The 279,236-nt window shown below is 39.2% G+C and overlaps 1 long non-coding RNA gene across 1 annotated transcript; it reads right to left on the minus strand.

Moving 5' to 3' along the window:
* Nucleotides 1–125,194: 125,194 nt before the first annotated feature.
* On the minus strand, nucleotides 125,195–237,867 carry LOC115893150. Its single transcript, XR_004053090.1, has 4 exons — nucleotides 237,778–237,867; nucleotides 135,789–135,974; nucleotides 127,518–127,586; nucleotides 125,195–126,561 (listed from the first exon to the last, which is right to left on the minus strand). It is a non-coding gene; the product is annotated as an uncharacterized LOC115893150 (long non-coding RNA).
* Nucleotides 237,868–279,236: the final 41,369 nt, after the last annotated feature.

Raw genomic sequence — 279,236 nt, forward strand, 5'->3', positions numbered from 1 at the left:
CAGTTCCTTGGAAACACGCAACACACACACATGCACAAGGTCATGTTTATTTGATTTTACTTAGAACTGACTATTGCTCAGTGACAACAGCTATTTCTCCACTGTGTGTGTGTGTGTGTGTGTGTGTATGCATATATATACATGTGTGTGTATATATATACATATACATATATGCAATATAAGAGGCAATTATTTGACATGTGAGCTGCCTGAGTTGATGACAAAAATTGGATCAAACAAAAACATGACTAACAACTTAAAAGGCGAGCCAGAGAATGAGATATTCATAGGAAACTTTGGAAAGCTCCAACATATTTCTGAAAATCTAGGAGGCCGGGCACATGCATAGGTTGTTTGCATGCCTGGGAGAAGGCCCTAAGTCTCACTAGAGTGACTTTAAAGTTCTTTGCAAGTAGGAAGTGAATTCTAAGGCGGGGTTCTAAACCACCAGGGTGTTGGCAGTTTGCCCCAATGTGTGCAAAAGGCTCTAAGCAAAAGATGAGAGATTTATTGAGTCAAGCGAGACTTTTAACAAAATCTCTGTCCAGTAATTTGCTGTCCCCTAAGTTAACTGAATAGAGACTAGAGTGGTCACACATGAAAAAGAATACAGGCTTCACAGAATTGACTCAAAGGTCACTTTTTGAAAAAGCAACAATAACAAACCCTGGAGATAAGGAGGAAATCTGATTTCCAGGCTTGCCAAATTATATTATTTAAATGTCTATTTTTCAACAAAAATCATGAGACAGGCAAGAAACAGGAAATACTGCTTTAAATATTAATATTGATAACAGGAGCAAGATAAGATTATCCACTCTCATCATTTCTATTCAACAAAAGACAATAAAATAAATACATGTTGGTAATAAGAATCAAATTGTCTTTACTTGCAGATAGGTCCATATATAAGACATGATCTTATATACACAGAAAATGTTACTGAGCACAAAACAACTTGTTAGAACTTAATAAGTGAATTCAGTAACGTTGCAGGATAAAAGATCAATATACAAAAAAACTGTATTTCCATACACAAGGAATAAACAACCAAAAATGAATTTTTAAAAATAATTACATTTACAATATATCTAAAAGGATGAAACAGTTGATAATACCTTTCACAAGTACAAGACTTGTACAATGAAGACTACAAAATAGTGTTGAAATAAATAAGACCTAAATAACTGGAGTCATCCCATATTTATGGATCATAAGAATATTGTTAAGATGTCAGTTATCCAAAACAAATCTACAGATTCAACACAATCCCTATCAAAATCTCAGCTGATCTTCTTGTACAGAGTAACATATCTATATAGAAAAAAACATGAAAATGCAATGGACCCAAAATAGCCAGAACAATCTTGAAAAAGAAGAATATATTTAGACAACCCACACAACCTGATTTTAAAACTTAAAAAGCTGAAAAGCTACAGTAACCAAGAAAGTGTGGTACTTGTGTAAGGCTGTATAAATATAGTCAAATATCATTTGGAAGCCAGAAATAAACTATTATATAATGGTCAATTGATTTTAAACAAGGATATCAAGGCAATTAAATGGGGGAAAATGGTCTTTTTAAGAAATAGTGTTGAGACAAGTAGATATTTACTTAGAAATGAATGAAGCTGAACCCCCACCTTAAGCCCTATGCAGAAATAACTCAAAATGGCTCATAGACATAAATGTCAATGCAAAATTTAAAGTTCAATTTTAGAAAAAACAAAAACATAGCTGTAAATTGTTGTGACCTTGGATTAGGCAATAATTTCTTAATGAATGATAGATACCAAATGCCCAAGTGACCCAAAAGAATAGATCAACTAGGCTTTATGAAAATGTTTTTAAAAACTGTGCTGCAGAATCAGGAAAGTAAAAAACAACCTACAAAATGAGAGAAAATATATGCAAATCATACACTTGGTAAGGAAAAAGTAACAAGAAAAAAACAGGTTGCATTTCTATCTAGATGGATACTCCCAGCTGATGAACTCTTTAGCCAAAAGATAATTGCAAGTAACCCAGTTAAGTAATGAGTAAAGAATTTGAATCGACAAGCTCTTCAAAGAAGATATACAAATGACCAATGATTACAAAAATACATTCTCAATATCATTTTATTAGTCATTACGGAAATGCAAATCAAAATCACAGTGAGCTATCTCTTCACAATCACCACAGTGACTAAAATAAAAAAGATGACATTATATGACATGAAAGATGTGGAGAAATTGGAAGCCTCAAATATTCCCGTTGGAATTGTAAAACTGTGCAGCCATTTTAGAAAGCAGGTCAGTAATTTCTGAAAATGTCTAGAACAGGGTGTTATCATATGACCTGCCAATTTCACTCCTAGACTTACACCTAAAAGAATTGAAAGTATATGTTTATACAAACCCTGTACACGAATGTTCCTAACAGCATTATTCTTAACAGTTAAAAATAGAAAAACCCAAATGTCTATCAACTAATAGGTACTTAAATAAAATATGATCTATCCATACCATAGAATGTTATTTAGTAATAAAAAGGAATGAAGCACTGATGCACACTGCAACATGAGCCAACATTGAAAATATTATGCTAAAGGACAGAAGCCACGTATTGGACATTAAATGTATGATCCCATTTGTATTAAATGACCAGAATAGGCAAGTCTCTAGATAGAGAATGTAGATCACTGGTTTCCAGGAGATGGAGGAAGGGGTAAGTTAGGAGTGACTGCCAATGTGTACAGGTTTCTTTCTGGAATGATGAGAATGTTCTGAAATATGATAGTGATGATGGTTGTCCACTTCTGTGAATATACCAAAAACCATTGAATCACATATTTTAAAGGGGTGAACTTCAGGGTATGTGATTTGTATTTCAATAAAACTGTTATTGAGGAAAAAAGATGGTGCGATGGGCACTCTCTGGATCAAGGAACAGAAGAGAGACACTGCAATCCTTGTCACAACAGAATGACATGGAAATGGGCTGGTGATGGGAGTTTCCTTCAGAAGCTTTACCTCAAATCTGTCTGACATTAGGCAAGAATGATCCTTATCAGCTCAGAAATAGATTTTCAGTGATACATGTCTTACCTTTACCCTTTAGGTTTTTCTGGATGATAACTTTTTACAGTAATCCACATGGTCCTCTTTTGCTGTCTGATCTCTCACATTCTTTCCTAAGTTATTGTGGGGAGGCCTGCAAAACACAAGCATTGAACGTAAAAGTTGTTCTTAAGCACAATCTTGATATTATACTTTTTTATCTGTAATTGCAAATTCAGCATAAATCTGTTTTATCACACTAATGATTATTATAATTTGCTCATTTTAAACCCAATTATTTTTCAATTAGAAACTCAAATGATTTTTCAAGTTATTACATTCACCCTTAAATGGCAGAGGCACTCCACACAGACGATTTCAGTTATAATTTAAAGTATTGTGTAGTGAGGATTTTTAAATGTTAATTAAAATATTGTGATAAGAGAACCAAACTTATTAACGATAAGATGATAAATATCCAATTATTTCTTGATAAAAATCTCTACCAGCTGCTTTTAGTATTTCAGGAATGTGTGAAAGAAACAGAATAGAGGAGACTTTTTTAAGACTTTTTTAGAACTTTTGGTAATCTCCCTCTGTCCACCAAAAACTGACAGTTCATTCACAATCTGCTTGGTCCTGTTATTAGCAGGTTAAGCAGGGAAAGGACTTTGAGGCTGCAGGAACAACATATGTAAGGGGACTGAGCACAAGGATGAAAACAACTCCAGAGAATTCAGATTTATTCAGTATAATTGGGATCCAAGTTATATAAAGAAAAGCACCATGTACCTTATTATTTATCTCATTTAAGCCTTTAATAAAATCTGTAAGCTTGACATTATACATGCACATTATACATTATACATGGTTCAGCCTGAAAGATGGCTCGCACCAACTCACAAAGCCCTGAATGAGTAGAGCTGAGTCTCGAACTCATTCTCATCATTCCATGTCTTCTGTACCATAAAGGAGAGTCTTTGTCTCTACCATGGCTTCCTCTCAATGTTATTGCTGTGAAGAAAAGGTCCTGAGCAGAGGGAGTTGTAAAATGAACAGAGGATTGAAACACAAGGGATACCAGATTGGATGAAGGATCTGTGTCTCTTTCCTCATAGCTTTGTGGCTGATGCTGCTTTTCTGGGCTCACAGATCCCATCCTGATGGGAACCTACGGAACTAAAGGGGTATTTCAGGTTGTGTTTCTGAATAGATGGACACCTCAGCAGGTGAACTCTTTGGCTAAAAGATAATTCAATGCAATGATTGATTGCTACGCCATGACTGACTTGCTATTTGATGAATAATCAGACTGTCTTGTCGACCAGAGTTGAAATAGATGTTCACACAGAGACAGCCCCAAACTTTCAAATTAAACCGTCTCTTAGTAATAGTTTAGTATATGTCAAAATTTTTTAAACCAAAACTGAGGGACAGGAAAGAAGTATTTGTATGTGAGGATAAGACACCATTTATGTCACTGATCAGTCTTTCAAAGTAGAAATTAAAATATTCATGAATATTCTCTATGAGCCTTTCCTAAAGGCTGCATACCCAGTAGTGAATTAGTGTTCTGTTAAATAAATGAAACATAAAAGGCCCAGTTCACCTGTGCTATAGCCAGTTAGTAAAATTCAGAACATATGAGGGGGACAAAAAGAAGTAACAGACCAACACAAGTGAACAATTAAAGAAGTCGTGAAGTGTTAAGAATGGTGGACCAAGGTTCCACCAGTTATGGCTCAGTGAGACTTCAAACATGCTACTTAGTGTCTCTAACTCAGTTTTCCTGTCTACAAAATGGGGATGATACACTCAATTGCTTATTTTTTTATTACTATAAATGCTATAATGTATACAAAGCATCTCACACAGCTTTTGATAAATATTAAATGCTCAGTAAAAGCTGATCATTATTTAGCAATTGAGAAATTATTTGTAATTACAGCTAAAATATTTGTGATCTCAAATAAGTCACTCATCCTTGGTTAGAATCTGGTTAATATAAATGTAAAAATCAATCTAGACAGAGCATCCTAAAATCTTCTGGCCTCAATTGAAAGAATCCAAAAGTTTGTGTTATAGCATATGTCACTTTGCCCGCCTGATTATCCATACCCTCATCAGGGCTTTGAACATTTTTTCCTTCTCACTTCTTTTGGTATACTAGATTAGTCAAACATCTGCCCTTGTGTGCTGATGAGAGTAACTCGAGCTAGGACACAAATTACCTTGACACCCTGTTCCAGAGGTTGGAAATGCTCTTTTCATATATCTGCTAATAGCTGTCCTCCCCAGTAGCGCCCATGTGACCTTTAAATATCACAGAAGATAAGTGGCAAAGGAGAATAATAATGCCATTTTAATTGATTGGTAAATTATTGAGCAGCATTAGCTAATACTCCGTAACAACCTCTTTCCTCTCCCTTTCCCACTCCAACTTACTGGAACAAATCATTATGCTCTCTGGAGGGTTCCTGCTTTTCTTACATGTGAATCTATGATCCATTTGACCCTGTCTGCTATGATGTAACATATAGGTTAGCTGAAAGAATGTGGAGATAAATGTAATGCAAAATAACTGTGGAAATTATAAGCTAAAAATGTCCTTGTAGACTACATTTCACTGCAGTTCTAACCAGTCAGAGCAAAATGTAATCATACTTAGAATTTTTTATTGCTATTTTTTAAACAGTGAGTTGAAACTTTGATCAGGATTCTTTGGAGTTTTGGAATGTCTGATGCTGGGAATGATAACAAAACTTTGATACGGATCACAAGTGAGTGACTGTACAACCCTTGTCCCATTACATAGCAGTAGTAGTTTTGGAAACATTTGTTTATAGAAATCCAAACATCCATCCAGCCCCATCGATCTCTGCATTATCCTGTTTCTCCTCTGATGAGATCCTTCAAGGTAACATCTCTGCAAAATGCCCAAACCTTACAGTTCTGCCTTCCGTGAACACTCACATCTGTCACCCCCAATAACACGTGCATGGAATGGCTCAGCATGCCCCCAAATCCTCTCAGATTCCTTTGCCTTGTGTAGTGTGTTGTCTTCTCTTAAGATGCGATAAATATATATTTTTTACTTCCTTAAAAATTTAATTCTACCTTCATGTCTTCTGAAAAAAATTCTTGGGCCCCTTACTTGGTGTTTGGTCTTCCATGACACTCTGGGCTTCCCTCCTCATGTAACCATGGAGCTGTGACACTCATTTTTGTGTTTCCCTCCCCCATTTGTCTGTAGACTCATTTTGGAGATGGGAAAGATGAAAAGCACACTCATCCCTGTAGCCTCAGTTCCTTGCTCAGGGCCTTTGGTGTGTTAAGCATTCAGAATCATTTGTGGAAAGACTAGATGAATGAGCAAGTGAATTAATGAACAAATGATACTTTTTCAGACTGTCAGTCTGTTCATCTTCCTAGATTCTCTTTACTTACTGCTACCATTAGATAGTATTTTAGAATTAAAAACCCTTCAACATTATCTGAAGAGGAAAGAAACTATGTTTCTTTACATCTGTCTAAAAATCAAGCAAGAAAGTCCATGCAAAAAAGATGAGAGGAAAGCAGTGACCATGTGATAGCTTAGCCTGCAGAGTGTTAAAAATATATGTCCTTGCCGGGCGCGGTGGCTCAAGCCTGTAATCCCAGCACTTTGGGAGGCCGAGACGGGCGGATCACGAGGTCAGGAGATCGAGACCATCTTGGCTAACACAGTGAAACCCCGTCTCTACTAAAAATACAAAAAATTAGCCGGGCGAGGTGGCGGGCGCCTGTAGTCCCAGCTACTCTGGAGGCTGAGGCAGGAGAATGGCGGGAACCCGGGAGGCGGAGCTTGCAGTGAGCTGAGATCTGGCCACTGCACTCCAGCCTGGGCAACAGAGTGAGACTCCGTCTCAAAAAAAATAAAAAATAAAAATACATGTCCTCACAGACACACTTCCGGTGCTGATGTGTCTGCGTGACCTTCTTCCTGGCTTGATTATGAAATTAGCTCATTTAACAAATAATTCAACCCCTACATCTTATACCAGCTCAGCATTAAGATGTTGTTGGGATTTAGAGCTACTGGGAGCAACACCCAGGAGATGAGGTCTTTGGTAGGTTCAGAGGGTGCGCACATGCTCAGAAGTGAATTAAAATGCAAAACAGCGGAGCGGCATCAATGCAATGGGGTCGAGATGGCAAAGCAGGAACAGAAGCAGAATAAAAAGTCTGGTAATTACTCGCTGTATAACACTGGACAAATTAGTCCCTCTGAGGCTCATCTGAAAATGGGAATAATGATACCTAATTCACAGCAAGCTGATGAGGATTCTTTAATCTGTGTGGCAGAATTGAAAATATGTTTGAAATTATTAGTGCAAGCAATATGACAGTTATTGAATGCTTTCTATCTGTCTCATGACAAGATAATCAAGAACCACTTAACTTCCCAATTCAGCTCAGGAACAGTTCTGCTGTGTGACCACCCATGTTTGGTCCAGTGTTTCTGACCTTGAGAAGTTGAAAGTCTTGTAAGGCAGGTATTGCCAACAAGATCGTACTTCTTCCTACAAAATGGGCAGGAGATTTGTGGAGGACTTTCTCCAACTGGTCACTCACACTTAAGAAACGGTGTTCTCTCCTTGAAAGCAGACTGACTGACTTGTCTTGAATCTTTGAGATTTCCTTCTGAGTATTTATCTGTGTGTATGAAGAGGATTCCAGAAACAGCTCAGAAGTCCAGTGCTGATCTCTAAGCTTCCAGAGATTTAAGGCTTATTCTTCACTGCTGAGCCCCAAGGGATAAGAGATCTGGGCTCTGATAGCCCCCATGGGCCATGTGTCAAGTGTAGAAAATCTTTTCAACATATCTGTAAGAAACACAAATGGAAGAGAGAGGAGTTCTGCCCTCTCATAGCCAAGTCACCAGGAAGCAATCAGAAGACCAAATAACTAAATAAATACATAAAAATAAAAATAGAGTAAAGGAATAAAAAGTATCTCATCTAGCACTTGATTCTCCTTTCAGCCCATATCCACCAGTGAGAACGATGACAGTCAACTCAGATAACCTGCAAGCTGCAGAGTCACCTGTCTGCTCTGCCTCTGTCAATTGCTTGCAAGCTGGCAGTCTAGATGGCAGTTGATTATGTCTCCATTCCATATTTACAGCATAGAATGGGAAGGGAGACTTGTGCAGAGAGATTTGACATGGGCTTGAGCAGTCAACAAAACTTCCAGCTTCACAGAATCTAAACCGTGGATCCCTCTAACGTCAGATGCAACAACTGACCCTGAATATTTGCTAAATGCCAGACACCAGTCTGGCATTGGGATGCAGAGAGGCAGCACCATGCTTTGGTTAAAGGTTGAGACTCAAGCCAGTTTGCCTGGAAAGAGCCCTGTCTTGCCCATAGGCATGCTGTAAGGGTTGGGCAACCCACTTCCACTCTGTGCCTCAAATTCCTCATCTGTAAAATGAAGATAAGAAAAGTGCCGCCCACAGGTTTGTTGCAAGGATAAATGAATTCATATAAATTAGGGGCTTAGAGCAATGTTTCATAACTTCTCAGGAAGTCATAGCTATTACAAAAATCAATGAAGATAAAGATAGCCACAGTCCTTCTGCTTCCTCTAACCTCCACTGAGCTCCAGATACTGACCTGCCCATGGACCATCCCTCCTCTCCTCCCCTGATGTGCCATTCGGTGCCCCTCTACCTATGTTTGCCTTCATTGGTGGCCTTGAATTCTGTGTGCTGGTGTAGCTGTCTCCACATCCTGCATCACCATCCTCCTCAACACCTGGTCCTGCAGTTGTCCTCCCAAACTCAGCTCTTTCCTCTCAATCTACTCAGGTGTGACATTTCCAGGCTCTAATTCTGATAGCCTCTGTCTTCTTTTCTATGACCTCAGATATATCACTTAACATAATATGACCTCCATTCTTTATCAATAATAGAGGATCTAGAAAAAAATTGTATCTCAGATCATTTTCAACTTTTAACTTCTTGTGTTTTATGACTATAATCTGTGAATCACAGAAAAATTATAGTTTCACCTTATGAATCTAAGATAAACACAGTAGACAATCCCTGAACATGGAAGTGGAGTTTGATATTATCAAGCTAAAGAGCTCTGGACCCAGGTCATGATGAAAGAGGAGTTTCTCCATGGCAAGTCAAGGCTTCACTACAATGGGGTGAGCCCAACTCAGGGTCAAAGGAAAGCTAAGGCTAAAGAAAAGTGGCCTGGCCAGGTGGGCTTGACCTGGCCAAGAAAATGCAGGTTAACAATGAGTCAGATGCTTAGACAGTAAGCAACACAAGAGGCAATCTGGAAGCAAGTGCTCTAAGAAAAAAACCAGGGAACACTAGGGGAAAAAAAGGAAAAGGAGAAGAGAGGAAAGGAGGGGAGAGGAGGGGGAAGGAGGGGAGGGGAGGGGAGGGGAGGGAGGGGAGGAAGCCGAGACAGAGGGAAGGAGGGAGGGAAGAAAGGAGGGATGGAGGGAAGGAGGGATGGAGCAAAGAAGGAGAAAAGGAAGGAAGAAGGAAAATAAAAGAAAAGAAATAAGAAAAATACATCTGAGTACCTCTTTGAGTCAGTGGTTATTCATAGGCAAAGACTTTATTTTCAAAGAGATGAACAGAGTTAGGAAGTGCTGTTTTCATTCCCAGGATAAGAAAATCACAATTCAGTTAGAAATCTGAAAGACAAAAGTACTGAAAGACAGAATCTCCTTCTGGGTTTCACAGCATCCAGGTCCTGGTGCATGTGTGTGTTGGGATGGGAGCAGCGCACAGGCACAAACTCTTAAGCTGGAGTCAAAGGAGATATAAATATATATATTTATATATATATTATTTACTAATAAAAGTACAGCTTCATCTGCCATGCAGTGATACCTGTATCTCACATACTTTCTCTCTCTCTTTCTCTCTCTCTCTCTCTCTCTATATATATATATACACACATACATATATATATATATACACACACATATATACATACATATATATATATTTTTTTTTCAAGATGAAATAATTTAAAAAGCATTAAATAGAGTTGAGCCTGAATCAGGAGCCCTGATGTTTTGTTAATTCTTTCCCCTCTTAGCCTCAATATAATCATTTTATAAATCTCCACAGTGTTCGATGTTTTAATTTTCTTCCCTGTGTACAAGATAATTTGTTTTCAGTTGAAGTAACATCTGTTTCTGTAGATAATTAAGTTATTGGATGCTGATCAATTTAATAAAGCCACAAGGCTTTCCTGACCTCTTTATGCATAATCAATGAATTTAGATGCAAAATGTGAAAACCTTACTTTTTAAAAAATGAACAAAATCTTCCAATAACATGGTCATTTTGTAATTACATGATACTTGCAATCAGATGGCTATGCCAACACTACATTCTGGAAACAGAGATTATTCAATCATTTCAGGGTAGCAAGAGAAAGGCCTGGGAAATGGTTGATCTTCCTTTTGTCCTTGAACCAACAGTTTCCACCTTTTATTACCTGAAGTATGTTTATTTTGTGCCTACTACAGTTAATGTTTCTATTCCACCTGCTAGAATAGGTATCATTTCTAGAGTGTTCTAGGCATTTTGCACACATTTTCTTCGCTTAATCTTTTCAGTAATCTTGCAAGTAATGATTAATATTCCTATACTTTACAGATGGCTGAGAGAGGAGGTGACTCATGGGGTCTTCCAAGGTGGTGTCAGAATTTAAACTTCAGCCCCTGGGCTCTGGGCTCCATCCTCAAACAATCTCATGCAATTATTTATTGCACCACTAATTGGACAAGTTTCTTCAGGGATATTACCTCTGTACTCAGCTTCTTGTACGCTGGTCTGTGATAGGATTTGAAGAAGGAAGCAGCATTGATTCCCATAGATTTCGAGACATTATTCAAGGTCCAGAATTCTCTGTTTCCAGAGTTTGGGCAATTAGCAGATAGATCATCTTTAGTACATTTAGTGGGAGTAGATTCTCAAGATGACAGGGATGCCAGTGAAATAATTAATCGGGAATTAGATTAAACAGTGCAGGTAAGACTTGCACCATGATCATCTTCTTGTCATTTGAGAAATTAGAAAATTTCTATTTTAAAGCCGAAATACAGTTTGCAACTTTAAACTTAACTTGGGTGCCAAACAAACATGGGAATAAATATACATTAGCACAAAAGCCTATTTGTATTTTTGCTGTCAGATTGAAGATGTTTCTGTTTCATTTAAGACATTCTTTTTAAATTTATGGCATTAACAAAGGTAATATCAATAAAAGCCACAAAACATAGGATAATTGACAAGACAGAAGACACCTGGATGCGAGGTTACTTCACTTAATGTCTTTTGAGCCGCTTTCATCAAATGTGAAAATCAAAGTGCTACCTGTCTCTCACATACAATTATTTTGTGGATCAATGAGAGAGTGTGTAATGCAGATACTCTGAAGACTATAAAGAGTCTGATCAGTATGAAGTATTATTCAGTAATAAATTGTTTTGTTAATTTCCATGTGACTTTAGATCTCCATCTAATGCGACTCATCACTTTCATGTGCTCATCCAAAATCAGTTAATAATGATTTCCTTCAGTGAAGTTCATGGTAGATGAAGCTGTACTTTTATTAGGAAATATATTTTTTGTCAAAACAGCAATGTAAATGAAACACTAACTCCTAACTTTGCTAGTTGCTCTTCCACACTCTGCCACCACGCCACATCTTTCAGAGGCAATATGACAGAGTATAGCCACAGTACCTATTACCTTGTTTTTTATTTTATTCAGCTATAGTATTAGAATATATGTCTTTGGAATCATAAGTAGTGCCTAGAATTTGACATGCAAATGCATCTTACTTTAGGCATTTAATATAATGAAAATTTAACATATAATTTTAATACTAAAATTAGATACTGTTTTAAAGACTAATAATCTTGGCAGTGAATTCCTATGACCATGTAGTACTAAAGGTAAATCCCCAATTAGCCCTGACATTTTTGTCTTATAAATCTGTAATTTTATTTTTGGTATTTCTAGGTTCCATAATATGACACACATCTGTCTATATAAAGTTTATTTATTGTGTTATAATGACTTTCATTTATTTTTGCATGTAAGATGACAGAAATTTCTTTTTGTGTTGGTTAGAGTACTGAAAAATTGAAATGAATCGTTAAGAAAAAACAAAACAAAACTTTTGTGGAGCTCTGTGACTCTTCTTGATAAATAAGAAAGATGGGTATAATTCCTGGATAAGTCTTCACTGAAAACCGTCTGGATTTTAGCAATAAAACTTTGTGTCCCTTGCCCTGGTTCTCCATCTGGTTTAGCACTATTCCACTAACTCTTCAATCCTTTCCTTATATTTTTAAACTAAGATATAACTTACATACAGGAGGCTCAAAATTCTTAAATGTGCAGCTGAATATGCTTGTACATATACACACATTTGTGTAACTGCTGCCCAAGTAACGGCATAGAAAACTGTCCCAGCTGCATTAAAAACTCCTTGGGCCTCTTCCAGTTGATGGTCCCCCAACAGGAAGTCAATATTCTGCCTCAAACACCATAGATTAGTTTTGCCTGATTTTGAACTTGATGTAAGTGGAGCCATAACCGAGGAGTATTGCTAATGTTACAGTAAAATAGGCCAGGATGCATTTGTCAGACCTCCAGTTGGTACTTCCAGCTTCTTCCATGGTCTGCTCATGTATAAGACACGTGCAGAAAATAGTTCTCACTTTATGCATGATACATTTGAAAGATGATCAGACATACCCACTTTTCGACTCCACATCCCTTCCAGACACAGGTTAACTACTAACCCTCTTTCAAGGAGACTATGTAGAGGACACACATCAAAACAAAGTGCCCGTAGGCAGGGGCCACTGGCCACATCGAATTCCCTCAGCAATCAGGATGTGGGATGCAGAAGTATTCATTGCTGTTGTCCCTGATGGTAGCTTGTCCCTGATGGCCCCTGTTGCAGTCAGCAAGACTGAACAGAGCCACTAGTCATGCAGGAAGAGTGTCAGTGGGAAATAAGGGGAACTTTCTCTTCAAATATACATGAACTGTGGTGAGGTAAAAAAGAAGTGCTGAACAAACCTGCTGTAGAGATGTATAGAGATTAATCTGAGCAGTCCTGATCATGTATTATCGCATATAATTACAACTATTCTAGCCAGAAATAGGCTGTGTGTCCCAACAAGGGCTCTGTCACTTAACATGCCTCAGCTCATCTTGACTCAGTGTGGATAGTTTATGGCTCTACCAATGAACAATCAGTCACTCAGGCCATATTTTTGGTAATTTTGGCTTCTGTTTAATCATGTCTTCTCTATACTCATTGCCTGTCATTATTTATTAGTGTGTAAGAACCCTAAAACCCACTGACATAAAACAACCATTTATGATTTTGTTTTATGATTTGGGGGGGTATCTTGGCTGTGATGCGTGGTTCTTCTGTGCCATGCATTGACTTGGCTGCATTCGGCTACCCTAGGTTGTGAGGTCTAAGCAGTTTTGTCTCACACATCCGGTATCTCAGTACTTCTCCATATGTCCTCTTCTCCCTCACTCTCTTGGGCTTTCTCACATTATGGTGGTTGCTGAGTACTTAGACCTTTTACTTGGCAGATTGCAATAAGAGCAGAAGCAGAAGATTCCAGGATTCCTCTTATTATATTCATCAAAATACGTGATAAGGCAAACATAGATACACGGGACAATGAGGAATGGATTCTATTTCTTTATGTGTCACACAAGCATTCACATACAAAGAGGGAAGAGTTGATGTATCTTTGGAGAATGAGGCACACTTCATTTTATTGCACTTCCTTTATTTCACTTCAAAGATATTGCATTTTATTTTTACAAATTGAGGGTTTGTGGCAACCCTGCATTGAGCAAGTCTACTGGCACCATTTTTCCAACAGCATGTGCTCGTTTCCTGTCTCTGTGTCACATTTTGGTAGTTATCACAATATTTCAAACATTTTCATTATAATTATATCTGTTAGGGTGATCTGTGATCAGTGATCTTTAATATTACTATTGTACTTGTTTTCGGGGACCGCAAACCACATCCATATGAGATGGCAAACCTAATCAATAACAGTTGGGTGTGTTCTGAGTGCTCCACCAACAGGCTCTTCTCTACCTCCTTCCCTCTCCTTAGGCCTCCCTATTAGCTGAGACACAATAGTGTTGAAATCAGGCCAATAAATAACAACACAATGGCCTCTAAGTGTTCAAATGAAAGGAAGAGTCACATGTCTCTCACTTAAAATCAAAAGCTAGAAATGATTAAGCTTAGTCAGGGAGGCCTGTCAAAATCTGAGATAGGCTGAAATCTAAGTCTCTTGTGCCAAACAGTTTGATAAGCTGTGAATGCAAAGGAAACGTTACTGAAGAAAAGTAAAAATGCTACTTTAGTGAACATAAAAATAAGAAAGCAAAACAACCTTACTGGTGATATGGAGAAAGTTTTGATAGTCTGGAGAGATCAAAACAGCTACAGTCCCTTAAACCAAAACCTAATGTAGAACAAGGCCTTAACTCTTTTCTACTCCATGAAGGTTGAGAGAGGGGAGGAAGCTACAGAACAAAAGTTTGAACCTAGTACAGGTTGGCTCATGAGGTTTAAGGGAAGAAGCTGTCTTCATAACACAAAAGTGCAACTGAAGCAGCAAGTACTGGTTCAGAAGCTGTAGCAAGTTATATGAGATCATTGATGAAAATGGCTACAGTAACAATAGATTTTCAATGTAGACAAAAGAGGCTTAAATTAGAAGAAGATGCCATCTTGTACTTTCATAGCCAGAGAGGAAAAGTCAATGTCTGGCTTCACATCTTCAAAGGACAGGCTGACTCTTTTGTTAGAGACTAAGGCAGCTAGTGACTTTCAGTTAAAGCCAGTGGTCATTTATCATTCTGAAAATCCTACATCCCTTAAGAATTATGTTAAAGCTACTCCATCTGTGCCCTAGAAATGAAACAACAGAGCCAGAGTCACAGCACATCTGTTTATAGGACTGTTTGCTGTAATATTATAAGCTCATTGTTAGGACCTGCTACTCAGAAAAAAAGTGATTCCTTTCAAAGATTACTGCTCATTGACAATGTCTCTGGTCACTGAAGAGTTCTGATGAAGATGTACAAAGAGATTAGTCTTGCTTTAATGCCTGCCAGCACAACATTCCTTTTGCAGACTATGGATCAAGGAGTAACTTTGACTTTCAAGTGTTATTATTTAAAAAATAAATCTTCTAATGCCCTAGCTATCATAGATAGTGATTTCTCTGTGGATCTGAGCAAAGTAAATTGAAAACCTTCTGGAAAAAATTCAATATTCTTGATGTCATATAGAATATTTGTGATCCATGGGAAGAAGTCAAAATATCAAACTTAACAGGGGTCTAGAAGAAGTTGGTCCCAAACCTCATGAATGACTTTGGGTGATTCAAGACTTCAGTGACAGAAATAACTCCAGATGTGGTAGAAATAGCAAGAGAACTAGAATTAGAAGTGGAGCCTGAACATGTGACTGGATTGTTGCAACCTTGTGATAAAATATTAATGGAAGAAGAGTTGTTTCTTGAAGATAAGCAAATAAAGTGATTTATTGAGATGGAATGTACACCTGGTGAAGACGCCATGACCATTGTTGAAATGACAGAAAAGCATTTAGAATAGCCCATAAACTTAGTTTATAAGGCAATGGCAGGGTTTTAAAAGATTGAGTTTAATTTCAAAAGAGGTTTTACTGTGGATAAAATGCTATCAAAGTGCATCACATGCTACAGAGAAATCTTCGATAATAGGAAGAGTCAATTGATGCAACAAACTTTATTGTATTATTTTAAGAAATTGCCAAAGCCACCCCAACCTTCAGCAACCCCACCTTAATTGGTTAGCAGCCATCAACATCTAGACAAGACCCTCCATTAGCAAAAGGATTAAGACTTCTTAAAGACTCTGATGATCATTAGCCTTTTTTACCAATAAAGTATTTTTAGTTGAGGAATATACATTGTTTTTATAGATATAATGCTATTGCACACTTAATAGTCTACAGTATAATGTAAACATAACTTTTAGATGCACAGAAACAACAAAGTTGTATAACTTGCATTTTGACAATATTTGTTTATTGTAGTGGTCTGGAACCAAACCCACAATATCCTCAAGTTATGCCTATAATATAATCTATGCCTGAGTTTTCTGTGATGGGTTGCTTTTATCCCATCTCATAAACAGAGAGACTTCAGTTTAGCAAAAGACACTTTTAAAGAGAGAAAATTAAAAACTGTGTAACTGTATAATGAATGCCTCATTTGGGTTCATTAGTCAAGAGACAGCACGCACAGAGTAGGCTATTCAAGCCGTGTGCCTTGATCATTGCATTTTTCTGAGGGAAAAGGCCACTTCCACAAATGCTGCTCTAATGAAGCAACGCAAGCCTGCCCTGTTCTTACCTCGGGGGCTACAGATGGTTGGTTGATAAGCAGCATCAAGTTCAGGAATAATTAATTCATATAAACTGATCAATGGCATATAAGGTGCTTATTTTTTTGAAAGTTGATCCCACATAGGGGAGAAAGTAATTAACTTAATTATTACTCTGAGGAATTTGAACCAAAGATGTTAGCCTCTTTAGCTGATTAGGGAAAAAGTAAAAGCTAAAGAACACACATAGAGAAGTTGGAAAGTGTGGCCCATGACTAAGCTGTAGTCAGGCAGAACCATGAATGTGTGTGTTGGAATTCTGAATAACCCATCACAACGTTACAGGGGAATGTGGGAGTACTGAGTGGTAGAAATATGAGGGGACATGTGAGCGATGATGTAATTTTATTAGATTGGTGATAATTAAAAAGGGTTTAGCGTTCTGTGAATTTATTAAATAAAATAAAATTATGTTAATTTATTTTTGAAATGAAATATCTATTTTGTGTACTTTCCTATATATTGGATACATCAATTTATAAAAATTAAAAACATGATGTGCTGTTTTTACATACAGGAACATGAATGAGGACTCTACACAGAGAGAGAAACATAAACTAAGGAACAGATATAAGTAGCAAAACCCTCACAGGAAATTTCAAAGATTTCATCCTGAACAGATATGAGAAGATACAATACAGTAGAATTTCACTTTTTTTAAAGAATAGGAATCTTAAGCTGTATGAAGCTCAGTTGAGAACAAGCACAAGTAATGAATATCATTATTCTCCAGATTTTTAATATTGCATACCTATCAGGAAATATTCTGTGCATGTGCCCTCTGTATATTGATTTTGTAATTCATAAATCTTATACATACTACTGCTAATACACAATATAATTTTGGGCATGTTTTATGTGTGTCATAAAACATATAAAAATAGAAAGTCATAAAGAAACACATGAGTAGAAATTTTACCATTTTCTTTTAGCACCTCCAATCACCTTAAGCATGCCTCTTTGTAGAGTGGACTATGAAGTCAGCCTGAACAGAGTTTCTCTATGGTTCTATAAATTAATTTAAGGGCAGAATCCTTGTTATAAGAACTAACCTTTGGAACCACTCAGAGGAAGATAGTGTGAGTCTTTGACAAGCATCCATCCATCCATTTTAATTCAAAACACCTCTTCCTTGGATTTACTTTTTGGTAGAAAGTTCATGGAGGAAATAAATCTTGATTTCAGTCTTGAGAGCCTCATTAAATTGTTAAAGGAACAATATCAAACCAGTGATGGTTTGGATGTTTGTCCTCTCCAAACCTCATGTTAAATTTAATCTGATCCCTACTGTTAAAGGTGGGGCTTAGTGAGAAGTGTTTGGGTCACTGGGGGAGACACTTCATGAGTAGATTAATGCCTTTTCTCCAGGGTGAGTTAGCTCTCACTCTTAGTTCCCTCAAGAGATGGTTGTTAAACATAGCCAAGCACCTCCCCCTGCCACTTCTCCTGCTTCCTCTCTCCCCATGTGATCTCTACACACACCTGCTCCCTTCACCTTCCACCATGAATAGATGCAGCCTGAGACCCTCACCAGATGCAGATGCCCAATCTTAAACTTTTTATCCATCAGAATTGTGAGCCAAGTCTTTTTTTTTAATAAATCACTAGCTTCATATATTCTTTTACAGCAACACAAAATAGTTCAGGTATAATACCAATTTGGAATATGAGTGGTGATGTAATTAGATTTCTTAACCTTGGTGATAATTAAAAAGGGTTTAGCTAGGCACAGTGGCAAATATCTGCAGTCCTAGGGATTCTGGAGGCTGGAGCAGGAGGATCACCTGAGTCCAGGAGTTAAAAGCCAGCCTGGGCAACATAGTGAGACCTGCTCTCAAAAATAATTAAATTTAATTTAAAAATAAATAAGCTAAAAATTCAAAAATGTTTAGCTTCCTGTTGATTCATTGAGTGAAACATCGATGTTTTGTGCACTTGTCTATATATCTGATACATCAAAAGTGAAAATTTGAGAATGGAGAAGTTTGGAACATCTCAAGTCACAGATTCCATGGGGAAATAATGTTGAGAACATTTGTTAAAAACTATCATATATGCTTTCCTGGAAAGACTAGCAGGACAGCAAAATTGTCAGGACAGTTGAAGAGTTAGTAATATAACAAATAAGTGGGCTTGAACGTTAGGATTTTCGTTTATATAAAACAAACAGGAGATACAACTCATGCTACTACCACGTAAGTGAGTCTCATAGAAAATGTTTTAGAAGCTAGATGAATCCTTTCAATTAGTTGCCATCTCTGTATCAGCAATGACTGAATTATGCATGAAGGTAATAGTAACTGAAACGAAGACTCCACAGCTTGCTCAAAGAAAATAAAAAACATATAGTTTCAGAAAGACACAAACATATCTGCTCTTGCTTAAATAATGCTGATAACATGCACATTTTACTTCAGTAATTAAATAGTATTTTAAGTCAGCAACTTAAAAAAAAAATACACTACTTCTGGTTTCAGTTCTGACACACAAAATGCTTAAAAATCATCATACTCAATCCCAGCACTTTGGGAGGCCCAGGCAGGCAGATCACGAGGTCAGGAGTTCAAGACCAGCCTGACCAACACGGTGAAATTCCGTCTCTACTAAAAATACAAAATTTAGCAAGGCCTGGTGGCACACCCCTGCAATCCCACTTACTCAGGAGGCTGAGGCAGGAGAATCGCTTGAATCCGGGAGACAGAGATTACAGTGAGCCGAGATCATGACACTCTACTCCAGCCTGTGCAACAGAGTGAGACTCCGTCTCAAAAAAAAAAAAAAATCCTACTCATTCTTACAACAAGAAAAACCAGAATAAACTGAATGTCAATAACTTCTTGGACTGACTAGAGAACTGAAGTTTTAATACAAAGTGTTGCCCTGAAATCTTGAGAAACAGGTGACTCCAGAGAGCCACAGCTGAGTTCTTTTCACCTGGAGCAGAAGCTGCTGAATACATTATCTGGGAAGAACACTTAAATGCTAACTTTTACAAATTTCTGGAGGTAGAGTGTTAAAACGGAAAACAGCTGTTTTTCTCCATTTGCACAAAACACATCTGACAGGAAGTTGGTGAGAGTTTCCCTCACATTAAGCAATTCCCCAACTTTCAGGGAACCAACGGGTGTCCTATAATTCAATTATGACACTAAATACCCAGAGTTAGCACAGACTCCACAGCTTAAGGGTTCAATCCCACAATATTGCCCCTGCTTCAGATGCCAGGTGCAAGTCCTAGGTTGTGACCTGTGCTTCTGACCAACCAGCTATAAACTGGGAGTTACTCTTCCCAGTTTTGGTAATTTACTAGAATAGCTCAAATATCTGAGGACGGCACTCTACTCACTATTACCAATTTATTATAAGAGAAACCACTACTCGGGAGTAGGCAAACTGAAGAGATGCATGGGACACCATAGGTGGGAGGGGCATGGAGCTTCCTGTGCTGTCTCTAAGCATGACACCTCCCAGCATCTGAATGGGTGTATTTGCCAACACAGATACCCTCGGAATCACATTACATAGTTTTAATGAAGACCTCATTATGTAAACATGGTGATTACATCATTGGTCATTGGTGGTTGGACCTAATCTCCTGCCCCTCTCCCTTCCATGAAATTCTGGAGGTGGGCCTAATTGATTCCTCTGGCCACCATCCACCAAGAGTCACACATTAGCATAAATTCAAGTATTGTTGAAAAGCGATTATAATAAATCATGAAAGACATTCCTCTCACTCTATTATTTAGGAAATTCCAAGGGTTTTAGGAGCTCTGTGCTAGACACTGGGGGTGAAGATCAAATATGTTCTTCTTCTTATATCAAAATTATCACAACTGTAAACTAATATGAGAGACAGAAAATACTGAGGGCCTCTGCCCTAGAGTATCCTCTAAACTTCTGAATTTTTACCTCTAGGAATCCTACCAGGTTTTCACTATGAGGATCAGAGAAATATTTCCTTGTAGCTTTGTCAGGGGAAGGGAAAGAGAAACCACTGTGATATGCGCAGAGTGGTGTACATAACCAAAGCCTGCATGCCAGAGGAAAATACTTTTACCAGAGCTTTATCCCATCTGGGAAAAGGTCATTGCTCCCACTCCACCCTCCTCTAGCCTTCTTGCCTCATCCATGATGGAGATAAGGTACCACTGGTGGGAGGAAACAAACTTGCGAGGTTCACAACCCAGAGACACGGGCTTACTAAAAGACGGAGATTTACTTTTTAATATTGTAGAACACTTCTGCTTTGATTATTTCATTTCACCCTCTTGGTAAAAGAAGGTTTACACCTTAGAGTTAGGAGAATGTTGGAACATGCAATATCCAACATGGAACAAATGAAATCCAAATTACTAGTCACATATACCCACAGCCTAGAGGAGCAGGACATTGTAAGACATGCATGGTCACGTGGAGTTTGTACTCAATAATATATTGAATAAGCAGCGTCTGTGGGTACCAGGCTTTGTACTATCAAGGCGGTTAGGTGCCCTCTTGTTCCCATAGAAGATGTGTTTGGCTTGTTCAAATTATTCTGCAGGCTGGCAGGGAACTGAAGCCCAGGCAGGGATAGGCAAGCATTGTTACAAGAAAAACTTCAAACTCTTAACATCCTCCCCCAAATTGGGAAGAAACTGAGAGACCAAAGAATGACCCAGAGAACTCCAGAATGAAGAGTAGATGAACTTATTAGAACTTATATACAGGGCATTCCTGGACAGCAGTAGGACAGTCAAGAGGTCCACACCATCTCCTGACTAGAAACTGCTTTTAAGCTAATTTACTAGCTCTTTGCCTACTGTGTTTAAGTGATGAGGCTGTTTTTCTTGGTAGGTTCTCAGAAACTCTCTGGGATGTTTGGGTTCTCAGGGCCACCTGCTTTTTGGCTGAGCACCATAGCCTTGGCTCATTACCCAGCCTTCAGACTTCAGGCAGCCAAAATACACCCTTAAGTAACCTGGTAGGGGACTCGTCATACTGCAAGTGTCATGCTGTGTCACTCTGGTGAGGAGGGTTATTTGACTAGTGGACTTTACCCATAGGAGCACAAATGGTAAGGGGACTGTGATTAAAACATTCACAACATATCCAGTTTCAGGTGTCAGGTAGTACATGGTATTAATTTTGGGCCATGTACCACAACTTCCCTCCCCACACCTTACTACCACACCAACAGGGATTCAGTATGATAGCAGTGAACCACAAGCAAAAGAGCTGCAAGAGACACACTCTCTCTGATGTGGGTGAGTGCTCAGGGAAGCCCACAGTCAAAACTGGAGAAAAAAAAGACTCTAGAGAAACGTGAAGCCTTTGACACTCATAACTGCAACAAACATCAAACCCAGCACAACTCCTAATCGGATTAAAATAAATTCTCACCTTTTTCCCCAGTTGCTATTACCTGATACCTGGTCTTCAACAAAAAAATTAATAAGAATGTCAAAATATAAGAAAAAAAATTGTGATGAAATGAAGGAAGCAGCAGAGCCAGCCTCAGATATGCCACAGACAATGAAATTATCAGAAAATAAATGTAAAACAACTGTAGTCAATATGGTAAGGGCTCCAGTGGAAAAAGCAGCAACAATCAACAACAGATGAATAATGTAGGGAGAGACACTGGAAATTTTAAGAAAGGAAATACTAGAAATTAAAAGCACTGTAAAAAGTGAAGTATAGCTTTGAAGAATGAGCTCATCAATAGACTGGACATAGCTGAGGACAAACCAATGAAAAAGTCAATGAACTTGAAGATAAGTCAGTAGAATCTTCCCAAATTGAAATACAAACAGAAAAAATATAATTTAAAAAAAATAATACATCCAAAAATGAGGCACTCATTTCAAAAGGCTTAACATAAATGTTATGAGACTATCAGAAGGAAAAGAAGAAATAAACGGAGTAGAGAAAATGTTTGTGGTAATCCAGGCTGATAATTGTCAAAATTAATGGCAGACACTAAATCATAGATCCAGGAAACTCAATGAACAAGAAGCAGGAGAAATAACACAAAAAAGCTATACCTAGAGATGCCATATTCAAACTACAGAGTCAACACAAAACCTTAAGAGAAGAGAGAAGGGGGGAAATTAAACACATTACCTAGAGAGGAAAAGGGACAAGTATTAATGTGAACTCATCAGAATTCATGAAAGTGGGAATAAAATAGAGTAAACTATTTTAAAGTTTGGCAGGAATACAACCAGCATGCTAGGATTTATGAATTTCTGGAGGCTCAGTGAGGGCAACTTAGAGAGTTAAAACCTCCAGAGGTCCCCAGTCGTAGGGAGGCCCCTACACTTTTGTGAGTTTTACCTCCAGGAACTCTACCAGGTCTGCACAGGGAATATCAGAGAAAAATCTTCTCATCCCTCTGGAAAAGAGGAGGGGAAAAGGAATGATTCTGAAATATACCAGAGCATTCTGTTTTCTTAAAGTATCCCCTCAGAAAAGAACTATTTCAGCAGAGCCTAAACTTCTGGACTTTACCAGGGCCTAACTGACCTGGGGAAAGAAGACCAACTTCAGCCCCCTCTAAGCCTTTTACATGGAAAAAGGGAAATGCACACTCCAGCCCACTCTAACCACCCTATCCCACCTAATGAGGGAGGGATGGTGACTAAGGAGCACATATGAAGTTCACATTTTAGAGGTACAGGCTACTAAAAGACTGAGGTCACAGGACTATAGAACGTTTCCCTGCCCCCCACACCTTACTCACATTACTAAAGCTTATTTACAGCACTTCCTCTTACCCAGCACATCATGTCTGGATATCAAGAGAAAAGAGTCACACTAAAAGGCAAGAAACACACAGTTTGAAAGAGACAAAGCAATGCATCAAAACCAGACCCAGATATGACAGCAGCATGGGAATTAACAGACCAGAATTGTAAAACACTGTGATGAATATGCTGAAGGGTCTAATGAATAAAGTAGACAATATGCAAGAGCATATGGGCAATGTAAACAGAGAGATAGAAAGACACAAGACACACAAGAACAAAATGTAAGATGGCAAAAGTAAATCCAACTATATTAATACTAACATTGAAAGTAAATAGAATAAGCAACCTAACTGAAAGTCAGTAATCGTTAGGCCAAATAAAAATCAAGATACAGCTATATATTGTGTACAAGAAACATACTTTGGACTCAAAGATAAATAGACAAAAAGTAAGAGAGTAAAAAAATATATGTCACATAAATAGCAACCACAAGAAGGCAGAAATGGCTATAGTATATATACTATAATAATGACAGTAAGAAATAAATGTTAAAGTAAAAAAGAAGTATCAATAGAAATAAGTGGGGCATTTTATAATGATTAAAGGCTAAATGACTTAGAAAAACATATTAATTATGAGTATATACTCACCTAAGAACAGAGCACCAAAATGTATGTAATGTAACTGACAGAATAAAAAACAGTTTAACAATGAAAGTTGGAGTCAATAATCTGGTTTTAATAATGACAAATCATATTTTCTTAGACATGAAAAAACAGGTAGGCAGAAAATCAACATGTAAATAAAAGATTTTAACAATATAAGCCAAGTAGGCTTGACAAACATCCATAAACCCTCCATCTAACAACTGCAGAATATACAATCTTCTCAAGTGCACATGGAACATTCTCTAGGAAACGCCATATGCTAGCACATAGCACAAATATCAGTAATTTAAAATGGAAACAATGTAAAGTATGTTCTCTGACAATAATGGAACAAAATGAAAAATCAGTAACAGAAAGACATCTGGGACACTCACAAATATGTGGAATTGAACAGTACACTGCTAAGTAATAAATGGATCAAAGAAGACATCCAAAAGAAAATTAGAAAATACTTTGAAATTACTTAAAATAAAGACACACCTCAGAATATTTATGAAATGCAGCTGAAGCAGTGCTTTGAGAAAAATTTATAGCTATAAATGCTGACAGTAAAAAATAAAAGAAAATTCAAATCAATAACTTAACCTTCCACTTCAAGGAACTGGAAAAAAACAAACAAACACACAAACAAAAAATAACTGAACCCCAAGCAAGTGGAAATAAAGAAATAATAAAGGTTAGGGAACAGGACTATGAAATAGAATAGAAAAGCAGTAGAGAAAGTTAATGCAAGCAAACATGTTTTGTTGAAAATCTCAACAAAATGGACAGAATATCAAAAAATATTTTAGCTAGACTGACCATAAAAAAGACTCAAATAAATAGAATCGGAAATGAGAGAACATTAATACAACTTTACAGAAATGAAAAGAATTTCAAGAAATGCTTGAAAATGTGTATGTTAATGATTAATTTGATAAAATGGACAATCTCCTAGAAAAACACAAATATATAATAATAATAATGAAGATCCAGAGAGAAAAGCCCAGGGCCAGACAGCCTCACTGGTGAATTCTACAAAACATTTCTTAAAAAATTAATACACATAGTTTTTTCAAAATAACCATTTAAAAATAGAAAGGGTGTGACCACTACTCAGTTTATTCTATGAAGCTAATAGTACCTTGATACCAAAACCAAACCAATGTATCACAACATAAAAGACTGCAAATGATATTCCTTTTGCATATAGACATAAAAATCCTAAACAAAATATTAGCAAATATAATTTAGCAAGTTAGAAAAACCTTGTGGAATTTATCTCAGAAATGCCAAGTGGCTTTAATAACCAGACATCAATTAATTTTATACAACATATCAATGGAATAAAAATTGAAAGTCACATAATCATCCCAGAAAACACAGAAAAAGCGTTCACAAAATCCAACATCCTTTTTTAATAAAATCCCTCAACAAAGTAGAAATAAATGTGAACTTTCACAACTGGATAAAAAAATATACGCCCCCCCTACCAGAAAAGAACCATTGCTCACATGATACTTAATGCTAAATGACTGGATGCTTTCTCCCTAAGATGAGAAACAAGATGTACAATTTCATTGTTTCCATTCAATACTGTAGTAGAGATTCTAGCCAGGGTAATTAGATAAGAAAACAATGGGCGCTCAAATTAGAAAGAAAGAAAATTATTTCTACTTGCAGATGATGTGATATTGTATACAACAATCTTAAAGAGTCCACTAAAAAGTGATTATAAAGAGTTAAAAGGTTATAAGATATGAAAAAATAATAAATAAAAATCAACTATTTCTATGCATCAGTGATGAGGAATATGAAAATAAAATTAACAGAATAATTTCATTGACAACAGCATAAAAATACTCAGAATCTAATTTAAAACCAGTGCAAAACTTATTTTTATTACTTATATTTCAGGAAGTAATGATACCAATTTACTACAGTATATTACAGAATATGAACTCTATGAGTCCATCATTATAATCATGTCAAAACTGGATAAAGACAAAACTGCAGAGATATAGCTCTCATAAACATTCATGTAAAAATCCACAACAAAAGAGTAACAAGTTTAATCTAACAATGAATAAATAAATGCTATTATACACCATGACCCAACAGGATTTATTCCAGGTATGCAAGGCTGTTTAAACTTTTAAAAATAAATATAATCCCTCACATCAATAAGCTAAAGAGGAAATATCATATAATTGCATCCATACATGCAAGAGAAAAAGCGTTTCAAAAAATCTAACACCCATTCATAATAAAAATCTCTCAGCAAGGTAAAAATAGAAGAGAACTTCTTCAACTTGATGAAGGACATCTGCAAAGAGCCTTCAGATAACATCATACTTAATGAAATAAAAGGCTTTTCCTATAATACTGGAATAAAGCAAGAATCTCTTGGCTCACTATTCCTATTCAAAGTTGCACTAGAATCTTTGATAGGGCAAGAATACAAGAAAATAAAATAAAAATTATGCAGATTGAACAGGAAGAAATACAACCATCTTTATTCTTAGATTACATAATTGTATATATAAAAAATTTGGAAGTAATAATATGTATGGCAAGGTCACAAGGTACAAGATTATATACATATTCAATTTTTTAATATTTTGCTGCTGAAAACTTAAAATTTGACATTTAAAAAATATTACTGGCCAGGTATGGTGGTTCATGCCTGTAATCCCAACACTTTGGGAGGCCAAGGTGGGTGGATCACGAGGTGTAAAGTTTGAGACCAGCCTGGCCAATATGGTGAAACACCATCTCTACTAAAAATACAAAAATTAGCCAGACGTGGTGGCGCACGCCTGTAGCCCCAGCTACTCGGGAGGCTGAGGCAGAAGAATCGCTTAAACCCAGGAGGCAGAGGTTGCAGTGAGCTGAGATTGTGCCACTGCACTCCAGCCTGGGTGACAGAGTGAGACTCCATCTCAAAATAAGAAGAGAGGAGGAGAGAGAGAAGAGAAGGAGGAGGAGGAGGAGGAGGAGGAGGAGGAGGAGGAGGAGGAGGAGGAGGAGGAGGAGGAGGAGGAGGAGGAGGAGGAGGAGGAGGAGGAGGAGGAGGAGGAGGAGGAGGAGGAGGAGGAGGAGGAGGAGGAGGAGGAGGAGGAGGAGGAGGAGGAGGAGAAGAAGAAGAAGAAGAAGAAGAAGATTACTCACAATAACATTATAATAATAAAATAGATGTAAATATAACAACATATGAATAGGATCTATTAGTAGCAAATTACAAAACTCTGATGACAGAAATCAAAGATCTGAAGAAATGGAGATATCTTTTTTTAAAATTTTTTTTATTATACTTTAAGTTCTGGGACACATGTGCAGAAGGTGCAGGTTTGTTACATAGGCATACATGTGCCATGATGCTTTGCGGCACCCATCAACCCATCATCTACATTAGGTATTTCTCCTAATGCTCTCCCTCCCCTGGTCCCCCAACAGGCCCCAGTGTGTGATGTTCCCATCCCTGTGTCCATGTGTTCTCATTGTTCAACTTCCACTTATGAGTGAGAACATAGCGGAGTTTGGTTTTCTGTTCTTGTGTTAGTTTGCTGAGAATGATGGTTTCCAGCTTCATCCATGTCCCTGCAAAAGACATGAAGTTATCCTTTTTATGGCTGCATAGTATTCCATGGTGTATATGTGCCACATTTTCTTTATCCAGTCTATCATTGATGGGCATTTGGGTTGGTTACAAGTCTTTGCTATTGTGAACAGTGCACAGTAAACATATGTGTACATGTGTCTTTACAGTGGAATGATTTATAATCCTTTGGGTATATACTCAGTAATTGGATTCCTGGGTCAAATGGTATTTCTGGTTCTAGATCCTTGAGGAATCACTTTGTCACCCAAGTTGGAGTGCAATGGTGCCATCTTGGCTCACTGCAATCTCCACCTCCCAGGTTCAAGCAATTCTTCTGCCTCAGCCAACAAAGTAGCTGGGATTACAGGTGCCCACCACCATGCCTGTCTAATTTTTTTGTATTTTTAACAGAGACAGGGTTTCACCATGTTGTCCAGGCTTGAACTCCTGACCTTAGGTTATCCACCCACCTTGGCTTCCTGAAGTGCTGGGTTTACAGGCATGAGCCACTGTGCCCAACTGGAATAAAGATATCTTTTATGTTCATGGATCAGAATACTCAATACTATTTCAATTTTAATCTTCCCAAATTGATCTATAGAGTCAATGAAATATCAATAAAAATTCCAGCTGGCCATGTTGTAGATATTGATGAAATCACTCTCGAATTGTAATAAAACTCAAAGAACCTACAGTAGCCAATATATCGCTGAAGAAGGAGAACCAGGTTATAGGACTCACTAACCAAATTTAAGACTTTCTATTCAGCCAGCATGGTATTGGTGAAAGTATTAGACACGTAGATCAATGGAAAGAGATTGAGAAGCCAGAAGTAGATACACACAAATATAGTCAATTCATCTTTGACAAATGACCAAAAGCAATTCAATAGATAGCCTTTTCAACAAATAGTACTAGAACAGTTGGACATCCAATTTAAAAAAAAAAGAAAGGAAAAGAAAAAGAAAACAAACTAACCTAGACACAGACCTTACAAATCACAACTTTCATAAAAATTAACTAAAAATGAATAACAGGATTAAATGCAAAATGTAAAACTAAAAATATGTAGAAAAAAATAGGGGAAAATCTATGTAAGCCCTGCATTTGGTAATGAGATTTTCATGCAACAACAAAATTACAATTTATGAAAGAAAAAACAATTAATTACACACTTAAAACCAAAAACTTCTTCTCAAAAGAGTCACTGTTAAGAGACGGAAATGACAAGCCACAGACTAGGAGAAAATATTTGCAAAATACATGCCTAATTAAAAACTCATCCCAAAATATACAAATAACTCTTAGAAGTCAAGTGGAAGAAAGCAAACAACTCACTTTTAAAGTGGCCAAATATTTCAAAATACATCTCAACAAAGAAGATAGGCAGATGCAAATAGTGTCTGAAAACATGTTCAATATTACTTGTTGTATTAAAAATTAAAATTAAAATAACCATACAGTACCACTCTATACCTATTTGGCTAAAACCCAAAAGCCAACAGGATTAAACACTGGTGAGGAATCAAAGCAACTGGAATGTTAATTTATTGCTCTTGGGAATGCAAAATGACACAGCCATTGTGGAATGGAGTTTGTTAGTTTACAAAGCTAAACATTGTCTTACCATTTAGTCCAGCAATCAGGTTCCTAGGTATTTACCTATCTAATGAGTAAAGTCATGTCCACACAAAAACCTTAACATGAATATTTATAGCACCAGTATTTATAATCACCAAACCTGGAAGCAACTTCAGTAGGTGGCACATCCATGGAATGGAATATTTTTGGCCATAACATTAAGTGAACAATTAACTCACAAAATATGTGGATGAGTCTTAAATTTATATTAAATGTATATTGCTGAGCAAAAGAGGGCAATCAGTAAAAGTATTTATATGATTCCAATTACATGATATTCTGGGAAAGGTAAATTATACAGATATAAAGAAGGTAAAATGGTCAGTGGTTACTAAGGGATTGGGTTTAGGGAGGGAGGGTTGAATAGGTGAATCATAGGAATTTTAGGATGATTAACCTATTCTGTGTACTACTATAAAGGTGGATAAATGGCATATTGCATTTGTCAAAACCAATAGAAGATTATAGCAGAAACAGTATACTTGAATTTTTAAAAATTCATAGAGTAGGTCAGAGGATTCCAGAAAGGAATGTAGAATATGACAAAAGAATCTAACAAAATATTACTAATGTATAAAACAAAATCACTAAAGCAAGTGAGAAGGAAAGGCGCTGACATAAGTAATTTCTGAAATGAGTGGAGTCTAGAAGTCGGAAAGTAAAAGAAATTGTACAAAAAATACTATACTCTAGTTGGAAAAGTTGTTTATTATGGAGATAAGGGATAATAGTTTTCATACCAATATACACATGTGTGCTGAAATCGAACAATTAAATGACTGAATGGTGGATGGCAGAAGCTGGGTTTCTCACTGTTGAAGTGGGAGGTTAACAAATAAGCAAGGTAATAAAGCTAGACTAGAATGATATATGTGTGATGTATTATAGTTGGAGACATCAGTATAACTTTATTTTTAGCTTAATATATCCACAGTATATGCATCGATATTGATCTTTACATATTCCTATATGCAACCCATTGTGTATATATGGATCTATATAATCTGTATATAAATGTCTATAAATATACAACCCACAAGTGTTAGTATACGTGCACATATTTCCTTGCTCTGTTGACTGAAAGGACCTAGAAATAAAAAGACAGGCAATATTAAGGAGTATACATAGTGTCAAGATCTTGGTTTCTAATCCCACTACCGCTAAAGGGAACCAGTTTCCTTAGAAAAACGGCTGATACTAGGACTGGGGCAGTGTCTTCGTCTATTTTGTGGTGATATCTGTTTTAGTCAGATGTGTGATAGAACATCTGAGACTGGGTAATCTACAAAAAGAGAAAATATTCTCAGGGTTTTAGAGGCAGGGATGTTCAAGATCAAGGCACCAGCATCTCGCATAGGCCTTCTACCTGTGTCCTCACCTGGGAGATGAATGGAAGAGAGAGAAGGAGGGAGCACCCACTCCCACTCTTTTTAATAGCATAATTAATCCATTCATGAGGGAAAAGCCTCATAACCCAAGCACCTCTCATTAGGCCCCACCTCCCAATACTGTTGAAATTAGGCATTAAGTTTCCAGTGCAAGAATTTTGGAGAGAACAAAAATATTTTAACTATAGCAGGCAGGAAATATGCAAGATGAGCCTTCAGCATCTTAATGTGCCAGAAAGTAAAGAAACAGCAGACACAGAAAACATGTCAAAGGGACAGAGAAGCTAACTGAAAGAGCACTCAGCCAATCTGAAATAATTTGAGCACCAAAATATTGTTGAATGATAACCTGAAGTATAAAATAAATATCTATGAGTTCACGCTGATAGAAATAAATGTGGGATAAAACATAAACAGGAAAGAAGAGAAAATTTTCAAGTGAAGAAAAATTTCAGATAACTTCTGTAATACTTTATCTTCAAGGAGGAGGAGCATAACTCCCTACCGCTTAACTGTGGACTGAACACAATGACTTCTTTCTAAAAGTACAGTTTTGAAAACGAAGAAAAGAATAACTTTACACTGAAGAAATGTAGTTAACACTACCTCGGCCAAATAATCAAGGTCAAAATCAACACTGATAAGTCATATAGATAGTATGAACTCCTGATATGAGGTCATGAAAATAGCGCTTTACCTTTCTGGTCATAAAACCCTGTAAGCCCAATCTAATCAGACAAATCTTAGTTGGGCAGGATTCTATCAACTATCTAATCTTATTATAATTCCTCAAAATTGTCAAGGTCATCAAATATAAGAAAAGTCTGAGAAACTGTCACAGCCTATAGAGCCTAAAAAGTCAAAGCCGAAACTACTAAATGCAATGTGGTGGTATTTGTTAGAGGATCCTAGAACAGAAATGGGACATCAGGTAAAATAAGGAATTCTGAATAGAGCATGGACTTCAGTGAATAATAATTGGCTACATTCCTTATAAATGTGCCAATATAGGTTCATTAGCTATAATAAATACACCATATTAATGTAAGATGTTAGTAAAAGGGGAAACCAGTTGCAAGGTATATGAAAACTATCTGTACTATCTTTGCAATTTTTGTACTGTCTTCATAAGAAATATTTAAAAATAAAATATTTATTAGAAGGAAAGAGAGAGAAGAGAGGAAGGGAGAAAGGGAAAAGGAAAGAAAGCAGCGGAAGGAAGGGAAGAAAAAAGAAAAAAGATGGAAGAAAGGAAAGACGAAAGGGAGGAATGGAAGGAGGGAGGGGGAAGAGCAATCTTACCATGGCAAAAGACTTACATCTTAGACCGTGAAAATTTAGTCTAAAGGGATTTTAATGTTTTTAGCAGACACGAGATAAGTTTACCAGTGAGTGGTTTGTGGAATAAACCTTACTCCTCCTTTCAATTATTTATGGAATGTTCCCTTTTCCAGTCTCTCAGAACCTCTTTGTCTTTACATGAATGAAAGATCAATGGCAGTTATCTAATTCAGACATTCTCTTGAGACCCTGGTGTGTACTTGATAACGGTCAAAAGGTTTGAACTCATGCAAAGCAAATATGTGTACTCTTACAATCTTTCTACCCATCATGAGTGTATTTACTTTGCCTACAGTAATGTTCATTCTACCCTTCATAGTCCAAAGCTTATTCTTCTTGACAGGGAGGAAAAAAGCAAAATAGGAGTCAAGGAGTTTCACTGCACCAGTATACTGCAATAATGTTTAGTTCATGTTTTGTCTGCTGGTGTGTTTCTCTAAATGTACCTAAGAGGTACATGTGTATGCATGTCCATGTATGTCCATGAATGGAAACATTCTTTTTCCGAAGCATTAAATTACCTTGATGTCTTAATCTCTTTGCGCTATTAATATAAAGGAACATCTGACACTTGGTAATTTATAAATAAAAAATGTTTGTTTTACTTATCATTGTGCTGGCTAGAAGACCAAGAATCGGATGAAAGCCTTAGGCTACTTCCACTCATGGTGAAAGGCAAAGGCGAACCCATGTGTGCAGAGATCACACAGTGACAGAGGAAGTGAGACGAGAGGTGCCATGCTTTTTCTTAAACAACCAGCTCTCCCAGGAACCAATACAGTGAGAACTCACTTGCCCCTCTTCATAGGGAGGGCATTAATCTGTTCATAAGGGCTCTAGCTTCATGATCCAAGCACCCCCAATCATACTTCACCTCCAACCTGGGGGATCAAATTTCATCATGAGGTTTGGATGTGACAAATATTCAAACCATAGCACTTGGACATAAATCATTAGGCATTTCTTAAATGTACATGTTACCCATCTATATTTAGCATTGCACATCAAATATCTGGTTATGACCTTTTAAGAATTTGATCTTAGAGAGAAGATTCACTGCTTCATCATCACTATCACCATCATTGTCATCATCATTTCTCATTATATTACTATGAAGTAATTTCCAGAATGAAGTCATATTACATATCACCTAGTGAGTTATTTCTAAAGTCAGCATAGAGTCAAAATGAGGTAGATTTCACCAACAATGCAGAGTATATATGGTTTTCTGTTCACTCTTCCTCAAAGCATCTGACAAACCAGATTTCTCCCTCAATATTAAAAAGAACTGATGCTATTGTGAATAAAGCCATTGACTTGTGGGGATAAACCAAATGTTTATTTAAATGCAAACTTTTTAGTAACCCTTGTACTATATGAAGTTGAAGTATTTAAATTAAATAAACTACTATGACATTCTTTTTCCCAATTTTCAGATAATAAAATTGTGACTTTGAGAGGTTATGGAACCTCAACCAATTAAATAAGGTTATATAACCATACGTGCATGTGCATCTGTGTGTGTATATATGTCATTATATATTACACATACATAAGAATACCTATATTATATATATGTATAAAACACTTACATACACACATATATGGCTAAATAAGATTATATGCTAAGAAACTTCAAAAAGTTCATGAAAAATGCCTATTATGGGAAAATTGTACATGATTTTGTTTTTGAAATAAACAAAAATAAATTCATGCCAACTTGTAATAACATGTCTGAGCAGAATCTAATTTGAGGTACTAAGAAGGATAAGATAGCAGATTGAAAAGAGTCCGTGTCAGAGCAATAAAAATCCTGCTAAAATTGAAGCAAGGGCAGATACCAAATTTATGATGAAGCTTGAGTGGAAGAATGATGAAATCACTGATGCTTTATGAAAAGTTTGTAGGAACAATAACGCATTTTACAAATGAGTAATTCATTTTAAGAAGGGACAAAAGAATGTTGAAGATGAAACGCACAGCAACACATCATCCACATCAGTATGCAAGAAAAAATTAATTTTGTTCATGCCTGTATTAGGATTCTCTAGAGGGACTGAACTAATAGGATAGATGTATATATAAAGGGGAGTTTATTAAGGAGTATTGACCCACACAATCACAAGGTGAGGTCCCACAATAGACCGTCTGCAAGCTGAGAAGCAAGGAAGCCAGTCTGAGCCCCAAAACCTCGAAAGTGGGGAAGGTACAGTCCACCCTTCAGTCTGTGGTCAAAGGTCCAAGAGTCCCAAAGCTCAAGAACTGCGAGTCCAATGTTTGAGGGCAGGAAGCATCCAGCATGGGAGGAAGATACAGGCTGGAAGACTAAGCCAGTCTAGTCTTTCCACATTCTTGTGCCTGCTTTTATTCTGGCTGCACTGGCCACTGATTAGATGGTGCCCACCCAGATTGAGGGTCTGCCTGCCTTTCCCAGTCCACTGACTCGAATGTTAATTTCCTTTGGCAACAACCTCCAGACACACCCAGGAATAATACTTTGCATCCTTCAATCCATCAAAATGCCCTAACTGAGGAAGGCTGACAATAAACAGCATAAACAGACAACACTATACATATGTTAATTGGTTTAGTATTACACAATTCTGATTAAAAAATCATCATTGAACACACTTTTCACTTGATGGGTACCAAAACTATTGCACCGGATCAGGTGCAGACCAGAGCAGAGCTTTCAATGAAAATTTTAAACAACTAAGATCAAGACCCTGAAGCATTTCTTCAAAAAATTTTAACAGGAGATGAAACTTGGCTTTGCCAGTATTATCTTTTACTTTTTTTTTTTTTTTTTTTTTTTTTTTTCTGAGACAGAGTCTCGCTCTGTTGCCCAGGCTGGAGCGCAGTCTCCGCTCACTGCAAACTCCACCTCCAGGTTCACGCCATTCTCCTGCCTCAGCCTCCCGAGTAGCTGGGACAATAGGTGCCCGCCACCACGCCCCGTTAGTTTTTTTGTATTTTTAGTAGAGACGGGGTTTCACTGTGTTAGCCAGGATGGTGCCAGTGTGATCTTAAGACAAGGCACAATCAAAGCAATGGCTACCAAGTGGTGGAAGTGGATTCGTCAAGAGCAAAGACATTGGCAATAATTCTTCAAGATGCTCAAGGCATTTTGCTTGTTGACTTTCTGGAGGGCCAAAGAATGATAACATCTGCTTATTATGCATGTTGTAAGAAAGTTAACCAAAGCTTTAGCAGGAAAACTCCCAAGAAAGCTTCACCAGAGAGTCCTTCACCATGAAAACGCACCTGCTGCTGCTTCTCATTAAGCAAGGGCACATTTGTGAAAGTCTTAATAGAAAATCATGAGGCATCCATCATACTGTCCTGATTTGGCTGCTTCTGACTTACTTTTGTTTCCTAATCTGAAAAAGCTATAAGGACACCCATTTTATTTTTCAGTTATTTTAATATAAAAGTGACTGCACTGACATGGTTAAATTCCTAGGACTCTCAGCTCTTAAGGATGAACTAAATAGCCGGTATCATGGCTTACACAAGTATCTTGAACTTGATAGATCTTATGTGGAGAAATAAAGTTTGTAATTTTATATTTTATTTTTCACAAGCTTTTGAAATCCCTTTATATAAATATGTATAAACTTATACACACACACATTTACACACACTGTAAGTTGTCAAATTTCCTGTTTCTGTATATGTGTGTGCATGTATGTATGTAAATATAAATTCAGGCTGTCTTACTTACTTCCACTCTGAAGTGTCAAACAATAAAATTTTTTAAATGATACATTGAGTAGGTGAGTGAGGAACAGGCTACCATGAAGCCAGAAATGGTCCTGAGTACAGGGTGGGGATGCGGAAAACATCTGGATTCTAGTCTCCTGAAGAGGCTGGCCCTGCCCTGAAGAATGCTGACGTGGTCACTCTGCTGACTAACGCCCAGGAATCTGTGCTGTTTGAATATGCCATGATTCTTCTAAAGGACTTCTCTGTTTATAATCCCCCTGAGAGGAGACAGATCCCTGCTTCCCCACCTTTGAAGTCATCATTCCTGTTCAACTCACCACTAGGATCCGTGGGGTCTTTGAATCTTTAGTTTCTTTGTCTGTAGAATGAGAGATGAAGGAAATTCCTTAGAGAAGTATTTAAAGGAATAGTGCCGGGTGTGTAAGCTGCCTTGTGTGGCATCTGGTTCCTACAAAGCATTTCTTTTTGAAGAAATGCTTCAGGATCTTGATCTTGTTTAAAATTTTCATTGAAAGCTCTGCTCTGGTCTGCAGCTGGTCTGGTGCAATGGTTTTGGTACCCATCAAGCGAAAAGTTTGTTCAATGTTAATTTTTTAATCAGAAAGGAGGGAAAAAGGATCTTTAAATATTCTGAGAGAAAGGGGATGCTGGAAATTGGGGTGAGCAGGAGGGCTTCTCAGAGGAGGCAAAATTGGAGGTAAGGCCTAAGAAAGGTGGCCCGTGTTTGAGTGCTTTCAGGGGCATAATTGAAGGAAAGGCAGTGGCTCAGGCTGTAGGAGCAGATAAAAGCTGGGGTCTTAAAAACCAAGAGATGGCCGGGCGTGGTGGCTCACGCCTGTAATCCCAGCTCTCAGGGAGGCAGAGGCGGGAGGATAGCTTGAGCCCAGGAGTTCGAGACCTGCCTGGGTAATACAGCAAGACCCCGTTCTCCACAAAAAAAAAAAAAGGAAAAAAAAAAAAAAAAAAAACCAAGAGATGACCCAGACTTCCTGCTCAGAAGTGTGTCTTGCTAGCATCTCTCCGTCACTCCCACATGGTGACAGCTGAGAAAGGAATGCAGGAAAGAATGTTGACCTGCTCAGCATCCCCTGATGAAGAGAGAAGAGACCTGTGCTATGAAGCCATGTTTCAAGGGGCAGGGCCCAGGGGACAATAATTTGGGGAAGCTGTTTTAAGAAAGTCACACATCTCTAGATGTGAACAAAAAGAAAGCAAAGAGGAAGAGATCAGCTAGAAAGGAGATTAGTTAGAGATGGAGGATGTTGAGAGAAAAATAAAACTGCAAGGGGCAAAGAATAGGGATGGGGGAATCCAGGGGCAACTTCAAGACCAGAAAGAAAAATCATGGGCACTTTGTATTAAGGGACTCAGCCATGTGACTGAGACAGCAGCTCAGGACTCTCCTAGGGAACAGCAGGGCTTTTATTAACTCAAAATCAGCCTGGAAAAATGTCCTTAGGCTATAGTTATGGAGGCGTCAACGTCTTAGCAAGTCACTATAACAGAGTTTTAAGATACACAGTTTTAAGTCCAGCACTCCTATCTGAAAACCTGTTACATATTAGCTATATGAGCTAACCGTTCCTTCCTTCCTGAGTCCCAATTTTCTTATTTTTAAAATGGAGATAATAACACCTACATCTCAGGGTTGTTAAAAGGATTAAAGAAGATGGGTGTAACAAGGGCAGAATGTCATCCAACTACTGAATGTTCAATGAATGATAACCTGTTAGTAGTTTTAGCATAATAGTTACTTATAATATCATTAGAATTAAAACTAGCATTGCTTTTCTGTTGTCCACATTTGTCTTTGTCTTCTATGTATTTAGGAAGCATTTCTTAAAATAGTCATCTATTTGTTTGGAACAAGAGCATGAAACACCAGAATTCAAGGTTGCCATATAGCAGACTTCATTCTATTATACTAGGAGTCTCCAGATCTTTTTCTCTCCTTTCTTTCCCTCTCTCCTTTCAATGGTGAGAAAACTGGGAGTAAGGCAGACAAGTCAGGGCATCAAAGCAAGAAAAGCCAGATTTAGACCAGAAAACAAAACACCTTCCAAACAAACTATTCACCAACATCGAAAAACTCTTCTTATCATTCTCATACAGAAAACTTTTTAAAGAATTTATTCCTTTGCTCTTGTCCCCAGATCTGAATTTTCCATCAGAGTCCCATTGCCATTTTATTATAAAGTTCTGACACCAAGATATGGGATCATTTATGAGGCCATTTTATGACTAAAAAAATGGCTAAAAAAATTAATCGCTCATTTTGATTTAGTCTTCTCTCCTGCCCAGTAATGACTTTGGATGCCATCCTATTGACCTTCTCTGCTTTTGTTCCCATCAAAATCGATACAGTATGCAAGGTCATAAATTTGCTTTGGCTGGCTTTCAGTTCATTGCAGGACCAAACGCTCCCCCTGCAAACCGGGTGATAATGAAGTTATGGGTGAGGCGGCCTCCCTTAATCAGCAATCATTACACTGGGGCCCGGCTTTAAAGTAAATAACAAATTGGCAGCCTGAGAGCCAGTGGGGTTTGGGGAGTTATTGATCAAGAAGCAGCCTTGGAAACTTAAAACTTTACCTGGAGCTTCATAGACAATGAGTAGCAGCTGCTAAGTAACAGGTTCAAACCATTTTCTTAATAAGGTTTATTTCCAGCGTTATCTGAGTGAATACCAGTAATCTGATTCCTCATGGAAGTGGGTCGTATCCAGCTCCAACAGTATGTGATACATAAAAAGGACCATACAGAGTATACACGTACATTTTGCAGATAGTAAGACTGAACATCCACCTACCCTCCACCAACTTAAGAAATATAATATTCTTGTATCTCAAAGAATCCACACCCTCACTCTTGGATGTAACCACAACTCTGATTTTTGTGATAATACTGTCTTTACGTTATATTTTATCACTTGTAGATATATTCATGAATAACATATTGCTTTATGTTGGGGTTTTTAAATTTAAATAAAAATGTAATTTGAGTTCATAAGTGATATCAATATTATGTGTCTTTTGTGACTTTCTACTTTTATTTGAAATATTTTTTTGAGACTCACTAACATTATGCAAGTCCCTGGCTCATTCACAGTAACTGTTTTGTAATAGTCCATTATTTGAATAAACCACAATTCATGTTTGCTTTCCACTGCTGAGAGACCTTTCCGGGTTTTGTGTTCGTTCTTTTTATTATTATTTAAAAGCTACCATAAGCCTCTTTCTGCACATCTCTTAGATTGCACAGGCAAGAGTGTGAATGAATACATCCAAGAGCCGAGTTTCTGATTCTCAGGATACACTGAGCTTCACTGCATAATGCTGGTTTATACCAAGCTGGTTTATACCCATTTTCACTCTTAGGAACAAGAGATTCCACTGCTCCCTGATATCCAAAATGCTTAGTATTTTATGGATTTAAAAACATTTGGATAAATTTGGTGGATGTAAAATTATATCTAATTTTGGCTGTAGTTGGTTTTAATTAGAATCTCAGAAAACTGAAGAGATTGAGCATCTTTTTGTTCATTTATGGGCCATTTGTATTTTTTTCATCTACACAGTGTCTGTTTACATCTTTCCCCCACGTTTATACTAGGTTGTCTATTTCTCATTGATTTCTAGAAATCTATAAATATATTTTGGATACTAAAACTTTGTCAGTAATACTGTGTCAGTTATACATATTGCAAATACCCTCTGTAGCTTGTCTTTTCACTTTTCATGCATGGTACCTTTTTTTTTTTTTTTTTTTTTTTTTTTGAGATGGAGTCTCACTCTGTCGCCCAGGGTGGAATGCAGTGGTGCGATCTTAGCTCACTGCAACCTCCACCTCCTGGTTTCAAGCGATTCTCCTGCCTCAGCCTCCCGAGTAGCTGGGATTACATAGGCATGCGCCACCACACCAGTAGAGACACGGTTTCGCCATGTTGGTCAGGCTGGTCTCAAACTCCTGACCTCGTGATCTGCCCGCCTTGGCCTCCCAAATCTGCTAGGATTACAGGTGTGAACCACCGTGCTGGCTTTTTTTTTTTTTTTTTTTTTTTTTTTTTTTTTTTAGTGATTCAAGGGTAGTGTGATTTCAAGTTTACTAACAAGGCCAAGACTTAAATATCAGTCCTAAAGTTTTGTTTGCCTTGTTAGTGGTGATAAAAAAAAAATAAAAAAACACATTAAATTTATCATCTTAACCATTAAGGATGCAATTCACGAGTGTTACCTCTACTCACATTATTGTGCAACTGATCTCTAGAAATATTTCCTCTTGCAACATTGTATCTCTATATGGCCTAAGCCCTAATCCCCTCTACCCTCCCCCACTCAGCCCTTGGTAACCACCTATTTTCTGTCTCTATGATTTTTGACTACTTAAGATACTTCATATGTGTAGAATCATACAGTGTCTGTCCTTTTGTGACTGGCTTGTTTTGCTTAGCTTAACGTCCTCAAGGCTTATGCATGTTCTAGCATGCGACAGGATCTCTCTCCTTCCTTTTAAGGTTGCAGGAAACTCCTTCGTGTGTATGTACCACATTTTCTTTATCCGTTCATCTCTCGATGAACATCTAGGTTGCTTCCATTTCTTGTCTGTTGTGACTAATGTTTTGATGAACACAGGTGTGCAAATATTGTTTCCAGATCCTGCTTTAAATTATTTTACGTATTAAATAATTTCTACATAATGCCACAAGTACCATAATTATATATGGTGATTTTATTTTTAATCTTTTGAGGAACCTCAGTACTGTTTTCCATAACGGTGACGTCATGTATATTCTCACCAACAGTGTACAAGGTATTTTCTCATAGTTCTGGAGAACAGAAGTCAAATTTCAAGCTGTCAGCAGAACCATTCTTCCTCTTTAACTTTGAGGAGAATCCTTCCTTGCCTATTCTTAGCATGTGGTAGTGGCTACAGAAACTTTACATTTCTGTCTTGGCCTGCACCTTCATTATTCCAAGACTGCAGCTACACTGTCATCACGTGGTGTTTTCCCTCCGCATATGTCTCTGTCTCATCTCCTCTTCCCATAAGGACACCAGAAATATTGGAAGAAAGCCCATCCTAAAGACAGCATCTTAACTGGATTATATCTGTAAAGACCCTGTTGCCAAACAAGGTCACATTCATACATAACAGGGAATAGGACTTCAATATGTCATTCTGAAGAGCACAATTCAACCCATACCAGCAGCATTGTTTAAAATTACATTTTTTATGGTATTCAGAAATGCAAGTGACTTCTGCATATCAATTTCAAATGCAGGAAACTTGCTCAATTCCCTTTAAATTCTAATGATTAATAGATGCTAAATAAAACATGCTATCACCTACAAATAATAATTTTTTCCCTCTTTTTCAAGTTTCGAAACTTTGCTGTTCCTTGACTTACTGTATTGTTTAAGAATTGTATTTTCAAAAGAAAAATAATAGTGAGGGTATTTAACTTGTCCTTGATCATTAGGAAAATGGTTCCAACCATTAAGCACACTACTTGCTATAAGTTTTTGCCATTAAGTACACTACTTGCTACAAGTTTTTGTTTGCTTAGATATTAATCTGAGTGATTATTATTTATCTAATTAATTAGTAGTATATCTAATTATTAAGGGTTTTTTTTTTAATTCCTGGTTCATTAAAAGAATCATTTTTGGAAAATCATAAATAGGTATTATATTTTATGAAGCACTTTTAAAAATATGTTGAAATAAACATACAGTTTTCACCTTTAATCAGTTAATACAGTAAATTATAATCATTTTGTTAATAATAATGAAGCAGGAAAAGTTCCCTTATCCCCCTCACAGGGCATGAGATGGGGGTGTGGCTCACTTCTTCAGTGCTCTGCTGCTCACGTCTCTAGGGGAGCTTACAGACGGGCAGGCTGTAGACCAGGAGCTTAAGTAGACCCCTGCCCTATGGCAAGGACAGAGGGCTTTCTGTATCCTGGCGTTCTTACCTTGGTGTACTGGAAGAATCGGATCACACGTGGTCTTGGAGAATGAGTGCAAAGTTTTAGTGAGTGGAAGTAGCTCTCAGTATATGGGGGAGCCAGAAGGGAGATGGTTTTTTCCCTGGAGTCAGGCTGCTCCTTGGCCCGGGCTGTCCTCTGACTGCCCCAGCCAAACTCAGCCTCTCCTTCTGCTGGTCAGTGGCCTGTCCGCATCCCAGGCCCTGCTGATGTGCTCCTCTTGACATCCAGCCACCTGTGTGTTCCTCCACTGATGTGCTCCTCTCCACGTCCAGATGTCTGTGTTTCTTCTTTGGTAGATCTGCTCCTCTAGAGGTCCAGCAGCTTGTGTGCCCGCCTGCTAGGGTCTGGGGTTTATAGGCACAGGATGCAGCTGTAGCAGGCCAGGGTGATCTTGCGAAATGCAATATTTGGACAGGAAATGCCTCTCCTCACCCAGGTCCGCGGGGGTGGAGCCCTAGCCAGGGACCACGCCCTCCTCTCCCCAGCACTTCACTTCCACTCTCGGAATCATTTGAAGGCACCGCGCTCTTCCCTTACCAGCACTGCCTATCAATAACTCCTGCTTCTCTGATTAAATGCAGCTTGGCCTAGCTGTCTCCTGATATTCTGTGGGCTCTTTTGTTTTGGGTATTTTTGGTTGCTATGCAAAGCTAATTATTGCCCTCTAAAGAGAGCTTCTCATTTTTCACAAGTTTTGGTTGTGGTATTTTCATTTTCAAGTAGTACAAGATAGTTTCTAATTTACCTTTGATTCATGAGCTTTTTAGAAGCTTACTTTTTAATTTTAATTTTAAATATATGTATGTATTTTTTATTTCTATTCTCTTTTAATTATGTAGTTTTAACTTAATTACATTGTAGTCAGAAAATGTGGTTTTTATAATGCAAATCTTCAAAATGTATTGAGAGTTAAAGCACATAGAAACTTTTGAAAAATAATATGTTTATAAAAATACATTTTCAAGTTATTGTGTAAAACATTTTATGTATGTTTGATAAAGGTTATTTTCCTACTCAAAACCTTAAACTTCCTTCTTTTTTTGTTTTTTCTTTTTCTTTCCTGTTTTTGTTTTCTTTTAGTCACCCTGAGGAATAACTTACTAATGGATATTTGTTTAAAAATCATTATGTAAAATTTTCAATTATTTTTCGTAGCCTAACATATAATTAATATGTTATATATCCCAAGCCTTGCTTTTAGACATATCAAGGTCTGAATTGTTATATCTTCCTGCTAAATTGAAGGTATATAATTATAGACTTATTTACTTTAATTATATATTTTTAAAATATCTATCTTATCTAGCTATACAACTTTTCTTCTGATTGATATTTTCCTGGTATGCTTTCCTATCTTTTAACTCTTTACATCATTGTTTCTGTTTTGTCTTGAGAACAATAGATACCTTGTGTTGCTTTGATTTTTGTACATCCTGAAATGTAGTTGTATTTTAACTGAAAATTTGGTTTTACTTTTTTTTAATTATTATTAGGATATTTGTATCTATCTCTACCATTACGTGCTTGCTGTCAACCTAGCTCTAAAGTTTTCTTTACCTTTGATTTTCATTTTTGGATTGTTACAACCTTCTTTTTCTTCATCCTTATTCTCATTTTATTTCCTCTGCTTCTTTGGAAGTTATTCTTTATTTTTCTTATAGTGGATAGCCTAATTTTTAAAAAGATATATAATACAGTATAAAATTAATCAAAATATTTTCTTTTCAATAGGGCCTTAAAATATTTTCATTTTCATTACTTTTTTTACTTCAAATTACATTATTTACCATGTTTTTTTACTTTTAATGTTTATTCTGTCACCATCCCTATCACATACATACACATTAGGAATTACTGTTTTTAATACATCAATGAATGCTTAGATTATATTCTATATATGTTACTATATTTAACTATATATATTAATGCCTTATATAATATATTGATGTCTATACCCATAATGTCTTTCAAATTCTATTTTAAACCTTTTGAGATGCTTTTATTTCTGCCAAATATATGTCTTTTTAATTTTTCTTATAAAAAATCTGTTGATGGTAAAGTTTTTTCTTCCCCAAAAGTATTATTTTCATTTTTATTCTAAAAAATCATGCAATACATGGAATTCTGGGATAGGACTTATTTAATTCCAGCACATTTGAGATAATATTTCCTTCTTCTCTGGCATTAATAGGTGTTTCTAAGATATCGGATCACTCTAAATAATGTTCTCGTGTGGTCGATGATGTGGCTATGAGTAGATAACTATGATACTATGATGTGGCTAGCAGTAGATTTTTTTAATTTTCTTTTTTCTGTTTGGAATTTATTGGGCTACCTGAAGTTGAGTTTAGTGGAATAAATAAAATGAGATATAGGGCACAATAGAACATTACAAAATGAAAGAGATTTCCTTATACCCAGAGCAACATAAATGAAAATTGAAAAAAAAGTTAAGAAAAAAACCCTAAAATATGTAAGAATTTACCACCCAAAACAATATAAAATCATGAATAGTTACAAGTAAAGATGTACAAAACCAACACTTAAGAATAGTCACTTCTGATGTTAGTAGAAAGGGGAATAGGAGTATGGAATAAAGATAAAGGGCAGGCTCACACCAAATAAAGCAAACAAAAACTAAACAAATTAATAGAGGGGCTTTGTATTGACCAATATGAAAACATACACTTAGGTGAGAAGTATTACTTACTTCAACCTTTATATCTGAGGTCCAAAGTGTATGTATGTAGAGGTATGTATGTGTACCCCTTCAGTTTGTACATTTCTTAACCAAAATCTTTAATTTCAATGTACTTGAGTTTATTATTTTATGACTTACACTTTGTGTTTCTCAAGTTCTCTAAAAAGTCCTTCGTAAATTTTCGTTCAAAATGATATTCTCCTGCATTTTCTTCTATTAAACATACACACATACGCACACGCGCACACACATCACACACACACCCCACTATACAATTGCAAACTCATATATATTTTTTATAATTAAGTCTCTAATCCACCTGGTGTACAACTTTGTATGTGGTATCAAGTGAGATCTTATTCTGGTTTTCCTCTGCCACCAACAGTAGGAACTTCCTAGTCAAGTCTCTTTTTGTCTCTTTTTTAAGGATCTACTGTGCCTTTATATTTCTCCCCATGATGTCCTTTCAGCTATGGGCTCTAGTTGAAAACTGTTCTACAGCAACTTACAACACACAAAAAGATGTTTCCTTCAGCCTGAATTATTTTTATGATAGCCATAATTGAAATGCAATAATACAGAAAATAATCATACACCAGCCTTGAGCAACTTCTCAGTCAGGGTACAAGATTTTGGCATAATCAAGTCTATGATATTTCACTAGTGTCCAGATAAAAATTGCAATAAAAATAATAGGCATAATGTCATAGAGACATAATGACAAACCAGCAAGCTTTCCATCACAGCAGGAATATCCACCTCTGTCCCATTATCATTTTTATATCTTCAATGAATCTGTTCCCTCCATAAACCCAGATGATTCCTATTAGTTCCAGTATAGCTGCAATCGAAATGTCCCATTCTTTACAGTAGTGGCAGTCAGATGAGTCACTAAATTCCAGTCTGAACCACACAGGTGACTTTTCTCTTTCTCCCTGTTTCTCTCTCTCTTTCTCCTTCCTCTCCTCCTCCCTCCTCTGGTAGATGGACTCCAGACATACTATCCCTTTGTCTGTCAAGACTACTGTGCCTGTCTTCACATATCTAACACATTCATACATGGTCTCAGCTTTAAGATTTCTTTGTCTGGTCTGTGGCAATTCTAAGTAAGTGCTCAATAAACTCCCTGTGCTTGCCCCATGAGAGCATTCATCAATGATATGTAAGTATTCCAGGAGACAGGGGCCCATTGCTTTACATTTGCCTGGCAGCATTTCTCTTTCCACTTCTAATATTAGACCCCTCCTCTCTGATCCTAGGCATGGCCCATGTCCCTGGGAACAGTGAAGACTAAGGCCTGGGTCTCAGTGGCATCAATTAGAGCGTTTCCCTGGGACTAATGTACGAGTGTATCTTTCTGTTGGCATCTTTAAATGAGAAGATAAAAATCCGAGTTATCATTAGCCACATTCACTGGTCAAGAAAAAGGGCCTCTCTGCAGAACACAGCTGAGCAGAACCACACAGAAGTGGAAGAAGTAAGGAGGTTTCCAGAAGACTGTTAGTACTTGATTCCAATCTCTGAGCTTCTACTTCAGGCAATTCTTCCTTTGATCCTTCCCAAGTTCTATAAATAGAAATTTCTGCTTTTGCTTGTGTTAAGGAATGGCTCTTTATCACACGTAATAGAGAGTTCTGACGAATATACCTGATTACTCATCTGTGTGTCTCTCAGCATTGCTTGGCAGGATAGCAGCATCAGCCTTGTCTGAGAATTTGCTAGACATCCAATTCCCAGGCCCATCCGCAGACCCACTCAGCTCAAGACCTCTGGGTAGGACCTGAGATTCTGCATTTGAACATGTCTTTCAGGAGTTCTTATGCATTCTAATGTCTGAGAAGAACTGAACTAGTTTATAAAGTAAGAGAGATCCAACCACAACGATCAGCCTAACCACAACGATCAGCCTGTCCAACTAGTTTACAAATTCCATAGAGACGTTTAATCTCTTATTCAGTCTCATACTCACCACCTAGAAAGTGCCTAGCACACAAATTAGTATTGGAGCATATTGAACAAGAAACACAAAGATAGAGAAAGCAGAGTAGGATGGCAAAACTCCTGCGTTCAGCATAGAATCAGGTTTAAGCAAGGTGTTTGGGGACATGGATCTGGGAATGAAAGGCTGAGACTTTGGGGTTGGAGACAGGGAAATGACACGGAATAAGAACAAGAGCTCTGGGCAAGTTAACAGAGTTTGAGACTCACGATTATGGAATCCAGCCCATCATCTTTCTCCTTGGAAGTCTGTTATTACTACATTTTTCCTCATTAAAAGGTAGACAAACAAGAGAAACCTCTTCCTACAGCCACAATTTCTCTTTCATTGGCTCTCAGTGCCTGCCCTGGGACCGTCTTCACTGCTACCCTGGTTGGACTCATCCCCGCCCCCACTACATACACAGGGTAGCAAAAGCACCACGTATCGAATTCGCTTTGCCAGATAAATGGGGTCTCTGGTCGGTACACAGACCTAAAAGTTTGGGTGAGAAGTTGGCACATGGGGAATGGTGGGTGTCTTTTTTCTGGGGGCCACGGTGCCTGGTGTAGCAGAACCTGTCCTGGAGTCCCATCCAGATAAGGAGGGAGGCAGGTTACTAGCACGCATCACAGAACCCAAGTTAGAGCAGAAAGGGGCTTCTTGATATAAAACATACTAACATATTATCAAGTCTAGTTATTTGTTTACTATATATTTTCCCTCTTTGGAATATTAGCATAACAAAGGCAGAGATATTATTTATCCTATATTCTTAATAGAGTGTATGAACAGAGGAAATGTCCAAGAATATTGAATGAATAAAGGAATAAAACAGACATGGCTGAAAGGAAGACATTTTAGGCACAAAATGAGAGGCAATTAAGCCACATTTGAACCAAGAACGGCTTTTTTTTTTTTTTTTTGAGATGGAGCCTGACTCTGTTGCATAGGCTTGAGCGTAGTGTTGCAATCTCGGCTCACTGCAACCTCCGTCTCCTGGGTTCAAATTATTCTCTTGCCTCAGCCTCCCCCAGTAGCTGGGATTACAGATGTGTGCCACCACGCCCAGAGAGTATTTTTTATTTTAATAGAGACGGTGTTTCACCATGTTGGCCAGGCTGGTTTCGAACTCCTGACCTCAAATGATCTGCCTGCCTCACCTTCCCAACGTGCTGGGATTACAAGCATGAACCACCATGCCCAGTCAATAATGGCTTTTTTAAGGAAGTGTGCTGCCCTGGACAAGCCATGGGGAGGGATGGGCTAAAGAGCCAAACCAGCAAGCATGCACATGTTCAGCGTTAACTGTCCGTGAGCCCAGTATACTGGGCAAGCTGAGAAATAATTGTGTCCTCCTTCCTTGATCTTGCCCACCAATTTCTTCTTCTCATCCTACTATGGTATCCACTCCCAGTACCTACGGGCTCCTATCACCCTCATTGCAGCTATGGTCTGGCTTCACAGATCCTTCAGTCCAAGCCATGCAGACCCTCACACTCAGGTTTGCCTTCCTTTGGCACGGTCTCACACCCCAACTCTTCCACCTACCACCACTGTAAAAACGATGTGACCTCTCACAGTGCTGTGTCCTCAGAGCTCAGAGACGTGCTTCATGGACAAGGACACTGTGGAGGCAAAAGGGCGCAGTACAGTTTAAGATGCATCCCCAGCTCGTAAAAAATTAGCATCTAATTGATAATTTATCTAAGGTCAGTTGCTTCCAGGGTTATTTAGAAAAATTATACCTAAGAGAACAGTCATTTAATCCAAAATGAATGCCTCAGCAGTGGAATCTTAAACCAGTCACAGGCTGTTGAGCCATTTTTGGAGTAGAGCTGTGTGATGCAGCGAGACAGGTGGTGCCCTGCAAATCACATCTGAAAAATGTCAGTTCTTGGCCACACTCCCCAGAATTGTGATTTCCCTTTTGCTGCAGTCATGGTTAGAACTTTAGCATCAAGGTATAGTCCCAGGAAAACATGGACATGCAATCTGTGGGTGTTTTCTCCTCTAGGGGAAACACTGATCCAGATCCACATAATGTTTATGTGAACATTAGCACTTACCTTTTCATTCGGGATAATTCAGGGATATGTAGAAAAAGACACATGAAATAAATACCACTCTAAGCATTATGCTGGAGCTGAAGCATGACATTCTGGTTTTCTCTTTTTTTTTTTTTTTCTTTTTTTTTTTTTTTTTTTTCTGAGATGGAGTCTCATTCTATCGCCAGGCTGGAGTGCAGTGGGGCGATCTCAGCTCACTGCAAGCTCCGCCTCCCGGCTTCACGCCATTGTCCTGCCTCAGCCTCCCGAGTAGCTGGGACTACAGCCGCCTGCCACCATGACCGGCTACTGTTTTGTATTTTTAGTAGAGACGAGGTTTCACTGTGTTAGCCAGGATGGTCTCGATCCTCGTGATCCACCCGCCTTGGCTTCCCAAAGTGCTGGAATTATAGGCGTGAGCCACTGCGCCCAGTCAACATTCTGGTTTTCAATAGCTCTCCATCTTAATCATTTCTATGAGGCACATGCCATCTCCTCCAGAACTTGGTTTCATCATGCACCATTGTTGACTTTACTGTCTGGTTAAATGTGCAATACTGTGTTTCCTCTCTCTGGAAGTTACCTTTCTTCCATGTCTTCCTCCAGACTTAGATTTTTCCGTCTCTGAGAGTTGCTTGATGGAATGAGTATAAATGTTATAGATAAAGAAAGAGACATGAGGTCATTAATGAAGCCTGGGCCCACTGAGGTTGCCTGAAAAAGGTTTGGGCATATTGCCTGGTGAGTTAATGTCAGGTTTTTCACTTGTGACTGTTAGCTTTGGTGAGGTCTAGAATGTCAATATTACAAACTATTGGAACTCATGGAAAGATATGCAATCAATAGTCCCCTTATCTTATTCCAAACAGATCTTAAAAAAAAAAAAAAGTCCAAAGAGTGACCTACTAGCATTACCTAATGAACAAAATATTTTCTTTTCCCTTTTACCTCTCCAAATATTAAATTTTCAATTTTATAATTTAACATTAAATGAGAGCCTACTACATGCCAGGTACAGCACTAAGCCCTGGAGACATACAGATAAATGAAATCCCTGCAGTCCTTAAGGAGAGCATAGTGAAATGGGGAAGACATGTGTCAATAATGTGCAAAAAAGAGTGGCAGGACAAGATGATGTACATCCATTTCTCCCTGCTGCTTCTTACTAAGAAGTCAGAGGAGGAAGTGACTCCCTTTTCCTGCCAAGCTGGAGACTTCCATTACCCTCCAAAAGTACAAAGGTAGGCAGATGGAAATGGTAAGAGAGATTCAACCACAGCAATCAGCCTGTCCAGAAAGCTTCTTATTCCACCGGCCTAAGACGGCTTCACTCTCCAGGGTAGGTAGGCCAGAACATTTCCCAGTTTACTTTATGAGGCCAGTATTATTCATATACCAAAGCCCCAAAAAGACAGTACAAAAACAAAACTACGAAGTATCCTGTCTCATGAACATAGATACACAATTTTTCATTAAAGTATTAGCAGACTTGCTGATTCAAGCAGCAAAGAAAAAATTTTAAAAAAATTATTGGCGGCCGGGCGCGGTGGCTCAAGCCTGTAATCCCAGCACTTTGGGAGGCCGAGGCGGGCGGATCACGAGGTCAGGAGATCGAGACCATCCTGGCTAACATGGTGAAACCCCGTCTCTACTAAAAAAATACAAAAAACTAGCCGGGCGAGGTGGCGGGCACCTGTAGTCCCAGCTACTCGGGAGGCTGAGGCAGGAGAATGGCTTAAACCCGGGAGGCGGAGCTTGCAGTGAGCTGAGATCTGGCCACTGCACTCCAGCCTGGGCGACAGAGTGAGACTCTGTCTCAAAAAAAAAAAAAAAAATTATTAGCAAACAAATCTATGAATGTATACAAGTAATCAATTATACTCAATGTCCAAGTGATATTTATTCTAACTATGCAAGGCTAGCTCAACATTTTAAAATTAATGAATGTAATCCAATATATCACACACAAAGTTCAAAATAGATGAAAGGATGGAAAAGGATATACCAAATTAATTATAATAAAAAGAAATCTGGAGTGACTATATTAGTATCAGACAAAGTAGAAAGCCAGAGAAGAAATAATATAAGGAATGACCAGAGATGTTGCATAATGATAAAGTGGTAAATTATTCAAGAAGACATATCAATTGCAAATTTATATGCCCCTTAAACAGTTTCAACATACATAAGGTAGAAACCTATCAGACATATCAAACTAAAAGGAGAAACAGACAAATTCACAATGACATTTAGAAACACTACAACTCTATCTAAGCAATTGAAAACAACTAGACTGAAAATCATTAAGAATATTTAATACCTGAATAACACTATCAATCAACATGGCTTAATTGACACGTGTGAACACTTCAACCAAAAATATCAGAATACACATTCTAAGTACACATGGATCATTCACCATGACAGACCACATTCCTAGTCATAAAACAAAATGTACTAAACTTAAAAGGATTCATATCATACAAAGTGTGATCTTGGATCAAAATGAAATTAAAACTAAAAATTGACAACAAAATGTTATTCAGAAAATATTCAAATATTTAGAAGTTAAACACCATACTTCTCAAAAAATCCAAGGACAAAAGTGGAAATCACAATGGATATTATATAATTTTTATATTGATTAAAATGAAAATGCAACATATCAAACCATGTGGGGCACAACTAAAGCAGAACTTAGAAGAAAATTTATAGTGTAAAATTGTTATATTCAAAATGACAAGAAGTCTCAAATTAATAATTTAATCTTCAACCTTAAGGAGCCATGAAAGGAAGAGCAAATTAAATGTGAAGTGAAAAGAAGGAAATAATTAAAATTAAAGATGAAAATCAATAAAACAAGAACAGAAGAAAATATTGAGAAAGTAAACAAAATAAATTGCTAGTTCATTAAAAGATATATAAAATTGACATCCTTCTAGCCAAATGGATGATGAAAAACCAGAACTGACACAATTTACCAAGAAATATAAGAAACCTTATGGACTATAAGAAAGATAATAAGGTAATGTCAATAGTAATTTTATATCAGTGAATTTGATTTGATAGCATAGGTGAAATGGACAAATTACTTGAAATCAGCAAACTATCAAAACTCAAGAAGTACATATAATGAACAGTCCTATATCTATACAAGATACTGAATTTTTTTCAACAGTCTTTTCACAAAGAAAAAAATCCAGGAATATAAAAGAACAAATCTACCAAACGTTTAAGCAGAAAAATCTACCAAATGTTGAAATCTACCAATGTTTAAGCAGAAAATTATATACAATTATAAAAATTATTCTGAAGAAAATAGAATTAGAAGAAGGTCATCTTAATTTCATTTATGAAGCCAGCATCATACTAGTGACAATATCAGACAAAGAAGTAAAATAAATAAAATATACAGACCAATACAATTGTTATTATATACATAAAAATCCTTAGCAAATAGAATTCAGCAACAAAAAATATAAGGATAATGCAATGTGAGCAAATGAGATTTATCAAAGGCATGCAAGGTTGGTCCAGTATTTTTAAAGTGAGCCAATGTGGTCACAAATCAATTATCTCAGTTCTTACCTGAAAGAAAATTAGGAAAAGAATAGTAAAGCTGATCAATCAAAAAGAAGATGTTTCTGAATTTTTGAGAGAGATCTTTTTATGTGAAATAAGACAACTTATTTGAAGATAAGAGCACAGATCAGTGAAATAGAAATATGGAAAACAACTGAGAAAATAAATGAATCAAAAAACTGATTCTTTCAAAAAAATTAAGAAAATTAACAAACCACTATAAAGGCTGACAAAAACAAAATGAGAAGACATGGGTCACCAATATCAGGAATGAAACAGAGGAGAGCGCTACAAATCCTCTAGCAGTACCAACAATGACAGAATGGTAGACACAAATTTAGGATAAATGAATGAATTCCTTGAGAAACTTAACTAAGATAACATATGTAATCTGAAGAGGCCTATAGCCAACAAAGAAATAAATATTTATAAATTACAAGCCCTAAAAAATAATCTCCAAACACACAAAAATTTACTAGAAAATTTTACCAAACTTTTTTTTTTTTTTTTTTTTTTTTTTTTTTTTGAGACGGAATCTCGCTCTGTCGCCCGGGCTGGAGTACAGTGGCTGGATCTCAGCTCACTGCGGACTCCGCCTCCCGGGTTTACACCATTCTCCTGCCTCAGCCTCCCGAGTGGCTGGGACTACAGGCGCCCGCCACCTCGCGCCCGGCTAGTTTTTTTTTTTTTTTTTGTATTTTTTTAGTAGAGACGGGGTTTCACCGTGTTAGCCAGGATGGTCTCGATCTCCTGACCTCGTGATCCGCCCGTCTCGGCCTCCCAAAGTGCTGGGATTACAGGCTTGAGCCACCGCGCCCGGCCAAACATTTAAAGGCAAATTACACACAGTAACTTCCAGAAAATACAAAACTAAACAGTTCCCAGTTCATTTCATAAAGCCAGTATTATCCTGACACCAAAAGCCTAAAATGACATTACGTGAAAGGAAACTGTCAGCCATTATCTCTCTTGAACTTAGTCACAGAAATCCTTAACAAAATTTACCAAATGAATTCACCAATATATTTAAAAAAAAAAAAAAAAAAAAAAAAAAACCTCATGATCAAGTGGGATTTCTTTTTCAAGTATACAAGTCTTCAACATTTGACCATCAATTAATGTAATTAACCATATCAACAAGCTAAAGAAGGAAAGTCATATCATCTTATCAATTGACACACAAAAAGCATGTTCTCCCATTCATGATAAAAACTCTCAAAAAATTAAGAATAGAAGGAGGCCGGGCGCGGTGGCTCAAGCCTGTAATCCCAGCACTTTGGGAGGCCGAGACGGGCGGATCACGAGGTCAGGAGATCGAGACCATCCTGGCTAACACGGTGAAACCCCGTCTCTACTAAAAATACAAAAACTAGCCGGGCGAGGTGGCGGGCGCCTGTAGTCCCAGCTACTCGGGAGGCTGAGGCAGGAGAATGGCATAAACCCGGGAGGCGGAGCTTGCAGTGAGCTGAGATCTGGCCACTGCATTCCAGTCCGGGCGATAGAGCGAGACTCCGCCTCAAAAAAAAAAAAAAAAAAAAAGAATAGAAGGAAATTATCTCAACTTGATGAAGAGCTTTCCAACGTGTTTCAGTCAGACCCTTTTTTAAGCTACTATCCTCATTAGTGACTGCCTATATATAATGTCCCATTTTTCCTTGGATACTTCATAAAGGCCTTGCTCAAACACAACCTCCTCTAGTAAGCCTTCCATGACCAGCACACCCTTATTTACTAGCCAGTTCTACATTTAAAAAAAAAAAATCGTTATTTGTGTCACAAAAAAATCCATGTAAACCATGTAATATTATTCATTGTTATTACATGTGTTAGATTTGTTCCATCAATAACAACAGAAGATTCTTAAGGGAAGGAATTTAGGACATAGCTTCTGTGTTATCCATTGGGCCTCCTACGAAAATAAATGAATTATAGATGCTAAGTAAATATAACTAAAAATATGGGAAGAGAGTGAATTGAGTAAGAATGAGACAAAAGAGTAAATGAGTACTTGTCTGCAAGAAAATGTATGTTCTATGTTACAATGTATAACATTTAGTAAATCAAATAATTTCCACAGCTTAATTTACTGCGTATGTAAAATAAAGAGAAATATATCTGTGCTGGTTATGGTAAGAGCCATTGGGCTGATCTAGGAATGAGATGCTCATAGAGAAGAATACGTGAGCTGGCCTGGGAAGCCACTTGTAGACTGAGGGGAGGTAAGCATGAAGAGCTCACGGGCACCACTGCTGGGCCCAAGGGTGAAGGACTGAGGTAGGGTGAATAGATGCAGGGATTTGGGGTGGAGGGCTTTTTCAATGAGTATGACTATGAAAGTAAAGACAATTGGAGGCCAGGATGGAGAAGCAAGTCCATAGGTGGTATATGATTCAGAAATCTCCAGAGAAATAGAATCAATGGATACAGAGAGAGAGAGAGAGAGAGAGAGAGAGAGAGAATACAGAGATAGATGGATAGATAGATATACAGATAATAGATGAGAGACAGTGATGGAGATACATAATAGACTAGATAGATGGATACATTCAATAGATGGATAGAAACAGATAATATATATAAATATAGATAGACAAAAATCAGAGGAATTTATTATGGGATTGGGTCACAAAATTATGGAAACCTAGAAGTTTCCATGAAAATCAGAAATGCTAGTGGTGTAATTCAGTCCAAATCTGAAGGCCTGAGCACAAGGGGAGCTGAATGGGACTCCCAGTCTGAGGCCAATGACCTGAGAACTAGGGGGACACTTGGTGCAAGTTCCAGAGTCCAGTGACCTGAGAATAGGGGCTTTAGTGTCCGAGGGTAGGAGATGGATGTCCAAACTCAAAAGGAGAAACACAGAATTCACCCTTCCTCCACGTTTTTGTTCTCTCCTGGCCTTCAAAGGACTGGATGGTGTCCACCCATGTCAGTGAGGGCAGATCTTTACTCATTCTACAATTTGAACGTTCATCTTTTCCAAAAACACCTTTACAAACACACCCAGAAATGAGGTTTCGCCAGCTCTCCAAATATCTTTTAACGCAGTCAAATTGACACATAAAGTCACCCATCACAGTCAGAAAGTTCCAGAAAAGATGTGCAAAAGGCTGAAGTAGAAAAAGGGGCAGCTCTTGGAAGGTGTCCACAGAAGGCAAGAAGAAATGACCGTACACCTGGATCTGGCTGAGAGTCAGGGAAGGTTTTCCTGAGGAATTGGGGAAGTGTGGGTCAGTACACTTCAGTTTCAAGTGACAAAGACCCTACTCAAAGTAGCATAAGTGAAACAAGGAATTCATTGACTCTTCTAACTGAAAAGACCAGGGGAACAGTTTTTTTATGACTTTTATGGAGTGGAATTCACGTGATTTTTCTCTCTTCCTCTCCCCAGATCACTTGTTTTGATACTGTCTTTGCTTCTTCCTCTCTTCCTGACCTCGGTTACTTCTATTATAAGCAGCATTTCTCCCTATGGCACGGATAGTGGGGAAGGGAGAATAGCACTGGCCAGGCTGTAAGCAAATGCAAGCTTCTGTCATCCCAAATTGGAGCCCATTGTAGAAAGCAAACCCCTTCTATCCTAAGGTCCATACTCAGATTCAGAAAAGAACCCTGATTATCCGAGTTTAGAGCACACGTCCATTCCTGGATGAAACTGAGACTAGAGAGACACAGTGTTAATTAAAGGAGGAACAAGCCTAGGTCCTATGCCCACTAGTAGAAGAGTGAGATCCTGATATCAGCAGACCTATCAGAACCACATGAAGTAGAGAAGCTACAATTCCCCAAAGCATTTTGTTTTTACTGAAAGGAAGAGGAAAAGGCCTCTGGACAGAAAAAAAATACAGTTGACCCTTGAACAACATCGATTTGAACTGTGCGGGTTCACTTACAAGCAGGTTTTCTTTCACCTCTACCACCCTTTAGACAGCAAATACAAGCCTCTTCCTTCTGCTCAGTCCACTCAACAAGAAGATGGTGAAGATGAAGACTTCTATGATGATCCACTTCCACTTAATGAATAGTAAATATATTCTCTTCCTTATGATTTTTCTTAATAACATTTTTTTCTTTCTTTGGCTTACTTTATTTTAAAAATATAGTCTACTGTCTCTCTAGGCATATACTTATAAATACAGTATATTAGAAAATTAATACATTACTGCTTGAGCTGCCAACCCTCAGAAAGTGAAATAAACCTCCTGAGGAATTCCAGCTCTGATGTGGCTCCCTTACTGCTAAAGCACACTTGGCCCTCGGATTCCAGGAAATGCACTTGTGACTCCTATCTCTTGCCTTTGTTCCAGTCTTCCCTTCTACACTTCCTTTGACCAGCCTCATGGGTTGGTATGCCCCAGGCTTCCACACCATACCCTCTTGCTGGAAAGCCTCCATCACTTTGTGGTTTCCATTTTCACCTCCTACAACATGAATTCAGAAATTATTCATTTTCTTATATGCAAATGCTACACAATATCTCTAACAATTCTTTCCAGAGGCATTTCAAATCCAGGTGTCCAATACCAAATGCATTTCCCTTTAAACCCTGATCCTTATTCACATCTTCTATGTCTTGGTTAATGGCACCTATTGTACAAACACAAATTTTGAAACTATTCTAGACTCCTCCTTCCCCTTCCATCTCCAAACAGTAAGTTACCAAGAAAAATTCAGTTTATCTCCTAAATCGTTCTTAAATCGTTCTCCTTTTCTCCAACTTCATGATTACTTTCATAGTCAAGCCCCTCAAGCTCACTTTGTATTACTTATAGCCACTATTTATTGAAAGTTTACTGTTTGCTAGGCCAGCACTCAGCACTTCGTATAGGTTTTCTCAAGTAATCTCTAAACCAATGTCAGACATTATGTTTGTGAGAGGCATAAAACAGCCCTCTTGCTTGCCTCTCCATTCATGCTCTTGCTTCTCCTGCCAGGCTGGAGTAGATGCTAATGTAGTTTAGACAGTGGTACTCACAGAGCAGCAGCATTGCTCTTTCACAGTCATATGTAAATGTTTGTGTCCTTTTAGCAACAATGAGGGGGAGGGTGCTGTTGGGATTTTGTGGGCAAAGACCAGTAATTGAAATTCCGAGAACATGCAAAATAGTCTCGGATAATGAAGAATTGCCTTAAACACAATGATAATTGCATCTCTATTGGTAAAGCACTAAACTAGGACATTGATTGAACTGTATTCCCAAGCCAGCTCACTCATCATATGCTTCAAAGAAATATACTTGTGTGTAATCCTCCCTTCCACTCTTTCTGGGTGTATATTTCTCTCCTTGTATACAAATGCAAGCATTTGGGTCATTACTGCAGGTCCATTCATTCATTCATTTATTCAGTGTCTAACTATTGAGCAACTGCTGCATGCCAAGTACTCTGCTAATGCTGGGTAATGAGCAACACTGACACAGTCTCTCCCATGTGGAGCCTAGAGTGTAACTGGAGAGAGAGAGAGAGAAAAAAAAAAAAACCAATAATCACAAAAATAAATGGCATTACAACTGACATAAAAGCAATGGAAGGAAGGTGCATGGAACTAAAAGCAAAAGTGAAAGGAATTGGAATGCTCTATCTGGACTGGGAGGTGAGAAAAGGTCTTGCAAAAGTAATAGTCTCGCTGAGATACGAAGTCTAGGTAGGAGTGAACTAGGTAGAGATCTGCTGAGAGTGGGGTGAAGAGTGGGGAGAGATTGTCAGAAAGCATAACAACAAATAAAATTATCCTGTGACAAGAGAGAGCATGTTGGATTCAGGGACCCGAAGGAGGGCTTTGTGGCTGGCACAAAGTCTCAACAAGGTGTGCAGAGCAGGTGAGGCCAGAAAGACAGGTAGGGGCCAAACCATGCATGGATTTGCAGATCATGCTGAGATCATGAAGTCACAATCCAAGTGTTTTGAGAAGCTAATTAAATCTTTTATTATTATTATTATACTTTAAGTTCTAGGGTACATGTGCACAACTTGCAAGTTTGTTACATATGTATACATGTGCCATGTTGGTATGCTGCACCCATTAACTCATCATTTACATTAGCTATATCTCCTAATGAAGCTAATTAAATCTTTCAGAAAGGATTGATGTCGTCATATTTGCATTTTGAGATAGGTCATTCATAGGTGGATTTGAATAAAGCAAGAATGGACACAGTAGATCGAACAGCCTGCAATTATATTGACCCTCTGAGCAGGGTGAGTGGTTTGATCACACTCACCAGAGGTGGTGGCAGAAAACGTGGAAAAAAATAGAACAATCTGAGGGTAGCTTAGAAAGGATAAATAAAAGGCCTCCTTCAGGCCTGAGATGAAACCTAGTGCTTGAACTTTGATTTCTAGAATTACTAATGAGGGTATCAGACCAGATATTAAACATGATAACTATTTTTCTATGTGATTAACCTGTCCATCACCCTTAATGCTATCTTTTTTTTTTTAAAGAGGTCTGTCGGGGGGGCGGAGCAAGATGGCCGAATAGGAACAACTCCAGTCTCCAACTCCCAGCGCGAGCGACACAGAAGACCGGTGATTTCTGCATTTTCAACTGAGGTACTGGGGTCATCTCACTAGGGAGTGCCGGACAATCGGTGCTGGTCAGCTGCTGCAGCCTGACCAGCGAGAGCTGAAGCAGGGCGAGGCATCGCCTCACCTGGAAGCGCAAGGGGGAAGGGGATCCGTTTTCCTAGCCAGGGGAACTGAGACACACAACACCTGGAAAATCGGGTAACTCCCACCCCAATACTGCGCTGTAAGCATACAGGCATTCCAGGAGAATATATCCCACACCTGGCCAGGAGGGTCCCACGCCCACGAAGCCTCCCTCACTGCTAACACAGCAGTCTGCCGCGATCTATCCGCAAGGCAGCAGCGAGGCTGGGGGAGGGGCGCCCGCCATTGCTGAGGCTTAAGTAGGTAAACAAAGCCGCTGGGAAGCTCGAACTGGGTGGAGCTCACAGCAGCTCAAGGAAGCCTGCCTGTCTCTGTAGTCTCCACCTCTGGGGACAGCGCACAGCTGAAGACCAACAGGGGAAGTAGCGGGAGCTGGTGCAGACGCGAACGACTCTGTCTGACAGCTTTGGGGAGAGCCGCGGATCTCCCAACGCGGAGGTTGAGATCTGAGAACGGACAGACTGCCTGCTCAGGTGTGTCCCTGACCCCTGAGTAGCCTAGCTGGGAGAAATCCCCCACTAGGGGCAGTCTGACACCCCACACCTCACAGGGTGGAGTACACCCCTGAGAGGACACTTCCAAAGGAAGAATCAGACAGGTACACTCGCTGTTCAGCAATATTCTATCTTCGGCAACCTCTGCTGCTGATACCCAGGCAAACAGGGTCTGGAGTGGACCTCAAGCAATCTCCAACAGACCAACAGAGAGTCCTTCTGACTGTCAGAAGGAAAACTATCAAACAGGAAGGACACCTATACCAAAACCCCATCAGTACGTCACCACCATCAAAGACCAGAGACAGATAAAACCACAAAGATGGGGAAGAAGCAGGGCAGAAAAGCTGGAAATTCAAAAAATAAGAGCGCATCTCCCCCTGCAAAGGAGCGCAGCCCATCGCCAGCAACGGATCAAAGCTGGTCAGAGAATGACTTGGACGAGAGGAGAGAAGAAGGCTTCAGTCCATCAAACTTATCAGAGCTAAAGGAGGAATTACGTACCCAGCGCAAAGAAACTAAAAATCTTGAAAAAAGAGTGGAAGAATTGACAGCTAGACTCATTAATGCAGAGAAGATCATAAACGAAATGACAGAGATGAAAACCATGACACGAGAAATACGTGACAAATGCACAAGCTTCAGTAACCGACTCGATCAACTGGAAGAAAGAGTATCAGCGATTGAAGATCAAATGAATGAAATGAAGCGAGAAGAGAAACCAAAAGAAAAAAGAAGAAAAAGAAATGAGCAAAGCCTGCAAGAAGTATGGGATTACGTAAAAAGACCAAATCTACGTCTGATTGGGGTGCCTGAAAGTGAGGGGGAAAATGGAACCAAGTTGGAAAACACTCTTCAGGATATCATCCAGGAGAACTTCCCCAACCTAGTAGGGCAGGCCAACATTCAAATTCAGGAAATACAGAGAACGCCACAAAGATACTCCTCCAGAAGAGCAACTCCAAGACACATAATTGCCAGATTCACCAAAGTTGAAATGAAGGAAAAAATCTTAAGGGCAGCCAGAGAGAAAGGTCGGGTCACCCACAAAGGGAAGCCCATCAGACTAACAGCAGATCTCTCGGCAGAAACTCTACAAGCCAGAAGAGAGTGGGGGCCAATATTCAACGTTCTTAAAGAAAAGAATTTTAAACCCAGAATTTCATATCCAGCCAAACTAAGTTTCATCAGTGAAGGAGAAATAAAATCCTTTACAGATAAGCAAATGCTTAGAGATTTTGTCACCACCAGGCCTGCCTTACAAGAGACCCTGAAGGAAGCCCTAAACATGGAAAGGAACAACCGGTACCAGCCATCGCAAAAACTTGGCAAAATGTAAAGACCATCGAGGCTAGGAAGAAACTGCATCAACTAACGAGCAAAATAACCAGTTAATATCATAATGGCAGGATCAAGTTCACACATAACAATATTAACCTTAAATGTTAATGGACTAAATGCTCCAATTAAAAGACACAGACTGGCAAACTGGATAAAGAGTCAAGACCCATCAGTCTGCTGTATTCAGGAGACCCATCTCACATGCAGAGACATACATAGGCTCAAAATAAAGGGATGGAGGAAGATCTACCAAGCAAATGGAGAACAAAAAAAAGCAGGGGTTGCAATCCTAGTCTCTGATAAAACAGACTTTAAACCATCAAAGATCAAAAGAGACAAAGAAGGCCATTACATAATGGTGAAGGGATCAATTCAACAGGAAGAGCTAACTCTCCTAAATATATATGCACCCAATACAGGAGCACCCAGATTCATAAAGCAAGTCCTTAGAGACTTACAAAGAGACTTAGACTCCCATACAATAATAATGGGGGACTTCAACACTCCGCTGTCAACATTAGACAGATCAACGAGACAGAAAGTTAACAAGGATATCCAGGAATTGAACTCATCTCTGCACCAAGCAGACCTAATAGACATCTATAGAACTCTCCACCCCAAATCAACAGAATATACATTCTTCTCAGCACCACATCGCACTTATTCCAAAATTGACCACATAATTGGAAGTAAAGTACTCCTCAGCAAATGTAAAAGAACAGAAATTATAACAAACTGTCTCTCAGACCACAGTGCAATCAAACTAGAACTCAGGACTAAGAAACTCAATCAAAACCGCTCAACTACATGGAAACTGAACAACCTGCTCCTGAATGACTACTGGGTACATAACGAAATGAAAGCGGAAATAAAGATGTTCTTTGAAAACCAATGAGAACAAAGATACAACATACCAGAATCTCTGGGACACATTTAAAGCAGTGTGTAGAGGGAAATTTATAGCACTAAATGCCCACAAGAGAAAGCAGGAAAGATCTAAAATTGACACTCTAACATCACAATTAAAAGAACTAGAGAGGCAAGAGCAATCACATTCAAAAGCTAGCAGAAGGCAAGAAATAACTAAGATCAGAGCAGAACTGAAGGAGATAGAGACACAAAAAACCCTCCAAAAAATCAATGAATCCAGGAGTTGGTTTTTTGAAAAGATCAACAAAATTGACAGACCGCTAGCAAGGCTAATAAAGAAAAAAGAGAGAGGAATCAAATAGATGCAATAAAAAATGATAAAGGGGATATCACCACTGACCCCACAGAAATACAAACTACCATCAGAGAATACTATAAACGCCTCTACGCAAATCAACTAGAAAATCTAGAAGAAATGGATAATTTCCTGGACACTTACACTCTCCCAAGGCTAAACCAGGAAGAAGTTGAATCCCTGAATAGACCAATAGCAGGCTCTGAAATTGAGGCAACAATTAATAGCCTACCCACCAAAAAAAGTCCAGGACCAGATGGATTCACAGCTGAATTCTACCAGAGGTACAAGGAGGAGCTGGTACCATTCCTTCTGAAACTATTCCAATCAATAGAAAAAGAGGGAATCCTCCCTAACTCATTTTATGAGGCCAACATCATCCTGATACCAAAGCCTGGCAGAGACACAACAAAAAAAGAGAATTTTAGACCAATATCCCTGATGAACATTGATGCAAAAATCCTCAATAAAATACTGGCAAACCGGATTCAGCAGCACATCAAAAAGCTTATCCACCATGATCAAGTGGGCTTCATCCCTGGGATGCAAGGATGGTTCAACATTCGCAAATCAATAAACGTAATCCAGCATATAAACAGAACCAAAGACAAGAACCACATGATTGTCTCAATAGATGCAGAAAAGGCTTTTGACAAAATTCAACAGCCCTTCATGCTAAAAACGCTCAATAAATTCGGTATTGATGGAACGTACCTCAAAATAATAAGAGCTATTTATGACAAACCCACAGCTAATATCATACTGAATGGGCAAAAACTGGAAAAATTCCCTTTGAAAACTGGCACAAGACAGGGATGCCCTCTCTCACCACTCCTATTCAACATAGTGTTGGAAGTTCTGGCTAGGGCAATCAGGCAAGAGAAAGAAATCAAGGGTATCCAGTTAGGAAAAGAAGAAGTCAAATTGTCCCTGTTTGCAGATGACATGATTGTATATTTAGAAAACCCCATCGTCTCAGCCCAAAATCTCCTTAAGCTGATAAGCAACTTCAGCAAAGTCTCAGGATACAAAATTAATGTGCAAAAATCACAAGCATTCTTATACACCAGCAACAGACAAGCAGAGAGCCAAATCAGGAATGAACTTCCATTCACAATTGCTTCAAAGAGAATAAAATACCTAGGAATCCAGCTTACAAGGGATGTAAAGGACCTCTTCAAGGAGAACTACAAACCACTGCTCAGTGAAATCAAAGAGGACACAAACAAATGGAAGAACATACCATGCTCATGGATAGGAAGAATCAATATCGTGAAAATGGCCATACTCCCCAAGGTTATTTATAGATTCAATGCCATCCCCATCAAGCTACCAATGACTTTCTTCACAGAATTGGAAAACACTGCTTTAAAGTTCATATGGAACCAAAAAAGAGCCCGCATTGCCAAGACAATCCTAAGTCAAAAGGACAAAGCTGGAGGCGTCACGCTACCTGACTTCAAACTATACTACAAGGCTACAGTAACCAAAACAGCATGGTACTGGTACCAAAACAGAGATATAGACCAATGGAACAGAACAGAGTCCTCAGAAATAATACCGCACATCTACAGCCATCTGATCTTTGACAAACCTGAGAGAAACAAGAAATGGGGAAAGGATTCCCTATTTAATACATGGTGCTGGGAAAATTGGCTAGCCATAAGTAGAAAGCTGAAACTGGATCCTTTCCTTACCCCTTATACGAAGATTAATTCAAGATGGATTAGAGACTTAAATGTTAGACCTAATACCATAAAAACCCTAGAAGAAAATCTAGGTAGTACCATTCAGGACATAGGCATGGGCAAGGACTTCATGTCTAAAACACCAAAAGCAACGGCAGCAAAAGCCAAAATTGACAAATGGGATCTCATTAAACTAAAGAGCTTTTGCACAGCAAAAGAAACTACCATCAGAGTGAACAGGCAACCTACAGAATGGGAGAAAATTTTTGCAACCTACTCATCTGACAAAGGGCTAATATCCAGAATCTACAAAGAACTCAAACAAATATACGAGAAAAAAACAAACAACCCCATCAAAAAGTGGGGAAAGGATATGAACAGACATTTCTCAAAAGAAGATATTCATACAGCCAACAGACACATGAAAAAATGCTCATCATCACTGGCCATCAGAGAAATGCAAATCAAAACCACAATGAGATACCATCTCACACCAGTTAGAATGGCAATCATTAAGAAGTCAGGAAACAACAGGTGTTGGAGAGGATGTGGAGAAATAGGAACACTTTTACACTGTTGGTGGGATTGTAAACTAGTTCAACCATTATGGAAAACAGTATGGCAATTCCTCAAGGATCTAGAACTAGATGTACCATATGACCCAGCCATCCCACTACTGGGTATATACCCAAAGGATTATAAATTAGTCTACTACAAAGACACATGTACACGTATGTTTATTGCGGCACTATTCACAATAGCAAAGACTTGGAATCAACCCAAATGTCCATCTGTGACAGACTGGATTAAGAAAATGTGGCACATATACACCATGGAATACTATGCAGCCATAAAAAAGGATGAGTTTGCGTCCTTTGTAGGGACATGGATGCAGCTGGAAACCATCATTCTTAGCAAACTATCACAAGAAGAGAAAACCAAACACCGCATGTTCTCACTCATAGGTGGGAACTGAACAATGAGATCACTTGGACTCGGGAAGGGGAACATCACACACTGGGGTCTATCATGGGGAGGGGGGAGGGGGGAGGAGGGAGGGATTGCATTGGGGAGTTATACATGATATAAATGATGAATTGATGGGTGCTGACGAGTTGATGGGTGCAGCACACCAACATGGCATAAGTATACATATGTAACAAACCTGCACGTTATGCACATGTACCCTAGAACTTAAAGTATAATAAAAAAAAAAAAAAAAAAAAAAAGAGGTCTGTCATTTACAGGAGTTGCATAGATGTAAACATATTAGTAATAAATGAAACCAAATTTAAACCTATTTCTGTTTTAACCCAAAGCCTAGACTCCTTAAAATAGTACCCTACGTTGTGTCTTCATGCAATGGCCATTTAACTGGGATTCTTGCCTCAAATTCTACCATCTAATTTTGTGATTCACAAATAATGTACCTCAGACCAGCAGCATCAGCATCCACCCTGGGAATTTGTCAGAAGCGCAAATTCTCCAGTCTCTTCCCAGTCCTAGAGAATCCGAAATGCCAGCATTGGAGTCAGTAATTGGTGTTTTAACAAGACCTCCAGGTGAATCTGATACATGCTGAAGTTTGAGAACCAATGATTTAACTCATTTTCCACACTCCTTCTGTAAGAAACACTTTGAAGTTTCTTCAGCCAAGAGTCATGCATAGTCAATGACCTCTGAAAAACAGATTCCCTCCCTAGATTTTATTCAGGTCTCTCAAGGATAATAATAGTCAGAGAGGTTAGTAACTTAACAATTCTCTTTTTCACTGTTATATTCCGAGTTCCTAGGACAGTTCCTGGAACGAAGAAGGTACTCAATATTTGCTGGTTGAATAAATATGATGCATGTCTCTTTTGAATATCATTTTTCTTCACTTCTCATGCCCAGTCTTTCCATTTATTTTCAGCTGAGCCTATTTTCTCACAATTCTTTTAAGAGTCAATCACTGGTACCAAAAGGAGGATAAACATCACAGTTCCCATTGCTCACTACTCCCCCTTCTCCTGACACGCCCTCCTGAGGGAGAAAGAGTCACTGCTGTAAAAGTGAGCTATTCCCTGTGCATTTTTTAAAACCTCATCATTTCCCCCAGCAAAATGTCAAGAGCTATTTGGCTGCGAACCCATAACTTGGTAGGTAATAAAATAAGCATAGATTTGAAAATCATGTCTTAGGACTAAAGGACTCCAAGGAATTTTAAATAAATGATTTATCTAAATGAGTGATTGTATTAATTGCTATATCTAGAATTTAGCTTATCTGTTAATCTGGTGAATTCAGTGATATGGCACCTCTCCAAGGTGCCTGTGGCCATCACGATGCCATTCACACAGGACGAAATGTCCACCCCCAGGGCTAAGTGAGAAACATTATCTCAGCAAAGCTGCATTCTAGCCTGGAAACATATGGGCGAGAAGAAATTAACAATGGGAGCTGGAGGGGCAATAAACACGTGACATTATCACTAAGAAAACCCATTTAGATATTTAAGTTACACACTCTAGTGTGAGCCTGTTTAAATGGATCTATTGATCTTTCAGTTTCAATAAAATTGCTCTCATTTTGATTATACTGTTTAACCTTGAAGAATTTTAGGAAACATCTTAGTTCCAGCACTTTCCTTTCTCCCTACATATTACATTTTAATCCTTTCTTACTTTCCAGCTCTCTTTCTTATTCTGTTTCCTCCTTCCTTCCTTCCCCACAACCCTAAAGCTTACGATATTATTTAAGGCATCCTGAGTATCTACCACATTATATGAATACAAAAATAAAGACTACACAGTATTCACTGCAATCTAGCTCTGTAATTTTAGCCAATTCTTCAATTTTCTCACTAATAAAATATATATCTAATATTTTATACACATGATTATTACGAAGAGCAAATGAACTAATATGTATAAAAGTTCTAAGAAGAATTTAGAGCAAACAATACACTCTATGTAAATGTTAGTTGTTATTTAACAGCAGTGACAGAAAGAAGGGATATAAGGCATATATCACTTGTAGGATGGAGAAATGACACGCTAGAAGACCATTTCTAAGTGACATTACTTGAAATGGGAACTGAAGAATTTGTGTACCAGCGTACTCATTTATTAAATATACTGAGTTATTTTAATAGGCCAAGGCCTGTGCTAAGCACATGTGATGAGGAGATAACCAGTGTGTGTGTGTGTGTGTGTTGTTGTTGTTGTCATAGTCCTTGGTTCTAGGAGGGACTCAGCTGAGTAGATCACACTTGGGACCTTACATATGTCTACAATCACTGGAGCCAGAGTCTTCTTCGGGCTTCTCCACTCATCCGTGTGGTATCTGAGCCAAAACAGCTGTGATGTCAGGGGCTGCTCAGGCATCTCTCTGCCCATGAAACCTCTCTGCCTAGCTAGTTTGAGCTTCCTCATATCCTGGAGATCCTTGGGTGGGTGTACTACTTATACAGTGAATGTCTTCTTCCAGAGCAAGCATTTCCAGGAAAACAGACAGAAGTTGCCAATTCTCTTAAAGGTTAGGCCCGGAACTTGTAAGGATCCCTTCCTCTGAAGTCATTGTTTGAAGCAATTGCTAGTCAAACCAGCTTCAGGAAACTGGAAGAATAAAGTCCACCTTTTGACTGGGGGATGTGCTTTTGTAATCACCCGGTGGGTTCTTCCTGCCACCTGCACAAAGTCCATTCACTGAGACCATGGCATTGCAATAGAGAAAGTTTAATTGATGAGAGCCTGGCCCATGCAAGAGAACTGGAGTTAACACTCAAATCATTCTCTCAGGAGCTTAGAGTTTTTATAGACAATGTGGTGGGCAGGGAGCTAGGAAATGGGTGCCACTGATTGGCTGAGGATGAAATCACAGGGTTATAGAAAACTAGCCTGGTGTATTGACTTCACCTCTGGGTGGGACCACAGGACCAGCTGAGTCATGAGTCATGCGTCTGGGTGAAGTCATGTGACCTCCGGCCACATGACTCCTGAATAGTAAGGGATTATAGAAACTGACTACATTTTAGCAGAGTTCAGGCCCCTCTCATAATCCTAATCTTGGGGCCTTTCTTTAGTCTTTCAAAGGTGGTTTTTAGTACCTGAGCAAAGTTGGGGTTAGCTTTAGGAAAGGACTATTATCCTCCTTGCTTTCAAGTTAAACTGTAAACTAAATTTCTCCCGTGGGTAGCTTGGCCTATACCCAGGAATGACCAAGAACAGCTTTGAGGTCAGAAGCAAGATGAAGTCAATTATGTCAGATTTCCCTTACTGCTATAATTTTGAAAAAGCAGTTTCACTTTCAGGGAAGTACAGAATTGATGGTGGCCATTTTACAAATAAGTCTTCAAAGTAATGGCTTACTGTCCTCATTCTACAGAAAAAGAGGTTGAAGTTAAAGAGAAACCTGCCCAAAATCAAGCCATAAAGTAGCAGAATTGAGCTACAAGCCTAAGTTTTACCCCAAAACTTTATGCATAACCACGGTGATATTCCTTTCCTGGGATATGATGAAGGAATGAGAAAACTCCTGGGTTGAGATGTGATCCCAGCATCGCTCCTATTTTGCTGTGTGATGTTGGGTAAGTCTCATCCCACCTTTGGACCTCACTCTTCTGTTCTGTATTGTGAGGGGATTAGACTCAGTGATGCTGCAGGCAGTCTCAGCTCTAGAATTCTGCAGGTCTGACAATCTTTGCTTTGCCACTTTGGCTATGGATTGACAGACTGTCTCCTTAGTTTATGGAGAAGCCTCAACATGTCAACTTCATGCCCATGTGGGTTATGAGCCTCTCTGATTCCCTTTCAAGGAGGACTTGCTGTTGAGACTTTCAGGGGTGCTGCCAGACACTTCAGGGTAAGACTCAGTTGCACAGAGCTGCTTAGACCAAGGTTCTGCACTTCAATCAAGGCATGAGTGTAAAGACCTGGCCATTTCAACTTAACAGAGGGATAGCTCTGATGGTTATTTTAACTTTAGAACTCTCCAGGGAGGTAACTGGTGTTGTCATTAGGTCTCACACCTCAGCTTTGGTCTCTACCTAATCCTGCTTCCTGCCCCTCCCCAAGGGCACTCCCTATATCCTGTAAGGAAACTTCATCTCTGAGCCTGTTTCCCAAAAAACACAACTAAGATCAACTTGGCTAATCACTAAGATCCACCTCCTAACATAGGTTCCCACAAGTTGGCTTTTCTAAGAATAACTGATGGGAATATGGGAAAATATATATTTTCCAGTGTCCCCAATTTTATGTATGAAAAAAAGTCAGTCTTAGGGATGAGAAAGGTCTTTCCCCAATAATAGAGCAAGAAATGACAGAGCCAAGGTTCAAATTGTGTACACCCAACTGCAAGACCCATGCTCATCCCAGTATTCACAGAGAAAATCTGAAATTTTCCAAGGTAGTTTTGATGTAATATAGTTGGGTTGCTGCAGGAACTAAGTAAAATTTCATGTTTATACACTTTTAAGCAATTAGATTTAAATGCCTTTTCAAATCAGAGAAAGTTCTTTCATACTCCAGGTGTCTGAGTATGTCTGCAGAAAATGAAGTAAACATAATTCACATGTGGGACCCACTGTTTATATTTTCCAACCAATTCTATATTTATTTGCAGTTTTCTCTAGTTATGATTTCTTTTATATATATATATATTTATGATTTCTTATACATATATATATTTCTTGTGTATATATATATATATATATATATATATATATGAAATCAAGACATATGTTAATCAACTATTATCTGGTATTCCTTACTGGAGGAAAATGGTTTAGATCATTGCTTCTCAAACATGACAACACTTTTTAATCTCCTAGGAAGCTTTTCAAAAACACAAATTCCAGAACCCTCTTCTCCCAAGCCAAGTAAATCAGAATCTCTGGAGAAGACACACAGGCACATTATGTTTTGAAATCTCCCCAGAAAATTCTGAAGTCAGGATTAGAAATAATGGGTTTTGTTGTTGCTGCCTAATATACATTCTATTAGCTTCTTTTAAAGCTGCGTCATAGCTTATATTAAGACTATAACATCGATCTGTCCACATTCACTCCTTTAAAAAATTTATTTTGCCTGAAGCAAACATTTCCTGAGTACCTACCATGTGCCAAGCCTTTGACTAAGGCTTGGGGATTCAGTAATGAAAACTATAGCCTTTCATTTTGAGGAGTAGAGTTTATAGTGGGAGTGAGCCAGGTAAGAGACATGTAAAAAAGCAATTTGACTTCAGTGAACGACAAGTTTGTGCAACGAATTAACAAGGCCCAAGAATCATAGGTTTTCTAACTCATGATACTGGCTTAGAGAGAGCCTTCTTATGCAGGTTACCCTTGAAATTGCCGCGTAGGAATTATTTCTGGAGACTGAGTGACTGAATGGGTGATGTGTTTTTTGTTTGTTTGTTTGTTTGTTTGTTTTTAATTTTGTTTGAGATGGAGTCTCACTCTGTTGCCCAGACTGGAGTGCAATGGTGTAATCTCGACTCACTGCAACCTCCACCTCCTGGTTTCAAGTAATTCTCCTGCCTCAGTCTCCTGAGTAGCTGGGATTACAGGTGTGCACCATCACACCCAGCTAATTTTTATGTTTTTAGTAGAGACGGGTTTTCAGCATGTTGGCCAGGCTGGTCTTGAACTCCTGACCTCGTGATCTGCCTGCCTCAGCTTCCCAAAGTGCTGGGATTACAAGCGTGAGCCACCGTGCCTGGCCAGGTGAGGTGTTTTAAGCAAAGGGAACAGATTCAGAGGACAAAACACTGTGTTTTTGGAGGCAAGTAGGGTCAATTCAAGTACTTGAAAGACTGCCAAATTCTGAGATCATATCATGCAAATCAAAAGCAAAGTATTAGTTTATCATTCATGGCAATTTATATCTACAGCTCCCACAAAATTATAGAAATAAGATATCTGCTGCTCTATGTGAATTCAAATGTTTATTAAAATGTTTACATGGCGGGTAGTAAAAAACAGTTTTACAAAAATCAAATGCTAGGCAGTGGCACCAATTTTGAACGATGTTTCTACCTCAAGGATGATGTTAGAGCTTTACATACATTATTTTACTCAATAATTCTGTAAGGAAAGCATTCTCATCCCTACTCTTTATGTGAGATAAATGAGGCTCAGAGAAAATAAAGTACTTAAACAAGGTCATATCTCTTAGGAGTGGTAAAACTAGGATTCAAGATCACAGTAAGAATCCAAAAAAGTAAAAAGTAGAAGTGCTTGCATTTTTCTATCCTCAGTCTTATTTTTACAATCATGAGCTTAGAATTCTGAAAAATGCTAAATCAAAATAAATGTAAAATAAAAGGTTACTCAATGGTATCTTGCAATGAAGATGTAAATGACTGTGTTACATGTTTATTGTGATAATTGTAATGAATAATGCAAATACAATACATCAGATTATCTGACTATAGTTGTGCACAATAGGTGGTAGCCATTGTTGTTGTTGTTGTTAGTGCTACTAATAACTTGTAATCATATCTTACAGAAAATTTTAAGTTAGATAGTGCTTTCAAGAAAGTCACCTTGTATTATATTACACCACCTCTATAAAACAGACTATACTGATTTTACAGATAAAGAATCAAAAATATCTTCTGCTTAGGTAACTTTCAAAAGCTCTAGAATTAGTGGGCAAAAAGATGAAATGCAAAACAGTATCATGCCTCTTTCTTACAACTATAATTCATCAGTTTTTATGAAGCCAACCCTCCCACCAGGAGCAAGGGGGGGAAGACATGTAACCCAAGCACACATGCAAGCACATATGTGCACACAACTGTTTCAAGGGTTCAGGGGATTACCAAGAAATATAGGATTTAAGGAGTCAAAATCTCACACAAAAAAAGGGAAATGTGCTGATGTGAGCCTCATGTTTCATCTGGCCTTTCCCCTCCAGGCATTCGCTGGTTGCCAAACTACACAGGACTAGAGTCTAAAAAGCCAAACTAAAGCTGCTCCAAAGAATTCCAACATCCAAACAAAATGTTTGACAATTACATGGGATTGGAGAGATAAAACTTAGAATTCAGGGTTCCCAAGGAAACAGGGGTACCAGAAAGGAGGGAGGAACACAGCAGGTGAGCTCAATGCATGGCCCCAGTTTTCCCTTAGGGGCATTTGAGAAGATGAAACACTAAGCATAGCTTTGGAGAGCCTCACAGTGTTATGTACGCAAAGAAATATGGGTCCCAATAAGGAGAGATCTTAATAAGCTCAAAGTTTGGGCTTTTGGAAGAGTTCACGCTGGGAGTATGTGCAAACCAGAAAGAGAACGTGATGAAAATATAGAAACTCAATCTTTCTACAGCTGGATCCCAGAGAGCAGTGTTGGAATCTGCCCCTTCTCTAGCTGCCTAGCAAAAATTAAATCGAATGAAGTCATCTGTAAAGGTATAGAACATCATCCAGCACCTCTATAACTTGTCCATATACAAAAGTTAGGACTCAATTATAAATTACCATTCCGAAACTGAAATAGTGCCAAGAGGAAAGAAAAAAAGGAAAGAGAAAGTAGCAATACACTCACAGATGATTCAGATATTGAAGTTCCCAGAAATGGATTCTAAAATTGCTATGACTTATATGTTCAAGAAAGTAGATGACAAGATATAACATTTTACCGCAAAGGGAAAAGCAATAAAAAAGAAGCAAATAGCAATGATAGAACCCATGACTTCAGCTTCAGACCAAATGGGAGTAAAAGGAATCAGATTTGACCTCCCACTGGAAACAAATATTAAAATGAATAAATATATAAGAAAATATATTTTCAAGACATTGGAGATCAATAAATGAAGAACAGTAATCCGTAAGAGTTACGAGTGAAAACAACGGAAGCTCTACAATTGTCCATATTATCTTGTTGAGAGAGATTCCAGGCTGTGGCTCAGGAAAGGGAAACTCAGGAGTCCAGGAGACTAGGGTTGAAAGTCCAGGGAGATCAAGTAGATGGAGTTTTTAGGGCGATGGACCAGGAAAGGTAGAACTGCACACAGAGAGAATTATAAATAGGACTCGGTATGTGCAGATGACACCTACCTTGAGTATTCAACAACATACTAATCAATGTATGCATGTGAGAAAACCATTCAAAGTGTCTGGGAAGGAATAACATGAAAGAATTAGAGAGAAAGTTACGTGGAGTTTACACAAGTCCAGGGAATAGTGCCTGTTCCCACTCAACAGATTGGAAGAATCTACTAAGTCACAGGGCACTGCGTGCAAAGCAAGTTCACTTTGCACTGGTGTTAATCCCAGGGAAAGGCTCAAAACCCCTCACCCACTGCACGCTGGGCTATGACAGTTTCTATCACTTGCACAAGTCTGGTGACACAGAACACGCACATACAACTCTACGTGAAGTAGGTTTATTACTTACAGATAGGCAGCCAGGGACAACAGAAGCCTAGAATTCATGACAAGGCAGTCTCCCAAGCTTCAGGAAAGCTACCCAGGACAGATGGAATCTATGCATACGTGTCCCACTTGCACTTCAGCTAAGGGGCCCTGGAAAGCAGCCCACCGTGGATTCTATACTCTGGGGATTGTATGGATTGCTGGGCTAAAGCGCTGCAGGACATTCTGTTCTAGGAAGGACTTGGAGCAGCCCCTGGCCTGTTCTAGCCAATTCTACTATATGTCAGGATGTTGCATTCCCAGCACATGCTAGTTATTCTTGAGAACTATAGGCAAGAAAGGGGGAGAAGACAGAGTTGGCCCAAGACCCCTGGAGAACTGTCCTGCATTGGATGGAACACTCGGAAGACACTTGTCAAAGTTGTGAGGAAGAATTCACATAAATGGATTAACACACTGTAGCATGTCCCTATGATAAAATAATGCTCAGCACTGGAAAGCAGTGAACTATTGATTATGCAATAACAAAATAATCATGCTAAGTGAAAGAAGCCAGTCAAAAAAAGAGTACAGACTAATTATATGTATGATTATTATGCATCATTTAAAAATAAAATAGAACTCAAATTAGTTACCATTCCCATACGCAAATATTATTGCAACTCTTTGTAAGCTTTTTGCATATGCCAAAAGATAATTTACAGGTTAAACACCAGATTATTTTTTATTTGTTAAAAACTCTTCAAAACACTGATTGTATAGAAACTAATAACATATAATGTTAGATGATTACAATTATTAATATAGCTTTTCTCATTAGGATAAAAAGTCTCTTTAAATCAAAAAAGAAGCGTATAACTGCAATAGTAATTGCATGTTAATTAATTTGATGCAAACTATTAAAACATGGATTCATGTTGTACTTTTATATGGAATAAGAGCATATCAAAACCTTAGGTAATTAAAATTTACATTGATGAGATGTCCGTGCTAAGCTTAGTACAGCAATATCAGGCTTGTGATTGAAAAAACAATTATATGCATGGTTATATATGTATAGATTTATGATTATTGTGTACATGTATAATCCACAATAATCATAAATCTGGTGTCACAGGAAAACTTAGGCTTTACATGTAGTATAGAAAGATGAGATGTATCAGGAATGAGTGGACTTTTATAGAAACCTTAAAAGTTGTAAAAGTGCTTTCTGAGGCCTTTTGAGAATCAGTTGCTCCAGGGGAGGGCATGATGAACTTTGGTAATTAAAAAGTAGAAAACATGCAGAATTGGATACACATTTTTTAACTCTATTTTTATCTTTGAGACTTTTGCTAGCAATCATGTTTCAAGGTAGCCAAAGGGCTTTTGAATCACAATTTATATCCAAGTCAACAGATTTATATTACCCCCAGTTGTAAATAGAAAATGATAAGCATTGAATGTGTTCTAGTTCTCTAAAAATTAGTAATACTACATGTTTTTCTGCGTGTCCTTACTCCAAAAATAAACTTTATCAAGAAAGAAAGAAAAGTCTTCCCACCCCACCATCATGGACAACATGTTAACATAAAAATTAAATGAAGCGACATATCCTGAAGACATTTATGAACTTAAAGGGCTATGTGATTATGTGAATGTAATTAATAACCTATATCTTTTTCCATAGCTGGTAATATAATATTTTAGAGCAGGAGAAAATTAAGAAATGGCCTTGTCAAATGCTGACATTGTACAAGACAGGCGATTGGTGCTTTGCTTGGTGAGTTTACCTGTCCAAGACTCCACAGCCTCTTTGTGGCAGAGAAAAGTCCAAACTCTTAGCCCCTAACTTTAACTCATGTGTTGTCTCTCCACCCACTCCACCTTCTGGTGCTGATTTATAAGTGAAGTTCATCGTAGATTCTCTGTAGATATTTATAACCACACGGAGCTCAGGTCCTCACTCCTGAGCAGGTGTCGCTCGGCTGCTTGCCATGACTCCTCTCCTTGCATTCTGAAAACAAGGTCATTTTGTTCACAGGCCGAGTGCAGAGAACCTTGCACAGATCAGGGGTTTTAAATATGACAAACAGGAGTGTCTAATGCTGAACGTTTCGGAATGCATTAAATGTTGCTGTTTTAGTAATCAAAACCATTAATTGCAGTAAATAAATTTACCCATTCCCCGCATAATCCAGGGTGCTATGGAGTAATTAGTACTTCATTTCATTGCTTGGAATTGATATAAATTAATTTACTTGCCAGGTAATTTGTTAACCTGTTTAAGAATTTTTCCTTATAATTCTGTTAGTACCTTTGTCCAATAATGTTTAAAATATAATGTAATTAAATGATAACCAAAACGACTGCAAATCATATTTAGTGACTACAGTGATTGACCATTATTATTTTTTTTTTCGTCAGTACAATAATATTTTTTTTTTTTTGAGACAGTGTCTTGCTGTGTCACCCAGGCTGGAGCCAATGCGCCTGGCCCAGTGCAGTAATTAAATACACAATCTGTGTCGTACGTCAGGTGGACTAGCCTGCCCTTTTTTTGAGGTCATCCTTGGTTTTCAGAATTAAGACAAAAAAAATCTCTTGACCATTGATAGCAAGAGTGACAACCTTCTTCTCCCCATTTACCAGCACATAAGCCCACCCAGTGCTTCCCTGGTTCTATTCCCATTACCTCCTCCTCATTCTGTTTTAGCCACCTCCACCTTATCCTTCTCTTCCCTCCCTCGCTTATCTTACTTGCCCCTCAGATGGGTAGGTCTCTCTCTCTGTCCTCCCTCAGCCCTGTTCTCCTTCTCTCGTAGTACTCTTCATCCTACATAAGAATCATTTATCTTCTGACCATCAACAAGTAGCCACTGTACTCAGGTTCCAAAATCTCTGCTGGAGATGTAGTGTTTAGCATGACCAACACAGCCCTTGTCCTCACAGGACTTCAGGTAGAAAAAAGGAGGGGACTTGAATCATTGATCATATTTTAATCATCAGAAGCATGTAAAATACCATAAACTAGAAATACAGGGCAGTACCAAACAAAATGACTGCTATGCTGTCTTCAGTATCCCGATCACATCTACAATATAAGCAAATACACAAAAAATACAAAATGTTTTGTTTTCTTCAAGCATTGTATATAAACAAGATACAAAAATATTCTTGGGACAACTGAACACACAAATGATTATTATCCTAGAGTTCCTTCCCCTAGGCTCATGTGGAAAACTGAAACAGAATTTTACTTCTCTGCTTACCCTGAAACCCCACAGCTTTCTCAGACTGTCACTAAAGTTGATGAATCTTGGTTCTCATTTAAGAGATACTTAAATGTGTCTTTCCTGGGCCATGAGGTTCTTGTCTTTCTCAAGGCTGTGCCTCACTTCCTTCACACACTCTGTCTTGAAGGTAAGCAGGAAAACTTCCTCAGAGGCATCTAAGGTAGCCATCATTTCTCCTTTGCCAAGGAAACCTTTCTCCGATCTGTTCATGCCTGAACACCAGGACCAACTCCCTACTAAGTAACTGTGGCCCCTTGGAGTGTTGTGCAATACAGCTCAGTGTCTGCCAAACATGTATCAAAATGACTTGGAGATCATTTAAAAGTGCAGTTAGATTCAGTAGGTCTAGGGTGGAGTCTGAGATTATGCATGTCTAACAAAGTCCTGGGTGATGTCAATGTTGCAGGTCTGTGGACCACATTTTGAGGAGCAAGGATGACGAAAACAAAGAGATTAATCTGCATGAAAAAATTTTGGATATTTATTGGTGTCATAATATCTACAAATCAGGGCCAACTCTAGAGATATCTACAACTGTGACTCAATATAAAGGCATATATTTTTGAGCAGGACCTTCAGAAGTTCTGAAAACTTATTCTATTACAAAGTTTCACAATATGCTCCTACTTTGGATCTTGCTTTTAACTCCATAGCAGCATATGTCACTAAAGAACTAATGGGGGCATTATCAAGAGAGAAGTCTGACCTCTGTCCCAGGTTAGCCCCCAAGGTCTTATCACAGCTTTTTCATGTGAGCTCTCAGTAGCCTATGGCTGTGGCATCCCCCATAAGAACATGTTCCGTGTTAGGACCAGGTTTCCTTCTGCATCCTGTACCAGGATTCTCATGGGATCACTCCCTAAATTCATCATCAGTGAATCTGATAAATACCAGGTGGCCAGAAAGATTGCAAACTACCTGCATGAAAAGAGGTCAAAAGTTTCAGGGGAAGGGGGGTTCAGTTATCATCAGGCAGCTTTTTCAAAAGCTCATTAAAGCACAATCATACAGGGTTACAACAGTCTAATTCTAAAGAACAGAAGAAAAGCTATTGACCAATAAACTTTGACTTAAAATCCTATCAATTAAATGGGGAATCCCTAGTGACAGCCCAATTCTAATTGAAGTTTGCTCAACAAAATCCCTATCTGGTCCTTATTCCCTTTATTACCTCTCATCAGTTTTCTTCCTTTTCATTTTGAATTCTATGAAGACAAAGAGATGTTGAGCACCAGCTCACCACAGGACCTTTCCTTTGTGACAGACCCGGTGGACTCTGCCACATTTCTCTTATTCTGTTTGTTATGTTCCCTGCTTGCCCCTGGGACCTGTACACTATCCCCATCATGCCCTCCCCAAAATGCCCATTACAAATTTATGAAATAGGGGCCAGGACGCAAGGGCTGCAAAAATGAGCCACAGTCACTAGTTTGCAAAGAAAAAAAAAAAATTGGTGTTGATGCCAACTAACCTTTTTCTTTACCTATGAGACAGGAAAATGGCCTTTTGTCCCCTTTTTTTCTTAGCTCAGGTACTTGGCTATTGTTTGCAGTCTCTATACTCGTTAAATAGCGATACCAACTAGAATTTTTCATCCTCCTTCAAAGTGTTATGAGGAACAGAGATAATGGCCTGGGAAGTCATTTGAAATGTTGAAAATCTTGATTCAATGTAAGACAGCTGTTTAAATCATAGTTCACGAATAAGAAAACAACAACGGAGCAGGTTTCCAGCATACTAAAAATAGTAAAGTTTAGTTTCCCTAGAAAAAGGTTCTACACAGTTTTTCCTTCGAGAAATATGTATAATTTTGATTGTGCTTTGGAATATCCTAGTCCCAAGCTTTTTAAAATCAGCTTTACTTAAGAGCATTTAGCTTTATGAGAACCTAGCATAACACAGATATGGTTTCTTTTATTTTTCAGAAGATGGTAGGCAGAGAGTATCCAAATTATTGCTCCATGCTGTGAGATCCCCGTTCCTAGAAAAGCCGAGGTCTGCCTTCCAATGTGCAATTGTAGCTTCATAGGGAAGTTATATCACTGTTGACAGTCTTGTCCTTTCTTAATAAATCTTAGGAGTTATCCCATAAGGAATATTCATTTTCCTTCAGATATGAAGTGACCATTAAGATGCACCAGTAAAGAATCCATGGCTTTTAGTGTCTGGCCCTATTTCTTCTAGTTCAAGAATTTTAAGAAAAAATATTGCAATAAAAGGTATATTTTTATTAGCTATAAAGCAGATACATTTCTTGTTTCTCAAAAAAAAATGTGTTATTCTGAAAATGTTCAAATAGCCAGGATTTATATTTTACTAAGTTAGATTTTAAATAAAAGATTCCTGCTTAATTATAAAGAGAGAATATTTACTGACAGAAAATGTCCCTATAAATGGAAACATGTTTTCATGCTGTCCCCTGACACCCGTCGTGGGTGGTAAGAGAGTGGAGAGTGGAGATTGCTCAACACCAAAGGTAGAGCTTGGTCATCAAAGGGCAGGAAGAATTATGATGGCTGAAAATAGCAACAGAGGGGACCCGCAGCGAGGTCCAACCTTACCCTCAACCAATAAATAAATGTACCACAAATAAATATATAAATAAGTGACCTTCTCTGTGATTGAGGGTTATTGACTATCTATTTTATTTTTTCCTGCCACTTGTTAATACCTGTTTGCATAGAGAGATACGTGCATTTTATGCTATCAGGAATAGAAAGCAGTTCCCTTTGCAAATATTACAAGAGAAGGTTGACAAGCATATGTGGGTATGGCGAGGCATTAAATCAACATTTATTGAGTACCTACCATGTGCTGGAATCTGAGCTAAGATGCTTTTGTATGTGTTTTCCTAACTGAATAATTATATCCCTATCATTTAAAGATCTATGATACTAAGAAGTTAATTAATTTGCTCCAGATGAGATAGCTGACAAATATGAAAAACAGTCCCAATGTCCCATTGTGATGTTCAAGTCACATCACACTATGGTTTCTCACATATACAATAGACCAGCACTTTCCAATCACAAGTTTTGCAATGATGGAAATGTTCTGTATCTATGCTGCTCAAAATGGCACTAGCCTCATATGACTACTGAACCTTTGAAATTTGGCTACTGTGAGTGAGAAACTGAATTTTACATTTAATTGTATTTCAATTAATTTTAAAAAATGTCTGCCACCCAGGCTGAAGTGCAGTGCCATGATTATGGCTCACTGCAACCTTAAACTCTTGGGTTCAAGTGATTCTTCTGCTTCAGCCTCCTAAGTGTCTGGGACTATAGGCTTGTACCACCGGACTCCACTACTGCTTTTAATTTTGTAGAGATGTGGTCTTGCTATGTTTGGCCAGGCAAGTCTTGAACTCCTGGCCTCAAGTGATCCCACTGCTCAGCCTCCAAAAGCCCTAGGATTACAGGCATGAGCTACTGTACCCATCCTAAATTATATTTAAGCAAACACACGTGGCTACTATGTGAGATAACAAATGTCTAGCCAGAAATTTTGTTTTAGTAAGAATTGTAAAGGTTCTTTCAACTCCTATTTTTCTCTCCAGTCTGGCATCACTGTTTCTTCCCAACTCTTGTTTATCTCTGAAAATGCAATCCTTAGATATCAGCAATAAAGACATCTGAAAAGTATATCTTCCATGAAAGCAATAAGAATAGCTCAATAAATTGCATGTAGGATCACTCAAAGAGATCTATTTCTAGATATTACAATTAAATTGTTGAAAGCCAAAGACCATCTTGAAGGCAGAAAGAGAGAAGTTATGGATTGTACGCAAGGGATGCTCATTAAGATTAACAGATTTCTCATCAGAAACCATGGAGGCCAGAGGGCAGCAGGATGGCATGTTCAAAGTGCTGAAATACAGACTGTCAATCAATAATTTTATAGCCTGCAAAACTATCCTTTAAAAATGAAAAAAAAAGTAAGATACTCCCAGTAAATAACAACTGAGACAATCTGTTGCTAATAGACTTACTCAAAAGAAATTTTAAAAGGAGCCCAAAAGAAGGCCGAAATGAAAGAACATTAGACTGTAACTCAAATCCACCTGAAGATTCAAAGAGCACTGGTAAAGTTAAATACAGAGGTAAATATAAAGCACAGTATACATGTATCTTTTTTTTCTACTATCTTATTTTTAAAACAACTTTCTAAAACAATAATTATGAATCATTACTGATGGATGCCCAGTATAGAAAGATGTAATATGTATAACAATACAACAAAGGAGAAAAGATTAAATGGCGATAAGTAGGAGCAAAGCCAGTACTTACTATGGAAACTAGATTGGCATTAATCTGATCCAGACAGTTACAAGCTATGACATTAATTGCAACTCTCAGGATAACCACTATGAAAATAACTCAAAAATACTTAGTTGAAGAAATGACAAGAGAAGTAAATCGCTACCGTAGAAAAATTTGTTTAACATATAAAAGACAGAAACAGAAGAAGGTGGGGGAAATAGGTAGAAAACAAATAGAAAATATGTAGAAATATGTAGAAAACAAATAGAAACATAATGGAAATAAATTTTACATTATCAGCAGTTACATTACAGGTAAATTTATTAAACATTCCTAACATGGCAGAGAATGGATAAAGAGTTAAAAAGAAAACATGATCCAACTATATGCCATCTGCAAGAGTTGGCATATAGCATGATCCAACTACATGCCATCAGTCTGTATTTCAGCACTTTGAACATGCCATCCTGCTGCCCGCTTTTTTGATTGAGAAAGGCTGTGTGTTCTTTGAGTTCTGAGCATGGTTATGGGGTTCAGGATGAGACAGGACAAAATAAATGGGATTCTTCTATTCTGCTATTCTTCAAAGCATCCTGTGTTTAGCTTCCATATTGCACTCATCACTGTGCAGCACAGTTATCTCAGTATTGAGTGCAGCACTTGATACTTGGGTCTTCCCAAAATGAAAAAAGAAAAAATGAATCATATCAAAGAAACAAACAACAAAAACAAGTGTATGAAGAATAAATGAATGACTCTAGGTCATTAAAATGACCTGCAATAAAAATGCATGCCAGAATGGGGCAAACGGTGGTGGTGGAGTTAAGGAATTTCAAATAGATAACTTTTGTTGACCCTTTACTACCTAAGAGTCATTGTGCTAAACACCTTCTACCTTCTTTGATATAATTCTTGTAACAACCCAGTGCATATGGGACTATTTCTAGTTCTATTTTCTAGATGACATAGCCTCAGAGAATATTGTTTTAAGACAGGAGTCACACTTCTAGAAGGGATACGGTCCCAGAACAAGAGAACAGAAGGGAAATTACTGAAGTGAACTGATCACACCATTCCAACCAGCTGGGCTGTGAATGATGACATGGCACATGTCAAACACATTTCCAAGTCTTTTTCTTCTCTCTCCTATATGTAGATGCTGGCTAGGTACCAGATTTGGATACATCTTCCTTAGATGTCTGGAAACTCCTTCCTCCCCACCCATCTCTTTTTTTCTTTTCAATAATAGCTTAATTGAGATGTAATTCACATACCATACATTTCACCCATTTACAGTACACAGTTCAATGATTTTTTAGTATTTCAGTTTTACTTAACATTATGTTAAGTAAAATAAGCCAGATACTGTATGATTCCTCTTACATGAGCTTCCTAGAGTACTCAAATTCATAGATACAGAAAGAAAATAATGATTGCCAGAGGATGCAGGAAAGGGAAAATGGGGAGTTATTTTTTAATGAGTATAGACTTTCAGTTTTGCAAGATGAAAAGAGTTCTGGAGATGGATGGTGATGATGGTCGCCTAACAGTGTGAAAGTACTTAATGACATTGAACTGCACATTTAAAAATGTGTAAGATTTTTATATCTGTACCATGCTATTTTGGTTACTCTGGCTTTGTAGTATAGTTTGACGTCAGGTAATGTGACACCTCTTGCTTCGTTCTTTTTGCTTTGGATTGCTTTGGCTATTTGAACTCTTTTTTGGTTCCATCTACATTTTAGAATTTTTTTTTTTCTAATTCTGTGAAAAATGACATTGGCATTTTGATAAGGATTGCATTGAATCTGTAGGTTACTTTGGCTAATATGGTCATTTTAATAGTATTATTTTTTCTGATCTATGAGTATAGTATCTTTTTTCATTTGTTTGTGCTAAAATTTCTTTCATCAGTGTTTTGTAATTTTCCTTGTAGAGGTCTTTCATCTCCTTGGTTAGGTATATTCCTAGGTATTTTTTCTTATAGCTATTGATGAAATTGCCTTCTTGATTTGGTTTTCAGCTTTATCATTATTGGTATATGGAAATGCTACTGATTTTTGTGCACTTATTTTATACCCTGAAACTTTATTGAATTCATTTATTAAATTCTAGAGTCTAGGGTAATCTAGATATAAGATCTTATTATCAGCAAAAAAATGCAGAGAAAAGAGAACACTTATACACTGTTGTTGGGAATGTAAAGTAGTACAACTTCTATGGGAAATAGTAGAAAGATTTCTCAAAGAACTAAAAATAGGATTACTAGTCTATCTAGCAATTCCACTACTGGGTATCTACCCAAAGGAGCAGAAATCAATGTAACAAAAAGATACTTGCACTCATGTGTTTATCACAGCTTTATTTACAAAAGCAAAAAGATGGAATCAACGTAAGTGTTCATAACAGATGACTGGATTTTTAAAGTGTCCTGTGTGTGTGTGTGTGTGTGTGTGTATTACACACATACAGATATATATACACAAAGGAATACTATTCAGCCATAAAAAAGAGTGAAATTGTGTCTTTTGCAGCAATATGGATGGAAATGGAGGCCATTATTCTAAGTGAAATAACACAGAAACAGAGAGTCAAATACCACACATCCTTACTTACAAATGGGGAGCTAAATAATGTGTATACATGGACGTAGAGAGCGGAATAATAGACATTGGAGACTCTAAAGGGTAGGAGGGTGAGAAGGGGTGAGGGATGAGAAAGTACATAATGGGTACCTGGTACATTATTTGGGTGATGGTTACACTAAAAGCCCAGACTTTGCCATTACACAATATGTTCATGTAACAAACTGCACTTGTACCTCTCAAATTTATACAGTAAAAAAAATGCTTAAGATGACAACTTGTTATTTTTATTTTACCACAATTAAAATAATAATAAAACTACCTAATGCACTTAATAAATTTTAAAAAAGATATGTAAAAGCTCAATAATAGTAACTACGAAATACCACTTGAGATAAAATAGATTCAAATAAAAAAGAGACATCCCACATTCATGGACTAGAAAACTCAATTTTTAAAAAATACTCATTCCTTTTAAGTTAATCTCTGCTAGGGATTGGCAAACTACGGCTCACAGATCTATTCTAGTCTGCCTCCTGTTATTATACAACCTAGAAGCTAATAATTTTTTACTTTTTTTTTTTTTTTTTTTTTTTTTTTTTTTTTTTTTTTTTTTTTTTGAGGTGGAGTCTCGCTCTGTTGCCCGGGCTGGAGTGCAGTGGCCAGATCTCAGCTCACTGCAAGCTCCGCCTCCCGGGTTCCCGCCATTCTCCTGCCTCAGCCTCCCGAGTAGCTGGGACTACAGGCGCCGCCACCTCGCCCAGCTAGTTTTTTTTGTTTTTTTTTTTTTTGTATTTTTGAGTAGAGACGGGGTTTCACCTTGTTAGCCAGGATGGTCTCGATCTCCTGACCTCGCGATCCGCTCGTCTCGGCCTCCCAAAGTGCTGGGATTACAGGCTTGAGCCACCGCGCCCGGCCAATTTTTTTACATTTTTAAATGGTTGAAAAGATAAAAGAATATCTAATGGAAACTGTATATGACCTATAAAACTTAAAATATTTACTACCATGTTCTCTTCAGAAAAGAAATTTGTCAATGCTTTTCTATACTTAGAGTCTGAAACTCTAATCAAACTCTTCAATATAAATTAGTAGTCTATAATTTACAAGAAAACTTTTTTTGTAGAAATTGAGTAGATTCTAAAAAATATTTAGAAACAGAAAAGCCCCAGAATGCCCAAAACAATTTTTAAAAAGATCAAAGGCCTTACTACTGTCTTTTCAAACTTACAGAAGGCCAGGCGTGGTGGCTCACCCCTATAATCCCAGCACTTTGACAGGCCGAGGCGTGGGGCGAATCACGAGGTCAGGAGTTTGAGACCAGCCTGGCCAACATGGTGAAACCCCGTCTCTACTAAAAATACAAAAAATTAGCTGGGTGTGGTGGCGCCCGTCTGTAATCCCAGCTACTCGGGAGGTTGAGGCAGAGAATTGCTTGAACCCGAAGGCGGAGGTTGCAGTCAGCCAAGACCATGCCACTGCCCTCCAGCCCAGGCAACAGAGTGAGACTCCGTCTCAAAAAAAAGCTTATTGAAAAGTTACAGTAATGAAGACAATGTACTGCCTAAGGACAAAGAAATAGGCCATGGAATAGAACAGAGTCTATTTCTGATACACGTGTTTTAGGTGTGTTTTTTTAAGTGCTAAAATATCAGTTGAGATTATTTCTTTCTTTGCTCTTACAATGGCAAAGTAATTCAATGGTAATGAGATAACCTTTTTTTAAAAAATGATACTAGAACAACTAGATAAACATATGTAAAAATAAGAACCTTTATTCTTGCATCACACCATACATAAAAATTAATTCAAAATGAGTCATATACTAAAGTAGAATTAAAAGTATAAAGTTCATTTAAGAAAGCAGAATAATATCTCATGACCTTGATGCAAATAAAGATTGCCTAAAATGACTCAAAGTGTATTAACTGTAAATAAAAAATAATAAATTGGAATTCAACAAAATTGAAAACCTCAACAAAATTAAAAACTTCTGCTTATGAAAATACATGGTTCTGCAAGTGAAAAAGCAAGCCAGAGACTTAGAAAATATATTCATAATATATATCTGAAAAAAGACTTATGTTTGCAATAGAGAAATAATGTATAATAATCAGTAGTAACAAGACAACCAATCTAATTTCAATATGAGCAAGAGATGTGAACACTTTACAAAGGAATGCATAGGAATGGCCTGCAAAGTATTTGAAAAAGAAGCTCAACATTGTTGCCCACCAGGGAAATGCAAATTAACCCTATAGTGAAAAATCACTACAAAATAACTAAAATTAAAAAGCCTGCTAAAACCTAACACGAACAAGTACATGGGACAATTAGAACTATCATAAATTGCTGCTGGTTGTATATAATGCTACAACCACTTCGGAAAAAATGTTAACAGTTTGAGGCAATGTCAGCCATTACAGAAATCCTATTCTATGGCTCAACATTTCTACTTTTAGGTATTTACACAAGAGAAATAAAAATAAATGCTACGTATGTTTATTTTATGGCAGCTTCATTTATAGTAGCCAAAATCTGGAAACAACTCAAGTGTACATCCACAGAATAATGAGTCAAAAACTCTCCTATTTTTATGTAATGGAATGCTGCTCATCTATATATATATATTTAGTTATATAGTTGAGTTCTCCAAGAGAGAACTCACAAGTATATAAATAAATCTCAAAAACAATATGTTGGGTGGAAGAAACCAGGCACGAACCACATACTATATAATTCAATTTCTAAAAATTCCAAGAGCTAACTTACCTTTGGTTATTACATATTGGGAAATTGTTTCCTGCAAGAGGTGAGAATTTACAGGGATAAGGTATGGGGAACATTTTTGATTGATGGAAATACTCTATGCCTTGATAGTGGTGTTAGTTACATGGGGTATACATTACCAAAGTTTGTTGAATTATATACTTATAACTCATTTCAGCTATGCATTTCACCTATGCATTTCATCATTTGTATTGATAAAATGTGTTTAAATATTTTTGTGTATTTGTTTTCTATTTTATTGACTCTGACTGATATATTCAGCCACAGGGTGCCAGGGGCAGAGAGTCTTACTCATTTTTGTTTACTCAGTGCTTGAATGGAAAAATGAATGAATGTCTGTAACGAAGAGGTAAGAAGGTAGAAGAGACCGAAACAGTGAAACTGTAATTCAGATAGACAACATAAATTAAATGTTGTACTACCTCTTTTTCTTGCAAATCCTCACTGCTCTTAGGACACAAACTTCTACAAGTCAACCAAATGTCTGTAACTGAACCCAAAATACAGTGTCATCAATTTTTGAAGTTATTTTAAATTAGAAGAAAAGCTGTATAAATGTCAAATATATGAATATACTATATCTATTAGTATTAATAACTGGCACATTCAAGTAGCAAAATTGAGTACTCTTATAAAATTTGACATTTTTTCCATAAGCTATCATTTTCACTCAAGATGTATATGAAATATATATATATATATATATATATGAAGACATGGTGGTCAACTCCACCAGACATGCCTACCAGTGGCAAGTTTCTTCATTGTTCACCTTTTGTTCTCATGCCCCAATCTCAGAATTTTACTCCAGTTGTGTTCCCTATCTGGAAAGTTCTTTCTCCATCTCTCTCTACCATATCTAGATAGCTTCTTTTAAAAAAGGCCTAATCCAGGTTCCACTAAACACCTTTGATTCCTCTCTCTCTCTCTCTTCTGCATCCCTGTGGCTCTCATGTGTTACCACATCTTTTCTCTTCTTGCTCCACGTGAATCTGTCTGTGCTGCATTGCATGCTGTAAGCTCCTATGAGAACAGAGACACATCTCAGACTCAGCGCCTGCTAGCAGCACTCAACCATGGTTGCCACATAGCAGATGCTAAAAAGCAGAAGTTGTTTTCATTAATGATAATTGTTGAGCGCATCCTGAACAAAACACTGATTTTTTTTTCTTGCTGAAGGAACTTAAGGATATTTGGAATCCAGACTCTCTTGACCCAGTCTCCCTCCTTGTATCCACACAAATTCTATTTCAGCATAGCTGCTGCAGCTTTCACACAGGCAGTGGCCACAGTGTGGAATTTCTCTATGCAGCAAGTATGTGGATGTGGAAAATCTGTAAAATACAGTATTATATCACCAATGGCCACTTCTGGATTTTCTTGTTGCAGCAATTTGCTAATATGTCAGTGTGACTGAGGTGACTCATGAGGGGTTGGCCGGCAGGTCAAATACGAAAACTTTCCAACTATCTCCACAAAACTGAAACAGGCCTGTGTCTCCCTGGGAAAAACATTTCCCCCAGTAATGGAGTGGAGATAGCTACAGAATGTAACAGGGCTGCTTTTGCATAGGTCTAAAAGTTCTGGGTGCACTTTGGTCCCTGGCCAACAGTCTGAGGTGAAAAATGGCATGCCACCCGAGAAAGGCAAAATGACGATGCCTGATGGCTGGGAGCAAAGGGTCATCAGCCACATTTCAGAACAAGGGTGCTAGCTGTGGTTGTTAGCCCTGACTGCACATAAGAATCAGACCAATTGAATCAGAATCCCTAGGAGTGGAGCCCAGTATTAGCAATTTTCAGAACTCCTTGGGTGCTTTCAATGTGCAATCACATTTAAAAACCCCTGAGTAAAGTGATAGGAGGTAGTCCGGGGCTTTTGATACCTTAATTACCCAGAGAGAGCTTCAAAACTGCATGTGATGATTAATTTTGTGTATCATCTTGACTGGGCTAAGAGGTGCCCAGATATTTGGTCAAACATTTTTCTGGATGGGTCTGTGAGGGTGCTTCTAAAAGAGATGAACATGTGAACCAGTAGACTGTGTAAAGCAGATTGTCCTCTCCAGTGTGGGTGGCCTCACCCAATCCCTTGAAGGCCTGAACAGAACAAAAAGGCTGACAGCCCACTCCACCATGAGAGTAAGAGGGAACTCCTCCTGTCTGACTGTCTTCAGCTGGGATGTTAATCTTTTCTACCTTTGGACTTGAACTGAAATAACTAATTGATTCATCTTGAATCTCAAATCTGCTGACCTTCAGACTGGAACTTACCCCACTGGCCATCCTAGGTCTCTAGCTTGCCAACAAAAAACATCAGGACTTTTTATTTTCCATAATCACATGAGGCAATTTCTTATAATAAATGTATCTCCATCCCTCCGCAGCCCCTGGAAAACCCTAACTAATATACTGCAGATGTTTTAATCTCATCTCTAAGATTCAGTTTCAACTGGGAAGGTATGGTCCAGGGCTTTTAAATTTTTTCTCAGGCAGTTCTAACACGGTCAGGCTTTAGCGTTTTGATACAGCTAAGTTATCTCAGACAAGTTACATAACCTTGTCTAAGGTAGTTACCACCTTGATATTTAAGATGAGAATAACTATACTCCCTTATGAAGTTATTTCTGAAATTTGAATCTTACATGGTACAGTACCTGGGACATAAATAATATGAGATAATACTCATTTTCACAGGTTTGTGTGCAACCAATTTGTGTGCAAAACATTTTTTCCACAGTAAATACTCAATATTTATGTTGCTTTTTTTTTTATTATTATACTTTAAGTTCTAGGGTACATGTGCACAACATGCAGGTTTGTTACATATGTATGCATGTGCCATGTTGGTGTGCTGCACCCATTAACTCATCATTTACTTAGGTATTTCTCCTAATGTTATCCCTTCCCCTTCCTCCAACCCCATGACAGATCCTGGTGTGTGATGTCCCCCACCGTGTGTCCAAGTGTTCTCATTGTTCAATTCCCACATATGAGTGAGAACATGCGGTGTTTGGTTTTCTGTCCTTGCAATAGTTTGCTCAGAATGATGGTTTCCAGCTTCATCCATGTCCCTACAAAGGACATGAACTCATCCTTTTTTATGCCTGCATAGTATTCCATGGTGTATATGTGCCACATTTTCTTAATCCAGTCTATCATAGATGGACATTTGGGTTGGTTCCAAGTCTTTGCTATTGTGAATAGTGCCGCAATAAACATAGGTGTGCATATGTCTCTATAGCAGCATGATTTATAATCCTTTGGGTATATACCCAGTAGTGGGATGGCTGGGTCAAATGGTATTTTTAGTTGTGGATCCTTGAGGAATCACCACATTGTCTTCCACAATGGTCGAACTAGTTTACAGTCCCACCAACAGTGTAAAAGTGTTCCTATTTCTCCACATCCTCTCCAGCACCTGTTGTTTCCTGACTTTTGAATGATCACTATTCTAACTGGTGTGAAATGGTATCTCATTGTGGTTTGATTTGCATTTCTCTGATGACCAGTGATGATGAGCATTTTTTCATATGTCTGTTGACTGCATAAATGTCTTCTTTTGAGAAGTGTCTGTTCATATCCTTGGCCCACTTTTTGATGGAGTTGTTTGTTTTTTTCTTGTAAATTTATTGAGTTCTTTATAGGTTCTGGATATTAGCCCTTTTTCAGATGGGTAGATTGTAAACATTTTCTCCCATTCTTTAGGTTGCCTGTTCATTCTGATGGTAGTTTCTTTTGCTGTGCAGAAGCTTTTTAGTTTAATTAGATCCCATTTGTCAATTTTGGCTTTTGCTGCCATTGCTTTTGCTGTTTTAGTCATGAAGTCCTGGCCCATGCCTATGTCCTGAATGGTATTAACTAGGTTTTCTTCTAGGGTTTTTATGGTTTTAGGTCTAACATTTAAGTCTTTAATCCATCTTGAATTAATTTTTGTATAAGGTGTAAGGAAGGGATCCAGTTTCAGCTTTCTACTTATGGCTAGCCAATTTTCCCAGCACCATTTATTAAATAGGGAATCCTTTCTCCATTTATTGTTTTTGTCAGATTTGTCAGAGATCAGATGGTAGTAGATGTGTGGTAGTAATTCTGAGGGCTCTGTTCTGTTCCATTCATTTATATCTCTGTTTTGGTACCAGTACTATGCTGTTTTGGTTACTGTAGCCTTGTAGTATAGTTTGAAGTCAGGTAGCATTATGCCTCCAGCTTTGTTCTTTTGACTTAGGATTGTCTTGGCAATGCAGGCTCTTTTTTGGTTCCATATGAACTTTAAAATAGTTTTTCTCCAATTCTGTAAAGAAAGTCATTGATATCTTGATGGGGATGGCATTGAATCTATAAATTACCTTGGGCACTGTGGCCATTTTCATGATATTGATTGTTCCTATCCATGAGCATGGAATGTTCTTCCATTTGTTTGCGTCCTCTTTTATTTCATTGAGCAGTGGTTTATAGTTCTCCTTGAAGAGGTCCTTCACATCTCTTGTAAGTTGGATTCCTGGGTATTTTATTCTCTTTGAAGCAATTGTGAATGGGAGTTCACTCATTATTTGGCTCTCTGTCTGTTATTGGTGTATAGGAGTGCTTGCGATTTTTGCACGTTGATTTTGTATCCTGAGATATTGCTGAAGTTGCTTATCAGCTTAAGGAGATTTTGGGCTGAGACGATGGGGTTTTCTAAATATACAATCATGTCATCTGCAAACAGGGACAATTTGACTTCCTCTTTTCCTAATTGAATACCCTTTATTTCTTTCTCTTGCCTGATTGTCCTGGTCAGAACTTTCAGTATTATGATGAATAGGAGTGGTGAGAGAGGGCATCCCTGTCTTGTGCCAGTTTTCAAAGGGAATGCTTCCAGTTTTTGCCCATTTGGTATGATATTGGCTATGAGCTTGTCATAAACAGCTCTTATTAATTACTTTGAGAGACATCCATCAATACCTAGTTTATTGAAGGTTTTTAGCATGAAGGGCTGTTGAATTTGTTGAAGGCCTTTTCTGCATCTGTTGAGATAATCACGTGGTTTTTGTCTTTCTTTCTGTTTATATGCTGGATTACGTTTATTGATTTGCATATGTCGAACCACTCTTCCATCCCAGGAATGAAGCCAACTTGATTGTGGTGGATATGCATTTTGATGTGCTGCTGGATTTGGTTTGCCAGAATTTTACTGAGGATTTTTGTATCGATGTTCATGAGGGATATTGGTCTAAAATTCTCTTTTTTGTTGTTGTGTCTCTGCCAGGCTTTGGTATCAGGATGATGCTGACCTCATAAAATGAGTTAGGGAGGATTCCCTCTTTTTCTGTTGATTGGAATAGTTTCAGAAGAAATGGTACCAGCTCCTCTTTGTACCTCTGGTAGAATTCAGCTGTGAATCCATCTGGTCCTGGACTTTTTTTGGTGGGTAGGCTATTAATTGTTGCCTCAATTTCAGAGCCTGCTATTGGTCTATTCAGGGATTCAACTTCTTCCTGGTTTAGTCTTGGAAGAGTGTAAGTGTCCAGGAAATTATCCATTTCTTCTAGATTTTCTAGTTTATTTGTAGAGAGGTGTTTATAGTATTCTCTGATGGTGGTTTGTATTTCTGTGGAATTGGTGGTGATATCCCCTTTATCATTTTTTATTGCATCTATTCGATTCTTCTCTCCTTTCTTCTTTATTAGTCTTGCTAGTGGTCTATCAATTTTGCTGATCTTTTCAAAAAACCAGCTCCTGGATTCATTGACTTTTTTTGAAGGTGTTTTGTGTCTCTATCTCCTTCAGTTCTGCTCTGATCTTAGTTATTTCTTGCCTTCTGTTAGCTTTTGAATGTGTTTGCTCTTGCTTCTCCAGTTCTTTTAATTGTGATGTTAGGGTGTCAGTTTTAGATCTTTCCTGCTTTCTCTTGTGAGCATTTAGTGCTATAAATTGCCTTCTACACACTTCTTTAAATGTGTCCCAGCGATTCTGGTATGTTGTCTCTTTGTTCTCATTGGTTTCAAAGAACATCTTTATTTCTACCTTCATTTCATTATGTACCCAGTAGTCATTCAGGAGTGGGTTTTTCAGTTTCCATGTAGTGGAGCGGTTTTGAGTGAGTTTCTTAATCCTGAGTTCTAATTTTATTGCACTGTGGTCTGAGAGACAGTTTGTTATAATTTCTGTTCTTTTACATTTGCTGAGGAGTGCTTTACTTCCAACTCTATGGTCAATTTTGGAATAAGTATGATGTGGTGCTGAAAAGAATGTGTATTCTGATGATTTGAGGTGGAAAGTTCTGTATTCTGCAGATGTCTTTTAGGTCTGCTTGGTGCTGAGCTGAGTTCAAGTCCTGGATATCTTTGTTAACTTTCTGTCTCATTGATCTGTCTAGTGTTGACAGTGGGGTGTTAAAGTCTCCCATTATTATTGTGTGGGAGTCTAAGTCTCTTTGTAGGTCTCTAAGGACTTGGTTTATGAATCTGGGTGCTCCTGTATTGGGTGCATACATATTTATAAAAGTTAGCTCTTCTTGTTGAATTGATCCCTTTACCATTATGTAATGGCCTTCTTTGTCTTTTTTGATCTTTGTTGGTTTAAAGTCTGTTTTATCAGAGACTAGGATTGCAAGCCCTGCTTTGTTTTGTTTTCCATTTGTTTGGTAGATCTTCCTCCATTCCTTTATTTTGAGCCTATGTGTGTCTCTGCACATGAGATGGGTCTCCTGAATACAGCACACTGATGGTTCTTGACTCTTTATCCAATTTGACAGTCTGTGTCTTTTAATTGGAGCATTTAGCCCATTTACATTTAAGGTTACTATTGTTATGTGTGAATTTGATCCTGTCATTGTGATTTTAGCTGGTTATTTTGCTCGTTAGTTGATGCAGTTTCTTCCTAGCATTGACAGTCTTTACAATTTGTCACGTTTTTGCAGTGGCTGGTACTGGTTGTTCCTTTCCATGTTTAGTGCTTCCTTCAGGAGCTCTTGTAAGGAAGCCCTGGTGGTGACAAAATCTCTCAGCATTTTCTTGTCTGCAAAGGATTTTAATTTCTCCTTCACTTATGAAGCTTAGTTTGGCTGGATATGAAATTCTGGTTTGAAAATTCTTTTCTTTAGGAATGTTGAATATTGGCCCCCACTCTTTTCTGGCTTATAGAGTTTCTGCCAAAAGATCCACTGTTAGTCTGATGGGATTCCCTTTGTGGGTAACCCAACCTTTCTTTTCTGGCTGCCCTTAACATTTTTTCCTTTATTTCAACTTTGGTGAATCTGACAATTATGTTTCTTGGAGTTGCTCTTCTCCAGGAGTATCTTTGAGGTGTTCTCTGTGTTTCCTGAATTTGAATGTTGGCCTGCCTTTCTAGGTCAGGGAAGTTCTCCTGAATAGTATCCTGAAGAGTGTTTTCCAACTTGGTTCCATTCTCCTCATCACTTTCAGGTACACCAATCAGACGTAGATTTGGTCTTTTCACATAGTCCCATATTTCTTGGAGGGTTTGTTATTTCTTTTTACTCTTTTTTCTCTAAACTTCTCTTCTTGCTTCATTTCATTCATTTGATCTTCAATCTCTGATACCCTTTCTTCCACTTGATCGAATCAGCTACTGAAGCTTGTGCATGTGTCACGTAGTTCTCGTGCCATGGTTTTCAGCTCCATCAGGTCATTTAAGGTCTTCTACATGCTGTTTATTCTAGTTAGCCATTCTCTAATCGTCTTTCAAGGTTTTTAGCTTCTTTGCGATGGGTTCTAACATTCTCCTTTAGCTCTGAGAAGTTTGTTATTACTGATCTTCTGAGGCCTACTTCTGTTAGCTCGTCAAAGTCATTCTCCATCCACCTTTGTTCCATTGCTGGTGAGAAGCTGCGTTCCTTTGGAGGAGAAGAGGCACTCTGATTTTTGGAATTTTCAGCTTTTCTGCTGTTTTCTCCCCATCTTTGTGGTTTTATCTACCTTTGGTCTTTGATGATGGTGACCTAGAGATGGCATTTTGGTGTGGATGTCCTTTATGTTTGTTAGTTTTCCTTCTAACAGTCAGGACCCTCAGCTGCAGGTCTGTTGGAGTTTGCTGGAGGTCCACTCCAGACCCTATTTGCCTGGGTATCACTAGCAGAGCCTGCAGAACAGCAAATATTGCAGAACAGCAAACGTGCTTTGCTGCCTGATCCTTCCTCTAGAAGCTTCATCTCAGAGGGACACCTGGCTGTATGAGGTGTCAGCCCCTAATGGGAGGTGTCTCCCAGTTAGGCTACTTTGGGGTCAGGGACCCACTTGAGGAGGCAGTCTACCCATTCTGAGATCTCAAACTCCATGCTGGGAGAACCACAACTCTCTTCAAAGTTGTTGGACAGGGATGTTTAAGTCTGCAGAAGTTTCTGCTGCCTTTAGTGCAGCTATGCCTACCCCCAGAGCTGGAGTCTACAGAGGCAGGCAGGCCTCCTTGAGCTGTGGTGGACACCACCCAGTTTGAGCTTCCTGGCCCCTTTGTTTACCTACTCAAGCCTCAGCAATGGCGGACTCCCCTCCCACAGCTTCACTGCCACCTTGTAGTTTGATCTCAGACTGCTGTGCTAGCAATGAGCAAGGCTCTGTGGGCATGGGACCCTCCGAGCCAGGTGCGGGATATAATGTCTTGGTGTGCCATTTGCTAAAACCGTTGGAAAAGTGCAGTATTAGGGTGGGAATGTCCCGATTTTCTAGGTACCATCTGTCACAGCTTCCCATGGCTAGGAAAGGGAATTCCCTGACCTCTTGTGCTTCCCAGGTGAGGTGATGCCCTGCCCTGCTTCGGCTCCCACTCCGTGGGCTGCGCCCACTGTCCAATGAGCCCCAGTGAGATAAACCCAGTACCTCAGTTGGAAATGCAGAAATCACCTATCTTCTGCGTCACTCTAGCTGGGAGCTGTAGACAGGAGCTGTTCCTATTCAGCCATCTTGGAACCCTCCACGTTTTTTTGTTTGTTTTTAAAAAGGGTCTTGCTCTATTGCCCATACAGAGTCTTTCTTTGTATGATCATGACTCACTTCAGCCTCCACTTCCCAGGCTCAAGTAGTGATCCTCTGACCTTAGCCCTGCAAGAATCTGGGACTGCAAGCATGTACCACTATGCCTGGCGTTTTTTTTGTTTTGTTTTGTTTTGTTTTGTTTTGTTTTGTTTTGTTTTTTTCGGGGGTACAGATGGGATCTCACTATGGTTACCCAGGCTTGTCAGTATTTATTTTGAAAGAAACTAGAAAATATTTCCAGATCATCAGTCATTTCATCCTCATCAGAATATAGTTTGAAAGCTATATGTGTCTCTGATACCTCATTCTTTTAATTTACCCCATAAAAATAAATATGTACTTTCTGTCTTTGTATTAAAGGTGGAAGAGTTGACCCAGTACCAATGACCTGTATGCAGTGGCCCAGCTAATAAGACTTGCTTAATGTTTTTGCCTGCTCCAAATTTCTTGGTGTTTATTACCTGATGTCTGGAACTGAGTCCCTAAGTACCTTTCAGTCTCAGCTTTGCTCTTTTCACAGAAATAGGTGGTGATAGCAAACAGCTATCAACTGACACTTGAGACAGGATTTAATGAAACACTACTTGGATATGATTGGTCTGAATATTAAGCTTGTATTTCTTATTCATGCTGCTGTACCGTCATCTGAAATTCCTTAAACAATGCATTTAACCTTAAAACACTGCAGTGCCCATTGGCTGTAGGGTCTGATTTGTATTCATCCTGTCTTTGTGTCATTGAAAACACTTAAAGATGAGCTTCTGTTGTAGGAAAGTGCTAGCATGTTTAGCTAGCCATAAATCAATGGGTATTTAAGAAAGATTATCTGTAACAATTATTTTAGATTATTTAAGTATTATTTTTACTTTAAAAGATTACATGAATTTGAAACCTCAGTAATGGCAAATAACTCAGTCTAAACAGAAGTATGTTGCAGTTATAATTATCTGAATATGTTAACATTTAGGGAACAGTCAGGCACATTACTGGCCTTTAGAAAAATAGTATACTTCATGTAGACACTAATTAATCAATAAAACCCTAACTGGATTCTATTAAGTATTGGAAACGACATTTCAACTTAAATATTCCATGTACAAGCCTGACCCATTCCCAAGCAGCAATAAAAGCAAATTAGCATGGTATTCAAATTATGATTATGAATGCGATCACCGCCCTCATCTGCATTAATATTATAACAATTAAAAAGAGCACAGTAAAGAATGAATCAGGCAAGTCCTCCTGCACAGTTGCCTTATTTCCTTGCTGTTGTTGAGAAATTTAATGTTCCACAAAAGTGACTTTTAAAGAACGTGAGCTTTGAAATTGGAAAGCCTGAGATGATTGATTCTCATTTGTTACTAATTGTGTCTGTATCTGAGACTAATGTCTCCATCTGCAAAATGGGAATAACAGCAGCCATTTGCAAGACTTTGTTAAGATTAGAATTGCTGTACGTGAGGGATCCAGCAGAGGGCTAGACACACTGGAGTCATGCAGAAAGTGGCAACTTTAGTCCAGAATACAGAGGTCTGTATTCATGGGATATTAGAAGGAAACCCTTGGCTCATCAATTCCCTCCTGCCATTTTCAGTGTGGAAACCTGTTTTACTGAGTACAAGTAGCATTTTCCAATCACTGCTTGAACACATTTATTGCTTCAGAATGTATTTCCTTGTGGGGTACTACAGTTTCATTGCCAGAACAGGCAGAAATGCCCTCCTTGTTGACTCCCATTGCACCAGTTTTTACCATCAGCAATAACACACCTTATTGAAATGCTTTCATAGATAATTTTTTCAGGAAATATAGCCAACTGTTTGATAGTACAGGCTTTGGAGCTGTCTGGGTTCCCATTCCTAGCCCTATTGTTGACCAGCTGTGTGACCTTGGACCCATTAACCTCTCACTGGTTTAGCGTTTTCACCATTAAATGTGGATAATTCCTACCTCTTACATTGCTGTGAAAGGTAGCTTTATGAAATTCTATTCATTTCATTTTCATTTTTATATGAAATATTTTGAGCCCTCACTTACCAGTCTATGATGTACGGAGCCCTTTCCCAGCCTTGTGAAGCATGCCTGAATGTCTGTTTAAACACCAAAATCCTGTTAAATTGATCATTTGATTCACAACTTCGTGCAGTGCATTACATCTTTCCATATTCACATGACAGCAAAATTCCCTTTCTTTCCAGCATGCCAGTGAGGAAACAGATGCTTAGAATGGTGAGGTAAGGGACTTCCTTCTCCACAGTTACCCAGCTTGTATTAGATTGGTGCAAAAGTAATTGCACCAACCTAATATGTTGAAGGCCAGAAATTACAAAAAGGCTGCAGAGGCCAGAGGTTAGGCACTTAAAAGGGCTGTGTTTTTGTTTCTGCAGCATGAGCCACTGGTAGGCAGGGAAAGAAAGCCAGAAGGCATGAGAGCAGAGCTGTGGGAGACTGGAGGTTGGATTTAGGAGTGGTTACTGCAAGAAGTAACAGTGCTAACCAGATTTCATGGGCATGGCAAAACTGTTTGATCAGGTGGCACCCGGAAAGTTTAGACTTTGATGCTCAGCAGTCAGAGGAGAATTATGCTGATTTCTACTGGTAATGGCAGAATCTTGATGTGAACCTGGCACTGTGATACAAGCCCTCAGCTGAAAACGTCAGTCTTGACTGCACAGCACACAGAGTGTAAGACCATATTAGCCACTAAAAAAGATAAACGTAGTTCAGCAGTGATATTCTGGAAGCAATGTCTTTATGCAAAGGATAAGTTTAATAGTCAAATTCTTGGATACAAGTGACAGTAGAATAAATCTGAGTTGGCACTGGGTCTTATGATGACCTTCAAATCATATTATGTAAGTAGTCATCTCCTTTTATTGTCATTATTATTATTACTTATAAAACCATGCCTGTCTCTTAGGACTGCATGGATGGAACTGCCCAGTTGCTGCTCCCTGAGTTAAGACTTGTCTCTGAATCACAATCTACCAGACAGGAACATTCTAAGACTGGACCTCAAGGTGGTGTAAAGTGACCACTCTGTGGACCCCAAGCGTTATCCTGAATTTTTTCCTTAGAATTACAAAGCCAACACACTGAACTGAGATAGATCCTAAACCTAAACCTCTTGTCTTCAAATCCCACTCTCCTTTGGCAGCCATTTGTGTGATGTGAATTTAAGTCCAAACACTGAAACTATTTTATTAAGATACCTGAAAATTTTCCCATATTAAGTTAAAGTTTCAATCAGTTTGTCTCACAGACTTCCTACGTTCCAAAAGAATTCTAATTAAAAAGGCCATCATGTGAGTGTCTGACTCCATTTATATGAAATATGCAGAAATGTCTGAAATAAGTAAATTCATAGAGACAGAAAGAAAATTAGAGGTTTCCAGGGGCTGGGAGGAGGAACAGCGAGTGACAATTTAATGGATACAGAGTTTCCTTTTGGGGTTATTAAAACATTCTGGAATTAGACAGAGGTGATGGTTATACAAAATCATGAATATACTAAATGTCACTAATGGTAAGTTTTACATTTTGCATACTTAATCCCAACTAAAAATTTTTCAAAACCATTATTTTAGGAATATTGCATCCCAAGGAAGTGAGCAGGATTTTGTAGGGGGCAAAAAGGTTAGAGATAAAAAACAGACCCTTGTTCTAATCCTGGCTCTCCGATTTCCTAACTCTATGACCTTGAATAACTAGCTTGATCCCCTTAACCTAAGGGGAACATAAACTTATTGTAGGACTGGGTAATGCAGGTCAAACATGTTGTATAGTAGTTGATGTACAGTAGGTTCTTAATAACAGGAGTGGCCACATGGTCACAGTGATACAATAGGTAAGATGATGTAGAGGGTGGTTTTATTGCAAAGAAGCTTGCTGAAAATGTGCAGTGGTGATTCCCAGAGGCCGGGTTCTGGTGTGGTCATACTAGTTCATCAAGTCTTTAGTCTTTTATTTCTCCCTGAGCTGGAATTCAGTGCAAAGAATATTTTGGCATTTCAATAAAATAAAACCAATAAGGAAAAATATTATCTACCCAAATTATTCTACTTCTAAGCCAGATATCAATACTCCTGCTTAAGCAAAATAAGATGTGGGACAAAAAAATAAAGTTATCATGAACAAAATATAAAGGGTTGAACTACTTATTAATAGAAAACGATACATTCTGGAATATATGTATTCTACCAATAGTTTTTGCAGTGTCTTACTTTGGCTTGATGACTGGGGCAAACACAGGTAAAATACAGCAGGTGAAAATATAGGTGATATAATTACATCTCCTGAGACATTCCGCATTTACTATGCTTCATGCATTGTCCTAAGGCTGATTATATATATTGCCACAACTCTGTGATATGGGTACTATTGTCATCACCTCATTTAAAGATGGGAGAACTGAGACAGTTAGAGTTAAGTGACTTCTTCATGACTATGTAAGTAGTAAGATGTACAGCCAGGACTATAAATTGTTTTTAGTCACCACTTTACAGCTACCTCTCTAATCCATGAGTGTGTATAAGTTTAATATTGGATCGAGTGGTTTTTAACTTGGATGTTTATAGACAGCAAATGTATTTACTGATGCTTATTGAAACATAAAATGTAAAAAGAACTTTATATAATATGATGCAGTTAACTCATCCATGTCCATCTACAAAAAAAGAACCATAGATGGTTTCCTTTACATTCTGTATAAATTTCTAATTCTTTTAAATGTAGGAACTTACAAGAATTTTCTGTACGGACAATGGAATATTGTTAGGCGTTTAGGGTCCCTTCCACAGCTTTTCTCTTCTAGAGTTCTGGAGTTTTGTATCACATGGAAAACACATACAAAGATCAGAAGCCAACGGAGGAATGAAGTACCGCTTTAATGATCTTGAGGAGGACCTTAAAACCTTCACAAAAGCAGATTGTACCAGTTAGGATGTCAATGATTTCAAGTGGCAGAATGTGAAACTCGAACGGCGCTACATGGCGAGAGGTTAACTGTGTTATGTAATGAGTCATCCAGAGACAGCTGGGCTATACTTGGTTTGGTGCAGAGAAGCAAAGTCTCAAAACTGTCCTTAGGGACTCTTAGAACTTCCTCCCTGCCTCTGCCATGCTCCACAATATGCTGTCTTTTATGGAGATGTGTCCCTTTATGGTTACAAGATGATAGCCTCACCTCCAAGCATCATATCCCAACACAATTGTGTTCAAAAAAAAAAAAAAAAGCCTAAAAAGAGCAAAGAAAGGGAGCTTTCTTCAAACACCCGTTTATTTTTATTTAGGAAGAATATAGTTTCCAGAAGCCTTGTAATATGACTCATTGACCAGAACTGAATCCCATGGCAACCCCTAAGCGCAAAGAAGCTGAGAGAATAAATGGCATTATCAGTTTCTACAACAGGCAAAAGATTCAGTCAGTAAGAAGTAGGAGGAAAATGGCTTTTAGGAGTCTAATCATCTGCGTTAAATGTTATAGGTCTTAGGTGTAAGTGGGGTTTTTTACTTCCTCCCCACATCTAAATCCAGAGGCCAGAGTGCCTGTGAGCACCAGAAGCAGACTGGGGGAAACAATATCAAATGAACAAGTTGCTGCTCGCAGGGGACCTGGCAGACCAGTTTACTACCATTTCTAGGCAAAGCAGAGATACAGCAGGAGAGATTGCCATTTCGTGAGACCCTTCCCAGATCTGTTTTACAAGAAATGACAGAAGGCACAAAAGTGCCCTTTATACATGAGCACTAACTGTGAAAGAGGAAGTACAGAGCCTAATTTCTGACATGAGGCACAGGAAACAGATGTGCCCCTCAATGGGATAGATCCAGAGAATGGTCTGGTTTCCAATCAATCAGAATAATTGTGCCTTTTCTCAGGGGAGATGGCCAAGGGAGGACAAGAGAGTCTGGGAGGTTGGCAGAATAATAAAACAGCTTTCTCCCTCAGAAGAATGCTTTTGGCTGGAATCCAGTCAGTCTTTTGGATTGATTGATGTGGAGTGTTGGTGAGTTCTGCTGACCTTCCTCTGTACAATTTCCTGCTTTGCTCACCTAATGTACACTGGGTAAAGGACATCCGTGGAAACCTTCACTGATCTTCGAAGAAAGTACCTGGTGCCTGCAGATGCAAATACTCGAAGCTCATTTTCAGCTCCAATCTCTATCCATCCATTCCTATGAAGGCTTGCATCCCTCAACATACTCTAAATACTATTGGCTGCTTGCATTTTGTATGACACTGGGGTTGTCTTCTGATTGCCTTCTTGGCTCTTGAGTTCTCTCTAGTCTAAGATTGTGGTCGCTGTGTTGAGTCTCTGCAGCAATGCAAGACATGGGAGGTAGGGATGAGAATGATAAGAAACTCCTCTGTTTTAGAAAGAATACTTCCAGTTGACATCTGAGCAGGAAGTTAATTAATCTGTTCCCTACTTGAGTAGTCATAACACATCCTCTGTGACACCATTAAGCATCACTCCTCAGGCTTCCCAAATCAATAGGGGCATTATTAATTAATCACCATTCTGCGCCTAAGAACCGATGACTCAAAGCTGGCAATGAATGGTAATTGTTTTTCCAAGAAAATAGTCTAAAGGAGAGTCACACACAGGTAAATAAGTGTGATGTAGTATGAAATCAAGATTTGAACAAAGTAGAGCAGAGGCTAATGAATAATAGACTCTGTCTGAGAATTCAGAGTAGCCAACAGGTTTCCATACCCCAGGTTGATGGTGGTGAGTGGGCATCCATCCAGACTTTGCTATGTGGTGTGAAAAACAGAAGATTGAGTAAAGCCAAGCTATAAGTTCCCAATCTAAATGATTCCAAAGCAACATCTGTGTTCCAGGAAGACATAGATGTGGGTTCTGGTAAGGGAGGCTTATCTAAGATCCAAGTCCTGGAAGTCAGTGCCTGACACTTTACAAGGTCTGTCTGTATGTTGACGTTCACTCTGTGTGTGTGGGGGAAGGTGAGGGGATGGCATGTGTGTGGAGGAAGGTGAGGGCATGCAGGGTGTACGGGAGCACTCTCCAAGCTGACAGGCCACTGAACACCTCTGTGAGACTCACTCCATCTCAATCTCTAGGAAATAAAATAAATTTTAAAAGATTTCTTTTCAAAAAGATACAAACCTTCTTCCCCCGATTGACTGCCTGTTTTGTCCTTGTTCCTCTGTATTTTGTCTTTGACGCACAAACACGAAGCATTTTAACAGAGCCTTACTGTTGAGCATGAAGCATATTGGTGCCCTAGGAGATCCTGGGACAGCTGCCACAAGCCCCCTCTATTGGAGTGAAAACTTAACATTTTACCCACATTTGGTGAAAAGGCTAGTAAAAAGAGCAACATTATCTGGAGGAACATGTGGAAAGTTCACGGAAAAAAAAAAAAAAAGAAATAAGAGCGTAACCGCACCTGGCGGCATATATTGGGGTGGGACTAATTTTAGGCAATACTAAATATGTCTGGATTTTCCCTCTTTCTCTGTTCTCAAATGAGTCTAAGTAGAGTCAGGCTGTTTAAAACACTGAATATTGTTATATTATAATATGTTTAAGGGGGGAATTGTTTTCCATGTTAAAAGTCTGTTAAATGCATAGAGCAAAGCTAAATAATAGTTGTGAATTCTGTAATTGCCTTTTGTGGAGGGAGACATAAAATATCACCTTATCATAGGTGTCAAGTTAATGTGACAAATGAAAAATAAATGCCTCAATTCTGTAAGTTCATCATAAAATACCTGACATTTGTATAGAACATTGAAGTATTTCTTAAGTGTATTTTACGAACCAACTGCATCACAATCAGCAAAGTGCTTATTGAAAACTCAGATTCCTGAGCAACTCATTCAGACCTCTGGAAGTGCTATTTTGGAGTTTATATTTTACCAAGCTCTGGGTGTGTATTAGCTTCCTATTGCTGCTGCCACAAGGTACTGTGAGTTTGGTGGCTAAACAATCAAATTCATTCTCTTGTTCTTCTAGAAATCATTTTCACTGCTCTAAACTCAAGGTATCAGAGCTTTCTGGAGGCTGCAGGGGAGAACCTGTTTCTGTACCTTATGTTTTTTAGCTCCTGGAGGCTGCCTGCAGGCCTTGTCTCATAACCCCTTCCTTGCATCACACCAGCCTCCTGCTTCTAGTGTAATATTCCTACTTCTGCTCTGGTCTCTTGCCTCCCTCTTAGAAGGACACCTGTGATTCACAGAACCCACCCGGATAATTCAGAAAAATGCTTCCATCTCAAGATTCTTATTTAATTACATCCGCAAAGTTACATTTACCGTAGAAAGTAACATTTCCAAGTTCCAGAGATCAGGACAGGAACATCTTTGGGCATGGATCAGTCTGCAAAGGAATGATTCCTATGCAAGCAAACATTTGAAAAGTATTGTCACGGAGAATAGGAGGCATGCTTGAGTAACAGAGTATTTCAACACATAAAACTTCAATAGTGGCTAAGTGACCTAGATGATAGGCCACGCATACAAGACAGTCTAAGGAATTATGCAATCAAATAGACTACCATTAGCCCATCTCCCCACTCGAGTATATAAGATAGCTCAGTTGAAAAGTTGAGAATGACATGTGTTTTTAGAAATAGTTTGGCTAACTTTTCGGGAGGAAGCTGAACGGGAGAAGAGCTGTTTCTGCCCCCACCTTAGCCTAAGTGAGATGGATTTGCAAGGGCTACTCAGGTTAAAACGTATTTGAGAACATGAAGTCTAATGTCTTACTCACAAATAACAAATACTAAGGTGAGTTTCAAAACAGACCAGTCTAAGAAAAAATTTTACAGACTCTGCTCCTCTCTTTTCTAAATTCAACTTTTATTATTTTTTTTTTCAATTTATCTCATCCCTCTGCTGCCAAACCTGTGTTTCTGTGAATTTACCTTACAGTTTTGGTGATATTTGTTACTTTTCCTGACATTAAAAATGCTGATCTTACCTAAATACTCAGGAAAAAAAATGATTTTTTTGGCCTTGTTGTCTTCTATTCTCCTGGCCTAGGTAGTTTCCAATGAGAAGATGTCTGTTTTTCTGTATGCAATGAATCTCCTATTTCCACTGCCTTAACATTTTTCTCATCATCTTTAAACAGTTTAAACATGATGTATCTAGGAAGTCTTCCAAACTTCTTTGTCTTTCTTTTAGATATGTATTCTAGTTGGATTTCTATGAGTTTTATGATTTGTGGGTGGTTTCATGCATGCATTTATTATTTTTGGAAAATTCCCTGCTACTATCTCTTCAAATATTTCTTCTTCTTTGTTCTTTCCTCTTTTCCTTTGGGATTCTAATGATATATATGCTAGACTATTTGATATTGTCCCATGGCTTTTTGATTCAGTTTTTTTCTTTTCTGGTCTGGGCTTGAGCAGTTTTTAATTCTTTCAGCTGATTCTTATGTGCAGCTAAAGAAGACAGTCATTGTAAGATGTAAGTAACTCCCACCTGAGTCTTCCCAGTGGTCCTCCTCTCGTGCCCCAACCCAGAGGGTTAATGCACAGGCAGAGCAGGGTGAACCCAGAGTGAGGACTCCTGGGAGCTCCACCCATGAGCATCCTCAGATACCCAAAATACCCTGCTAGTAAATTGTGTTAGTAAGGCATTGAAAGATCCTGTTAAGGTGTGTGTTGGCTTTGTTGTGTTATGTTGGGGTGGGCTACCCACATCACATCCAGGGCATGTTCCATACATAGTCATGACAAACAGTTTGCCAAGGAAGGGGGAGATCCAGAAAGCAGGGACCAGGCTAACACAACCAGGGTGGGTTGCAGGGGACTTACAGGCAGAAATCTGGGGTCCAAAAATAAACGTCATGTTGAGTGTGTCTTTGTGAAAGCTGGTTAACTAGGAGCCATCCTGGGGGCACCAACCTTGAAGAGAAGGGAGCAAGGACAAGAAAGGAAGCGTGTGAAAGAGGAAGTTGAGAAAAAGGAAGGTCCACATGGAAGGGGTACAGGATCCAAAGGCAAAAGAGCAGCACCCCAGTGTGTTACATAAGCAATGCCTGTGTACTGCACGCAGTACGTTTCTTATAGGAGTTGTATTTTTTTTTTTTTTTTTTTTTGCCTTCCAGATTACAGAGGCCAGCATCCCTCCTATTATTAGGTGGGTATAAAAGTTCTAGGTGGTAGGGGGCAGAATTTCAATAACACCAACACAATTAATTTTTACCTAATCACTTAAGAGTATTTAATTCAGTGGTTTAGTGACTCAGTCAATCTGCAGGCAGTTTTTGAGCATTTATGAAATGTAAGGCACCCTCTGAGGCTCTGAGGCATCTGAATACATCTAGACTTCAGATCTGTAGCTGAAGGAAGCAACTGCTGCTCCTACTTCCTCCTAGGGACTTCAATAAAACTCACTGGAGGTGGTGGAGAAACATCCAGAGAACCAGGAAGCCTGCCCTAGTCCTGGCTCAGGCACGCCCAAGTCATGTGACAGAGAGGAAGCTGCCTCCTTTCTCTGATTCCTAGTCTTGTGGTATAGGCAACATGTAGCTGTAACCAAAGCCAGGTTCGGGCACTCTCAGCTCAAAAGTCAAACATGAGAGAAGAGTTGATGAGAGGAAAAGCAGGTTTATTTAGAGAACCAGCAAACTGAGAAGATGGCAGACTAGTGTCCTAAAGTATCATCTTAAATTATTACAAATTTGGGTCCCTTTTACATTAAGGGCATCCGGGAGAGGAGAGGGTTGGGATCAAGAGGTGACTGACAACTGCAGATATCTGGGCCCTGTGAGGGTCTGAGAAGGTTGGGAATTTTTTTGTCCGTAGTCAGGTCACAATGCTCCCGTAAATCTACAAAACATAGTTAATTGTTTATATACTTATCCTTTAATCACAGAGTTAGTTTTAAAAACTACATGACTGCTTTTTTTGCACATTGCCTCGGGGCTCTAAAATTAGCCTACACGCAGGAATGCGTAAAGGCCTCTTAAACGAAACTGGAGTTACTTATGTTCATTGTATTACCATTTCACTGCCATATATGTAAAACTAGTTATTCCCTCCTGGCACTGATGTTTCTAGTTTCTATGACACTGTGTTCAGACACTTAGAAAGTTTACAACAGGAAAAGATAACATTGGCATTGTTTAGATGATTCTCAAGGAAAAATAGCAAAAAGTTTCCTGATAACCCTAACAGTCCTGCTATATTCCCCACCTCCCACCCCTGGAGATCAGGCTGGAATTCCAGATACAAACCATTGTTGGGCTGGAAGTTACCCAACAAAAAGCACTCATCTTCTTCCCATAACAAAGACATATAGCGAGCACATATGGCAAATGAAAGTCCATTACAAGCTCCCTTTTGTTTATGATTTCTCCTTTTGTATCGCAAATACAGTCAAAGAAATTCGGGATAGGATTCCAGGTCTAGGCAGGGTTTATAGCTAAATTTCACCTGAACATCTTGCCCTGAGGGAGATGATACAAAGAATCCCCCTTCACCCTTGGCTTCCTGGAGATGTTTTCTCCTGGCTTGCTTGTGAGATGCAGGCTGGTTTTAGTCTCTGCCCTTCTTAGCAGGCAAATCCTGCCACTCTAGTGACTGTGGGTGATTGGCACCCACCTGGTCAGGACGAGGCTGGGTCAGCATTAACAATCTTTAGCTTTCATTTGCTACTTTGCCTTTGATGTGCCTGCCTCTGTCTTGTTATGATGTACAATACACAAATCAGCATACATGTTGTCACAGAAAAAATAGGTCTCCCCACTGTTGGCTAGAACCAGGGCCAATAACAAAAGGCCTCATCCATTTGATGGCAACAGAGCCAAAGAATGGCTTTCCCAGGTCAAGCCCAGCTTTTTATCACATGCCTCTGTAGTTTGATCACTCTCCTCTAGTGACCTTGTCTATTTATCCTATCTGGATCTTTATTCCCAGGGTTTAGAATAGCAGCCTTCATGAAACTGACCAGGAATGTTTTCTCCAAGTTTGGTATCCCCAGAGACAAGATTACTCACATCCCTCCTTTAAGAAGTGAAAATATTTTAACTTAGTGCAAACCCACAGTAATGAAAACAGTGTGGTACTGGCATAAAGACAGACATATAGACCGGTAGAATAAGAACAGAGAGCTCAGGAATAAACCCTCACATACATGGCAAAATGATTTTCATCAATGTTGCCAAGACCATTCAATGGGGAAGAGATAGTCTTCAATAAATAGTGCTGGGAAAACTAGATATTCACATGAAAAAGAATGAAGCTGAACTCTTACTTTATACCATATACAAAAAGTAGCTAAAAATGGATCAAAGAGTTAACTATAAGAGCTAAAACTATAAAACTCTTAGAAGGAAACAAGAGAGAGCTTTATGGCATTGCATTTAACTGTTGTTTCTTGGATATCCCACCAAAAGCACAGGCAACCAAAGAAAGATAAGTTGGAAATCATGAAAATTAAAAACTTTGTGTATCCAAGAACACCATCAACAGAGTGAAATGACAACCCACTGGATGGGAGAAAATATCTGTGAATCATGTATCTTGTAAGAAATTGATAACCATATTATATTGTCAATCTGAAATAATTGAAAAGACAACCAATTTTTTTTTCTTTGAACTTTTATTTTAGGTTGAGGGGTACATGGGCAGATTTCTTATACAGGTAAACTCATGTCACCATGGTTTGGTGTACAGATTATTTCATGACCCAGATGTCATGTTCACGACTACAGCAATTGTTATGCTCGGGGTTAAGTTCTATCCCATGCTGAGTCCGGAGGGAGTGGGTGGATGAGCAGCAAGAACACTGAGGGGGCCATAGGCAGGTGAAAGATGATTTTATTCAGCAGTAGCGCTCATCAACAGCTTTCTCACACTGTTTGCCCCGTCTTGGCTGCTTAACTCAGCGGCCCCCACACACAGCTGCACAGCCAGCTCTCCCTTGCCTTCAAGGTCAGCAGCTTAACTCTTTCTCTGGGCACGAGGAAGCCGACCTTTGTCCTGGCTCCCATCTGTCCGTCTGTAAAGATGAACGGCTTTGACTCTCTCTCTCTCTGGGCACCAGCGTACCTATACTGTGTTGGCAGGGCAATTATACCTTTTATAGATAGTGGCGTAGAGCCAAGTGATGGCCTTCCCATGTTACAGCTACATGGCTGTGATAACAAGTGGAGTTACAGGCCTGCACTCTGAACTCGCTGAGTCACGCAGGATATAGACATCTTACCTCGGCCTTTCCCTGACCAAAGTACAGCCATGTTCCTTACACTCCACCCCCTAGGCCAAGGGAGGCATAGGCCTTGGATACACGGGTTATACACATAAGCTTTGGGTACATAAGGCTCGATATACACACACAGGCTTTATACCTAAGTTTTGGGCATATCAGTTTGATATACAGGCTTGGCACACAGGCCTTACGTTCTGTCCCCTAGGCCGAGGGAGTTTTCTTAGTGGGACTCCATGCACATAGGGCACCACTCTGAATTCATAGGATACAGCAACAATACAGAAAGCAACAACCTACCATTACTATTCCTGTTATGCGACCTATGATTATTAGAGCCCAACATTGGGTAGAGCCCAGAGATGCCCACTATCTCTGCAGGGGGTCATCAGTAAGGCACACAATCGCCTTAATCTCCCGTGACACTTCTTGTAAAGGTGTTCTGGTGGTTGTCAGGAATAAATGTACAACACTGTGTCTCCACAAGAGCACAGGTGCCACCTTGGGCAGCTGTGACTATGTCTAAGGCCATCGGTCTTGCAGCACCACTTTCCCGATCTGATTAACTTCCTCAGTTAACAAACAGAGAGCACTTGGGTATCATTCAGGGCCCGAACTACGTGCTCTGCAAGGGCTGTAACTTGCATTTCTACAGTAATGACACCTGCTCCAGGCATAGTTATTGCTAAGGGGTAGAGCCACCAGGGAGCCCACCACATTCTCAAAAAGCAAGAACACAGAGTCTCCCAGTTATGTGGGTGACTGGGTAATGTGGGAACCACAGTGGCAGGCTCATAAGGCCACCTCCAGGTACAATGTTCAGTCCAATTGGCGTGAAGATATGGCCATCCTGTGTCCTCAACAACCCATAAACTCCCAGGAGGCACAAAGTCCATGGGGGCCTGGCCTTGGTAAGACCACTTGTTCCACCACACCATTGGTGTGGTGACACGTGTTACGTTTGCACAAACCTCAGCAGGCAACCATCCCACAGTGACTTGTGCTGCTCTATACATCATGGTACCTGAAATGTTGGCACCATGTGTTCTCCCATTAGCCAGCCCCATCCATCATGGACACCATGAGTCAGTCAGGGGGCAGACTTGCCATGGGTTTTGCGACACACCTCTCCAAAGCCTGCCCTGTTGTATCCCACCCATTGTCGGTGGGACTCCAAGTGTCTAGCCATGTCCAGTTCTGCACTGAAGGTGGATGTACGTGCAGGGCAAGCCATCCACCACTGCTGCTGGAAAGGCGGTGCAGATCTTTTTTTTTTATTTTTTATTTATTTATTTTTTTTGAGACGGAGTCTCGCTGTGTTGCCCAGGCTGGAGTACAGTGGCCGGATCTCAGCTCACTGCAAGCTCCGCCCCCCGGGTTTACACCATTCTCCTGCCTCAGCCTCCCGAGTAGCTGGGACTACAGGCGCCCGCCACCTCACCCGGCTAGTTTTTTGTATTTTTAGTAGAGATGGGGTTTCACCGTATTAGCCAGGATGGTCTCGATCTCCTAACCTCGTGATCCGCCCATCTCGGCCTCCCAAAGTGCTGGGATTACAGGCTTGAGCCACCGCGCCCGGCCTGCGGTGCAGATCTAACAATTGGAGACATTGTTCACCTGAGTGCAGGTGTGGGCCCAATTGATGATGCTGTTGGAGCATGCCAACCTGCGGAGAGGGTATCTTCCCCTTGTTTATGGCATGGGTTCCCCAGTCCCACCAATGGCCTTCAGCCTCCCCAAGGGCTGCCATAGCAGTAGTCACTTCATGTATGTGGTGCTCCACAGATAGGGTGAGAACAGCAACTAGAGAGCCAAAAGCATCTGGGGATGCTGAGTCAAGCACAAGATCCCTCATGTGGGAAGTAAAGTGTTCATCATCTGGCTCCTGGGTATTCAGATCAAACATAGCCTGCCACATACCCGTCTCCCAGAGTACCTTCACCAAATTGGTATATGATTGCCATTTACTCACAGTTTCTGGTATCTCTCCAGCATCATTCTGGCATCATTCCAAACAGTCCGTATGGCTGCTGCCATTAGCCACTCCACTAATGTGTGGTCACCGTGCCCTTGTGGGGAAACAATGTTGTACATTTAGCCCTGATAACCACCAGAACATAACGACAGCTTTATAAGGGGTGTCATGGGAAATCAAGGCAATTGAGTGCCTGACTGACAAACCCCCACAGAGATAGTGGGCGTCTCTCGGCTCTGCCCTAAATTGAGCTCCAATAATCATAGGTCGCATAACAGGAATATTAATGGTAGGCTGTTGCTCTCTGTATTGGTGCTGCTACCCAGGAGTTCCGTGTGCTTCCCGATGTGCACAGATCCCCACTTAGAAAATTCCCTCGGCCTAGGGGGTGGAACGTCAGGCCTGTGTGCCAAGCCTGTATATCAAACTGATGTGCCCAAAACTTATGTGTAAAGCCTATGTGTGTATATCGAGCCTATGTACCCAAAGCTTATATGTATAACCTGTGTATCCAAGGCCAATGCCTCCCTCGGCCTAGGGGATGGAGTGTAAGGAACATGGATGGCTGTGCTTTGGTCAGGGATAGGCCAAGGTAAGATGTCTATATCCTGCACTATTCAGCGAGTTCAGAGTGCAGGCCTATAACTCCACTTGTTATCACAGCCATGTAGCCATAACGTGGGAAGGCCACCACTTGGTTCTAGACCACTATTGTCTATAAAAGATACAATTGCCCTCTTGACACTGGGCAGGCACTGGTGCCCAGAGAAAGAGAGAGAAAGCCAGAGCTGTCCATGTTTGCAGATGAACAGCAGGGAGCCAGGACACAGGCTTGGCTCTCTCATGCTCAGAGGGAGAAAGTTAAGCTGCTGACCCTGAAGCCAAGGGAGAGCTGGCCATGCAGCTGCAGGCGTGGGGACGGCAGGAGACATAGATCCAGAGTAGACGGCTGAAATAAGGGCGAACAGTGTAGAGAGCTAGTGTAAGAAATCTATTAATGAAAGCTGCTGCTAAATACCATCATCTTTCACCTGTCGACAGCCCCCTGAGTGTTCTTTCTACTCATCCACCCACTCCCTTCAGACCTCCACATAACATTTGGCAAAGTCGTAACCCTGACACCAGGTAATAAGTATAGTATACAATAGATATTTTTTTCTGATCCCCCCTCTCTCATCCTCAAGTAGGCCCCAGTGTCTGTTTTCCCCTTTGTGTCCATATGTTCTCATGATTTAGCTCCCACTTACAAGTGAGAACATATGGTATTTGGTTTTCTATTCCTGCGTTAGTTTGCTAAGAATAATGGTCTCCAGCTTCATCTCTGTTGTTGCAAGGGACATGACCATTCTTTTGATGGTTGCATAGTATTCCATGGTATATGCACCCCTTTTGTTTGTTTATTTGTTTGTTTGAGACAGAGCCTCACTCTGTCGCCAGGCTAGAGTGCAGTGCTGTGATCTTGACTCATTGCAACTTCCGCCTCCCAGGTTCAAGCAATTCTCCTGTCTCAGCCTCCCAAGTAGCTGGGACTATAGTCATGCACCACCACACCCAGCTAATTTTTTGTATTTTTAGTAGAAATAGGGTTTCACCATGTTGGCCAGGATGGTCTCGATCTCTTGACCTCGTGATCCACCTGCCTCAGTCTCCCAAAGTGCTGGGATTACAGACATGAGCCACTGCGCCCAGTCCCATTTTCTTTATTCAGTCTACCATTGATGGACATTTAGGTTGATTCCATGTCTTTGCTATTGTGAACAGTACTGCAATGAACGTACATGTGCGTATGTCTTTCTGGTAAAATGATTTATATTCCTGTGGGTATATACCCAATAATGGGATTGCTGGATCAAATGGTAATTCTGTTTTTAATTCTTTGAGGAATCGCCACACTGTTTTCCACAATAGTTGAACTAATTTACACTCCCACCAGTAGTGTATAAGCATTGCCCTTTCTCCACAACTTTGACAGCATGTTATTTTTTAAATTTTTACCTAATAGCCATTGTGACTGGTATGAGATGGTATCTCCTTGTGGTTTTGATTTGCATTTCCTTAGTGGTTAGGGTAGTTGAACACCTTTTTATACACTTTTTGGCCATGTGTATGACTTTTTCTGAAAAGTATCTGTTCATGTCCTTTGCCCACTTTTTAATAGGGTTGCTTTTTGCTGGTAAATTTATTTACGTTTCTTATAGGTTCTGGGTATTAGACCTTTATCAGGAGCATAGTTTGGAAATATTTTCTTCCATTCTGTAGGTTGTCTATTTACTCTGTTTACTCTGTTGATAGTTTATTTTCCTGTGCAGAAGCTCTGTAGTCTAATTAGGTCCCGTTTGTCAATCTTTGCTTTTGTTGCAATTGCTTTCAGCATGTCATGACATCTTTGCCAGTATCTATGTTCAGAATGGTATTTCCTAGGTTATCTGCCAGAGTTTTTACAGTTTTAGATTTTGCATCTAAGTCATTGAGCTGATTTTTGTATATGGTGTAAGGAAAGGGTCCAGCTTCAATCTTCTGCATGTGGCTAGCTAGTTATCCCAGAACTATTTATTGAGTAGGAAGTCCCTTCCAATTGCTTGGTTTTTTTTCAGGTTTGTCAAAGGTAAAATGATTTCCGGTGTGCAGTATTATTTCTGGGCTATTGATTCTGTTCTACTGGTCTCTTGATTCTGTGTCTGTTCTTGTACCAATACCATGCTGGTTTGGTTACTGTAGCCCTGTAGTATAGTTTGAAGACAGGTAGTGTGATCCCTCCAGCTTTGTTCTTTTTGCCTAGGATTGCCTCAGCTATTCAGGCTCTTTTTTGGTTTCATATAAATTTTAAAATATTATTTTCTAGTACTGTTAAAAATGTTACTGGTAGTTTGATATGAATAGCACTGAATCTGTAAATCGCTGTGGGCAATGTGGCCATTTTAATGATATTGATTCTTCCTATCTATGAGCATGGAATATTTTTTCCATTTGTTTCTGTTATCTCTGATTTATTTGAGCAGTGTTTTGTGATTCTCATTGTAGAGATATTTCACCTCCCCGGTTAGCTGTATTCCCTGGTGTTTTATTCTTTTTGTCACAATTGTGAATGGGATTGCATTCCTGATTTAGCTCTTGGCTTGGCTGTTTTTGATGTATAGGAATGTCATTTACTTTTGTGCGTTGATTTTGTATTCTTGAAACTTCATCAAACTATCAGCTCAAGGAGCTTTTGGGCCGAGACTGGGGGTTTTCTAGACATAGAATCATGTCATTTGCAAAAAGGGATTGGTTGACTTCCTCTTTTTTAATTTGAATGTGTTTTATGTCTTTCTGTTGCCTGATTGCTCTGGCTGGAACTTCCAATACTATGTTGAGTAGAAGTGATGAGAGTGGGCATCTTTGTCTTGTGCCAGTTTCCAAGGGGAATGCTTCCAGCTTTTGCCCTTTCAGTATGAAGTGTGTACCTTCAATGCTTAGTTTATTGAGAGTCTTTAACACGAAGAGATGTTGAATTTTATTGAAAGGCTTCTCTGCATCTCTTGAGGTAATCATGTGGCTTTTGCATTAGGTCTGTTTATGTGAAGGATTGCATTTATTGATTTATGTATGTTAAATCAACCTTGCACCCCAGCGATAATGCCTAGTTGATCCTGGTAGATTAGCTTTTTGATGTGCTGCTGGATTCAATTTGCCAGGATTTTGTTGAGGATTTTTGCATCTATGTTCATCAAGGATATTGGCCTGAAGTTTTCTTTTATTTCTATTGTACCTTTGCCAAGTTTTGGTATCAGAATTATCCCGGCCTAATAGAATGAGTTGAAGAGGAGTCCCTCTTCCTCAATTTTGTGGAACACTTGTAGTAGGAATGGTACCAGCTCTTCTTTGTACATCTAGTAGAATTGGGCTCTGAATCTGTCTTGTCCTGGGCTTTTTTTTTTTTTTTTTTTTTTTTTTTTTTTTTTTTTTTTAGTTGATAGGCTGTTTATTACTGATTTAATTTCAGAGCTCATTATTGCTCTTTTTGGGGATCCCATTTCTTCCTAGTTCAGCCTTGGCAGAATGTTTGTATCCAGGAATTTATCCATTTCGTCTAGATTTTCTAGTTTGTTGCATAGAAGTGTTTGTAGTAGTCTCTGATTATTTGTATTTCTGTGGGGTCAGTGGTAACATCCCTTTTGTCATTTCTGATTGTGTTTATTTGGATCTTCTTTTCTTTTTTATTAGTCTGGCTAGCAGTCTATCTTATTATTTTTTCCAAATAACCAACTCCTAGATTCATTTATTTTTTTTTCTATGGTTTTTTATGTCTCAATCTCCTTCAGTTCAGCTCTGATTTTGGTTATTTCTTGTCTTCTGCTAGCTGTGGGGTTGGTTTGGTTTTTCTTCTCTAGTTCTTCTAGTGGTGATATTAGGTGGCTAAATTGAGATCTTTATGACTTTTTGATGTGAGAATTTAGTACTATAAATTTCCCTCTTAACGTGGCTTAGCTGTGTCCCAGAGACTCTGGCACATTGTATCTTTGTTCTCATTAGCTTCAAAGAACTTCTTGATTTCTGCCTTCGTTTCATTATTTACCCAAAAATCATTCAGGAGCAGTTTGTTTAATTCCCATGTAATTGTTTGGTTTGAGCTATTTTCCTCATATTGAATTCTATTTTCATTTTGCTGTGTTTCAAGATTGTGGAGAACCCAAGTTTGAAAGAGTTTATTCAAGCGCAAAGTTTAAGGGGAGCCACTCAGAAAACAGATTACAAAGGGAAGGAGTCAGTCCTCTGAAATGAAGACGCTGAGGCTTCACTTACGGGCAGAAGCAAGAAAGCTTTGTGAGATTACAACATTTTCCATACAGTGCTGATTTATAAGTTAAAACAATTTGATTGATTACAGTTTGTCCTTTTTCAGGAAAGGTAGATTTCACATTCCATCTTGAGCAATTTGATTATCAAAAGGCCTTCTGCCACCTGGTCTGCGTAGTGTACAAGAAAAAGGAAGGAAGTTCATCTATAATAAAGGGTCAGTAATTAAGAGGGATGGGGTCTTATCTCTGGAAACAGTCTTTTACAGCATTTTACAGGGCAAAAAAATAAATAAATAAAATAAATAAGAAATGAGTTAATCTATAGTCAGATAAGCAAAGGTTGTAGCAGCTTGCTATGTGACTTGGGTCTCACAATAACATTTTCTTTAACGTTCAAAGTAATTTAAATTCTCAACAACTTTAATCAAAATTATTTTCACAATATAAAGAACTCTTGTGATTCAACGACAACAAAAAAACAAATAACCAGTTTTAAAAATTAAATTTTACTGTTTGAAATTTTAAAAAACAATAAAATTTTAAAAACATACTCCACTATTCAAGCATCTTTTAAAATTTCTCATTTTACACTGAGTAGAGTTCAAACTTCAAGGCAACCTTCTTTCATCCTCCTCCATCTCTCAGCATATAACCATCAACAGGCAATTAATAAATATTTGTGTAATTTTTGCCTAGAATTTTACATTTATATTTTAAAACGAACAAACCTGTTTATTATTCCCTCCTTAAGAAAGTGGCTTTTTTTTTTTTTTTTCTTAAAACTTTTTCTTCTAATTTCTTCCTAGGGAAGCATGATCTGGAAATGTTTTTTCTGAGTACGATTCATGCGTACTGAAGCAACTCCTCGCCTTTTATTTTTAAGAAAGGAGGCGAGGCCTGTAGTAAAAATAGTTGCCTGCATTAGATGGGACGGAATGATGAAAGGCTGTTGGTGCTGATTTCTAAAGACCAAAAATCTAATACAAGATGAGAGACAAAATAAAAGGAAGGGCATTCCAAGCAAGGGAACAGTTTGTGAAAAAAGTGCAGAAATTTGCCAACAATTCAGTACTTTTGAAACACAAACAAGTGTGGGATCGGGGTGGAAAGAAGAAAATAGGAGAGGGGATGACACCCAGGATGTGTCCTGGCAGAAACCAGGTAACAAAAAGCCTCATGAGCTATACCAAGGAATTTAAGTTTCTATGTACTTGAAGATGACAAGCAAGGGATTGAATGCTCGCAAGGTCACTCTGGCAACCCTGGGGAGACTGGAATTGAAGCAGCATCGTTGTCTGGGGTAAATGCCCAAGGTTTGTTGTCTCATGGCCACGGAAAACTAGGACGCAGCCACACAGACACTGAGGTTCAGAGGGGAAGTTTAATAGGTGAAACAAAGAGAAAAGCTCTCTCTGCTGCAGAGAGAGGGGTCCCAACTGGGTTTTCTGCTTCCACGGTGAAATGCAGGAGGTTTTACAAATGGCTTGAGGAGGCAGTGTCTGATTCACATAGGGCATGAAAGATTGGTCGGAACAGGTGTGCTATTTGCATAAGGCATGAAAAGCTGGTTAGGACTAGGTGAGCCATTTGCATAGGGCATGAAAGGCTGGCCACCACCACCCTAATATTTTATTACGTAGATGGGTTCTCTACCTCCCGGTGCCATGTTGACTGTTTCTTTGCTGTACATGGTAACAAAGAAATGGGAAGATGTTGAACATGCCTGGCCCCAGGTAGCCCTTTTCCATTGGCACAGCTGCCAGCACTCCCCCGTGCAAGTTTCCAGCTTGCTTATCTATGTTTGCAGCCTGATTTTCCAGGCTGCTCTTCGTTAAAAAAAAATCATAATTTCTTGGACTGCTTTTGTTAGAATGGAAGCCTTTCCAAGGACTCTTTTGCCCTCACTATCTGCCTAAATAATTTCTTTCTATCTCCTGTGTCAGAATGAAAAAGAGGTGCAACCTGGACGAGAGATCAGCAGCAATCTAGCTGGAAAATAGTGATCATCTGAAAGGAGAGTGGCCATCTGGTTGAGTGAAAGCCAACAGGTGTGAATACAATGAAGGAAGTAGGCTTGATGGGTTACTGACCACCTGTGGGGAATTAAGGATGTTTGCCAGAGAGGATGGAATGTTGGAATGGTTTTGAGGAGGGAGGACAATCGAGGGGTTCAAGCCGGTAGAGTTAGGCAGAGATGCCCTACCTCTTGGCCTATACTAGAGAGTTCACCCGGACAAAACTTGTACTGTGAAGCAGTGACGCTCTGCCCATCCACCTTATAAGTTCTTCTATTATCAGGCCGCAGAAAAAGACTCAAGGGGCTATTTAATTTGATTCCTTGTGCAGGTTAGATTTTTTTCTAGGATAACTTCAGTCTCCTAATTTCACATTAGTATTACTTAAGGTCCTCAACAATGGAAGAAAAGCTGCTTTCAGACTTCAAGTGCCCGCAAGGCACTCCTTGGGAACATCTGCTACTAATCCTGTGTGTTCCTTCTAAGCCGAACGCTGACCTATGAAGTCCCTCAATCAAGTATTTCTGCTCTTTTCCATAGTGTCACTATTACTGTCTTCACTTTTTTTCTTTCATATCACCTTTTCTCTCTGTTTACCTCTTTTCCCTGGGCAAAGATGTTGCTAAAACTATACAGCCAAACTGCCTCCCTAATGAAGATCGGGAATAGTAACAGACCACTGCTCCAATGGAGCATCCTTTTCTTGTCAGGGCTGCCTGACACTCTGCACGAATCTTCCTACCTCCAAGTGACATTCTCAGCTGCAGCTGAGTAAAGGAGTCCACCTCCCATACAGTTGTTTTATAGGATTTGCTAGGGATTATTTCTTTTCAGCTGTACCTTGTCAGAGACCACGAATGAACAAAGAGGAACATCAAGAAATAGGAGATAGGCTGTATTTGGCTTTGTCTGGCATTCACTCCTATTCACCGGGCCAAGTTTCTTGATGCTGTTGTGACAAGGCATTGTTGTGGGTGGAAAGCTTGGAGCTATAATGCATGTGGCTGCCACACAGCTGGCGCTGTCGGCTTGAAGCTGGAATGGAGTGAACCCGCCTGTTAATTTGTACATGAACACACACTAATCTCTCATTTACATGCTGGGTTGCTGATTTGTTCTTGCACACAGATGAATCTAAAAAGCTTTGATCCTCTGGCATTCCACAGATGAGATTCTCATTAGGAACGGTGGTTCCCTCTCTGTCTCAATGGAAGAAGTATCATGGGCTCCAATCCCAGCCTCTCATTCTCTCCCTATTTAATACTACTAATAATAATATTTAGCATATTTGAGCCCTTCCTACTACTACCAAATCCGTGTAAAGAGCTTTACAGACAATCACTCACTCAGTCCCTGCAAACATCTACTGGGGAGTCACTGCCTAACACTGGATGTGTTCCCCATTCCTAAAATTTCCCCAGACCAGTTGCCATCTTCCTTCCTGGACACAATAATTGTTGCTCTAATTTCCCTGCTCTCTAACCCTATCTTTAGATCCATACATTAGTTCCTGCATCCTCAGGGACCCCTGTCCTAATGCTTTCTTCTTTAGCTCCGTCCCAGCACACTCTACCTAACATAGTTCCATGGTCCACAGTTCCAAAGTCCATGACCATGGACATTATGGTGGCAAGAATTTATCCATCAACCAGGTCACCTCTAGCTCATAATAATAATAAAATTTAAATGTAATTTTATCCGTACCTCCAAACTCATTGTATATACATTAAATATATATGTAGTCTACTGTATACCAACCATGCCTTAATAAAATAGTTTTAAAATATAAATTTAATTCAACTTATATTTTTATTAATAAATTAAATTGAATTAAGTTTAAATTTAACAATGTAGCATAAAATAGAAATATGATTTTTAATACATTAAATGTAATTATAATTATTTAATGTTTTAAAGGTAACAAATATTCAAAATATATTCCTTCCTAATGATCTGACCATTTTCTATGCTTTTCAGATCATTTCCATGTATTGGAAGTCTGTGGTAGAACTATCTATCCTTGCGTTCTACTATTCCTCCCTTCCCAACTCTGCATTCAGTGACATCACATTCATAGCTGCTTAAAATCAGCCATGGGAATAGTTACACCAGAGAAGAAGGGAAGTCCTACAAATCAAGGCTTGGTGTATCATTTTGCTGGTTGTCTAGACCAGGCATCACCAAGCTAAGGCAAGTGGGTCAAATCTGGCCTACAAGCTAAGAATGAGTTTCACATTTTCAAAGCGTTATAGACAGAAAACAAAGAATGTGCTACACAGAACTTATGTAGCTGCAAAGCTTAAAACGTTTACTATCTGTCACTTTACAGAAAAATGTTCTCACTCCTGGTCTAGCACAAGGCTTGATGCAGTATAGCCCGTTGGTCAAACCCAACTTATCACTTGTTTTGTAAATGAAGTTTAACTGGAACACAGTCAGGCTCGTTCATTTCCTTACTGTCCCTGGCTGTTTCCATGTCACAATGGCAGAGCTGGGCAGTTGCCAAAGGGAAAGTCTGGCCTGCAAAGCCTGAAATGTTTACCATGTGACACTTCACAAAGTTTACTGAGCCCTGTCTAGACTAAACAAAGTAATGAAGAAAAGTTAATTATGCAGATTAAACTTCAAAATATGTTACATGCGTAGCTGTCACATTGCAAATAGCACACAAATTTAGAAAACATTCCAATATTTAGCAACCATTATTTGAATCCACAAAGAACATACTCAGGTCATTGGTGAATGAGTGAAGTTCTGACATATCTTTTCCCCCACTGTTGTCTTACTTGTTAATGTAAACAAAAATATCAGCCAACACCATTTGGGAACTACGGTTGTCTGTCCATTGTAACCATAGGTTAGCCATGGATGTGAGTTCCACAAAAATCAGGAAATCACTCTGCGAGAATTTATTTGCTACATGGAATTTATAATACAGTGTATTGTATATTTTGTTATTTATAAATTATGTGCCATATACATTCTTTATATCAGTAAATGAATGTACCTAAACGTATATATGGGTATACATGAGTATATATGTTCTTTTTGGCTCAGAGAGCCAGTGTTTAAACATTTACCAACTTACATCCAGCTACTTAAGGGAGCCTGGTATAGCTACTATACAGAGAAACTATAATACCATTTGGGTTGTTAATGGAGGACAAAAGTCCTACACAAAAGCAGGAAGGAGTTAATAATAACTAGCAATTTTAAAATCAGAATTGCTAGAGGAGAAAAGGGTTAAATTTTATAAAACCTTCTCACATGTTAGAAAAAGTGCTGATCTCAGTATGAGAGTTGTCAGTTTCTAATTTTGACACTTGCAGTATCTGAGACACCCTCTGCTCTATAAAATGAAATCACTAAAGGGTCTGGCCTTGCAGGCACTCTCTCAATTATGGTTTATTGCTGACAGTAAAATTATCTGGAGATTCATCAAGGTTGTTGCATGTATCAATAGTTTGTTCTTCGCATTGCTGTATATCATCCCATGGTTTTTTGTTTCTGTTTTTGTTTTTTGGGGTTTTTTTAACTATCTACTCATTAAAGGACATCTGATTGGTGTTTTCTTTTGTTTTGTTTTTAGCTAATAAGAATGAAATAGCTATGAACAATTGTGTATACGTTTTTATGTGAGTATACATTTTCTTTCTCTAGGTTAGACAAACAAAAGTGCAATTGCTGGATCATTTCACAAGAAAAGCATAAGAGAAACAAAAATGCAATGACTGGGTGATTTCATAAGAAACTTCCAAACTGTTTTCCAAAGTGGTTGGTTGTACCATTTTACATTCTACTAGGAATGTATGAGTGATCTCAGGATCCTTGCCAGCATTTGGTGTGGTCATTACTATTTTTAAAATTATAGCCATTCTGCTAAGTGTATAATGATATCACATTATGGATCTAATATGCATTTTTCTATTGACGTGACATTTAACATCTCATGCTTATTCAACATCTATTTTTCATCTTTAGTAAAATGTTTCATTTGTCCTTATTCTAAATGAAATGGTTTATTTTTGTTGCTTGTTTTGTTTTTCTTTTACTGATGAGATTTGAGAGTTTTTGTATATTCAAGATACCAGTCTTTTGTCAGATGTATGGTTGCAAATATTTTCTGACAGTCTGTAACCTATCTTTTCAGTCTCTTCACAAGGTTTTTCTCAGGGTGAAAGTTTTTCATTCTGATAAGATTAATTTAGCAGGTTGTATTTGTTTTTCTTAATTTTGGTGTATCCTAAAAATTTTGTCTAACTATGGATCCTAAAAATGTCCTCCTATTTTTCTCCTGAAGGAGGCTTAGAGTTTTACACTTTACATTTGTTTGTGATCCAATTTGAGTTGATTTTTGTAGAGAGTGATATTTGTTAACTATTTGTGGATAACTTTTATATCTAACTTCACAAAAGATATTGGTTTATAGTTTTCGTTTTTGTACTATCTGTGGCTGGTCATGTTATCAAGTTAATCCCAGCTTCACAAAATGAACTAAGATGTTTTCCCTTCTCTTTTGTTTCCAGGAAGAGATAATATAAAATTGGCATTAATTCTTTAAATCTTTGGTAAAATTGTGTAGTTCTACAATGAAACCACCTGGACATGGAAATTTTTTTGAGAGTCTTTAAATTACAGATTTAATTTCTTTAATGGTAAAAATACTATCCAGGTTTTCAATTTCTTCTCATTTGATTTTTTGGTAGTTTGGTAGTTTCTTCTAAGTTGTCAGACTTACGAGTGTAACAGTCACAGTATTCTGTGATTATCTCCTTCCTGGCTGCAGGATTTATAGTAATAGCTTCTATATTTTCTATTTCATTCCTGATATTGGTGAATTGTACCTTTTCCTTTGTCAGTCTTGTTAGAGTTTTTTAAAGAAGTAACTTGATTTATTTATGGTGCTTTTAATATATCACTTTGTATCATTTTCTTACTGGTTGCTTGAGGTATTACAGTATATTCACATAACATCACTGTCTACCGGCATTGATGTTTTACCACTTCTTGCGAAGTATAGATTTCCTTTTAAATTTGTTTTCTCTCTTCATTTCAAAAATATAATTGTCTTAAGTATTTCCTTTTTATATATTGAGCACCAAATATGACAATTTTATAATTTTTGCTTCAACCATCAAATATGATTTAATAAATATAATAGGGATGGTCTACTAAATTTACCCCATCTTCATCCATTTCATAGTTCCTCTTTCCTTTCTGAAGTGATGAGTCTTCTTACGTTAGTGTCTTCTTTTTGTTTAGAGAACTTCCTTTAGGAATTCTTAACAGGTAGATTTGCTAGCAGAGTATTATCTTTGTTTTTCTTTGAGAATAAATGTATTTCCCCTTCATTTCTGCAAGTTGTTTTTGCTAGACAGATAATTCTTGGTTGAGAGTTCTTTACTTCAGTACTGAAAAAAATCTTCCATTTCCTCCTGGCTTCCATTGTTTCAGAGGTGAAATCCACTGTTACTCAAATTGGCATTTCTCTATAAATAATGTATCTTTTTCTCTTGGTGTTTTGAAGATTTTTTTCTTTGGCTTTAGAATGCAGAAGTTAATTATGATGTGTCTTGGCCTAGATTTCTTTGGTTTATTCTATTTGCAGTTATTTCAATTTCTTGCATTTGTAGGTTTTTGTCATTTTCCAAATTTGAAGTTTTCTGCCATGATTCCTCTGAATACTTGTGCAGCCTCAGTGTCTTTCCTCTCTTCCTCTTTAAATTCAGTGTAATAAGTCTTGGCTTTTCGTGTTATTTTCCCACAGGACCTTGAGGCTTTGCTTATTGTTTTGTTTTGTTTTTTATCAATCTATCTTCTCCATGTTGTTCAGACTGGGAAAGGTCTATTGCAGGAGTTTCTGATGTTTTGGTTTCCCTGGGCCATACTGGAAAAAGGATTGTCTTGGACCAGAAATAAAATGCACTAACACTAACAATAGCTGATGGGCTTTTTAAAAATTGCAAAGCAGATCTCATAATGTTTTAAGAAAGTTTACAAATTTGTGTTGGGATGCATTCAAAGCCATCCTGGGCCACATGCAGCCTGCAGGCCACGGGTTAAACAAGCTTGGTCTATTGATCTGCCCTCAAGTTCAGTGATTTTATCCTCTGTCAGCTCCACTCTACTATTGAGCCCAATCCAGCAAGTTTTGCTTTTTGCTATTGGGATTTTTTTTTCTTTTGCTCTCTCTCTCTCTTTTTTAGAATGGCAACTTGTTAAATATTTTGGATTTATAATTTCGGAAGATACTGTGAAGATATTTATATGGTTTGGCTCTGTGTCCCCACCCGAATCTCATCTCAAATTGTAATCCTCATATGTTAAGGGAGGGGCCTAATGGGAAATGATTGGATCATGGGGATGGATTTTCCCCTGCTGTTCTCATGATAGTGAGTAATTTCTTGAGAGATCTGGTAGTTTGGTAAGTGTCTGACACTTTCCCTTTCTCTCTCTTTCTCCCTCCTACCATCATGTAAGATGTGCCTGCTTCCCCTTCACCTTCTGCCATGTTTGTAAGTTTCCCGAGGCCACCCAACCATGCAGAATTGTGAGTCAATTAAACCTCTTTTCTTTATTAATCACCTAGTCTCAGTCAGTTCTTTATAGCAGTGTGAGAACAGACTAATACAGAAAATTGGTACCGGCAGAGTAGGGTACTGCTATAAGGATAATTTGAAAATGTGGAATTGACTTTGAAACTGGGTAATGGGCAGAGGTTGGAAGAGTTTTTGGAGGGCTTAGAAGAAGACAGGAAGATGTGAGGAAGTTTGAAACTTCCTAGAGACTTGTTAAATGGTTTTGACCAAAATGCTGATAGTGACATGAACAATAAAGTCCAGGCTGAGGTGTTCCCAGATGGAGATAAGGAACTTTATTGGGAACTGAAGTAAAGGTCACTTATGATATGCTTTAGCGAAGAGACTAGCAATATTTTGTACCTGCCCTAGAGATCTGTGGAACTTGAAATTGAAAGAGATGATTTAGGGTATCTGGCAGAGACATTTATAAGCGACAAAGCATTCAAGAGGTGATCTGGCTAATTCTGAAAGCATTCAGTCATATGCATTCACAAAGACATTATCTGAAACTGAAACTTTTATTTAAAAGGGAAACAGAGCATAAATGCTTGGAATATTTGCAGCCTGACCATGAGGTAGAAAATAAAAATCCATTTTCTGGGGAGAAATTCAAGCCAGCTGCAGAAATTTCATAGGTAACAAGGAGCCAAGTGCTAGTAACCAAGACAAAGGGAAAAATGTCTCCAGGGCATGTCAGAGGTCTTCATGGTAGCCCTCCCATCACAGGCTCAGAGGCCTAGGAGAAAAAATGATTTTGTGGGCCAGGCCCAGGGCCCCTCTGTTCTGTGCAGCATAGGGACTCAGTGCCCTGCATCCCAGCCACTACAGCTCCAGCTGTAGCTAAACAGGGCCAAGTTATAGCTTGGGTTATTGCTTCAGAGGGTACAGGTCCCAAGTATTCATGGCTTCCATGTGGTGTCTGACCTACAGGTCCACAGAAGAGAAGAAGTGAGTTTAGGGAACCTCTGTCTAGATTTCAGAGGATGTATGGAAATGCCTGAATGTCCAGGCCAAGTCTGCTGCAAAGGCAGAGACATAATGGAGAACCTCTGCTAAGGCAATGCATAAGTGAATTGTGGGGTTTGAGCCCCCACACGAAGTCCCCACTGGGGCACTGCCTAGTGGATCTGTGAGAAGAGGGCCACAGTCCTTCAGACCCAAGAATGGTAGATTTGCTGACAGTTTGCACCATGCAGTTGGAAAAGCTGCAGGCACTCAACACCAGCCTTTGAAAGCAGCCATGGGGGCTGTACCCTGCAGAGCCATGGGGTCAGAGATGCCCAAGGCCATGGGAGCTCATCCCTTACATCAGCATGTCCTGGATGTGAGACATGGAGTTATTAATCCTAAAAATTTGAGACAGGTCTCAGTTAATTTATGAAGTTTATTTTGCCAAGGTTGAGGATATACCCATGATACAGCCTCAGGAAGTTCTGATGACATGTGCCCACAGTGTTTGGAACACAGCTTAGTTTTATACATTTTAGGGAGACATGAGAATCAATTAATATATGTAAGAAGTACGTCATTGGTTCGGTCTGGAAAGGTGGGACAATTTGAAGCAAAGGCAGGAAGGCTGCAACGGAGGACGGGGCTTCCAGGTCACAGATAGGTGAGAGACTAACAGTTGCATTATTTTGAGTTTCTGATTAGCTTTTCCAAAGGAGCATCTATTTCAGTGAGCAGAGAGGTGACTTTGAATAGAATGGGAGGCAGGTTTGCCCTAAGCAGTTCCCAGCTTGATTTTTCCCTTTAGCTTAGTGATTTGAGAGCCTCAATATTAATTTTCTTTCACAGAGTCAGATAAGATTTTGGAGCTTTAAGATTTAATGACTGCCCCACTGGATTTTGGACTTGCATCAGATCTTGTTTTGGCCAATTTCTCCCATCTGGAATGGGAACATTTACCCAATGCCTGTGCACCCATTATAGTAATTAACTTGGAAATAACTAACTTGTTTTTGATTTTACAGGTTCATAGGCAGAAAGGACTTGCCTTGTCTCAGATGAGACTTTGTACTCAAAGTTACTGCTGGAATGAATTAAGTCTTTGGGAGGCTGTTGGGAAGGCATAATTTGTTCTGAAATGTGAAAAGGTCTTGAGATTTGGGAGGGGCCAGGGGCCGAAGGATATGGTTTGGCTGTGTATCCCCACCCAAATTTGATCTCAATTTCTAATCCCCATGTGTCTAGGGAGGGACCTGGTGGGAGGTGATTGAATCGTGGGGGTAGATTTCCCCCTTACTGTTCTCACAATAGTGAGTAAGTTCTCATGAGATCTAGTAGTTTGGTAAGCGTCTGAAAGAAGTTGCTTCCCCCTTCTTTCTCTTTTTCTCCTGCCACCATGTAAGCCATGCCTGCTTCCCTTTCAACTTCTGTCATAACTGTAAGTTTCCTGAGGGCCCCCAGCCATGAAGAACTGTGAGTCAATTAAACCTCTTTTCTTTATAAATCACCCAGTCGCAGGCAGTTCTTTTTAGCAGTGTGAAAACAGATTAATACAGATATGTTTACTTATCTTGATTATCCTTCTTTTTTGCCAAGATTTTCTAATTTTTCATTTGCTTCAAGAGAACTCATAACTGCTTGTTGAAGCACTTTGATGGTTGCTTTAAAATCCTTGTTAGATATTTCCAACCTCTAATTCATCTTGGAGTTTGTTTCTGTTGATTTTCCTGTTTCTTATGTGATTGTCGGTAAAATTCTGTACTTTTTGGATATTGTGTTATGAAACTCTGCAATCTATTGAATCTTTTTCAGTTTTTCAGGCAGTTCTTCTGTTGAGGTATTATGTGCGGTCTGTGTGGTTGAGTATTTTCAGCTACCCTTTGGCCCCAGTCACATGACAGGACAGAAGTAGAAAGGGTGAAGCCCCCTTCTGGACCATCTCATTAAGTCTTGCTGCTGCTGGGTGGGAATGGCAGCTTTATGCACCGATAGACCCAGCGAACACAATCATGGTAGAACAATCTGAACACTACGTGCTTCAACTGTGTAGAATGCGGATTCATACTCAATCTCCCCAACACTTCACCTGCAGTAAAATTGGATCACTGTCACCTACTTCTGCCAGGAGAGGGAAAGAAGACCAGATCCCTGCTCAGCCAGGCTGACAAAGTCCAGGGGGAAAACTACAGCATGCCGCCCTCTTCCAAGGGTGGAGGAAAGGGAGTATGGAAGATCAACTTTCCGTTTGGCTCTGCTAAATCTGCAAGAACTGAGGAGTATCATTCCTGTTCATATTTGACTGATGTAGACAAGTATTGCCAAAAATACTTTCTGATGCTAGGCCACCTTTCTCTAGACCACTGACTGAAGAAAATAAGGCATTTCTTGTAGCTTCTTTTTCTTTTTTTTTTTTTTTTTTTTTTTTTTTTTTCTGTGCCTGTTGGTGGTTCTGGATCTGAGGCTTCTTCTTCACTCTGTCTGGGAGACATACATGGGAGACAATAACAAAACCCATAAAACTCACTGCTGTGTTGTTCCTCAAGTGCTGAGATTTCTGGGCAGCCCACATTCTTTCTAAATGTCAAATAATTTCTATGTGGATTATTGTGTTAAGTCTAGGGGGTCTTGGTTGTAAGAAAGAGAAGCTGGGGAAATGGGGAAAGTCCACTTTGACAGAAGCAAGTTTATGAGAAGTTATGTTGAAGTGCAGTATTTTTACTCTCAGGTGGCTATGCCCCCCACACGACTCCATGGATGAGTGCCTCTGGAGTTGCTGTTTCTCTAAATACCTGTCAAAGATCAGGACACAAGCAGTACTGTCTTGGGACCACCCCATCAACAGAACACAACAGAAAAGTGAAGACATGCATTTCATCCCCGTGTTAGCTGACAAGCTCTATGGGAATCCACTCATTAATGGTGATCCTGGTCAGAGCAGTCCATGCCCAGGGGAGCCTTTAACATCCAGCATGACAGTGCTGGCAGCACTGTAGAGTACAGACTGGCAGAGAATAAAACTCATGCCCGACAATGTACTGAGTAATATCAGACTTTTAGGGAGCATGTATCACCCCCGAAACATCAAAACATACCTGAAAGAGAAATTTTTGAAAGCTGAAGGGCTTGTGTCAATCATGACTACTTATTCTGAAAGGTGGCTTAAGATAGCACAAGCTTATGTTATATAATGTTCCTAAAGTTATTGTATTTTAGTCTTCAGTATACCATATCAAATATAATACATGAGTTATGAGTCTCTTCATAACTCAACAGATGTGGCACAGATCCAATTTCTCAGCTCTATTTCAGTGATTGGTTGAATTTAAGTTTCTGCCTAGTATTTCCAAGTGCCAGTTTTTGAATTATTGGTGAAACATAATACAAGGAAATATTCAACAGTGAGCATGCAAGATAATAAAGATATTTTCACTTACCTGATGTTGTAACTCTTGAATACTGGGCTATTTCATTGTGGTAGTATAGTCTACTGGCAAAATGTGTTCCTGCGATGATTTATATGGACCAGTTAGAATATTGTGTTCTCCAATCTTCATTTCTAAATATATCCCCATACTACTTTTCTACCTAAATTCTCTCATCTTATTAGGTCCCTAATCCATACATCCCTCTACCTATAATTAGTATGGTGGATTGTATGTTTCAAAAGACACAGCAGTATTTCCAGTTCCATATGCTTTTCCAGAATCTTTCCACTCCTCATCAAGAGGTGGAGTCTACTTACCTTGCCCTTAAATCTCAGCAGACTTTACTACCACTTTGATGAATAGAATGTTACATAAGTGATGCCATAACCTGTGAGTCCAGGTTATAAAGGATGGCCTGGCTCCCATTTGGCCCACTCAGGATGCCTGCTCTTGGCCATTTACCGCTGGCTTTTACCACTGGGCTTTTCTGTAACATTCCTTATCTGTGCCTTTCACTGGGCATTCACTTAGTCCATGAGAAATACACAGTGCCTGCACCTGTAAATATTTTAGCTGTAAAAAAGCTTTCTAGTCTAAAGATTCCAGATTTGTTTTTTGTCTGTTGAACATCTCTGTTTCATCTCTGTAACAATAGCAGTTAATGAAAGCGATGATAATTCCCTTCAACAAACTATTACTGGGCATCAAATTAGGTGTAAGACAGTATGCTCTCAGTTTTTTATTCACACAGAGTAGAAAAAATTAGAGAGAGAGAGAGACTAGCCCTTAAGGCCCTTTCAGGTCTAGAGCTTCGGTGATTCTTCTGAATAAGTCTGAGTGTGAAGAACAGCCTGAAGCAGCCATACACCCTGGGGAGAGATCCACAGCAACAGCTTGGCATCAACAGGCCTAGTCAGGAATCCTGGTTCTGTCATTTTCTAACACTCTGACACCCTAATAACAAATTTGACCTTAATTTCTCGCTTCTCATAGCCTTGGTTTCTGCATTTATGAAATAGTAATATTATTAACTACCTTCTAGATTTTTTCTGATGGAAAATGGGATAAGATATATTCAGCACTTAGCACAACATTTAGGTAGAGCTGGTTCATTTCAGTCTAGCTGTGTGTTCAGTGTTTGGACAGGATACAGTATTAATGGAAAGTCCCATCTGAGGGGACAATGTCAGGAAACAGAAAATCAGGTCAGTAATCTGACAACTGATGTGGATGGTGGGGCATCAAGGGGCATGGTTGCAGGTTGGCAAACAGAACAAAACGGGATTGAGTTGAAACAGAAGAAGGCCCTGAGCAAAGGAGGGTGTAAGAGGTACTCTTGGAGTAGATTAGGGCCAGGATTGATGTGTGCTGATAAAAATTATAATGTTGTACAACAGTAAGAATAGAAAGGCGTGCGAAGGAGGTTGGTGCTATATATCATAAGCTGAAAAAAGTAGACTCTAGAGCTGTCCAATAGAACTTTATTTGATGATGAAAATGTTCTATTCTACACTGTCCAATATAGTAGCTACTAGTCACTCATTATGTGACAAATTCAACTTAGAAACTGAATTTTTTTTGCATTTACTTTTAATTAATTTTAATTTAAATAGTCACTATGATAGCAACTACTATATCAGGCAGCACAATTCTCCGAGTCAGACTGCCCTGGGTTCATAAACCGTCCGCTTCCTTTAGTAGCTGTGTAACTTTAGAAAACTTATTCAACCTTGCTGAGCCCTGGTTTTCTCATCTGTACAATAATCTTTTGATATTTTCAAAGCTACTGAGAGGCTAAAATGAAATACATAAATTTAGTGGCTGGCACACAAAGAGGAGTCAGTAAATGTGAGTTATTACTCTATGATTTCAAATATTCATAATTGTATAAATGCATTAATTATGTCATTGTATCCCAAGAAAAACAATGAGGCAGGTGAAACAGATTTTATTTTATTTTTTTACAATTTTTTATTTTATAAGTTATTGGGGAACAGGTGGTGTTTGGTTACATGAGTAATGTATTTAGTGGTGATTTGTGAGGTTTTGGTGCACCCGTCTCCTGAACAGTATACACTGCACCCAATTTGTGGTCTTTTATCCCTCACCCCCTTCTCACCCTTTCCACCTGAGTCCCCAAAATCCATTGTGGTATTCTTATGCCTTTGCTTCCTCATAGCTTAGCTCCCACTTATGAGTGAGAACATATGATGTTTGGTTTTTCATTCCTGAGTTACTTCACTTAGAATAATGGTCTTCAGTCTCATTCGGGTCACTGTGAATGCCATTAATTCATTCCTTTTTATGGTTGAGTAGTATTCCTTCATATATATATCACATCATATATATATCTCTCACAGTTTCTTCATCCACTCATTGATTCGTGGGCATCTGGGTTGGTTCCAAGTTTTTGCAATTGCAAATTGTACTGTTAAAAACATGTGTATCCAAGAATCTTTTTTCATATAATGACTTTTTTCTTCCGGGTAGATACCCGGTAGTGGGATTGCTGGATCAAATGGTAGTTCTACTTTTAGTTCTTTAAGGAATCTCCACACTGTTTTGCATAGTGGCTGTACTAGTGTAGACTCCCACCAGCAGTGTAGAAGTGTTCCCTGTTCACTGCAGACATGCCAACGTCTATTATTTTTATGTTTTAATTATGGCCATTCTCGCAGGAGTAAGGTGGTAGCACATTGTGGTTTTGATTTGCATTTCCCTGATCATTAGTAATGTTGAGCATTTTTATATGTTTTTTGGCCATTTACATATCTTCTTTTAAGAATTGTCTATTCATGTCCTTAGCCCACTTTTTGTTGGATTTTTTTTTCTTGCTAATTACTTTAGGTTCATTGTAGATTTTGGATACCTGTCCTTTCTCAGGTGTATAGATTGTGAATAGTAAACTCTGTGGGTTGTGTGTTTACTCTGCTGACTGTTCCTTCAGCCGTGCAAGAGCTTTTTAGTTTAATTAAGTCCCAGCTATTTATCTTTGTTTTTATTGCATTTGCTTTTGGGTTCTTGATCATGAAATCCTTGCCTAAGCCAATGTTTAGGAGGGTTTTTCCAACGTTTTAGAAGGGTTTTTCCAATGTTATCTTCTAGAATTTTTATAGTTTCAAGTCATAGATTTAAGTCCTTGATCCATCTTGAATTGATTTTTGTGTAAAGTGAGAGATGAGGATCCAGTTTCGTTCTCCTACATGTGTTTTGCCAATTATCCGAGCACCATTTGTTGAATAGGGTATCCTTTCTCCACTTTATGTTTTGTTTGCTGTAAGTATTTGGGTTTATTTCTGGATTTTCTATTCTGTCCTATTGATCTCTGTGCCTATTTTGTATCAGAACCATGCTATTTTGGTACCTATGGCCTTATAATATAACTTGAAATCAGGTAATGTGATGCCTCCAGTTTTGTTCTTTTTGCTTGGTCTTGCTTTGGCTATGCTTTGGTTCTATATACATTTTAAGATCCTTTTTCTAGTTCTGTGAAGAATGGTGGTGGTATTTTGATGGGAATTGCATTGAATTTGTAGACCGTTTTTGGCAGTATGGTCATTGATTGATTCTACCTATTCATAAGTATGGGATGTGTTTCCATTTGTTTGTGTATGTGTTTTTCAGAGGTGTTTTAGAGTTATTCTTCTAGAGGTTTTTTCACCTCCTTGATTAGGTATATTCCTAAGTATTTTATTTTGGGGCAGTTATTGTAAAAGGGGTTGAGTTCTTGATTTGATTCTCAGCTTGGTCGCTGTTGGCGTATAGAAGAGCTACTTATTTGTGTACATTAATTTCGTTTCCAGAAACTTTCCTGAATTCTTTTATTAGTTCTAGGAGCTTTCTGGAAGAGTCTTTAGGGATTTTTAGATAAACAATCATGTAATCAGCAAACGGTGACAGCTTGACTTCCTCTTTACTGATTTGGATGCCCTTTATTTCTTTCTCTTGTCTGATTGCTCTGCCTAGGACTTTTAGTACTTCGTTGAAGAGGAGAGGTGAGAATGGGCATCCTTGTCTTTTTTCAGTTCTCAGAGGGAGTGCTTTCAACTTTTCCCCATTCAGTATTATGTTGGCTGTGGGTCTGTCATAGATGGCTTTTATTACATTAAGCTATGTCCCTTTTGTGCTGATTTTCTGAGGATTTTTTAATCATAAAGGAATACTGTATTTAGTCAAATGCTTTTCCTGTGTCTACTGAGATGATCATGTGATTTTTGTTTTGAATTCTGTTTATGTGGTATATCACATTTATTGGCTTGTGTATGTTAAACCATCCTTGCATCCCTGCCATAAAGCCCACTTGATCATGTTGGATGATATTTTTGATATGTTGTTGGATTCAGTTAGCTAGCATTTGGTTAAGGATTTTACCATCTATGTTCATCAGGGATAGTGGTCTGTAGTTTCATTTTTGGGTTATGTTCTTTCCGGTATTAGGTTGGTACTGGCATCATAGAATGATTTAGGGAGGATTCCCTCTTCTATCTTATGGAATAGTGTCAATAGGATTGTTACCAATTCTTCTTTGAAGGTCTGGTAGAATTCTGCAATGAATCTGTCTGATGCTGGACTTTTTTGTTGGTAATTTTTTTATTACATTTTCAATCTTGCTGCTTGTTATTGGTCTGTTCAGGGTCTCTAATTCTTCCTGATTTAAGCTAGGTGGGTTGTATTTTTCCCGGAATTTATCCACCTCCTGTAGGTTTTCTAGTTTATGCACATAAAGATGTTCATAGTAGCCTTGAATGATGTTTTGTATTTTTGTGGTCAGGAGTAATATGTCCCATTTCATTTCTAATTGAGCTTATTTGGATTTTCTCTCTTCTTTTCTTGATAAATAAAATTGATAGACAATTAGCAAGATTAATCTTTTCAAATAACCAGTTTTTTGTTTCATTTATTTTTTGTATTTTTTTTTTTAGTTGGTTGTTTCAATTTCATTTAATTCTGCTCTGATCTTGGTTATTTCCTTTCTTCTGCTGGATTTGGGTTTGGTTTGTTCTTGTTTCTCTAATTCCTGAGGTATGACCTTAGATTGTCTGCTTGTGTTCTTTCAGACTTTTTGATGTAGGCATTTAGGGCTATGAACTTGCCTCTTAGCACCACCTTTGCTGTATCCCAGAGGTTTTGATAGGTTGTGTCACTATTGTTGTTCAGTTCAAAGAATTTTTTAATTTCCATCTTTATTTCATTGTTTACCCGATGATCATTCAATAGCAGGTTACTTAATTTTCATGTATTTGCATGGTTTTGAAGGTTCTTTTGGAGTTGATTTCCAGGTTTATTCCACTGTGATCTGAGAGAGTGCTTGATATAATTTCAATTTTCTGAAATGTATTGAGACTCATTGTGTGGCCTATTGTATGGTCTATACTGGAGAAAGTTCAATGCACTGATGAACATAATATATATTCTGTTGTTGTTGGGTAGAATGTTCTGTAAATATCTGTTAAGTACATTTATTTCAGGGTACAGTTTAAGTCCATTATTTCTTTGTTGACTTTCTGCCTTGATGACCTGTGTAGTGCTGTCAGTGGAGTATTGAAGTCCCCCACTGTTATTGTGTTGCTGTCTACCGCAATTCTTAGGTCTAGTGGTAATTGTTTTATAAATTTGGGAATTCTAGTGTTAGGTGCAAATATATTTAGTATTGTTGTATTTTCCTGTTGGCCACGGCCTTTTATCAATATATAATGTCCTTCTTTGTCTTAAGTGCTGTTGCTTTAAAGTTTGCTTTGTCTGATATAAGAAGAACTATTCCTGCATACTTTTGGTGTCCATTTGCATGGAATGTCTTTTTCCACCACTTTACCTTAAGTTTATGTGAGTCCTTATGTGTTAAGTGAGTCTCTTAAAGGCAGCAGACAGTTGATTGATGAATTCTTATACATTCTGCAATTCTGTATCTTTAAGTGGAGCATTTAGGCCATTTACATTCAACCTTAGTATTGAGATGTGAGGTACCATTTCATTCATCGTGCTATTTGATGCCTGTATACCTTGGTTTTTTGTTTATTTTTTAATTCTATTCTTGTTTTATAGGTCCTTTAAAGATGTTTTATAGATGCTTTAAAGAGGTTATGCTTTGATGTGTTTCCAGGATTTGTTTCAAGATTTAGAGCTCCTTTTAGCAATTTTTGTAGTGCTGGCTTGGTAGTGGTGAATTCTTTCAGCATTTGTTTGTCTGAAAAAGACTGTATCTTTCCTTCGTTTATGAAGCTTAGTTTCACTAGATACAAAATTCTTTGCTGATAATTGTTTTGTTTAAGGAAGCTGAAGATAGGGCCTCAATCCTTTCTAGCTTGTAGAGTTTCTGCTGAGAAATCTGCTTTTAATCTGGTAGGTTTTCCTTTACAGTTTACCTGGTGCATTTGTCTCACAGCTATTAAGATTCTTTCTTTCATCTTAACTTTAGATAATCTGATGACAGTGTGCCTAGGTGATGATCTTTTTGCAATGAATCTTCCAGGTTTTCTTTGAGCTTCTTGTATTTGGATATCTAGGTCTCTAGCAAGGCCAGGGAAGTTTTCCTTGATTATTCCCTCAAATGTATTTTCCAAACTTTTAGATTTCTCTTCTTCCTCAGGAATGCCAGTTATTCTTAGGTTTGGTTGTTTAACATAATCCCAGACTTCCTGGAGGCTTTGTTCATATTTTCTTATTCTTTATTGCCTTTGTTGGATTGGGTTAATTGGAAAACTTTGTCTTTGAGCTCTGAAGTTCTTTCTTCTGCTTGTTTACTTCTCTTGTTGAGACTTTCAGGAGTATTTTGCATTTCTAAAGTGTGATCATTGTTTCTTGAAGTTTTTATTGTTTTTATTTATGCTGTCTATTTCATTAAAAATTTCTCCTCATGTCTTGTATCATTTTTTTTTGACTTCTTTAAATTGGGCTTTGTCTTTCTTTGGTGCCTCTCTGGTTAGCTTAATAACTAACCTTATGAATTCTTTTTCAGGTAAATTGGGAATTTCTTCTTGGTATGGATCCATTGCTGGTAAGTTAGTGTGATATTTTGGGGGTGTTAAATAACCTTGTTTTGACATATTACCAGAGTTGATTTTTCTAGTTCTTTCTCGTGTGGGTAGGTTCTGTCAGAGTGAAAGTCTAGGGCTCAAGGCTGTTCAGATTCTTTTGTCTCATAGGTGTTCCCTTGATGTAGTACTGTCCCCCTTTTCCTAGGGATGTGGCTTCCTGAGAGTCAAGCTGTAGTGATTGTTTTCTCTCTTCTGCATCTAGCCACTCAGCAAGTCTATCAGGCTCTGGGCTGGTACTGGGGTTGTTTGCACAGAGTCCTGTGATGTGAACCATCTGTGGGTCTCTCAGCCATGGATACCAGCACCTGTTCCAGTGGAGGTGGCAGGGCAGTGAAATGGACTCTGTGAGGGTCTTTAGCTTTGGTTAATGCACTACTTTTGTGCTGATTGGCCTTCTGCCAGCAGGTGTCACTTTCAAGGGAGCATTAGCTATGGTAGTATGGAGAGGAACCTTTGATGGGCTAGGCCCTCGAACTCCCAAGAGTATATGCCCTTTTTCTTCAGCTACCAGAGTGGGTAGGGAAGGACTATTAGGTGGGGGCAGAGCTAGGCCTGTCTGAGCGCAGACTCTTCTTTGGCGGGTCTTGCTGCGGCTGCTGTGGGAGATGAGGGTGAGGTTCTCAGGTCAATGAAATTATGTTCCTAGGAGGATTATGGCTGCCTTTACTGTGTCATGCAGATTGTCAGGGAAGTGGGGGAAAGCTGGCCTCACCCAGCTCCCACACAACCCAAAGGGCCGGTCTCACTCCCACCATGCTCCCACCAACAGTACCAAGTCTGTTTGCAGGCGGTGGGTGAGCAGGGCTGAGAACTTGCCCCAGGCCACCCACCCCAAGCTGTGAAAGCAAGTAGGGCTTTCATGCTTCCCCTACATGTGAAGTTTGCACACCAGATTCATGTCTTCCCCAGAGTTCTGGCCAGGAGACGTCTCGATCAGTTCAAATTGTTACAAAGTTCAGCTGGAGATTTCCTTCTCCCTGTGGCCTTTTCCCAGTACCTCTAGCAACCATCCCCAAAGACCCCTGCGAGGCGAGGAAGAAATGGCTTCCCAGGGGACCCAGTGAGCCCATGGGGATTCTCCTGCTGCTTCCTCCACCTCTGAATTTCACTTGGTTCTCTAAACTGACTCAGCTCCAAGTAAGGTCAGAATCTTCTCCCATGATCTAGACCTTCAGTTTCCCCATTGAAGGTGTATGTTGAGGGGCAGACAATCCCCCTTTGTCACTTCCGTAGTTTAGGCACTTACAGTATTTGAGGTGTCTGCCAGGTCCTGCAGGAGCAATCCACTTCCTTCAGAGCATCTGTGGGTTTTCCTGGCTTTCCTGATTTATTCCTGCAGTTGTTCTGGAGCAGAAGTTCACAATACAAGCCTCCATACCACATACTGCTCTGTCGGTCCGAGTGGGAGCTGCAATCTAGTCCTGCCTCTCATCTGCCATGCAAAACAGATTTTATTATATCAATTCTGTTATGGACAAGGTACAGAATAAGTGCCTTACCTGAAGGGCAGAGGCATATGTCCATCAAGTAGTGCTCAAATACTTGTTTTCTGGATGCTCAGGATCTGAGCAATGCTGTGCTAAACACAATCAGGGCTACAAGAGACGCATGCAATGCAGATCTATTCTCAAGCTGTTTAGTGTCCAATGGCAAGGTGAACCCCATGCATGGGAAAAAAAGAAGAAATCAATGCTGTGTCAAGTGATGTGATTCTGACCATGCCTTAGCAATAGCTCAGAAACATCCATACAGCTCGGGGCTTTGGAAAAGATCCAACCACTCAACAGGAATTGGGCCAGGTTTTTCACTTTTAATTACTTATTAAATGCTCATACCAATCTTTAAATAACACTACTATTGTCTATGTTCTACAGATGAGTAAATCAAGAATTTGATGAATTAAATAATTTGACCTAGGACATTGTCGGGTCTGGGATTTAATTTTCTCAACTTACAAGCTAATAAATTAGCCTATTACTATTTCATGGATGCTGGTAAAAGACGTAAGACTCCTGGGTCGAGACAAAGAACTTTATTATTCACAGCACAGCAAGCAGCACAATTTGCACTGCTTCCCCTTTCCCCCAAGCCTCTCCATGGGTCACATGAATGTCAAGCATGCAGTGGATTTGCCTCACACCTGAGGAACACTGTGCTTTGGAAACCCACCATATTATAGCAAGCAGAAAGCAAACTTGCTCTTGGTCTCTAATAGATGCATTACCACATCCCTCAAGGTTGTTCAGTGAAAATACAATCCTGAGAAATGGCCCAGGTAGAGGGCAGGCAGAGCTTTGCATTTTGGACCTACCCAGCCAGATGGGGTAGAGACACTCAGGGCCTGTGCTTGGTTGCCTCCCCCAACAGTACCGGGCTAAGAAGTGATGAAGGTTCTTTGACTTTAAATTCCCACATGCTCCACTGTAATCTGGTGCCTACTAAACATGGAAACAAGTTCAGTAGCCCTGCCCTCTGATCCTATTGGAGTGTGCTTGACATCATCATGTTCCAGTGAAATTTACATTGCCATGATTAGTTTAAGGAGAGCTGTATCCTTTACCTGGCATCTAAGCAATCTACATAGATTATTTGTAGCAATCATTAAAATATTTATTATTTTATATGAGATGCAGAGGAAATAAGTGTCTTGCCCAAGGAAAGATAGAAACTTTACCTCTAGGAAAACATTGTATGTTTCTCTTTCTATACTTTTTTCTTCCTCCCTTACTGTACTATCAGCTCGCTGTCTCGCAAGAGAATGTGACTCTTCACAGTTGTCAGTGTCACTAAGTTAAACCTCTGACATGAGTCCATTTCCCTATTTGTCCAACATTGAGCCTAATGATGCCAAGCCCAGAAACAATACCGCTCGGCTTTCCTTTTTCAAATGTTTTTGTGGAAGCTTCATGAGGTACATGATAGACCAGCAATTTAAAAAAAAAAAAAAAAGGAAAGTCCGCAAAAAAAAAAAAAAGAGGATAAATCATTCAAGAAAAAAATCAGCTAAAACTGAGCAATTTTTATAGCATTTAGAGGATTCTTTACTCTCATTAAACAGAGTATAAATGATGAAACGTGATGGATTTCTTGGAATGAAAAGTCATTTTATGGTTCTAAAAACATTAAAAAGTCATATGATGTGCCACAAGGTACAAAGGGATATCTTTTCTAGTCTTTACTACCTTCAGAGAGAATCTTCTGATGTCTTCTACTGGGGCTTCCCAAGGCATTTTACCAAATCTGTGCAGAACCCCTTAACTCCCGCTTTCCACATGGTCCCAAAGGAGGATCCAAGTAGTCATCACAGTCTTAATGGCACCTCGGGGGCCTAGATGATGCTTCTCTGGGCTGAGACATGACTGAGCAGGGCCATAGCTCCTGGCATCATTTCCTGCTGAGCACTTCACTGCACATTATGCAGAGGGTCAGTGGCTCTAGGAAGCCTCTTGCTACCATCGAATGCCTGAATACTAAATCAAAGAACACTTTAGAATAATTTTCTAGTGACTTTTGGAATGAGGAGTGATGTCACGAACTTTCTCACTAAATTTCACTAATAAGTTGCTATATTAAACCTCTCCCTTGTTGGGGGATAACATTTTCTTGCCTTCTACTTCAGTCTTCAAAGCACAGACATATTCACTTTTTTAAACACTTTATCTGATCTTAACTAGCATGACTTGAGTATTGCACTGTTAACTCTCACTCACTGGATTCTAAATCCTGAAGAGGAATGGAGAGAGGGTCATGATAGTTGAATATTATGTGCCAGGAGCTGTATGATCTTCATTTCTAATCCTCCCTGTATGAGGAGCTAAGTATCATTATTTTCATTTTTAGATGAGGCAACAGAGGCTTAGGTAGTTGAAATACTTGCCCAAGATCAACAGTTGGAAAGTGGAGAGGCTGGGACACAACCCTGAGGGTGTCTGACCCAGACCTGAAATCCTGCTCCCATTCTGCTGCCTCACCCCCTCTGCAGATAATGCTGCCTCCCTTGCTACAACCCATATGCCTGAGCGGTCATCTGTGGTCAACTGTCACAGCACCTTGTTGTCTGTTTTGTAGTTTAGCCTCTTTACTTCATTCCCAGTGGATTATCACTGCGGAAATCTTGTCCCAGACAAGCTGAGTCTGGGATTCAGAGTCAGGCTCTATCACAGGAACTGGGCACCTCTGACCTTCAGGCATCATTTTGCACAACAGAAAGACCTGGAGGCAGAGGTGACCAGAGTGCAGGAGCACCTGAGAGACAAGTGGGGCTGTGGAGGGGACCCCAGGGCCTCTGTCCCACCAGCTCAGCCCCACTCAGGGGGCTTGAGTTCTGAGATGGAGAACCATTAGTAGAAGCTGAAGAAGTCTTTTTCATGAGGAAACATGCAGGACACAGAACACACGCACTGTTGTCTCAGAGCCCAGGGGACCGAATGTGATACAGCAGGACACACAAGAGCAGCCTTATAGCAGGGTCTGGACATGGGGAAGCAGGTACGGAGGGCAGGGACCCATGGAAGATGGAGGTGGACAATGCTTCCTAGCTAGCAAAACAGCTTTCTTCAAGGCAGGACCAGCGGACCACAAGGAGGGGGCCAGGCAGGATGCACAGGACCTACAGGGAGCCATGCCCAGGTGTACGTGCCATCCACAGGCCTCTTAGACAAACCAAAGATGGAGTAGTGACTTTGTTGCTCAGCTGCAGGACACAAGCCAGGAATTCTTGAAAATCAATATTATTTTAACAGCATTTGCTGCCTCAAGCCAAAGAAATTTGTTTGTGCAACTGAAGATACATGCCATGACTTTAGATGGGAGCATATTTTAATTTGTTTTAACTTAGGAAAAGGCTAAATTCGGTTTCATTATGATAATACCCCATCTGGAAACCACACAAATCATAGACTCAGGGGAAAATGCCATAGAAACGGGAATATGGGGAACCGTATTCTAACAGAGCACCTTATATCTACACTTAGTCTTCTCCAAAGATCTAGTGGGAAAAGAACTGTGGGCTGCAGGACCCCAAACAATTCGCTAAGTGCTACAGCACCTGGCACAGTACCAGGAGTACCCAACGTATAGAGGAAAGAAATGAAGATGAGAATAATTCGCACCAGGATTTCTGCAAGTAACAGAGAGGCAGGGGCTACCATTTATGCAAGAGTCAGGAAAACTTTCCGGAAAGAAGTGACTTCTGCCCGGGTGTGGTGGCTCACACCTGTAATTCCAGCACTTTGGGAGGCTGAGGTGGGTGGATCACTTGAGGTTAGGAATTCAAAACCAGCCTGGCCAACATGGTGAAACCCCATCTCTACTAAAAAAAAAAAAAAAAAAAATAGCCGGGTGTGGTGGTGCATGCCTGTAAATCCAGCTACTTGGGAGGCTGAGACAGCAGAATTGCTTGAACCCGGAAGGCAGAGGTTTCAGTGAGCCGAGATCACATCACTGCACTCCAGCCTGGGTGACAGGCAAGACTCCTTCTCAAACAAACAAAAAAAGAGTGACTTCTGAGCTTGTTATTTGGAATACATCAGAGCTGGTCAAGCAGTATAGAGAGAAAAGTGAGATGCCACACATGGTATACTCTCCAATAAAAGCAAAACTTGTGGATACTGAAACAAGTAATTTCAGTTGTAACTTCAAAATCATGTCGTTATGAAAATCAAGAAAAAAGGCAGTTGACTCTTTCATTTGTCTTACAGTCACTGGCCATGCGCTGATCACATAGTGGTTAGTAGTGTGTAGGCTGTGGGCAGGAGCCCAGCCCCATCCTCAGTGGACTCTAAGATGTGGGAGCAACTCTGCTACATCGGTAAATGCAACAGGTAACTTCTGCTAGGTGGGTGTAGCTGCCAACAAGGAATTAATACAAGTCTAATCATTTACTCTATGTGCAACACAGAGCCAAATTCTATGGGAAACACTAAAGAAACGTAGACATGGTGCCTGCCCTCAAAGGGATTACTGGGTTGCTGTCTACATGGGCAGTTGCAGAGGAAATACACATAATTTTAAGTGCAATCTCTCCTCCACGAAAGCAGCATGGAAATGGAAGCTGTCACTGGGGGTCATTTTAAAAGGCATTTAATCTCCAAATTTTCAAAGTTATTATTTACAAAGAATGAAAAGTCTTCGGTTCATTCGATAGTTCTCTAGTCATACTGCCAGGACATTTGGCAGCTGCTAATATGATTTTTGAAATCCTACGTCTATAACTGACAGATAAACAGGAAAAGAGTAAGTCAGAAGAGCCAGAAATTCCTGGTCAGGGACAATTAAAAAAAAAAAAAAGGTGAAGCAGAGTGGAAAATGGATTGTTCTCATGGAAAAGCACACTCTGAACCGAGAAAGTTTCCCAAATGTTGCCAAGGTAAGTGAACTGTAATTTGGATCACACAAAACAGATGTGCACAATGTCACCAATTCCTCTGCATCTTTTCCTCCTTTGCCACTGATACTGCACATCTTAAAAGTTTTCAACTTAAATCAGACGACTTTTCTCATCAGAAAACATGTTGGATTTTATATTACTAGAGAAAAGGAAAGACTCACTCTATAGATAAATTTTCTGGAACAAAAGCAAGGGTACTTTGCCAAGTAAAATGACTGGCCCATTTATCTGTGATAAGCATCATTTCATGGATCAGTATAAGATAATCCAGAACACTTAAGATTTTACAGAAACATCATCAGTAATATGAAAATCTGGCCTCTCTTTGCTTAGGTCCTGGAGAGCAGGAAGGAAATCGTCTTCACTTCTATCCCCAGAATGTAAATCGGTGCTTGGAATATATTTGTTGAATGAATAAATGAACTAATAAATGAATGATGGGAGTTAGGAGCAACTTCTACTTGGAGGTGAGCATTGAAAGCAGAGTCACAAACAGATGGATTTGCCCTCTACAATGCTGGGGGAGTTTCTGGGTTCTCTCTGTTGTCTTAGATAATGAACTCTCCTTATGATTCTAAAATTAAAGGCCTATGGCTATCCCTGGCAGGGTACCTGGTGGTACAAGAAAGGCTTTCCATGTTCTGAAAGGCTTAGTTTCGCCACTAAGTTCCTGCCTTGGCAGTTGTTTTCAGAAATACAAAAATAGGGCAAAGTCCTCAACCCAGGGTCTCTTCCATGTTGTCTGGAGAATGAGACAAGGAGTGGAGGACTAAGTAGCAAAGGGGCTTGTTATACAGTTGCTGCAAAACACAATTTCTTTAAATCAAAGGCCTCAAAAAATGCCATCTGTGATCCAAAGGAACAGGGAGAGATATCATTTCAGCCTTGGGAAGACTTCAGGAAAGAGGGCACTGCTCACCTCGGCCTTCACAGAGGCAATGAAACGACAGCATCAGCATCAGAGACATGGAAAGGACAGAGGGCATGGAACTTGGGGAATGGCCTTTGAGGCCCTCCTCTACCACTGTTTAGGGTGACTTCAATAACCTAGGACTGGAACCAGGTTTTGTGGGCTAAGGTTTACACTATTTTGGTGCTTCATCTTCAAATGAAAAATACAAAATGAAGTGTAAACGTGATTTTTTAAAGAATGAAAAAGGAAATCGCAACAAATTACTGGAGCTGTGGACAGTCTGAACCTTGTTCCCCCGAGATACCATATGTGCTCACACAGAAATGCTCCCTGATGACGTCAGGCTTCCTCTCTCTACCCAGAACCCGCTACAATTCTCAGTGGCTCCCAGCGGTCACAGGAGCTCACACAAGTGAACAACCCTGAAGTGTATGTTTCACGGCACATTTGACTTACGGCAGCCTCTTAAATTCTTGATATTCTCGTATGTAAACTTAGTCCTATTTCTCAAAACATTATCTCTAAAACTACTTAATCTTGCCTATCTAAACATTATACCCACTGAACAAAAACAACCCCTAGTCCTTGGTAACCACCATTCTGCTCTCTGCTACTCTGAGTTTGGCTTTCTTAGATTCCACAATTCCACATATACGTGAAATCAAGCAGTATTTATCTATCTAGGCCTTGTTTGTCTCACGTAGCCTACTGTCCTCTGGGTTACTCCATGTTGTTGCAAATGACAGGATTTTTTTATTTTTTAAGGCTAAATAATATTCCATTTTATGAATTGCTCTGGACAGCCAATGTGTTTTGAAAAGGCTGACTACATGTGTGCAATGTTTCTTGTGTAGTATAGTCCACACACAAGCATGGAAAGCACTGGCATAGAGCACAAGGTGTGAATACAGAAGGCTGAAAAGGAGTCTGTGCTGGCTGGAAAAAAAATACTGTAAGAAGTTAGAAACAAGAATTTTATCCCAAGAGCTAATAAAGTAGGGGGAACTGGAGAAATCAATGGCTACATAATGGTGTAATTATAGGAAAATGAATTTAGGAAGCAGTTGTGACACATTACATTGTTATCAGCCAACACTACTTTAGCTCAGATGCTAATGAAAGCGTGTGTCTGACATTGGAAATTGGAGAGTATGGCCTTGTAAGAATGGGGCTTTGGGCATGTGAGCTTTGACGGGCAGATGAGAAATGGTGAGAGGACATTCTAAAGATAGAAATGGTGGGCTTCTTTTATCTCTATGCAGAACTCTTGGCTCCTGGAAGGCACTCAATGGGAAAATGGCAGGGCACTATTGGAGGGAGAGATCCAAGGGAAAGAGAGAAGTAGAGCCACAGACCCATAGCTCCGTCACTGAGCTCATTCATTTGGGCAAGTTGTTGACCTTCCTAAGTACTAGAGCATCAGTTTCCTCATCTATAAAGTGGCTATATAATAATACTGGCTTTCAAGTTAGTCAATCAGCCTATCTATCTGTCTATCTATTTTGATAGATATACATTGAGATTATGTCCAGACTCAGAGGCTTGAGACACTCATCCTTCAATGATTCTGTATTTTGTGCTTATACTCTCTATTTGTTTCTGGTGGGTAAAAAGAAGTAAGGATGCCAAGAGAGGGGTGTGTGTGGGTGTGGGTGGGTGGGTGTGAGAGACAGAGAGAGAAGAGATCACCCAAACACATAAATACAGCCTTTGCTTGCTTTTGCTAACCTAGCTGATTTCTTGAAAGAAACTGTTCACATGAAAATCATGTCCTCACTCTTCCTCTTACAAAGGGATTTCTTTTCTCTGATCCTCTGGTTAGTCTGGGAAAAAACATTTTAAGAGACAAACAGAGCCTGTTTCTGAAGTGTGTCTCCCCCATCAAAGCTACATTCTTCATATTTCTTCATGGATTTTTAATGGACTTTGGAATAGAGTATCTGAGTGCTCAGCCAGACAATGGAGCAAATGTCTTTTTTTAAAATCCTTTGAGATACATTCAGAATGGCCCCGTTCCTCTCTGTTAGACCCTTGGTCCCCACTCACACAAGGCCTCAATGTTCACGTGTATTCAGATGTGACTGTCACCAAAATGGCATTTCCCTTGGGTTCTACAGAATTGGTTTCAGCAGATTTTTCACTAAGGAATGTGTGGTTTCCAGCCCTGGATGTGAAATGGACCCTTGGAACTGCCAGCAGATCCAGGATGCAGCATGAAGGCTCCCGTGGATCTGTGTCCCTTGCCAGTTTTGCTAAATGCCCAGGGCAAACACCACATGCTTTTCCCTCAAAGTCTTGAGGCCAGTATGGAATGCATTTTTTTTTTTTTTATTATACTTTAAGTTCTAGGGTACATGTGCACAATGTGCAGGTTTGTTACATATGTACACATGTGCCATGTTGGTGTGCTGCACCCATTAACTCATCATTTATGTTAGGTATATCTCCTAATGCTATCCCTCCCCCAACCTCCTCCCCACAATAGGACCTGGTATGTGATGTTCCCCTTCCTGTGTCCAAGTGATCTCATTGTTCAATTCCCACCTATGAGTGAGAACATGCGGTGTTTGGTTTTCTGTTCTTGTGATAGTTTGCTGAGAAAGATGGTTTCCAGCTGCGTCCATGTCCCTACAAAGGACACGAACTCACCCTTTTTTATGGCTGCATAGTATTCCATGGTGTATATGTGCCACATTTTCTTAATCCAGTCTGTCACTGATGGACATTTGGGTTGATTCCAAGACTTTGCTATTGTGAATAGTGCTGCAATAAACATACGTGTGCATGTGTCTTTATAGCAGCATGACAAATGGCTAATATCCAGAACCTACAAAGAACTCAATCAAATTTACAAGAAAAAAAACAACCCCATCAAAAAGTGGGCAAAGCATATGAACAGACACTTCTCAAAAGAAGACATTCATACAGCCAACAGACACATGAAAAAATGCTCATCATCACTCGCCGTCAGAGAAATGCAAATCAAAACCACAGTGAGATACCATCTCACACCAGTTCGAATGGCAATCATTAAAAAATCTGGAATGTATTTTAATTCAAATATCTAACAGAATGGTGAGGAGTTTCTATTTAGGGATTTTCTTTTTCTTCTTTTAAAAGGTTTAGAATCCAAGAAAACAGAACGTGTTTAATAACGAAAGGAAGCTGAGCCTCACAGATAAGTTGGTGAATTGCACCACTCACTCCTGGCCCTTTGAGAACAATGAAGAACAGGATTTCAGACTCTGCAAAGGAAATACAAGGTTTTGGGGTTTGGTTTAGTTTGGGCTTTTTTTTTTTTTTTTTTTTTTTTTTTTTTTTTTTTTGCATTTTCAGTTTCTATTTTTTATTTTTTGCTGTGAAGGTAAATTGCTTTGTGGAAGTATTAGAAGTGGCCTTTTGACAGCCAGATGGGACTGAAGTAAAATTTCCATTTTAGTCAAACTGGCTTCATACACTATGCAATTTTCTTTATCCCCCAGTTTAAATTCAAGGCTCCTATAGTGATATCGCACTCAATCAAAGCCGACAGGTTATTTCTATTAAAGTTTGGGGTTGAATGGAGACTAACTAGAATGGTGCTTCTATTACTAATATTTCGTTCCAGTGGCAGAATGCAATACCTTGGATGGAGTTAAGAAGATAAAATTTCGAGTGTGGCTGAAATTGAAAAACAGCTTATTAGGTTAATCTGGCACATTTAAATAAAATCAACGTTTATTTTGATGGCCTCCCGAGTTACAGAGCTCCCTAATTCCATGGTTGCTCCTGCCCACATGCACCTTCCTGAGGATCTTAATTATTGCTGTCTCAGGTTGTCAGACCCGTTGGACACCAGGTTGAGAGGACAGCAGTGATAGAGGCCACCGACCTGCCAATTCCCAGTTATTGTGCAGGACACAAACTCATTTTATTGAATAATCTCTGGGGGGAGGAAGAAAATACATGGGTCTGCTTTCCACAAACTTCATTACCCTTCCAAACCTGTTTTGTTCAGTCCAAGTGTAATAAAAACTAATTCCCTGCAATCACGTTGGCTTCTGTGAGAGCCAAGGCTGCTGCCAGGTGAGTGTTAGGAATTCATGGGAAGATAAAGTAATAATTAATAAAGGCACATATCTATGTTAAAACTGCTGTTTCTTTTGGAAAAAAGAAGACAAAAAGTTAAACGTTAAGTCCTTTTAAAACAAGACTTCATATGTCAGAGGAACAGAAGATGCTTTTGGAGAGGGCTCAACTTAAAAAGCAAACTGAAGAGCTCTCAAAAGTGCATTTGCCAATATGAGCAAAATGAGTCCATTACTTTCATACGCACTCATTCATATTTAGAAAGCATCATAGACACATAATAACTACAGGCTGGGCACTGTGGACAATATCGATATTAGGAGGCACAAATATTGAACTTGAACCTGCTCTAGGACATACAACCTTGGCTGTTCCAATAAAAAAACAGGCAGAGAGGGATGACTCAGTGCCAAAAATATGCTTCTTGTGTCAGTATCAAAGTGCACAGTAAGTTCAGGGATCTGGGGCCTTGCCCTTGTTCTGCCCCTATTTAGATGTAGGATGTGAGGCAACATTTGTATCCTCCCTCAGACAGTTTCTCCACTAGTGAAACAAAGGTAGAGTTTATATAGAGTGATCAAAACTTGTAAGGACCTCCACATGTTACACTGATAGTTCTTAGCTAGAATAAGCACCATGAATAGTTCAAAGAAAGGTTTAACAAATATTTCATAAAAAACTTTACATCAGTGTAGGAAGGCAGGAACAAGCTGTTGAAGCAATGTGAAGGAAAGGAAGTAGCATGACACCTGAAGGAAGGTCTGCAAGATTCAGTCATATTCCCAAACTCTCTCTGCTGCGCCTAAGCCAGGTGGCATCTTCTGGGCACCCAGCCTAAATGCAAGACTGCAAGAAAAGACTCCCCCAGACACCCATAGGTCTTACGCTCTCAAAACCAACATTTCTTTTCAAGGGACAAGGTCTTTCATTCCACAGTAAGAATGACAGTAAGTACACATAAGAGAGGAAAATGGAAGTTTCCTAAAGACAGCAACCATGCAGGAGGAACATCCACAGTCATTCAACAAAGACACTGTGAATACCCAGCCCGGGCCAGGGCGGTGCTAGTGCTGGGGCGTAACAGTGTCAAGGTAGGCACATTTCTGTGAGGGACTGGAGAATTAAGCAAATGAACATGCAAAGAAATACAAAGTAGCAATACAAAGTGCTCAGAAGAATATTAGAATGCTACTACAAGAGAATCAAAAGGAGACTGAGTTAAGAAATACTAGTATTCTCAATTTTATAGTACTGGTAAAACCATTTAGGATTTATTGAATACTTTATATCATACCCAATGTTAAACATTTTATGTTTATTTAATCTTTAAATCAACACTTTGATATTCATGTAATCACTAAACCTATAAGAGTAGATAAAGAGACTGAGTTGATGTATTAAGCAATTTATCCCAGGTAGGAAGTGGCAGACACAGAACTAGAGCAGGTCTGTTCAAATTCAAGCTGCATTCTTGTAATAAATGTATTGCAGTTTTATCTGCCCTCTATTGAAATAACTCAATTTTGTTTATTTTTCCCTTATTGCCTATATTGATGTGTAAAAGTATACATATCATTCTTATTTCCAAAATAATTTCCTTTCATTTTTAATTGACATTATTAAGGCATAATTTATATAAGATATGATATATTAATTATAAGAATAGCTTGATAAATTTTGACAAGTCTGTGTAACCATCATCATAATCAAGACAATTAAACATTTGTATTACACCTAAAAACTCTTGTATACTTTCTCAGCAAATCCCTTCTCTTCCCAACTCTGAGCAACCATGGCACTCAATTCTCTCATTACCCTTTAAATCTGGCTTTTTCAGAGACTTGTATAAATGAAGTTATACAGTACAGGCATACCTTTGAAATATTGTGGGTTCAGTTCCACAATAAAGCCACTATCACAATAAAGTGTGTTATACAATTTTTTCATTTCCTGGTGAGCACAGAGTTACGTTTATACTACATTGTAGTCTATTAAGTGGGCAATAGTATTGTCTAAAAAATAATGTACATATCTAAATTAAAAATACCTTATTGCTAAAAAATGCTCTGAGCCTCCAGCGAGTTGTAATCTTTTGGCTGGCAGAGGGTCTTGCCCCCAGTGTTGTTGGCTGCTGAGTGATCAGGGTGGTGGTTGCTAAAGATTGGGTGGCTGTGGCAATTTCTTAAAATAAGACAACAATGAAGTTTGCCACATTGATTGACTCTTCCTTTCATGAAAGATCCCTCTGCAGCACACGATGCTGACTGACAGTACTTTACACACAGAACTTTCAAAATTGGAATCAATCAACTCAAACCTGCCACTGCTTTAACAACTAAGTTTATGTAAATAAACCCTTTGTTGTCATTTCAACAGTGTTCATGGCATCTTAACCAGGAATAGATTTATCTCAAGAAACAACTTCCTTTGCACATCCATAAGAAGCACTGCCTCATCTGTTCAAGTTTTATCATGACATTGCAGCAATTAAGTTACACGTTCAGGCTTTACTTCTAATTCTAATTCTCTTGCTATTTCCACCACATTTGCAGCAATTCCTCCACTGAAATCTTGAACCCATCAAAGTTATTCATGAAGGTTGGAATCAACTTCTTTCAAACACCTGTTGATGTTGACATTTTGACCTCCTCCCATGAATCCTAAATGTTCCTAATGACATCTAGAAGTCTGAATCTTTACCGGAAGGTTTTCAATTTACTTCGCCAAGATCCATCAGAAAAATCATTATGTATGGCAGCTGTAGCCTTATAAAATGAATTTCTTAAATAATAAGCCTTGAAAGTCAAAGTTACTCCTTGATCCATGGGCTGTGTGGAATGAATGTTGTGTTGGAATAAAAACAACATGAATCTCCTCATACACCTCCATCAGAGCTCTTGGGTAACCAGGTGTGTTGTCAATAAGCAATTCACAATATATTGTTATAATTATAACATTATATATTATACAGAACTTATTTCTAAATTGGAGTCAATACACTCAAACCCTGCCACTACAAAATATTATTATTTTGAAAAGAATCCATTTTTTCTGAGCAGTATGTCTCAACCGTTGGCATAAACAATCAATAAAACATCCTGTAAACCGATATGCTGTCATCTAAGCTATGTTGTTCTGTTCATACAACATAAGCAGAGTAGATTTAGTGTGATTATTTAGGGTCCTAGGACTTTTCGAATAGTAAAGGAGCATTGGTTTCAACTTAAAGTCAATAGCTGCATTAGCACCTAACGAAAGAGGTACCCTGTCCTTCGAAGCTTTGGAGCCAGGCACTGACTTCCCTCTCTAGCTGTGAGAGTCCTCGATGGATATTCTTCCAATAGAATGTTGTTTCATATACCTTGAAAAATCTATTGTTTAATGTAGGCTCCTTCATCGATTATTTTAGCTAGATCTTTTGAATAATTTGCTACAGCTTCTACATCAGCACTTGCAGCTTCACCTTGTACTTTTATGTTATGGAGATGGCTTCTCTCCTTAAACTTTATAAGCCAAGTTCTACCACCTTCAAAATTTTCTTCTGCAGATTCCTCACTTCTCTCAGCTTTTATAGCTTTATAAAACCGGAGAGTTAGGACCTTGCTCTAGATTAGGCTTTGGTTTAAAGCAATGTTGTGGTTGGTTTGATCTATTCAGATCACTACATCTTTTTCCATATTAGCAATACGGCAGTTTCACTTTCTTATTCATGTGTTTCACTGGAGTAGCATTTTTAATTTTCTTCAAAAACTTTTACTTCACATTCACAACTTTGCTAACAGTTTGGCATAAGAGGCCTAGATTTTGGCCTGTATTAACGTTTGACATTACTTCCTCACTGAACTTGATCATTTGCATCTTTTGATTTAAAATAAGAGATGTGTGTTTTTCCTTTCATTTGAACACTTAGAGGTCATTGTTGGATTGTTAAGTGTCCTAATTTCAATATTGCTGTGTTTCAGGGAGTAGGGAGGTTTGAGGAGAAGAGAGAACAGCCAATGGGTGGATCAATCAGAACACACACAACTTTATCAATTAAGTTTGCCATCTCACATGACTGCAGTTTGTATTGTTACAAAATAATTACAATAGTAGCATTAAAGATCACTGATCATAGATCACCATGACAGATATAAAAATAATAAATGATTTTCAATAGTGTGAGAATTATTATATGTGACACAGAAACATGGAATGAGCACATGCCATTGGAAAAATTGTGCCAATAGACTTGCTCAATGCAGAAATACTACTGAGTTTCAATGTGTAAATATCTGTGAAACACAATAAAGCAAAGTGCAGTGAAACAAGGTATACCTGTAGCAGTCAATGCCTACAACAAAGAAAGATTTCAAGTAAAAAACCTAGTGATTCATCTTAAGGAAATAGCAAAACAAGAACAAACTAAACCCAAAAGTAATGGAAATAAATAATAGTGATCAGAGCAGAAATAAATGAAATTGAAACTGAAAAAATACAAAAGATTAATAAAATGAAGAGTGAATCTTTGAAAAGATAAATAAAATTGGCAAACCTCTAGCTAAACTATCAGAAAAAGAAAAGACTCAAATAAATAAAATCCAGTACAAAAAAGAAGATATTATAACTGACACCACAGAACTACAAAGGAGCAAAAGAGAGTACTAGGAACAAGTATATGCCAACAAATTTAATAATGAAGAAATCATAAATCAATTCCAACACACATACAACCATCCAATATTGAATAATAAGGCAACTGTAAATCTGAGCAGGCTAATAACCAATGAGGAAATTGAATCAGTAATTTAACATTTCCCGTCAAAGAAAAGTGCAAGACCTGATGGCTTCACTGCTGACTTCTACCCAAATGTTTAAAGAAGAACTAATACCATTTACTTCAATGTGTTCAAGAACATTGAAAAGGAGGGAATATTTTCACACTCCTTCTACATAGCCAGCATTACCTTGATTCCAAAACCAGAAAAGAACACAACAAAACAAGAAAAATACAGGTCAATATTCCTGATGAACATGGATGAAAATATCCTCAACCAAATACTAACAAACAAAACTCAAGAGCACATTAAAAAGCTATCCATTATGTTGAAGTGGAATTTATTCCAGGAATGAAAGGATGGTTTAACATATGCAAATCAGTATATGTGAAACATTCCATAACATAATGAAGGACAAAATCCATACAATCAATTCAATAGATGCAGAAAAAGTATTTGGCAAAATTCAACATCCCTTTATAATAATAATAAAAAAAAACTCAACAAATTATATATAAAATGTATGACCTTAACACAATGAAGGTCATATATAAAAATCCCAAAGCTAACATTATACTCAATGGGGACAAGTCGAAAACTTTTCCTCTAAAATCTGGAACAAGACAAGTATGCCCACTTTCACCACTTCTTTTCAACATATTAGTGGAAGTCCCAGTAAGCAAGAGAAAGAAATAAAAGGTATCCAAATTGGAAAGGAAAAAGTTAAATTTTCTTGTTTGCAGTTGAAATTACTGTATATGTGTAAAACTCTAAGAAGTTCACAAAAAATTAGTAATAATAAATTAATTTTGTAAAGTTGAAGCATACAAAATCAACATATAAAATCAGTAGCATTTGTATATATGTAGAGTGAACTATCTAAAAATATTTTTAAAAGCAATTTTATTTATAATAGCTACAAAACTATAAAGTACCTAGGAATAAATTTTACCATTAAGGTGAAAAGAACCTGTACTAAAAACTATAAAACATTGATGAAAGAAATGGAAAAGGATGCAAATAAATGAAAATATGTCTCATGTATATGGATTTGAATAATTAGTATTGTTGATATTTCCATACCACCCCAAGTTATCTACGGATTTGATGAAGTCTCTATCAAAATACCACTGACATTTTTAATTCTAAAATTTGTATGGAATTACAAAAGTCCTGAAAAACCAAAGCAATCTTGAGCAAAAAAGCAAAAGTACACGCATTACACTATGTAACCTCGAAATATACAACAAAGCTATAGTAACTAAAACTCTATGATATTGACATAAAAACAGACTCATAAACCAATGAAACAAAGCAGAGAACCCAGAAATAAATCCACATGCCCACAGTCAACTGATTTTTGACAAAGGTGCCAAGAACTCACAATGGGGAAAGGATAATTTCTTCAATAAATGGTGCTGGAAAAAGTGGATATCCACATGCAGAAGAAAAAAACTTGACCCCTATTTTTTTTTACCATACACAAAATTTAACTGAAGATGGATTAAAGACTTTTTTTTTTTTATTATACTTTAAGTTCTAGGGTACATGTGCATAACGTGCAGGTTTGTTACATATGTATACTTGTGCCAGGTTGGTGTGCTGCACCCATCAACTCGTCAGCACCCATCAACTCGTCATTTACATCAGGTATAACTCCCAGTGCAATCCCCGCCCCTCCCCCCGCTCCCCGTGATAGGCCCCGGTGTGTGAGACTTGGAACTACTAGAAGAAAACATAGGTGAAATGCTTCATAACATTGGACTGGACAAAGTTTTTTTATAAGACTTTAAAAGCACAGGCAAAAAATGAAAAGTAGACAATGGGATTACATCAAAATACAAGGCTTCTGCACTGCAAAGAAAACAGTCAACAAAGTGAAAAGGCAACCTGCAAAATAGGAGAATATATTTGCAAGCACTACATCTAACAAGAGGAGGATATTCAAAATATATAAGAAACTCAAACAACTCAATAGCAAAAAAAAAAAAAAAAAAAAAAAAATTTAACCCAAATAATCCTATTTAAAAATGGACAAAAGTCCTTAATAGAAATTTCTCAAAAAGACATGCAAATGGCCAACTGGTATATGAAAAAATGCTCAATATCACTAATCATTTCAGAAATGCTTATCAAAATCATGATAAGATATCACCTTACTCCAGTTAAAATGACATTATTAAAAATATAAAATAAGTGTTGGCAAGGAAATGGAGAAAAGGAAACCCTTATACAAGGTCAGTGGAAATATAAATTAGTATAGCCCCTCTGGAAAGCAGTATGGAGGTTACTCAGAAAACAAAATCAAACTACCATATGATCCATTAATCTTACTACTGGATATATATCCAAAAAAAATGAAATCAGTTTGTCAAAAAGATACCTGCACTCTCATGTTTATTGCAGACTATTCATAATAGTCAACCTATGGAATCAGACTACATATCCATTAGTCAATAAATAGATAACAAAAATGTGGTATATATACACAATGGGATACCAGTCAGCCACACACAAAAAGAATAAAATCCTATTATCTGCAACATGAATAAATCTGGAAGACATTATGTTAAGAGAAACAAGTCAGATGCAGAAAGACAAATACCACATGATCTCACTCATGTGGATTCTAAAAGGTTTATCTCATTAAAGCAGAGAATAGAACAATCATTATCAGAGACTGGGGAGGGGGGAATGAAAAGAAATTGATCAATGGGTACATAATTACAATTAGCTAGGAGAAGTCAGTCCTGGTGTCCTATTGCACAGTAGGGTGACTATAGATAATGACATGTACTGTATATTTTAGAATAACTGAAAGAAGATTTCAAACATTCTTACTACAAAGATACAATAATTGCAGGTGATGAATATTCTAACATCCTGATTTGATTATTATATAACATACACATGTACTGAAACATCACATTCCTAAAAACAAACCATGGGTGGCTATATGTGGTGATATGTTTTCCTATGGGAAATGCATATCAAAATCATAATAAGATATAACCTTATTCCAGTTAAAACGACATTAGTAAAAACACAAAATAAGTGTTGGCAAGAAAGTGGAGAAAAAGAAACCCTTATACAATGTCAGTGGAAATGTAAATTAGCATAGCCCCTCTGGAAAGCAGTATGGCAGTTACTCGAAAACTAAAAATCAAACTACTGTATGTTCCAGTAATCTTACTACTGGATATCTATGAATATATATGATATATATGAATACATAAAATTATCATGTGTAATTAAAACTTTAAAGAAATAATTTTTAAAAGATGCTTTGTAAAATTTCAGTTTTTAAATGTATTGAGACTTGTTTTCTGGTGTCTCATATAGTCCATACTGGAAAATGTTCCATGTGCACTTCAGAGGAATACGTATTCTACCTTTATTGTGTAGCGTATTTTACAAATACCTGTTAAATATAGCTTATTTTTAGTGATGCTTACTTCCTTTATTTCTTTATTAATCTTCTGTCTAGATGTTTTATCAATCATTGAAAGTGCGATATTGGCATCTCCAACAATTATTATTATAAAACTATTTCTTCCTTCAATTCTGTCCATGTTTGGATATGTATTTTGAAGCTTTTTTGTTTTGTGCATATATGTTTAAAATTGCCATAACTGGCCAGGTGCAGTGGCTCATGCCTGTAATCCCAGCACTTTGGGAGGCTGAGGCAGATAGATCACCTGAGGTCGGGAGTTCAAGATCAGCCTGACCAACATGGAGAAACCCTATCTCTACTAAAAATACAAAATTAGCCAGGCATGGTGATGCATGCCTGTGGTCCCAACTACTCAGGAGGCTGAGGCGGGAGAATCGCTTGAACCCAGGAGGCAGAGGTTGTAGTGAGCTGAGATTGTGCTATTGCACTCCAGTCTGGGCAACAAGAGTGAAACTCTGTCTCAAAAACAAACAAACAAAATAAAATGTGTGACTTCTTAATGGATTGATCATTTAATCAATCTATTATGTTCTTATTTGTCTCTTTTAACAGCTTTGTATTTAAGGTCTATCTTGTCTTACATTAATACAGCCACCCATGGTTTGTTTTAGTTACTATTTGCATGAAAACTTTTTTATCCTTTTGCTTTTCATCACTGTGTCTTTGGATCTAAAAAGAGTCTCTTTTAGACAGCATACAGGTGGATCATGTGTTTCTATCCGTCCAGCCAATCTTTGCCTTTGGAGTGGAGATTTTATTCTATTAACATCTGAAGTAATTACTGTTGGGGAAGAATCTATTTCTGTCATTTGGCTGTTTATTTTCTGTATGTCCTATATGTTTTGTCCCTAATTTTCTCAATTACTTACTTCTTTCCTGTTCAGTTGATTTTTCACACTTAATCATTTTGATTCTCATTTGCTTTTTGATATACTTTTTAGGCTTTTTGTAGCTGTCATAGGATTACGTTTAACATCTTAAATTTAAAGCAATCTGGCCGGGCGCGGTGGCTCAAGCCTGTAATCCCAGCACTTTGGGAGGCCGAGGCGGGCAGATCACAAGGTCAGGAGATCAAGACCATCCTGCCTAACACGGTGAAACCCTGTCTCTACTCAAAAAAATACAAAAAACTAGCCGGGCGAGGTGGTGGGCACCTGTAGTCCCAGCTACTCCGGAGGCTGAGGCAGGAGAATGGCATAAACCCGGGAGGCGGAGCTTGCAGTGAGCTGAGATCTGGCCACTGCACTCCAGCCTGGGTGGCAGAGCGAGACTCCGTCTCAAAAAAAAATAAATTAATTAATTAAAGCAATCTATTTTGAACTAACATCCACTTAACTTTAAAAGCATTTTTTTTAAAAAAACTCTTTTCCTACATATCTCCATTCTTTATGTTGGTGTTGCCACAAATTGCATCGTAATACATTGTGTGCCCCAAAACATATATTTATAATTTGTGCAGTTTTTTAAATCCTGTTGGAAATAAAATGCAAAATAAATAAATAGACAATAATACTGCTTTTGCTTTACCTTATTGAAGATTTGTATTACAGTTTTAAGTTACTCTCTAATTTCCTTGCATTTCAACATGAAAGTTTCCCTTTAGTATTTCTTGTATGGCAGTTCTAGTGAAGATAAATTCCCTCAATTTTTGTTTTTCAAAAAATGACTTAATTTCTCTATTATTTTGAAGGACATTTTTGCCAGGCATATACATCTTGGTTAATTGCTGTTGGTTTATCATTGTTTTTTTCATCTATAGAATATGTTCTTCTGCTGTCTTCTGACATCCATGTTTTTTTAAATGAGAAATTGGCTGTAAATCTTATTGAATTGCTTGTAAGTAAGACATTGTTTCTCTCTTTCTGATTTCCAGATTCCTTGTTTTTGGCTTTTAAGAATTGGATTATAATATGTCTTTATGTGGATATCTCTGAGTCTATCATATTTGGAGTTCATTGAGATTCTTGAAGGCACGGGCAAGCCACTGGAAGTTAATTTTGCCAAGGCCCTGGAACTGAGGGGCGTTCAACCTGTATCATGCCCAGCCAACTAATAAAAATAAGTGTAACCCCAGGAAGGGTCTGTCAAAACAAGTACATCAAGTAAAACAAATATATTTTACCTATATATATTAATTAAACTAATTTGTGCATGTATATAGAATTCTTTCTGTATTCAGATGGTGCTAATTCAGACTCCAGACTGAATTTTAATTCAAGTTCTTTCTCAAGTCTATAAATATTAAACAGATTATTTCATTCAAAAAAAAAAAGAATGTTTTAATTCCTATTTTTTACCAATTAGACAAATATTTTATCCTCTCTTTTTTTTTTTTTTTTTTTTTTTTTGAATTGGAGCCTTGCTCTGTCACTCAGGCTGGAGTGCAGTGGCATGATCTTGGCTCACTGCAACTCCACCTCCCAGGTTCAAGTGATTCTCCTGCCTCAGCCTCACAAACAACTGGGATTACAGGCACACACCACAATGCCTGGCTAATTTTTGCATTTTTAGTAGAGACAGGGTTTCGCCATGTTGACCAGGCTGGTCTCAAACTCCTGACCTCAGGTGATCCTCCTGCCTCCGCCTCCCAAAGTGCTGGGATTACAGATGTGAGCCACCACGCCTGACCAGTTTTTCTAATATTATTTATGCCCCTTCTCTCTCTTATCTTTCTCAGACTCTCGTCAGGAACATGTTAGTCCTTTCATAGTGTCCCACAAGACTCTTAGGCTAAGTGATTTTTTTCTTTTTTTTTTATTATTTCTTTCTTCTTTTCACTCCCCTCTTCAAACTTAATAATTTCAAATGGCCTGTCTTCAAGCTTCCTAATTCTTTCTTCAACCTATTCAAGGCTGTTGTTGAACTCTTCTATTAAATTTTTCATTTTTGTTACTGTGCTTTTCAGCTCTAGAATTTCTATTTGGTTATTTTTAGAATTTATATTTCTTGGTTGATATTCTAATTTTGTTCATGTATTTTATTAGTTTCTTTATGTAATTATTAGTTTTATAATAATTTTATTTAGTGGTCTATGTTCTCTTTTAGCTCATTAATCATTGTTTACAAATTATTTAAAAACCTTTGTTAAATTGGTACACCCATTATGGGTAATACTATGAAGGTTTCTTTAAAAATTAAAAATAGAACCACCATATGATCTAGCAAAATTCTCTGCTGAGTGCATAGCCAAAGGAAGTAAAATCAGCACCTTGTAGAGATATATGCTTTCTTATGTTCATTGCAGCATTATTCACAATAGCCAAGATATGAAAACAACATGTCCATTGACAGATGAATTAAAAAAGAAGTTGTATGATTCATGGGGCATGCATATATATCATACACAAATATATAATTGACATATTATTGAACCCTAAAGAGAAGGAAATACTGTAATTTGCAACAACATGGATAAACAGGAAGAATATGCTGATTGAAATGAGCCAGACTCAGAAAGAAAAAGTGCTATGTAATCTCATTTATATGTAGAATCTAAAAACAAGTTGAATAAATACAAGTAGATGGTAGAAGAATGGTCACTGGGGCAGGTAGAGAGAAGAAATAGGGAGAAGAAAAGGGTACAAATTTGAAGTTAGGTAGTAATATGGCTCAGACGCTTTGTCCCCTCCAAATCTCATTTTGAAATGTGACCTCCAATTTTAGATGTGGGCCTCATAGAAGGTATTAAGGTCAAGGGGGTAGATCACTCACGAATATCTTGAAGCTGTCCTCTAAGTAATGAGTGAGTTGTCACTCTGAGTTCACATGAAATCCAATTGTTTGAAAGAGTCTGGCATCTCCTCTCTCCCTCCTTGCTCACTATTGCCATGAGATAGACTGCCTCTCCTTTGCCTTCTGCTATGATTGGAAGCTTCCTCATGGCTCACCAGGAGCAGATGTCAGCACCATGCTTCTCATATAGTCTATAGATGCATGTGTCAGAATAAACCTCTTTTCTGTATATATTACCCAGTGTCAGATATTCCTTTAAAAGGGTGCAAAATAGAATAACACAGGTAGGATAAATCAATCTAGGACTCTAATGTACAGCATGGGGACTATGTTTAATAATATATTGCATATCAAAAATTTGCTAAGTGAGTGTATTTTAGTGCTCTTTTGATTGGGCCATGTTTTCTAGTTTCTTTGTATGCCTTGTGATCTTTTATTATAAATTGGGCTTTTGAAAAAATAATCCCCTCTCCCAGTCTTCGTGAAATGACTGTGCAAGGGAAAATCTTCACTCATGAGTCTAGCATGAAAGCTCAAGGTGTTCTCAAACATTTCTGGCTATGTGCCTTCTCTGGGCCTGTGTATGTGTTTTTATTCTAGTCCTATCTTACCCATGACTGTTTTTAAATTCCTTAATTTCTCCCAAGAGTCTCACACTTGCATCTTCTCACCCTATCTGTTCTGTTGTATTACTCTGCTCATAATCTCCAGCCCATAGGAATCCACACTGCTGCAGTTCCCCTGCAACTCTGACCCACCACGGTGCCCACCACTGCACCCACCACTGCTTTTAACAGGATCCAACCTAATATCCTATGTCTCCATCCGCATGCCTTGGTTAGGCATTATCTTGGTTGCTGCAGCTTCTTAACTGAGTGCTAAAGCTCTCACAAAGCTATTTTGGTGTGTGTGCTTTGGGTTATTTGGTGTTTCCTTGTGAGAAAGAAAGCCTGGAACTTCCGGGTCAGCCATTTTGCTGATATTGCTCCCCTTTCTCCAATTCTCTTATGTTTCTTCTTTGCAAGTTGTTACAACCATGTACTTTTACTTGTTTCCATAATCATATTTGAAATGTATATTGCCTTTCTGTGCTTGGTTTACAATACTTAACGCTGTCTCCAATTTCATTCATGTTGTCACAAATGACAAAATTTTTTTTTCTTTTTCAAGGCTGAGTAGTTTCCATTGTATATATATCTCATTTTCTTTATTAATCTGCTGATGGACACTTAGATTAATTCCATAACTGGCTATTGTGAATAATGCTGCAATAAACGTAAAAGTTCACGGATCTCTTCAACATACTGATTTCAAGTCTCTAGTGGAGATACCCAGAAATGGGGTTGCTGGTTCATATGGTAATTCTATTTTTAGTTTTCTGAGAAAACTCCATACAGTTTTTCATGATGACTGCACTAATTTGCCTTCCTCTCAACGGAGTGCAAGGGTTCCTTTTTTCCACATTCTTACCAACAGTTATCTTTTATCTTTTTGATGATAGCTATTCTAACAGGTATGAGATACTATCTCCTTGTGGTTTTAATTTGTGCTTCCCTAATGATTGGTGATGTTTACATTGTTTATGTATTTGTTGGCCATTTGTAAGTATTCTTTTGAGAAATGTCTGTTTGGGTCCCCTGCCCATTTTTGATCAGATTATTTGTTTTATTTTTAGAGTTGTTTGAGTTCCTTAAACATTTTGGATATCAATTTCTTATCAGATACATGGCTTGCAAATATTTTCTTTCCATTTTTAGATTTAGTCTTTTCACTCTGTTAATTTTTCCTTTGTTGTGTGGAAGCTTTTTGTTTTGATACAATCTCATTTGGCTGCTTTTGCTTTTGCTGTCTGCACTTAGGGAGTCAAAGCTATAAAATAATTGTCCATAGCAATTTCAAGTAGCTTTTCTTCACTTTTTGAAGAAGTTTTATGGTTTCAGGACTTACGTTTAAGTATTGAATTTATTATGAGATGACTTTGGTATATGGTGTGAGATAAGGGGTCCAATTTTGTTCTTCTGCATATGGATATCTTGCTTTCCTAACACCATTTAGTGAAGACACTGTCCTTTTTCTATTGTGAATTCTAGGAACCTTTGTCAAAAACCAACTGACCATACATGCATAGCTTTATTTCTAGGCTCTTTATTTCATTCCACCTGTTGATATGGAATACAAAACAATCAAATTCATAGATGCAGGGTGCTGAATGGTGGTTACTAGAGGCTGGGTGTTTGGAGGAATTCGGAGATAACGGTCAAAGTGTACAAAGTCTGGTTGGGCACTAGGGCTCACACCTGTAATCCCAGCACTCAAGGGCTAAGGCGGGTGGATCACTTGAGGTCACAAGTTCAAGACCACCCTGGCCAACATAGAGAAACACTGTCTCTACTAAAAATACAAAAATTAGCTGGGCGTGGTGGTGCACGCCTGTAATCCTAGCACTTAGGAGGCTAAGGCAGGAGAATCACTTGAACTGGGGAGGCAGAGGTTGCAGTGAGCCCAGATTGTGCCATTGCATTCAAGCCTAGGCGACACAGCAAGACTCTGTCTCAAAAAAAAAGTGTACAAAGTCTCAGACAGGACAAGTACATTTAATTTTTAAAAAATATTTATTGCACAGCATGGTAAATATGGTAAATAATAGCATATTGTGCATTTCAAACTGGCTCAAGGAGTAAACTTAAAGTGTTCTCTCTGCAAAGAATGATAAATATTTGAGGTGATAATATGTTAAAAGTTTGATTTACTTATTCTACATTATGTACATAAATCATAATATTGCTTTGTGCTCCATAGATATATATAACTATAATTTGTCAGTTCAGAATAAAATAAAATAAAGAGTATGTTCTGTACACAGCATAGAATTGGGTCTTTTTTTTTCTTTTTTTTTAATTATACTTTAAGTTCTAGGGTACATGTGCACAACGTGCAGGTTTACTACATATGTATACATGTGCCATGTTGGTGTGCTGCACCCATTAACTTGTCATTTACATTAGGTATATCTCCTAATGGTATCCCTCCCCATTCCCCCTTCCCCACAATAGGACTCAGTGTGTGATGTTCCCCTTCCTGTGTCCAAGTTACCTCATTGTTCAATTCCCAACTATGAGCGAGAACATGCGGTATTTGGTTTCCTGTTCTTGCAATAGTTTGCTGAGAATGGTGGTTTCCAGCTGCATCCATGTCCCTACAAAGGACACAAACTCATCCCTTTTTATGGCTGCATAGTATTCCATGGTGTATATGTGCCACGTTTTCTTAATCCAGTCTGTCACTGGTGGACATTTGGGTTGATTCCCAGTCTTTGCTATTGTGAATAGTGCCACAATAAACATATGTGTGCATGTGTCTTTAGAGCAGCATGACCTATAATCCTTTGGGTATATCTCCAGTAATGGGATGGCTGGGTCAAATGGTATTTCTAGTTCTAGATCCTTGAGGAATTGCCACACTGTTTTCCACAATGGTTGAACTAGTTTACGGTAGAATTGGGTCATTTTTATGCAGCCTGCCTATTTTTATCTTTTAGTTGAAGTGATTAAATCATTTGCATTTAATAAAACTTTACTAAATTATATATAATTTGCTACATCTAAATATATATATAAATGTGCCACAAAATTATATATACACACACATATATGTATATGCATACCACAAAATTATAATAATAATTTAACTCAGTTTAAATCTTTCTGCTATTTGTTTTCTCTTTGGTCCATCTGTTCTTTGTATGTTTATTTTTCCCCTTTCCTTACCCTCTTTAAATTATTTGAGGTTGGGCACAGCAGCTTAAACCTGTAATCCCAGTGGTTTGGGGGGCTGAGATGGGAAAGCCACTTGAGGCCAGGGGTTTGAGACCAGCCCAGCCAACATACTGTGACACTGTCTCTACAAACACTTTAAAAATTAGCCAGGCATGCTGGCTGTAGTACTAGCTACTTGGGAGCCTGAGACAGGAGGATCGCTTGAGCCCAGGAGTGAGCTGCAGTGAGCTATGATCATGCCACTGCCCTCCAGCCTGGGCACCAGAGCAAAACCCTGACTCTAAACAAACAGATAGATAGATGATAGACAGATAGATAGATAGACAGATAGATAGATAGATAGATAGATAGATAGATAGATAGATAGATAGATAGACAGAATATATAGTTTTTAAAAATCTCTTTACTCTTCACTTATTAACTATATTTTATTTTTCTCTTTCTTTCTTCCACCATTTCTTCCTTCTTTTCCTTCTTCTTTTCTTCCTTCCTCTCTTTCTTCTGTTTCCCTCTTTTTTCCTTTATTTTGCTATTCACAGTAGCGAAGTCATGAAATCAACCTAAATGCTCATCAATGGTGGACTGAATAAAGAAAATGTGGTACATACACACTATGAAATACCACGCAGCCATAAAAAGCAACAAGATTATATTCTTTGCAGCAAGATGGATGGAACTGGAGACCATTATTCTAAGCAAACCAACACAGGAGGAGAAAACCAAATACCACATATTCTCACTTATAAGTGGAAGCTGAACATCAAGTACATACGGACACCAAGAAAAACAGACACCAACGCCTACTTGAGAGGAGAGGGTGGCAGGAGGGTGAGGAATGAAAAAACTACATATCAGGTACTATGCTTATTATCTTGGTAATGAAATAATCTGTACACCAAACCCCTACAACACACAATTTACCTGTATAACAAATCTCCACATGTACCCCAAACTTAAAATAAAAGTTTTAAAAAAATGGAAAATGTGGTGTACACATACACACTATGGAATACTATTCAACCATAAAATATTATGAAATAATGTCTTTTGCAGAAACTTAGATGGAACTGCAGGCCATTATTCTAAGTGAAGTAATTAATGAGTCAAAAATCAAATACCACATATTCTCACTTACAAGTGGGAGCTAAGCTACAGGCACAAAAAGGCATACAGAGAGGTATAATGGAATTGGAAACTGAACAGGTGAGTGTGGGACGGAACTAAGGGATGAAAAACTACTTATTGGGTATAATATACACTACTTGGATGATGGGTGCACTACAATTCCAGGCTTCACCACTGTACCATTCATCCATCCAACCAAAAACCCCATGTACCGATAAAACTATCAAAATTGAAAATTAAAAATATATATATATGAAAAAGGTCTTCAGAATTGAAAATTTTTCTTACTTCATATACAAATTATATTTTATTTGCCTTCATTTTCGGGCAATATATTTACTAAATAGAGAATTCTAAATCATATTTACAATTCTCTACTACTACAAGGGCATGTTTCCATTGTCTTCTAGATTGCGTAATTTCTGAGAAATCTCTAATTGTGTTTCTTCTGATTCCTCTCTAACTAATGTCTTCTTTCTCTGGATATGCAAGATTTCCTATTTATGATGCATTTTCAGTAAGTTAATTATTATGTGCCTTGGTGTGGATCACTTTGCATTTATTCAATTGCTTGTCAAGCTTTTTTGTGGGCTTTTGGTTTTCATCAGGTTTGAACAATTTTTTTTGTTGATTCTCACTTTCATATGCTCTTCCTCTCAGACTTCAATTACATAAATGCTAGATTCCTTGATATTATTCCACAAGTTACAAAGGTTTTTAAAATTGTTTTTATTACTTCTCCACTCTGCTTCATTTTGCAATACAGTACATTGCTTTCGCTGGTATTCATTTGTAGTATCGAATATACTGTTTATCCCATCAGTTGTACTTTAGATTTCAGAAAATATATATACATATTTAGTTGTCTCTTTTCTTATTATGTTCATGCTTGCTTTAAGATCCATAAGCACTTGGCCAGGCTCAGTGGCTCATGTCTGTAATCCCAGCACTTTGGAAGGCCAAGGCAGGTGGATCACAAGGTCAGGAGTTCGAGACCAGCCTGGCCAATATGGTGAAACCCGGTCTCTACTAAAAATACAAAAAATTAGCCAGGTGTGGTAGCGGGAGCGTGTAGTCCCAGCTACTCGGGAGGCTAAGGCAGGAGAACACTTGAACCCGGGAGGTGGAGGTTGCAGTGAGCTGAGATCGCGCCACTGCACTCCAGCCTGGGCGATAAAGCGAGACTCCATCAAAAAAAAAAAAAAAAAAAAACTCCATAAGCACAATAATATTTATAAGAGTTCTTTTAACCCAGTTATGCTGGAAGTTGCAATTTTTGGAATTGAAAAATTAGACCTTGGCGATGACCTTGAGCAGTAAGATAAATATAAATAACTCTCACACGCTTAGCGTTCCGATAATGGAACACTAGGCATAAATGTGTTAAGCTCTTCATCTGCTAATATAATACTATCTACTATTTCTCAGTTGCTATTTTTCTAGTAACTGAGTTTTCACCTAGTTGTTCAAAATTTGCTACATTTGTGCATGTTTAATAAATTTGTATTTATTAATACAAATTAATGCTGGACATTGTGAGTGCTATGTTGTTGAGACTTCAGAATCAGTTGCATGACTTTGAATGGTGATTACGTTTGTTTTACCAGGGAATAAAGTGATCTTTTGACCAGGTCAACCCATTCTGTAACTGTTTGTAAGCTTTGTGAAGGCAAGTCAAGAGTAGCCTTTACTCTAAGCTTAATTAAGCCTTACTATTAAGTAATAAATTTGAGATCTGTCTTTATTGCTCAGTGTCTTAAAAGTGGTTTATCTTGTCTACTCATATAGAATTAAAACATCTCCCAACACTACATTAATTCTGGGAATTGTTTACTTTGTAGCTTCCCAGATTTTCTTTGCTTGTTTGTTTGTTTTGGCTAATCTCATGGAGTTTCTCTCTATGCATGTGAAGATTAGCATCCAGCCAAATACCAAAGAATATGACCCAAAAGAATGTCTGAAACCTTTCTGTGTCTATTTCTTTCCTTTGGCAATGTGTTCCACAAATGTCATCCACCTCAGCCTCCCTGGACTTTGTTCTCTGTCCACCCAATTCAGCAAGACTCTTACTCTGCGTAGGTTCCACCTCCTTTGGTAGGGGGTCCAGAAAAAGCCTTCAAGTATAAAGCTGGGGTATTCTTCGAGCTGTACCTTTGGTTTTCCTTCCTTCTGGGGGCAATTATGTACCATTTCACAACTTTCTAGCTTTTTCATGGCAAAGCATAAGTCTAATCCTGATTACTGCTTCAGGAGCCAAAGCAGAAAACTATGCTGAGGATTCTAGAATTAATTAATGTATACACAAATTAACGCCAGTGGTTAGTATATCGAATGTGAAGTGTTTGTGGGATATCCACTTGAAAATAATCACAGGTAATCGGATATTTAGCAATTCATGAGAGTGATGTGGACAGAATATATATTTGGAGAATCATTTTCATGGACCTGAAAGTTTATGGCAGAGGAGTAGCAATGAGAACAATTATAGTCAAGTGATGGGTGCATTATATAAATTGCTGGTGTTAAAGAGTATTGAAAAGTGAAGGAGTAGTGGCTACATTTTTTAATTAAATTTTGCAAGAAGAATATGCATTGGATGATGTAGGAGATAGCAGTTTGGAGGAAAACGTGCCTTTCCCAGTGATAAATCATTCAAATTAGTAGTTACCTATTTTCCTTGCTTCAGGTTAGAGAATCTTTAAATTAAGGAGCTCATTCTTGGTTTTGGTTTTTCTGACTATGTTGCTTTAAATTAACCATGCTAGGAAAAAAAACAGATTCATAAATTGAGAAAAACTAAAACCACATTGAAACTAAGCAGAAATCCAATAATATAGACATGCACAATCCATATATAGGAATTTCAAATACTTTGGGAAAGTATAAAGTATCATCGAGAATCAACTTTAAGATATGGGAGAAATATAACAACCAGCAACAACCAAAAATCAGTGGACTATAAGAATTTATCTTTCTTTCTTTCTTTGACTAGTAATATACATTTATCACTTACTAGTACTAGGGTATTTCTTAGAGTCCAGGCTCTATTGTTAGTATGAAAATCAATGCCAAATTATAGTAGGTTAATCAAATGAAGGCAATCATGCATTAAGTTAGTGTCAGAGGCTGAATTACACAGGACTCATCCTTCTAACTTCTAGTCCAGGACTCTTTTCCTTGAGTAGGAATGTGCCCACAACTGGCTTCCTGCTCACTGAATAGTTTCTCATTCTTCCTGAGCACACAATTCAGCTAAATACCTAGCCTCACATGAAGTTAGATAATTTCATCTGTCCTTCCAGGTCTGCATGTAAAACCCTCCCACAGAGTGCTGTTCTCTGTCTCCCCCTTTTCTACAGGCATCTATGAAACCCAAGACAATCTTACGAGCCACATGTTGAAGTAGCAGAGTGTCTGTCAGTCTGTACCCCGCGCAACTGTGAAGTGTATCCTTTCTTTCCTACCACTGCCATTTGTACTTTATGTGAATGAAAAATAAACTATTCTGTTAAGTCGTTGAGATTTAGGGATTTATCTTTCACAGTAGCAAGTGCTGCCTTAGTTAATAAAGATCTATAACTTTGTATAAATAATCATCTGAGAGCATGTTTTTAAATTAATTTTAATTGGTATTTTAAGTTCCAGTGTACATGTACAGGATGTGCAGGTTTGTTACCTAGGTACACGTGTGCCATGGTGGTTTGCTACACCTATCAACCCATAATCTAGGTATTAAGCCCAGCATGCATTAGCTATTTTTCCTAATGATTTGTATTACAAAGATACATGTACACGTATGTTCATTGCAGCACTGTTCACAATAGCAAAGACCTAGAATCAACCCAAATGTCCATCAATGATAGAATGGATAAAGAAAATGTGGTACATATACACCATGGAATACTATGCAGCCAGAAAAAGCAAAAGAAAATGTGGTACATATACACCATGGAATACTATGCAGCCAGAAAAAGCAACAAGTTTATATCCTTTTCAGGAACACGGATGGAGCTGGAAGGCATTATCCTCAGCAAACTAATGCAGGAACAGAAAACCAAACACCACATGTTCTCATTTATAAATGAAAGCATGTTTTAATAGGCTAAGAATAGACGCCACTGAAAACAGATGTAGAGAAGGGCAAACTCAAAAGAGACACTCTTCTCCACTTTCCCCTCATGCCTGTCTATCTAAATTAAAGGGAGACCAGCTCCGTAAGAGATGATTTCTCTACAACCCAGGGTGAAATCTGTCATCTTCATTCAGTGCACAGGGGATGCTAATATTGGAATAGAGAGCTAAGTCAAAAACTACACAGGAAACTTTAGTTTTGGACTTGGGGGGAAAAGCCCTAGGGGAAACAGACAAGAGCAAGTAAAAGTGTGAATGTGATAGGAGGGGTGAACTAAGTGATTTCCCTTACAAAAGAGAAGTTACCAGGCTCTTAAACTTTTCTTTATGAGTTATATGAGGCATGGTATACAGAAGGATTTTATTTCATTGTCCAATTTAAAGAAAAGATACCTGTAACCAAATTTGGTGCTCATAGTCATAACACTGTCTCCTTTCTTCTGAAAATAACCTTTGAGATTAAGTATCCATCATCTTAGCCCATGATAAAATGAGTCATCCATTCCCATTAGCAACCAGTCCTAGTCACTTCATATCCCCCAAGGAAGCCACTTAAGACAAACTACAGAAAAGGATGGTATGGACTGAGCCACCACATTCATTTTTCCTTGTATTGGAATTGGCTCACCTAATTTCATTGTCTCCTCTAACACAGCAATCTATTTGGGTTCATTGACTGGTCTGGATTTACACAGGTTATTTGAAAGATAAAGGTCAGGTACACACCAGACTGCTAGAACCACATTTTAACCACAGTCTCCCTACACCCCCAGCCCCCACGGCCTCACTGACTTTTAGCATCATCGGTGTCACCTGGAGCATGAGAGCAGTAAATGTAATGTGGCAGAATATGAAACAAGAGCCAAGAATCAAGCCACAGATTAGTGATAGATGATGCCAAGTTCAACCTTATTAGCCTTTGAAAAACCACACTGCTCTGCCAAGCCAGTATCTAAACCTCGTTACATACAGAGCACCTAGATGGTCCAGTTGCTGCCAGTTTTAATCAGAGGATGACAAAGAGGCAATTAGATATGGCTTGGAGATGAAGATGAAGTCCTTCCTCAAGGGGATTTGCTGCTGGCTGAGATTCCAGCCTAAGAAGTTTTAAAAATTCTATCTTGACTCTCTGCCTCGAGCCTTGCTAATTTTATACCACCAGCCTTCAGACTTCGATTTTTTTTTAAAGATTCACATGTATGTATTCATAAAGCAAGGCATCTTCAAGAAAGAAAATGTCAAAAGTAGCTCCAGTGCAAAGAAGGGAGCTGCTTGTAGTCCATTAACTTCATCGAACTGTAACTTTGACTGCTGCCCTTTGGGGATAGGATCCTCTTTGAAAGTGAACAACAGATGTAACCAGGACCTATCATAGGATGCAGGTTCTGTGCAATATGGACGGTGTTCAGCCATGACTGCCATGGCGGCTGGGCTCAATTCGATGATCCTTCTCTCAACTAATATTGTGGGAAGTGGCAAACTATTCAAGAGTGCCGGGGAGGATTTTTGGAGGTCCTGAGGACTGGCTTAATCTTACAAAGTCCTGAAGGCTGGAGAAACCAGGAGGGTTAACTCACTATGCCAAAAGGCAGCATAATTGAGGTAGATCATGATACTAATTCTCTAGAAGGCTAGAACATGCCTTGCAGCATGCCTCAGGGGGCAAGATAATATTGTGTCTCAAGTCCATGAGGTGAGGAGGTGCTGGAAATGCAATCTTTATACAGAATTCAGAATTAATTGCATCTAGCACCTGGTTCTATTTTATTTCCTATCCAAAAGATACTCTTAATACTAACTTAAAAACAGTACTGGAAAAAACAGAACATTTTGTCCTCACCACATATTGGATATTGTGGAACAACTGAAGTGAGAAAGATAAAGTCATTAGATGATAGGAATAGAAGAAACTCAAGTTCAAGTCATACACAGATGTTCAAATCATACATCAGAACTGCATGTTCTGATGTTAGGAGCAGAAGCAGAGAAGCAAGAAGCCTAGAATATTCGAAGGACAAGGAGGCCTCGGTGGAGTGCTCTGAATTAATGAATTAATGTGGGCTTCATGGAGCAGCAGCATCTGCATCACCTGAGAGCCTGTTTAAGGTGCAGAAACTTGGGCTCAACCCTACTTGCTAAATCAGACTACATTTTAACCTGTTCCGAAGGCCTATTAGGGTTTGGGAAGTACCGCATTCAAGATCTACATCAGAAAGAGCTCAGCCAGTCTGACCTCATACTAACCCCCATAAATACTTGAACAAGGGAAGGCAGCAGTCTTTGCCTTTAGGCCAAAAATCTATACTTTTAGAAAACAAAATGTGCTGCTCTGCGGGACAAGGCTTATGGTTTGAGATAGAAGCAGAGTTTTGGTAAAGAGAAACCAAGAAAAACTGTCCTGCTTAGGAGGAGTTACATTCAAGACTGGATGCCTTTCCCACAGAACCTGCTCTGTGCTGTCTGCTCCAGATCTGCACATCCTGAAGGGAATCCTCATTGTCCACGAGGCTCAATCCCTTGTGAAGAACCACAGCCAGCTGTGGGGGAAAACACCTACACAGCTCCAAAGATGACCAGGGCCAGCTGTCTTTACCAATTAACTGGGCTCGTCATCTGCAGTTATAAAAAGACAACTAAACATCATCACATGTGAGTAAACATCATAAAGAGAATTTATAATGAAGACACTTAGCAACTACTGTAGCATGGACTCCAACAACCTGAAACTTGGGCTAGCTGGAAACGTGTAGAATGGCCACATGGGAGCCAAACAGCTGAGTGTCGTTTACAACCTTGGAATTGAACAGCCAAATTTAGTGCTGCTCAACCTTCAGCCTGCATCAGACTCACCCAGTGAGATAGTTAAAACACCAATTGCTGGATCCAGCCCCAAAGATCCTAATTCCGTGGGTAGTGGTAAAGCTGGGAAATTTGCCTTTCTCCCAAAGTCCGAGGTGAGGCTGGTGCTGCAGGCCCAAGGAACTCGCATTGAGAAAGAACCACTGGCCAAGGGATAAAGCTGAGAATTGGCCCAGGATAAAAACTAGGAATTATTTAGGGGATAGACGGACATTTAAAAAATGGATCAGAGATGGAAAGAAAAGAAAGCCTATTTTGACTTTAAAATAGGTGGTAGTTATAAAAATAAATAAACAACAAACAAATACAAGTATAAAGCATTTTTGCCAAGTAAGTGGTTAGAAAAACTAAATATCTGAACAACAAATTAGACACAAAGAAGACTAAATTGGTGATCTGGGGGATAAAACTTGGACACTTTCTCATAATATACAACAAGGATGCAAAAATGTACAATATGTAAGATAAAAAGGTGAAAGACATACAGACTATTCCGTAGGGTCAAAAGTTATCTGACATAAAAATAGAGAAGGGGTCAGGTGTGGTGGTTCACACCTGTAATCCCAGCACTTTGGGAGGCCGAGGCGGGTGGATCACTTGGTCAGGAGTTTGAGACCAGTGTGGCCAACATGGTGAAACCCCATCTCTACTAAAAATAGAAAAATTAGCTGGGCATGGTGGTGGGCGCCTGTAATCCCAGCTACTCTGGAGGCTGAGGCAGGAGAATCATTTGAACTCAGAGGCAGAGGTTGCAGTGAGCCGAGATCGTGCCATTGCACTCCAGCCTGGGCGACAGGGTGAGACTCCATCTCAATAGAAAAAAATAGAGGAACAAAAAAAAAGAGAGAAAGAAATAATTTTTAAAAGGAAGTAAGTTGCCTGTACTATGATCGGTCATGAGTTTTTGAGCTAACAGTGTCCATTATGCACTAAGAAGAATGCATTTTCTAAAAGAACCGTGTGTTAATATATCCTTGTTTTAAATACCTGAGGCTTTGTATGTAGCCCTTGACTAACTTCTCCCAACTTCTCACTCAACAGTGTGACTATCGTTAACCGTACTGTATTTTTTACTTGAAATCTCCTAAGAAGGAAGACCTGAAGTGTTCTCACCAAAAGAAAAAGAAAATAGTAACTATCTGAGGTGATTGAAATGTTTATTCATTAGCATGTTTGTGGTATTTCACAGTGTACATGCGTATCAAATCATAAAACACCTTAAATAGATACAATTTTAATTATCAAACATACTTTCATTTAAAAACTTTAAAAATATGTAATTAGAATATTCTTGTTTATTCTCAAACAGAAGGATAAGGTTAACTTTTTAAAAGGTTATCAAAATAAAAAACAGCAAATCCGAAAAATAAACAAAATCAACTTAGTGAAGGACTTCTCTTCAGCACCATGGACAATGAGAAGACAGTGGGAATATAGTGTCAAAATTTGGAGAGACAGTCACTTTAACCATAGAATTCTTTACCCAGGCAAATGAGCATCCAAGTATGAGCACAAAATTAAATTCCAGACAGACAGGACCCCAGAAAATTAAGCAGCTACACATTCCCACTAAAGGATTATTTAAGGATATGCCGCAAGTAAAACAAAAACAAACAAACAGCAACAACAACAAACTGAATCAAAGGAAACAAGTGAAATGTGAAACATAAGAAACTCGCACACAGGCCAAATACATCCCAAGGAAGGGAATCAGGAATGGAATGACCCTCAAGGGGTGTGGCAGCTGTAAATAATTAGACATTATCTGGAAGCACAGTTGGAGAACTGGAGCCCTAACTGTTTCAACATGGAAGTCAGCAGAGGGCAGTGGCTAGATGAGTGGAGAGGCAGTGGAGGAGGATGCCATTTGCTTCTTTTCCACTCTTCCTCTTTGTGTCGTCTTTCATCCTGCTCACCTTTTCCCCTTATTCTCCTTGTCCCATCTTTATTTTCAAATGGGATGTTTTTGTCTATTACAGTACAGAAAACCCAACTAAACTTTAACAACAAGAAAGTCATCATGTCTCAGGTCAAGAGGAAGGGTGGCTATGAGGACGCATACTCCAGAAACTCCACAACCTGCTGAGTTCAGCAGCCTGCCTATTTCCAGTTTGCTCCTCCCAGGAAGCCTGTCCTCTGGCTAGCTCCTGAGAGTCGCAAGACTGTCCCACAAATCTAGGCAATGCCCTGAAGCAAAGAATGTGTTATCACATTTTTAACCAAGAAACACTGCTTCTCCAGATTTTCTCTCATGGCTTACTCTAGAAGAGTTTCACATGCCTATAGTTACAGTCTTAACCTCTGCACTATCGGCATTTTGGGGTGGATAATTATGTGTTCTCGGGAACTGTTCTGTGTGTGTAGGATGTTTTGAAACATCCTTGGCCTCTATCCACTATATTCCAGGTGTGACAATCAAAAGTCACCAGATGTTTCTAAACGTCCCCAGGGAGTGGACATTTTGCACCTCCTCTCTGGGGGTGCAATTGCTCCAGTTGAGAAGAATCAGTGACTTTATTCAATCACTTATGAGAATAACAGGACATCATCAGTTTAGACTGGCAGTTCTCAATCTTTAGCGTGTATCAGAATCACCTATAGAACTCGTTCGAGTGTGGATTGCAGGGCTGTGCTCCAGAGTTTCTGTTTCCCAGGTGATGCTAACGGAATCACAGTTTGAGAAACACTTCTGTAGTCCATCCAGGCTACACCAATCAGTGTTCATTCCCTGGGCGGAGACAAGTCTCCCCTTCCTGGAAGCTCATGGATTCAAGGTGGAGGATAGCTCTCTGTGTATAATCTGTGTCCCATTTGAAAATAAAAAGGGGAATGAACGTTATTAGGTAAGCATTACACAAGTTGTGCTGCTGGTCACATTTGTAGACCAGGTGTGGCCAATAGACCTAAGAGTCAGTGGTGGACTGCAGCACAAAAGGAAGAAATCAGATGTCAGAGCAATGATTTCTGTTGTGGGAGGTTGTGGCACTGCCAGGAAACCCTACTGCAGAGATTCATGAGGGTGGAATTGGAACACAGGGTTTAGGGCTAACAACTCTCTTTCCCCTTCTCTCTGCCTCAAGTCCTGCGCTCCAATCCTGCACATCAACAAATTTAAGTCTTTGGGTATCGAGCCATAAGTAAGAAAAGAGTTGTGGACAGAGACTCTGCTAAGGATGGCTGCAAGTCCATCATTCCACATAACTTTTGAATGAGGAAGTAGAGGAGAGGAGGGTGAAGGAGGAACTAGAATACTTCTGCCTTCCAGGACACAGTTAGCCTTGCCATGTGGGTGAAATATTGTCGAACACAAGCTCTGAAACTTTGACCACCCCTCCTACACCTCTTTCTGAGTGTTGGGGGTGGGAGAGATGAATTACAGTGATGGTTAGAAAGGAAGCATGCAGAATCAATTTAGCACAGAGAGGAGAAAAATCTTCCTGTCCCTTAGAGATAGGCTTTCTTCCTTGTAATGGAACGGCCCTGCCTCCAGAGTCACCTCTCTGTATCACAGAGCCAGACCGCACTTTCCTTTATGACCCAATTTAAGTTCTTCCTGCTTTATATTCAGTCCCCCCTACTTCATTTAAATTTTATCTTACTCTTTCCTAACTCCCTAGTCATATATTTGATTCTGTGCTGCCTTTTTTACTGTTTTATAATTTCTTTAAGGTGGGAAGTCTAATCCCTCCAACAAAACTGTGTGTTCTTCCAAAAGTACCAGGGGGCTATTTTTCTATTGGTTACCTTCATTTCAGACCAATGTAGTATCTTCAGTAGCCACATTCATTCCTGAAGTGCGAGATGGCATCACATAAAACTCCTGGAGGTCGGAGACAAAGCTATGGAGCCGCGTTCCCTGAAACCTTACTTATCATGCCTTCACATACTAGTGCGACATGGGCTATCTACTATTCCCTTCTGTTGGAAAGGGGATAATGATTGAGACGTAATATATATAAAAGGCCTGAAACTAAACCTTCCCAAAAGTAGGACTTAATAAATGGTAACATTTCTTATAATCATTAAAAGGTTAACATATAGAGGTACCCTTTGATTAAACACTGACTCCTCATCTACTCCAACCAACCTATGTTTCACATCTTATCCTAACTCTTTTTGTTCTTCCAGATATCCACCTCAAAGCTAATTGTTTTCATTATAAACCTGATCTGTTCTTCATACATATCTCTGTCTTTTTATTGGTTATTTCTTTTTCTTTTTTTGACAGAGTCTCGCTCTGTTGCCAGGCTGGAGTGCAGTGGTGTGATCTCGGCTCACTGCAACCTCCACCTCCCGGGTTCAAGCAATTCTCCGGCCTCAGCCTCCTGAGTAGCTGGGACTACAGGTGCATGCCACCACACCCAGCTAATTTTTGTATTTTTAGTAGAGATGGGGTTTCACCATGTTGGTCAGGATGGTCTTGATCTCTTGACCTCGTGATCCGCCTGCCTCGCCCTCCCAAGGGCTGGTATTAAAGGTGTGAGCCTTCCTCTTTATTCTGAGCTAAGTTCTGGGATACACGTGCAGAACGTGCAGATTTGTTACATAGGTAAACATGTGCCATGGTTGTTTGCTGCACCTATCAAGCCATCATCTGGGTTTTGAAAATGAATCTTTATGCAGACCTTCTGGTCTTCTCTGACAGCATGCCTCGCAGTGAGGTTCAGTTCACTCCATTACCACTAGGAGGACCCTCCCACCTCAATGTCCCCGATCCATTTACATTGAAATCAATTCACATTAAAAATGAGACCTTAAGTCCCTAAGCATCCTTAAGTTACTTCTAACATCACAACACAATTGTTCCTCCGACTCTAAACTTAGCCAGAAAAACTGAAGTACAGCCATGTAGGTAGAAATCTGTAAGCTGAGGCATTGAGTTTGTGTCTGGAAGGTCAGCTCTCACTCAAGCGCATGTCTTTGCAACTTCTCCATCTACCATGATTCTCCTATTCTCTACTGGAAACCCCTGCCAGCATGCCTTTGGTCTCAGCAAGTAGGCTCCTATTTTTGTCTATGGCTAATATCTGTCATTATGCTTGGGCTTCCGTTGGTAGTTCTTAATTTAGGTCTTGCACTGCACCTGGAGGATCAATCCGTGTGGTTTCACAGGAACTGAGAAGGCTTTAGAATAGAATAGAACATGAAGTTGGCAAGCTGTTCTGTGACCAGGAATAAAGAAATCCTGACAAGTTTACTCTGTATAACATTTCAAACTTTCCCACATTTCTCAGTCTTCCAACTTATCCAGGAGATATGTCTCTATCTGAAATATTCAGAACAAAGAGACCTAGAATTTAGCTCAAGCATAAATCTCTGAAGAATTAATAGGATCCCACAGCTTCCATATACTTTAGCTCATGGATTTTGTATATAAGGGAGTTATTTGTTTATAGTACAACCTTCACTCAAAAAATTCATTCACTTTTTCTTAGATACTCTTCTTTTAAACTTCAGTACCTGACATCCCAAAACACATGCAACTAGAAAAAGAAAGTTAGGAGAGATAGTAATCTTTTCAGAAGTTTGCCTTCTAATAGCAAGGAAAGACAGCTGACAAGAAAGTAAGAAGACAGATTAACTATGAAACTAAGATATAAGAATACAAAATTCAAAGGAATGACAGTAATTATATTCAGAAGCTTTTCCAGCCTTGCCAGTGTTCCCTTCAACCCTCATTATGTCCTTTTTGACAGTTACAACTACCTCCTACTGGTTATTCTGCCTGCGTCTTCCTTCACTCTAGTTGATTCTCTGTGTGTTATTTGAGTTATCTACTTGCAAAAGAAATTATGTTACACTTATTTTAATGCCTCTGTTGTACTACTTTTGCCATCAGGACACTGTTTTAAAATATAACCTGGGATTTTGTTTTTATTCAAATACGGCGAGGCTAACAGGTATCAAAGAAATGACTTTCATTGAAAAGATGGTTTGTTACTCACAGATCTCAAGAGGAGGGAACGTGCCATGCCATGCCCGGCCACACAGAAAAGCCGCAGGGCAGGCCAAGAGGCAGAAGGAACAGGGCAAAACATGGGCAGGAGCCTTTATTGTGGTTTTCACAGGAAGGAATGGGTAAGGTAGGGTCAAATAAGTTTAGGATTAAATAATTTGAATAATCTGGGCAAGCTCTGGCCTAGAGGGGTGGTTCCTGGTTGTCCAGTGCTTGGCTCTGGAGTGATTTGAGACAATGGTGTAGTGTCCTAAACTATAGGATCCTGATAAAAGGAGGGAGGTGGGGGTACAGAGTCAAAGGCATTCTCAAGACAAGTAGCTTACTATCTCCAGGAATCCACCAGTCTTGGAAGGAGTAGTCTCTCCTGGGCCAGGCTCTAAGTGTCAAAGCATCATAAAAATAAAAACAAAAAACATAATTAACACAGACAGAATTCAGACTTTTTGGTTGGAATCTGAGGCCATTCACACTTGGCCTTTGACCATCTCTCCCAGCCTCATTCCCAGTGACTTCCAGGACACCCAGGTTCCAGCTACAGCCCCCTCCCCCACCTTCCATGGGCCACCTATGCCCTTTCACTCCTGTGCTTTTTTTCATAGTGTTCCATGCATCGGGAATTTTTTTCCTCACATTCTTCACCTAGCAAACTCATCTGGAGCCTTCACAAACCTGCTCAGATTCCCCGAGTCCCCATGGTACGTGTACATCCTCCTTCCTGTCATCTCTCATTCGACTTGGTTTATACTGTTAGAGTCACTGCTTCATAAGTTGTGTGTCATTTATCTGTTAACTTGTGTGTCTCCACCATCGATACAGAAGCCCTATAGAGACTGTTTTATCTGTCCTTGACTCCCCAGTGACTAGCACCATGTATTAGACATCATAGGCACACGCCTAATAGTGGTTGAATGCATGGCAGACTTGAGTTCTTTTGTGTGGAAGTAAGAAGTCATATGGACTTAAGTAGCTTCCAAGGGTATTAGGTTCTAGTAAAGCTGCTTGACTTCACAGTAGGATTTTAGAAATTCAGATAAACTCCGATAATAATAGGATTTATTAGTAAAGCCAGAAATCATCCTTACTCTTGGGAGTCTGATTGGATTTGACTTTGGAAAGCTGATTTTTTGGAGTTAAGCCCTAATGCATCCCCATCTCATAATTCAACTAAAATGTCCATGCCTGGCTAAAAGGGAAGAAGAGGAGGTTACTTTAAGTACACGTTGAATGTATTGGAACTAATGCTCTGCTTTATTCAAATTATGAGGAGAGAGAAGTTTACCTTGTTGGTAGATGAAGAACTCTAGGGATCAGAATGATGATGTATGATACTGCCAGGATGACTCTATACAATTCTTGTGTTTTCTCAAATGGGGGAATTTGCACCCCAGTTTCTATGAGATTATCTCCTGACGCAGTTTGCAAGCAAGTTTGTCTTCACTTAGAGCAGATGCTGACCCTCTAGGACCAGAGTTTTCACTTCTGTAAAAGTGTCAAAGAACTTTACATGTTTTATGTAGTTATGTGTGTGGAGAGAGAGAAGGAAAGAGAGACTGACAGAGAGACCGAGTGAGATTGTAAGTGTACCTCTAAATCTATTTTCAAATCTATTCATAAGAATTTAAAATTTTTAAGCAAAGCTACTCTTCTATATTAGCCTGAAAATTAATGTGACTTGAGATGTTTGAAATAAGGTATAAATTTTAAAACACACAGTGATTTTTTGTCTACAGAGTTTTTCTTTTTTTTTTTTTTTTATTATACTTTAAGTTCTAGGGTACATGTACATAACGTGCAGGTTTGTTACATATGTATGCTTGTGCCATGTTGGTGTGCTGCACCCATCAACTCGTCAGCACCCATCAACTCGTCATATACATCAGGTATAACTCCCAATGCAATCTCTCCCTGCTCCCCGCTCCCCGTGATAGTCCCCGGTGTGTGATGTTCTCCTTCCCGAGTCCAAGTGATCTCATTGCTCAGTTCCCACCTATGAGTGAGAACATGCGGTGTTTGGTTTTCTGTTCTTGCGATAGTTTGCTGAGAATGATGGTTTCCAGCTGCATCCATGTCCCTACAAAGGACACAAACTCATCCTTTTTTATGGCTGCATAGTATTCCATGGTGTATATGTGCCACATTTTCTTAATCCAGTCTGTCACTGAGGGACATTTGGGTTGATTCCAAGTCTTTGCTATTGTGAATAGTGCCGCAATAAACATATGTGTGCATGTGTCTTTATAGCAGCATGATTTATAATCCTTTGGGTATATACCCAGTAATGGGATGGCTGGGTCATACGGTACTTCTAGTTCTAGACCCTTGAGGAATCACCAAACTGTTTTCCATAATGGTTGAACTAGTTTACAATCCCACCAACAGTGTAAAAGTATTCCTATTTCTCCACATCCTCTCCAGCACCTGTTGTTTCCTGACTTTTTAATGATTGCCATTCTAACTGGTATGAGATGGTATCTCAGTGAAATAAAAGAGGACACAAACAAATGGAAGAATATACCATGCTTATGGATAGGAAGAATCAATATCGTGAAAATGGCCATACTGCCCAAGGTAATTTATAGATTCAATGCCATCCCCATCAAGCTACCAATGAATTTCTTCACAGAATTGGAAAAAGCTGCTTTAAAGTTCATATGGAACCAAAAAAGAGCCCGCATTGCCAAGACAATCCTAAGTCAAAAGAACAAAGCTGGAGGCATCACGCTACCTGACTTCAAACTATACTACAAGGCCACAGTAACCAAAACAGCATGGTACTGGTACCAAAACAGAGATACAGACCAATGGAACAGAACAGAGTCCTCAGAAATAATACCACACATCTACAGCCATCTGATCTTTGACAAACCTGAGAGAAACAAGAAATGGGGAAAGGATTCCCTATTTAATAAATGGTGCTGGGAAAATTGGCTAGCCATAAGTAGAAAGCTGAAACTGGATCCTTTCCTTACCCCTTATACGAAAATTAATTCAAGATGGATTAGAGACTTAAATGTTAGACCTAATACCATAAAAACCCTAGAAGAAAACCTAGGTAATACCATTCAGGACATAGGCATGGGCAAGGACTTCATGTCTAAAACACCAAAAGCAACGGCAACAAAAGCCAAAATTGACAAATGGGATCTAATTAAACTAAAGAGCTTCTGCACAGCAAAAGAAACTACCATCAGAGTGAACAGGCAACCTACAGAATGGGAGAAAATTTTTGCAATCTACTTATCAGGCAAAGGGCTAATATCCAGAACCTACAAAGAACTCAAACAAATTTACAAGAAAAAAACAAACAACCTCATCAAAAAGTGAGCAGAGGATATGAACAGACATTTCTCAAAAGAAGACATGCATACAGCCAACAGACACATGAAAAAATGCTCATCATCACTGGCCATCAGAGAGTTTGCCTTTCTTGACAAGAATCTCATAAGCCAAAGTGAGGTTAGTCCTGTGGGCATGGAGAACGTACTATCAGTAAGGACTCTGCTAAAAAAAGAAGACCCAGCTTGACCTCATGAAGCTCACTCTGGGAATTGTGGCATTTGACACCTCACCTCCAGTTTCCTCCAATGCCACACTCTCCCCAAATAGTGAGAGTCTGACTTGGTATGACACCATGCTTAAGTCAGGAGCAAATGGCCACTTGTTTTCATAATTGCTTTCCCCCTGAAGTGTCTCTAAACACAAGTGATTTGTGAGAGCAAAAGGAGATAATTAAATGCTGGAATATATTTGATTTATTGAGCATGGGATTATTTCTGACATTTAATGGTGACTCAAAGAGAGTCCAGAGCTAGAAAATATGTGCTTATTGCTTTGTATGATGTTTACATAAGACAGGAGGACATGGCCCGAGGCAAAGGTGACACACTGGAAGTTTTCCTTCAGCTCCCCTTCCCCTGGGGGTCTTGTCAGCTCTGCCCACTTCAGTATGAGCTCTTCACATGAGCCAGCACCTGGTCTGCCCTCTCCTCACAGACTTCTCTCAACTCAATCAGAAAACAATGTTTTTACTTTCACCTGAAAAGAATTTCAAATTTTCAGGGAAAAAAATCATAAAAATAAAAAACAGTATAAAGAATATCTATCTATAATTTACTCAGATTCACCTATTGCAAGCATTTTACTGCATGTATCACTTGCTCTGTCTATGTATCTATTATCTTTTTAATTTGAGGGTATGTCACACACATCAGCCCCTTTCCTCTAAATACTTCAGTATGCATTTCCCAATAATAGAGATACACTCTTAAACAGCACGGTACAATGATCAACTTCAGTACATTCAGCATTGATGCAGTCCTTTTATCCAGCCTACTGCTTTGATCTAATTTTGTCAGTCGACCCAATAATGTCCTGTATAGGATTGTTTGCCTCTAATACAGGATCTGGTCTTGGGTCAAGTGCAGCCTTAGTTGTTACATCTCTTTGCCCTCCTTTAATCTATAGCATTTCTATAACTTTTCTTTGATTTTTATGACATTGTCATTTTTGAAGAGTATAAGCTCCCTTCTTGGTTTAAATATGGTGTTTCCCATTTTGTCTTTGTCCAGCGTTTCTTCATGATTGCAGGAATACCTGGGAAATATTGTGAGCTTCGTTCCAGACCATGGCAATAAAGCAAATATTGCAAGGAAGCAAGTCACACAATTTTTGTGGTTTCCCAATGCATAAAAATGCTGTTTACACTACGCTGTAGTCTATTAAGTGTGCGATCACATTATGTCTAAAAAATAGTGTATGTGCATTACTTAAAAAATACTTCATTGCTAAAAAATGCTAATGATCATCTGAGCCTTCAGTGAGTCATAATCTTCTCGCAGGTGGAGGGTCTTGCCTCAATGTTAATGGCTGCTGACTGATCAGGGTGGTGGTTGCTGAATGTTGGGGTGGCTGTGGCCACTTTAAGACAACAATGAAGTTTGCTGCATCCATTTCACAAAAGATTCCTCTGTAGCATGTGATGCCCTTTTACAGCATTTTACCCACAGTAGAACTTCTTTCAAAATTGAAGTCAATTCTCTTAAGCCCTGCCACTACTTTATGAACTAAGTTTATGTAATATTCTAAATCTTTTGTTGTCATTTCAACAAAGTTCACAGCATCTTCACCAGCGGTAGATTTCATCTCAAGAAACCACTTTCTTCGCTCATCTGTAAGAAGCAGCTCCTCGCCCTTTCAAGTTTGATCATGAGATTGTGACAATTCAGTCACGTCTTTAGACTCCACTTATAATTCTAGTTTTCTTGCTGTTTCTACTAACTACATTTGCAATTACAATAGTCACATCAGAAATCACTGATCACAGATCACCATAAAAGGTATAATAATAATGAAAAAGTTTGAAATATTACAAGAATTTCCAAAGTGAGATAGAAACACAAAGTGATCACATACTGTTCCAAAAATTACACCAACAGACTCACTCAACACAGAATTGCCGCAAACCTTCAATTTGTAAAATATGCAATATCTGCAGGGTACAATAAAGTGAAGCACAATAAAATGAGATATGCCTGTATATTAAGGTCTTACATCCTTAAAATACTGAATAGTTGATGTCATGTTTCTCTTACGGTATCACATCTGTGTGTCTAACTGTCTCTCAGAGGCATCACCCAAAGAATGTCCCAATTTCTCCACTGTATATTGTTTTCTTCCTTGCAACATCTAATAAGTACTTTATATGGAGACATCTTATGGAAATATCCTGCCCGTCATCAAAACTTCCCTACCTTTGGCACCCATCCACGATTCTTGCCTGATGCAATCTTCATCATGCGGATTGCAAAATGATTTTTTTCAACTCCATCACTACCTCCACATGTAACAGACTGTCTTCCATGCTCTTTTATAATTCCTCCCTACAGTTTTTATGTTTTTGTTTTTATTTTTTTGAGACAGCGTCTCACTGTGTCACCCAAGCTGGAATGCAGTGGCATGATCTTGGCTCACTGCAGCCTCCACCTCCCAGGTTCAAGCAAGTCTCCTGCCTCAGCCTCTCGAGTAGCTGGGACTACAGATACATGCCACCACAGCCGGCTCATTTTTGTATTTTTAGTAGATATGGGGTTTTGCCATGTTGGCCAGGCTGGTCTTGAACTCCTGGCCTCAGATAATCTGCCTGCCTTGGCCTCCTAAAGTGCTGGGATTACAGGTGTGAGCCACCATGTCCGGCCTATCTTCCCCATAATTTATTATCTATCTATCTAACTACCTATCATTTATCTATCTATACTAATGAGTAAATTCCTCTTTTAAATGGTTTGTAATTCATTATGGCACTCAATTATTTAATACTAATATTGTCCCATATTTGGCCTGTGAGACACTCTTTATATTGTCTCATATTTCCCTGTAACATGCCTTCATCATTATTGTTTTTTAACACTTCTTACTCTCTGGCATACAAAATGTTCCAAGTTCATTTTGTACCTACCCTGCCAAGTCATTTCTCTGTTGGGTCCTGCTTCATTTTAAAGGGAATGGGATTAGAGACCAAGATCTGATAATTAGATGTGCACATTGTTGCTAGGGTGGCTTTGTTTTTGGCTCTTTGAGCAAACAGAAATAGGAAACAGCCACGTTTGTGCATATGTACATGTATACATATACAAATATGCATTCATGCATGCACGCATGTGTGTATTTATATGTGTAACTAGACATACACATTTTAGAAATCCTGAGTCCATACCAATGCCTTCCATTGCGTTCTGCATTCTTTTTTTTTCTGTTTTTTTTTAGACAGAGTCTCACTCTGTTGCCATGCTGGAGTGCAGTGGTGCAATCTCAGCTCACTGCAATATCCACTTCCTGGGTTCAAGTGATTCTCCTGCCTCAGCCTCCCGAGTAGCTGGGACTACAGGTGTGTGCCACCACACTCAGCTAATTTTTGTATTTTTAGTAGAGACAGGGTTTCACCATGCTGGCCAGGATGGTCTTGATCGCTTGACCTTGTTATCCACTGGCCTCCCAAAGTGCTGGGATTACAGGCATGAGCCACCACGCCCGACCTTAATCCACATTCTTATGTCCTTTCTCTGTGCAGAACACTGGCTCCCAGCAGCCTCACTGTGTCTCACTTGTTCAATCTTATGTTACATCTAAACTAGCTCTAGAATTGTTTTTTCCATAAAACTAAAATCAACAAACCTACTCAAGAGCACAGAATATTTGTGTGCTGCCCCCATGCGAACACACACGCAGCCCACCTGCTCCAGATTCATGATATACAGTCACATACTATGACTCAATTATTTGGATTAGTTCTTTTCTTGTTTTCCTTTCCCTTCAGTGTTTTTAGGGTAGTCATTAACTATAATTAAGTTCACTTGTTTCCATTTTCTGTTTCATGTTTGGTCTTTTTTCCATTCTTATTGATTTCATTTTAATTGTTGAGTATGTAGCTTATCATCAGCCTTTAAAATGTCAAAACATTATAAAAATTACACTCAGAAAAGTGTCATTCTCTCCTGTAGCCTTCCAGCCCACACCCCTCCCTGCTGTCTTCTTGCAGGTAACAAACTTGATTTTTAAAAATTTATTCTCCCTCTGTTTCTTTTAGCTGGAGCCTTTTATCTAAGCCTTTCTTTGTCCTGAGATGCAGAATGGAAGAAGAGTGCCAACATTTTTCAGGGTACCAGGCATCTCTCAACCCTAATAGCATCTCCAGGAAGGAAGCCACTGTCTCAGCCCAAGATAGGGACAGCTTCACCTGGACCTATGCTATTCATTCTATAGTAAGAAGGAGTGGATTTGGCACATCTTCTGCATTTGGGGCTAGGAGGTCCAGAAATTGTAATGATGCCGAGCCTGGGTGTCTGGTACTGGAAACTCTGCAAGTCCAGCCACTCTGACATCATGGCCACGCCTTAGGAAAATAGTTTTGCAGTAAGTAAAAAGAAATAGAAAAGCTAGGTCACAAAAGTGCTGTACCTTCAGGAGCCAAGATCTATGGTGGCACACCACCAGCTGAATAACCTAACAGTGTGGAAAGGGTTTCCTCCTTCAGACCCAACTCCCAGCTCCAACTGCAGCCTTAGGCTCCCCAGCCCTATCTGTAGGGGAGAAAGATGGCACCTGGTTCCCTGGCCACCAGGCTTCCACGGTCATCCAGGAGGGACAAAAAAAAGATCCCATGAACAACCAGACCACCTGGGTGGTAACAGGGACACCGTGTGGTCATCACAATAGACAAGAGAACTGTAGATGGCCTGCCAACTACATTCCCTCCCTTGAAGGTGATAAGAACCAGAGGTGACTTCTTGAAATAAGTAAACGCATGTAGATGCCTTGAAGTTACCCAGTGGGAGGATCATAAGGACAAAGAACGACATTCCCATAATAGAATGGGTGGGGGCGATTATGAATCATTTGAGTATTGTGAAGAATGTGATCTCATTTTGTACCCAAGCCAGTGAGTATCATGCCAATTTTCTATATAAGAAAACAGGCTGGACTGGGCATGGTGGCTCATGCCTGCAATCCCAGCACTTTGGGAGGCTGAGGTGGCTGAGGCGAGTGGATCATCTGAGGTCAGGAGTTCAAGATTACCCTGGCCAACATGGCGAAACCCTGTCTCTACTAAAAATACAAAAATTAGCTGGGCATCACGGCAGGCGCCTGTAATCCTAGCTACTCCGGAGGCTGAGGCAGGAGAGTCTCTTGAACCTGGCATGATAAGCAGAGGTAAAGAGTGATGAAGAGGAACTAGGAGCACACTGAGGGGGGCCATGGGGTCAGAAGGGGTCCCTGGGTCCAAGCAAGCTTGCAGGAAGGGAACAGGAGGTGGCTGTTGAACACCATTGGATCTCCTACTGGCCAGGAGCTTCAGTGCTTCTCATTAAATTCTACAGGAAATGTATGAGGTAGGTAGTACCCATGTACCTGCCTCACGAGCAGCAGATGAAACCTCACACAGGTGAGCGCCTTGCTGCAGTTAGCTATAGAGGGAGGTAGGATGCCATACCAGCCATCCTGTTGGCTATAGGTCATCCACCCCTCCTCCACTTTCCAGCCTGGGGGAGAGGGCAGTGAGGGGTGGCAGCTGTGAAGACGCCACACAGTGCTCCCCTTCTCTGTGGACTTTGAGACGTTACCATGTAGAAGGGGCCCCTGGCTCTTCCACTAAGGTTTGTCTTTTATTCTCTACCCAGGTTTGTGGGAAGTAAAATATGACATTTGGTTAATTAATTTTTCAGATCTGCAAGGCCAGTGTAGGAAAGGCTGTAAATTAAACAATTCTCATTTCCATAACATTGCGGTCCAAAGGGTATCGCACTATGATGCATCCCTGAAGCAACGATGCGTAGCTTCTATTAAACAAAGGCCTGCATGCAAAAGCCCCTTGCCCTGCCTTGTGATGAAGTTAGGCATGCGAAACAGAAAAATAATTGGACATGTTTATCTCCCGATTTTTTAATCTGAATCTACTCAACAGGGCTGTCAGGGACTGCTCCCCAAGACAGGTCTACTGTATGAATGAAAAGATAAAGTTTAAAAGGCCATTTGCTATATAATCTCCACCTCATTCCAAGATGGGAAGTGGCTCAGCAAGTACATACAGTAGGGCAGGATGGGAACAGAAGAGGAGAAAGGGAGGAGGAGAACACAGCAGAGGGCAGGAAATTATGGCTGGGGCGGTGGTGTACAAATGAAGGCAAAAGTGGACCCAGTGTCCAAGCAGGGGAAGGTTTGGAAGTGGCTGGAGGGCAGGTTAAAGGGCATGAGGACAAGGTGAGAATCACAGGCACAGGGAAGGAACTGAGTGAGGACTGCGGAACTGAGGAGGGGCTTCGTTGCCGGGATGTTTTATCGTTTGGCCAGTGTGTGGGCACAGCAGGTTTCGGGTTTGAGTAACAGGAGAAGGAGACACTCAGAGCCATGTGCACCCTGAGGGCAGAGGGCAACGGTTAATTGTAGGTGAGGGGCTCGGGCCAGGGGGCTTCAGGGTCAAGCAGGTTGCAAAGGCAAAAGCAAGGCATGGGGTGGAAGAGGGCCTTAGCCATTCCTCATTAGGGTCAGCACCACAAGCAATGGCCAGGGCTGAAGAAGCCAGGGTAGCTCAGGAGCCTGCACAGAACTGGAAGGCTGGAAGTCAAGCCAGGAGAAAGAGGTAGAGGGACAGGCCAGGCCAAAAGAATGCATGTGGAGCCCAAGCCACAGAAACACAGGTGGTCACACTGCCTGATGCATCCTGCCAGGGCCTGCGGTGATGCAGGCCTGGAATGGAGGATGAGAAAGCAAGGAGCAAGACATTTCCCAATGCAGAAAACCAGCTGAGTGCCCCTCATTAATGGGGTATATATAGTGAGTAGAGGCAAAAAAATAACAAATTTAGGCAATACCAATATGTGCTTGGTGATATGCTGGCTTCTGGAAATATAAAAATAGATAAGATTGGGCCCCTGCCCTGCATTAGGAAATTAAATGTGACCTCAGCTAATTGCAGCAATTGTTCTGAGCACACACAGGAGGGAGACGACATTGCTTCCACCTGGGGGAATCAGGGAAAACTTCTGAGGACATCATACTTGGACCTCATCTGGTAAAATAACAGGGAATTTTTTTTTCTTTTTTCTTTATCTTTATCTTTTTTGTTTTTTTTTTTTGTTGTTTGTTTGTTTGTTTTTGAGACTGAGTTTAGTTTTGTTGCCAGGCTAAAGTGCAATGGTGGGATCTCAGCTCACCACAACCTCCACCTCCAGGGTTCAAGCGATTCTCCTGCCTCAGCCTCCTGAGTAGCTGGGATTACAGGCGTGTGCCACCACACCTAGCTAATTTTGGATTTTAGAGATGGAGTTTCCATGTTGGTCAGGCTAGTCTGGAACTCCCGACCTCAGGTGATCCACCTGCCTCGGCCTCCCAAAGTGCTGGGATTACAGGCATGAGCCACCATGCCCATCCAATAACAGGGAATTTTTCTAGGAGAGCGGGGAAAGAGAGAAAGGACATTTTAGATAGAGGAAAGCATATGTTGTAGGCGTAGTCCTAGAAGGATTAATGTATGATCACTAGACTCACTCATGGTGGGAAAGCCAAAGTAAATATTTTAGGAAAAAAACATTCACCAGAGTAGAAACTCTCAATTATACAAGTCATTCTATTACCTAGAGTTCATATTCTGTAAACAGGCTGTTCCAGAAGTATTTCTCATCATTATTTGTAAGTATTAAAACATAGGTAGAGAGTATTTCATTGTCAATACCTTGGAGTAAATTACAGGTTAAGTACACTAAAAATCATGTCTTTTCTGCAGGACTTCTCAGAGATTTTAATATATTGATAGGCATTTTGAATTTCAAAGAGGGAGTGTGGCATTAAGCATTTCTCATTCCAAAGATGCAAACTTTTTTTTTTTTTTTTTTTTTTTTTTTTTTTAGCTCAAGCATAAATGGGATGTCTAGGAAATCATGGCTTAAACATTCCAGTTGATCTAAGCCTTAAAACATGGGTAGACAAATACCTCTGAAGGCCCGTGTCTCCCTTTATTGTAACTTGTGAAAGCTTTGTTGGCAGTTTTCACATTACATGGTAATGCTTTATATCTTGTTTCTCCAAAGATCTGCACTGTCCAGTATGGTGGTCACTAGCCACACACAGGTATTGTGCACTTGAAATGTAGCTCTACCATTGTGATGTGCTGTGAGTTACTAGAAAGTTCCAAGGAATGCATATATCCTTGCTCTCTATTTCCATCACACAGCACTGCCACAAGCCATGAGCTACTTGAGTGTGGAGATCTTAGTCATCGGTGTATTCTTGATGCTTAACAAAAGTCCTTTCATGTAGTAGGTATTCAATAAACATTTGCTGAATGAAAGAAAAATTAGAATGTAAATAAGTGAAACCCTGTACCTAAACTACGTGTTACACATTAAGTCTGATGCAAGGTGCTTGCCCTCAGATTCTGACTTTCATTTTGTAAAGCCTGTTTCTGCTTATTTATAATGACCTCTTTACTGAAGTGAATATGTTATTTGTATGTATGCAATTAATCCACTAAATTGTTTTAACATATCCAGAAAGCTAGCTTTCCATTAACATTCCCTTTTCTTTTTTAAAAAAAGGACAGGATTCTGGGTTCTGACATGATTTACTACTGTTGGGAAGCCTGCACAGTAGCATCTAACAACTCATGTGGCTACCTGACCTCGTTCACCTCGCGCGTTTTCACTTCTGGCCTCATCTCCCTTGTTCTTCTTGCCCCCAAGACAACCACTTTCTCAAAAACAATCAATAACTCCCTGATCTCCAAAGCCTTTTCTTGTACTCGCAGTTCTAGGTTTTCTGAAGCATCAACTTCTTTCAAGCAGCTTCCTAATTTTGTAATGCCCCACCTTCTGAGTGATGCTCTTACTTCATTCTGCTCTACCTCCTCCAGATACCCTCCCAAGGCTTTCCTCTCTCTATTGCCTCATTGCCCTGACAGTGATTTTCTTGGTAGCTGGGCAAGCCTGGCAATCTTTAAAACAGAGATAACAGACTCTGCCAGATGACCTCCGGGCACTGTGAAAGTTAAATAGGATAATGAAAGTAAAGAGCTGTGTAAACTGCCAAGTGTGAATAGGTATGAAGGGCGATTTTTACTAAATTGGAATGGAATGAAGCAAGACACTTCACTCCTTTTTTCCTGAATTTCTGAGTCTTCCTACTCCTTTAAAGAACATTTAAACCCATCTCAGTGTGCCTAGAGATGAACCGTCAAGACTGCTTAGTATTTTCACCCATCAAAAGGATAATTCCATCTTTTCTACTTTCCTTCTTTTCTACTTGACATCTGATGTAGAGAAGAGTGTGGAAAATTAGCTTGCAGAAATGAGTGAAACAACTTCTTCTCTACTCTTCAAAATACCCTACTGCCCTTATTATTAGGCAACTATAAATACTAACACATAGAAGTATATTTTACTTCTAATTAGTTATAATTACCTAGTACTTGAAATTTAATACATTCTTTCCCTCCCTCTTTTCATTGGTTATGTGGATTTTAGTACAGTGTTTAACTTGAGGTCACACAGAACGGTGACTAAATGCTGGAATGTTGACCTGGATCGACTAAGGTTTTCTTACAGATTACAAAACTGTCCACAATTGGCCATATTTTGTCCTATCCCATCAAGAGGTGGAGTCTGTTTCTCCACCCCTTGAATTGGGGTTGGCCACATGACTTGCTTTGGCCAAGGGAACATCAGTCACCCTGATATAAGCACAGGCTTGAAAAATAATTTCTCAGTGACATTTGTCCTCTTATTACTTCAGGGATGCTTTGCCTCCCACCAAGTGAAAAAGCCTGAGGAAGCACATGATAAATGCATTGCCCTGTCGCCCTTATCATTTCAGCCAACTGCCTGACCCATGAGGCCACCCTAGACCACCCACTCACTGGCCCACCCACCAGCTGACCACAGACCCATGAGAGAACCAGAAAAACTGCCCAGGTAACCAACAAAATATGTAAGCTAAACAAATGGTTCTTGCGTTACGCTACTGAGTTGTGGAGTGGTTTGTAATGCAACAAAAGGGAACTGATACAGAAGCAACTACCTAGACATGGAGTGCTACTATTAAAAACAAACCCTCAAATACAGGGCATTAACTATGCAACAGGGTGATATATAGAGGCTGGAAACACATTGGAGAAACTGGTAGAGAGAAATGCACATTCTCAGTGGTGGCTGGTGATGGCCACCACTGATGGTGGTCGTCAAACTGATGAGGAAACTGCTACGGCAACTAGAAAAAGAGCAACACATTTTGTGTCATAAAGCAGTTTGTAAAGCTGTTACCTGGAGTAAGTTGAGGAATACCACACATACCTTAAAGCTTTCTGATCTGGCTAAGCAGGTCTCTAGACAGAATATTGTAGTGTCACCTGGTTCCAGCTATGTATGATATAGTATTGCAAGAGAGATGAGCTAAGGAAAGAACTGTTTCATCTGCAAAAGTTACGCCTATATTGAGGGACATGCACTTGTGTTTAATATGGTGTCTAGCAAGGTATGGTTTTCACCAAATAGCTTGTTATAAGAAAATTTGGAAATATGTTAAGGTCATTGTAATAGGAAAAGGGCCATTGGATTAGACAAAAAGGAACTGAAATTGCTCAAAATGCCGAAAGCTTCCTGTTCCCTAACTTATCTATTGCCATCAGCGTGTTCAAGGGTTTCCCTTTCTCTGGACCCTCTCCAATACTTGTTATCTTTCATCTTTTTGATAATAGCCATTCTAGCAGGTATAAGGTGATATCTCATTGTGGTTTTGATTTGCATTTTCCTAGTAATTAGGGATGTTGAGCATTTTTTCATATGCCTGTTGGCAATTTGTGTGTCTTCTTTTGAGAAATTTCTGCTCAATCCCTTGCCTATTTTTAATGTGGGGTGTTTTTTTCCCTATTAAGTTGAAATTATTAAATATATTGAATGTTAACTTATCAATGTATGGTTTGCAAATATTTTCTCCTATTTTATAGGTTGTTTCTTGACTTCGTTGTTTCCTTTGCTGTATAGAAGCTTTTTAGTTTGATGCAATCCCATTTGTCTATTTTTGCTTTTGTTACCTGTGTTTTCAGGATCATATTCAAAAAAATAATTACTCAGACCAATGTCAAGAAGCTTTTCCTCTATGTTTTCTTCTAGCCATTTTACAGTTTCAGCTCTTACATTTAAGTATTTATCTTAAGAAGATTTGTGTATATTCTTCTCCATGTGGATATCCAATTTTCCCTACACTGTTTATTAAGGAGACTATCCCTTCCCCATTATATTCTCAGCAACCTTGTCAAAGATCAGCCGACTATAAATGTGTGGATTTATATTAAATATCTGGGCTGGTTTTTCTCTTTTATTGGCCAGTGTCTTTCTGTTAGGAATTCTATACCTCTGCAACGTATTTTGAATTCAGGAAGTGTGATGCCTCCAGCTTTGTTCTTGTTCAAGGTTGCATTGACTATTCAAAATCTTTTGTGGTTCCATATGAATTTTAGGATTGTCTTCCTAATTTTTGTGGAAAATTGCCATTGAAATTTTGATAGGGATTGCATTGATTGCTTTGCCTAGTATATTTTAACAATATTAATTCTTTTGGTCCATAAAGACAGGATATCTTTCCATTTATTTTTGCCCTCTTCAATTTCTTTCATTACTTTTATTAATGTTTTATAGGTTTCAGTTTGCAAATCTTTTACTACCTTGGTTAAATTTATTTCTAAGTATTTATTCTTCTTTCACGCTTATTTATAAATGAGATTTTGTGAATTTTTTTGATAGTTCATTGTTAGTGTATAGAAACGCAAATGATTTTTGTTTGTTGATTTTATATCCCAATGGGATTTTACATCCCAATTTTATAGCCCACGCAAATGACTTTACTGCATTTGTTTTGTTTATTAGTTCTAGCAGTTTTTCGGTGGAAACATATATATATATGATAATGCCCTCTGTAAACAAAACACATGTAGGCTGAAAGTGAAGGGATATGAAAAGATATTCAATGGAAATGATAAACAAAACAGGGCAGGAGTGGCTATATTTACATCAGACAAAATATACTTTAAGTCAAAAATTATCACAAGAGATAAAGGGGTCAATTCATCAAGAGGATATAACAACTGCAAATATGTATGGACCCAACACTGGAGCACCTAAATATGTAAAGTGATAATACAATAACAGCAGAGGGACTTCAGTACCCCACTTACAACAATGGATTGCTCATCCGGACACAAAATTAATAAGGAAATAGCGGACTTGAATAAAACTACAGACCAAATGAACCTAACAGACATCCAAAATGTTCTATTCAACAGCAGGAGAATACACATCCTTCTCAAGCACATACAGAACATTCTCTGGGACATTAGGATTTTTCAAAATATGCAAATGAATGAATGCAATGCACCATATTAACAGAATGAAGAATAAAATCGTGTGATCAAAAATGTCATATGATTATCTCAATAGATACAGAAAAGGCTAAATCATACTTAATCACGAAAAACTGAAAGTTTATTCTCTAAGGTCAGGAACTAGACAAGGATGCCCACTTTCATTATTTGTTTGAATGCCAGAGCAATTAAACAAGCATAAGAAATTGGATAGTAAGAAGGAAAATTGTCCCCAATTTTCTGTTGGCAGGAAGTAGGCTGAGAAAGCTAATGAGTTTTTACATGGGCTCCTCCTCCAACATCTTACACTCCCTTGGAATTATCTCAATTTCCCTTTGTCATTGGTCTGTGGCAGCTTCCCACCACTCTCCCTGCAAACCAACACCCTCCCTTCCCCATCACTCATCATCACCATCATCATCACCTTCACCAATAGCCTCATCAAGAAGCAGCTTTCAAGGCCAGGCACAGTGGCTCATGCCTGTAATTCCAGCACTTTGGGACGCTGAGGCAGGTGGATCACGAGGTCAGGAGTTCAAGACCAGCCTGGCCAAGATGTTGACACCCTGTCTCTCTAAAAATACAAAAAATTAGCCGGGCATGGTGGCACGTGCCTGTAATCCCAGCTACTCGGGAGGCTGAGGCAGAGAATTGCTTAAACCCAGGAGGCAGAGGTTGCAGTAAGCCGAGATCATACCACTGCACTCCAGGCTGGGTGACAGAGTGTGGATTTCCAACCCAGGAGAAGTCACAGAAAGTATACAAATGCATTGATGTGTAGATGACAGTAAGTAAACCATCATCTAGGAAACAGACAAGAAGGCGTCGAGAAAGAGTTCTTCAGTGTGTCCTGGGAAAACAGACATAGTGAACACCCAGTAATGCTAATAAAACAATGTGGTAGCTAGAGATTCCACACGGGAAGCCCCAGAAGGAGTCGACACCTGTGAAGCACAGAGATCTCTGAGAGCTTCCTTAACGGAAGAAATTAGCAGTGCCTTTAAGGCAGATATTATTGAAAAAGACATCCACAGTCATTTGATAATTATTTAATGAGTGTCTGCAGTGAGCCAGGTGCTATGCTATACAATGAGGAAAACAATAATCATAAATAATATTAATAATGCTGCCTTGTCTTTGTGCTGCACTTTGTAATTCATCATCCAGTGAGGAATAACAATCTGAACATCAGGACAGAAAAGAAAAGGGACAAGCAGGAACTAGAATTGCTTAAACACCTCAGTGTCCCTAGCACCATACTGGTATTTTGCAGTGTCAGTTCAAATGCCATTTGAATTTAAGGTTGAGGCTTGATTTAAGGTTAAATCAAAAGAGAAAATAGGTGACCGACCAAGTCACTCACAGAGCTTGTGCTGGTAGAGTTGGGAACTGAATAAGTTCCTTCAAAGCCAAAGCTCTGTTGAGGAATCTGGAGGTAGTCAGGGTCTGGTTTAAGCGGAGCCCTGGGAAGGGTTGGGAGTGGGTAAGGAGGAAAAGAAGAGAAGGGGAGAGGGAGAGAGATCAGTCAGGAAGAAGGAATCAGGGCCATTTTCTATAGGAGTATACTCATTCCTCCAAAGAGCATCTCTCTCCCAGGGGAGCACTGTTGCCATGACTAGTTAGCACCTGGAGCATTTTTCCAGTCCAAAGGTATTCTTTCCTATAATCACCAATTAGCACCTGTCACAGTCATTTTCCTGGGCAGTTGATGAGAATTGAGATTCTGGCAGGCTGGAGATTTCACTAAAGCCCTCTGGTTAATAACGGTGATATTCAGAGCAGAACTAATAGCTCACGCTTGGAATGAATTCTCTCTTTTATGTGACCAGATTCTCCCAGGACCTGTACAGTTTGATTTTTTTTCTATGCCCAAGAACTTTAACAAGCTATTGTTAGCCAGTAATAACTTTTGGAGCCCCCCTGGCCAGAGAGCAGAGCAGTTCATCACTGAACAATACAGCTGATTTATTTTATTATTAAGGGAGTTTGTAAGAGGACAATTCATGCTTCCTCTGCTCTTAGGTAATTCCCAGAGTCTGCCATCCTTCTCAGTATTGCCACATTGACTCCCATTGCTGCAGAGCTTATGCTGTGCAAAATCCCATCCAGAACCAAAACTACAGAGACGGTAGCCAAAGTGTGGGCTACGCAGGGAATGCAGTGTCCTTGGCTTTCTACCCATAAATGAGAACCTCATCCTTATAGAGGGATGTCCCCACCCAGGTCACATTGGTGCCTCTCTCTTTATGCAAAGTATCACAGCACCTGCAAGACTAGATCGCGCTGATTTGTTTCATTGTGAGTCTTCTTATGTAATTGTGCATCTGTTCATGCCAAAGGCTCTGTATGATTTAACTTTTGGACCAAACCCAAACCTAGATCCTAACCCTCAGTAACAATGACTGGGATTAGCAGAGCTAATTTGCTTACCCAACATCTGTTGTCTGGTTTCCTGACAACAGCACCTCAATTTTCTTTGGGGGAATCATCCTTTATTGGGTGGAGTTAACTTTCTCCCGGGCAGCAGGGTAGAAACAGGACACTGATGTGGTCTCTCCAGTTCACAGTGATTGGTCAGGCCTGGGCACACCACCCAATTCATGCCAAGGAGGGAAAAGGCCATTTTTTCCTGCAATTATTGGGAAATAAAGCTCTTTCCATGGAGATTCCTAATTTGGCAATCTATAAGGCAATATTTGGCAAGATATAAGGCTGAACTACTGGTGAACATTTTTATCATCACACACAAAGAATCTGACTAATGATTAAGAAAGATGGAGGAAAAACCTCTTGGAGACAGAGTCAGAATTATAAGGACATTGAGCTTCTAGAACCACCTCTTCCTGAAGTCACTGCCCTTTGGCTCTTAGACACACTCATCATCCTTTGCAGCATCCTTCTATTCTGAAAATAACTCAATGAGCTAGGTGCTCTACAAGCAAGGAAAAATAGACTTAAACTGTTTAGCACGTTCCCCAAAACAGTAGCGTAGTATAATGGTCAATTAGAGTCTGTTAAATTGTTAAGTTACTAATTAACTTAGCTGAAAAGCAACAGTTCTCATCTAATTCACTTTGCAACCAGCCAGCCATATGAGAAAAAGGGGCCCTGTGCTCTTGCATTGTGGTTTCTTTTCCGGTTCCTCCCTGTCTGACCCTCTTGTGGACCTGCGATGTTCACTGGCTTTATTGTTCATCCACTGCACATTGAGTATCTGCCCTGGAAAGCATCTAAATTCTGTTAACCACCAGCCTTGCTCAGTACCACACACTAAAATGTACATCCATTCCCTACCCTGCCTCTCCCTAGCTTATATACTAGGGACCATGAGGTCAGCATCTCATAAGAGGAAGCCTGTTTCCCTCTCCTTGGCCTGTCCCTTTTCCAGTCCCGAAGCTGGGTCCCTTTATGGCATCCCCTCCCACTCCTTTTCCCCCATCCCTTGGGTCAGGAGTCAATCAATCCTGACAGAGACCAGCTGAGTGGAGAGATCGGGAACAGCCTCCACAGGGCTGGAGCTGGAGTGTGTTTCATTCCAGCCACAAAAACATGGGGTCCAAAGACCTCGAGGAGACAGAGAGTCAGCATCTACAGGGGAGAGCTGAGTTTCAGGGACCAGCGCAGAGGAGCAGAGGCCAGTGTCATGGTTTGGTTGTGGAAATACCCCAGATACACCTGAGGATAGGAACGGGGAACAAACAGTTCTGGGCAACTGCTAGGAGTGACTTGAGGGCAGCAAGACACACGATGACGAGCAGACACTGGATGCGGCCCATCATCTGCTGCATGGCCTTGAGCTCATTAATCACTCTGTGCCCCACTTCCCTGGTCTACCAAACATGGCTAATGATGATGCCTATGGATTTTCTCTTCTGAGGTTTTCGAGAGACTTAAAAAGAGCCAGAACATGGAAAGTGCTAGGATATGGCGGTGCTCAATGACAGACAGACACGGCCATCAGCGCTGTGGTGATTATGTCCCACAGCTCTGTGCCTGGTCTCTAGATGAACCCAAATGACATCAGTAGCATCCGGCAAGTCAGAAGTCTCTCCAGATGAACCTAATCCCTTCTGTCTCTCCTTTTTTTTTTTTTCTTTTTTTTGCTTGAAACTCACTCCTCTGTCATAAAACACATGTTGCTCCTGCAAGAACAACCTAGGATTCTCCCATCATGCATGACAAATCACTTCTAGGATCCAGCTCAGCCTGCGAGACCCCAGCCAGCATGGCCCACCGGGATGGCTATTCCAAAGAACAGAGATCCATTTGGAAATGGAAGGAGACCCACCAACCACTTCAGGCCCACCAATGCGGTGCTTTCCCAGAGTAACTTGCATCTTAACAGCATAAGGGACTTGACATAAAGGCTGTTTCCACTGTTGTTTCCCAAGACCAGGGAAGCATTTTGGTTTTCAGCTTCCAGGTATTTCCCACTTTCAGGTTTTTCTCCTATGAACACCAGCACTTTATTCCCCTGGGTAAGGGAGCAATTTTGTGCTCTAAAGGAACTCTCTAGAGCTGGATGAAGAGGGAGCTACTGAGTCAGGATTAGATCATGCTCCTCTGTGTGTTCAGCTGAGGTCCCTTTCTCATAGAAATTTTATATTCTGCGTACTGTCTGCATGATATAATATGTGTGGACTGGCAAATAGGAGCATGTCTACACTAGTACAGCTGGATTTAGCACAATACGATTAAAATGGAATTGGCCACATATTCTTGCATGCATCCGGACATGCTGGGAACAGAAGGCTTACTAACTAGTCGTCAAAAAATACAAAGAAGGAAGGAATGAAGGAAGGAAGGAAGGAGGGAGGGAGGGAGGGAGGGAGGGAGGGAGGGAGGGAGGGAGGGAGGGAGGGAGGGAGGGAAGGAAGGAAGGAAGGAAGGAAGGAAGGAAGGAAGGAAGGAAGGAAGGAAGGAAGGAAGGAAGGAAGGAAGGAAGGAAGTCTCAGTTTGTCACCTGTAGTTCTGGCCAATCCACTATAAATTCCCACAACTCCCTCCTCAGGTTCTGTTATTTGCTAGAACTTCTACAGAACTCAGGGAAGCACTTTCTTAGATTTACTAGTTCATTTTAAAGGATATTACACAGAATATCTAGATGAAGAGGTACACAGGGCAAGCTACGCACAGCAGCTTCTGTGCCCCTGAAGTTTGGGGCTCACCATCCTCCACGCACATGGGATGTGTTCTTGTTCACCAACCTGGAAGCCTACTGACCCCCCCTTATTTTAGAGATTTCTATAGAAGCTTCATCAAGTAGGCATAACCAATTTTTAACTCCATTTTTAGCTCCTCTCCCCTCCCTGGAGAATGGGGGTTGGGGCCTAGGACCAAAAATTCCAGTCTAATCACAATTTGGTCTTCTGGCAACCAGCCCCCATTCTAAAGCTATCCAGGAGCTCACCGAGATAAACCTCATGAGAACTGAGGTCAGGGGTTTGAGACCAGCCTGGCCAACATGGTGAAACCCCATCTCCACTAAAAATACAAAAATTAGCTGGGTATGGTGGCGGGCTCCTGGAAGTCCAGCTACTCGTTAGGCTGAGGTAAGAGAATTGCTTGAACCCGGGAGGTGGAGGTTGCAGTGAGCTGAGATCACACCACTGCACTCCAGCCTGGGCAACAGAGTGAAACTCTGTATCTATAAGAAAAAAAAATAAAAGATTCTCCTATCACCCAGGAAATTCCACAGGTTTTAGGAGTTCTGTGCCAGGAGCTAGGGCAGAAACCAAATATCTATTTTTTATTATAAATTATGATATCACACACATACAATCCTTTAATCCTTAGATTCTTTTTCTCAGTTTCTTCTCAGGTAATTAACTTCATGAAAAGCATCACTCTGAATGTTAAACCCCACTGCTATAAACCATTCTGTGTTATCCCTTGAAGTCCTCGAAAAATATCCATTACTTTGTGAAACATACCACCAAAGCATTCATAGAACAAGGATGCTGCAGTGTTATAACAAAGGAGAGAAAGGAACCTATATTCATCAAATTACAGGTTATATTTCTTGCTGAGATACACATGTTCTTAATATTGAAGAAAATGCTAAAAACCTGGACATGTGAAGTGACCTTAGAAAAATAAAATATTTTTATTTTGTATATTTTGTATTTTTGAAGCTAACAACTTTTCATTTTCTCTACAGAATCTTTTTTTTTTAAGAGTAAATGTCTTTGTATTTTTTTTTTTTTTTTCATTTTACAGGAACTAACTCTAATTCTGCCTTCTTTCAGATCTTGGTTTATTGTTAAAAATAAATGCCTTTCTTCAAAGTAACCTCCCACCTTTTGTGCTGTGCTTGGAAAAGGAAAGAAGAAAGTTGGCCATAAAGAAAACAAAGACTTTGGCTGGCATGAGGTGGGGATGATTTAAAATGCTTCCACCCAATTGAGAAGGAAACCTATGGCCCTTTAAAGCTGAACTCCTGGAACCTGCATTTCACATAATTGGAATCAGTGTGAATATCACACGCAGCAAAATGAGAAAATGTCACTGACTCGTCCTTCTTCAATGAAGAAATGCTTGCCTTTCTTTCTAAGGGCTTGAAAAGGACCTGCTCAGCAGAGAGCCATTTTTTTCCTCCATTCTCTTACTTGTGAGTCCTATTTTCCTATATCCTTGGGGAAAAGAAGCCGCAAATCAGAAAAAGGTACGGGGCAGTATTGCCTCTGCATTTTCTTTATAAAACTCCATTCATAAAATACCGGAGGACACCTTCTGCATTAATGAGAGTATTGCCTACAACTGAACCTCATGGTGAGGAATGAGCACGTGAGGGTGTGGGGTTGCCCTGGGGTGAGGCTTGCTTTGGCCGGGACCATGCACTCTGATAGCTCCCTGAGTGACAGTGAAAACTTTAAAATCCACAAGGTGACTCACAGCTCAGTGAAAGTATGAGAAGGGTGGCTCAGCAAGCCAACTTCCTGGGTTTAATTTGGTTTCACTTCTACTTTCCAGATAAAATACGGAATGCCCAGTTAAATTTGAATTTCAGATAAATAACAAATGTTGTGCGGGATGCACTTAAATGGTCAGCCCTCAGGATCTGTGAGTTCTGCATCCATGGATTCCACTAATCATGGATGGAAAATATTCAGAAAAAAAATAACGATACAACAATAAAAAATATTACAAACAAAAAAATACAGGCCAACAACTATTTACATAGCATTCATAGTGTATTAGGCATTATAGGTAGTGGAGAGATGATTTGAAGCATATGGGGAGATGTGTGTAAGTTATGTGCAGATACCACACCTTGCATATCAAGGTCTTGAGCATCTGTGGATTTTGGTATCAGTGGTGGGGTGGTTAGTGGCGGGAGGCGGTCATAGATCCATGCCCCACTGATATCAGGTTTTGTTTCATGCACGAGTCACACTCCCTGCCCCTTCCTGTGGTGGCGAGTCCCCGTGGTGCCTGATGAACCAGCCTCTTTGCATTCATGCCTTTTGTAGGCTACACCCCTTCAATCTTGGCTGGCTTGAGGTTCACTTACACCCCACTAAATGTGGCATAAGCTTCTCTGAGTGCCTTCTAACCTAGGCCATGGATGCCTATGCTTTCTAAAATGCTGCCTTGGAATGCAGGTTCTGGTGGCAGTTGGCATCGTGCAGAGGTACCCCTCCCTTCACTGTGCTCAGAAGGAGTCCAGCCAGCCATGTGGGGAAGTCACACACAAGTGAGGATGCTTGGCCAGCCTACGGTCAGAGCTGTGAGTGAGGGAGTCATCGCAGAGTTCAGCCAGGTCAAGACCTCAGGTATCTCCAGCTGTGACCAGCATGCAAGGGCAATGACTCATGGGTTCTTCATCTAGTAAGTCAGGAATCTGACAGCTAGCCTGAGCTCTCCGGTTTGATTTGCTATCACATGACATTAGTCATGGAGTCACAGCACTTTTGCCCTCGCTTGCCCTCTCCTGGCCAGTGGTCCCACCACTCATCAACCTCCATACACCCTCATCACTTTGCAGCAGCCTCTCTGCTGTTTCTCTGCCTCTATGTTCCACCCTCTGCTTCATCCCCAAACTACATCCTTCTGAAAGGCAGATTCTCTCATACCACTCCAAGATTCAGTAGTTTAATATTGTCAAGATGCTCAAGCTCCATAGAATAATTTTGAGATGGTTTTTGCTTTTTCCTCATGACCAACACCCACCATTCTCCCTGCACACACGTGTTTGCTTGGGCCTCCTACAAATCTTCAGACGCCACTCCCCAGCCCCCTAGCTCCAGCCTGTCTTGCTTTTGAGCCTCTGTACTCTCTGTTCCCTGATTCCTTCTACTGGGAACATCCCTCCCTCTCTTAAATCCTGGGTGAATACCCAAACCTTCAAGAAGCACCTTTGAGAGGCCGAGGTAGGCTGATCATGAGGTCAGGGGTTCGACACCAGCCTGATCAACATGGTGAAACCCCATCTCTACTAAAAATACAAAAATTAGCCAGGCATGGTGGCGCATGCCTGTAATCCCAGCTACTCAGGAGGCTGAGGCAGGAGAATCTCTTGAACTCGGGAGGCGGAGGTTTCAGTGAGCTGAGGTCAGGTCACTGCACTCCAGCCTGGGTGACAGAGCAAGACTCCATCTCAAAAAAAAAAAAAAAAAAGAAGCACCTTCAGCCATGGAAGTCAGTGTTGCCCTCCTCCCTGCCCCACTCTATGTTGTGATCACAGTACCTTCAAATCAATTGACAGTGACAAGAGATACCTTTGCCTGTCAGAGCCATCCAGAGAAGTCAAGAAAAACCCATTCGAAAAGAATTACTTTCCAACCTGTTTCTTAATTCCTAAAACACCTTTCCCATTCACACACCTGCCCTCATAGAAGGAAGTCTGTGACCTACATCCATGCCCGTGGGTGCAAAATAAACTTTGCTATAAGCAACCTTGGTGGATGCAGGGAACAGGGACACTGCACGTGCTCAGAGAAGGGTACAGAATGCAAAGATTGGTCATTGCTGGTGTGCTCAAGGCCACACTGAGTGCTTTCTCACCATCTAAGTCCATCATACCGAGCCCAGGGCTGAGCTTGCTATGGACGCCCAGCCACCTTATACAGTGCAATAAAACTGTTAAACTCCAAACCACACACCTTCTATTCCCAGGGCAGGATGCCCCAGCCCCTGGAAGTTTATCTGTAAAGAGATCCCCTGCTGGCCGGTTACCATTGCTCAGGGTGCCTCATTTCCAACCCACGTGTCCAAGGATCCCTGTTCCAACTATTTCAGCAAGGGTGAGGGATCCTGGGGAACTGGCATTTGGTAAAAGTAGATTCGATTCCTCCACGCTCCACTAGGCACTATCAACGAGCACTGTCTCATTTAAGCCTCTCTCAATTGGAAATATGTTTATCTGCCATTATTCAGGGAACCCCAAAGCCTACAAAGGTTAACCGACTTGTTATCGTCACATGACTAGTGACCTAGCCAGACGCCAGCCCAGGTCTCTGGGACTCCGGGCATCAAGTTGATTCTACTCTGCCATGCACACGTCTCTGGCTTGGTACCTGACGCCACAGAATATTCATTCCAGCTCCCTGTGCCCTTTTCTACGTTAACTTTCTTCTAGCTTCAGCAATGATGCTATTACAGGTTTCTATTATTTGCAGATACTCACTGTGGGCAATTTTTCTAGAAAAAAAAACACCCTGTCTGTGCTCTGATAAGGTATGTGTACCAAAAGCTTGCGATTTGCTTTTTCACCTTTCTTTGTCTTTGACAGTGGATATTTTTCTAAGTCCCACTTTTCTGCTGGTATTAACAGCATCCTATTTTTAGAAAATTACTTCTTATGGTTCTTCTGATGCACCAGAAGCCTCTCCTCTCAAATGCGATTTCCATTACACCATGTTTCCAAAAGATGTGAGAGGGCAGGAGATAAGTAGTAGTTTGAAGTGCCAGAAAGAAGCCTTTAATTGAGCAACAAAAGAGGAGGTTTTGATGCACTCCTCAAGCACAGGGTCCAGAAAACAAGAAGCTGGGGCATTTGCGAAGAGAAAAAAAAAACCAAGTCGATTCCTCACAGACAGCCTCTGGAGAGGAAATCTCAGTTTTGCAGAGGAATGAGGAGTGGAAAGGTGCCCTAGAAAAATACCTGGAAGAAGGTTCTGGGAACCCAGATTAGCTGGCATTTCCAGTCTTCATGAGTCAATAAAATCCAGAATTCGTGAAAGTGCCTTTATGGGTAGGTGGGGGTGATAGAAACCTCTGTAGGTATTCATGTAGCTATTTTTAGATTTTTTCTATTTTTATATTACTTTTTTTTTTTTTTTTTGAGACGGAGTCTTGCTCTGTCACCCGGGCTGGAGTGCAGTGGCCGGATCTCCGCTCACTGCAAGCTCCACCTCCCGGGTTCCCGCCATTCTCCTGCCTCAGCCTCCCGAGTAGCTGGGACTACAGGCGCCCGCCACCTCGCCCGGCTAGTTTTTTGTATTTTTTAGTAGAGACGGGGTTTCACCGTGTTAGCCAGGATGGTCTCGATCTCCTGACCTTGTGATCCGCCCGTCTCGGCCTCCCAGAGTGCTGGGATTACAGGCTTGAGCCACCGCGCCCGGCCTTATATTACATTATTAATCGAGATTTGAAGATATTGGTGAGGATATGCACTATAAAATCAAAAGAACCGAGCATTATGTGTGTCACACATAGGTGCTTAACAAATATGAGTTCGAGTGAATGAATGAATGGGTGAATGAATGGAGAAGACTGCAAGAAGAGACCAGGTGGTATGGATGGAAACCTAATGAACTGAAGAGAGACAGGTTGGGAGATCCCACACACTGACCAATTTGGCTACCAACTTTTTGGAAGGCCAGTGTGGAAAGAAAAACAGGACCCTGGAATCTAGCCTTGATTCTCCTGCCGACCATTTTGGGGTCTGGAACGGTTCCTCTCCAGGTGTCCACTTCTTTACTCATTGCACGACACTCCTGTGAGCCCCTGGCAGGTGGGACCTGCCCCCATTCTCATCTTCCCCGTCAGAAGTGGCCCCAAGTCCCTCAGTAAATGTTTGTTGAATGAATACTCTCCATTCATTTTTACAGCCAAGCCTTCTGTCTGACATACTTCACACGATTTACACTGTCCCCTTTCGTTTCATGACACTGACCACAGTGTAGAGCTCACCTCCCCTGCGGGTGAGATGGGACGGGACACCCAGCACCCATCACCCACCTGGCTCTCCCCAGGCTCTCACTCAGGAGCTGCCCATGGCACATGCTTCACTGCTCTTCTGCAGGAGCTGACATCTCCAAAGAGATGTGGCAAAAGGACACTGGGACATGGACACTGGAGCCACAAAGTGCTTTTCTGGGAAGCTGGGGGAAAATGCCTTGGGAAAAATGCACCTCTTTAATAATCCCTGAGTCCCTGATTCCTTTAGGATTGTTCTCCGTGCCCACCCACCAATAATTCGCTTGGCACATGCTGAAATGGAATCACAGGGCCATCTAATGCCCACTAGTGTTAATGCCATCCTTGTTTTGAGAAGACATCCCTTATTCAGTGGGATTTTACCCTATATTGTGGCTAAGAAAATATCCTAGAGACTGGTACTTCAACTTTCAGGATAGATTAATGCGTAGGAAAATAATCTGTATACAACACTCTTTTTTGCACCTACATTCTCTGATTGCAAATTCTGACTACAAACTAGAGATATGTTCTTCTGGGAAACCTTTTGGTCTGGAGACCACATTTATGCACACAAACAACTTATTGATATACACACATCTGAGAGGAAAGCATTTCCTAATAAATGATTAATGGCACTGAAAGCTAACCGTTCAATGGGAATGCAAAAGAGCTAGGCTTCTTTTTCATACTTGCCAGAAGAGCTTAGCTATATAAAAATGGAATAAAAACAAACAAGGTTGTCAATTCAACTAAGCAAGATATTTGAATGGAATATTTCCCCAGGTTTTTCTCAAATCCCCTTCTTAAATCTCTCAAGCAGGAGACGTGATGCTTCCTTTGGTGACAGAATAGCAGTCCATCACACCAGGATTGGAATACTCCTGGAAATGGGTGCATACCCACAACTGGGTTTCTCTCTCTCTCGCTCGCTCTCTCTCCCCCTCCCCTCTCCCCGGCCTATATATTCTCTCAACTCATGACAGTATGAGGAGAATCTAGGGATCGTGTTCATGAAGATACAACAAATGCCTTTAGGGAATGTAGAGCAAATAGGTTCACTTACAGATTCTTTGACTCTTTTTCCCAGGCATCTTCTGTGGGCAATACTAAATGACTGAAGAAATACGCATCAATAGTGGCAAAACTATGAAACTGCGGCAGAGCCAACAGAAAATGTAGCAGGGAAGGAGGGGGAAGGAGCTATGTATTTAAGAAAAAATAGAAAAGGTCTCCCTACCCTATGAGTCTTCAGCCTGAAACCAGGCAGACGGAGCCCCAGGGCTGTGGAGAGCTGTGACGTAAAGACTGGAGAGTATGGCATGCAAATAGGTCCAAACTTTAAGGACAATATTTGACATTCTAGGGATTACATGACTTGAAGGGGTTTAGCAGCCACACAAGAAACACTCACAGTTATGTACTTACTACTACACACAAAGACACATATACACACACAAATACATTAATGTATATGTGTATACATATACATGTATGTATACATAATTTCACAGTTAGGGCACGCAGCTTGTAGAAAGTTTTAAAATACTAAAAAATAAAATAATGAAAATGCAAAGTCCCCTGTCATGACACTGTCTCTCAGTAGCATTTTGGGATATTTTTGAGGTGGCTTCTTTTCCCATGTAGTTAGAAAATGGAAAAGTAGCTTTAGAAAAATAAAATTTGAGAGATAGTCTAATAGAGAGAGATAATTTAAAGAGTGGAAAATATAGATACATCATGAGAGAAATGCAAATTTAAACCACAATGAGATATTATGTAACACCAGTCAGGATGGCTACAATCAAAAAGTCAAAAAATAACAGATGCTGGCAAGGTTGTGGAGAAAAAAGAATGCTTATACACTATTGGTGGGAGTGTAAATTAGTTCAGTCATTGTGGAAGAAAGTGTGGCAGTTCCTCAAAGACCTAAAGACAGAAATACCATTTGACTCAGCAATCCCGTTACTGGGTATATTCCCAAAGGAATACAAATCATTCTATTATAAAGACAAATTCTTGTGTGCATTCATTGAAGCACTATTCACAATATCACAGACATGGGCTCAACCTAATTGTTCACCAGTGATCAACTGGGTAAAGAAAAAGTGGCACATATACACCATGGAATACTATGCAACCATAAAAAAGAACGAGATCATGTCTTTTGTGGGGACATGGAAGGAGCTATAGGCCATTATCCTTAGCAAACTAACACAGGAACAGAAAACCAGATACCCCAAGTTCTCACTTATAAGTGGGAGCTAAATGATGAGAATACATGGACACATAGAAGGGAACAACACAGACTGAGTGCTATCAGAGAGTGGAGCATGGAAGGAGGGAGAGGATGAGGAAAAACAGTTAATGAGTACTAGGCTTAAAAACCGGGTGATGAAATAATCTGTACAACAAACCTCCATGACACCAATTTACCTACGTAAAAAACCTGTACTCGTACCCCTGAACTCAAAATAAAAGTTAAAAAAACATATATACTACAAATGTAAAGGCACATATGAACATATACATTAAAAATCATACTGTATCCATCATTTTATATTCTGCTTTTTTCCATTTCTTATACTACATATTTTTCCTTGCTATTAAATAATCTTGGAAATAGAATTGTTAAGGGCTGATTGTAGTTCTACATTTGGACCTGATTTAATTTATTTAACTACTACCCTATTGTGAATCACTTTACATTATAAATATAGTATATAATATGGTATATGATATATAATATATAATATAATATATAAATATATTATAAGCATAATATAAAGCCCTTTATATTATAAATATGTGATATATATTTATATAGATATATAATATGTACATATGTATATGTAGCTATATAAATACATATCTCACATATTATATAAAGCCCTTTATATTATATAAAGCCCTACTTGAATATGTTAGAGAGCCAGAAAGTTAGAGATAATTTTTTTAGCCAAGATTAGGAAGAGGGATGTCAAGAAAAGCAAGCTCAATATTTGGCACAACTTCTCCCCTTAAGTGATTGCCAATTTTAAAAATAGCTAAAGAGTAGCTGGGAGGCTGATTGGGTCCTTTATCCATGCTGTCGGTTTGAGGGTACCTGAACTGGAGACCAGAGCCTGCCAAGGACAAGATTGGCAAACAGCACAGGATTTGTACTGGCTGTTGTAAGAGCTATGCCCTGTAAATAAGACAGAATTAGAAGGATACATGAACCCCAAGTTTTAATCATCTTAATCCCTAATTCGATTAAGGCTTTTTACCCCTAGCCAGCTGCTTGCAAGGGCAAACATAGATCTTCTATGAATAAAAATAACATTATTAAGAGCTCCAAATTATCTTTAGACATTTTCAAATACAAGGTCCAACCTTAAAGCAAAAATTATTATGCACATAACAATACAGGACTTGACCAAAACAACAAAAACAGACAGTAGACACAAGGACAAGAAATTCAGTAGACCAGAGGGCTATAGGAGGAGTGGTGGAGAATATTAAAAAACTGACAAAACGCATCCAGCTTCAGATTGAAAGACACAAATGTTATGAGGTGAATATCTGAGACTCTCCAAAATTCATGTGTTGAAACTCTAGTCCCCAGTGGTGTGGCATTAGAAGGTGGGGCCCTTTGAGAGGTGATTAGGTTTAGATGAAGTCTTGAGGGTGGATCCTTCATAAAGGAATTACTGTCCTTATAAAGAAAAACCCCAGAGCTTTTCTCTCTGCTATATGAGGACACAGTGAGAAGGTGGCCGTCTACAAGCTAGAAAAGAGTGTCACCAGGAGCCAAATCTGTGGGGACCTTGACCTTGAACCCTCCACAGTCTTCAACTGTGAGAAATGAGCATCTGTTATTCAGACCACTCAGTCTATGGCATTTTGTTACATCAACCCAAACTGACCAAAACAATAAAGAAAAGGCAGATTTAGGTACATCATAACAAGAATAATGAAAACCAAAGACTATGAGAATAAGACGTATGACCTTCAAAGAGTAACAATAAAACTGAGAGCCAATTTCTGTATACAAAGTATGGAAGTCAGAAGCCAGTGAATACGGAATTCTACATTACAGTTATGGGATGGGGTAAAGAGAGCTACCAAATAGGAATTCTATATCAAACAAGATATTCTTGAGAACAAAGATAAAATAAAGACATTTTTACCTAACACAAAAAGAGAATTTATCATGAGCGGACATGCACTAAAGGAAATATTAAAGGAAATACTTTGGGACAAATGAAAATTATGTCTGTTTGAAGTTTAGGCATTCAGGAAGGATGAAGAAATGGGAAATAGGTAGGTAACTCTAAATAAATAATGACAGTATAAAATAATGTTAATGATAAAAAATGTAGACAATATTAAAATACACTAAAAAGTGGCACAAAAGATGAGAGACGGTTAAAAACGTTAAAGTGTTCTGACATTGTTATTTATCAAGAAAACAATAAAAAGAAAACACCTAATACATTAATATGTTAAGGGTTCATGCTGTAATATTTGGACTCGCCACTTCAAAAGCAAAGCACTGTTACAAGTGTTTTCACTGCTAGGTAATTTCTGTGGATTTCAGAGCCTGAGTGACAGGGCAGAGTTCCCAGGCACCAGAGGCAACTAGGGAAGCTTGAGTGTTCAAGACAATGAAGACAGTTCACCTATCAATAGCTTATCCCGGACGTCACCTACTTTGACTAACAACAAATCCCAGCAGTGCATCCCAGCCACTGCCTGATGAAAGCTGCACAGACACAGGAGATTGTCAATGTGAATTTCAACTTCACAGGTACACCCAAAAGTAGGAATTATCTAGTATTCCTGGAAAGTCAAAAGTTCGGGTAAGTAAAAGCAAACTCAACAAACAAAAGAATTTAATCCACACAAACAAAACAAATATGCTCACAGCCATAAGAAAAATAATCATAAGAGAAAATCTACTAGAAATCATAAAAATTTAAATTATGTTTACTAAACAAAAATATCTCAGATGAAGAGTAGAATAAACACAGCCGAAAGCAAAGAATGAACCGGATGCCTGCAGAATACACCCTGAACATAGCATGAATGATAGAAATATGAAAAGTATGTAAAGAAACATCATAAAAATGAAAATGAACTACAAATTTTAAGGTCCATCTAAAAGAAGATTGAAGAGGAATGAATAGAAAATAATCCCTAGTGAAAGAAATACTGATAAATCACTCCATATCGACAGTAAGCAAAGAACCAGAAAAGTTTTTCCATGATAAATCATGCAAAAGCCTTGGATTAAATACAATAAAAATAATGTTGAAAAATGCCACCTTACTCTTAAAAAAATGAAAAGAAAGAGCTGGAGTCAAAACCAACCAGGGAACTATGCGGACACTGAAGTTGTGGCTGCCCTCAGCTCATGCATCCTCTGTAATGTGGATGTTGGGTTTGAAAGGGCACATAAAAAGGCCTTCAAGTAGTGCAAAATGGAACTTGGGGACTGTGATTCTAGCATCAGTACAGGTCCTTCAAATGGTTTTGAATGCAGGGAAGGGTGGACTACAGAAATTCCATCTTCTGAAACTGAAAAGAAATAAAAAAGCAAATCCATCTCAAAATAGACTGAGGATGGAAAAGAATGTCTCTTCTGAGCTTTTTCAGTCACGGGCTTGGAGTGCAATTTTACATTCCTACATGATTGATGTGATGCCACCATAATTGAAGAGAACTTAGTCTTAAGTAATCTTTGCTTAGTAGCAGTCTGGGGCAAGCAGCCAAAGCAACACAATTTTCCTCTGAGTGGAAGCCAGTCTTCACTGAATTTACAACAAGCATATGTAATCTGAAATTTGTCTTTGTGTCTGTGTGTGTATGTGAGTGTGTGTGTTTTGAAGAAAGTCATCATACATATACATTAGCAGAAACAACTGCCCCAAATTTCACATAATAGAGTTATCAAAACAGAACATAAAAGTATGAATAGAATAACCAAAGAAATAAAATAAATACATTTTTTAAATGAGAAAGAAATTATGTCTAAAATATCAGCCAAATACCACTGCACACCAACCAGAATGGCTCAGATGATATAGAGAAGGGGTTCCCCAACCACCAGGCCATGGACCAGTACCAGTCCATGGTCTGTTAGGAACTGAGTCACACAGCAGGAGGTGAGCCTGGGCAAGAGAGCAAAGCTTCATTTGTAGTTCTAGCTGCTCCCCATCACTCAGATTGCCACCTGAGCTCCACCTCCTGTCTGATCAGTTGCAGCATTTGATTCTCATAGGAGCGTGAACCCTATTGTGAACTGTGCATGTGAGGGATCCAGGTTGTGCACTCCTTTTGAGAATCTAATGCCTGAAGATCTAAGGTGGAAGTGAGGCAGTGATGCTAGTGCTGAGGAGCAGCTGCAGATACAGATTAACATTAGCAGAGATATTGTGGGAAGTCAGGGACCCTGAACGGAGGGACCAGCTGAAGCCATGGCAGAAGAACATAAATTGTGAAGATTTCATGGACATTTATTAGTTCCCCAAATTAATACTTTTATAATTTCTTACGCCTATCTTTACTGCAATCTCTGAACATAAATTGTGAAGATTTCATGACACTTATCACTTCCCCAATCAATACCCTTGTGATTTCCTATGCCTGTCTTTACTTTAGTCTCTTAATCCCGTCATCTTCATAAGATGAGGAGGATGTGTGTCACCTCAGGACCCTGTGATGATTGCGTTAACTGCACAAATTGTTTGTAGAGCAAGTGTGCTTGAGCAGTATGAAATCTGGGTGCCTTGAAAAAAGAACAGGATAACAGCAACGTTCAGGGAACAAGGGAGATAACCTTAAACTCTGACTGCCAGTGAGCCGGGTGGAACAGAGCCATATTTCTCTTCTTTCAACAGCAAATAGGAGAAATATCGCTGAATTTTTTATCTTAGCAAGGAACATCCCTGAGAAAGAGAATGTGCCCCTGAGGGCAGGCCTCTAAATGGGCCCTTTGGGGGCAGCTGTCTTTTACTCTCTAAGTCGAAGGGATGAAATAAGCCCCAGTCTCCTGTAATGCTCCCAGGCTTATTAGGATGAGGAAATCTCCACCTAATAAATTTTGATCAGACAGGTTGTCTGTTCTCAAACCCTGTCTCCTGATAAGATGTTATCAATGACAATGCATGCCTGAAACTTCATTAGCAATTTTAATTTCGCCCCGTCCTGTGATCTCACCCTGCTCCCTCCATTTGCTTTGTGATATTTTATTACCTTGTGAAGCATGTGATCTCTGTGACCCACACCCTATTCATATGCTCACTCCCCTTTTGAAAATCACTAATAAAAACTTGCTGGTTTTATGGCTCAGGGGCATCACGGAACCTGCTGACACATGATGTTTCCCCAGACATCCAGCTTTAAAATTTCTCTCTTTGTACTCTTTCCCTTTGTTTCTCAGACCAGCCAACACTTAAGGAAATAGAAAAGAACCCACATTGAATATTGGGGGTGGGGGTTCCCCCGACACAGGGAGGTTTGACTGCACAGAGCCCATAATAAATCAATTGCTTACAGACTGATATAAAAATCCTATCAGTGAGTGGCAAGTGACAATTAAGCTGCATCTGTCAACAGGCTTTATAGTGGCTAGTGAGTTGATGCACTTCATTTGTACAGCTGCATCTGGTGGCCTTGAAAGAGTGTTTGGGACAGCTTCAAATCTCCATACGTTCTGGATTAAAGTCAAGGCGGAATATCCTGAGATTGCCACAAAAGCACTAAAAAGGCTGCTTCCATTTCCAATATCCTATCTTTATGAAGTGGGGTTTTCTGCAGTGACAGCAACCAAAACAAGATTATGGAGTAAACTGAACATTAGCAACACACTTTGCGTGTCACGGTCTCCTTTCACCTTCAGATGGGAGTGCCTAGTCACAGGAAAACAAGCTCAGACCTCCCACTGTGATATGGTTTGGCTGTGTCCCCACCCAAATCTCATCTTGAATTGTAGCTCCCATAATCTCCATGTGTCATGGGAGGTACCTGGTGGGAGGTAATTAAATCATGGGGGCACGTTTTACCAGTGCTATTCTTGTGATGGTGAATAAGTCTCATGAGATCTGATGGTTTTATAAAGGACAGTTCCGCTGCACACACTTTCTTGCCTGCCACCATGTAAGGTGTGCCTTTGCTCCTCCTTTGCCTTCCACCATGATTGTGGGGCCTCCCCAGCCATGTGGAACTGTGAGTCCATTAAACCTCTTTTTCTTTATAAATTACCCAGTCTCAGGTATGCCTTTATTAGCAGTGTGAGAACAGACTAACACACTGAGTCTACATTATGGTGAGTTGTATAATTATTTCATTATATATTACAATGCAATAACAATAGAAATAAAGTCCACAGTAAATGTAATGTGCTTGAATCATCCTGAAACCATTCCCTCATCACTCCACCACTGGTCTATGGAAAAATTGTCATCCATGAAATGGGCCTCTGATGCCAAGAACATTAGTGACCACTGATATGGTGAGTAGAAAAATCAAATTTGGTGGCAATGTGGCATTGTTGGTGAAATACAAATGGGTGCACTTTGGAAGTACATACTGAAGTTCAACATACACCAGTTCTATGAATGAGTATGGCTCTATCTTGCTCCTACCTATATACCCATAGACAGGTGCAAAATATGCACCAGATGACAAGGACTAGAGCCACTGCTCATAAAAAGCCCCAATCTGAAACAATCTAAATCTCCTTTGCCAATACAAGCAATAAGTACATTGTGGTATAATCATTCATAAGAATAAGGCAATGAAAAACAATGAAGCATTGCTAATTGTGATGAGGCAATCAATCTTATAAAGATATTATCAAACAAGAAAAGACAAACTCAAAAGAGAGAATACGGTATTCATTTTACTTATTTGAAGTTGAGAAACAGGCAAAAGTATTTGTGTCAGACAGGAGGAGTGCAGTTACCATGGGGCAGGGGCAGACAATGCCTGGAAGGGACTACAAAGAGTCACCCAGGACACTGTTAATTAACTATCTATAAAATCTAATGATTTGTTTGTTTACTAGATATGAACTTAATTTGTTAAAATGCATGTTGTGTTACATTTCAATTTAAAGGCACCAGGAAGATTTGAACTACAACTAAATGTAACTACTCCAAAACAGCAGATTTCATAAAATAAAGAATAAATTAGAAAACATAAAATAGGTCTGAAGATTTTATCAAAAGTGAACCACAACAAAGTAAGAAAATGAAAAATATGAGAGACTGAGATACAAAGCACATAGAAAAATAATATCTAATGTACATCTACACAGAGTTCTGGAAGAAGAAAAAATAGAAAATATGGGAAGTACAATATTCAGAAGAATCATTAGATGCCCAAGTCATCAGATTCAGGATAAACAACAAATCTTAATGAAGATATACAATCATGAACCTATATCTAGATGTAGTGTATAGAGAAACATCCCAACACCAGGGGAAAATAGATGATTGTTAAAGTAACCAGAAAGGAAAAACAGATTAACATGAAAAGATGACAAACACATTGGCAAAAGATTTCTCTTAAACAACAGAAGCTAAATGATAATTAAATGATGTTTCAAAGTCCCTGGAGAAGATGACCATCAATATAAGATATTGTACCCACTAAAAGTACTAACGTGAATAATGAAGCAAATAAAGGCAATTCCAGATAAACAAAACCCAAAGCAAAATCGTAGGGATGCACTAGGGGGAAAAGAAGCAAAACGATCCTAGAGATAATACTGGCTGATAAGATGAAACTAGGACAAACTCCTGCCGATACCATACAAATTTTTGAAAAATAACTGCAATTTCTGCAAAGTATACTTTTTTAAAACTGATTGAAGAACATATGAATAGTTAATAAATCTGTAATAAGATAACTCTATATCCCAGTCTGATGTTAGTTCTGCTCTGTGCCTATTGTCCCAGTGAATTTTTTTTTTTTTTTTTTTTTTTTTTTTTTTTTTTGAGACAGGGTCTCACTGTGTCATCCAGGCTGGAGTGCAGTGGTGCAATTTTGGCTCACTGCAACCTCCACCTCTTGGGTTCAAGCAGTTCTCCTGCCTCAGCCTCCCGAGTAGCCGGGACTACAGGCACGTGCCACCATGCCCAGCTAATTTTTGTGTTTTCAGTTGAGATGGGGTTTCACCATGTTGGCCAGGCTGGTCTCGAACTCCTGACCTTGTGATCCACCCACCTTGGCCTCCCAAAGTGCTGGTATTACAGGCGTGAGCCACCACGCCCGCCCGACCTGCAACTTCTACCTCCTGAGTTCAAGTAATTTATCCTGCCTCAGCCTCCCAATTAGGTAGGATTATAGGCACAGTCCACCATAGCCAGTTAATATTTGTATTTTTAGTAGAGACAGAGTTCCATTGTGTTGGCTTGGCTGATCTCGAACTGCTGACCTTAGGTGATCCACCCACCTCCATCTGCCAAAGTGCTGGGATTACAGGCATGAGGCACCATGCCCAGCCCCAGTGAAAATATTAATAGTGATTTTTTTCACTCTCAGAATTGGTTTGGATAACACATTTTATTGTCACTTGTCTACAATTACCAAGGTTTTAGCGTCCTTTGTTAAGAAAGGTTTAAAAATAAATTACCTCAAACATATAAAAGCTCTTACAAGAAAAAAACCCTCATAATACACAACTAATGTGAGGTGATGATAAAACACATACTAGACAAGGTCTGCATGATGAAGGGTAATTATGAGCCAGTGTGATTTTTTGAATAGGAATACATATTGCTAAACAAAATATAACAAACAGGATTCAGCAAGTTATTGTAAAAAATGACTAAGTTGGATTCATCTAAAGATGCAAAGAAACTTTAATAGGTATATATAGTCAGGTGCCACATAATCATGTTTGGATCAACAATGAACCATGTACGCAACGACATAAGTTTATAATGCCATATTTTTACTATACCTTTTCTATGTTTATATATGTTGAGATACACAAATGTTTACCATTATGTTACCATTGCCTATAGTACTCAGTACAGTAACCTGCTGTACCATCTAAGTTGGTGTAAGTACACTCTGATGTTCAAACAATGATGAAATCGCCTAGTGACAAATTTGTCAGAATGTATCTCTGTCGTTAAGCAACCCATGACTGTATTTGATATTTTTTAAATGATAGTTTGAATAAATGCAGAAAATGCATTTGATAAAATGTAAAACAAAGTAATGGTTAAAAGTGAGGCAGGATTTTTCTCGGAGCTGCATCGCCAGCCGGAGACCTCCATGGCCAGCGACACCCCCCACTGGATCTCACTCATCCTGGGCTCCCTGCAGAAGGCACCCTGCCCGCTCAGCCTGGTGGGCTACACTTGGCTTGCAATCTCCCCGAGATCCCATGCTAGCCGAAGGCTCTGCGCTCAGCCTGAATCTGGGCAGGACGTGCCGCAACCCGTTTCTGCCTTGGGCACCAGCACCTGGATGAAGGGAACGCAGGGCCAAAATAGGGATGCCAGAGACCCTGAAACCTCAGAGGGGATGTTACAGCGTCCTAACAGCTCTTTTAGTCCTGTTGTCTCATCCCGGCCCGTGGCTCTGGGGCTGTCCTCCCTGGCTGCGGCTGCCCTCTGCTGGCATAGGATAGAGGGCTATGTACAGTTTTACAGAGTTTTTTCAATCCTGTGTTCAGCGGGTCCTGAGTTCTTGTCCTGCATCCAAGAAGAATGAGGTTATGTTGGCAACCCAAGGGTGAGGAGAGTTTTACTGAGTGACAGCTCTCAGCAGAGACGGCACCCAAGAGGGCAGCCCCTTCTCTGAAGTCAAGTGGTCTCTTCCCACCAGAAGGTGAGTAGTTCCCCTCCCCGCCCAAAGGCAGGCAGTCTCCCTCTAGTGTGGCTGAATCTGGGGCTTTATATGAGTTCAGAACGGAGGAGTGCACGCTGATTGGTTTGTGAGTATGCAAAAAAAAAGGCTGAAACAGAGGCACCACTCAAAGATAGGCATGACAGTGTAAAACACCAATTCGGGAAGGGTAGGTATGTATATGTAAACTAGGTGAAGGGTGGGGATCAATCAGAGGAAAGCATGCCTAATGGGAAAAGAGGTTCTCAATCCGGTTCCTGGATTTATTCGAGACTTAAGCTTGGCTTTCAGGTTTTAATTTGTCTTTGGTTTGAAGGTGAGATTTTAACGGGGACCCACCTCTATCTGCCTAGGATTTGTCTGCCTTTTGCAGCTATCGAAAGTAAACAACTTTCAGCAAATTAGGCATATGAGGACCATCTTTAATTGTATAAAGTATATCTATAATATACTTATAATTCTAGCATTGTTTTATATACAACATTTATTAGCAGTTCCAGCCGTGCTGTGAGATACACTGTTAGCAAGCTAGGCAGCCATTAGTACAAGTGTATGTATACAGTAAACATAATATGACATATAGATTATATATTACATACATAGTATGGATCATAAAACATAATTATATATAGAATTAACTATATATGAAAAAGAAATAAAAATAAAGTAATTATAAGATTGTAAGTTAATTTACATGTAAAACAAGAGGATTTACATGCAAATTATTAGAATTATTATTTTTTGAAAGTTCAGAAAGAGTCAAGTCAGCAAAATGGCAGAGGAGTCAGCTTCAAACTCCTGCTCCTCCAAAGAAGCACCAAAAAATGAGCAGAAACTGTGAACCAACTGTATCAGAACTCTGGACAACAAGGAAGATTTACAGAAGCAAGTGAAGGCTGAGTCAAGAAATTCACAAGTCAAAACCTGTAGGATAGCATTGTGGCGTGTTACCGCCTTTGTCCCACCCTCCCCACTGCTAGGTGCTGACCTTGAAGACTAAAACCAGCATTCTCAATGTAGGCCTAGGACTTTGCTTCCAGAGCGAGCAGAGTGGAGCTTATTCTCATTGCTGTTTCTGTGCTCTGACCTGTCTGGGGGCTACCTGAGGACTAGCACGAGGAGCTGGTCTCTGTTTCACTCAAGATAACTTTAAATTCCAGAACTCCTGACACTTCTTGGAATGGAAGAATTAACTTTCTCACGTGCAACTTAATCAGTGGCTATCATCTCTACAGCCAGGAATAGCCTGAAGCCTATGGCAGGGCAGGAGGACCCTCAGTCTCAGATATGCTTATAAGAGATGAGTTTTGTTCAAGATAAATGAAACATGACATTGCATTTTCATTCTAGAAACAGCCATTGATATTCATATTTGATTCAGGCTTGTTATGAAGAGCCAGAGCTTTGCTTTTCCCATCCTGAGCAGCAGTGCCCTTACTGCAGATCCAAAAAGAAGAGACTCTATCAATCTATTCCCATCAGTACTCAAAGGAGTCACTTCAGCCCTTGTGGTAGGAACAATTAGCTGAGAATAACGAGGAGAAAATTTACAGAATAAGACTCCATGCACTGCCACTCTCCAGAGACGGTGAAGTGTACGTCAGAGAACTCTACACATAACCAGGTTTTGTGTCCATTTTTATTTTCCCGTCACTAGGGAACATCTCTCCTAGTATCTGATTTTTTACTGTGTTTCTCTTTAAGCATTGCACAAATTTTGAGCTGCTTTTCTGTGTATCCTGCTTGCTCTTGCTCCATATAATATGATAAAAAACTTAAATTTAATATAATGATATATCTGTTTGAAGTTACTTTATTACATGTTTTCTGTATTTGTTATATATGTTCTATAATCCCTTTTCATCCTTTCTCATCTTCCTTTAGGTCAATCCAGAAATATTTTAATCATTCAATTTGCCTATTAGCTTATTATAAATTCTTTTATTCTTTTCTTTTTTTAAAATTTTACTTTAAGTTCCAGGATACATGTGCAGAGTGTGCAGGTTTGTTACATAGGTATATATGTACCATGGTGGTGTGCTGCACCTATCAATCCATCATCTAGGTTTTAAGTCCCACATGCATTATGTATTTGTCCTAATGCTCTCCCTCCCCTCCCCTTGCTCCCAACCCTGCAACAGGCCATGGTGTGTGTTGTTCCCTTCTCTGTGTCCATGTGTTCTCATTGTTCAGCTCTCACTTACGAATGAGAATATGCAGTGTTTGGTTTTCCGTTCCTGTGTTAGTTTTCTGAGAATTATCACTTTATTCTTTTCAGCAGTTACATGATTCTTTGACATATTACAGCATAATTATGAGTTATTTGTACATGTTTTAGACAATGCAAATACTTTAAAACAATATAACTCTTAAATCCCCTTCACACAAATGTGACATTATTATTTTTATGTATTTTAATTTTCCATTGACATTAAAGCCTACGAGACTGATCGTTTTTATAGTCCATATAAATTTAGATTTACCTTTCTCATATACGCTGTTCCAGTACTATTTATTCACTTCTGTCTTTCCATACTTCCATCTAAAGTTATTTTTCCTCTGCTCAAATAAATCCCTCTAGAATTTATTTTAATGAAGATCTCTGAGTTGTGAAATTGTTGCTTTTGTGTGTCTAAAGTTGCACTTATTTTACTTTCATTTTTGGAGGGTTTTTTAAATATAAAATTATACATTGGTATTTATTTTAGAGTAATACTTTTAAAATGGTGTTCCGTGTCTCTGGATTCAATAATTTCCACTGAGAAGAGTGTGGTTCTTTGGAAGTAATATTTCATTTTATCTATCTCATTTAAAATTATCTCATTAACTTTGGTATGTGGCAGTTTTACTCTGATTTGCCTAGTTATATATATCCTTGCATTTTTCTCCTTGGGGCCTGTACATCTTCCTGAACCTGTGATTTGATACTTTTGATCGGTTTTGACAAGTTACTTGCCAGTGTCTCCTCAAATACCGCTGTGCCCTGGTCTTACACCCCTCTTCTCTTAGGACTTTAGTCACACACATAAAGTCATTTTCACTCTTTTCCATGTGTCATTTATGTTCTTTTCTGTGCTTTTCATTTTTTCTCTCTATGCTTCAATTCAGATACGTCTACTGACTATTTTATAGTTTTCATAACCTTCTTTTTGTTTTTTTTAATTTCCTATTAAATCACATATTGGACTTTTAATTTTATATGTTTTTCATCTCTATAATTCCTGTTTGTCTTATTTTTGGATTCCAAGTTTCTGTACAAATTGTCCTACTTGTCACTTATTTTGTTGAAAATATTACTATTTTAAAGTCTGTTTCTGATAACTTTGATAACTAAGGATCCATATGGGCCTGTTTTTATGACCTTTTTCCCTATCTTTTTAAATTTAATTTAATTTAATTTTTTTGAGACAGAGTCTCACTCTGTTACCCAGGCTCTAGTGCAGTGGCACAGTCTCAGCTCACTGCAACCTCTGCCTCCAGGTACAAGTGATTGTCCAGCCTCAACCTGCTGAGTAGCTGAGATTACAGGCACCTGCCATCATGCCTGGCTAATTTTTGTATTTTTAGTAGAGATGGGGTTTCTCCATGTTGGCCAGACCGGTCTCGAACTCCTGACCTCAGGTGATCTGCCTGCCTTGGCCTCCCAAAGTGCTGGGATTACAGGTGTGAGCCACTGCCCCTGGCCTTCCCCTCCTTTTTTAAAAAATATTTAGTCCAGACTCTTGGTATACCTAGTAGTTTTAATTGAATGCCACACAGTTTTGTATTAGAATTTACACAGATAACTCAAAACTGTCTGATTCTAATTTCTTCCAAGAAAGCATTTATTTTGAGTAGACAATCTTACTCTGGTTTGAGCTCAGAGTTTTCTGAGGGTGGGTTTACATCCTTACTCCTCCTATGAAGTTCATTCTTACTCCAACTAGTGGAAGTTGCAGTGTTTGCCAAGTTCTTTTGGCAAGTTCAGAACTTCCCTCTGTCTTCTCAGCCAGGTGCAACTGCTGATATTTCTGCTCAACCCTCTATTCTCTTATTTACTGCTATCCTCTTGCCTTCTGAACCCCTGTGCCTAAAGAGGAACAAACGTCTTAAGAGGAAGGGTGAGACAGATGGCTATGAATCCCTAAAGCGCTTCCTCCTCTCTGGCGTCTTGGTCTATCCTCACCTGATGGCCTTGTAGCCTAGGAGTCAGGTTCCATTTCCCCATCCCCACAAGCCTGCAGCAGGCTCTGCTTGGTTTCCCAAGTTTTAGTTACAGCTTTCCATTTGGCTTCTGAGCCTCCAAGCTCCACGCCACTTACGAACTGTCAAATGCCTCTGTGGAGAAATCCTGGTGGAATATTGGACCCATCTTAATATACTTTCCTTTCTCTCAGATCTTTTATGCTCTGGCTGGTTTAGTAGTCCTCTAATGCCTTCAAAAAGATTTGGTTTCATATTTTGTTTTCACTTTGTAGTTGTTGTCGGTGGGAGCATCAGTCTATTAAAAGCAGGTTGCCCTTACTGAAGATGGGAAATGCAAAGGTCCACTTAGAGACTCTCGCTTTTATAATCAATATTCTGATACTAGTTGGATTCACTGAAAATATTCTCTGAAAAGTCAGTTGCCTGCCTTACTTAATATTTGGGAAAGACAAAAATACCTTTCTCCATCTCTTTCTCTTTGTTCTATTCCATTCATCTCCTTGTCCATTTGCCCAAATGATCATTCCTCTGCCTTCTAGTATCTTCAGTCTGTGATGAAACAGAAGGTTATAATTTATACTTTCCTGCAGGAAGAGCCATTACATCTTTGGGATCTGGACTGGAAACTAAACACTCAAAGAAACACGGATGTTATTACACCATTAATTCTTCCTTCATGGCTATAAGAGTTTAGCAGAGGTGTTTAATCATTGTACTTCTAGTGGCATAAAGAGGACAACTGTATGCTCCCTAACCTTAAGCCTGCCTTATGTAGTTACAGCAATGGATTCTCCGGGGTTCCAACCAGATTCACTCTACAAAGCTAAATATGCATCTTCCAGCTGGCCGGACTATTGGATGCCGACAGTACAAAGCTGAATCTATTTCTAGGCATTGCCCTCGGCTGCAGGAACTTCCAGGTTCCAGATGACACCACCATAAAGGAAGCTGATACAGAGAAACAAAGGCCTTGTTCCTGCCAAGGGCAGTCTCAGCTCAAGAGAGTATCACGGATTGACTACAGCCTCGGTTGAGACCACATTGCAGGTCAGCTTTCTCCTCCTCCAAATTCTGACTTTTCATCTATTTACAGGTTTGTCTTCTGTAATCACACCCCAAAAAGCCTTTTGCATGTCACTTCCGTCTTAGAGTTTATTTTCGGGGAACTTAACCAAAGGCATTCACCTAATGTTTGCTATAATTGTCCATTTTATTTCCTAGTGCCCACACTAGCTTAGCGTCCCTGGCTCTAATGTTAAATTCAACCTTAGACAGATGGCATGCAACTACAAGGGCAATTTGGGTCAAAGCAGGAAAAAAAGCTGGTAAGAAAGTAATGGCATGCCCACCTAAGCTAATTTTTAATCAGTTCAGCTCTGGAGTTTACAAGATAAACACAGTAGAGTGAACAACAGGGATTAATGAGAGCTAAATGTCTATTTACCAGCTTTGATAATGAGCCTATTATGAAAACAGGCACACAAGAGCATGTGGACTGAACAGATAGGTGTTCAGGATAGACTGGTGAAAGGTTCTATCTTGCTATTTCTAATGATTTCTAGGCTCGAAAGAGAACTAATTATACCTGGCTTGATTTACTCTTACCTTCTGCAGCTCACAAAGTCAGGGCACACCACCGGAGGAAAATACAGAGCAAGATTTTTACTTCAGAGGAAATTTAAAATTAGAAAGTAACCAAAACACGAATAATTAACAAGTTGACTAAAAATAGCTATACCTCTCAGTTATTTTGGCATGTGTTATAATTCTGACAAAGAGCAATTGGTTTCCATTGATTCTGTGCAAGTAATTTGAACAAAAGGAGAGTTAAATTCATTGCAAACTCTTTTGTGGAAATCTGTGGACACAATGATGGATGGTTGATTTAGGAAGCAGTCAATATTTCCATAGATACAGGATTTACCTTAAGCAGCTTGTAAAGTTCCCTATGGTGCTAAATCCCAAGTGGCCTGTATTACACAACCTGCTCCATTTTATTTCAGTGTTTCCTTGTTTTAAAAAAAGTCTTGCATTCAGTACAAACAATATGAAATCTGTATTCTGATTCAAGCTTAGATTATGTTACCTCTAAGCCCAAACACATTCAATCTGTTTCTGAAAGCTATGTTATACAGTCTTCAGCATTAGTAATAAAATATAACTAATCAAGAAAACCAGCATGCTATCAAATAAAACCCTCGCAGATTAAAATTGAAAGAGAAAACAGTAAAACTGGAAGGTAGTAAAGGTGAACAGTGTAAGAACTCTTACCATGGAGAGCTGTGAAAGTCATGCAGGCTTATTTGAATCATCTCCATCTTTCTTTAGGATTAAGGTCCATGGAAATAAGGAGTTTCTGTCTACCCCATAGAACAGCACATAGTAAGAACTCAATAAATATTGAGTAGATTAATAAAAAAGAAAGGCTGGATGAAAGCTATGTAACTAATTTTTCCAAGCAATTAAAGAGAAAAGATGCATCAGATTTATTTTAAAAAAGAAGAAAATAAAACCTAAAAATTTTCATATGAAGAGCATAAAGCTCTTAAATGTTCAATTTTCTATCCACGGCAGTGAAAGCCACTGCAGGAAAAAAGTTATAAGGATTCTGACACCTGGTAAGGCTGATGATACTGTTGGTAGCAAAAAATTATCTGTGGCCAGGTGCGGTGGCTCACGCCTGTAATCTCAGCACTTTGGGACACTGAGGCTGGCGGATTGCTTGAGGCCAGGAGTTCAAGACTGGCCTGACCAATATGGTGAAACCCCATCTCTACTAAAGATACAAAAATTAGCCAGGCATGGGGTTGCATGACTGTAATCCCATATTCTTGGGAGGCTGAGGCACGAGAATTGCTTGAATCTGGGAAGCAGATGTTGCAGAGAGCCAAGATTACACCACTGCACTTCAGCCTGGGCACCTGGGTGACAGAGCAAGATTCTGTCTCAAAAGACAAAAAAAAAAAAAAATTATCTGTAAAACATACCTCATAATCCTGGCTTAAGAGGGTAGAATAAAGATATCTTCTTAGAAATGAACTTGACAGAAAAAAAAAAACAAAACACAATTAAAGATAATCTCAAAAGAAAATAGAAAATACCACAAAATACAATTTATGAAGAAAACATGTTAAATACTATAAATATTGATCCAGGATGGTAAAGGCTATCTAGTGAATACATTGGTCTCTTTAGCTTTACAAAAGAGTCAGAAGTCTTCAAAATAGATTTTATAACCCAAGGAACCACATAATAATTCCTTATTTCAATTGAAACAAAAAAATTAGGTTATCCAACAATCCAGAAAGGTAGCCCTGAACCCTGCTGTACATTCGTGGAATGGTAAATAATACGGTGCTAGACAAAAAGGTACCAGAGATTTAAAGAGAAATTCACATTTGGCATGGAATGATGAAGTGAACATTGTGGATGGTAAAAAGCTGTGCAGCTATTGGAGGTATAAGTAAAATTATACACACACACACACACACATACATGCACACAATCACACAATCACTTTATTAAGGATTTTACAGTAATCCAGGAAGGCATTCTGTTAATCAACAGGAGAGTTATGCCTGGGAGGTCAGTGAAATTTTATGAAGAAGAAAGTGTCACTTACGTTGCTGAATTTCTATAATTTACACTTCTAGTATATTCTTAAGGATGTCATTTTTTTGGTTAGTACAGTAAAGCCTACTCTTCACCTTTCCTCTATCGCCTTTAAGATATAAGTGAGAATTTAAAAGGAAATATTAGCATTTAATTAAAAATATGCAAAGTAAAAAATGAGAAAGGGGAAAAAACACCTAGACAATTGATAAATATGCACTAGACATATTACACAAACTACAGGATGAAATTTTGATCAGCATTTCAACTTGAAATTACATAAAATATGGTCTCTATAAAGAAAAAAATATATATATACAAGATCTCAGATAAAAAATATAAAACAACAAAATGACAAAAAGTGAGTCAGGAAAATATAATTATAAGGATTCCAGGAAGATATTGGGAATATAACAGTTTTTTCATTTTTCTCACTCCCCTAAAGCACACACAGATGGCAACTAGAATAAGCTAAACAAAAACACGCAGACAACATATATTATGATAATTGGTGAGCAAGTACCCTACAGACTCCAATACGGGAAAACAGAAATACCAACAACATGTATTAGGTCTGCAGAGAAGAAGACAACAGGGCGTATTGTGACAATGGAAGCAGACAAACACTAAAGTTAACAGCAAGTACTCACTGCAAAGTATGAACAGACAACGAAGAAGAGCAATCAAAACGTGGAGGGAGCTCTAAGTGTCCAATTCAGATCACTACAAGAGAACTTCATACTGGAGCAATACGCATTCTGTGGAATCTCAAAATTTACTAATGAAAACTTCATCTCAGGAGGAAGAGAAATTGAGGAGAAACTTTTGGAGATAGAACCCACATTGAACAAGAAGTAAATAAAAAGGAAGATTCAAATATAACCAAAAACAGAAGCAGAAAGAGCAGATGTCAGAAAACATGAAGCTATATATATATATATATATATTTTTTTTTTTTTTTTTTGAGGCGGAGTCTCGCTCTGTCACCCAGGCTGCAGTGCAGTGGCCGGATCTCAGCTCACTGCAAGCTCCGCCTCCCGGGTTCACGCCATTCTCCTGCCTCAGCCTCCCGAGTAGCTGGGACTACAGGCGCCACCACCTCGCCTGGCTAGTTTCTTGTAGTTTTTAGTAGAGACGGGGTTTCACCGTGTTAGCCAGGATGGTCTCGATCTCCTGACCTCGTGATCCGCCCGTCTCGGCCTCCCAAAGTGCTGGGATTACAGGCTTGAGCCACCGCGCCCGGCCATGAAGCTATATTTTTATCTCTTTGGGAAAACAACAGAAATGAGATCTCCAGAGAAATAAAGCTGTAAAAGTTATCCTGAATGCATCTCTCTCTTTAAAGTCACAGGATGCTTTCATATAATAAAAAGCAACTCCAGAAAGGCATGTTTTCAAAATGAACCAAGAGAAATTAAGAGATGACAGACTCTAAGGAAAGACAACAATAAAGCATAATTAGAAAATACTCAAAAATCAGGGTGATTAAGTAAAGAATGACTTGAAAATAGAAGTGATAAAATTCAGCAAAGCCATTTTTCAACTATCATTTCAGAAACGAGTATTTAACAAAAAGAATACAAGATAACAACAGATCATGACTTGTGTCAAAATTATTTAAAAGAAAAAAATAAATTAGAAACTAAAGGATTCACGAGAAAAGTACTAGATATTTTCAATGAAAAGAGTCAAATTGTAAAATATTTGAAGGAATTTCTCCTGAATCAAATGTGAGGACCATGACCTGTAACACAGTCCCGAGGGATCCTGTGACCAGGGGCCCAAGGTGGCCAGGCTACAGCTTGGTTTTATACATTTTAGGGAGATGCAAGACATCAATCAATACATGTAAGAGGTACGTTGGTTCAGTCCAGAGAAGTGGGACAACTCAAAGTGGGGGTTGGCAGGGAGTTTCTGGGTGGATTCAAACATTGACAATTGGTTAAAAGAGTTAAGTTATTATCTAAAGACCTGAAATCATTAGAAAAGAGTATCTAGGTTAAGATAAGGGGTTTTGGAGACCAAGGTTCTTATTAGGAGATGAAGCATCTTGTAGCAGGCTTCAAAGAGAATAGATGCTAATTGTTTCTTTTATTTTTTTTCTTTGTTTCTTCTAAAAAAAAAAAAAGAAACAGGATACATGTTCAGAACGTGCAGGTTTGTGACATAGGTGTACATGTGCCATGGTGGTTTGCTGCACCTTTTGACCCGTTCTCTAAGTTCCCTCCCCTCACCTCCCACCCCCAAACTGACCCCAGTGTGTGTTGTTCCCCTCTCTGTGTCCATGTGTTCTCATTGCTCAACTCCCACTTATGAGTGAGGACATGAGGTATTTGGTTTTCTGTTCTTCTGTTAGTTTGCTGAGGATGATGGCTTCCAGCTTCATCCGTGTCCCTGCAAAGGACATAATCTCATTCCTTTTTATGGCTGCATAGTATTCCATGGTGTATATGTACCACATATTTTAAATCCAGTCTATCATTGATGGGCATTTGGGTTGGTTCCATGTATTTGCTATTGTAAATAGTGTAAATGTTTCTTATCGGACTTAACAAGGTGCCAGACTCTTAGTTAATTCTCTTCTGGATCAGGAAAAAGACCTGGAAAGGGAGGGAAGTTCTCTACAGAATGCAGATCTTCCCCATAAGACATAGCTTTGCAGGGTCATTTCAAAATATGTAAAATAAATATATCCTGGGTAAAATACTTTGATTTCTTTCAGGACCTGCCATCTGTCATGTTGGCATCTCATTGCTACAAACAGTTGGTTTTGTCAGTCTTAAGGTCTCTGTTTTAATGTTAATGCTAATCAGTTGTGCCTAAATTGTAAAGGGAGGAGAGTATAATGAGGTATGTCTGACCCCTTTTTCCAATCATGGCCTGAACTGTTTTTTAGGTTAATTTTTCTAATGCCTTTGGCCAAGAGGAGGGGGGCTTAGAATTTTATTTTTGGTTTCTGATAAAGAAAAGAGGCAAATGAAATTCAATATACATAGATTTAGAGCTCCTGTAGAAGAAAGTAAAAGCAATGAATGATACAAATAATAAATACACATTTTAAGAAAACTTTTCCAAATTAAAATATTATATGACTCTATATATTAAAATAGCATGCCACATGCCTGTGAACATCTACTCTACAACACTAAAATTATTGTACCATAAAAAGAAAACAAGTAGAAAGAAGAAGAAAGAAAGAAAAAAGAAGAAACGGAAGGGAAGGGGAAGGGAAGAAGAATCCTTTGGAACTTCTGGCAAATAGTTAATAAAAGTCAAATAACTTACGAAGAAAAAAAAAAACTCATGTGTTCATTAGATTTTTCAAGAGCAACATTTTATATCACAGTATATTTAAAATATTCAATAAAGTAAAATTTAAGCCAAGGACTTTATATCCAGTCCATATAATATTCAAGTGTAAAAGGCACAGGCACGGTTTTATTTCTTTGCAAAAATAGAAGGAATATTGCTTTCATGATTCTTTCCTGCAAATCTAAAGAATAAGCTTCAGACAACCTAAATGACTGAAATTACATAAATATAAGGCAGGTGATAAACATAAAATTATATATTTTCCATGGGGGTAAATAGTGAGTACAACAGAGTATGTACTGACTTTCTGCTCTGACAATAAAGATTTAGCTAAACCATCAAAAATAGGTATAGTGATTGACTCAAATGATGGTGTGGTGACTTCCGTGAAATGCTCTCCCACAATATCAGTGAAAATACTAGCAAAGCAAAATTAACCACTAACCATTTCAGAACTCTGGAAATTAACCACAGCTACGGAAAACCAAAAATCATGTATCCAAAAGCAACTACTGAATATCAGTAAAGCAGGGCAGGGTGTGTAACATTTTAACTTGGGATTATTCCCATTCCTACTTCATTGGCAGCTCAGTAATCTTCTAGTCATGAAAAGCCCGTATTCTTGCAACCAATCAAAATCATTTACCTCAACTAAAACTCCATTAAAAATACAATCTTCAGAGCACAGTCAATATTTTGTCTAAACTTTCAGCTCCCAGAATAAAACTCTATTCCCGGGTACTATGGCTATTTAATTTAACTCAGAGCTCAGCTCATCAGGAAGAAAATTTTAAAAGCCCTACCCCTATGGCATTTCCAGAACAATAGCAATTTATTGACAACACCGTAGCTTCCTGAAGCTATGACTTGATTTGCTTGTGGCAGACAAGAGCCTAGCCTGAAATATAAAAGGAAATAATTGAGAGCAAGATGATCATAAGGAACTTGAATGTTCGACTTATTTCTGAAGATCGCAAAGGCTGTACTCATGCACAAAGCTGTACCCATGCACAAGGTAAAAGACAAGACGCAGTCACCACTGGTTGGTCTGGCAGCCCTGCACAAGCAGGAGGTCAAAGCTTGTAAACTACCTGAAATATGAAGTTATGCCTTCTCACACAGATGCCCTTTGCAAAGGGAGGAAGACAAACAAGTAAAGCATGTAAGGAAATCTTCTGACCTATATTGGCTGATCACATTGCAAATACATAAGGATGAACCCTAGAAAGCTAAGCATAAAAATTAAAACAGGCCAGGCGCAGTGGCTCACGCCTGTAATCCCAGCACTTTGGGAGGCCGAGGTAGGGGAATCATGAGGTAAGGAGCTCGAGATCAGCCTGGCCAACATGGTAAAACCCTGTCTCTACTAAAAATACAAAAAATTAACTGGGCATGGTGGCAGGAGCCTGTAATCCCAGCTACTCAGGATGCTGAGGCAGGAGAATCGCTTGAACCTGGGAGGCGGAGGTTGTGGTGAGCCAAGATTGCGCCATTGCACTCCAGGCTGGGCAACAGGGCGAGACTCCGTCTCAAAAAAAAAAAAAAAAATTAGAACAGATTTTTAAAAAATTAGCAGAGAACTCAGTGGCTTCAATTCCAGAGAATGTAGTATCTACAGTTTTAGTTCAGATAATTCCCTAAACAAATAAATAGCAAGAGGAAAGTAATTAGCAACAGAATAAAAAAATTAAAACCCAAAGACAGAAAACTAGAAAGAGAAAAAGCATCTGATTAAAGTTGTTACAGTATATTATCTAAAATATTTAGTTTTCAACAAAAAGATAATTATGAGAAACGCAAAGAAATGAGAAACTATTCCAAATACATAGGGGAAAAAAATCCAATAGAAAATTTCCCTGAGAGGGTCCAGATTTTAGATTTAGTAGACAAAGACTTAAAAGTAGCTATTATAAATGTTTAAATAACTAAAAGAAATCATGAGTAAAGAATTAAAGAAAAATACGAGAATTGTGTCTTGTCAGAGAATATCAATAACAATGTTGAGTAGAACATCTTGATATTGATAATGAAATAGAAAATGTAAAAAGAACTAAATATAAATTCTGAAGTTACAAAATATAGTAACTAAAATGTTAAAACCCACTAAGGGGAAATAAATAGCCTATTTGTGCAAGCAAGAGAAAGAATAAGTGAACTTCAATAGAAGTCAAAAAGATTACTCAGATCAGAAAGGAAGAAAAACGAGCAGAACTTCAGAAACTTGACAAGAATACAAAAATACACGTAATAGGCATCTGAGAAGAATACAAATGAAGTGGCATTGTTTGGGGAAATACCAGAGGTTCGTTTTCTCACACTAAGGAAAATGAAAACGTAGACACACAAGGTGTGGGTTTCAGAGTGGAAAATTTAGGCCAGGCATGGTGGCTCACGCCTCTAATCCCAGTACTTTGGGTGGCGGAGGCAGGCAAATCACGAGGTCACGAGTTCGAGACCAGCCTGTCCAACATAGTGAAACCCCGTCTCTACTTAAAATACAAAAATTAGCCGGGTGTGGTGATGCATGCCTGTAGTCCCAGCTACATGGGATACTGAGGCAGGAGAATCACTTCAACCCAGGGGACTGGAGGTTGCAGTGAGCAGAGGTCACCGCCACTGCACTCCAGCCTGTACGACAGAGCTAGACTCCCTCTCAAAAATAAATAAATAAATAAAAGAGTGGAAAGTTTCATAGGTGAAAGAAACAAGAGAAAAGCTCCCTCTTGTAGAGTAAGGAGTGTTCTGGATCTCCCTCTGCAGTGGAACACAGTTGGTTTTGTAGAACGGCTTGAGGAGGCAGTGTCTGATTTACCCAGGGCCCAGAGGATTGGTTGAACTAGATGTTCTATTTACATAGCCCATGAAGAGGCTGGCCATCCAACCTTAATCTTTTATTATGCAGATGGGGTCTCTACCTGGACAGCGCCATGACACCCACACACTTAGCGACAAAGAAAAGGGAAGAGAAAAACCTCCATGTTGGATATACCTGGCCTCCAGCACAGCTGCTGGCAATGACCTATGCAAGCTTCCAGCTTGCTTATGTGTGCTTGCAGCTTGATTTTTCAGGCTGCTTTGTGTCGAAAAGAAATGATTTGGGGGCTGTTTTTTTATTTTATTCATTTATTTATTTGAGACAGTATCATTCTTGTCGCCCAGGCTGGAGTGCAATGGCATGATCTCGGCTCATTGCAACCTCTGCCTCACAGGTTCAAGCGATTCTCCTGCCTCAGCTTCCCAAGTAGCTGGGATTATAGGCATCCACCACCACATCCAGCTAATTTTTTGTATTTTTAGTAGAGACGGGGTTTCACCATGTTGGCCAAGCTGGTCTCAAACTCCTAACCTCAGGTGATCCACCATCTCAGCCTCCCAAAGTGTTGGAGTTACAGGCATGAGCCAAACGCCCAACCAACTTTTTTATTTTTTATTAAAAGAGAAATCTTATTGAGGACTCCCAAACCCTCACTAACTGCTTAAGTAATTTCTTTTTAACTCCTGTATTACAAAGAGAATGGGGTATAAAAAATATGTGAAAGAATTTTGGCTAAAATCTTCCCAAATGTGATTTAAGACATTAATCTATACTTCCAAGAATTTCAACAAACTCCAAGTAAAGCAAAATAAAATTTGAAAATCCATACCTAGAAAAATGTTGACCAAAAATGACATCACATAAAAATAACTCTCATTAACAGCTTATACTTCTCATCAGAAATCATGGAGACTAAGGACAGCAGATAGCATCTTCAAAGCGTTTAAATAAAGAGGCTGTCAACCAGGAATTCCTTATCCAGCAAAACTACCCTTCAAAAGTAAAGCTGAACTTAAGGCACTCACATGTAAACAAAAACTAAAAGAATGTGCTACGAACAGCTCTGCCCTACAATAAATGCTAAGGGAGTTTTTTGGGCTGCAATGAAAGGATATTTGAATATACTCACAAAAAATACAAAGCACCAGTAAAGATAACTAGATAATATGAATGTATTTTTGTTTGGAACGTTGCCTCTTATAATTGACCCGAAAGACCGCAACAAAATGCAGTATTATAAAGCAGTGTTGAAGGGTTTATAATGTAAAAAGTGATTGCATGACATTAATAATACAAAGGAGAGGGGTTAGAAAAGAAGGTATATTAGAGCAAAGTTAATGCATACTATGGAAATTAAGTTAATATTAACTTGAACAAGATTATTTTAATTTAAGATGCTAATTATAATCTCCAGAAAAACAAGTAAGAAAATAATTCAGAAAATAGTAAAGGAAACAGCAAGATAATTAAAATGCTATACTAAAAAAATTATCTATTTAACAGAAAAGGCAGGAAACAAGGACCAGAAACCAAAACAAAGCAAAAGAAAAAGATATATAAAAAATAGCAAATATGGCAAACTGAAAGCTTATCCAATCTGTAATTATAATAAATATGAATGGATTAAGTACTCCAATAACAAGGTAAAGATAAACAGAAAATATTTTTGTAATGACCCACCTCTATACTATCTACAAAACACATAGTTTATATTTTAAAACAAACAAGTTGAAAGTAAAATGGTCAAAAAAGACACACCATTCAAGTAGTAAACAAAAGAAGGCCATAGTGGTTGTACGTATGTAAATAAAATAGATTGTATGAGAAAGAAACTTCTAGCAGAGATGAAGAAATTGTATTTATTAGGTAGATATATAAGTAAATATGCATCTAATACATGAAACAAAATACATAAAGCAAAAACTTCTAGAACTGAAGAGAGAAACTGACAATTAGAACAGTAGTTGGGTTGTCAATATCTCCCTTGTACTAATGAATAAAATAACTAGGTATGAAATAAATGAGTCAGTAGAATAGCTAAAAAATCCCATAAACCAACTAGAGCTAACAGGCATTTACACAACACACTTCTCAAAAATGTAGAATACATGTACTTTCCAAACATGCAGGAAACACTTTCCAGGATAAATCAAATGCTAAGGCTACATAAATTTAAATTGCTTAGAGTCACACAATACATATTCTCTGACAAGAATAGATTTAAATTAGAAATCGATAACAAAATGGAATTTGAGAAATTCATAAATATGTGGAAATTAGACAACACATTCACAAAGAACTTAGGAGTCAAAAATAAATCATAACAGAACTCAAAAATATTTTCAAACTCATACTAAAACTTATGGATTGCAACTATAGCAATGCTTACACGGAAATGTATAGCTGTAATATACAGCAATAAGAAATAAAAAATCTCAAGTTAATAATAAGCAGTAGGAGTAAAACAATAAAAATTGAATGAAAATAAATGAAATACAAAATAGAAAAGCAACAGAGAATACTAACAAAATCAAAAGTTGATTCGTTGAAATGTTTAACAAATTAATAAATGTTTAGCTTATGCTGACCAAGAAAAACAAACTGAAAATACAGATTAATACATGTATAAATAAAGGAGGCTCTTTCACTACCAACTTTGCAGAAATAAAACAGATTGCAAGAAAATGCCATAAACAACTCTATGTCAACAAATGAGTTTCCTTAAAATGGACAAATTTTTAGAAAGATACAGCCAACTGAAACTGGCTCAAAAGAAATATAAAAAATATATATACACTTAAAACTACAGAGATCGAGGTGGTAATTTTAAAACTTTCTAAAGGAAAAGTACAAGTCCACAGAGCTTCACTAATGAACTCTACCAAATATTTAAAATATCAATACTAATATTTTATAAAATCTTCCATAAAATGAGAGGAAGAAACACATCCCAACTTACCCTATGAAGTATTTCCTGATACCAAAGCCAGAAAAAGACATTACAATAAAAGAAAACTACAGACTAATGTCCTTTCTGACTATACACACAAAAATATTCAACAAAATACTGAAAAACTGAGCCCGGCAGCGTAAGAGATTTTCGTGCTAAGACTACATGGAATTTATCGCAGGAATTCAACATTGGATTAACACCCAGAAATGAATCAATATAATACACCATATTAATAGAATAAAGGACAAAAACAGTATATATCTTCTCAACCAATGCAAAAAAAAAAAAAAAAAGACATTTTTAAAAATCTAAAACACTTTAATGATAAAAAAACATGTAAACAATTATGAATAAAAGGGAACTTCCTCATCCTGATAAAAGGGATCTGGTCAAAATCCACATATAACATCACATTAGGTGGAGAAAGATTGAATAATTTCCCACTCAGATCAGGAAAAATGCAATAGCATCCACCTTTGTCCCTTCTATTCAACATTGCGCTGAAGGATCTAGACAAGGTGATCAGGCAAGAAGAAAACAATTTTTAAAATTCCGTGAGAAAAGGAAGAAGTAAAACTATTTTTCTTTTTTTTTTTTTTTTTTTTTGAGATGGAGTCTTGCTCTGTCACCCAGGCTGGAGTGCTGTGGCCGGATCTCAGCTCCCTGCAAGCTCCGCCTCCCGGGTTTACGCCATTCTCCTGCCTCAGCCTCCCGAGTAGCTGGGACTACAGGCGCCGCCACCTCGCCCGGCTACTTTTTTGTAGTTTTTAGTAGAGACGGGGTTTCACCGTGTTAGCCAGGATGGTCTCGATCTCCTGACCTTGTGATCCGCCCGTCTTGGCCTCCCAAAGTGCTGGGATTACAGGCTTGAGCCACCGCGCCCGGCCCTATTTTTCTTTAAAGATGCCAGGATCCTTTATATAGAAAATCCTAAGACATCTGCTAAAAAACTACTGGAACTAGTAAGAGCAAGGTTGAGGTTATAAGATCAATATACGAAAATCAATTTCACTTCAACATACTAGCAATGAACAATTCAAAAATGAAATTAATAAAACTTGTATTTGTAATGGTATTCAAAAGAGTAAAATATCTAGGAATAATTTTTAAAAATAAGTTCAAGACTTGCATACTGAAGATCACCAACATTGTTGAAAGAAATTTCAAAGATCAAAATAAATAGAAATTTAAAAGATTGAAATAAATGCTACTTTAATGTCTACTTGTTATTTTATATTTGTAAATCAAAAAATTAATAATATTGTTAAAATGCTAATATATCTTAATTTCATCTACAGATTCAATGCAATCCCTATTAAAATTCTAACTAGTCATTTATCAGAAATTGACAAGCTGATCCTAAAATACATATGTAAATACAAGGAACCAAAAATAACCAAAACAATCTTGGAAAAGAGTAACAAATGGACTCCCACGTTGCCCATTTTTAAAATTACTACAAAGCTATGGGAATCAAGACAGTGTGGTACTGACACAAAGACATACAGAGAGATCAATGAACTAGAATTGAGAGTACAGGAATAAACTCTCCCCATTTATAGTCAATTGACATTTTAACAGATACCAAGACAATTCAGTTTGAAAGTGTTGTCTTTTTAATCTGTGGTGGTAAGACAATTGATATCCACATGCAAAATAATAAAGGTGGATTCCTTACTTACATCATGATTAATTTACAAACAAATTCTCACAAATAATTAACCTTAAATTAATCATAAATGTGAATATAAGAGTTAAAAATTTAAAAACCCACAGGATTATCATGATGTTAGATTAGTCAATGGTTTCTTTGATGTGATACCAAAAGCGTAAGCAACAAAAGAAATAATAGATAAATTGGATTTCATCAAAACTACGGACTTTTATTATTCATGGGACACAATCAAGAAAGAAGTGAAAATACAATCCACAGAATGGGAGGAAATACATATAAATCACATACACATATGTATACAAAGCGACTTCTATCAAAATCTTTAAAGAACTCTTATAATTCAATAATAAAACAAAAAACTAAATTAAAATATAGACAAATTATTTCAATTGCTATTTTTCCAAAGAAGATAATTCAGCCAGCCAGCAAGCACAGGAAAATATGTTCTACATCATTAATCATTAGGGAGATGAAAATTATAACACAAAATTAAATTTAAAAGCCATCCTTACAAATAAAAAAAATAAATTAAGCAAATGATGCTAATTGAGTATTTATTTAGTAGCATAATGATGCAGGAAGACACTATTCTGGATGACTTTAAAACAGTGATTTTTGAATGTACATACTCAGTGGGGATATACCCTAAGGATAGAAGTAATTACCACATACACACACTTAAACCTTTTTGCCAATAATATTAACTTGTCATTAGGAAATTGTGTTTGTGTGATATTAAAAAAAGAAACATCATTATGACGCTTAATGAGTGGAATCTGAAGTATCAGTATGAACTCACAAAGTGAGTTTTGGAAAATTTCTTTATCCACCAAAAAAGCCTAAAAGTAGCAATTAACCGGAAGCAGTGAACGACCCGCAGGCTCAGAATACTTTCTCTAAATATTATTTCCAGCTGAGATAAACTAGGGTTCCTTGGAAAAATCATTCCAGATTCTAGATCTAGGGCAAGTCACAATGGTACAAAATGGGGCTATACCTTTTTTTTTTTTTTTTTTTTTTACCATTAGAAAGCAAGAAAAATACCAAATGCCACAAGGTTCATGTCCTAAGTGAGGAAAGCAAAGACCACCTGGTGGCCATCACTCAGGCCATCGAGAGGCAACACTCATTATCTGAGGAGTTCAGAAGTAATTACACTTCCCTATTCTATTATCTAAAGCTGGCACCTGGGTCCAGCCTCCTTTCCCAAAAGGGTATAAATAGCTAGAATTTCTGTACATCTCCGGAATGCATGCATATTGTGATTCATTGTGCAATCCTCGCTGACATTAAGGCACCAAAATGTCTACTAATGTAATCATTTATTATGATCTATGTGGCTAATATGGTTCAAATTTCCCTTAAGCTCCCACTTTAAGGTCCATAAATACCCCTAAGGAGAAATCCACAGCAGTGCACTCAGTCCTTTCTTGCTTAGGCAGCACATTGCACTCTGCTGCAACATTCTTTCTATCTAATATAACTTTCCTTTTCAAACCTCTACTATTGTCAGTAGCTTCTTCTTCCCAACTCATGAGCTGACTACTCTCCAATGGCAGGGCTCTGACATCTCACAAAAAGCACTCAGGGCCAGAGTTTAACAAGATACTCCTGCCCAGATTAGAAAATGTGAGCGTTAACGAGGTTAATAACTGCAATGGGTTGCAGCACATCAAACACGTTTAAATCCAGGAGTTCATAAAGATACAAAAGGAATAACAACAAAGCAAACCGAACTACTTCTCGTTGCTGTTCTTTGAAGGATGCTGAGAAAACAACTCATTATTTTGAAAAAAGAAAGCAATAATTAAGCATTTATCCTGCCTCTCCTATATGAACTATGCCTCAAAATAATTAAATATTGATAAGAGAGATTTTCTTCTAATAAAAGTCTTCCATCAAATAAACAAGAAAAAAATTATAGAAAGGTGTTAAAGCGAACTAAATATGGCCTGAGAAAGACTCCGTAATTCTATATTTGAGTTCTTGTGGATTGACTGTCACCTAACTTAATAAGCATTGGAAACCTAGCTTCGGAGTATGCGCCTGTAACCATCGCTGAGTCTTGGCCAATCCCGGCAGCTGTACTTCAACTACTCATACACTGCTGAGTGTTCAAACTGTTCAAATAAGGCACCTGCCAACAGGTCACCAATCCGGCTGTTTCTGTAGCTCACTTCCGATTTCTGTACATCACTTTCCTTTTTTTGTCTATTAATCTGTTCTAACCACAAGGCACCCCTGGAGTCTCTCTGAATCTGCTGTGCTTCCAGCGGCTGCCTGATTCGCAAATCGTTCATTGCTCAATTAAACTCCTTTAAATTTAATTCAGCTGAAGTTTTTCTTTTAACAAAGGGATGTCTGACATTAGCAATTCCCAGTGAATTACTGGATCTAGACAATGATTATCAATGGCTTCTAATATCATTGAAAAAGAAAAATCAGACATCCCTGATGAAAGTACCCTACAACTATTAAGATATACTCTTATAAAAATAAATCGGACATAAATTTGATACAAAGTCTCTAGATTCAATCCTAAATTTAAAGAAAATATAATGTGCATAAGAACATGATAAATAATACCATACCTCACCAGGTTCCAAATGGATTCTATTCATCTTTCAGTTAACAGATTGCTCAAGTGCTTTCAAAACATTTCCAGAACAGAAAGACCAAAAGTTCCCAAATTATATTTATAAAACCATCCTACTCTGGATATCAAATTATGACAAACACAGCACAATGACATGAGACATAGATGAAATACACTAACAACTGGCATTGTAAATGTCCTAAATGATATATTAACAAGCAGTCTTGAAGGATGTTAATATGGAAATATGTGGCCACCAAATGCCTTACACGATGATCTTCATCATTAGCAGAAAAGGAGCAGATATCACTGTACCTACTGGACAATCAATATTTAATAAAATTCAATACCCGTTCTTGACTTTAAAAAAAGTAATATTCTTAGTAAAGTAGCCAAAGATTAAGCCAAAAGCCAGCATTATGCTTGATGGCAAGACACTAAAAGGATCCTTAATAAAATCAAGAGTAAACAAAGTTAGCTCTTCTCCTCACTGTTTTTATCATTATTCTGGAGGCCCTAGCCAGTACAAGAAGACAAGGAAAAGAAATATGAGGCATAAAATTTGAAAGGATTTAAAATTATTGTCATTTGCCAAAGACAATAGAGCATATCTAGAAAGCCCAAGAGAGTCAGCTGAACACAATTTAGAACTAAACGAGAATCCAGTAAAGTGGTTGATTATAAAATCAACATATAAAATTCAATAGCTTCCCACTAGAAAAAGATCAACCACTTAGAAAACATAATGAGAAAAAGATTGTAATTATAATTGCAACAATGAATAAAAATATAATCGTTAACAAGAATGTGTTAGCACTCTATGAAGAAAATTTTAATTGCTAAAGAATGATAAAAAAGTCATAAGGAATGGAAAGACATTGTATTTTGGGGTGTGTCTTTATGATATGGTGATATTATAAAGCTATCAAGGTGTCAAAACCTATAAGGTGTCAAAACTGTAAATCTATAAATTTAAATTTATGAGATATTGATATTTTAGAGAGGAAGGAGAGGTAATAGGGACAGACAAGCTGATTCAGCAGTAATAAAAAAGTAAACATGAAAGTATATCCAGAATAATCCTGAAGTATTTTTAAAGTATTATAAGGTATAGCAATTCTGAACTTAATATTTGCACATGAATGGAGGACAGACATCAATGAAATGAAAAAGAGAGTTCAAAAATAAGTTAAATGTAGTATAAGGTATAATGTTAGGAAAAAGCAATTTGAAAAAGATGGATTAATCAACACACGATGTTTGGACAAATGGCTAATCCTCAGGAAAGTAATGGAAAGTGGATTCCTACTCCAGTCTTTGCATCAAAATTATTTCTATATGGATCAAAGTTTTTTAAAAAACCTGGAAAATACTAGAATAAACATGAAAGGATTTCAAAAATGATACCACCCAAATTAATCTGTAAATTAAATCCAAGATTCATCAGACACTGGACAAGATTTTTCCATGAAATCTGACAATCTACTCCTAAAATTCTGACAAAGTAAAACATATTTGAGAACGGCATGCAACATTTTAATGAAGAAAAAAGATAGACCCACTTGCCCTGCCTCACGATAAAAATAAAACTCACATTCTGTATTCATTTCTTTAAAAACAAATATTTATCAAGTGTAACCAAGTACCTGCATTTTTCTAAGAGAGAGTTCAACTACTTTTATGAATATTTTCTCTTCTCTTCCCCTCTCCCCTTTCCCCCGTTCTCTGCTTCCTACTTAGCCCTTTAGAAATGCAAATACAACCTTTCACCTCCCACTCATCAGACATTCCTTACTGGGCAAGTTCATCCATGGGCTCAAAGAGGCATCTCTCCTCCAGAATTGACAGTTGATTTGCAAACCAAAGCCTGCCACCATGAACCCTCACCTCAACAGAGCGTGTCAAAAGTATGCCCGTTTGGCCACTTTTACAATTTACCTCTGCCCAGGAAGATGTCAACTCAACTAACTGCCTGGTAGATGAGGCACCCAGACAGCAGGGAGGATCCTGCCCTTGCTCATTTCCTCCTTACCTTATAAAAACGTCCGCTTTCTACTCCGAAAGTGAAGCTGTACCGCTTCTTCCCCAAGCTAGCTTTGGAATAAATTCACTTGCTTGTAAATAGCCTCGCTCTTGTTAACTGGACTCTGCACGCAGTGAGCAACTCACCTGCTTCGTGGTTACGTAAGTAGTCTTTATCCTCTCTGACCTCAGTTAAACCCTTTGTAAATTAAGGTCAGTAAATGTCCTAGGGTAGTTCACTGTTTTTGTTTTGTTTTGTTTTTCAGTTCTGTGTGAGACGAGGATGTAAAACCCCTTTGAAGCACATGATTTCTGTGCTTGCTGTGGCCTTTGTTGAAGAGTCATTGAAGAGTAACCACTCACTCTTCCTAAAAAGAGCACACTGACTAGTTGTCAGGTGCCTGTTATCTGAGGCAGGGTCTGAGCACGTGTCCTGTTGAATTCCCACTGACTGACCAGAAGTGAAGGACACACCCATTGCCAAAACAAGAGTCTTCCTTGTGTAAACACATTCTCCCCTGGTTCGGAAGAGCCTGCTCCACAGTGGTTGCTTGGTAGTATTTTTCCCCCAGTGCTTTGTTGACAAATGAGACAAGATTTGACACTAACTAGCGGTGAAATATGGCTCCCCGTACCCAGGTGACTGTTTGGCCCTCTCTGTTTCGATGACACATATTATTGAAGGCCCCTTCAGGACATTTTACCTCCAAATGAATTTTTTGTTGTTGTTAAAGAAGGAGAGAATGCACTGAGCAGATTTATGAGCCCTGCCTGTCTGCCTGGGAAACTAGCTGTTTTGACATTATCTCCAGAAGATGCCTCGGGTATTGAATTAACTCAACTGCAAGAGGCCGTCACATTGAGCAGCCAAGCTTTATTCATTTTCCAGCCCCTAACAACACCTGATCCACGCTGCTTTAGCATCCAAAGGAATGCTAGGATTGGCTGAACACCGTAGAGGCCTCATTCGTCTACTCATTCATATTTTAGTATTTATTGAATGTGTAATGTATATAAACCAGACATTGTCCTAGGTTCTAAAGACACAGAGGTAAGCCAATCAGGCAAAAGCTGCTACCTTCAAGGAGCTCACATTCCAATATGATATACAGAATCATATTTATCATATTTGTGTTATTAATATTAATGTTAGCAGGATTCAAGTAAAAGGTAAGTCTACACTTAGGGAGGCTGAGACCAGTGAATCACTTGAAGTCTGGAGTTCAAGACCAGCCCGACCAACATGGTGAAACCCCTTCTCCACTAAAATTACAAAAATTAGCCGGGTGTCACGGCGGGCACCTGTAATCTCAGCTGCTTGTGAGGCTGAGGCATGAGAATCACTTGGACCTGGGAGGCAGAGGTTGCAGTGAGCCGAGATTACACCACTGAACTTCAGCCTGGGCAACAGAGAGAGACCATGCCTAAAAAAAAAAAAAAAAAAAAAAAAAAAAAAAAAAAAAGCCTAGAGTTCCACAGAGAAGTTGCAACAGGAAGTGGAAACAGAGCAAGCGTATAGAAGCGGTGTAGACAATTAACCTATGTGACCTCGTCTTTAATGGGGATCTTCTTCAGGTAGCCATCTACTAAGTGTATACTATTGCGGTAGACCAGTGGAGAAACCACAGTTCTGATTAACTTACAAGTAGAAAGTGGCAGGCTCAAAATAGGACGTCAGCCTGTGTGCTTATCCAGTCCCTATTTCCTGTCTGTTTCAGCTCTCTCAAAATGTTTCACATCATTCCTAATGACACTTGAATATCTACTACTAGGAAATCACAACTTTAGATTTAACCTGGCTCTCTATCTTTGATCCATTGTTAAGCTCCCCATAGTAACTTACTCACTTCTTGTCATGCCGTTGAATCTTAACAGTAATGTTCTGTTGCAGCTATTTTGTATACTCACTTATTGGATAAGGAAACCGAGATTCAGAAAGGTTTGGTCAACCTCATGAGATCACACAGCCAGAAGGGAATAAACGCATAGGCAGTCCCAGGTCTTCCCACTTCACATCTTGCATTCTGAACAGTGCTATTAGATGTTGTGCTCTATAGAATGCTCTCAGTTGCCACTAGGGGCAGCAGAGATGGTAAGTCATGGTCCTTGTCCTCTAGCAATTTATAATCTAGTGTGGAAATAAAGCGTTGACAAATAATTGCAAGGCAGGACTGTATATGTTTTACTGAATAAAACTCTTAAATCTAGGTAACAACACGAAGGAAAATCTACAAAGCTCATATTACAAGAGAAGGCATGCGAGAGCGTACGCTGTCTCCAGCAATTGGGATTGACTGGAAAGGCTACAGATACACAGTTCACTGCAAAGACTGGTCACTGAGAATTCTTGCGGTGGAGAGAATATATCTAGATTATTTTTCCAGAGGTGAAGTTGTATATAAAATCCAACCAGAAATCAGAAGCTCTGGTTCCCCTCCTTTTCTCATACCACATATTCTTCCAGAAAACCCCTATATTCTCTTCCCCACTCTCTTATAGCAACTTCAATCAAGACTTCATGCAAAATCAGCGTCCTCCAGGGAACTGTGCTGTCCAGGCCTGTGCCCTGCTGAAGTGGGAAAGGCTGTTCACCTCTGGTGGAATCAAATGACCCAGCACCAGGCACTGCTCCTGGGCAGGAGGGGCACTGATAAATGTTTGCTTACATGAGAGGAAAATAAAATCTTGGGACCCCAACTCACTATGCAAAAAAGAAAACAATTAAGCCGAAAGCTGAGTCATGCAAGAAACTGCCTTTCTGTTTGTTCCTAAGCAAATAGCAACAGATTAAAGGTCAGATATCTCCACAGGTTCTATGTTCACCTTATCTAAAGTAAAGTGCCAATTTACTGAGCACAAAATGAACACATAATTGACGATTCTCCTACCGGCTCCTTTTCTCTAGCAAAATGTGGATTCAGTAATATGACCATATCTTGCCCCTTTTCCCTCCAGCCCGCTTTTCTCCTTTAAATATTGAGGCCCTCAAAATAATCTTTGGAGAAAGACGCAGACTGCAGGGTGTTTCCGTGATTTCTGTTTCTTTCTTACGGGCATATCCTTAGCCTTGACAAATAAACTTCTAAATTGATTAAGACCTGTCACAGATGCCTTTTGGTTTACACTGAGATACATCAACTTCCTGCGAATTGCTAGGAAAGCAGACGCCTGGACCCGTAAAAGAAATTTTCATTGTGCTTTCTCATCCTGAGAATAGTAATTAATTTTATTCTTGACCGTCTCAAAATAAGTTTTGTTTTATTCTGTATCCTTTCCTAGAGTGTTACAGAATATCTTGGCTGGGTCAATGTGGTGGATGGGAGTGTCTTTCTCGAGGAAGAAGTAATTCATGGGATTCTTTTTTCAAATTCCTGTGAAATCCTCAGTGCCTCAGGGGCCAAGTTAACAATTTGATTTTTGTTAGGTTTCTGCCAGGTCCGTTTTCATCATGAAGTTGTAGAAAGTCAAGTCTCCACATTGTTATAAACTGTTAATCTGCTTGTCATCTGTATTTCAGATATGGAAGAGGCACTGTATCCCAAGGTTGCCGTGAGCAAGGATTTGGAATCCAATGGAAGTGTGCATCACTGAGATATCCAGGTGCAATCCTGAGGTCACACTTGACTCTTCCTTCCTTTCCTCTTTCCTCAGACACACGGTTCTGCTGGTCTTCATGACGAATCACCTCCCGTAGCCACGCCCACCACTTAGCCCCACCCAGCCTATGTTGCCGCATTAAGGGGTGGTATCAGCAGCATCCTCACTGGCCCCTACCTCCCCTTTCAAATGTGTCAGTCATCTCTGCACTTGATTGCTGCATTATTTGGTTCTCATTATTTGCCTTCTAAAGCTTAACATTAGCCTTGAGGGGGGAAAACAGGAAAGCCCTGGTGGAACTTGACCTGTATCACTTCCCTGCCACAGCACCCTGCACCCCTTACGCTCTCCCTGTTACAATGCAGTGCCCAGTTTCCTGGCTGACGCCTCCTCGAGTCTAGTGGTGGGTAAAGCCGAGCGCCTGTTGGCTCATTGGATTTAAAGTGAGTTCTTCCAAGGCGTTCCCTGATTCACTGTAGAGGACCAGGCCCTCCATCTCCTTCTCTCTTTCTTCACCACCCTCCTCCTCAGCTTAGAGCTTCCCTGTTTTTGGTGAAGGTGGACATGTGGCATGAATAAGACAAACCCTCTTTCACTTATGTTTTACATCTTGGACTTTGCCTCCTAAAATAATAACCTGAGAATTTTTTTTTTTTTTTTTTTTTTTAATGATTTCATCTGCTTTGGACATGGCCCTGCTGGGGAAAATGACTCATGGAAGAAAGCATTAATATTCTAATTTCCCAAATTATTTCTCTGCCTTGTCCCAGTGTGTGGTCCTTATACCTGCCATCCTTCCCGGAGGTGTCTGGGAAGCTTTCCACAACAATCTTACAGTAAGGCAGCATTCTGCAGGAAACTGAGCAGGCCCGTTTCAGGCTTGACCCTGGACCTGGCTGTCCCATAGCACCCCACTAGACCATGAGGTCTGTGTGGGCCATCCTGTCCCATCGCCTATCCCTTCTTGTAACAGAGATAATGAAGCCACGGAATTTTGTTAAATGAATTAATGGAAGACCTGTCTTCACCCTGTACCACTCTACTTCCCACAGAAAGGCTCCTGCTAACTGCAAAGAGCCCTTAAGTACCCATGTGAATAATAGAAGAGGTTTAGGAAACGTTTTCCTCTTAATATGGGAAAAGGGGCTATTCTTAATGTAAGTGCCTTTGGACCAGAATGTGTCACTGGCCAAGAAAAAGAAAAAAATGTGATCATACAAGCAGGTATGAATATGTCATCATTAATATCAGCCTCCATGCAGCAAATTGCTTGTCACGCTTCATTTATACTCATTTATGAAGAAACAGGAGTATTTGCAGACAGAGGCCATAAATATGTTTTACACGGCTCTCTGGAAGCTTTCATCTCCTGACTCAGAAGAGTCTGACAGGGGTTCCCAGCCCAGGCAGACTGTGAAGGCAGAGCAGAGTCTGAGAGGAAGCGAGAGGGGCGGGGGAAGGAAAGAAAAGGGGAAAAAAAGGATTGTCTACTAAGCAGAAGCTATAAAAATTTATGAGTCTGAAGCAGGCCTGGATTTATGCATTGAGACAATTTCGTTAAACTAAATGAAAGTTAATCTGTTGTAAATCTTTGCAGTTCTCGGTGATTCTGCAGAAATTCATTTACAGTAATTGAGAATAAGAGGAAACATAATGAACTCACTGATCCTGATGTATCCGAGGTCACTGTGGACATGAGAAAATGCCCTGCCTGCATTTAGAAGGATACGTAGCCATGGAGGTACCTGTCACCCGTGTGTTCTGACCGGGAGGGGGACAGAGCCAGTGTGCTGGTCCCACCCCAACCCCTAAGTGCAGCATGACCTGCCTTGTGCTACTTTTCCATGTCATCTGTACTCATGTGCCCAAGCCTTCAAAAGACCCACCAGGATGAGGTTGCCTGCCCTGCCTCTGGCCTGCACCATAAGCTCACCTGCTGGATACTGGCCGGTGGGCAGATGCCTTGCATTGCAGCCACCTGCTGGCAAGACACAACCCATGCCTCTGGCAGTTGTTCCTGACTCCTCCCCACCCCAGAATCATCTCTGTCTGACTCTGGACCCCGAAATCAGCCACTCAAACAAGTCTTTCAGATTCCATTGAATCTTGTTCAATCCTCTGTAATCAACTTATTGAGTGATCTATAGACAATGGATTCCAAACATGGAATCATTTTATTCACTTTTTTTTGGTAATCACTGCTTTCACCATGCTGTCCAACTTTCATCTCATCTTTAATGACATGCTATGTCAATTTTACACATCTCAGTCACTTCTGGTTTTTGAAAGTTAGCATTGTTTGAACCTCTCTTTTACCTTGGATGACAACTTTTCCCTTCCCCTCTTCAGCCAGGCATCTGGCTCCAGGAAGGCAGAATGGGAAGGAGGGGAGATGGCTGGCTTTTTCACGCTTGCTGCCCTCCTTCTGTGGAGGCTAAGAGGGCTGTCAGGAGTCAGTCTGAGTCACCCCTGAGGATGGATGAGGAAATGCCAGGTCTCTCTCTGGCTTATCCAGCTGTATCCATTGGCAGTCTCTGCTCTGTGCTAGACTCTAAGGATGACATGCCTGGTCTTCTTGGGTCTGTGCTCATCTATACCTTGGCTTTTTCCACTGCCATGACCCTCTTTGGTCCCTGTCAGTGGTCCACGTCACACTCAGAGGGTAAAGGAACTAGTGGACTTCCTGAGATATAACTGGGTGGTGAGAATACAGAATGTAGCCTGGGAAGGAGAGGTTTGCAGCTGTTAGACTCAGTAAAGTCTAACAACTATAAACCTCCACTGTGCCAGAGGGACATATGTTGCTGCTTCTGTGTGGTTGGAGGGAGAACACAAGTTAATCTTTATCAAATTCCAGCAATAAGCTGCACTTCATATATGTTTTCTTATTCCATCCTTAACACCTCTGCAAAATAGATATCACACTTCTGGTGTCTATATGGGAATAAAAATAAGCAGAAATCTCACGGGCGTGCATTGTATGATGTGCCATGGGGAAAGACTTCAGGGTTTAGGTGGAGAGCAAAGGAATCCAGAGGGCACAGAATGGATGTTTTGGCAGTGCAAGGAGGCAGGGAGTGGCAGTGATTTGGGAACAGAAGTAAAAACTGATCGCAATGTACAGGAATGGAAAGTAGTTCTAATTCCCTAGAACAACAAATGAGGGTTTGGTGCCTGTGAGCATTGCACTTGTGAGCAAGAAGTTCCTTTCTCGGCCCTATTCCCTAAGCCTGTATATAAACACAGAAGACTCTAAGAAGCCCATATGGTGAGACTCCTCTAGTCTATCGCAAACCAAAGAAGCCTCTTGCAGGAAAGGGGAGTTTCTGGGATCATTAGGCCCTGCCTAAATTAATGCTAATTCAATACTCTGGTGTACCTTTGTGATTAGAACACCTGACCCATATATTGACTGGAACCAAAAGTTCTTAGAAAGGGGTAAATGGATATGCTAACCTGGACACATTTCTTAAAACTATATTAGGAAGTTTATTTCAATCTTTGCCATCCTTCATGTATTTAGGAGAGGAGACTTCTGCCCCGAGAGGTTAAAACTCTAGCCCAGTGTACAGTGCTCCTAAATGGAAAATTCAGAGCACTGGCTCAACTGTTTTCATTCCTCAGTGCCTGGCAAGACCTTCCTTTCCCAAATAATGATTTGTTGACAGACTGATGTCTGACATACCATGCTACACATGAAAACATATATATATATATATATATATATATATATATATATTTTTTTTTTTTTTTTTTTTTTTTGAGACAGAGTCTCGCTCTGTCGCCCAGGCTAGAGTGAGGTAGAGTCATCTCAGTTCACTGCAACCTCCACTTCCCAGGTTCAAGCGATTCTCCTGCCTCAGCCTCCTGAGTAGCTGGGACTACAGGCTCCCGCTACCATTCCTGGCTAATTTTTTGTATTTTTAGTAGAGACAGGGTTTCACCGTATTGGCCAGGCTGGTCTCGAACTCCTGACCTTGTGATCCACCTGCCTCGGCCTCCCAAAGTCCTGGGATTACAGGCATGAGCCACCGCATCCAGCCTGAAAACATGAATTTTAAAGGACAAATTTATTTGTGCTACTTGTAGTTTTCACAGTTTAAGTCTCATTAATCATTAGTGCTTCTTTTCAAACAAGTTTATCAGGTGGGAGTAAGTGCTGAGGCTGAGAGAGGCAGTGAAGCACAAAGATTCCTACGGATGGATTCCAGAATCATTCTGACAAGTCTCTGATACCATGTGGGTGTCCCGCAATTCAATTCAGCTCTGACACCAACTACTCAGAGTTAGTGCAGACCCTACACATTAAAAACAAGGTCTCTCAGGTGACTATCCTCACTTCAGACTCCAGTGGCAAGTGTGGATGTCCCAAACCATCCCTACCTTTTCCCCACCAGCTACAAATTCCAAAATACGATGTTTCCACCAAACTAAACAGACTGCAATTCACCTGTGATGCTGACCACCCATGATTAGTGTCAGATCCCACAACAGGCTTGGCCCTTGATGAGACAGACCTCAGTCAGACGTCAGCTGCAAGTCTGAGGACCACCCACATTTTTAACTGACTGGCTGTAAATCGATGGGCTTCCATAAACCTCTCAGTTTTGATAATTTATTACACTGACTCCTAGAACTCCTGAAAGTGCTATACTTATAATTCTAGTTTTATCTTAATGGACCTAGATCCAGAATAGCCAAATGAGGAGACGCAAAGGGCAGGATCTGGGGGTGGGGAACAGATCCCTCATGCCCTCACCTCATGGAATCGGAGTGTGTGTCTGTCTCAGCACGTGAATCCGTCCACCAACCGGGAAGATCCACTGAGCCTCTGTGTCCAGAAGTTTTCACTAGGGTTTCATCACATGGGGATGATTTATTAAATCACCGGCCATGTGATGGAACTCAACTTCCAGCCCTTGTCCCCTCTCTAAGGTCAGATGGCTGAAAGTCGCAATGCTCTAATCACATGGTTGGTCTTTGTGATGAGTAACTCTCATCCAGAAGTTATCTAGGGGCCCATGAAGAGTCAGCTCACGTGTGCCCGTCACTCAGGAAATTCCAAGGGTTTTTGAAGCTCTGTGACAAGAACTGGAGACAAAGAGCAGATATATTGTTTATTATACCATACAACAAGATGGAGGAGTAACATCACTACAAGGGAGAAGGAACCCAGGAGGGGAGCCAGAGGTTCTCTAACTTGGGAATACAATAATGAGTGAAAATAGGTATGGTCCCTGCCTGAATCCAGTGGCTGCAGGGAATCAATATGGTGTAGTATTTAAGAACACAGCTCTGGTCCTTCCTGCCTCTTACTTGCTGTGAGACTTCAAATAGCTTGATAATCTCTCTGGGCTTGTTTTCCATATCTGTTTAAAGGTGCTAGAAATAGGCCTACCCTCAAAGTCTTGTTGTGGAGATTTAAAGAGATGATCCGTGAAATGTGCTTGAAACAGTGTTTGACATAAAGTAAGATTATTATCACCATCATCACCATTATTGTAGTGAAGAAGACAGACATGAAAAGTCTGTGAAATAATAATTACATAATTCTCTAAGCAATCAAGGAAAGTAAATAAGTTTTATTATAGCCATGTTTTTAAAATTGGGAGTCATAACTCACTGATGAGTCATAAAATCAATTTAGTAAGTAACAGAATTTCTGAAAGCTGAAATAGAATAAATAGAATACAAGTATTCCTAAAAAAGTATTTCCATTGTGTGTGTGTGTGTGTGTGTTGTACTGAGTCACAATGGAAAATGTATTTCTTCACCTGGCTGTAATTTCAGCTTACTAGACTGTGAGTTCTTTTAAAGGACTGTAAGCTATTTGAAGGCAGGATAACATTGTAATCATCTTTCAATTTCTAAAAGTCAAACACAGGTCCATGTACAAAACACACATCAGTAAATGAGTGTTCATTAAAAGAGATTGATTGGTGGATACAATTGGATTCTAGATGTCTTCATTGAATATGGGATATAAACAAATGCTTTTGAGATGTACTGAAGGGGAGACAGAAAACAGGTAAGCTCTGGACCCTAATCTCTAAGACTATAAACAAAGAAAACCACAGAAATGCTGGGCACAGTGGCTCATGCCTGTAATCCCAGCACTTTGGAAGGCTGAGGCTAGAGAATTGCTTCAGGCTAGGAGTTTAAGACAAGCCTGGACACCACAGTGAGACCCTGTCACTACAAAAAATAAAAAATAAATTATCTGAGAATGGGGGCTAGCACCTGTAGTCTCAACTACTCGAGAAGCTGAGGTGAGAGGAACACTTGAACCCAGGAGTTCAAGGCTGCAGTGAGCTATGATTGTACCACTGCACTCCAGCCTGGGTGACAAAGTGAGACCTTGTCTCTAAAAACTAATAAAATAAAATAAAACCACTAGAACATAATCAAGAGAGTATTCTTTCATTTATTCAAGAACCATTAAATAAGCATGTACTATGTAACTAGCACTATCCTAGGAACAGAGGATAAAGTACTGAGCAAAGAACCTGTGCTGGTGGAACTTGAATTCTAATAGAAGAGACAGAAAATTAACACTCGGATATATATAATCAGATAAAACAGCAGGTAAGTGTTATGCAGAAAAGCAAAGCAGGAGAAGAGAGTGACTCAAGCTGCTTGCCTAGATGTGGGGATCAGAGAAAGACTTGGAAAAGCTGATGTCAGAGCACGGACCCAGATGAAGTAGAGTTGAACCGTCAGCTGTCTTGGGAAAGAGCGCTGCAAGAAAAGAAAATGCACGAGCAGATGTCTGGAGATACGGTGTGTTTGATGCATTTAAGGAAGAGCACGAAGGTTGCTATGGCTGAAGAGAGAGTGAAGAAATTGTGTGAGTGTGCAAGTGTGCATGTGTGTGCATGCATAATCAGGCAACCAAATGCTATTCATGATGAGCTAGGAAAAGAGGATAATGACGCCTTGAAAATAAAAGAAACAGCACACAATGGGCAACCATTATGTACCAACGACAGTGAATTCCTTCATTTAACCTTCACGACAGCCACCATGACAATAACAATAGCTAATAATGTATCAGTTAATATCTTTATCACTTGTGGGTATGACCTCATTTATAAGAAACCTGTGAATCTTTATAAAAGAGAAAACAGGCTCAGAGATTTGAAGTAATTTGCCCAAGTGATTTGGTCTAAGAACAGGCCAACTTGGGTTTTGAATGATTGCAACATAGTCCCACATTCTGATTGCCCACGCATCGTCTCTTTATGGAGGGATATTTGAGATTGTGTCAGACTTAGGTAGATCTGCGAAGGCAGTACAAGCATGAGAAGGAAGGGACAGTTCAGGTATATCAGCTTAGATTGAAGCCAGGAGAGAGGGTGGGGGTCCTGCAGGGCTGTAGAAGGAAGCACGACCCATGTGAGGGGTCTGCAAGCAATTCTGCTCCTGCACTCCCCTTGCCAAGTGTCAGCTGCCATCATAATGGGAAAAGGGCAGCTACCTGAATTGTCATGGCCCAGTGGGGACTCACAAGCAATGAAGCTGCCCTCAAACAAAGCTGACAACTTTCTGGTGAGGAGAAGGGCTAAGGCTCAGGAAGGGATGTCCTTGAAGGACGCAGGATGCTGGACTGGAACTGTTGCCATGGTGACAGTCCAAGAGTGCCAGTGTGCTGCCTTCCCTCCACTCTGCCCTTTCTGAACAGGTGCTGTGAGCGGGTGGCCTGGCAAGGATGCTTTGCATTGTGCCCCAGACTGACTCCCAGATAACCTCCCATCAGGGTCGGCTCTGGAGCCTGAAAGCCTGGTAGGAGAGGAATTTTCTCACCTGCAGTGGGTAGAGGGTGCTTATGTACAGGTGTGCCTGCAAATGCAGGGAAGCACCGCCCCGCTAATCAAAGATGCCACACCCACTGCCATCTAAAAGGACCTACAAGACAAAGAGAGGAGCAGTGGGCACGCCAGAAACCTGTGCATCTCATAAGTGATAGGGACAGAAGGCAGAGAAATTCTAGGCAGGAAAAGGCAGGGTTCCCGGTGAAGCCCCAGCCCCACACCTACAGCCAAAGCCCAAAGTGAGAACTTTACATCCTCATTTTCCCACTGGAATGTTGCCTTTTCCAAAATCACCCTGGCCTGCCCGCCTCCCATCCTGTACCCATAAAAACCCCAGGCTCCAACTGGCAGAGGCATGGCAGAGAAGGAGAGAAGAGAAGCAGCAGCCAGACATCGGAAAGAAACATTTTGACTTCAGAGGGACAGCTTGACGGTGGGACCTCGGAGAAGAGTTCAACCGGGGACCACCAAACTCCAGAGGAAGACCACCTTCCTACTCCATCCCCTTTTCTCCATCCCACTGACAGCCACTTTTATCGGCAATAAAATCCCCCACATTTACCATCTTCAATATGTTCATGCCACCTGATTCATCCTGAATGCCAAACAAGAGCTCAGGATACAGAGGGCTGTCACACTGAGCTTTTAAACACTTAAGCCATCCACAGGCAGGAAAACTAAAAGAGCACACTGTAACTCATGGGCTCTCGGGGTTGCAGGTACCCCCTAGATGCTGCCCCAGGGTCACACAGAGTTCTGCTCCTGCTAGCACCGAAAAGCACTCATCCCAGCCCCTGCACCCACTCACCTGTGTGCTTCTTCTCCCATGAGGGGTTCAGAGCTGCAGGCTGAGTAAGTCCTGTGAAGGGGTCAAGGACAATTTCCTGTTTCATAAGCAATATCCTGCTTAAGATGTATAGCTCAGTGTACAGTGCAGAACTTAACCTTGCTTAAAAAGAGGCCTGACCTTTGTCCTTGGCTACTGGGAACTGATCTCTAGGCTCCTGGAATGTCAGGTCTGATGGAGTGACTTGGCCTGGGGGTCTTGGGTTCTGCTAGATAGCTAAGAGCCTAGATAGCTAACAGTGTGCTTTAGAATGGGGGTTGTCCACATTGGATACTAACAAAGTGACCTGGGGTGGGGGCTTTTGGTCGCACAGTATCGGTCAGCTAAAGGAGGGCTGAAGACTGAGGTCAGTCATGTGGACAGCTAATCACTCACACCGATGTGATGGAGCCCTACTACAGACTCTGCACAGCGAGGCTCAGGTGAGCACCCCTGGTTGGCAGTACTCAGTGTGAATGGCCACACACGAACGCAAGGAGGGAAGCATTGCCCTCACTCCACGAAGGGAGGACGACGAGAAACTCTGCACTTCATCCCCTCCTGGACTCTCCTCTCGGTATCTCTTCCCTTGGTCAACTGTTATCTGCATCTTTTCCCTGTAACAAACTGTAACCACAAGTACTACTGCTTTCATGAGTTTTGTGAGTGCTTTTCGTGAACTATCAAAAACAGAGGGTGGCTTGGTGCCCTCCCAAAATTTCAATTGCTGTCAGATGTAACGGTGGTCTTGTGTGAGCTGCTCCCTGGCTCTCACACTCACCAACTGGTGGATGATGCCTGGGGTCCATCCTCCCGCTGCTCTTGGCTGGGGATGCCATCCCAGGTGTCTGGGTGTCAGCATGTGCATCTCGGCATGTGTGTTTCTAAATTTGACATGATATGTACGAAATATGGCTGCGGTGAGGATTAAATAATGTGCTAACAAAGCAGTGACCTGCAGAATAAACCACAGGAATCCAAAAATTCTCTACCACTCTTCCTCACTCTCTGGTCTTACCAAACAAGCCAAGTTCACTCTTAACCTCTGGACTTTTACTTTGCTTCCCCCTGTCCTGGGAAGGAGTGCCCAGCACCTCCCATTACATAGGTCTCAGGTCACATGTCCTTTCCTTCCAGCGGGTCTTCCTTGGCTCTCTCCAATTTGGCTCTCACCCCAGGCAGCTCCAGCCACTTCTCCCTGTCTTACTTTATTCATATCTATTGTCACCAGCTGAAGTTCTCTTGATCACGTCTTGATTCATGGGTTTAAAGTCCATCTTTCTCTATAGAATTAAGCTCCAGAAGAGTACTTCAAGATAGGTCTTGTTCATAACTGAATTTATGGAGCCTACAGCTATACTTGGCCCCTAGCAGAAAGAGTATTTGTTGAGTTAGTGAATCTCTTTCTTAATTTAAGTGAAAATCAAAGACAAGACAACACAGAGAAAGAGACCAGTGGACAGCACACAGCTCCATTGAGACAGGGACCAGCATGAGAATATCTCAACTAAACCCTTTCCCCACTTTGTCCAAGTTTCCTCACTTTTTAAACAGATGTGAATTTTGTCTTAATAAAATGAATTGAATGTGAAATTTTTCCAGATGAAATCAAAGCTTTGAACTCATGTTGGGGTTCCGTTACTTGAAACCAATAGTTATTGTTGATGGTAGTGGTTATGTTTGGTTTTTCTGTTGTTTTATTTGGCTTTTTGGAACGGGAGGAGAAATATTTTTGGTGTTTCATTTTTGTCATTTAGCTTGTGTTTTGTAATGAAATAAAAAAGAAATGGCACGGTCAGAAAAGTGTCAAAGAAAACCTCAACATATGTGTGGATGGAGGAGGCAAATGAAACGGAAAGGTTAATTATGTGTCTGTGATATGCCCGGATTACAGGGCAGCATGTCTTCCCTATGAAGCCCCTCTCAGGTCTCTTCCTAGTGTGGCTGCTGAGAGGATTGTGGGTGGAAGCATGAATAAATCCCTGGCACGTGGTGGGCTCCACAAATGCCAGACCACCTTAGATCTGGTCCCGGCAAACCATTCCGGAATTCATATTTTAAGGCTTTCCTTGATTGGACAGGATTTTTGCACCTGTAATGTTTCACAGAGTGGGGAGTAATGCATTTGATAATGGCAAGGTGTCCCCTGAAGGGGATAAAATATGCAAATTGGCTTCTCTAAAGAGTAGGCCCCTTGATGCTGCCCTTCAGGCTGACAGAGACACAGGCAGAGCTGGTGCTGCCACCTTTACCTGAGGGGTGTCATGAATAGGGCAGACACAACTTTGGAGGTGTGTGCACATGAAACACACATATCTCTGTATGTGTGTGTGTGTGTGTGTACTGTCTCTCTCTTTCTCGCTATATATATGTAATAAACTGACAGTGTATATTAATGCTGTCAGTATTTTATATATTAATATATATTGTCCATTTATTTTGATAAAGGAAACGAAAGTGAGAGCGAACTCCAAATCCAAACAGAACCAGGAATAGAAATCCAGAGTGAACACAGACAACATGAATGGCTTTTGGGTGTGCCCTTTTCATCCCTTTGTAATCACTGTGGTTACCTCCCAAATCTAGTTCTCCTCTGTAAAATAGCCCTATTTAGTTGCACGTCCACATCTCTCCTTGTGTTTTCTTCAAAATAATCTTCACTCAGCTCTAAGGCAGAGCACATCATTTGTTAGCAAATCTCACAGGATGTGTGTGTAGGTGTGTATATAGAAAGAGATATTATTATAAGGAATTGGCTCACATGATTACAGATTACAGAGGCTGATAAATCCTAAGATCTGCAGTCAGCAAGCTGAAAATTCAGAAAAGCTGATGGTTTAAATTTCAGCCCAATATCCAGCAGGCTCCAGACTCAAGAAGAATCAATGTTTCTCTTAAAGTCCAAAGGCAAGAAGAGACGGATCTCCCAGCAGTCAGAAAGGAGGAGTTTCCTCTTACTCATGGAAGGGTCAGCATTTTTGTTCCATTCACGACCCCAACAGATTGAGTAAGGCCCATAAACATAAGGAAGAGCAACTCACTTCACTCAGTTTACCAGTCCAAATGTTAAACTTATCCAGAAACACCTGCACAGACATACCCAGGACAGTATTTGACCAAATATCTATGCACTCTGTGGTCCAGTCAAGTTGACTCATAACATGAACCATCAGAAGTCCACACGCACATACATCTCCTTAAACCATACTTAACTGTAAAATAAAGACAATAAGAAGGCCATGATTCTACCGCACCTGACACAACTATCCTATGTACAATATAAATTGTACTAACTCCTCCAGAAGAGAAGGTAAAGTCCTTCAGTGCTGTTCACTCTCCTCCTTGATACCCATTGTTTAAACACTATGATATAAAATTAGCACTATTTCATACTGTGATATAACGTAAATAGATCTCACATTACATGATAAGAGAATAGGAGAGGAGAAACAAGGTTATTTTTGTATGTACATATATAAAGACACACAACACATGGTGATTCATCAAAGACCTAGAAGCAGAAACACCATTTGACTCAGCAATCTCATTACTGGGTATATACTCAAAGGAATATAAATCATTCTCTGATAAAGATACATACACACATGTGTTCATTGCTGCACTATTCACAATAGCAAAGACATGGAATCAACCCAAATGCCCACCAATGATAGACTTGATAAAGAAAATGTGGCACATATACACCATGGAATACTATGCAGCCATAAAAAGGAATGAGACCATGTATTTTGTGGGAACATGGATGGAGATGGAGGCTACTACCCTTAGCAAACTAACAAAGGAACAGAAAACCAAACACCATATGTTCTCGCTCATAAGTGGGAGCTGATGATGAGAACACATGGACACATGGGGGAACAACATACCCTGGGGCCTGTTGGAGGGAATGGGGAGAAGGAGAGCATCAGGAAGACTAGCTAATGGATGCTGGGCTTAATACCTAGGCGATGGGATGATCCCTGCAGCAAACTACCATGGCACACCCATGTTACCTATGTAACAAACCTGCACATCCTGCACATGTACCCCTGAGTTTAAAATAAAATTTGAAGAAAAATTATTTAAATATAAACACACACACATGTTCATAACAAAATAAGGAGAAAATACCCATGACAATTGCAGTCTTCATTTCTCTAACTGATCATATAGTTGTAGCTTGTGTTAAAATTTCAGTAATACTTGTAAAGCATAACATGAAAAATTTTATTCAGGGCCATTGTAGTAGATATGGAGACAACTATAATGAGATTTTGCAATAGAGGACAGAAATTAGCCTCAACCCTGAATACGGCATGGACAAGTGGGGATTTACAGCCAAAAAGCAGGGTGGGAGTCAGTGGATAGAAAATTACTAACAGAAAACTTCAGGGTAAGAGGGATTCTGGCTAAACAGACCTAACAGAATTCTTCCTTAAGACAGGCCAGGGTAATCAGACATCACCCAGGGGATAGTGGAGGATGAGAAACCTGATCAGGTATCAAGAGTGATCAGAAACTATGATCGTGCCACTGCACTCCAGTCTGGATGACAGAATAAGACCCCAGCTGGACCAAAAAGAAAAAGTGAGCGATCAGATATTAAGGATGGTGGGGCTGGTTTTCACTAAATGGACTTAGCGGGGTTCTTTGCTAAAACTGGACTTTACGAGGAAGCACACAGATGAACCTAGGAGAAGGTTCAGGAGCTTGAATAAAATGGGATCAAGCCAAGAATCTCTGTCACTGGTATTCATAACTTACCTTCTTCCATTACTCATTCTATATTTGCTTCACTATCAGCAAGCACTTCAACTGGTCATAGTTCTTAATCTCGTGAGATGTCTTAGTCAGTTTGGGCAGTCACAGAATGCCACAGCCTGGATGACTTAAACAATGAAAAAATGTATTTCTCACCATTCTGGAGGCTGGAAGTTTAAGATCAAGGATCTAGATCAGGTGAGGGGCCTCATCCTGCTTTGCAGTCTATGTTCTCACTGTGTCCCACATGGTGGAGAGCAGGCAGAGAGGGATAGCACGCATGCGTCTTCTTAGAAGTGCACTCAACTCATTCATGAGGGCTCTGCTTTTATGACCTAATTATTTCTCAAAGGTCTCACCCCCTAGTATCATCACATTAGGAGTTAGGCTTTTGCCATATAAATTTTGAGGGGACACAAGCATTCAATCCATAACAAGAAGTAACCCAAACCTTTATTCCTGAAGGATCTGGACCATTCATAGTCCTGTCTGGACTGGATTATTTTAGTTTCTTATTGACTTTAATCATAGAACATGCTAACAATAAGACACTCACTAAAGGGTCTCCTGTATTCCAGCACTCACCTTTACCTCCACTGTGAAGTAGTAGTTCAATATCTCCTTGGTAGTCAGCATCTATCACCCTGGCCAGCACAGTAACTCTCTTCTTCTTCTGTTAACTAAGTGGTATGAGAAGTCCCAAGTGGCTGGGTAGCAGTCGTAACTTCCAGTTCAATGGAATTACTCTCTCAGTGGAAGCATTCCTACCTCTGGAACTAAGACTTCTAGGCCAGCAGAGCATAATAGGAAGCAAAAATTCTGCAGTAGGTCACTATGGGTAATAGTGAGTGGTACCACTCCTATTTCTATCCTTTAATTCCTAGACCCATAAATCTTGGCCATGAGAGAAATAGTATCATATATTGAATGTATGTTGAATACTTATTCAGAGTTTTCATGCCCTTATGGATAACCTTGTCCAAGCCCTACAAGATAATGTCGCCTAGCTGGTACTGTAAATGGATCTTAAAAAGGCCATTCTACCTTTTCAGAAAACTAGCTGCAGGTGTGAAATATGGTAAGACCAGTGAATTCCATGGACATGGGTCCATCGCCACACTCTTTTTCTGTAAAGTGAGTTCTGTAATCAGGAACCATGCTGTGTGGAATGCCATGACTATGGATTACTCAGGTAGCTGGCTGATAACCAGGGAATGGGGCCATATTGGAGGCTTAGTGTTGGTCTTTGCTGCTGGCAGATTGGGCACTCAGGATAAAGTATTCTGTAAATACATGAATGATAGTTTTTGCAGAAGCATTGTGTGTGTAGAAGGAAAATCTGTATCTGAAATAAATGTCTATTCCACTAAGAACAAAGCACTGCCCTTTCTGTGATGGAAGTTGTCTTAGTCCATTTGCGCTGCTGTAAAAGAATACCCAAGGATAAATAATTTATAAAGAAAAGAGTTTTATTTGGCTCGCAGTTCTGCAGATTGTACAAAAAGCATGGTGCCAGCATCTGCTTCTGGTGAGGAGCTCAGACTGCTTCTACTCATGGCAGAAGGCAATGAGAAGCTGTGTGTGTGGGTCTCTGAAGAGAGGGTAATCCAGAAAGAAAGGGAGAAGGTGCCAGGCTCTTTTTAACAATCAGCTTTTGCAGGAACTAATAGGGTGATAAATCACTCATTTAGGATGGCACCAAGCCATTCATGAGGAATCTGCCCCCATGACCCAAACACATCAAGTTTCAACATGAGATTTGGAGAATCCAAACAAACCAAACTACAGCATTCCACCTTTGGCTTCCCAAATCTCTTGTCCTTCTCATGTGAAAAACACAATCATCCCTTTCCAATAGTCCCCAAAAGTCTTACCTTGTTCCAGCATCAATTCACAACCACAAAATTCAAAGTCTCATCTGAGACTCAAAGCAAGTTTTTTCCAGCTATGAGCCTGTAAATCAGAAACAAGTTATGTACTTCCAAGTTGCAATGGTTGCACAGGCATTTGGTAAACATTTCTATTCCGAAAGTGTGAAATCGACCAAAAGAAAGGGGTAATAGGCCCCATGCAAGTCTGAAATCAGCAGGACAGGCATTAAACCTTAATGTTTCAAAATAATTCTTGACTTCACGTTCTCATCCTAGGTACACTGGTTTGAGAGGTGGGCTCTCAAGGCACTGGGCAGCCCCATCCCTATGGCTTTGCGAAGCATGGCCCACATGGCTGTTCTCATGGTTTGAAGTCTAGTGCCTACAGCTTTTTCAGTCTGTGGTTGCATATGGCTGATGGCTCCACAATTCTGGGGTTAGGAGGGCAGCAGCCCAGCTCTCACAGCTCCACCAGGCACCGCTCTAGTGGAAGTTTTCTGTGGTGGCTCCCACCCTGCAGAGGCTTCTGCCTGGGCATCTAAGCTTTCCAACGCATTGTCTTAAATGTAGGTGGAAGCTGCTGAGCCCCCCATTGCTTTCATTCTGGGTTCCTGCAGACTTTGCACCACATGGCAGCTGCCAAGGCTTAATGCTGTGCTCTCTGGAGCAGTAACCCAAGCAGTACCTGAGGCCCTTTGAACTGTCTTAAGCCAGAGTGGCCAGGGTGTGAGGAGCAGTCTCCTGAGGTGGGCATAGGGAAGCAGTGCTCCATGTGTGTTCCCCAGACCACTGCATTCTCCTAGGCCTCTGGACCTGTGATAAAAGCAATAGTCTCAAAACTTTCTGAAATGCCTTCAGGGCCATTTTCCCATTGTCTTGACTATTAGCACCTGTCTCCCTTTAATCCATGCTAACTTCTCCAACAAGTAGGCGTTTCCCAACACCCTTGGATTACTAAAAGTGATCTTTCCTTTTCTAGCACATGGCCAGGCTGTGAATTTGCCAAATTTTTACACTCTGCCTCCCTTTTGTTAATTCCAGGTTTAGGTCATTCTTTGACTGCCATATCTGATTGTAAGCTGTTAAAAGCAGCTATGATACTAAGAAATTTCTTTTGCCAGATACCCTAGGTCTTCAGTCTTAAGTTCACCCTTGCACAAAGCCCTAAGGCATAAATACAATGCGGCTAAATGCTTTATTACACCATAGCAAGAGTGATCTTTCCTCATTTCCATCTGAGAACTGGTCAGCATAGTCTTAACTGTGTATATTTTTGTCACTATTTTGGTTACAACCACTAAACCACTCTCTAAAATGTTCCAAACTTTCCTTCATCTTCCTGTCTTCTTCTGAGCCTTCCAAACTCTTCCAACCTCTGTGCCTTACCCAGTTCCAAAGCTACTTCCACATTTCCAGGTATCTGTATAGCAACACCCCACTCCTCAGTGCCAATTTTCTGTCTTAGCCCATTTTTGTTGTTATAAAATAGTACCTGATGCTGCGTCACATATAAAGAAAATATAGATTTATTTGACTAATCATTCTGTAGGCTTTATAAAAAGCATGGCACCAGCATCAGCTTCTGGTGAGGACTTCAGTCGACTTCCACTTACAGTCGAAGGCAAAATGGAGCTGGTATGTATAAAGATCATACGGTGAGGGAGAAAGCAAGAGAGATTGTGGACGTGCCAGGCTCTTTTTAACAACCAGCTCTCCCAGAAACTAACATAGTGAGAACTCACTCACTACCATGAGGATGGCAAGAAGCCATTCATGAGGGATTCATGAACCAAAAACCTTCCATTAAGCCCCACCTCCAACACGGGGGATCAAATTTCAACATGAGGTTTGGAGGGGTCAAACAAGCCAAACCATAGCAGAAGCAGACCAATGTAATCAACCTGTCACCAAGTAGCTGGCTGATCACCAGGAACTGGGGCCACATTGGAGGCTTAGTGTTGGTCTTTGTGCTGGCAGATTGCGCACTCAGCAATGTCCACAGCCAGGTCAGCCGTGGTGAGTGGAAGTCCAGGTTGCTGAGCTCATGCATAACCTCCATCCTTGCCACCATGGCCACTTGGTTCGTGAGCCCATTAGGCAATGATGGCCAATGGAACTGGGGGAAAAAAAATGCTACCTGGTGGTTTCTGAGGAAAATAGCTCCTCTTTCTCCAGAGAGACCTTTCAGAGGAGGACATTTTCTCTCTTTATGTGGACCTGGAAGCCTGCAGGTCTGGGAGCTTGCAACCACAAGGAGGAGCCAGGTACAAGCAAAGCAGAAAGCCACCTGGCCCTGCTCACTTTATTGAGCTGCTGAATGTCCAACCCTGAGCCTAGAACTCCATGGACACTTCGTATGAACCAATTACCACTTAAGCTAGCTGAGTTGGTTTGCAAACATACTTGCATTCTGTTTACGGCAACTGCACATATCCTGTCATCACCAAACTATTAGCTCTACATCATTTGTTCATTTATTTATCCATGCATTCATTCAACAAATAGATGACCTACTTTGCATCAGTTACTTACTAAGCACTCGGAGTAAAGTCCTCAGTATTACATGGAATACATGAGCCTTCTCTTTATGCTCAGAATCTATAAATAAATACAAAGAACTTTTATTAAAATTAAAAAGGATGGGCTGTATGTGGTGGTTCATGCCTGTAACACAAAACACTTTGGGAAGTTGAGGTGGGTGGTTTGCTTGAGCCCAGGAATTCAAGATCACCCCGGGCAACATGGCAAAACCTCATCTCTACAAAAAAATACAAAAACTAGCCAGGCGTGGTGGTACACACTTGTAGCTCCAGCTACTTGTGAAGCTGAGGTGGGAGGATTGCTTGGGCCTGGGGAGGTCGAGGCTGCAGTGAGCCATGATCACAACACTGCACTCCAGCCTGGGCAACAGAGTGAGACCCTGTCTCAACATTTTTTAATAAGTAAATAAAGATGTGGAATAGTAAGACAGGTGCCATTAGTAAGGTGGTATAAGATGCAGAATGAAACAAGGAGAGCATTAATCAACTCTACTTTAAGCGGAGAAAAGAATAGTCTTATCTTTTTTCATCAACTTCTATTTTCAGTTCCAGAGTACATGTGCAGGATGTAAAGGTTTGTTACACAGGTAAATGTGCGCCATGGTGGTTTGTTGCACAGATCAACCCATCACCTAGCTATTAAACCCAGCATCCATTAGCTATTCTTCCTGATGGTCTCCCTCCCCCATTTCCCACAATAGGCCCCAAGGTGTGTTGTCCCCACCATTTGTCCATGTGTTCTCATTGTACAGCTCCCACTTATATGTGAGAATATGCAGTGTTTGGGTTTCTGTTCCTGCATTAATTTGCTGAGGATAATAGCCTTCAGCTCCATCCACGTCCCTGCAAAGGACATGATCTCATTTCTTTTTATGGCTGCATAGTATTTCATGGTGTATATGTACCACATTTTCTTTATCCAGTCTATCCCTGATGGGCATTTGGGTTGATTCCATATCTTTGCTATTGTCAATAGTGCTGCAGTGGACGTAAGTGTACATGTATCTTTATAATAGAATGATTTGTATTCCTTTGGGTATATACCCAGTAATAAGATTGCTGGATCAAATGGTATTTCTGCTTCTAGATCTTTGAGGACTCACCACACTGTCTTCCACAATGGTTGAACTAATTTGCATTCCTACCAACAGTGTAAAAGTGTTCCTTTTTCTTCGCAACATCACCAACATCTGTTGTTTCTCTACTTTTTAATAATCACCGTTCTGACTGCTGTGAGATGATATCACACTGTGATTTTGATTTGCATTTCTCTAATGATCAGTGATGTCAAGCTTTTTTTCACGTTTGTTGACTGCATGAGTATCTTCTTTTGAGAAGTGTCTGTTTATGTCATTTGCCCCACTTTTTAAATAGGGTTGTTTGTTTTACTCTTGTAAATTTGTTTAAGTTCAAGAAAGGAATAGTCTTAAAAACCTCCACAGAAAATATCTTTTACAACAAGGAGACATTCTTTTCAGGCAGAAAGGTGGTCAAGGATACCTCAGGCAGAAAAATAAGCATGTTCAAGACTCAGGTATGAAATAGCAGGAAACCGCTCAAGGGACAAGCAGTTTGGTATGATTACAGTGTGTGGATATGAAAAAAAGAAATGTTGGGAGACAAAGCTGGATAACTAAGGAGGAAAGGATATGCACGGCTTTGCATGCCACCATTAGGGAGACCCTGCAGGGCTTTAAGCAGTAATTTTCCATTCTGAAGGTTCTCACAGAGTCACCTTTCCCTTACAAAGCCTTTTGCAATATTTTTCAATGAGCCCTGAAATGTACTCTATCAAATTTTGTAGCCTGCAATTCTCTGGCATAACACTGGAGTCCAACACCCAGAAAGGTCCAAATCTAGTGTACTAGTGACTCAGTTCTCTCTCTGGAGTAAGTAGGTAGTGTATTGATCTTGGTCAATCAAATTGAGGATCCTTGGTGATTTCAAATTTATCCAGTAGCATTTGCCCTTGAAATAAATTAAGGAGACTTCTTTGATTTATTATCATAGTCAGAGTTCCTTGTGATGTAATTACAAGGAAACATGGGCGAGAAGGAAGTATTTGTTTTATTTGATGTGTTATGTTTTACACTCACTTTATATGAACATAGCATCACCCTCCTTAGAGTTTGGCATTTGGATAACTTATTAAATGATTAAGAGTTTTTTGTTATTTCCTTTGACAGCTTCTTGATTATTTTTCTCAGACCTGGAGGAAAGGTTAGCAAGCACCATAAAAATGTGTGCACCCTCCACTGTAGTCAGACTGGTCTGCAAAAGGCTCCCTGGATCCTCAACTTCCATTCCCGTTCCAGTGCCTTTGCTTAAGCTGTTCCCCCAAGAGTAATGCTCTTTTATCTGTTTGCTCCTAGGCTTTTGTTATCAAAGCGAAGTTCAAGTGTTCTTTCATGAGATCAGGTTGGCAAAAAGCCCTGGGATAGTAGTGGGAAGACCTAGTTGTGAGAAGTTTGCAGACTTTGCACTTGAATATAGCTGAGCCTCAGTTTCTTTAATTGTAAAATGTGCTATTTCAACAGTGCAATTCAAGACACAAGTATTGAGCAATTAATAGAGATAATTAAGATAGTATCACGTTTTTGAGAAATTTACAAACTGAATGGGGAAAGACTCACAGACTCACACACACACATAAGTAATTATAGCAGGTAATTATTATTGCACAATATGGGAAATTATGTCAATAATTTCCAAAACTGCACCAAACTAGTACTCTACAATTTTTTGCTTTCGTAGTTTATTCAGCATTTTATACTTAATTCATCATACTGTTTATATGGGTTTAACTTCCTTTTCAAACTCAATTAAAGTATAAATACGTATTTAAAGAAACATTTGCAATATGCTTTAGAGTTGACAGAGATGTCATTGGTGATAGCTAATTAAGTCATCACATTAAATCAGTGAGCTAAGTTACTATTCTTCTTTTACAGAATAAGGAACCTTGGGGCAAGAAGCACCTTGTCACACCTTGTCCAGTATCAGAGAGGTAAGTGGTGGAGCCACAATCCAAACCTCACTAGTTTCTTTCTGTGCCACTATGCTTGGTCGGAGCCCTTAAGTCAGGGTTCAGATGTTAAGCCACCGTCCTTTACCCTGCCTATCCTACCCCCAAATCAACTCTCTGTTATATACTACTTTAATCCTAAAATAGCCTTCTTCTTCCAACTTGCTTTCCTCTTTAGAACAGACACCCCTCTCTCTCTGCCTCTAATCCTCATCACACACTGAGCTATACATCTCATCCCCTCGTATCCACATCCAGATTTTTCTCTGTTGACTCTTCTCAGTGGCTCTGCCCCTCTGCTCACTGAAAAATGTTAAAATGCCCATTCATTCAAAGCCAACATTATTAAGTGGCTGCTCTATACCAAGCCTTGAGTTGGACCTAGGGGTTACAGTGATGAATAAGGCCAGTCATGGTGGCTGCCTATAATCCCAGCGCTTTAGGAAGCCAAGGTAGGCAGATCACTTGAGCCTAGAGTTCAAAACTAGCTTGGCCAACATGACGAAATCCCATCTCTACAAAAAAAAATTTTTTAAATACTAAAATCACTGGGGCATGATGTCATGTGCCTGCAGCCCCAGCTATTCAGGAGGCTGAGGTGGGAGAATCACTTGAGCCCAGGAGCTCAAGACTGCAGTCAGCCACAATCACACCACTGCACTCCAGTCTGGGTGACAAGAGTAAGACCTTGTCAAAAAAATAAATTAATTAATTAAAAAGATGAATAAGACATAGGCTTTTTCCTCAATGAGGTTATAATCTAGCGGATCATGGGATTCAGACAAGGCCATAAAACTACTTCTCTGCAAGAAATTTTTGCTCTTACTAAATTTTGGGTAGAGATCAAGAGAAACTGCGATTTAAAACATGTGGAACCATAAAAATCCTGGCCAAATACCCAACCACATGTTTAAAATTGATCAACTTGCCACTCCCCATAAATGTTTCAGTGATAATTTATCCCCAAACGCAACTGCATGGTATTCTCTGTACCCTAAGTTGCCTTCCCTCTAACAGGCAGCCTCTTCTTCAAAAACCTTAGGCTAGAAATTCCATCTCATTCCTAAAAGTATTCTGCCTCCCTTCTTTTTGTTTTTCTTTGTTTTTTGTTTGTTTTTTTGTTTTTTGATGGAGTCTTACACTGTCTCCCGGGCTGGAGTGCAATGGCGGGATCTCGGCTCACTGCAACCTCCACCTCCTGGGTTCAAGCGATTCTCCTGCCTCTGCCTCCTCAGGCAGGTACCTTAGGATTACAGGTACCTGCCACCACGCCTGGCCAGTTTTTTGTATTTTTAGTAGAGACAGGGTTTCACCATGTTGGCCAGGCTGGTCTCAAACTCTTGTCCTTATGATCCGCCCTCGTCAGCCTCCCAAAGTGCTGGGATTACAGACATGAGCCACCGTGACCGGCCTTTGCCTCCCTTTCAAGGTAATGTCTACTCCTTATACTATCTACATTTTGCAAAGTGGGCGGGGTTTGTTCCACATTCCCCAAAATTCTTCTGGTTAGTCTCACACACTTTTGAAGAGGAAGGGCTGTATGCCCCAAACCAGAAAGGATACAGTGCTCCATTTCTAATTTAGTGTCTTGTCATCATACCCCAACCCATCAAAGAAAAATTTTAGATGGGTTTTTTCCCTTTATAGCGTAATTTGTGATGTAACAGCATCAAAGTACACATGGCAATTGTCCTTACAGACACCAGAATATAAGCCCATCTGGGAAAAATGATAATTCTCCTATGAGTAGTACTGGCCTGTTGTTTGAAGAATAGTAAGCCCATACCATTGTGGTTTGATGCATTGAGTGGTTGGGCAGGTGTCCAACCAGAGTACTCATGGGCACAAGCTCAGATACACCAGAACCAACTATTTTAATTAGAAGTTTTTTCTGACCAAAGAAGACTAGTGAACAGTCAGCCAACCAATTCACCCTGCATACAACAATTACAGTTATGCTAAGGGCTGAAAGGAAAAACATTGGGTACTCCAAAAGCATATAATGGGTGGGAGGGCTGAACTAGTCTAGAGAACAGAAAGGAGACGTAAAAAAGGTGTTAAGCTGAAAACTGTCAAAGATCAGGAATGAGCCTAGAAAAGGGAGAGGGGCTTTCAGAGGGCAAGCATTGTCAAAGGCCCTGGGGCAGGAAAGAACTGGGCACATTCTAGGAACTCATGGATGAAGAACTGTTGGGACTGGAGCAGGGTGAGCCAGAGGGCAGCGGTGAGCTCAGAGGCTGAGGCATTTGGCAGAAGGCACAGCAGCATAGGACCTTAGAAGTCAAGCCATGTCAGATTTTGGCCTTGATCTTAAAGAAACAAAAAGTGATTTAAGGATTTGGTTAAGGAGGTAAGAAGGAAATCGATTTATTTTCTAAAAAGACAGTGTCGGGGAGGACAGCCTCCTCAATCCTCCTGGGGTTCCTGATTAGGTCTAAAAATAAAACTGGCAAAGACAGATGGATAGGAGAAAGCACACAAATTTATTGAATAAAAGTTTTACATGACATGGGAACCTTCAGAAATGAAGATCCAAAGACTCAGGGACAACTGTCTATTTTTGTGCTTAGGTTTTATGGGGAAGAGACGGCCATGTAGAAATATGGCTGGACCAAAGGGTATGATCTAACGGTGAGAGACAGAAGCAGGGGAAACCTAGCTAGACCCATCTTTCAGATTCTTCTTGGCCTCTCTGTGTGGCATTCCTTTCCCCTGGGTGTAGGGCAGGACCTCTGAAATGAGGATCTTATGATCTACTTTCAGACAAAGTAGGTCAGAGAATTTCTTTATAGCCAACTCCTACACAGAAAGGCAGAGGAAGGTCAGAGTAATATTTCTAGGTTTTATGGCTTGCTTTAGGGAAGGAGAGTTTTAGTTTCTATGGTCTGCCTTGGGGGAGAAACAGGAACAAGAGAAAGGAGGGTGGGAGAAGGCTGGAAGACCTTGCTTCTAAGGCCCTTTCAATGGACTTTCATTGAAAGCAGTCAGCAAGCCAAAGTGCCGTAGTTTGGGGTATCGTGTTTTGAGCCCAACGATGGCTCAAACTATTGCACAGAAAACAGGTAGAGGGAAGTGGATTGCAGGGGTTTAAGTTGGAAAGACATGACAGTGGTTAAGGAGAGGAAAAGGGGGGCCTGCACTCTTCCCTGAAAGGGCCGTGAATTGGGTGTAGCTCAATGTTACTTACAGGCAGAGCCCTCATGGTAGCATTCTGTGTGACGCCAAGCCCCGCACCCTGTAGACCAGCGGGTGGGTCCACAGGAAGCCCCTGAGATGTTCTGAGAGCAATATATTTACAAAAGCATGGGGAAAATCCAGAAGGACAGTCTGGGGCTATAGGAATGGATAAGACTTGTGGACATGCTTGGTCACAAGAGCTTTTTTGAGGATTAAATGAGAAGAAGTATATTAACTCTTTGGTCCAAGATGCAGAATATTTTTAAAAGCTCTTCAAATACTGGCTAGCAGTGATTAATTCCACCCTTTCTTCTATGCATCGTTGCTCTCAGCTCCATGAAAGGAAAGGGGAGCCTCATATGTAGCTTTGTCTCCAGCATTGAGCACAGTTTCTGGTATATATACATCATGTTATCTGTGAGTCCTTGTTGATTAAGTTAAAGTTGTAAATTAAAAACTTTCCCAAGATAGGAATTCTGGCTTCAGAACCTCGTTTCCCTTATGACACACTACGGTGCCTGGAAAAGTCAAATCCAACAAATGTTTAAGATTGCTCTGGGAATTTCTAAAGAACAGGTCTTACTCCCACTCAAGGTCTGTGAAAGCCCAAGGAAAGGCCTCCCACAGCAGTGTAGACCCAAGGAAGTGGCTTCTCGACCAGGTCATAGTAGGACAAGGCTGCCCAGTGTGGCTGCTGAGGAAAGAGCCACAAACGACTACAAAGGCAGAGCACAGCATCTCGTGTGAAAACCCAGCCAAGGACAAAGCAGGGAGGACTGAAAACCAGGCTGGAAGCTTAATGAACTGACAGCAGTGTGGAACGCGAGTGAAGAATGGGGCATGCAAGTGGTTCTAAACTAACACCATGAGCACGCAGCAAGCCTGGCCCTGCCACAGTTGAGTCATGACGATCGTCCCGGGCAGAGTCGGCTTGCAGTCAGAAGAAACAGTGCGGGGAAGATCTCCAGAGAAACATCCTGGGTGCAGTGCTAAAAGGGGCCAGCACTGCAGGACAACATCCAGGAGAATGTCCAGAAGATGGTACAATCGAGGAGGAGAAGGAGGGAGAAAGCTTCGAGGAGTCAGCACTCAGAAGCAGCACCCTGTGGTGGGAAAAACATGGCCCCTGCATCACACCAGAGACCAAGTCCCTAGAGCCACATGGAGTCTCCAAAGTGTGGGGGACCATGAATGCTTTCTCACCAAGATGATCTGACTATGAAATGAGATGAAGTATGTAAAGTACCTGGCACAGTGCATGGCCCACTCGAGATGTTCCCTGAAGTCATGCATTTAATACATATTAATGAGCACCTACTATGTACCAGGCAGTGTCCTGAGAACTAAGGGTGCAGTAGTGAATGAAACAAAATCTCTATCTTCAGGAAGCTTATATTTGAGAGGAGATGGTAAAAGGGAGATAAACAAATATATTTACTAGTTAGAGGCAGGGAACAAAAAGAGCTATAAAAATATAAGACAATATAAGTAAGTGTGCTTAGATAGAATGGTCTGCAAGTGGTATTTGAACAGATATGTGAATGAGGTGAGTGAGGAGGCCATGCACAGATCTGGGGGAAGAGTGTTTTAGGCAAAGAGAACAGCAGGAACAGAGATCCTGAGATGGGATGTGCTTGGTGGGTTCAAGAGGTAGTAGTTTCTTTTTCATCTCATTCTGTGCCATCAGGACAGCTTAACACATGACCTCTGTGGACATTCCAATCCTCAGTCCTGAAGCTGTATCAGTTATTCTTTGAGAGATGTATTCCATATTCATTCCTTCATCTGCACAGCTCCCAATCTGTAAGCAGAGTGTTCACATCCTTTAGAGAGATAAGATTCAGTCGCAGAACTAATGTGTCCCTAGGCCCAATGGTGGCCCCCAGCCCCAGGACTCCTAGATTTCTAGATCTCACACACTGCTCAGAGTACCTTTCAATGCATGTGACAGCAGGACACATGCTCAGGAGGGAGTGAGATTACTCACAAAGAGTGAGTGATGGGAGATAGAAAGAAGGGGGAGAAAGGGGCCGAGAGGTCCATGAACACACCCCCTTCTCATTTCTGAATAGAAAATAGAGGCTTGGGTTGTACCTCCTAGACAGGCTCTCCTCAGGGCTGCTTAATGGAGAAGGAAGGTGGGAGTGGAAAGGCAGGGGGAGGTCTGGAACATTTTCTTTTGCTTTGTTGGCTTTGTAAAGCTAAAAAAATTCCACCAACTGTGATTCTAGTCCTGATTGCAAAACATTCTGTTATTTAGCTCTGGGGCTGCAGTTAGCAGATTGTCAGTTTGGCCTCACAGTGAAGTAGCAGCCAAAAAAGATGAGACATTTTAATTTCCTGAGCAGGTGCAGGTATCAGGATTGGTTTCAGAATACCTGTGAAAAATGAAATAGAGGTGGGGAAGGAACGCGAGGACTGATGTGATGTGGGGTGGGGGTCGAGGGACACAGAGAAGGAAGAGAGAGGTGAAGCAAAAATGAGGTGAATACAAGCATGTGAGAGGAAACACCACAGGAAACAGAAGCAGGGAGAAGGGGAGATATTGGTCAAAGGGCAGAAGGTATCAGTTAGGTAGAAAAATAAGCTTTTGAGTTATATTGTGCTGTGTGGTAACTGTCATGAATAATAATGTATTGTGTATTTCAAATTGCTAGGACAGTAAATTTCAAATGTTCTCACCATAAAAAAAATGATAAGCATGAGAGGTGATAGATACGTTAACTTACTTGATTTAATTATTCTATGATGTATACATATATCCAAATATCACACTGTACCTCTAAAACAATTATAACTTGTCAATTAAAAATAAAAAGACATTTTAAAAATAAAGTAATTTTTAAAAAGAAACAGAAAAAAAAGGAGACAGCCAGAAGAAGCCTGATGACCTCAGAAAAATTACTAAAAATTTTGGGCTCAAAGTGGGAAAGGTTGCTCCACGCATTTGCTCCCCGGCAGGTTCGATCCTATGTATTGTCAAGGTCAGCACCAACTTGCAACGTGCCTTTCTGAAAATGTGAAGGACACCACTCCCTGTAGTCATGGCCCCTGCCCTAACTGTCCTCAGCAAGTCCAGCCTGGGCTGCCTTTCACCCGTGCATATGCCTTTGTGCAAATCACCACCTGCACCCCCCACCTGGCGATCCTGTTCCTATGATAAATTGATTTTCAGTAAGGCAGCAAGACTTCAAAATGTTGGGAAACAGACATTCTGTCTTGAGAAAGAAGGGAGCAGAGAGTGTGGGAAGTAGCGGGTAGAATAATGTGGCCCAAAAAGCATAGCTACAAAGATGTCTAATAGCCCAAGGCAGGCACCAAGGCCACATCTCAAAGGGAACAGTCAATCTCCTAAAATAGAGCCATTAATATGGTAGAAAGAGTCAGGGCACCTGCCCAGATCCCACCCTCTGTGACTGCCTTCCCACCACTCTCTCAGCCTCACACATTCAATAAATGAATGCATGCACTTACTGTCATGTAGATCCTATCCTAGCCTATCCTAGTCTATCAGTGATGATGGGAATGAGAAGGAATAGGAGAGAATGTAATGACTATCTTATATGTGCCTGAGGTCTGTGTCTGCATTAATTCACTCAAGGAGCATTTATATAGTGTGCAGTATATGCTAAATAGTCCTCTAGAGACTGGCCATGTAACAGCATCAGGATAATCGGATCCCTTTCCTCAGAGGACAGATGTGATGATATAGGAGATAACGAAAAGGCACTTAATAAAATGGTTAAGAGCATGGGTAGGCATGGTGATAATAACAACGGTGGTTCATTCCTCAAGATCGTGTAATGATTAAATTAAAGGATATGTGTAATGCAGTGCAGTGTGCGGCTCTGAGTGGGTGCTCCGTGACACTAATTATCATTCAATAACTCTTTCTCTCCAACCCCAAACTCTAGTAATGGGAAGAAACTAGCAGTTTCCAATGTACAAATCTAGAAGAGTGTCGCTTTCACTGTTACAACAAGAAAAATGTTCATAAGACTTCAAATTCATGAGTATCCTCAAGCTCACTAAAGAAGTGAAGTGAAAAGACAAAACTAATGGAGAATTTGGAGGGTAAGTCACTGGCAGAGAGAAACAAGACCCAACAAGATACTTCTGAATACCAGTAAGACAATTTAGCAAGCACATTTTAATAAATTACTGAAATCTCAGCATGGCCTAGTGTGAGAGTGTGAAAGCCCCACAGGCCACAAACAGAGAGAGGTGCACACCCTCGGGCAGACTTTTCCTCCGAGATCTCAGGATGTGCTCCCAGGGAAAGTCAGGGAGACTCCTGAGAATGCTTCCCTATGGAGATTGCCGGTAGATGCAGGATACAGGAGTCACTACTGAGATCTGCCCACACCTATTTTCCTATTTTCTCTACAGAACAGAAATCTTAACTCTTGATTAATTAAAAGGCAACAAAAATCATTGCCTGTAGGCACTAGAGAAAACCCTCATCAGCTGGGAGAAGGGACCAGGGGGGAAAAAAAAACTACTTATGGAAGAGGGACAGGAATACATGCTATAGCCACCAGCTTCTGGGAAATGGGTGGAAAAACTTGAAAAAGCCATACGCCCAGGAACCGGCTTCACAGTGACTGCCCAGAGCAAAGGCTTAGTCATAACATCAGACAAGGTATCACCTGTGCCTCTCACATCGTGCTAACAAGCACCGAGCGCACACAAAGGGAAACAGAACTGAGCACCATGAAAGAAAAAATTTCCTCTCTGCTATGCAGTGCATAGTGAAAATACAAAGCTAAACATATAGACCTAGAGTGAAAATTGGAGCCAGCATTGAGAAAAAATGCTGTGGTTTATTAGCTCACACACTAACTGCATTTTACTGGTGGAACGTGAAGCCCCCGGTGCACTGAGGGCAACAAAAGAAACAACACATATCAAACCAAGCCCAATTCCCAGCTAGATTAACACAAACCACTCCACACTGAACACCTAGCAGACAAAGTTGTACTCGCCTTCCAGCATTAAAACATTTTCTTAGAGGCCGGGCGCTGTGGCTCAAGCCTGTAATCCCAGCACTTTGGGAGGCCGAGATGGGTGGATCACGAGGTCAGGAGATCGAGACCATCCTGGCTAACACGGTGAAACCCCGTCTCTACTAAAAAATACAAAAAACCAGCCGGGCGAGGTGGCGGGCGCCTGTAGTCCCAGCTACTCGGGAGGCTGAGGCAGGAGAATGGCGTAAACCCGGGAGGCGGAGCTTGCAGTGAGCTGAGATCCGGCCACTGCACTCCAGCCCGGGCGGCAGAGCGAGACTCTGTCTCAAATAAAAATAAATAAATAAATAAAAATAAAAATAAAAAAACATTTTCTTAGATATACAATACGTCTGACTTTCAGAAACAACAGGTTAAGGTACATGCCAGAAGGTAAGTAAAAGCAAGAGGTAAAGCAATAGTCAGAACCAGACTCCCCTGATGAGACACAAACTTTTGTAGACATTTCCTCCATTAATCTCTTCAGACTCTATAAGAAAAGGAAGATCCAGCTCTGTCAGTAAAAACAACATAAAAGTCAAATAGAGGATTTCAGTAAAGATATAAAAAACATAAGAAGAATCCAATGAAAATGCCAACAATCCAAAACACAGTAACAGAGATGAAAAATGACTTAAACAGGACCATTAATGTACTCAACATAGCCAAGGAAACTGTCAATCAACTGAAAAAGTTGAATAGAATCTACTCAACTAAAAAAAGTGAAAAATGAGAAAAAGAAAACAACAATAGCAATGACAAAACAATAGAACATCAAGAGCTATGGAACAACGTTAAAAGATCTACTCATCAGAACCTCATAAAGAGAAGACAGATTGTGAAAGAGGAAATACTAAGAAAGATTTCCCAAGATTTTTCCAAAGTTAGTGACAGACACCAAACCACAGACCCTAAGAGCTCACAGAGAGCAAACAACATAAAAACCAAACTAGCCACAACTAGGCAAATGATATTCAAACTGCTGCAAACTGAAGACAAACAGAAAATCTTGAAGACAGATAGAGAAAAGAGGCACATTACCTACAGAGGAAAATAAAATCAATTACATCAGAATTATCATTAGTAACCATGCAAGCAAGAAGTCAATGTAACATCTTCAAATTCTGGGAGAAATAAACTGCCAAACCACAATTCTATACTCAAATAAACTTCAAAAGTGAAGAAGAAATAATTCTTTCTCAGATAAATATAAACTGAGGTAATTCATTGCCAACTGACATACTTTATAAGCAACATTACAAAAAAACTTCAAGCAGAAACATGGAAATACACAAGGAAATAAATAGTATAAGGAATGGAATAAATGGAGATGAAATAATTTTTTTCTTACTTTAAATTTCCTTGAAAGACAACAAACATTTAAAATAAATAGTAAAAGTGAATTACATATTTATAATATGCATAATATAAAAGTTAAATATACAAGAGCAAAGTTATAAGAAGTAGACGGGAGGAATTGGGAATAGAGTGATATAAGATTTTCTAATTATATGGTAAATTGCATAATATTATTTGGAGGTAGAATAGCATTATTTTAAATGTACAATGTAATTTTTAAAAAGAAGTGTAAGTCAATAGAAGACATAAAATTTTAAAAATGCTCAAATGAGTCCAAGGAAGGAAGAAATAAAAGAAAAATAAATGAAGAACAAATGGAACCCACAGAAAACATATGCAAAGATGATAGGTTTAATTAGGTATATCAATAACCACTTTAAAATTAATGATTTCAATATGTTATTTAAAAGACAGATTATTAAATTGGATTATTTTTAAAAAGAAAGCTCATCTATCTATATCTATATCTATCTGTTATCTATCTGTCTACATCGTCTACAAGAAACACACTTTAAAGATAGAAAGTAAGAGACAAAAATAAACAGAATTGGCAGGAGTTATAGAGAGAAAACTGCAAGTAAATCTTAGAAATAAGAGAAAGCAAGACAAGCTAGACCCTAGAATAGCAAGCGACTATCACTTGTATCACTTCTTTGCTAAAATTATTTAAAATATTGCTAAATTCCATGTAAAATGTAGAAAATTAGAAAAAGCATCGTTCTTATCATTTTTGCCAAAGAAAAACCTGAAAAATGTGAAAATTTGCAATTTATTTTTAATCCATCAGAAAGCCAAGGTCACAGGGCAACGAGTTAACTTGAAAGCTAAAGAAAGACAGGAACCTTCAAATAGAAACAGGATGTAATCACTTACTTACTTGAGGCAGACACTGCTAGACACCCGAAGTAATAATTCAGCTAATGATTTTAATGAATTGTTTGATGTAATGCATGGGCTAGTAGGAGAATACAGAATCCCTAGGTTCTGTAAACACAAGAGGTATTTATACCCACTTGAAGGCTCTCCTTCATGATTCTAACTGAATGCTCACCAATAAATAAATAAATAAATAGGAGAATGAAGAGTGCAGAAAAAAAATCCCTCGTGGCACAGGCCTTGGGTAGGGGAATAGAAGTAGTTGTGACAAAGGCACAAATACCTGTCTGCATCCCTTATCCCTCTTACAGTACAAAGATTGAACTATACTGGAAGGGAAAAAATAAATAAATAAAAATCTTGACATTATCAAATTATAGAAAGCCTAGTACAGGTGGGAGTAGAGAGTGAAAAACAATCTTCTATCATAAAAGAAGTAAAGAAATAAGTGCTGGACCCAGACATAAAGCTGAGAGTACAAAAGGATCATTGAGAAGGCACAAACCCCACAAACCATGGATACAGCATATTCCTAATACTAAGGCAATAGTTTCCACCACACCACCACATCAAACTAACAAAAATGAAGCAACAAGTAATATTGATCTATTGCTGGCATAAAGCAAAAAGGATGTACATTTGCTTTTTTTTCTGGGATACATCATAAAAGAAATACCTAAAACTGAAAGTTGAGCAGACTTGGAGAAAAATCATCTGGCAAACCAGGGTCTGCCCCACTGAAGAATGTGCTAAAAGAGTTTCTAGGCTGTAACACAGTGGAAGTAACCATAGCAACAACAAATTTCAACCCAGTTCAGCTCATGAATAGACTTGGCCCCTTACACAAAAGGTCTAGCATAAGGAGAGACATGCCAGTTTTTAGGTATAAAAATGACTTATCTTATTCTCTACTGAACTATAAAAGATGTCCAACTTTCAGCAAAAAAGTATGAGCATAAAAACAATCAAGGGAAAAAAATACAATATCAGGAGATTAAGAAAGCAACATACCAGGCCGGGCGCGGTGGCTCAAGCCTGTAATCCCAGCACTTTGGGAGGCTGAGACGGGCGGATCACGAGGTCAGGAGATCGAGACCATCCTGGCTAACATGGTGAAACCCCGTCTCTACTAAAAATACAAAAAAAAAAAAAAAAAAACTAGCCGGGCGACGTGGCGGGCGCCTGTAGTCCCAGCTACTTGGGAGGCTGAGGCAGGAGAATGGCGTGAACCCAGGAGGCGGAGCTTGCAGTGAGCTGAGATCCGGCCACTGCACTCCAGCCTGGGCGACAGAGCGAGACTCCATCTCAAAAAAAAAAAAAGAAAAAGAAAGCAACATACCAAAAGAGATATGACACCAATGTTAGAAATATCAAAAAGGAAATTTAAATAACTAAGATTTATTTGTTAAGAGCCTTAAGGAAAAAGTATTACACAACAAAGAACAGGTAGGTTACATAAGCCTAGAGATAAAACTCTAAAGAATGAACCAAAGGAAATTCTAGAAGTTAAAGGAAGTATTTTATAGCGTCATTAGTAGACTTGGAACAGATGAGAAAAGAATCAGTGAAACTGAGTATCCAGCAACAGAAATGATACAAATAGAAACACAAAAAATAGAAAAAATTAATAATAAAAGTACAGACCATCCAAAAGTAGTGGGACAATATATCAAATGGTGTAACATATGTGTAATTGGAATCTAAGTAAGAGAAGATAGTGAAGAAATATTTGATGAAATAATCAAACGTTTTCCAAAATTATGACCAAACCATAGATCTAAAATGCTCAGAGAATAATAAGCGAATAAAGAACAAAATAAAAACATGCTTAAAAGGAAAACATCTGCACATATTATTTTCAAACTACTGAAAAGTCAATACATGTAAAATCTAGAAAGCAGTCATAGAAAATAAAATATTACTTACAGATAAACAAGGAAAAGAATTACAGCTCACTTACCTTCAGGAACTATGCAAGCCAGAGGAAAATGGAGCAACATCTCTAAGTGTCAAAATGGCGAAGATGTTAACTCAGAATTCTATAACTAGCCAAAATTTCTTTTAAGTCAGAAAGAAAAGTAAACATTTCCACAGTAAAACAAAAGTGAAAGACTTCATTGCTCTCAGACCTGTGGCTACAAGAAATACGCAAGCATGTTCTTCAATCAACAACAATTACAATACCACAGATAATTTAGATCTGTACAAATTGATGTAGGATGCTATAAATAAAATAAATGAAGATAAATATAAAATTTATTTTGTTCTTATGTTAACAACTCTAAAAAACAACTGATAGTCTAAAGCCAAAATAGTAGCAATGTATTTTGTGATTATAAAATCTGTAAAAGCAAAAATGTATCACAAAAATAGCATAAAGGATGAGGTATAAGAATTGAGAGTATATTATTAAAAGATACGTTACACAACAAATAAGATGGCATAATTTTTTGAGGGTATACCCTAATTACCTAAATTTTAAACCCCAGGTAAATTTTTAAAGCAATTTCAAAAGGGTATATAAATATTAAGCCAATAATGGACATAAAATTGAATCATAAAAATAAGCAATCTAAATGAAGGCAAAAAGGGGGAAAAGAAAAAAGTACAATAAAAAATTAGAAGAAGATGTTAACAAGATTTTAATTTACCATATATCTTATTAAGATATAACAAGGTAGAATACTGTAATCCAAATGTATCAATAATTATATTAAATAAAAATGGTATAAGCAATTTATTTAAAAAGAGACTGGTGGAATGAACTGACAAAAGACCAACTGTCTGCAACTAACACATTTTAAATATAAATACAAAAATAGGTTAAAAATATAAGTATAGAAAGATAGATACCATGTAAACAGTAACCAGAAGAAAGCTGGAGAAGCCATATTAATATTTAAGAATATTAACAAAGATAAAGAGGAACACTATGTAATCACAGAGAGGTTAATTATCAAAGAAATATAAATGTCCTAAATGTTTGTATACCTAAAAAGAAGATTTTAATATAGATTAAGCAAAAATTGATAGATGTGAAAGGAGAAGCCAACAAACCCACACATATCAGTGGAGATTGATACTTATATGTCAGAATATAAGTATACTTATATATACTTATTGTGATACTTATAAAATCAAGTAGACAGAAAATCAATAAGAATATAGATAGAGGAAGATAGATCAGATGGCCAGAACAGCACTGACAATCAGCTGGAACTAACTGATATTTACAGAACACTACATCCTCCAAAAAGCAGAATACAATTTTTTTTCAAGGTCACATGGAACATTCCCCAACTTACACCATAATCTGGGCACCAAAAAAAAGCAAATCTTAACAAATTTGAAGAAATTTAAATTGTACAAAATATGTTCATGTATTATAGAATTAAGAAGAAATCAAGATATCTTCAAATATTTGAAAATTAAATAGTACGTTTCTAGCCAATGGCTCAAAGAACGAATCACAAGGAAAATTAGAAAATGGTTTAAAATGAATGAAAATGAAAATAAAATATATCAAAATGCATGCTGTGTGGAATGCTGCTGAAACAGTGGTTGGAGAAAATTTTATAGCATTGAGTCTTCATATTATAAAAGAAAAGGTCTCAACCCTTAAGAAATTTTAAAAATCAAATTAAGTTGAAACTAAGCAGGAGAAAGTAAACAATAATGATATTACCACAAATTGATGAAATTGAGAACTTCCTTTCTTCCCTACAATAGAGATAATCAATAAAACCAAAAGCTTTTTGAGAAAAAGTAATTACATTGATAAACCTCTACCCAGACTAACCAAAAATAAAGAAAACACAAATGCAAAGTATCAGAAATGAAAGAAGCACATCATGGCAAATTCTACAGACCAACTACAAAGGATAACAAACTACTACAAACTCTACGCTCATGAATTTGACATGTTAAATGAACTGGAAAAGTCCTTTGAAATACTAAACTTGTTCAAGAAGACACAGACATCCTGGATAGTAAAATATTTATTAAAGAAATTAAATTGGCTGGGAGTGGTGGCTTGCACCTGAAGTCCCAGCAATTTGGGAGGCCAAGGTGGGAGGATCACTTGAGCTCAGGGGTTTGAGACCAGCCTGGTCCACAGAGTGAGACTCCATTGCTACAAATAATAAAAATATTAGCTGGGTGTGGCGGCATGTGCCTGTGGTCCCAGTCACTCCAGAGGCTAAGGTGGGAGGATGCTTGGGCCTGGGAGGTTGAGGCTACAGTGAACCATGTTTGCACCACTACACTCCAGCCTGGGTGACAGCAGGACTCTGTTTTTAAAAAGAAAAAAAAAAAAAGATAGAAAAGAAAAGAATAAAAATTTAAATGTATAGGAAAGACATTCAGCAAAGAAAATTTCACAGACTGTTAGTTTTACTGTTGAATTCTACCACACATTTAAGAAGTAAAAAGTAAAAATCCTATGAAAATATTTCAGAATATATAAAATAAGGGTCGTTTCTCAACTATTTTATTAGCTCCTTTGGTATTTTGTTACCAAGATACCAAATGAGACAATGACAGTACAAGAAAAAGAAAACTAAGGAATAGTATCCCACATGAGCAGTAATGCAAAAATTGTCGACAACATACTAGCAAACCAATTTCAACAATTCATAAAAAGGATAATACATCATCGCCAAGTGTGACTTATGAATGTAAGTCTGGATCAACATGCAAAATTTGATCAATGTAATTCAGCTTATTAACAGAAAAATAAACCAATAGATCTACAGATATAGAAAAAGCCTTTGACAACATGCACATCCGTTTGTGATAAAAACTCTAAGCATACTGGGAATAAAAGGGAACTTCCTCAGCTTCCTAAAGAACATCTACAAAACAACCTACACTTAAAGTCATACACAATGATGAAGTATTAAATGCTTTTCTCTGAAAATAATAACACTGAAGGATATCTGTTCTCACCATTTCAATTTGTTTTTGTTTTTGTTTTTTTGACACAGGGTCTCACCCTGTTGCCCAGGCTGGAATGCAGTACTGTGATCATGGCTCACTGCAGCCTCAACCTCCCAGGCTCAAGGGCTCCTCTCATCTCAGCCTCCCATGTAGCTGGGACCAAAAGTTTGTGGCACTACATCCAGCTAATATTTTTATTTTTTGTAGAGACACGGTCTCACTTTGTTGCCCAACCTGGTCTCAATCTCTTCGGCTCAAATGATGCTCCCACCCTCCACCTCCCAAAGTGCTCAGATGTGAACTACCATGCACAGCCCCCCATTTTTTTTTAACTGAATATCTTGGTCAGTAAAATAAAGCAAGAAAAAGAAATAAAAGGCATATAGTTTCACAAAAGAAGAACTAAAACTGTTTCTGTGTGTAGAACTAACAAGTGGTTTTACCAAGGTCCCAGGAAACAATATCGATGTGCCAATATTCTATATATGATTTCACACATGGTTGACAAGCTGAATCTAGAATTTATATGGAAAAGAAACTAGAATTGTCAAAAGCTATTCAGAAAAAGAAGAGTTAGTGTACTCCTGCTACCTGATATTATAAAGCTGTGGATATAAAGATGGTGTTATCGAAGAAAAGATCGAACAGAAGAGAGTACCCAGATTTATACCACACATCTATTGTGAGTTTATCTTTAACAAAGGTAGAAAGACAATTTACTGAAGAAAGAATTGTGCTTTCAACAAGTCATGCTTGAATAACTGAATATCTATGTCAAAGTAATTAAAAAGAAAGAAACTCTGAACCATGGTTTATACCCCATTGAAAAATTATCTTAAAATTGTCATAGACCTAAATGCAAAATCTATGAAACTTCTAGAAGGAGACACAGTAGACAATCGACATAACCTTGAATTCTGCAAAGTGTTGTTAGATACTATGACAAAAAAACACAACTGAGTAAACAATATATAAATTGAATTTCATCAAAATTAAAAACTTCTGATCTTCAAAAGACATTTTTTAAAAAACAGTCTTTTGCTCTGTCACCCAGTCTGGAGTACAGTGGTGCAACCATAGCTCACTGCAGCCTCAATCCCCTGGGCTCAAGTGATGCTTCCACTTCAGAAAAAGACACTCTTAAAAGGATGAAAATAATAAGATATCAGTTTGAAAAAATTTATTTTTTGTTCACACATCTGATAAAGGATTTGTTACCAGACTATATAAAGAACTCACCAAACTCAATAAACATATAAATATGTAACAGACAAATGTTTTGAACAGGGGCTTCACCAAAGAGAATATATAGCTTACAGGTAGTACATGCAAAGATGGGCAACATAGCTAATCATTAAGTAAAGCAAATTAAAAACAAAATGAACTACCAGTGAAAAGCTGTTTAATTGCAAAAAAGAAGAGAGAGAGACAGAGAAAGAAAGAAAGAAGAAAGAAAGAAAGAAAGAAAGAAAGAAAGAAAGAAAGAAAGAAAGAAAGAAAGAAAGAAAGAAAGAAAGAAAGAAAGAAGAAAGAAAGAAGGAGAAGGAAGGAAGAGGAAGGAAGGAAGGAAGGAAGGAAGGAAGGAAGGAGGAAGGAAGGAAGAAGGAAGGAAGGAAGGAAGGAAAGGAAGGAGGAGGAAGGAAGGGAATAAGAAGAAGAGGAAGGAAGGAGAGGAAGGAGGG

This window comes from Rhinopithecus roxellana, chromosome 14 (assembly GCF_007565055.1).
Source record: "Rhinopithecus roxellana isolate Shanxi Qingling chromosome 14, ASM756505v1, whole genome shotgun sequence".
Taxonomy (NCBI): Eukaryota; Metazoa; Chordata; class Mammalia; order Primates; family Cercopithecidae; genus Rhinopithecus; species Rhinopithecus roxellana.